Source organism: Macaca nemestrina, chromosome 13 (assembly GCF_043159975.1).
Source record: "Macaca nemestrina isolate mMacNem1 chromosome 13, mMacNem.hap1, whole genome shotgun sequence".
Classification (NCBI taxonomy): Eukaryota; Metazoa; Chordata; class Mammalia; order Primates; family Cercopithecidae; genus Macaca; species Macaca nemestrina.
Genome location: NC_092137.1, coordinates 8,985,479 through 9,224,297, shown reverse-complemented (window position 1 = coordinate 9,224,297; position 238,819 = coordinate 8,985,479). Strand labels below are relative to the sequence as shown.

The window sequence follows — 238,819 nt, the reverse complement described above, 5'->3', positions numbered from 1 at the left end:
TCCAGGCTCGGGGCATTCTTCTTGGTTAGCACTGCATATCCCAATCAGTCCCAGGCACTGGGGGGACAGAAAACTTTGAGGAAGGCGCTGCAAAGCATGGAGCCCCTAGAGGCTCAGGTAGGGGCTCCATTTGGCCAGATCGAAGTGCAGTACTTGCTACAGCTTCCTTGTAACTGGACTCCCAACCCACATGTGTATGTATTGTCACCATACACTGGGTGTTTGGTGATGGTGTTCCCTCTGCCTGATAGCCCTTCCTGCCATCCTAGCCTTTACCTAGACAACTTTTATCATGATTTAAGATCCAGCTCAGGCATCACTGTCTTCACCAAGCCTCCCCTAAACTCTCAGTCTGGGTGAGGCACCTCCTCCTCTGTGCTTTCCTTCATCACTGCACTCAAACCACTACATGGTATCCTAACAGCGTCTGTGTCTGCTCTCCCAAGTAATTGGTGATCTCCTTAAGGTCAGAGATTGTTTCTATTCATCTTTGTATTTTTAGTTCTCTGCAGAGTAATGGATAGATACATAATTGGTGTTCGACAAAATGCCTGCTGAATAATAAGTGACTAAAGGAATGTGTGAAGGGCATGAAACTCCTTAGTAATAATTATAAGGGTATTTGCACAGACCCATTATCATTTTGAAACATCTAATTTGAAAGTTTTCTTCCCCAGTAAACATGATGTACCTTTCAGCTCTCATTATCGCTACTTGAATTGTCCCGGGTTTGGGAACTTCCTACTGCAGTCCCTTACATGGCTTTTTCCTATACAGAAGGTGTATTACACCATCAGGACAGTGATTGCCATACTGTCAGTGGGCAACACATCAATCATTATTGTTGGAAGACTTGAATTTTAATTTCTGGTTATAGTGGGCTATTTTTCAGCCCAAACATTCCTAATAAAAACAACTAAAAATGCTAGGTAAATTATTATTGGGCACCATTTTTTTTTTTTAACCCAGCACATAATGAAGCAAACAACATGTGTGAGAACCATCTGAAAAACAGGCAATAAAAACAAATCTGGGAATACTTTTAGATCTTGAAATTATTGGACATGGACTATAAAATAACTGTGCTTACTGTGGTGGGTTGAATCATGGCTCCTCAAAGATGTCCACATTCTAGTCTCTGGAACCTGTGTAAATGTTACTTTATATGGTAAAAGGAACTTTGTGGATATGATAACATTGATGATTTTGATATTGGAGAGATTATTCTGGATTATCCAAATGGGCTCAATGTAATCACAGGGGTTCTATAAGAGAGAGGCAAGAAGATCAGTGTCAGAGAGAAAAAAATGTAAGGATGTAAGCAAATGTTAGAGAAGAGATAAAATCTTAAACTTCTGACTTTGAAAATGGGGGAAGGGCTCACAAGCCTAGGCATGTACATGGCTTCAGGAAGCTACAAAAGGAAAGGAAATGGATTCTCCCCTAGACCCTCCAGAAGAAAGCAAGGTCTTCCAATACCCTGGTTTTAGCCCAGTGAAACTGATTTCAAAATCCTGACCTCCAGAACTTTAAGATAATAAATTTGTGTTGTTTTAAGCCACTAAGTTTGTAGTAACTTGTTATAGGAGTAATAGGAAACTAATACATTTATTATGTTTAAAAAAGTAAAGATTAGCTTAAAGATATCTCTGAAAAGATGAAACTACTGTTAGATTTCAAAAATAACTAAATAGTACTTCTAGAGATTAAACACACAATAGCCAACATTTAAAACTCAGTGGATGGGTTCAATAGCCAATTCAACACAGCTGAAGACAGAATTGATGACCTGGAAGTTAAATCAGAAGAAATCTAGGATGCAGTAAAGAGAGACAAAAAGATACACAGTAAGTTAGAGAGTCTAGTGATAAAGTCTAGCTTAAATTTAATCAGAGTCAAGAAGGAAAAGAGTGGATGGAAAAAGATAATATCTCAAGAGGTATTGGTGCCTTTCTCACTTTCCACTATCTTGGTGGCTGCTCTTGGTTGGGGGGCCATCCCACACCTAGGCAGGAAGATGGTAGCCACAAAGAAGATGAAAAAGTCACTGGAGTTGATCAACTCTAGTTATGAAAAGTAGAAAGTACATGCTGGGGTACAAGCAGACTCTGAAGTTGATCAGACAAGGCAAAGCAAAATTGGTCATCCTCTCTAACAACTGCCCAGCTTTGAGAAAATCCAAGATAGAATACTATGAAAACTTGGCCAGCACTGGTGTCCATCACTACAGTGACAATAATATTGAATTGAGTATAGCATGTGGAAAATACTACAGAGTACACACACTGGCTCTCATTGATCCAGGTAATTCTCATATTATTAGAAGCATGGCAGAATAGACTGGTGAGAAGTATACTATGCAACATTTTTCTTTAATAAAACTAGCCAGAGCTTGTTTTAAAAACATTTTTAAAAAGGGGTAGTGGCTGAAATTTTCTACTGCTAATGAACAACATCAATGAGCAGATTTAAGAATCCCAATCAATCCTGGATATTTTGGGGTGAATTTATGGAGGCAATATAGCATAGTGGTCTAGAACAAAGATTTTTAAAGTTTGTAAGCACTGTTGAATTCCAGTTTTGCCTCTTATTAGCTACATAATTTTGGGCAAGTAAATTGACCTCTCTGAGTCTCCATTTCCTGATATATTAAAATAGGGACAGTATCTGTTTATTGGTTGGTCATGAGGAATAAATATGTATAAATGTGATTAGCATAGTAATAGGCCCAAAGTAATATGCAGTACATAATTGGTGATATTTTTAGTAGTGTTCAAAGTATATTTTCTCATGATGAGTTGAAGTCTGCTTCCCAATAATTTCCATTCATTCATCTTTTATTTTTTTTAGACAGGGTCTCCCTCTGTATCCCAGAGGGAGCAGTGGCATGATCTCTGTTCGCTGCAACCTCCACCTCCCAGGCTCAAGCAATCCTCCCACCTCAGCCTCCTAAGTATCTAGGACCACAGACAGGGATCACCACACCTGGCTAATTTTTGTATTTTTTGTAGAGATGGGGTTTTGCCGTGTTGCCCAGGCTGGTCTTGAACCCCTGGGCTCAAGCGATCCTACCACCTTGGCCTCTCAAAGTGCTGAGATTACAGGCGTGTGCCACCATGCCTAGCCTCCACTCATTCACCTTAATTCTGATATCTGGAGAAGTACGGAACAGGTCTGCTTCCTAGTGTATCTATGCATTCACTCATTAACTTTTTAAAGCTTGGTAACTGCAGAAGAGCAGGGCCAGGTGAACATCGAGACTCCCTGATACTGGTCATGATAAGCCAGTGTTTCATATAGTTGCAACAATTTTCTTGGCAGTGTGGTATCTCTCAAAGACAAGTGGGAGTCTCAGAATTCTAGAGTGTGAGAGCAGCAGTTGGGTATTAGAATCCAGCGTGCTCATTCTGCAGGTGAAGAACAGGAGGTGCAGGGAGTGGAAGTGGCTTAGTTAGACTCAACCGGTGGTTGAGTCATCCACCTGCCTCAGCCCCCAAAACTGCTGGGATTATAGGCGTGAGCCACCATGCCTGGCCTCTGCTCTGTATTTAGAGTAGACTTTACGTCTTCCTGGTCAACCAGACCATGATCCAGGGTGCAGCATATACTTTCTATGTAGCTTGATGATGGATTTTCTAAAGTTGAAAATCCTTTTTCGTTTTAATTTCCAAAAGTCCTTTTATAATTTAACTGAATTCAGCTGGGTGTGGTGGCTCACCCCTGTAATCCCAGCACTTTGGGAGGCCGAGGTGGGTGGATCATGAGGTCAGGAGATCGAAACCAATCCTGGCTAACAAGGTGAAACCCCAACTCTACTAAAAATACAAAAAAATTAGCCGGGCTTGGTGGCGGGCGCCTGTAGTCCCAGCTACTCAGGAGGCTGAGGCAAGAGAATGGCGTGAACCCGGGAGGCGGAGCTTGCAGTGAGCCGCAATCGCGTCACTGCACTCCAGCCTGGGTGACAGAGCAAGACTCCATCTCAAAATAAATAAATAAATAAAATAATAATTTAACTGAATTTGTGTAGTTCTTTTTTGTTAAGATGTTATTTGACTCTTCCAAGAATTCCCTTACCATGGGAGTTGCTTTAAGTGGGCCTGGCGCTCATTCACTTGCTGACGTTTCTGACTCCGCAAGCCTCCATGAGCCTCCATCTTTGAATCTGCCTGAGTTTTAACACTTTCTTTTATCAAGTTCTCCCACTTTTTTTTTTTTTCTCTTTTTTTTGAGACAGAGTCTCACTCTGTTGCCCAGGCTGGAGTGCAGTGGTGTGATCTCAGATCACTGCAACCTCGGCCTCCCAGGTTCAAGCAATTCTCCTGCCTCAATACTCAGCTGGAACTTCAGGCCCACACCACCACGCCTGGTTAATTTTTGTATTTTTAGTAGAGACAGGGTTTCACCATGTTGCCCAGGCTGGTCTGGAACTCCTGACCTCAAGAGATCCACCTGCTTCGGCCTCCCAAGGTGTTGGGATTACAGGCAAAAGCCACCTTGCCCAGCCTCAATTCCCTTCTGAACTCTATTTTCATTTATGTGTTTCATATATTCATATTATTTGCCTTAATTCTTTGTTTTTTTTTTTTTGTTTTTTTGTTTTTTTTTTTTGAGATGGAGTTTCACTCTGTTGCCAGGCTGGAGTGTAGAGGCACGATCGCGGCCCACTGCAACCTCCGCCTCCTGAGTTCAAGTTATTCTCCTGCCTCAGCCTCCTGAGTAGCTGGGACTACAGGTGCACACCACCACATCCAGTTAATTTTTGTATTTTTAGTAGAGACGGGGTTTCACCATGTTGGCCAGGATGGTCTCAATCTCTTGACCTCGTGATCTGCCTGCCTTGGCCTCCCAAAGTGCTGGGATTACAGGTGTGAGCCACTGCACCCAGCCACCTTACCTTAATTCTTAGCAAGGTAAGTTATTTGCTCTTAAAAGTGGGCTTGATGGGGAGGAGATAAACCACAGCAATATTCTTTTTGTTTTGAGACAGGGTCTCACTCTGTTACCCAGGCTGGAGTGTGGTGGTATGCTCTTGGCTCACTGCAGCCTCAACCTCCCAACCCCAGGTGATCCTCCCACCTCCCCATCCTTCTGAGTAGCTGGGACCACAGGTGCGCACTGCCATGCCCAGATATTTTTTGTGTTTTTAGTAGAGATGGGTCTTGCTATGTTGCTCAGGCTGGGTCCCAGCAATATTCTACTAGCAATTCAGTAACATGTAAGCACCACCCACTTCTCAAACCCCCACTGATCAGCTGAAGCACAACATATGCCTCTCTCAGGGTGTGAGCCTTTATGAAGACTGGCTATTTTATCTCCACTCTTTTTTATGTCCTGATAATAGTGGCTGAATTATCTGGGATGCTTATACACATTCCTAACCTATTAGGGCATACAGCCTCCCAAGATGGCCATTTATTTAGGCTTTTAATGTCTCCATTTATAGATGCAACTTCAGTGTTTAGGGCCTAATAGCTTTTGAATTACTCTAGGCTTCATGAAAACAGCACCATTTCATTTTTGCCACCATTTTCTGAAATATGCTGGTAAAAATGAAATGGTGCTCTTTTCATGAATCGAGTTAACTGGGGTCGCACAGTCAGTAGTACAAGTTCCATACAGCCAGGGCTGGGAGGAATAATTTATGTCTCTTTTTCACAAGAAAAATATAGGCCTTTCAATGCTATAAGGGCAATTTTGTTTAATGCATAGGAAATTACATTGGCATACAACCCAAAACTATCTGTGGAATAATTTTCAGTGTCACTCATGATAATTTTTAACGTGTCATAGTGGAAAATTGGACTCACAACCCTTGGAAAGCCTCCTGTCTGAGAACTTTTGAGAGCAGCACTGGAATGAGGTGAATGTGTAACTATGCTTCATGTCAGACCCGTCCAGCCATCTTCTGAACTTGCTGGTCACATGAACTGGCTTGTTCTGTGAATTTCATTTTGTGGTGCCATCAAGGTTAATAGAGTGAGGGTTGGTGGAGCCAGCTGGCTTATCCAGTAAATATCTGCCTTTCTGAAAGGAAAAGAGAGCGAAGAGGCTCCTTCCTTGTGTGCTTGTGAATTTGAAATGGGCTGCCTACAGAAATTGTCTATAGCATGTGGCCTAAACAGCCAGGATGAAGGGAAAATTCTCCTGCAAAAATCCCTAACCTGAGATCCAATAGCCTGAAACAGTTCAGTCTTTTCCCCACTGTGGTCTAAACCTCCAGACATGTTATCACAAAGGGACAGCAATGTGATTGATGGACACAGTAAGAAGAGGTTATAAACTTAATTTAATGGCAAAGGGTAAAAAATTGCATAGAGATGATGATATAAGGCAGAAGCTACACAGATTCCCAGAACCCCAAGGGCTAGCCAGCTAATAATGTCACTGCCCAGCCTGAGGACTCCACCGGGGAAAAGTAGCTTGTCTTTGCCATTCACGTGGGGAAGCCATGATTTAAACTGTCATCACCCTACACCCACTTGCACCTGACTTTGGGGACTGTTTACATGTCTCCCTCCTCACTAGATGCAAGGAATTGGTACAAAACACCCCCAGCACATACAGACTGTTTACTATGGCTGAATTAATCAAAAGTAAATTCTCTGCACAACTTACCATATCACTAAGCAGATCTAGACCTCAGGTTGGATGTCCATTCCTGCACATCAGTAGCAATTATTTCCCTATTGTCAAAAGACAAAATTAGAACAAATTCAGTTTAAAAAATATAGATTTTTTAATTGAGACAGGGTTTCCCTCTGTTGCCCAGGCTGAAGTGCAGTGGTGCAATCATGGCTCACTGCAGTCTCGACCTCTTGGGCTCAAGCGATCCTCCTACCTCAGCCTCCCGAGTAGCTGGGACTACATATGTGTGCCAGCACACCTGGCTAATTTTTTTATTTTTTATTTTTTTAGAGGTGGGGTTTTGTCTTGTTGCCGATGCAGGTCTTGAACTCCTAGGCTCAAGTGATCTGCCTGCCTTAGCTAACCAAAGTGCTGGGATTATAGGCATGAGCCAACGCACCCAGTTGGCTTAACAATCTTTTTTAAGATCTGGCATTTATTTGCAATTCTAGAATTGGGGCAACACCTCATTCTATAAGATAGAGTGTTTCGATGAGCCAAGCAGAGGAAATTGGCTTGATAGACAGAAAAGGCCTAAGAAAACAGAAACAGAAAACAAAAAGCAGATTGGTAATTGCAAAGTTAGTTTTCCTTGTAAAGTAGAGAGAACTTCTTTACCATGCTGACTCAAACTGGCCTCTTTGGGGATTTGGCTATTATCTTTCTCTGTCTACTGATTTTTTGGAAGGTCAGATAAACAACTTAATTTCAGTTGGAAACTTCAGCGTGAGTAACTACATTTTGGTTTGGTCTGTTGAATCTAGTGCAGAAGCTCAGTTCTATCCTAGAGCCTCCTATAAACGTATTGAACACTATCAAATCCCTTTTGGACAGCAGAGCGACTGTAGCCTAAAGAATTCAGATCATTCTGAACTGAGGGATGGGGCTGTAGGGGGAGAAAGGGGCAATTTCTTTCCTCCCCATTATAAGGGTCACACCCAACACACTAATACCAAAGACAGGTTAACAAGAGAAAAGCGCAAGTTTATTTGATTATAGTTTTACGTGACATGTGAGCCTTCAGAATGAGTGACCACAAGATACAGGGAAAAATGATCTATTTTTATGCTTTAGTTCAATGAAGTACAGACAGGCGTGTAGAAAAGGGATTGGACAGGAAGGCTATGGTCTAATGCTGATAGACTGAGGGGGAGTCCTGTCTGTTCGGATTCTCCGTGGCCTCTCTGTGCAGAATTCCTTCCTCTCTGGTATGGGGAAGGACCTTTCTGGGATGAAGGTCTTAATTTCTTTATGGCCAGTATCACATAGCAAGGCAAAGGGGTTAGGGATTCAAGTCATAGTTCTGGACTTTATGGCTGGCCTTGGGGGAAAGGCGTTTTGGTTTTTATGACCCACCCTGGGGAAGAGGGATTCTGGTTCCTATTGCTTGCCTCAGGAGAGAATGAGGGATGAGGGACAGGAGAGCAGGAGAAGGTCAGGGAGAGACTTTGTGTCTGAGGTTACTTCTTAGGCCTTTACTTAGGGTGTCATTTTTCTGGGCCCCAACAGGGCCAAAGTGTCTTTGCTCTGTCCCTTCAACATACAGTCCAAAGGAGCTGGAGTATTCGAGGCTCTACTTTCTGTCCCCAAAACACATCCCCATCTCCTTTTCCTTGGGAAGGCCACTGCTCAGCCTCTTTTGATAAAAGCACAGGACAGAGACAGCCATCAAGATGTCAAATAGCTACAACTGCTATGGCTGCCAGGCAGTAGATAAACCTGAGTAAGAAAATTTCACCCACAGATACTGAGTCCTTAAGGCAGAGGGCATATTACTAAATAACCCTTTCAGCTCAGGTTTCAAGGCAGCTAGGGGTGAACCCGGTCTGCATGGACAACTGCTGGACACGAGGCTAGCTGTGAAACAACTCGTGTAGAAATGTAGCTTTCACTCTTGGGAGAAGGATGACCTCATTACCAACTTCAAAGGATGGGGTATAATGACTGATCCAGTCCCGTGATGTACCAACCCCTGTAATCAGGGGTGTGAGTCTGTTACCATAGGAGGGTAAGAGGCATTCTAGGCAGAGAATAGCCATCAGGGGTGCGTGGAATTCGAAGCCTGTTTTTCTGCCTGCAAATATGGCAGGTGTCCATTTCCATATGAATCCACAAGGACAACATATCACCTAGTGTAGGATATTCTTATTATCTGAGCAATCATTATTCAAGTCACCACAGTTTTTTGTTTGTTTTTGAGATAGAGTTTTACTCTTGTTGCCCAGGCTGGAGTGCAATGGCACGATCTTGGCTCACTGCAACCCCTGCCTCCCGGGTTCAGGCGATTCTCCCGCCTCAGCCTCCGGAGTAGACTGCCACCATGCCCAGCTAATTTTTGTATTTTTAGTAGAGACAGGGTTTCAACAGGTTGGTGACGCTGGTCTCAAACTTCTGACCTCAGGTGATCCATCTGCCTCGGCCTCCCAAGGGGCTGGGATTATAGGCGTGAGCCACTGCGCCCAGCCATCACCACAGTTTTTGTTGTTTGTAATTAATTATTTTTACAATTTCAGCTTTTATTTTAGACATGGGGTACCTGTGCAGGCTTGTTACATGGATATATTGCATCCAGGCAGAGTGCATAGTACCCAATAGGCAGTTTTTAAACCCAGGCCTCCCCCACCTTCCTCTCTAGTAACACACAATGTCTGTTGTTCCCATGTGCCACCATTTTTTAAAGACTGTACCAGCAAGCCTTTTTTGTTATATGAGGAAATATTCATTACAAAACTGACCACCTGTGAAATCAGTCCCTGTTCAAATGTCACTCCAAATGTCAGATGAATACTAGTTAAAAGTGTCTAGATTTTGTTTCTTATTTCCTAACACCGTAAGTAAACAGGTGTGCCGAATGAGATTACCAGGTGAAGTTAAGTAAACCTCTTAAGGTCTGCAGTGCTGCAGAATGCCAATTTTATTTTTGGCTTTGCCACTAACTAGCTTTATGAACTTTCACAAGTTACTCCTCTTCCCTGGGCCTCAGTTTCCTTATCCACAAAGCTTAGAAGTTAAAACAGATCAGTATTTTGAATCTAGTTGGACATTAAAGTCACCTGGGGGGAGGGTTAATATGTGTTTTCTTTTAAAAGCTCAGAGTGCCCCTCCCTTGTTCAACTAAATCAGAATCTCAGGAGGTGCAGCCCTAACAGGTACAGAGTTCAGATTCCCCAGGTGATTCGAATCCAGTTAAGAGTGGAAATCAACTGGCTTGGCGTGGTGGCTCACACCTGTAATCCCAGCACTTTGGGAGGCCAAAGCGGGCAGATCACTTGAGGTCACAAGTTCGAGGCCAGCCTGGCCAATATGGTGAAACCCCCCCCCCCCTCTACTGGGTGTGGTGGTGGGCGACTATCATCCCAGCTACTCTGGAGGCTGAGGCAGGAGAATCGCTTGAACCCAGGAGGTGGAGGTTGCGATGAGCTGAGATCACACCATTACACTCCAGCCTGGGCAATGAGCGAAACTCCAACTCAAAAAAAAAATAAATAAATAAAATAAATAAATAAATTTAAATAAAGAGTGGAAATCATGGAACATGGGGATTCTTAACATTCATTTCATGTTTATTATTATTTGTTTTTCTCACAGCTTAGCTTTAGTCCTAGGGATATGTATAGGTGCAAAGGAAGTGTTTCTAGAATCCTATCCCATTCCTATTAGGTTTTAAGCCTTTTTCATAATAGCTTTCTGAGAAACAGTAAAGTTTTTTGGGGAAAAACACACCACCACTGTTTTTGCCACATTTGCTGTGAACACATCATTCTCACCTCACACAAATCCATGTTCCAGAGGAACAGGGTGCTGCTGCCTTTCCAGAGAAACGTCCCACAGCTGCTGTGACTAAAAAGAGGTGACAGACAGAAAAGGAGCAGATATGGCAACCTTCTGGATTGAAATAATCTTGGGGCTTTTCTTGGCCAGAGTCAGCCTTGGGGCTCCCATGTCATCTAACTCCTCTGCATTGTCCAAAATGGCCTGAAGAACTTCTGAACACAGACAACTGCCCAGCCCGGTCAGGTCCAAGGCCACCGCTGCTCGGGCTGTGCCATCTGCTTGACCTGAGCACCAGTCAACTCTAGGCATGTTTTCCTGTTTTCTTGGTAAAGCGTGCAGGTCATTAGCCTGAAATGTTGGATTGTCATCCTTTTTCCCTCTTGGAAAATGAGACTGTTTTAAGATTATTTCCAGAGGAATTGAAATAAATTGAATGATAAAGATTTCACAGCAGCATCTTTGTCACCCAGACTGTCATGATTAATTATCACAGACAGTCTGGGTGACAAAGATGCTCTCCTTAACCACATTTTTGTCAAGCTCCTCTGAGCCCTCTTTTCAACAAGGCTTTGTCCTTGGTCTTGTCTTCGGCTTGCCTGGACCAGTTTTAGCAGGAAATCCAGATTCATTGCCCCTAGTCCTTCAGCTAAATCCCTCTGTTAATAATCAACAATAATAAACCAGCAAATATTTATAAACCTCCCGCTACAACGTCTGTGTTATGCTCAGAAGTCATATTGTATTAGTTTGCTAAGGTTACTATAACCAAGTACCATAGACTGGGCGCCTACAGTATATATATATATATATACACCATATGGTAGATCCACAGAAGAAATCTATTCTGTCACCATCTGGAGGCTGAGTCTGAGATCAGGGTGTCCACAGGGTTGGTCTCCTCTGAGGCCTCTCTCCTGAGCTTGTAGGTGACTTTCTCCCTGTGTCTTCACATGGGGGTCTCTCTGGGTCTGTGTCCTAATCTCCCCTTCTTAAAACAACACCTGGCACATTGGATCAAGCCCACCCAAATGACTTTATTTTAACTTAATTACTTACATGAAGACCCTGTCTCCAAATAAGGTCACAGTCAGGTACTAGGGGTCAGGACTTCAACGCATGAATGGTGGACTGTGGGGGGATAGGGGAGAGATTCAGCCCATGACATATTGGTAGCATAGAGATGTATTTGTAATTTAATGTAGGATGGAGATCTATTGATATTTATCTTCAATTTGTTTTTGTTGCTATCAACCCATCTGGAAGAAATGAAACGCTTTCCCTCATCCTCTGGAAGCCTGACCTCTCCTTTCCCTGGGAGGGAGAACCACTTGTTTGTTTTTACTGTTTCAAAGAATAGAAGAAGATATTCCAGGACTGAGTTGGACACCCTGGAAATGATTCATCCAGAGTTTTGTATTTAAAAGGTCTATGCCGGTTATAAAAGTGATTGTTGGCACATCCTATGCAATATATCTAAATTGAATAATGGTACCAGATAAAATTACAGATGGGAATGAAGCTTGTGTATCATCCATTATCATGTGTAATCAATAAACGATTTAATTCTCTTGAAAAAAAAAAAAAAGGTCTATGCCCTGAAGGGGATTCGCTGTATGTCCAAGAAAGGAAGGACTTAGGGTCTGGAGATTAAGGATTTAGGAAGGGAATGGTTTTGTGAAGTGAATTCTTTGAGGCTGGGAAGGGCAAGCAGGAAGTAGGGTTTGTAGGAAAGAGGACCTCCCTTGATCAACTGAACCAGAATCTCAGGGGGTGCAGACCTAACACGTGCAGAGTTCAAATTCCCCCGATGATTCAAATCCAGTTAAGAGTGGAAATCAACTGGCCAGGCACGGTGCCTCACGCCTTCCTCTGTCCTCCCTCCCTGCCCTCTCTCCCTCCCCTCCCTCCCTCCCTCCCTCCCTCCCTCCCTCCCTCCCTCCCTCCTTCCTTCCTTCCTTCCTTCCTTCCTTCCTTCCTTCCTTCCTTCCTTCCTTCCTTCCTTCCTTCCTTCCTTCCTCTCTTTCTTTTCTTTTCTTTTTCTCCTGACACAGGGTCTTACTATTTTGGTTTTGAACTCCTAGGCTCAAGTAAGCCTCCCATGTCAGCCTCCTGAGTAGCTGGGACTGCAGGGGTGCTCCACCGCACTGACCCATTCTCCTTTTCTTGCATGTAAGGATAAAACCTCTGAGTGTTAACAGGGCACATGGCTACCCAACCAGACCCTACAATTCCAAGCCTTCTTGCAGCTAGGTGTGGCCACGTGACTAAGCCTGAGCAGACAGGATGTGAACCGGAGTGCTCTGAATGGCCTCTGAGTCATCCTCTTGGAGACCAAGTGACATGACCTGAAGTTCCTCTCTCCTCCTTTCCATAGGCCAGAGCATGAACATGAATGGAGGTGAGTCAGCTTCCACTGTGCCATGAGGACCTCGCCTTGGAGGTGTCAGAGACACCGGAGGAGTGGAACCCAAGTCATGGAATAACCTCATATTGCAGAGCCACCTTGCTAATCCTGGACTGCTCACCTCTGGACTATCACTTGAGAAATAATAAACTTTTAAGTTGTTAAAGTCACTGTGTTTTAGAATCTTTTTGTTACAGCAGCTTACCCATATCTTACATCTAGCAAGTAAAAGCTTGAGTCAAACTTTCTGTAGTGCAGAAATTCAAATCAATTATACATGCTGATAAAGAATGCTAAAACTTCTTCTTCCTTTCAATAATCTGTTATAATTGATTTTATTTTAAAATCTATGAGAACCTTTAAGTAAATTATATTTCAATGAAGGATGGCATCTTCTTTTGGACTATGAAATCTTTTGTATATGAAAATCTTTTTTGTAGAGAGAGGATAACACTTTTTTTTTTTTTTTTTTTTGGATACAATCTCGCTGTGTCACCCAGGCTGAAGTGTAGTGGCCCGATCTTGGCTCAGTGCAACCTCTGCCTCCCATGTTCATGGGAGGCACTCCCACGATTCTTGTGCCTCAGCCTCCTGAGTAACTAGGATTACAGGTGTGTACCACCATGCTCAGCTAATTCTTTGCATTTTTAGTAGAGACGGGGGTTCTGCTATGTTGGCCAGGCTGGTCTCGAACTCCTTGCCTTAAGTGATCTGTCTGCCTTGGCCTCTCAAAGTGCTGGGACCACAAGTGTGAGCCACCACACCTAGCGATGTTATGCTTTTTTTTTTTCAATTAATACATTGTGGAAAACTTGAAAATTAAAAAACGAGTAAGAAGAAAAGTAAAACCAACTCAGTGGAACCCATCATCAGTATTTCATGTTATATGCTTCAGGCTTCATTCTATGCATACTTCGAATTTTATTTTTGAAATTGGATCATCTGTATATACAGAATTGCATACTGCTTTATTCCCTGTAACCTCATAGCATGAGTATACTGTATTTCGAAATCAGTAGAAATCCTTGGAAAACATTTTTTTCTGGCTTCATATTTTTTCTGGCTTCATATTTTTTCTCATGGATAGTTTGCATTTTGTTTGATCATGGCCTTTTACTGAACATTTAGGTTGTATCCTAGTGTCTTTGCTATTATACATTGCAGTGACAGCCTATAATGGACAGGTGTCAAAGATGTAGAACATCTTTGAACACCATTCCTATATTTGGATAATTCGGTAATTTCCCACTGTCTGAGTTCTACCTTCGCAAGGCAGACACCAGAAGACTCTCATTCACAGATGCCTTTGGGCTGCAGTTACAAACTTGGGACACAGATTCAGATACACCCAGTGACACAGCCTCAGAGGAGGTGGGTGACATAAGTGGGCCACCATGCACAGGGGTGTGTGTGGGTTGCCTGGCAGGGGTGGAAGGGGCAGTATATGGATTTCAAGGGCTGTGGTGGAAGAGCACCTGTGTGCAGACCTCATGCTGAGTAATGGTGGCTGTCACATTTTGCTAGAGCAGTTTCTACGGCACAAGTGGGCATTGTTCCAGGCAGTGAGCCACAGGGCCTGGGATTTAGTGCTCCCAGAGATGAATTCTCTGAGCTTTCTGCTATCCTGTAATAAAATCACATTTGGTTTAAATAGCCAGAGTAAATTTTGCTGAAGAGGATGGGAATCAACAAGAACTCTCATTCATCACTGATGGGAATGCAAAATGTTGCAGCTACCTTGGAAGACATTTTGGCAGCTTCTTACAAAGCTAAACATAGTCTTACCTTGGGATCCACTAATCAAACTCTCAGGTATTTACCCAACTGATTTGAAGGCTCATATCCACACATGTATATGAATGTTTATAGCAGATTCATCTAAAACTGGGAGCAACCAATGGCTTTCAGCAGGTAAATAGATAAACATAGTATGGTATATTTATACAATGGAATGCTATTCTGAAATAAAAGGGAATGCATTGTTATGCCACACAAAGATGTGGATGAATCTTAAAGGAATATTACTAAATGAAAGAAGCCAGTCTGAAAAAGTGATATACAATTCTATGTATATTCTGGAAAGGCAAAACTGTAGAGATGGTAAAGTGGTTGTCAAGGATTCAAGTGGGTTGGGAGAGTTTAAAAAGATGAAGCACAAGGGATGTTTTTAGGACAGTGAAAATATCCTGTATTACACTGTAATGACAGATACATGATATTATGAATTTGTCAAAACTTATAGGGCTGTACAGTGCAAAAAATGGACTTTGATGTATGCAAAAATCATTTAATACATCATGGGATCTCCAGATGGAATACAGAATGTAAGAAAAATAATATAACCATAATACATGTGTATGAAGGAATCTCACTGAAGAGGCTGGGGGAAACAGGTGGTGACCTAAGCAATTCTGGAAACAAGTGGAGTATCTATGAATAAAGGCAAAGGGAACTGCACATAAATACTGTATTCTTGTTGATAAAGTTGTTTCCCATATGGTTTGGATAATAATTCTGATACTTCTATCCATGTATACTGGAATTGAATGATTGAATAAGTAAATGACATGATAGGAGCCAGATTTCTCACTGTTAGAGTGGGAATTTACAGATAAGTAAGGGTAGGAGGCTAGAATGATCCCTGGGGTACTGGAGTAGAGTTGGAGACATCAGTATGAACTCATGTTTAGCTTAATATTAATACAGATTATTACATAGAAATATTTATAGCTAAATGTATTTACGTACTTTAGTGTACATACATGTGTTTCCTTGCTCTGTCAGCTGAGAAGGACCCTAGTAGTAATGAGTATACTTGGTGCCCAGATATTGGTTTCTAATACTATTTTTCAATAAAAGGATTCATAGGAGGATTTTAAGGGGAGAGGGCTCGTTCTGGAATTGGGCAGAAATATACAAGATGATTCTGGATTATCTGATAATGCTAGAAAATAAGGAAGTAGTAAAAATAAAAGCAAAAAACCCACATTGATGGGGGTATGTCATAGTGACATAGGAGCCAACTGAAAGAGCCCCCAGTGTCCAAAGCTGGAATAATTTGAGCAAGGAAATAAATAAAGTAACATTGGATTACAACCCTATGTATAAAATAAATATCCATGGATCCATACTGATATAAATAAATGGTTGAATAAACAGGAGACAAACCTTCTGTGCAGTAGAATTCCAAATAGTTTTATACATATTTATATATATATTGCCCTCAAAGAGGTGGAGCCTAACTCCTCACTCCGTAATTGTGGGCTGCATAGAGTGACTTTCTTCTAAAGAGTACAGTATGGAAACAGGGAAAAAGAGCGACTTTATAGTGGAGAAACTTAACAAACAAAACCTCATCCAGGTGAGCAAGGTCAACATCAACCATGATAAATCATGTTTATGGTACATATCCTTGATATGATGTGATGAAAATGACATTTTACTTGTATGGTCTTCCTCCCCAAAACCTAAAACTCCAGTCTAATCATGTAAAAAACATGAGACAAATCCCACTTGAGTGACAGTACACAAAATGCCTGACCAGACCTTAAAACTTTTAAGGACTTTAAAAACAAGGGAAGTCTGATAAATTTTCAGAGCAAAGAGGAGCTTAAGGACACAGGACAATTAAATACGTATAATGTGATATCCTGAGTAGAATCCTGGAATAGAAACAGGGCATTAGGTAAAAGTTAAGAAAATATGACTACAATATGGACTTGGTTAATAATATTATGGTTTATTAATTGTGACAAATGTACCTTACTAATGTATGGTATTAATGGGGGAAACTGGGTGGGATATATGGGAACCTTCTGTACTATCTTTATAATTTTTCAGTATATATAAAACTCCTCTAAAATAAAAATTTATTTAAAAACAAAAATACAACTTGTATGTTACTGCTACTCATCCTATTAAAGGGTTGCAGTAGCTAGTGTTTAATTTATATTTGGGACATAGGTGATGTCTGCAAGATGGTGGAATGGCAGCTTTCTACCATCATCTCCCTGCAGAAGCATCAATTTTGACAATTACCCATGGACCTTTGTGAGAGTCTGTGAGTCCAGCAGAGATGTTCCAGCACACCATTGGAGCAAAAAATTTGAGAAGAGATGCATTGAAGAGGGTAAGAAAAACAGTTTCATTTTACCCACATCACCTTTTCTCCAAGTAAGCACCCAACTCACCCAGCCATGCAGGGTGGTACCCAAGAGGCTCACTTCTTTCTCATCTCATTCAGAGGTAATCAGTACAGCTGAGAGGCCAGAAACAAGGGAAGAGAGGTCAGGGACCCTACTGAGCTATGTGGAGTCTATTAGGAAGTCACCTATCAGCCACTTAGAACATTTCACCTGTGGACCCCCCACCTCAGCTGGCCCATTGCATCCCAAATGCTCCACATGCCTCACCCCTCCCCCAGCAGGCTGGCTCCCTGAGTGTCCCCTGCAGATGGCAAGTGCAAGTGTGTCATATATAGACAACCAGCTTGACTCTGCAGGATTGGGAGAAGGCACACAAACTTGAGCATTTCAGAGTGCTGCCCTAGGGAAAACAAACACGAGGCTCTCAATCCCTGGCCTGGCTTTATGGGATCAAAACAAGGCCTATGATCCTAAGAATTTCCACCTCACCTGTGCAGGAAACAAGAGGTGTGGAGCAGATGCATTCATAGAAAAGGTCTAGAATCCCTAGTTCAGCTGATGGGTGAAGGCATTTCTCTCTCAAAGCCAGTCAGTAAAGACTGGAAGGGTGACTGATGCTTCTTCAATGCAAAGACTGCAACATAAGACTTCAAGAAACATGAAAAAAATCAAGGAAACATGACTCCACCAAAGGAAGACAATAATATTTCAGTAGCCAACCCTAAAGAAATGGAGATCTATGAATTGCCTGACAAAGAATTTGAAATAATTGTTATAAGGAATCTCAGTGAGCTACAAGAGAACACAGATAGACAAATCAACAAAAAATCAGAAAAACTAACACATGAACAAAATGAGAAGTTTAATAAAAAGAGAGAAACCATAAAACAAGAACTAAACAGAAATTCTGGAGTTGAAGAATACAGTGGATGAAATGAAAAATGCACATCAAGTGAAAAAATGGGTTATTGGCTCTGGTTTAATATGCAGCATTTTTCTTTTTATAGTGGCTTATAACATATGGTGCATCTTACCATTAATGAATCTTAGATTTGAATAAATATAATATTACCTTTTAAAAATGTTTAAAAACTGATGGAAAAAAGATTTATAATTTAAATTTGTAATTTTCCTTTGGGGGTTAGTATTTTTCTTATTTGTACACTTCTTTAACATATTAGGAATATCAATTCTTCACCTCTTGTTCATGAGAAATATTTTATCCAATTTATTTTGTCTTTTAGTTTTGATTATGGTGTTTCATTATAGAACGTCTTTCCTAGAACTTCCCACCAAGCAGGCTTTCATGGTTGGTGGGTTTTTGTTAAATGATTCCCAGGGAGCAGAGTTGAGGGAACAATGGTGGACAGGGAAGGAAGGAAAGCCAGCACAAGGATGTGTTGTTGCACTGACTGTGTAAGAACAAATACAAATTTAAAATAAGAGGCTTAGTTCTGTCTGTTGAAAATGAGGAAAATGATTTTTCTTCCCTACCCCCTTTTCTTAGACACCTTTCCTTAGAAAATTTATAATTGTAAGTTTACATTCTCATCTCCTCAAAATGTATCCCTTATTAGACTAGATTGGGCTTTAGTCAGCTGGCCATTTTTTTTTTTTTTTTTTTTTTTTTTTGAGACGGAGTCTCGCTCTGTCGCCCAGGCTGGAGTGCAGTGGCCGGATCTCAGCTCACTGCAAGCTCCGCCTCTCGGGTTCACGCCATTCTCCGGCCTCAGCCTCCCAAGTAGCTGGGACTACAGGCGCCCGCCACCTCGCCCGGCTAGTTTTTTGTATTTCTTAATAGAGACGGGGTTTCACCGTGTTAGCCAGATGGTCTCGATCTCCTGACCTCGTGATCCGCCCATCTCGGCCTCCCAAAGTGCTGGGATTACAGGCTTGAGCCACCGCGCCCGGCCGAGCTGGCCATTTTTTTTTTCAGCTTTATGATCCAGGAAGCTAGAGAGCCATCTTTTTGAAATGCAAATATCAAATGAGATAGCTCCTCTATCTCTTTTGGGAGGACAGGAGCCTAATTTTGGTGGGCTCCTTGCTCTAATTTGCAAAACTGTCTCCTGTCATAAAGATATGAGAAATTAATTTTTCCACTGGATAAAGCTAATAAGCTAACCTAGATGGTTACCACAATTACCAGATGAATTTAAGAGGATGAACTACATGTGGCAAATGGTGCTGTCAAGTCCTCTTACTTGAGGATGATTTATTGTTTATTTTGAGAATATGTATGTCATGGGTCATATATACTTGGGTACATAAAGAGGTGAGCTTTATTTCTGTCTTTGCAATCCTTATGGATTGCCAGTGATGTGCATGATATTCTAGTTTGTTTCTTACTCATTAGTCAAAGTGTTTTCTTCCTATATTACCACTGTAGAGAAGATTTCTGGTTTGGGAGATTTCTATTTTAATTATATTTCCCCAACAGCTACCACTGGAGGCAACCAGCTCCCAGTCTCATGGGATCATGACATGTGAGGATCATGAGACCTCTGAGGAAATGCATCTCAGAACTTTGCACAAGGTTCAAAGAGAGAAGCATTTATTCATTGGCTCCCATACCCCACTGGTCTAGTGGAGTGTTAAACCCCAACATTTGTGGGCTGTGCATGTCTGAATGAAGAGATTCTCACAGTTCTCGCCCACCAGCAAGTGACAAGCAGGAAGCGGGAGGTGAGACATGTGGGTGCTTTAGGCAAGACTTTGTCAGATGGTACCTGTGTGAAGCTAGTCAAAACCAGGGCAAAGCTGGTCTCTGCTGCAGTGGCTTGAGGAAGATGATTTGAAGTAGAGAACAAGGGGTGCCTGGCATATGTAGGCTTGTTTGCTTTTGAAGTAATAAAGATCTTAGAGTAGGTTTTTCTTTGACCTAGGATGCCGCAATTTAACAACTGATGTTTCCTTATTTGGTAATGCTGCCTCTCAAGTATTTACTTAGAAATGACACCAAGATGGTGATGGAGACACAAAAGAGCAGGAGTTAATATACAACAGCATTGCATAGGGTTTTAGAGTTTCTGTGTGCCTCAGAGAACATAGAATCTCATGGTGGAGGACACCATAAGCACTATCCAGGCATGGCATCAATCTGAAAGATGGATTCCCTTTTCAATATCCCATCACTTCTATCATCGGCTCTTTGCTTCCAGAGTTCTTTGGTGACAAAGAATTCGAAGTAATGGTAATGGCAATGGTCTTCATCAAATGTTAGTGTTTAAATTATTTTCTAATGTCACTAGAAAATTGAACAAGTGGCCGGGCGTGGTGGCTCACGCCTGTAATCCCAGCACTTTGGGAGGCCGAGGCGGGCGGATCACAAGGTCAGGAGATCGAAACCACGGTGAAACCCCGTCTCTACTAAAAATACAAAAAATTAGCCGGGCGCGGTTGTGGGCGCCTGTAGTCCCAGCTACTCGGGAGGCTGAGGCAGGAGAATGGCGTGAACCCGGGAGGCGGAGCTTGCAGTGAGCCGAGATCGCGCCACTGCACTCCAGCCTGGGCGACAGAGCGAGACTCCGTCTCAAAAAAAAAAAAAAAAAAAAGAAAATTGAACAAGTAAAATATTTAGGGTATTATGCCAAGTAAACATTAAATTAGACAAAATAAATTTATAATAAAATTAGTGTTTTGATGCATGGATAAGGAAACCAGATATGTCTTATTTAAATAGACCAAACTATAGAAAATCAAGATCGGCTGTAGTGCAGCACAATGAGACAGATATGTTATATAAATATATGCCATTAACTATAATGAGGGGTTGAATGTTTGCCACAAAAATAAAATAACATCACTCTGAGATGAACATATTAAAGAAAACATGAGTAAAAATATTCAAACAATAAAAAAGAACCCTGACAAGACACCTACAGTGCATCAGCAGTAGAACTGCTTAAAGGAGGCTTGAATGAATTGATATCAGCTACTTTCATAAAGGAGAAAAAAGAAAGACTGTTAAAGAGAAATGCTCTGTAATTCTGAGACTGTGCTGCACTATAAACGTTCTTAGAGAAACCTAAGACATCAGTGGGAGTTGTCAAGGGTAGAACTGTTGCAGCAGAGATGCAGTGAGGCTGACAATATACCAGCTGAGAAAACCCAAATTACAGCTAAGTTAGACAAGCAAATGATAAGGAGGCCTGTAAAATGGACCACTCTAGACAGCTGAATCAGATCCAGTCTAGTGATAATATCGGTACCAAAGAAATCAGAAACTGCAATTAAGAAAACTATTAAAGAAGACATTCCAGGCATGTAAGACAGTTTATTTCTTGATATTTTTCTTTTCTTTTTTCTTCTCTCCTCTCCTCTCCCCTCTCCTCCCTTCCCCTCCCTTCCCCTCCCCTTCTCTCTCTCTCTTTTCTTTCTTTCCTTTCTTTCCTTTCTTTTTTTCTTTTTTCTTTCTTTCTTTCTCTTCTTCTTCTTTCTCTCCCTCTCCTTTCCTCTCCTCTCCTCTTCTCTCTCCTTCCTTCCTTCCTTCTTTCTTTTTCCTTCTTTTCTTTCTTTCTCAAAACAGGGTCTCACTTTGTTGCTCAGGCTGGAGTGTAGTGGTGCAACCATAGCCCACTGCAGCCTCTAATTCCTAGACTTCAGTGATTCTCCCATCTGAGTCCCAAGTAGCTGGGACAATAGGCCTGCACCACCATGTCTGGCTAATTAAAAAAAATTTTTTTTTTTTGTAGAGATGGGGTCTCACCATGCTTCCCAGGCTGGTCTCACTCACTCCTGGGCTCAAGTGATTCTCCCACCTCAGCCTCCCAAAGTGCTGAGATTACAGGCATGAACCACTGTGCCTGGCTGAGAGGGGTCTTTCTAAATGGAACAGAGGGAAGTAGGATTATTGTTCTGAGATGATGGAGGGCCAGATTGAGAAATTAATTTCATATCTCTCAGGATTTTATCAGCTAATTTCCTGTGTCTAAAGCTAATGCCATGCTTAGAAAAAAATGGACATTCTGGCAAATGGCCTAGAGCTACCCATGTGATATGGGGAAATGTGGAACCCGGATCCCCTAAACTCTTCAAAGCTTCTTCCATTTGGAGCTGGGATGCAATGTGAGATTATCACAAAGGTGAAGTCCTAATCCCGCATAACTTGTTATTCCCCAGCAATGTTCTTAGGCTAACACTGTCAAGAGAAGGAGAGGCCAGCACGGTGGGTCACACCTGTAATCCCAGCACTTTGGGAAGCCAAGGTGGGTGGATCACCTGAGGTCAGGAGTTTGAGACTAGCCTGGCCAACATGGCAAAACCCTGTCTCTACTAAAAACACAAAAATTCGCCAGGTGTGGTGGCACGTGCCTGTAATCCCAGCTACTCAGGAGGCTGAGGCAGAAGAATCACTGGAACCTGGGAGGCGGAGGTTGCAGTGAGCCAAGATCTTGCCATGCACTCCAGCCTGGGAGACAGAGCAAGACTCCGTCTCACCAAAAAAAAAAAAAAAAAAAGAGAGAGAGAGACAAAGAGAGAGAGAGAAGGAGAATGCTGGTAACTGATCAAAGACCAAGATTGCTGAGTCAGAGGAGCCAAGAAAACATGGTCACCTTGTTTCTGTTTCTAAGAAGCCTAAAAACATCACAATAACAACATAGTCAAAAAGTGTTTTTTGTTTGTTTTCTGCATTTGCCACGCAAAAAAATGTCTTACGTCTTTTGCATGCTCTATTTACAAATGACTTTATGCAAGCACTTTTATTACCATTTTATAGACGTGGAAAGAGGGTGAAAGAGTTAAAACTTGGACAAGATAGCATAACTAAGAAGTGCCACGCTTCCAAAACAGGTCAATCTGACTTCAGAGCCTATACTCTTTCTTTTTTCTTTTCTTTTTTTTTTTTTTGAGACGGAGTCTTGCTCTTGTCACCTAGACTGGAGTGCAAGGCTCGAGCTTGGTTCACTGCAGCCTCCACCTCCAGGGCTCAAGCAATTCTTCTGCCTCAGCCTCCTGAGTAGCTGGGATTACAGGCATGTACCACCACGCACGGCTAATTTTTGTATTTTTAGTAGAGACAGGGTTTCACCATGTTGGCCAGGCTAGTCTCAAACTCCTGACCTTAGGTGATCTGCCCACCTTGGCCTCCCAAAGTGCTGCAATTACAGGCGTGAGCCACCTCACCTATACTCTTAACCACTACATTACATGGACCACTCAGGCTTTTCAACATGGAGAGTCTCAAATCCAGGTGATTAAATCACTGACATTGCTTATAACAAGAGTCTCCCCAGAGGAAACTGACAGACATCCCACTCTGGTTCCCTAGGATTTGCTTCCCCAGAAAGAAAACAACCCAGTCCTAGTGAAAAGAGATCCTTGCCGGTTTCAACAGAAAATATCAGCCTCTTTAGCCATCCCCTACCCAGTTGCAAAGAATGAGGGCAATTAGCGGACGAAATCTGCCAGGAATATGTCCAGACACAGGCACACAAACAGACATGCACACACAGTTCCCAAGCCAAAGAGCAGTTCTTTACTTTATAATTCTCCTTTCTGCCGTGGTATTTAAGCAAACCAGGAAAAGCAAATCTTCCTAGTGGCCAGAACATGCTGGGGAAGAGAAGCTCAACAAACTGATGCTTACGGGATTTTCTGGCTCAAACCAAGGGCCAGTGCATGGTGCTGCTAAAGATCTCTTCCTCCACGGCTGCCCTCCCTTTTCTAAACGGGGGAATTTTTTGTTACTTTGTTTTTCTTCCCGAGAAAAGTCAGAAGTTATATATACTACGTTTTCAGAACATAATCTAATTTTAAGATGCTCAAAGTCATCTAGTTTGATCAAATTTAATCATCTATCAAAACACATATTTATTATTAGCAAGTGTATCCATTTGCTAGGGTTGCCATAACAAAGTATCACAGGCTAGGGGGCTTAGACAACAGAAATTTATTTTCTCCCAGTTCTGGAGGCTAGATGTCCGAGATCAAGGTGGTGGCAGGGCTGGTTTCTTGGAGGCCTCTCTCCTTAACTTGTAGGGGGTCGTATTCTCCCAGTGTGCCCACATGGCCTTCCCTCTGTCATGTCTGCATCCTAATCTCCTCTTCTTATAAAGAAGCTCATTAACATGAAGGCCTACACTAAATACCTTATTTTAACTTAATTATTTCTGTAAAGAACTATTTCCAAATAAGGTCACATGCTGAGGGACTAGGGATTAGTACTTCAACATATGAATTTGGGGGAACGCAATTCAGCCTGTAACACAAAGTAAGATTTCTATGATAGTCTGACTCCATTTCTGATGTGTGACTGCTGTGTACATTTCTTTTCTTTCTTTCTTTTTTTTTTTTTTTTGAGACGGAGTCTCACTTTGTTGCCCAGGCTGGAGTGCAGTGGCACAATCTCGGCTCACTGCAAGCTCTGCCTCCTGGGTTCACGCCATTCTCCTGCCTCAGCCTCCTGAGTAGCTGGGACTACAGGCCCCTGCCACCACGCCTGGCTAATTTTTTTGTGTTTTTAGTAGAGATGAGATTTCACCGTGTTAGCCAGGATGGTCTTGATCTCCCGACCTCATGATCCACTGCCTTGGCCTCCCAAAGTGCTGGGATTACAGGCGTGAGCCACCATGCCCAGCCTGACTGCTGGTACATTTCATGTCCCACACCATTCTGCCCCACATCTGGCAAGTTGATCAGGCAGCTCATGTGCTCCCTCGTTTGGCACCCGCAGCAAGTTCAAATGACATAAGCCCCAGCCCATACGTGGGCATCCTCACCTCTGGCTCAGCCCTGAACCACAATGAAAAACCAAGCCAATCTCCCTTCCATGTTTTCTCAAGCCATTGCTGTACCTGCTTGGGAGCCTGCCCTGCTCTTCCCAGAAAGCCTCATTATGTGAGTGATAACTCTTAATATCCTCTTGGAGTGTGTGTGGTGTCATCAATCTCAACATTCAAACCGAATTTTGCAAAGGAGAGTTCCATCCTATTGCTAAAGGATGACCCAAAGCACTTACTTCGAATATATAACTAAGATAATACTTATAAAATCAACTATATAATTTGTAATGTTAACATAAAACGTATCATTTTATTTATTTACTAAACTTTTGAAGAGTGCTGGTCAAAAGTTTATTTATTCAGTTATTTTTATCAGTATGGGCTCATGGATATTTATTATATGAGTTATAACTCATTGCTATCATTATTTATTTTGTTGCTCAAATCGTTCCAGATTTGAGTTTGAATATTTGAATTTAGTTTATTTCAGAGTAGAGGTCTTGCTCTGTTGCCCAGGATGCCAGGATGCAGTGCATGGCATGATCATAGCTCACTCTAACCTCAAACTCCCAGGCTCAAGCAATCCTCTTGTCTCAGCCTCCCAAGTCGCTGGGACTACAGGTATGCACCACCAGGTCTGGCTAATTTTGTAATTAAAAAAAAAAAAAAAAAAAGACTTTTTTGTTTGTTTGTTTTTCCCTAGAGACAAGGTCTCATCATGTTGCCCAGGCTGGTCTTGAATTCTTGGGCTCAAGTGATCTTCCCACCTCAGCCTCCCAAAGAGCTGGGATTACAGGCATGAGCCAATTCACCTGGCCTATATAATTCTTTTCACAGATGTCAAGAATCAATCTCTTCTTGACTAAAAACAAGTATATAAAAATAATAGGAATGAAGTATTCATTTCTTTACATGATAAAGAATACATCTTTAAAACCAACTCAGCATTATACTTAATGGAAAATGCTAGCACCACTCCTATTTAAATATAGGAACAAAGGCGAGATATGGCCTATCATCACCCTCTTTACTAAGTGTTTGTGCCAGTTATGAAGCCATTGTCTCTCAGCTCTAAGCCTACTTTTCATTGTCCTGCTCTGTGATGGTGGGGCTGAGACTGCAGAAAGCATCCCTGTTTTGCCAGATGGGTCCATGTTAGGTTCTATCAATAGAGGCACTATATGGCATTAGGAGGTGGGAACAGAGAGAAGGGAGTTGGTCCTTCCAGTTTTGCTCTTCCTGTTGGTTTGCCCTACCAATGACTTTTCACTCCAGCAGTATTGGTTGGTCCAATCTCCAGCTTTCTTCCTGATACATGCAGAGCCAACCTCAGCACACTCATTTGGAGAGAGCCTATGTCTCTCCTCAGAATTCTGGGTCCCACTCTGCAAGACTCCTCCCCAAGCTCCTGAGACAGCAGCAGCTGATGATGACACTCCCTACTTAGAGGCCTGGAGCCCAACTATGTAGATCCTCCTCCAAGTTTCTAGGTTCCAATTACTCCAATCTCTTCCCTTTATTCCCCTAGCTTCTTCCTGCAGTTGTAATCTCTATATTACCTCAGTGTTATCTTTTTGCATTCTCCATCCTTCAATGAAAATTTAACCAAAGGCAATCTTTGTGTTAAATTCTTTCTGTGGTTTCTGTTTTTCTGACTCGACCACGGCTGATATGGTATTATAAATGCCAGACATAGCTACTTAAGAGTAAAAATAAACAAGAGCTATAAACATAAGAAAGGAAAGAAGCTATCATTTTATCTTTATTTATTTATCTATTTTTAATTTTTTTTTTTTTGAAACTGAGTCTCACTCTATCACCCAGGCTGGAGTGCAGTGGTGCGATCTCATAACACTGCAACCTCTGCCTCCTGGGTTCAAGTGATTCTCGTGCCTCAGCCTTCCCAGTAGCTGGGATTACACCCGCCACCATGCCTGGCTAATTTTTGTGTTTTTAGTAGAGACGGAGTTTCGCCATGTTGGCCAGGCTGGTCTTGAACTCCTGACCTCAAGTGATCTGCCTGCCTTGGTCTCCCGAAGTGTTGGGATTACATGTGTGAGTCACTGCACCCAGTCAGAAACTACCATTTTAAACACAACTAATTTGAAGAAAATATACCAGAAAGTAATAAAAAAATTTAAAAAGTCTATAAAAGCTGCAGGATATGAAAAGTTTAAAAAAATTTTTGTTCTTATATATTTGATATGTAATTAGAAAATACAATATAAAAAGTCCAAATCACAGCAGCACAGAGAATATAAAGGGAGAAAGAGATTAAAAAAAAAAACTCACCATATTAATAAAAACCACTACAGCAGCAATGACAACAAACTCTTATTCAAACTGAGCCTGCAAAACAAAATTCCAAAACACGGATAGAAATGCCAAGAAAGTTATCCAGCAAAACCAATAATGAAAATATCTCTCATAATTTCATATCATATGAAGTTAATTTTATGAATAGAAGAAGTCTTTTAAAATGTTTAGCATCTGCAAAGAGATAACTGAAGGAATAACATTAATATTTAAATACTTAAAAATTATTAAAAGCTAGCACAAATGATAAATAGGTTCTTATTTTAAAAGTGCTAATTGGACAACTGAGAATGAGAACTTTTTGGTTAAATGTACAGAGTAAACTCTGGAGGGATACTGCCAAAAGAAATTCCATGAATTGACAGTTATTACAGAGGAGTTCGCCTGGAATAAAGCACAGAGAGGCAAAGATATAAAATATACAATAACCATGGAAGATAAATTGATAAGCTAAAATACACATCTCATATGAGTTCCCAAAGAAGAATTCTGAAGACTCAGCAGAGAAGAAATTAATAAAACAATAGTGGCTGAAAATTTTCTAAAATGAAGAAATAAGCATAACTTTGGATTAAAAGTACACTCTGAATAATTTGCAGGCTAATTAAAAACAAATTCATTTCTAAACACACAAGAGCAAAAGTTTAGGATATTCAAGATAAAGAGAAAAATCTTAGAAGTTACCAGAGGATGAAAGGGCAGATTTCTGCTAGAGGACAATAATTAGTAACAGTAATTTTTTTCATATGGTAATAGAAACCAGGAAACAAGGAAATATCTTCAAGATATTAACTGAGAATTACTAAAGTATCAAAAAGTATTCACTTTCAATTTTATACCTAGTTATATAACCATTCTTAAGTGGGCTTACAATTAGGACATTTTTCAGAGTATACAACTATACAACAAGTAATATGAGAATATAACACCCATAGTAGAAACACGACTTCTGAGAGATGAGATGGGCTATAAGAAGCAAAGATGAACAAAGAAACTGATTTTTTTTTTTTTTTTTTTTTTTTTTGAGACAGGGTTGCCCAGGCTGGAGGGCAATGGTGTGATCTCCACTCACTGCAATCTCCACCTCCTGGGCTCAGACCATCCTTCTACTTCTGCCTGTTGAGTAACTGGGACTATAGGCATGCACCACCATGCCTGGCTAACTTCTTTTTTATATTCTTGGTAGAGACGGGGTTGGTAGAGACAGAATTTCACCATGTTACCCAGGCTGGTCTTGAACTCCTGAGCTCAAGTGATCTTCCCACCTCAGTGAAAGTGATAAATTTTTAATAAATTTAAATAACTTGGAAAGATAGTGATAATTATTTTTCCTTAAAAAAGTAGAAAAACGGCCGGGCGCGGTGGCTCAAGCCTGTAATCCCAGCACTTTGGGAGGCCGAGATGGGCGGATCACGAGGTCAGGAGATAGAGAGACGATCCCGGCTAACACGGTGAAACCCCGTCTCTACTAAAAAATACAAAAAAATAGCCGGGCGAGGTGGCGGGCGCCTGTAGTCCCAGCTACTTGGGAGGCTGAGGCAGGAGAATGGCGTAAACCCGGGAGGCGGAGCTTGCAGTGAGCTGAGATCCGGCCACTGCACTCCAGACTGGGTGACAGAGCAAGACTCCGTCTCAAAAAAAAAAAAAAAAAAAAAAAAAAAAAAAAGTAGAAAAACAATGACAAAGTGAATGCAGGGTTTCATTGGGCAATTAAAGCATGCTATGGTCTTTACATATTCTTGAGAAAGAAAATGTTGAAATAACTGTACACTGTATTAGAGAAATTCATAGCTAAATATTTATGTTAAAAATTAAGCACAATCACTAACAGAATAGAAATGCAATTGACATCAATACCAGTAGAAAAAAAGATAATGGAATTTTTTTTTTTTGAGACAGAGTTTCACTCTTGTTGCCCAGGCTGGAGTGCAATGGTGTGATCTTGGCTCATCTCAACCTCCGACTCCTGGGTTCAAGCGATTCTCCTGCCTCAGCCTCCTGAGTAGCTGGGATTACAGGCATGTGCCAACATGCCTGGCTAATTTTGTATTTTTAGTAGAGATGGGGTCTCTCCATGTTGGTCAGGCTGGTCTTCAACTCTCGACCTCAGGTGATCTGCCCGCCTTGATCTCCCAAAGTGCTGGGATTACAGGCATGAGCCACCATGCCCAGCCAATAATGGAATTTTTAAAAAGTTATTTTAACAGAAGGCAGGTAAGAAGAAAAAATAATGAAGCCAAGAAAATTGACAAATGGAAATCCAGACCTCTGAGGAAGGAGCGCTGCTCAGCTGGTGCCGGGATCTTTGAGCTTTGGCTGGGGGATGAGAAGAGACAACAGAGCTGCTTCTGTAGGCACTGGAAAAATTGCAAACTGGATCCAGATACTTCAGGAAGGAACTACTGCTGTTAGGGTGAGGAAGTATTGTTGGGATAACATTCACAGGAACAGAAAGCTGACAGGAGGTCACACAGGAAGTAGAAAGGAGGTCATATAGGAAGTAAACAGGAAGTCACATGGAAGTAGACAGGAAGTCACAAAGGCAGTAAACAGGAAGTCATACAGGAAGTAGACAGGAAGTAACACAGGAAGTAGACAGGAAGTCACAGGAAGCAAGTTGGAAGAAATAAATCCCTCCTTTCCTTCCAGATTTATAAATTTCCCCTAGTACCCCTATTGGCCGAGCCAAACATGGAGCTGTTGGCAAAGCAGAAATGTCATTTGCAGAGTTTGAGCCCCAGTATCAGTCACAAAGCAGAATGTAAAAGGCTGAATTTCAAGCTAATGGATAATAACCCAACAATTGGCACACATGTTTCTTCACTCTGTTCTTCCAGCACTATTTAATGAATTATTATCTTGTCCCCATGGGTTGTTTTTTTTTTTTTTAATGGTGAAAAACAACTTGCAAGCAGAAGTTACTACAACTTTACTGAAAATACCCATAACAAAAAATACCCATAACAATCTTTCACCTAAGGACTTTACTGGCTATTCCTTTAAAGTGCTTTACCTTGCTAAACTTGTACACACACCAAGTAAATTTACAGTTGGGGAAAAGCCTTGTAATTATTAAATCCTCCTAACCCACCTTCCAACTCCCAAGTACATAGGGGTTATGTCAGCATCCTAAGGGATGCTATAGGGACATTAAAATGACAAATGTGCACACTAATGTCAAAGATGGACATGGTTATATAAAATTTAAAAATGAAAAAAAAAAAAAAAACCCCAGAAGACAACATCTTAGGTGTACCTTATATATGACAATGTGAATTTTATAGATGTACAAGAATTGGAAGTAAAATTGGAATAATGTAAATTAAATTGAAATAAGTCATTGCAGCTCAATGTTCCATTTTTTTTCTTCCCATAAAATTATGCAAGTTCACAATTGTTTTTTAGGAGAAAAAAATGTGAGAAAATTTGCTCATTCATGTTTCCCAAACTGCTTCTCTCTGTAATCTCTATGTCCCTTTTAATGTTTTTTTTGGTATCTTCTTTGAACAAATAAAGTAATGTTGATTTTGTCTGACCTATACCCCCAGCTTTTTAAACATTTTATGCTTTTACAGCTGCTTATTCTAATATTCACAGACTGAGTGGAGTTCACCCTGTGAATTAATTCTCAAAATAAGATTGAGATGTACAATTGAAGAAAATTCACTATAAAAATGATGGTTATCCGTCATATAGTGTATTGTTGGTTCCCTTGGTTTTTAAAAGTAATAACATAGCCTGACTTTGTCCTGCTTTGTGCAGAATGGGACACAATAAAGGTATTTTGTGTGCTGACAATAAAACACAGTGGAGAGGAAAATGAAAAAGCTGCTCCTGGGAAAATGTTTTCCTTCAGTAGGAAACTCTTTGTCCTTGGTTGCAGGGGCACAGAGAGAACACAGACATGAAGACCCAGTTCTTCTACCAGTCACAAACATGCCTTTGGCACTGATCAATGTACCCCAAGCAATGAGGACTGAGACAAAAGACTATTGAACTAGGATGATCTCAATTTTTCTTTTACTGCACTCAAGGCCATTTAATAAATATTGTTGCAACCATCCTCTTTTTCCACATCATTTCTTTTGTTCTTCTCTTTATTTTTCCATACATTTTAAAGGAGGGTTATTCTAAGAGTTTAACTAAATATAACAACTATTTATAAGGTAATTATCATGTGAAAGATATTCCAAATTCTCCAAAAAAATTTCTTTTCCCTTTTAAGCTAGCTTGAGTTTATTATATGTAGCCAAAGTAATCCTAACATACATGCGCATTTCTTGTAAAACCAAGTTCAGACTCCTAAGAACTGTGTTCAGAGCTTTATCTAGCCTGGCCTTTATTTACTTGCTGAACCTCATTCCTTATTGCTTCTTAATTTTTTTTTTTTTTTTTTTTGAGACGGAGTCTCGCTCTGTCACCCAGGCTGGAGTGCAGTGGCCTGATCTCAGCTCACTGCAAGCTCCGCCTCCCGGGTTCACGCCATTCTCCTGCCTCAGCCTCCTGAGTAGCTGGGACTACAGGCGCCTGCCACCTCGCCCGGCTAAGTTTTTGTATTTTTTTAGTAGAGACGGGGTTTCACTGTGTTAGCCAGGATGGTCTCGATCTCCTGACCTCGTGATCCACCCGTCTTGGCCTCCCAAAGTGCTGGGATTACAGGCTTGAGCCACCGCGCCCGGCCGCTTCTTAATTAAAACCTTTCTCTGACCAGAGGCCTGCTGGCCTCTGTATTTGTAAACCCACCTGGCTCATTCCCCTACCAACCACACCTTTGTGCATTTCAGTCTTACCTTAACTGCCTGTTCTCTCTTTAAACCCCAGGTGTCTTTCAAAACCCACTTATTTCAAAACTCTCCTTCACAGTGGAGATTACTCCTTTGGATTATCTGTGGCCTTTCCTGTTTGTTCAATTTATTTGGCATTTGTCCTACACATTCATGAATCATTATTGCTTTTTTTCTGTGTATGAATAAAACTGTAAGATCCATGGGCTCAGAAACCACATCTTTTGCTTGTATTCTAAAGGAGAAGCAGAAACACTTTCTCATTCACTGTTGCAGCTGGGTCACTTGAAAAATTACACCCAAATAGGAGATTATTCTTTTGCTCTGGGAAATGAAGCCTAACCCTTACACTCATTCACTAAATCCATGTTTCTTGAGCCCATTGCAAGTGCCAGGTACTGGCAACACAGATACACAAAGGAATCTGCCGTTGCAGGTCTCACAGCTGACTGGAGCACAAATAGGTCACATGGAGCCCTGCGCAGAGCCCAGAGTGTTTGGAACCTGGTCTTCAGGTGACCGAAGGTGAGAAAGTACTGCGCTGACAGAGAGGGAGAGCATGCAAGAGTCCCGTGTCCAGTTGCAGGTGTTCTGTGAAACCAACAAAGCTCCACACCTGTTGATACTTTAGAGGGGATAGCTACACAGCTTGCTCCAGAATATGCTTCCTTCTAGAATTTGAGTTCAGCTGAGATATAGACACAGAACCTAGCCTGATGGAGACACCAGCTTGAATGCTACAAAAAACAAAACAAAACAAAACAAAAAACAGAATGAGGGTATGACCTAGGTTTGTGGCAAGAGGAAATGCTATCATTCCTCTGAAATAAACTTACCCCACCAGTGGGAGGCTTCACCTACAGACAACATCAGCCCAACTAAGCTCACTGCATACCAGGAAGCAAACCAGGATCTAAGGAAAATCAGCCTCCAACCCAGTTGAGAACTTTGAGAGAAACAGAGAAGATACTTCATAGTTACCACACTCTGCTTCTGGAACGCCCTGATGCATAATGTCATCTCTGTGATCCTCTCTGGGACTCTGGGGAGTCACAGAAGCAATGTCTGTCAACATGCTGCCGTCTGAGGAGGCATCTGGAGGGGTGAGGAGTTCTGAAGGGCAATGTCATAGGAAATGCAAAATGACTTGGGTTTAAATGCCAGTTCTGTCATTTATTCACTATAAAACTCTGTAAATAATTTCACTGAATGTCATTTTCCTCTTCTGTAAAATGGGAATTTTACTTCATAAGGTTTTCATTAAAAATGTATCTGGTTTATTATAGACCTCAAAAATGTTTCTAAAATTTTTACTTTAAAGGTGCCTTTTGGGGCCAGGTGCGGTGGCTTACGTCTGTAATCCCAGCACTTTGGGAGGCTGAGATGGGTGGATTGCTTGAGCCGGGGAGTTTGAGACCAACCTGGGTAACAAGGTGAAACCCCATCTCTACAAAAAACACGAAAATTAGCTGAGCGTGGTGGTGCACGCCTGTGGTTGCAGGTACTTGGGAGGCTGAGGTGGGAGGATTGCCTGAGCCTGGGTACTTGAAGCTCCAGTGAGCTGTAATGGTGACATAGAGCAAGGTCCTGTCTCAAAAAAGGATGCTTTTTGGGTTTCTAACTTACCTCCTAATTAAGCAAATAATTTGTTGCCTAGTAATAAAAAGATAAAAGCAATAATTTGCTACAAAAGGGATATTGTATAGATTAGTTGATACTATGTCTATATATTCAAGCTTAGGGGAAAGAGTGAAAACACATCTAATTTGGTTTAATTTCTCCTCAGCACCTGATAAAATGTAAGTACTTGGGAGTTGCTGGGATGGGGACAGTTGATAGCAAATACATTTAAAATTACAGAAGTGTGGCTGGGTGCAGTGGCTCCCTGTAATCCCAGCACTTTGGGAGGCCGAGGCAGGTGGATCATGAGGTCAGGAGTTCAAGACTAGCCTGGCCAAGATAGTGAAACCCCATCTCTACTAAAAATACAAAAATTAGCCAGGCGTGGTGGCGGACACCTGTAATCCCAGCTACTCGGGAGGCTGAGGCAGCGAATTGCTTGAACCCAGGAGGCAAAGGCTGTAGTGAGCCGAGATCACGCCACTGCACTTCAGCCTGGGTGACAGAGCAAGACTCCATCACACACACACACACACACACACACACACACACACACACAATACAGAAGTGCACAGATCTTATGAATTTGTCCAAATTTCATCCTGTAATACTGAGTATTTTAGAAATCTCAGACGTGTCAACTTGATGTGGCATCAGAGGGACGGGTAGTCTTTATGGTGTGTAATCATCACCTGGAATGCCACACTGTCCTTCTCCTACATTGAACTCCAAGGTATGATTATCCCATGTGTGCCTACCCTCCTGTGTTAATTACTGTGATGGATTGTTTCACTCTCTGAGATGACATTCCTTTAATTTTTTTTCCAACAAAAAAACATGAAACTACTCAGTAAGAACAAGGAGCATTCTGTTAACAGAATATTTAATAATTGTTTTTTGATATTTAACTAGATACTTATAATACCATTTAACTAAGCAGTCTCTGAATAAAACTACCAGTTTAAATTCAGGTAAATAAGGTAGCACATAAAGCAATAAGATAATTTCAAAACCAGAAAAAAAGAAAATTGGTGATTTGCAATAGCAAAGGCATGGAATCAACCCAGGTGGCCATCAGTGATGGACTGGATAAAGAAACAGTGGTACATGTACACCATGATATATTATGCAGTCATAAAAAAGATCAAAGTCACGTCCTTTGCAGCATCATAGATGCAAGCTGGAGGCCATTATCCTAAGCAAACTAATGAAGAAACAGAAAACCAAATACCACATGTTCTCACTTAGAAGTGGGAGCTAAACATTGGGTGCACATGGACATAAAGATGGGAACCATGGACACTGGGGAATATAAGGGTTGGGGGGAGAGAGGAGGCAAGGGTTTAAAAACTACCTGTTGGGTACTATGTTCACTACTTGGGTGACAAATTCAATTGTACTCCAAACCTCAGCATCACACAATATACCCATGTAACAAACCTGCACATGAACTCCCTGAATCTAAAGTAAAAGTTAATAAAATAAAATAAAACTGGTGCTCTGTTGATTGAGAAATTAACAGCATATTTATTTTATTCAACAAGATCTATTGACCATCATGTGACCTCATGTGACCTCAAAGAAATCACACTCTAAAGCAGGAAACACACATACAAATAGGGACTTTCCAGAAAGAGAGACAGAGTCCCTGAATCACTTCCATTTTTTGAGGTTCCTGATGTACCACAAATAAATAAATAAATAAATAAATAAATAAATAAATAAATAAATAGTTATAGTTAGGAAACACGATTATAAAATGGTAGTAGACTTTAAATGTTTGCAGTTAACAACCGAAGTGGCGTGATGGAAAACTTCTCTTAATCCTGTCAGTGCATCTTGTAGCTATTTATATAACCTAGTCAGAGATAACATCTAACAGCTGACTCGGAGGCCCTTTGTAAATAGGCCCTGATATGCACAGATAATGCAAGAGCTCAGCCCTGGTCTTAGTGGCCACTTTTGCAAGCAAGATCTACAAGATTTCCACTGACTGGAGTACTTTGGGTCTGTGTTTACATGGGCCAAAAGAAATGAAGAGATGAGATGAGTATCTGGCAAATTCAGGTAACAGCCTCCTCCCCGAACATTACTTTTAAAGGAAAAGCGAGAGGCTTGAGCTGGAATGAGGAGAGATGGATGAAGAATAAGACAACTGTGCACCGGCCTACATGAACAGCTGTGGCCCCAACCATATCACACCTCATGCCTCTGCCTAGCTGCTTTTGTGATGCAGGCCCCCAAAGCCACATTATGTCCCCATCCCATAGGTTGGACTCTCACCCACACATCTCTTTCCCCTAGAGCTTGGGACACCAGAGAGCCAGGCTGCCCGGCAGCTGGAGTCACTAGGATCCCTAGTCTATGCGGGAAGAGAGACAACTCTGGCTGTGGTCAACTGGATTTGAATCCTGTCTCCAGGACGTGTGGCCTTCGTTGCTTCATTTCTACATTTCAGTTTCCTAAACTGTAAAATGGGGATAACCACAATTGTAGCCACTTTACTGAGCTGAGGCAATGAACCCTAGATTGTGTAGCTCCTAGTATGTGTTTTCTCAAAGGTGGTGGTGTGTGGTGAGACACCCACAACTAGTTTGAGCACTCACTGATGATTCTTGCCTAAATCAATTATTTGTATGATAGTTGCAAAATGGTAATTTTCCAAGTTCAGCATTCTCTCTAAACTTATTAATTACACTAGAAGATCTTTCCATTCTTCCATTCTCTTATGTACTTATTTCTTTTTTTAATCAGTGTGGATTAACAGATTCTTGTTTTACCCAATGGGTTATAATCCATTATTATCATTATTGATCTTGATGCTCAACTTTCCCCAGACTTTGATCAGTGAGAGCATCTGCAAGCTGTTCCCCATGTCCTTTGAATGTATCCTTTATTTTGAGCACTTCTTTATTTGTTATGGCATAACAAAGCATTCCAGGTTCATAGTACATTTTCCCTGCCCCAGTCTTATAATTGGCTTCTTTTTTGAGAAGTCCTGCTTCTTTTTACTGGGAAACAGTATATGGAATCCAACATCTGGGCACTAGGCATGTTTATTGCTTTTGGGTGTCATTGTTTCTAGGCCCTTTCAGCAGAAGAAACTAGAGAATACACACAAATATTCACAAATGTAATTATAGCTATACAGTATTTAAAAACCATGAATTCGTGCTAATATGGCCAATTCCAATTCAACACCGCAAGGCTCTTCTTAGCCTTTTGCCATTATCTATTAATATTTTCCTTCTCAACATCATCAATATACGTACTCATTTGCTCGCTCCTACAATACGTAGCAAGTTGTTTAGAATTGCTAGCCCACAACACTGCTAAAACAAGCCCTACTAAATAGAGTTCAAGATTTGCTTGCAATAGGCTTTTTCCTTATAGTGGAAATACTCCGTTCAAAAAGTTCCTCAGGGTGAATTTATTTTTTTAAAACGAAGTTATTTGTGTTAGTTCCCCTCCCTTTCCTGTGGTCATGCTCTCTATTTTAAATAACATTAGTTCATTTGTTTCTGTTTGTGTTACATCTTAGGACTTCCCCTCCTCCATCTTATTGACTTAGTTTAATTTACTTTTATTTAATTTTGGAGTATGTAAACATTAATGTGGTTCTGGAAGTCCATACTATACAAAGAGATATTCTTTTTACAAAAATAAACTAATAGAGATATGTAGATATCATCTACATCTAACATCTATATCTTTATGTCTTTCCTACATAAAAGATACAAATATATATACTCCTTTGTTCTTTTATTATTATTTTGCTTAACAACATGTCCTAGAAATGACTCCATATCAGTTTAGATATCTTCCTTATTTTTTATAGCTGCATAGTGCTCCATTGTGTGGATATGCCATACAGAGTTTTAATGGATTTTCACATCTCACTTTATCCTTGCAATACCCTGTGAGGGAGAGTGTATGTTATTATCCCCATTTCATAGTTGAGAAAATAGATTCAGAGAGGTAACTGATGAGTATTGATAGGGTGGGAGCTGAGACTCGGTCTTGAGTTTGAGGCCAGCCCTCCTCTGACTGCTGTGCTATTAGTCTTGAGATCTTTCAACCCTCTATGGCAGCAGTCCCCAACCTTTTTGGCACCAGGGATCAATTTCATGGAAGATCATTTTTCCAGGGGCTGGGGGATGGTTTTGGGATGAAACTGTTCTGCCTCACATCAGGGCATTAGTTAGATTCTTATAAGGAACGGGCAACCCAGGTCCCTCACGTGCACAGTTCACAGTAGGGTACGTACTCTTATGAGAATCTAATGCTGCCACTGATCTGGCAGGAGGTGGAGCTCAGGCAGTAATGCTCACTGGCCCGTGCTCACCTCCTGCTGTGTGGCCTGGTTCCTAACAGTCCACAGATCAGTATCGGTCTGTGGCTGGGGGGTTAGGGGTTGGGGACCCCGGTCTATGTCTTAAGGTAATTCAGTGTTTGTGGGCTAGTCTGGAATGGTGACCACTATTTATAACATGTCTCTAGGTTTAATGCTAATAATAATGTGTTCTGAGTTCTAAACAATCACTAAAACAAAATTTAGTAAAGTATCCTACATCAGGGTCCTGAGTGTGTTCCAGCTTGGTAATTTGAGAGGAGTTAGTAAAGGACCTTGTTGTTGTAGGCAAGTAGAAACTAGAACAATGAGACACTCTTTCCTAACCATCAGATTGGCCACAATTAAAAAGTCTGACTATACCCAGTGTTGAGGAGGACATAAAGAAATAGAAATGCTTATATACTGTTGAGGGGAGGATGGATTCAGTCAATCACTTTGGAGAACAATTTGGCAATATTCTAGAAATTTAAGACTATACATAGCTTTAATGTAATTAATATTTAGTGGGTTTATTAGTACTTTTTAAAATAAATAAGTTAACATATATTTTAAAATTTTCTCAGTTTTAATCTATAATATGGTAAGTGTTGATAGCTATAACACACATACACAAATTTCACTGTGGTCCTAAATAAACATCAGGAGCATGAAGAGGTACTGAGACAAAAATGTTTTCAAACTGCTGTCCTAGAGGAATGCTGAAATATGCACACAAGGAGAATTGTTTAAAAATACTGTCAGATTGTTGATAATAGTGAAAATGTGAACACAAATGTCCACCATGAGAGCACAGACAAATGGAGTGCTGCATATTCATACAATGGAATGTTATATAGAAACTAAAATGAATCAACTTGGATAAATCTCAAAAACCATGCTGCATGAACAAAACAAGTCACAGAATGTTGCATGGAGTATGACACATTTTCTTTAACTTCAAAAATTTTCAAAGGCACAGTGCCTCATGCCTGTAATCTCAGCACTTTGCGAGGTTGAGGCGGGTGAATTGCTTGAGCTCAGGAGTTCAAGACCAGCCTGGGCAACATGGTGAAACCCCATCTCTATCAAAATTACAAAATCTTAGCCAGGCGTGATGGTGCACATCTGTGGTCCCAGACTTGGGAGGCTGAGGTGGGAGGATCACTTGAACCTGGCGGGTGGAGGTTGCAGTAAGCTGAGATCACACCACTGCACACCAGCCTGGATCACAGAGTTGCAAAACAATTTCATGTAACATGTAACATGCATACATCCATGTATGTGTAATGAAAGCTTAAAAACATTCCTGGGAATGATGTATTCCAACTTCAAGATAGAAGGTTTCCACTCTATTATATGGATATTTTAAAAAATATATATCTGAGATAAATATGTGAAAATATTAAGATTTTGTGGGGGTATAAAGGTAATTGTTACTATTCTTTTCTATGTATTTGAGTACAGAAGAGGAAGGAAGGAGAGAATGAAGGTTAATTAGGTAATTATTAGAGATGGAATAATTATCTGAACAGATTATCAAAGATCCCTTGAAGCAAGAAGAAAGAGCACCAATAATATGAAATCATGCCATGGAAGATTCTAGGTTCTTTGAGAAGCAATTCCTTCCGGAAGGAATTGCTTAGAACCAGAAGGTGGTTGAGGTACTTATTAAAAAGTCAGAAGAAGGAAATGAATATTTACTGGATGGTTCTTACGTGGTGGACACTATCTCATACAATATTTTACTGAACCTATACAGAACCCAGCAAGGTGTAATACATAGCTTTTGGGATCATAATACATTATCTCAAATTTACAGATGAGCAAATCAGAGCTCAGAGGGGGGCCCAGGATAAGTACACACAGGAAGCCGACTTTGAGTCCAAGTCTTCTTGACTCAAGAGAGATTTGCACTATTCGATTCTATGTGTGCCTCCTAAGGAGTAGGGAACACAAAGAGAAGAGATTGGAAGACACAGCATTTCTCTTTAATGATACTTCGTATTTACAGTAACTGAGGGGTTCAAAGAATTCTAGAGCCGCCACAAATTAATTCTCATAAATTATGCTGACTGTATATGAGAAACTTTATGAAACATGAAGTTTCATCACGGTCAAGCAATTTCCCCTCGATTAGAACATTAGTTGCAATGTGTGGAATATAACTCCGTTTTTGTTTAGCAGAATAAAATAATCACACTGATCACATCTGCCTTTTGGGAGAATCTTGATCTTGTTTTTTTCTTTGAACCATGTTTCATTTAATTTTGAACTAGAGAATGGATGAAAAGGACATTTGTCGAGCACTTCTCTGTGCTGTGCTAGATGCCTTCTTACACATGACCTCATCCAATCATCACGGCAATTGTTTGAGGGATTTTTTTTATCACCCCCATTTTACAGATGAAGCAATGAAGGCTCAGAAGTCAGAAGAGACTTACCCAGAGTGACCCAGCAAGGGGTGCGTGTGCTATTTCCAACTCAGGCCTATCTGGCTTTTTCATGTTATGCTTTTGGACAATTGTTAACCAACCATTCTTAGGATAAGACCTTAAGCTGACTTTGAAATACTTGTAAATTTTTAGGGGCTGCAAAGCTCTCCTTTGTGAGGAGAAACCACACTGCCTGCTGCTCATTGAAGGCTTCCAACAAGCGTTTTGCACGCTGCCCACATATTTTGCTGGCATTGCCCCTTCCTGATGAACCATTGCCTGCTGCTTTAGAAGCCAGGCTTAAGCAATAGTGGAATTATTCATATTATTACTATTGTAATGGTAGTCATTTCAAGCATGAATTCAACATTTTTACTTTTATTGAAGTAATACAGGTTTACAGCCTAATACTTACTCAGCCATTTTACCACCTATGCTCATTAACCGTTGGCTCTTTTCAACAAACCATAAAGATATTGGAACCCTATACTTACTATTTGGTGCATGAGCTGGAGTCATAGGTACAGCCCTGAGCCTCCTTATCCGAGCTGAACTAGGTCAACCCGGCAGCCTATTAGGAAACGACCACATCTACAATGTTATTGTAATGGCCCACGCATTCATTATAATTTTCTTTACAGTCATACCTATTATGATTGGAGGCTTCGGGAATTGATTAGTGCCCTTGATAATCGGCGCACCCGACATGGCATTTCCCCGTCTAAATAACATAAGCTTCTGACTCCTCCCTCCTTCTTTCCTGCTACTAATGGCATCAGCCGTAGTAGAAGCTGGCGCTGGAACAGGTTGAACAGTATACCCCCCTTTAGCAGGAAACTTCTCCCACCCAGGAGCTTCCGTAGACCTAATCATCTTCTCCCTCCACCTGGCAGGTATTTCCTCTATCCTAGGGGCCATCAACTTTATTACCACTATCGTCAACATAAAACCCCCCGCAATATCCCTATACCAAACATTTAACATAGTTAAATGTTTCCAAAAGGCTTAAAACGTTCATAATCAAAGAGAACAGTCCCTTGCCTATCTTCCCTCGACAGTCCTGTTCCCAGAAGGAACTGCTGTATCCTTCTGGCTGTGCCTTCTGCCATATAGTTCCATGTTTAAAAATAATTTGCAAACCTGCATTCTTTTGATCCATAAATTTTAGACAGACTGCATTGAGGATCAACAGTGGTAGATAAGGATTTAGCTCTGTTATCATCTCTCCCACCTTTTCATCTTCCTAATATACTTTTTTTTCTTTCTTTTTGAGATGGAGTCTCACTCTGTTGCCCAGGCTGGAGTGCAGCGGCACAGTCTTGGCTCACCTGTAACTTCCGCCTCCTGGGTTCAAGCAATTATCTGCCTCAGTCTCCTGAGTAGCTGGGATTACAGGCATCCACCACCACGCCCGGCTAATTTTTGTATTTTTAGTAGGGACGGGGTTTTACCATGTTGGCCAGGCTGGTCTTGAACTCCTGACCTCGTGATCCACCTGCGTTGGCCTCCCAAAGTGCTGGGATTATAGGCATGAGCCACCGCAGCCGGTTAATTTTTTATGTATCAGTTTTGTTGAGAAATAATTCACATACTAAGCAACTCACCCTTTTGAGGTCTACAATTCAATGGTTTTCAGTATATTCACAGAGATATACAACTATCACCACTTCCAGTTTTAGATCATTTTCATCACCCCAACAAGAAACATTGTACCCTTTAGCAGTCACTCCCCATTCTTCCCTCCTTTCAGCCCTAGGCACCCAGTCATCTACTTTCAGTCTCCATGGATTTGCCTGTTCTGGACTTTTCATATAAATAGAATCAAACAATATGTGACACTCTCTGTATTGCTTCTTTCGCTGACCATAATGTTTTCAAGGTTCATTCATGTATCAGAATTTTATTCCTTTCCACAACTCAGTAATATTCCATTGCACAGATATACTACATTTTTGTTTATCCATTCATCAGTTGATGAGCATTTGGCTCTGATATGGTTTGGCTGTGTCCCCACCCAAATCTCATCTTGAATTATAGCTCCCGTAATTCCCACATGTCGTAGGAGGAACACAGTGCGAGGTAATTGAATTATGAGGGTGGGTCTTTCCCATGCTGTTGTTGTGGTAGTGAATAAGTCTCATGAGATCTGATGGTTTTATAAAGGGCAGTTGCTGGGCACAGCTCTCTCTTGCCTGCTGCCACGTAAGGCGTTGCTTTGTTCTTCCTTCATCTTCCACCATGAATGTGAGGCCTCCCCAGCCATGTGGAGCTGTGAGTCCATTAAACATTTTTCTTTTATAAATTATCCACTGTCAGGTATATCTTTATTAGCAGTGTGAGAACGAACTAATACAGGCTTATTTCCACTTTTTGGCTATTTTGAATATTACCGCTATGAACATTTGTGTATAGGTTTTTGTGTGAGCATATGTTTTCAATTCTCTTGGATATATACCTAGGAGGGAAATTGATGGGTCATACATTAACTATGTTTAGCTTTTTGTGGAACTGCCAAACTGTTTTCCACAGCAGCTGCACCATTTTATATTTCAACTTGCAATGAATGAAGGTTCCAATTTCTCCATGTCTTTGCCAGCATTCATCTTTTTTTTTTTAATTTTAATCTTCTCATTGGGTATGCAGTTGTATCTCACCATGGTTTTGATTTGCATTTCCTTAATGCCAATGATGGTGAGCATCTTTTCATGTTCTTATTGGCCACTCATATATTTCTTTGGAGAAATGTCTATTCATCTCCCTTACTCATTTTTAAATTGGGTTACTTGTCTTTTGTTATGAGTTGTATGAGTGGTAAGAGTTCTTTATATATTTTGGTTACAAGTCCATTATCAGATAAATTATTTGTAAATATTTTCTCCCATTCTGTAAATTGTCTTACTATAAATTGTTTTATTCTGTAAATAACAATTTGTAGAATGGGAGAAAATATTTGTAAATAATTTATCTGATAATATTGTTATTTTGTTGTTTCTTGAGGCACACAAGGTTTTAAAATTTTGATATAATCCAATTTATCGATTTTTTCTTCTGTTGTTTGTGCTTTTGGTGTTATATCTTAGAAAGCTTGGCTCAATCCAAGATCGTCAGAGCTTTATAATTTTAGCCCTTACATTTAGGACTATGAACAATTTCCACTTAATTTTTTTTGTATATAGTATTAGGAAGGAGGTCCAACTTTATCCTCTTATATGTGTATATCCAGTTGTCCCAGAACAGTTTGTTGTAAACCTTTTATATAGTTTTACAACAAATTATTATTACATCCCTATTCAGTATTCATACTCTTATGTATGTGTAAATGTATTCTGTGCTGAACCAAACAGTATATTGTTTCCTTTCTTGTAAAAAAACCCAAAAAAACAAAAAAACACAAATCTTGCTTTTCCAAGAGTTAACAATAGCCTCATTGCCTCATTTTAATTGTTGCTGTTTCTTTAATTTCTTTGAACTTGTGCCTGTATCTTTCCACGTTCTCCAATAATCTCTCTTTTCACAAGGGCAAACCTATCAGTTGATCTATCACTTCCCAGTTTCTTCTGGAGACTTTCCTTTGGGGTGTCTGTTTCCCTACACCAATCTACACTTCTTGCTCCTAAGAATAATTCCTACTCAGATTCTCTGCAGAACTCTGGTTGCTTAAACACATAATCTCCTTGTTGTGTTTGTTTGTTCGTCTGCTTGTTTTTTGTTGCAGATGTTCCTTGAGCCCTCAGTCCTCTTGCTCCTGTCTATGTTGGCTAGGACCTCTCTTCAACAAGTCCTCAGAATTACCATTGCCTCTCTCTTGTCTGTTGGTTCCTGGATCTAGTTTCTTCTTTGTTTTAATTTACTCCCTTATTTTGGTGGACTACAGACTCCGGGAACTTTCTGAGAAAATGCATAGGAAATTGTTATTTTTTACTTTATGTGATTCTTTATTTCTGCCCTCACATAAATAGTTTGGCTGGGATTAGAATTCAAGTTTAGATATCCTCCTCACTCAGCACTTTAAGGCATTCTTCCACTGCCTTCTGGCTTTCAGTGCTGCATTTGAGAAATCTGTGTCATTCTGATACGTGGTCTGAGTCCTTGGTATCTGCTCCATTTCATCTCTCCGAAAGTTTTTTTTGTTTTTTTGTTTTTTTGTTTTTTTGAGACGGAGTCTCACTCTGTCGCCCAGGCTGGAGTGCAGTGGCTCACTGCAAGCTCCGCCTCCTGGGTTCACGCCATTCTCCTGCCTCAGCCTCCCGAGTAGCTGGGACTACAGGTGCCTGCCACCATGCCCGGTTAATTTTTTTGGATTTTTAGTAGAGACGGGGTTTCACCGTGTTAGCCAGGATGGTCTTGATCTCCTGACCTCGTGATCTGTCTGCCTCGGCCTCCCAAAGTGCTGGGATTACAGGCGTGAGCCACTATCAGACCTGATGTTCTGAACTTTCATTATAAAATGTATTGCTCTGAATTTGGTGTATATTGTGCTGAATACTTAATGACTCCTTTCATTCAGGGACCAAGGTGTTTTATTATTAATTAATTAGTTTAATTAATTAATTAATTAAATTATTAATTAATTAGTTTATTTATTTATTTATTTATTTTGAGACAGAGTCTTGCTCTGTTGCCCAGGCTGGAGTGCAATGGCACGATGTCGCCTCACTGCAACCTCCAACTCCCAGGTTCAAGCAATTATCCTGCCTCAGCCTCCTGAGTAGCTGGGATTACAGGCCCACACTACCACGCCAGGCTAATTTTTTTTTGTATTTTTAGTAGAGACAGAGTTTCACCATGTTGGTCAGGCTGGTCTCGAACTCCTGACCTCAGGTGATCCACCTACCTCGGCCTCCCAAAGTGCTGGGATTACAGATGCAAGACACCACGCCCAGCTGACCAATGTGTTTTAGTTTGAGGAAATTTCTTTATGTTACTTATCTAATAATGTCTTCCTCACTCTTTTCTCTTTGTAGAATTTCTGTTATCCAGCTGTTGGACTTCCCAGATGATCTCTTACATCTCTTACTCTCTTCTCTTCTTGTCCATCTTTATCTCTTCATTTTCCTTTCAGAGGGATTTCTTCAACTTTATCTTCCAGTCCTTCCACTGATATGAAACACATTTTTTTTTTTTTTTAAATGGAGTTTCGCTTTTGTTGCTCAGGCTGGAGTGCAATGGCACGCTCTTGGCTCACCGCAACCTCTGCCTCCCAGGTTCAAGCGATTCTCCAGTCTCAGCCTCCTGAATAGCTGGGTTACAGGCATCCGCCACCATGCCCGGCTATTTTTTTGGTACTTTTAGTAGAGACAGGGTTTCTCCATGTTGGTCAGGTTGGTTGCGAACTGCTGACCTCAGGTGATCCACCTGCTTCGGCCTCCCAAAGTGCTGGGATTACAGGCGTGAGCCACCATGCCTGGCCTATTAAACACATTTTTAAACTATTTTTAATTCCCAAGAGTTGAAGTCTTTCTTGTTCTCTGCCTATGCCTGTTTTAAAAGATTAAATTTCTGTTCTTGTTTTGTGGATACAAAATCTTTTCTCATCTCTCTGAGGATATTAACATAATGTGATATCTTCATGTTAAAATTGACTTATTTCCTCGTTTCCTTTAACCTGTAAGGTTGGAGTTACTTCTATAACATAGCTGGCCCAGAGAAAAACGCTAGCTCCAAAAAGCAGATAATCAAAAAGAAAGATTGTTATCCAACTGTTTTAATTGCACCCTTACTAATAGATCAGATGTATTTGGATGATGTTTACTTTTTTTTTCTTGGTTAGCTTTTAGCCTCATGTTTTCATGTGGAAATATTTCCTCAAATGTCCAGCAACCCTCAGATCTCATATTTAAGAGTGAGACACAGAAAAACTGAATGGAAGCAGGGTGTGCGTGTGTGTGCGTGCTTGCATGCACGCTAGGGTGGGGTAGGCCTGGGAGTAGGAGTTGTGGATGGTTGGACCTCACAATAGTGTGATCAGGGGGCAAGCTATTTTTGGGGGGGTTGTGGGGGGACAGGGAAGAACAAAATACTGATATCTATACTTTTTGCTAGAGTGGCTGAATTTCCCAGTAAAGAACCATCTAATTTCCTGTGAGGAACAGCAGGGAGTAGCTGGAGAGTTCTGCTAAAACAGTGCTCATTGAGAAGTTTGAAAAAACACAAATAGATCCTCAGGTCCCCCCTTGCCCCTATCCACCCGGATGACAGCGGCTCCGGACTCTAGGAGACCACACACAGGGGAAGGTGGGGTAATTGATTAAAATCTGTACACTGCATGATTACAAGCCCCACCACCATTTCCTGAGCAGTTTTCAGAACAGCAGCAGCCAGATGGCTCACAGCTCCCTGACTGCCCCCCACCTCTGGCATTCGGTTCCTGGGTCCTTCCCAATGCTCTGCAGGGAAGCAGGGCTATTTCACACCACTATCCCCTTCCAAGTCTCACCTTCCTCCACACTGCTAAGGAACCAACACTCCTCTCTGCACTATCAGGCTTCATATATTAAGGTTTGGGGTTTCAGAAGTCTCCTGACTTTATGAAAGATGGAATTTGTGTTTCCAATTTTTATTTTCCTTTGTTTGGTTCTGGTTAATTTTCAAGAGGAGAAGGAGGTAGGAATGTCTTTTAGTTTACCATCTTAAAACAGGAAATTCCCTGCCAATTTGTTTTCTAGTGTTTCCTAAAGTGAGGAGACTGGCAAAAGAGAATAGAGGCCCAATGGAAGAAAATCAGTATACAAAAAGCTGTGAATTTTCTGGTGTCTATTTTCAAGACTATGTTAGCGTAAATGACAGTCACACAACCAGTATAATGAGTAAATACATGATTTTTATCCTCCTGGGAGAGCAGTCTAGCACATTTCACAAATCTTTTTTGAATCAGAAATCACTCTGAACTGCAGGTGAAAATGCCACTGGGTTTTCAGTTATCTTGGGCAGAGTTTCACATTGTAGCAAAAAGAGACAGATCTTTCTGAGTCTTTTGAGTCACAAACAAACTCCTGACAACTGATGACATCTGAAACGTGGGATGAAGTACTTGGAAGGTCAGATAGTATTATAGACAGGAAAACCTCAAAAGCTAGAGTTTAAAATGACTGTCCCAGGTAATCAATAAAACTTGGCAAACAAACTGGCAAGGAGAAAGAGGCTGTATAATTCAACAAAGCGTTGAGACAAGCAGGGCTGCTTTCTGGCATGCAGAGTCCATTCAAGTGCCAACTTTCTCTACAGGTTTGAGAATTATTTCTCTTGGTATAATAGTTTGAGTTTCCAAAGTAGTCCAGATGGTAGCATAATGTGTCTCCAAATATCGTCCACTTAAAACCATGGATTATAGTTATTATTTAATTAGGTTATTGGTTAGCCTCATACATTCATTTCAGAGGTAATATTTGCAGGCTTCATCAAGATAATCTCATCTACTTAGTAAACCTTGCAGTTCCCTTGCCTATTTACAGAGTTTTTGTACTAAGAAATGTGTGTGAGCTTCAGACTTATGCCAGTAAAAGTGACTTTTGCAGATTTGTCCCCGTCAGAACAGATCCGTGATGTCACTTCCTAAGTTAGTCAAGGCGTCTGGGGATTCTATGTGCTTTATGAGGAAATTGTCCAAAGGCAGAATTATATATATATATACACATACATACACACACATATATGTGTGTGTGTATTTAGATATAATATGTGTGTGTGTGATCCAGAAAGATCTGTCTCTTTTTGCTACAATGTGAAACTCTGCCCGAGATACTGAAAACCCAGTGGCATTTTCACCTGCAGTTCAGAGTGATTTCTGATTCAAGAAAGATTTGTGAAATGTGCTAGACTGCTCTCCCAGGAGGATAAAATCCTGTATTTACTTACTATACTGGTTGTGTGACTGTCATAGTCTAAAAACTAAATTTTCTGTAGGAATGCCATAAACATAACTTGACCTATGAGGTAAACACTTTATATATTATGCAGCCAGGGTGCTGAGCTATGTTGAGATACTGGATGGCAGATGCTACACAATTTGGATTTAGAAGAAGGTTAGAATGATTATACTTCTATAACATAGCTGGCCCAGAGAAAAATTCTACCTCTAAAAAGTATCTAACCAAAAGGGAAGAGTGTTTATCCAACTGTTTTTAATTGTATCCTTAAAATACATCAGATGCCTTTGGGCGATATTTTTCTTTTTTGTCTTTCTATATTTCCACATATTATATAATGTCCATGTATTTCCTTCATAATTACATTAGGAAAAATGGATTCTGCTTTGAATCCCTTATAATTCAAAAGATATCAATGAATTTTTGGGAATTTACAACAGTAAATATTTCCAGTACACTCACAGAGAGTAAAACAAATAAACATCATCTAGTTAAAAATAACAAGACGTTCTTCTGATATTTAACTTAGTCATTCTACCCTCAATTATGTGATGATTTCCTAAAGGTAAATATTAGAAATCTCATCTTCTCTCCAGACACGAAAGAGAAAATCACATACTCTATAGAACATGCACTGCCCCACCTTCATAAGAAAATCAAATGTCCTCCTTTAACCAGAGTCTTTCATCTTTTAGGTCATATTTTGAGGGTCAGATTCTGAACTGTATCTTGGAATTTCCCCTGACTCTTTTCTTGGTGAGATTCCAAATTGGCAGGACTGATTTTGTTTGTTAACCACCAAGTAATTATTTCATCATAAGGCTCACAAGAGAAGGAATGTCTATTACCCCTGCTTTGGAGAGGCACCTTCAAGAAAGATTTAAACCCATTACACAAAGGATGGAAAAACCCACAGACGCACGGGATTTGAATCTGGCAGGAGCACAAAACGCCTTTGAGATATTAGATTTTCCAGTTGCACTGCCTAGCAGAGTGAGAGCTGCCAAACTTGGAGAGACCAGTATGTTTTTAGTATATGTGAATACTGTATTGTTCACAGGATTGACAAAGCCTGGGGAAGTCCTATGTTGCAGATGAAAGAATATCTTGTGAAATATTTAGGTCTTGGACCAATTGCTGTAGATTGTATATATAATTTTGGATAAAATCCCTAAATAAAATGAGAGCTCTGTGCTTTTGAAATGAACCTATCAAAATCTGCTACTCCGAATCCTCTTAGATATTGTCAGAAAAGAACACTGCTTCAGGAGTCAGACCTTCAGGCTCTGGTACCGTCTTTGTCGCGTACTGTGTAGCAGTGGGTTCTAACTAGTTTCCTCATCTATAAAATGGGAATAATAATTCCTGGCTACTTAATAAGTTTAATAATCATGAGATGATACATTTAAAAGCACTTCACAAATTATAACATATTATAAACACATAAGGAATTATTAGTAAACATAGTGCATGTAAAATAATTTTCAATTGTGTCAAAAACTTTATACAAATACTATTATTGTGCCCTTTACTAGTTGTATTGTCAAAGCTTGAGAATCCAGAGAACGTTTCCTACTGCTCTACCTGCTAAAGCCAAGGTAAAAACTCTGTAAAAGGTGTGTTCCTTGGGGACTTGTCCCATGTTGGTTACATCATCGGGGAGCGCCACATGGCATGGTGGGAAGAATGCCTGACTTGGATCAGGAGACCTCAAGTTGCACCTGAATTTGGTTTGCCAACCCCTTATGTAACCTTTAGGAAGTTGCTGAGCCTTGATTTTTTTGTCTCTAATGAGGGGTTGAACTAGATAACCTCTACATTCTTATCCAGTTATAAAATTCTATTATTTTATAATTGCCTAAAGTATCAATTGCCTTTCAGGGTTCACTAGGGTGATTCAGTCTTTGTGCCACATATTATATGAGGGGCTGCAAGTGAAATTGTCCTGAGCTACCAAAACACAGGATTAGGGAGAGGTATTTTTGTTTTACTGCCCAGAGTTGACCCTGCACAGCCGGGTGCCCACCAACTATAGTAGTAAACAACCTAGGAGCTCTCATAAAATTAATAACCACCAACGGTCCCACCTGCAGGGCTAGTGAGGTGTGATTTGTTGTTGTCATGGTGTTCCTACGGGCAGCAAAAGGATAAACGTATACCAGGGGACCTGACTTCATTGCTTTAAAATTATCACCTACCTTGGAGGGAGAGTTATAAGCCCTAAATCCCCAGGGAATTGAGGAATTAAATCAACCATTTTTGAAAATTAGATTTTTTTTTTAAGCTGTTCATAAGCCAAAGCCATTTAACATTAAAAAAAAGTTTGGTTTTGTTGTTGTTGTTGTTGTTGTTTTCCCCGAGACAGGGTCTTGCTCACAGTGGCACGATCCTAGCTCACAGTAACCTCTAACTCCTGGGCTCAAGACATCCTCCTGCCTCAGCCTCCTGAGTAGCTGGGATTACAGGTGCGTGCTACTACATTCAGTTAACTTTTTTTGTATTTTTAGTAGAGACGGAGTTTCACCATATTGGCCAGGCTGGTCTCAAACTCCTGACCTCAAGTGATCCGCCCACCTCGGCCCTACATTTGTAAAACATGTAACTTTGAGCCAGACTTCATTTGGGAGGGTTTAGCACAATAAGTTATTCACAAACCAACCTCCCAATCATTTGAATAAGTGAAGTCGATCATTTCACTTTGTGAAGTAGAATTGTTGGCCTTCACTATCTGAATGCTAAATAGATAGTTTTTGACTTTGAGGTAACTGATAGCACACTGTTCTTCTAGGAAGGAACCAAGAGTATAAGCAGCTTCTAGAAGCCAGTTCTGCGACACAGTAAGTTCCTGCCATCAGCACATAAAATGTTGCTTTGTCTTTTTATCTTATGTTCAAAAACAGACTGATATACCTCTGATTAGACCTGGGCTAAGTTGATAACATGGAAATGGTAAAGAAGAAACATTTTCATCTTATTAATGATAAGGAAATTGACAAAATGATAGATGAGTTGGAGAATTTGGAAGGTGTTGTCAAAAGGTCAAGTTAGCATAGAAATTTTCTGGAAGTGTGGAACAGTGGAGAATCGAGCGTTTCTAGTACAATGAGCGTTTCTAGTACAAACTTCTAAGTGTGAAGTTTCAGGCATCAGAGACACATTCAAATGCAGATATTCCAGAAGAGAGTTGAGATATGATAAAATAGGTCCCAAGCATTTCCCTATCTCTGTCTCCTCAGGGTCATTCTGCTGCCATCAACCATCTCACATGCTTAGAAAAAAGATAAATACTTCAAAGACCCAACGTCTTTGCTTTTCCCAGCTACCCCTTCTTAGGCAGACCTTCTTCTCACTATGCCCACCGCAATCCAATTCAAATAGTTTGTTAAAATGCACCTCTATGCTATAAAGGAAGTTAGACGGTATCACTGTAAAAGTTGAACGAGGCTGGGCACAGTGGCTCACGCCTGTAATTCCAGCACTCTGGGAGGCCAAGGCAGGTGAATCATCTGAGGCCAGGAGTTCAAGACCAGCTTGGCCAACATGGTGAAACCCTGTCTCCACTAAAAATAAAAAAAAATTAGCAGGGCATGGTAGCACAGTCCTTTAGTCCCAACTACTTGGGGGACTGAGGCAGGAGAATCGCTTGAATCCAGGAGGTGGAGGTTGCAATGACCTGAGATTGCTCCACGGCACTCCAGCCTGGGCGATAGTGTTGGGAACAAGCCCCCCAAAATCTGGCCATAAACTGGCCCCAAAACTGGCCATAAACAAAATCTCTGCAGCACTGTGACATGTTCATGATGGCCATAATGCCCACGCTGGAAGGTTGTGGGTTTATGGGAATGAGGGCAAGGAACACCTGGCCCATCCACGATGGAAAACCACTTAAAGGCATTCTTAAGCCACAAACAATAGCATGAGCAATCTGTGTCTTAAGGACATGCTCCTGCTGCTGTTAACTAGCTCAACCTATTCCTTTAATTCAGCCCATCCCTTTGTTTCCCATAAGGGATACTTTTAGTTAATCTAATATCTATAGAAACAATGCTAACGACTGGCTTGCTGTTAATAATTACGTGGGTAAATCTCTATTTGGGGCTCTCAGCTCTGAAGGCTGTAAGACCCCTGATTTCCCACTTCACATCTCTATATTTCTGTGTGTGTGTCTTTAATTCCTCTAGCGCTGCTGGGTTAGGGTCTCCCCAACCAAGCTGGTCTCAGCACGATAGAGTGAGACTCCATCTCTAAATAAATAAATAAATACATACATACAGAAAATAAAATAAAATAAAATAAAAAATAAAGGTTGAACAATATACCGGATGCTGTGGTATAGTGTTGAGAGCTCAGATTCCGAAGGTGAATGTTGCTTGAATCCTGGCTCTATAGTCTACCAAAGGTATGGCCATGGTCAAGTTAGTCTGGCTGAACCTCGGTTTTCTTCTCTGTAAAATGTGTGTAACGAAAATTCTCCACAGTGATTAAATGAGATGGTTCATGAAAAGTGCACAGCCTAGGTCCTGGCACATGGTAAACATCCAGTAAATGGGAGCAAGTATATCCCACGAGTTCTACTTGTCCCACACTTAGGCCAGGAGATGCATTCCTGGAAGTGGGAACTGTAAGTAAAACAGCACTGTTAGGGATTGTGGGCAGTATTGCATATTCCCTGTGAAGATGAGTTTTGGAATTATACATCGGCAACCACTGTTTTGTTCTCTTCAAACCCTTAGAAGTCACTGTGTGCTCAGGCCATGGGCACCTCCAGCCACTATTCATGTGCTTGATCATTTCTCCCAGGCTACTTTACGATAGCCTTGAAGATTTTACAGGATTTCCAATGATCATTAATTACCTGCTTATCATTAAACTCTCTCCTCTCCACCATATTTTTCCTCCTCGATATAAAACTTGATTTTTGTTTTTTGAAATAGAGTTTTGCTCCTGTTGCCCAGGCTGGAGTGCAATGGTGTGATCTCGGCTCACTGCAACCTCCACCTTCCAGGTCTAAGCAATTCTCCTGCCTCAGCCTCCTGAGTAGCTGGGATTACAGGCACCCTCCACCATACCCAGCTAATTTTTGTATTTTTACTAGAGATGGGGTTTCACCACATTGGCCAGGCTGGTCTCGAGCTCCTGAGCTCAGGTGATCCACCCGCCTTGGCTTCCCAAAGTGCTGGGATTACAGGTATGAGCCACGGTGCTGGCCTAAAACTTGATTTTTGACATCCAGCTTGAAATGCTTCCATGACACTTTGGAAACAGGTGCAGCACTGACCCCATTTGTGGGCAAATGTGTTCACCAGAACATGAAATATTGGTGGAAGGCGAGATCACAGCCATGTCATGAGCAGATAGGTGAGCACATTTCAAAACAAGGAAATCTCCTTGATGGGCAGAGTGCCATGGAGCCCCTGTCATGTTGTAAGTTACACAGATGTTTGGGGATGAACAGGGGTAGGGTGAGTCAGTGTGGTATGAGGGGGGATTGAAAGAGGAGCCTGACCTCAGCTATGTCCTAAACCAAAGGGTTTCCCCAGAACATGATCCACATTAGAAAAAGACCCCAAATTCAAAAAGGACTGGGAGACCCTGGATAAATCGTAGGGCTCTCAAGATACTAAAGACTCGGAGGAGATCTGAAAGTAAAGAAACCCTTCTGGCTCTGTTAAACCCATACTCTCCTGAGTATAGGGGCCACAGAACACATTTTGGAGCAATAAGTAGAAAACCCGCACCGAATACCTGCTTCCAGGCACTGCCTGTTCCACTGCAATTTGGTCAGATTATTGTCCTTCTCCTGGACCTTGATCTTGATGGTTACAGTCCTTGCAATTAACACACATTACTTCTACCTCTACCTCCAAATGAACTACCATTTTTCGTTTTCTTGTTAGACCAAAATCCTTTCTCTTTGAGTCTCAGGTATATTCCAGTTGTCATCAGTTCCATTAATCTGCACAGCTATGACTATATAGATATTATTTCTTATGCCAATAGCTTATCGATTTTATTTCTTAGAGCAGTGCTGTCCAATACAATTTCCCGTGATGATGAAAATGGAAATCTCTCCCCTCTCTCTCTCCACTGTGTCCAATACTCTAGCACTAGCCACGGGGAACTATTGAGCACTTTATGTGGCTAGTGCAACTGAATCTTAGTAGAATGGAATTTTTATTTTAATCAATTTATAGATAGCCACATGTGGGTAATCACTGTCATATCGGAAATTGTTGGGAAAACTCCCTGCCAGAACAGAAAACTGCCCTCTTTATGCAGAGAGCAAGCTCAGACTAAAGAAAGAGGTGGACCACTCCAGTCTGGGAGGTCATCAAAGATTTATTCAGGGGGAACTTACATGTAAGGCAGTCCAGGGTGGCAGCAAGGCAAGGCAGATCTTGCAATGCATGCTGTCTATTCTCTTACACCATGAAAATAAAAGGGAAAGGGGGAAAAAGTCACTGTGGTGTGTCAAACCTCCTGGCTGTTTTCCTAATCTATTTACTTTCTACTTAAAGGGACTGGTTGAGTTCCCTATAATCTGGTCAGCATTCCTAAATAGGGCTGTTTCAGGGGGAAGCAGTTATCTTGTTCCACCGGTTGCTCTATCCTACAACTCACATTGTGGCCACATACCCAGAATACATTTTCACAACAGCAATCTTACTAGATCCTGTATATATATGTATCTGCATCCAGGAGAGAAATAAGATAATAGTTAGAAGTCACGTCAATCAGATAAAGCCACAATAACCCCTACAAGGCACAAAACATTGCTGATCACCAATCATCTCTTCAAAACATACAATGTTGAATATTCTCTTGATGTACCATTTGTATCATTTTAAATAACAAAAACATAGATAAATTTTTGTATAATATAGCGAATAACATAGAGAAAAAGCACTATTGGAGTATAATAAATGAAACCACTTATTGGCAAAGCTAATATTATTAGACTAAAGAGAATTTTTGGAAAGATACACTTTAAATAATGATGGAAAGGTTGGAAATAACCGCCAGGAATATTCAATGTGGATCCACTCTGATGTAAAATTGACTTTCAAATGTTCCAGTGGAAAAAGCCAAATCTGAAATATAAGAAATCCATATGACTAAAGTATCTTTGGGTGTCTATGGCCACCTCCAGAGTGGAGGGGGTGGCCTCCCTATGGTAAGAGTGCAATGCAGACGCCTCAGTGTTCACGAAAGGGTGCTCTGCTGCTTACATATCTGGTAAAGGGAGCATGCGGCTCTCCCTTCAGTTACAATATTGGTTATCTGACCTTCAGCTACATGTTAGAGACTCAACTTATGAACTGTCTGAACATAGCTCATTTCAAAACTCCAGCTGAGACAAATGTCATTTTCCAAGGATCCTGTTCCTTAAGGTTCCCTGAGTTTCAGCCCTGTGTCAAGATGAGTCTCTAGAAAACTTGGACCCAACTTGTATTCCCTTGGCACCCTCATCGCAGAAGAAAAACTTCACAGCATGGCTCAGCTTCACAAGAAACAGTCACGAGTAGAACTTTTGGGCCTTTCTTGTGAGACTGGGGGGACATTGTCCGGCATGCTACTCACTAAATCCACCCTCTTGAGAAGTTGCTCACAGACATGAGAGCCAGAAAACGATTGTTTCATGATGGACTGGAGTGTTTCATTTTCTAAGACAATGAAAAATACCTAACCAGTGTGTTTCCCTCTTTGTCTTCATCCCCAAGAAACTCAGAGCCACTTACGTGCTTATTTGCAGATTTTCTCAGTCCAAGATTTCTTTTTTCTTCTTCTTTTTTCTTGTTTTAACAAGGCCCCCTTTTTTTTTTTTTCACTCCAACATCTGGAGAAAACACATTTAAGGAAATGTTACCAATAGTTACAGGAATTGATAACTTTGAAATAGACGTACTTCCTTATAGAGCAAAAAAATAATCAGAGTAGATAGAATCTTTTAAATCAGTTTTACACAGAGAATACCAAAAAATTTAATCATAAAAATGATCTCATTTAAGAAGATTCAGTTTATGTCCTTTCCTAGGGTCAACCAAATGACTAATGTCAAATTCCCAAAGCACATAGATACAATAATATTTCCTCACAAAAGAATGACCTAGGATTTCAATGTTCAAATTTTCAAATTTTCCACTTTTTGAAAAAACTGTGTTTTATTTTAGATTCAGGAGCCCATGTGCATGTCTGTTACATGGGTATATTGTGTCATGGTGGGATTGGGCCTCTTGTATACTCATCACCCAAGCAGTGAACATTGTACCCAATAGGTAATTTTTCAACCCTCACCCCCCACAACCCTCCCCTCTTTTGGAGTCCCCAGTGTCTCGTGTCTATTATTTCTATCTCTTTGTCCCTGTGTACCCAGTGGTTCACTCTCATTTTTAAGTAAGAACATGAGGTATTCGATTTTCTATTTCTGAGTTAGTTCACTTAAGATAATGGCCTCCAGCTCCATCCATGTTGCTGCAAAGGACATGATGTCATTCCTTTTTATGGCTGCACAGTATCCCATGGTTTATATATACCACATTTTCTTTATCCAGTCAACCATTGATGGATACATAGGTTGGTTCCATGGCTTTGCTATTGTGAATGGTGCTGTGATGAATATACATGTGCAGATGTTGTTTTTATATAATGATTTCTTTTCCTTTGGGTAGGTACCCAGTAATAGGATTAATAGGATTGCTGGGTCAAATGGTAGTTTTATTTCTAGTTCTTTGAAAAATATCCATATTCTTTTCCATAGAGATTGAACTAATTTACATTCCCACCAACAGTGTATAAATGTCCCCTCTTCTCTACATCCACACCAACATCTGTTGTTTCTTGACTGTTCAATAATGGCCATTCTCACTGGAGTAAGATGATATTTCATTATGGTTTTAATTTGCATTTCTCTGGTGATTAGTGACGTTGAGCATTTTTTCATGTGTTGTTTTAAGCCCAAGATTTCTTTTTTAATCGTTTTAATTTAATTTTTTTTATTTCAATAGGCTTTTGGGGAACAGGGTGTTTGGTTACATGGATAAGTTCTATAGTGGTGATTTCTGAGATTTTGGTGCACCCCTCACCCGAGCAGGGTACACTTTTACCCCTCACCCCCCTCCCACCCTTCTCCCCGAGTCCCCAAATTCCATCATATCATTCTTATGCTTTTGCATTCTCATAGCTTAGCTCCCACTTCTAAGTGGTGTCCGCCACCACTCCCAGCTAATTTTTGTATTTTTAGTAGGGACGGGATTTCACCATGTTGACCAGGCTGGTCTTGAACTTATGACTTCAGGTGATTCACCCACCTCGGCCTCCCAAAGTGCTGGGATTACAGCCGTAAGCCACCACGCCCAGCCCAAAAAGATTTTTATAGGATTAAAAGGACCATCAAGTTTATGATGTTTCTACATAAAGTTATATTCTGATATCTTTGCTGAATAGCATTCAAATATTGCCAGATGGGTTGGTATCGCTGGCATTCTTAAAGTGCTGCCATGCCTCTGTTATGCACTTTGTATGATAATGATCTGTTAGCATCTAACTTTGAGCTCCTTAAGGGAAGGGCTATGTCTTATTTCATTTTCCCATTAGTGGTCCATAGCACGGTATTTTTTGCCCACTAAATAAAAAATGGATTTTCAGGAAGATTATTTTCCTCATTTGTCACTTTAATCAATATTCTATTTATGTTGAAATACAGTACTGGTTGTTTTATTGCTGTTGTTATTCTGCCCTTAATAAAAATGGGAAACAATGTTATAAAGAATCAAAAACAGAATAATTAAATTCCTTTCCCTAGCTACTTACCTTTCTGCCCCCAATCTCTGATTTTTCAAGCTTTCCTTATGGATAATTTCTTCTTAAAAAATCATTACTGTGTATCTACCTCGGAACTTGTCCAGATCCTCAATTTTATTTAGTTTGGAGTTTTAAATTTTTGTTTTTTAAGATACCTGTACAAATTATTCCAATAACTTTTGAATATTTATCTTCATCTTTCATGTTGAAAACTTTCATTCAATGTAGTGAACAAGAATTTATTGATCACTGAGGGCACTGTTCTATTAGAGGTCAAATAAAATTTACGTAAGTCTTTCTCACTCAGCTGTGTGAAAATCCCCATGTTTTCCCTCGTATGTTGGAACTCAAAAACTACTAACTTACTTGCAGAAATGGAAAGGGTAAAAGGAGGGTGTGGCTGACTGTAAAGATGGCCACAAGAATCCTGCCCATCCCTACGCATGCATGCTTCTCCTTCTACCAAGAGGTGCAGTGCGTTTCCCCTCCCTTGAAATTGGACTAACCTGTGATATTTTGATCAATGAAGTGACACTGTACTAGTTCTAAGCCAAGGGTGTAAAAAGCCTGGCAGCCTTCTACTTTCTTTCTCTTGGATCCCTGAACCGCAATGTGAGGAAGCCAGGCTACCCTGTTGGAGAGAGAGGCCGCATGGTGGAACGCTGAGATGCCCCAGCCAACAGGCAATGCCATGGTCCCAGATATATGAGTCAGGTCATCTGGCATCCTCTAGCCTTAATTCAGCCCAGCTGCCACCATGTGGATCAGAGAGAAAACATTCCACTGAGACTTCCCCCAACTGAAGATCTACAGAATGGTTAAGTCCATATGTTTGGGGATAGTTTGTTACACAGCTTTGGAAAACTGATACAAAGGAGGTGTGGTGGTTAAATCATATGTGTCAATGTGACTGGGTTAAAGGATGCTCAGATGGCAGGCAAAACATTGTTTCTGGGTGAGTCTGTGAGGGTATTTCCAGAAGAGATCAGTATTTCCAGAAGAGATCAGTAGACCCAGTAAAAAACCTCCTCTCTCACCAATTGGGCTGGCATCATCCACTCCATTAAGGGCCCAAATAGAAGAAAAAGGCAGAGGAAGGGTGAAATCTCTCTCCTTCCTGAGCCAGGACATCCATTTTCTCCTGCTCTCAGACATTGGCACTCCTGGTTCAGAGGCCTTTGGACTCAGACACACTGGCCTCCCTGGGTCTCCAGCTTGAGGGCAGATCATGGGACTTCTTGGCCTTCATAGTCACATGAACCAATTCCCATAATAAATCTCCTCTAGTATATCTCTATGTATTCCATTGATTCTGTTACTCTGGAGAACCCTTATTAATCTAGAGGGAAAAGGGAAACCCTTTCCCTGTGCTTAGCATCTATATTCCTTGTCTGCATATGCTACAATGCTAGTTTCTATTCTCCCTATCTATCAAAATTCTACCCGTCTTTAGAAACTACACAAAGATCCAAGCATAGAAGATTGGTTTTTTCCAGATTATTTCCTCCCCCAGGACTGAGGCACAGTATCTTCAAGATGGGCCTGGAACTTATTGTTCCAGAAGTGGCCCATGCGCTAGGAAGTAAGAAAGCATGCACACACACACACAAATTACAGGGATATTCAAGGGGATCTCACGGGTCACATCTGTTACACTATTGCCACCAAAATTAAAAAGTATAGTAATGAATTATAAATAATACAGGAATTAATGAGTTTAGACCAAAAATAAATATATATGAAGCAAAAGGAGGAAGAAGGAAAAAAGAGAGAAGGATATATTGATAGATGATAGACAGGTAGGTAGACAGACATATAGATAGATAGATAGATAGACAGACAGACAGATAGATAGATAGATAGATAGATAGATAGATAGATAGATAGATATAGAGGAGAAGAAGGGAGGGCTCTTGCTTATCCCAAAATGCCAAAGCCAAATGGAAAATATGATGGGAGTGTTGGAGTTGGAAAATCCTAATTTTGTAACCATCATGTTAAATGTTGGCTCCAGCAATTAACAGCTGCTAAGTGTAAGGGAAATATTGATGAGAAGCAGGATATTCGTAAGTTCTTAAAGTGCCAGTCTCTAATAAAACTCATTATTAGTTACAAGGGAGAAAAATAAATCATAATTATAGACTGGAAAGATCAGACAACACCTTAACCAGATGATCAAAATGAGCATTGCTTACGAAGGACAGGTGGATATCACGTGCTACCAGATGTGATACCCTGAAAAGAACACAACCCTGCCTGTACCGTCTTCTGGTCAAGAACACATAACCCCAGTGTAACCACAAAGGAACAGCAGATAAGCACAAATAAATACTGTTATCAAGGTAAAAAGAAAAAAATAGTGGGAACTAAAACCATAGTCTCCAAAAGCATTAATGCCATAAAGGGCAAAGAAAGGTTGTGGTTTCAAGGAGGCTAAAGAGTCTCAATAACAAATGCAATATTTGACCTGGATCCTGTACTGGGAAAAATGCCTTAAAAAATGCTACTAGATCAAAGGAAAAAATTGGAAAATGGATTGTAGATTGATAGATTAGAGAAATGCATTATGTATCAACATAATTTATGAAGTTGATAACTGTACTGTGGTTACTTAAGAAAAAAATCCTAATCTTAAAAAATATACACTGAAGTATTTAGTGGTAACGGGCTATAACGTATGTAACTTACCCTTAAATAATTTTTTTAAAGTGTGTGTAAAATAAATAAATAAATAAAGAGCAAGCACCAGTGATAAAGCGAATGAGGTAAAATGTCAACAACAGGTGAATCCAAATCTGGATAAAGGGTATACAAACGTTCCTTATACTATTTCTATTTTCGTAATGATTTTAAGGCTGAAATTATTTTCAAACAAAAGTTAAGAAGTTCTACCATTCTAAGATATAGACCATGAAACTGTTTAATTCTCAGACCTAAATCATCTCTCCTCTCTAAATCCCATGGCACTTTACTGTTTTGTTTGTTTTCGTTTAATTATCACACACAGCTTTGTATTGTTAGTTGTCGCAGGTTGTTTGGGGTGTAGAAGTCTGGATTTTGGCTTCTTGGTTTCATAGGAAGTCCCCCGCATGCTCTTTGTAACTCTCTCGTGTCCCTCGTAGAATGCTGGCATAGGGTAGGCGCTCTAATGGGGTGTGGAAAGCTCTGGATACCAAGATTTGGCTTGAAGTCTTTGCTCTGCCACTCAATTGCTCCGTGAGCGTGGCAAATTAACATAAGTCTCTGTGCCTCAGTTTTCCTGTTTGTTAAACTGGAGTTTTCCTGCTTGTTAAACAGTAGGTGGCTTTTCCTGTTCTAAAATCAGTGGTTCAGTATTTGTGTGGTTATGTTTCAGCAGTTTAATGTTCTAGATGAAAATGTAAACAACTTTGGATTAGTCAACAATTTTGAGATTTTTTTTTTTTTTAAGACAGAGTCTAGCTCTGTTGCCCAGGCTGGAATGCAACGGCACCATCCCGGCTTGCTGCAACCTCCACCTCCCTGGTTCAAGTAAGTCTCCTGCCTCAGCCTCCTGAGTAGCTGGGATTACAGGCGTGCACCACCACACCTGGCTAATTTTTGTATTTTTAGCAGAAATAGGGTTTCACCATGTTGGCCAGGCTGGTCTCAAACTCCTGACCTCAGGTGATCTGTCCACCTTGGCCTCCCAAAATGCTAGGATTACAGGCTTGAGCCACTGCGTCCAGCCAATTTTGAGATTTTTAATGTGTGTATACGTGTCGATTGATATGATAACAGGTTGCAGCTATTAAAAGTGATTCAACAGCCATTGCAGTACATCGAGTTCCATAGAGACTGTGCCAGGAGCCCATGAGAGCTGGACAAGCACGGGGCAAGGCTGTGCCTCACCAAGGAAATATAACTAACCATGGGCAAAGGTGATCCTAAAAAGCTGAGAGGCAAAATGTCATCATAGGCATCCTTTGTGCAAACTGGCCAGGAGGAGCACAAGAAACAGCACCCAGATGGTTCCGTCAGCTTCTCAGAGCCTTCTAAGAAGTGCTCAGGGAAGTGGAAGGCCATGTCAGCTAAAGAGAAAGCAAAATTTGAGGACATGGCACAGGCAGACCAGGCCTGTGAAATGAAAGAGAAATGAAACCTACATCTCTCCCAAAGAAGAAATAAAAAAGAAGCTCAAGGATCCCAATGCATTCAAGAGGCCTCCTTCCGCCTTTTTCTTGTTCTGCACCCCAACATTAAAGGAGAACATCCTGGTATGTCCATTGGTGATGCTGCAAAGAAACAGAGAGGTGTGGAATAACAGTGCTGCTGGTGACAGGCAGCCTTGTAAAAAGAAGACTGCAAAGCTGAAGGAAAAATACAAAAAGGACATTGCTTACTGCTGCATACCCAGCTAGAGGAAAACCGGATGCAGCAGAAAAAAAAAAAGAGTCATCACAACCGAAAAAAGCAAAGAAGGAAGAGGAGGAAGATGAAAAGGATGATGATGATGAGGAAGATGAAGAAGATGATGATGGCTAAGTTGGTTTTAGGGCAGTTTTTCCTCGTCTATAAAGCATTCAACCACCCCGCACATAATTCACTCCTTTTAAAGAAAAAACTCTGAAATATAAGGCTGTGTAAGATACGTTTTTAAACTGTACAGTGTCTTTTTTTGTACAGTTACATTACCAAATATGTCTTTAAATAACCCTGTTCTGGTGCTATTTTCAATAGCCACTAACCTGGCCTGGTACAGTATGGGGATTGTAAATTGACATGGAAATGTAAAGCAGGTTCTTGGTGGTGTACAGCACAAATTAGTTATATACAGGAATGGTAGCTTTTTCATTTTCAGTTGTCCTTGATGCAGCTTATAGGAAATAATTGTTGTTCTGTTAGCATTGTTGTTCTGAATACCACTCTATAACTGCAGAAAAAAGTTGTAACTATTTGGTTGACATTCCAAATGCTTCTAAGTAAATACAAGTCATTTTTTTAATTTAGAAAAACAATAATTTGGGGGCAGGGGGTCCAAGAGTCTTAGAAGTGACATTTTGCACACATTTGTTGAACATTCATAGATCCTTTCCTTGTTTCATTTGACGACATTTTTCTGTACCATAGATGTCATGATAATGACTTTGGATGGAGGCACAGAGAAAGCTGAGACCCGGGACCCCAGACGCTTGGGTTGTCTTTTTCAGCAGTTAAGTTGGTTTTATATCAGTCTATCCACACTCTGCCAGTTTCCCTTGTGGCTCGTGAAATACATTTGCAAGATACTTGGTGAAGGTAATTAAGTGTGCCCAGGGTTCCTAGTAGTTTAAAGTTCATTTAATAATTCTTCACTTCTTATGTCTTACCTTATTTTTGCCACTAATGATTTTGAACAAAGGCCTATAGAGTTTCAATCTTCTTTCTCCCTCCCCTTCAGGGCTAAAAATTGTTGAAATATAGTGAGAGAGTAGTCAAAATTGTGTTTTCAGATTGAAGCTATAAGAAGAAGTCTGGTTCAAATACACATTTTGTTACTGAAATATGAAAATAATGGGGGATTGGTGTGGTGGTTCACACCTATAATCCCAGTGCTTTGGGAGGCCCAGACAGGAGGGTAACTTGAGGCCAGAAGTTCAGACCAGCCTGGGCAACAGTAAGAGACCCCGTCTCTACAAAAAAAGAAAAAAAAAATTAAAAGCTTAGCCAGGCACTGTGGTGCCTACCTGTAGTCCCAGATACTCAGGAGGCTGAGGCGGGAGGATCACTTGAGCCCACGAGTTTGAGGTTACAGTGAGCTATGATTTTACTACTTCATTTCAGCCTGGGCAACAGAGGAAGGGTAAAAAAAAGAAAAGAAAAAAGAAAAAAAATAAACAAAACAATGGACATAAAAGGAGTCCTTCTCTTTAATTGATTAAATTATCAAATTGTTCTCTTTTAATTTGATCATTATTAAAATAGTACTTATTTAATGTACTATCACATGAAAATTTTAAAAGATTTCAGCTGTTTTTGAAAAGATTTGACCCGCTGACGTAGGAATAAAATGTACCTTATGTTCTATTTATGATCTTTAGAAACATTTTAGATAATAAAAATTGTGTTGGAGCACCATGCTTCCCAATTGTCAAATCTTTCAGAGTGTGTATTAGAATGAAGTGAAAGTGGCATGTGTGTGGTGGTTAAACATGTGATAAATAAGGTTTGCAGTTCACAGAAACGCTGTTCGATATGTTTCTATAATCTCCTCAGTAAACATAAAGATATTCCACTCTTTGGAGGCCTGACATTCTTGTTCACTCTGATAGTACCAGTGATTAATACAGTATCTGATATTTTAGGAACTCAATAAATATTTTGTGAACAAATGAATCAGTGAATAATAACCGATACTTAAAGAAATCTTAATTTAATAAATTTTACATGCATTTAAAACTATTCTCCAACAACTGCATGAGCCATCTGGTTATACTGATGAGTTTATTTTATTTTTATTTTTGTCATCTGTGCAAATTTTAAAGACCAAAGCTGTGTCACCTAAAATTTCTAATATTAGGACCATGAAAGCTAACTCTGCTTATCCATTCTGGTTGAATCAGGTTTGTTTTGTTCTCCAGATGGGGACACGCTAGTAAATTGGAATAGTCATGACCACAGAAGGAATCTTCTTCTTCTGCATAATTCTGCACCACTCTTGAGCCCTGGTCTCTCTCTACTGCATCACTGAGCTTTGCTTTGTATTGGTTGATTGAACGTATATCGGGAATAGTGGAGAACTTTCCATGATTGATCTTGTTGTTGTTTTCATTGTCATTTTTTATTTTTATTTTATTTATTTATTTATTTTGAGACGAAGTCTTGCTGTGTCACCCAGGCTGTAGTGCAGTGGCGTGATCTCCACCCACTGCAAGCTCTGCCTCCCGGGTTCACGCCATTCTCCTACCTCAGCCTCCCAAGTAGCAGGGACTACAGGCACCTGCCACCACGCCCGGCTAATCTTTTTGTATTTTTTTTTTTTAGTAGAGACGGGGTTTCACTGCAACAGCTAGGATGGTCTCTATCTCCTGACCTCGTGATCCACCTGCCTCAGCCTCCCAAAGTGCTGGGATTACAGGCGTGAGCCACTGTGCCCGGCCTTCATTGCCATTTTTTAAAGGTTGATGAGAATTTTAGCTTGTGCCAAAGCTCTTATAGATATCAAAACAGCCATGGGGGAAAACATTGTTCAGAATTTCTACTTCGTTAGCAACAAGGAGTGATGGTTCATCTGGCTCTATCACTATTATTTCTAAATAGAACTATACTTTTTGACTCTTGTGAATAGGACATCTGGGGAGGAAATGCTTGGTTTGTATATATAAAATCAAATATATTACCCCGGCCATCAAATGAGACCACTGACCAGGGTCAAAGATGTATTTTACTTACTACAGGAACACCATTGAAGGGGAGAAGCAATATTTTCTGAAATTTGTGTCCACATTATAACCCACTGCCTACATTTTCACAAGCAGTATTGGCTTTTTTCAAAAAACGAATGCGTTTTCAACATGTTGGTGAATTTGTAACTCAACCCTCCCTTTAAATAAAGCATATGTCTTCACTAGAAATGCAAGCTGTATTTCAACTTGGAAGCCCAGGGGCTTATTATGAGATTGTGTATATTTTTAAGTGAAGGTCAATTTTTTTTTTTTTACTAAGTTGTTTGCCTAACAAAATGTTTACACCCCAAACCTTGACAATATCTTTATTCAGAATAGGTTTATGTTTTCACATTTCAAATCGAACATTAGAAATACTACTGTAAGTTTGTCCAATTTATACATTTAAGATAAATTTTTGTAAGAAAGCCTTGGCATAAATACAACTTAGGAAAAAGTAAACTTGGTTTAAAACTTAAATCTGAACATTGCTCATGTGTAACATGAAATATTTTAAATTATAAAAATGCATGTGTGTTTGTTTTTCTTTTCTAAGTAAACTAAGTCTTAACAAGTGCATAAATATTAATTTGGGAATAGGTATTTGGAAAGGTCTGATAGATGAAGTCATATTCTTTGATATCATGTTATGTGTAATGATATATAAAATTGACTTAGTGGACATTCTATTTAATTAGAACATGGTTTAAGTGGATACTTTAATATGTATAGACATTACTCTTGCTGATATTTATTTGGTGTTCTTTGTTATTCATGCTATTTTAACATAAGTTGTGACAAATTCTTCTTCTTTTTTTTTTAGATGGAGTTTCATTCTATTGCCCAGGCTAGAGTCCAGTGGTGTGATCTCAGCTCACTGCAACCTCCAACTCCTGGGTTCAAGCCATTCTCCTGCCTCAGCCTCCTGAGTAGCTGCGATTACAGGCATATGCCATCACATTTGGCTAATTTTTAGTAGACGGGGTTTCACCATGTTGGCTAGGCTGGTCTTGAACTCCTGACCTCAAGTAATTCACCCACCTTGGCCTCCCAAAGTGCTGGGATTACAGGCATGAGCCACCACGCCCGGCTGACAAATTCTTCTTCAGTATAGTGAAATTCACTATTTCAGCAAAACCTGCTCAGCAGGTTACAAGAAGTGCTTGCTTTTTACTTTGGAAATATTTACCATTTAGAGTTAGTGAAGATGGTATGAGTTTGGCACTGATATTGTGAAAATCAGAAACATGAGGTAGATCTCGTATTTCTTAATGTTCTCACTTACATTTCATAAGTGATTGATTGAGGAGTTACATAAACTGTAACGTGCAGTGGGCTAGTTGATGGGAACAGTCTTTGCACAGACATTTGGATGTGTTCTGGGTGCTTGTTCACATTTGTTTATTGTTTCTTTTATTGTATAAACCCCTTTCTCATAACTTAAACTTTTTAAGTGTACGAAACATATTTCATTGTTATTTCATTTTGTTACTCTTATTCATTGCAGGAATTTCTTTTTTTTTTTTTTTTTTTTTTTTTTTGAGACCGACTCTGGCTCTGTCGCCCAGGCTGGAGTGCAGTGGCCGGATCTCAGCTCACTGCAAGCTCCGCCTCCTGGGTTTATGCCATTCTCCTGCCTCAGCCTCCCGAGCAGCTGGGACTTACAGGCACCCGCCACCTCGCCCGGCTAGTTTTTTTTGTATTTTTTTAGTAGAGACGGGGTTTCACCGTGTTAGCCAGGATGGTCTCGATCTCCTGATCTCGTGATCCGCCCGTCTCGGCCTCCCAAAGTGCTGGGATTACAGGCTTGAGCCACCGCGCCCGGCCCATTGCAGGAATTTTCAATGAGGAGAATGTATATATTTTTGTGAACAATTTAATGAAAAATATCTAGAGAAAATAATAGCAAATCAGGAGAAGGTTGGAAGATAAAGTCGAGAAAGTTATATAGAAGAAAAGACAAAGCTGGAAAATAGAGACAAAAATTAAGTTGGAGGATTAATCCAGAAAGTCCAATATCCTACAAATAAGAATTCCACAAAGAGAGAACAGTAAAAATGAAGAGAAGACAATTATCAAAGAAACACGAAAAACTTCCTGAACTGAAGGTCTTGTGTTTCTACATCCAAAGAGTCCACAAAATACCCAGCCCAATGAATAGCAAAGACCCACCCTAAGACAGATCACTACAATTTCAGAACATCAGTGATAAAAAAGAATATCTCTAGAGAGGGAAGAAAAATTAAAAACCAGGTCACATCTAAAGAATCAGGAATTAAAACGGCATTTCTTAATAGCATCATTGGAACTTATAAGAAAATGGAGCAATGCCTTCAAAATTCTAAGTGATAAAGGTTTTGGTCTGAAAATTCTAGACCCATCTTGGGCAGATATCACAGACTGGGGCACTCAGCACCCACTCTTCCATCCCCTTCCTAACAGCTTTCCTCTACTTTAGACACTAGAAAGAAAAAAACTGTATTTCCCAGGCTCCCTTGCAGCAGCAGCTTTGCATGTCACTGAGGTCCATCAGGTAAACTCACCCAGGAGAGATTTGGGCATTGGAGACAAGAAATGGTAACTACACAGAGGTAGCACATATTCTGGGGCATTGTGGCAAAGGCTCTGCTATCTGTGTTTCTCATCCTTTTTTCTTTTTATTATTGCCCCTCTGTGGAGCCTTTTTAAACATATTTTCCTTTACCCCATCCATGAAATCTGAATATCATAGATATATTGTTTACCTATTTATGTACTATGTAAATATCTATTATCCCCAATCTCCTAAAACCAATTTTCACTGCCATTGAGAATGCATGTACTATCTGGTCCCTAGAGTTAAGCACCAAACAGCAGGTGGCGGGGGCTGTGGGATTACTATTAGAGCAGTCCTACGGCGGAACTGGGTGTTGTTCCTGGTTGTGTAACATCCAGGTGTCCCATTATGGCAGAGGAGTGAAAGGAATCCCTCCATCACACCAAAGGAAAATCCTAGGCTGCAGGCTTGCTTTGGGGCTTAAGAGTAGCCAGGACAGAATGAAGCAGAAGAACACAGGGGGCCAGGATACCCAGAAAAACACAGAACTAATAGGTCACTCTGTGCACATGGCCATGTTGATAGGAGTTCTAGAGTTCTGTGGTAGGATTTGGAAATGAATTCGATAGTTATGTAGAAAACTGAGTGATGAAGGAAAGGCAACTGTTAGCTCCAGGAAAAACACAAAGTTGTAGAGGAATGAAAACATAATCATAATATACTATGTGGCTCCCCTCTGAAAAATATTTATGAGTTCATAAAAATGGAAACACCAAATATTTGTTTAGCCCAAAGTAGTAATATAATTATATTGGGAGAATCAGGTTGAAGGGAGAATGGGAAAATACTTCTATTCTCATCATCCACAGTTAGGTTGTCAATGTACAATGTTTAAAATGGAAAAGTCCTGAAGGAGCACTATAAACATCTTCCCCCCCAACCCCAGAAAATGTGAAGGCCAATTCATATAGAAATAGTTAAAAGAGATGAAAATGTTGGCCGGGTACAGTGGCTTATGCCTGTAATCCCAGCATTTTGGGAGACAGAGGCCGATCACTTGAGGTCAGGAGTTCAAGACCAGCCTGGCCAACACGGTGAAACTCCGTCTCTACTAAAAAAAAAAAAAAAAAAAAAAATTAGCCGGGTGTGATGGCGGGTGCCTGTAATCCCAGCTACTTGGGAGGCTGAGGCAGGAGAACAGCTTGAACCTGGGAGGCTGAGGTTGCAGTGAGCCGAGATCGCGCCAGTGCACTCCAGCCTGGGCGACAGAGTGAGACTCTGCCTCAAAAAAGAAAAAAAAAAAAAAAAAGAGTTCATAGTGTTAACTATAGGAAGCAAAATTTAGGAGAAAACATAGAACAGGGACTTCTCTTTTTTGTTAAAATCTTATAGTGTTATTTGCCTTTTAAAATTGTTTAATACAAATAAAGTGAAATCCAAAAAATAAAAACAAGAGAAAAATGTCTGCCCTGTTCTAAAACTTCTTAATTGCTTCTTTTTTTCATTTCCTTCTTTGACAGTTTTTGTCTGTGATTACTTTTTCTTCATAAAAGACCTTGGCTATACCATATGTATATTACTTATGAGTCTTCACCTAGATGAAGCTCTTAAAACTGAACACTGTGCTACACGAATTCCCTTTACTTCCAAATTCTCTTCCTGGTCCAAATACTCTATCACTTGCATGGTGTATCTAGCCAATGCTGGCTCTCAAACGCAGGATCTCAAAGCTAGCAGGTTTCTGAAATTTGTAAAAACCATAGCTACTCAGAAAGATACAAGAATATTTACATCTTTATTACACATATTCAGTAAGAACCCTGGACATTTGATTTTTATTTTATTTACATAATAAAATGGATATAGTAATGTTAGTTGTCATAGTTATTAGTACTGATGTAATGTTAGTGAATTTAATTAACATTTTAACATACAGAAAGGATTGTGGATTATTTGTAAATTGGAAAGACACAGTAAAACCTTGTTAATTTATTATGGCATATGAATCAGCATATACCAATTATTTTTGTATTTGCTTAATTATAATGAAGTTCTTAATAGAATACGATATATTAAGGGCCCAGGGCAATAGTTCTTAAACTTCAGCGGGTACTTAGGAATTACCCATGAACACTAATAAAATGCAGATTCTAGGGCTCTGACGTAGAAAACGCTGATTCTTTATGTGTTGACTATTGCTCAGGAATCTGGACTTTAAATAAGCATACTGAGTGATTCTAATAAAGATGATCCTGGGACCCCACTGAGACACACTGTCTTGTTGAGTTGTATCAGACATACTTGAGTTGATTTTGTCTTTTGATTTATTTCTCAATGACACTCAGGCAACTCCAAAGGGAGCAATTTTAAGTGCTCTCTTAAATAAGTATCTAGGGACCAGTAGTGGAATATATTTCACACAAAGAGGAATAGAGTGGCTTTATGCAATGAAACCAAGTTCCTGGCTCCTGTCCTATAATAATGTAGGATCATTTTACTGGTTACCAGCTGGACGCCAACCAAAAAGAGATAAATATTTGTGGATTCAGAGATGGTATTTAGAGAAATACTGTGCAGAAGGATGAAATCTAATGGTGCCTGGCATTTTCAAAATAATCAATCAGAGTAATAATTTTAAATGTGCCACAAAGTAATATGATACTGCAAATTATAAATTATGCATTCATTTGCTTAGTTCTTATCCATGAAATTTTTATATGAATTACTGTTTGTCCTTTTAAAATCCCTTTCCTACTGTGTAGGTTGTAAAGACTCAGAAGAGATACTAACAGTTAAAAGCAAAATATCTAACCACAGTATATTCCAGCATTTAAGAAGAAAAAGTTCAAAACTAGTTGTTGCCCAATTTATTTCCGTAAGTGCAAAATTCTGTTAACGCTTTCAGGTGAGGTAGGCCAGGAATTTATTAAATTACTTAATGTACTCTTTATACCCTAAATTTTAGCCCTCAGTGGTTTTTTTCCCTCAATCTGGAGGAATAAGCTGACTAAAGCAACAACTTGTGTTTTTTGTTTGTTTGTTTGTTAGATTTTGTTTTAACTTATGGGATACATGTACAGGACATGCAGGTTTGTTACATAGGTAAATGTGTGCCATGGTGGTTTGCTGCACCTATCAACCCATCACCTAGGTATTAAGGCCAGGAGGCGTTAGCTATTTATCCTGATGCTCCCCCCTCCCACCCCCCAACCCCCAACAGGCTCAAGTGTGTGCTGTTCCCCTCCCTGTGTCCATGTAACAACTTGTTTTTAATCTACCCTTCTATCTAGCATATGGTACTTATGATGATAAATGTAACCATATGCTGTAAGACATAATGGTGATGATGATGATGAAGGTGCTGGTGCTGCTGATGAAGGTGATGATGGCTAATATTTATTGAGCACTTACAATATGACAAGCATTAAGTGTATTAAGTTATTTGAACACCACAACAAATCATTATTACTTCCATTTTATAGATGACAAGATTGAGGCCCGAGGAGGTTAAGTAACTTTCCCCAAATCAAATAAGTAGGCCTCAAACTTAAGGCAGTCTCATTCCAGTGCTCTTCTTTATCTGTTGTTTTATATTAACATAACCCTCACCACCCAGTGCCTCAACAAAGCTAAGGACAAAATTTCAGATGAAGTATCTAATAAAGGACCCTCCTTTCGTGTTTATTTCCACCTGACCTACATCTTCACTTTGGAAGTGGTAACCCATTATTTGTAAATTTAATAATAAATTGGTTTAAGCTTCCTTGGGAACAGTATCTCTTTCATGATAGGTTTTCCTTTAAACTTAATGTTTTGTGATTTTAATAACAACTGTCTTGTGACATACAGTATTTTAGGCCTACATCAAAATGTACACACAAAAAAATCTAAATAAGAGGGAATAACTATCTGATTTCAAATGGAAAATAAATTAAAATATAATTTGACGAGATCGAAACTAGACTATTATCTGATTATAAGGTCATTCCTTAGCAGGTACCTCATGTTTATCCAGAGTCACCCATCCTGGAGAGCAAGTTCTTTGGCAAGAGAACAAGGTTAGATGTGGTAACCCCAGACATTATGGAAAGAGATGACTCTCATTTCTAATTTTTCACTGGCTGGAACCCTGACATTAGTTAGGACACTGGTATTGTAACCTGTGGACCCAAACCCAGCATCTATAAAATGACAATAAGGGAGAAAGGGTTTAGACATAAAATAACACACAACAAAACATGCAGTTTGACACGTTTACTTACAAAGGGGGAATTCTGCTGAAAGTGTTAGGCTTCTGGGGACTATGCAAAACTCTTCAGCAGGCTGGAGAATAACTTACAGCTTTCTCTTTGTCACAGAGCTGGCAGCAGAAGAGGGTGGGTGTAACTCCTCCCCTAGTAGCCAGACTACACTGTTGAGAAGAACAGTGATATGTCAACATGTATCAGAAAGGCAACTCTTCTTACAATTATAGATAAACAGAAAGAACCTGGAATATTAGGTGAACTGGGAAAATGAGACCTTCTTCCCCAGTGCAGTGCCCCAAGCAGATGCAATAAATGCTGCTAGTAGTGGCAGTGCTTATGATGAAACCTGCGGAGGCTACAGCAATTTATATTTAAGATGTTTCATAATTTGGACACGAAAACTATTATGCAGACATGAAAGAGATTGAACTTTATTTTTCTGTGCGTAGGGATCAGGGGTTGCAGGTTGCATGCTCATGTCGTAATAAATAAGCATGAAAGGGGTGTTCTTTGTATTGAGATTTGACTCATTCACATAAAGATAAAAACGCCAAATAAAGCTATGAGGAAAATAGAATGCTTCCCCAAGATGCACAGATTTAAAACAGAAATCTTTGCAGGCCACTGAGAAATAATAGGCATTTTTAAGAAGAATGATTGATTAGAGACGTAATAAATTCGAGGTAGTTCTGGAACCTGTGAAGTAATTAGAAAGCAATGCTATTCCCAAACTGATGAGTAATCATTAGTTTCATTTGCATCTTTTAGCCTAATTTAAACCTAGACTGTGGTCTCACAGAGAAAGTACCAAAAATTCTTGGGAATCATATAATTTTAGAGGAACAGGGGACCATTGAAATCATTTATTTTAAAAATCTCTTAACATTCTCAATGAAATTGAAGATAAGTGATTTGTTTGCTGGTACAGTCCACGTCAGTGGTGAAGCCAGAACACAGTGGAGCCAGGACTTCTCCTACTGTGTTTGCTACCTCTTGTTTAGCCTAGTTAGGTCTTAAAAGGGTGACATTCTAGTTCCATTTTCCAGTCTCAGGCTAGGGTTAGCTTGTAAGTGCTTAAAGATGCCCCTCTGGTTAACTTGGGTGTTATTATGTGTATGGTTCAATGTTCTTCATCTATCAAAATTATTCCAGGGTAAAGGAGCATAGAATAGGCAAAATAATTGCCTGAGAGCTCAAATTTCATGGCACATACTATTTTTTACAAAACAAGAGCAGCTTGGCAGATTCTTCATTTCTTCTCAGTGGTTTCTTCAAAGCTAAAAATAAGTTGGGAAGGAAAAATGTCATTTTAGCAATCTTTAATGATCACAGCGATTTTGGGAGGCAAGGACAATGAACCCAGGACAAGCACACTGCCGCACTGCCATCTTACCACACGTGGACACTGCCTGGTGCTCCTGCGCCTTTGTCTAAGTAACTCTTGTTAACAACGTGGCTGCTATACTGAAATCCCTTACTACTGGTTATTATTCCTCAGACTCATAGTACTAGTAACTTTAAAAATAATTGAGTCTATGATTAAGTTCATGCTCATAGCCACAACACTCCAGTTACCATTATTCACATGTAACAATGGGAAACTTAAGGCACACAGAAGTTGAGCCAATTTCTAAAGTTCACAGCTATCTGATGGAAAAGTTAGGGTTAAAATTCAGGTCTTTCAACTTCAAGCTAAACTTCTTTCTTATAGACATGTTCCTTTGATTTTAACATTAAAAAAAGAACCTTCCTTGGTACTTTTCTTGTAACATATGAATTTGTGAATATGACTGTTTCTTCTTTTGATTATAGGCATCATTTATCCTTTACATCACCTCACATAGTTCCTTGAACATAGTAAGCGGTTAATAAATGTTTTAACACAAGAATTGCTCTTTATAGGATGGATGTTATCCAAGGTAGGGCGGTGAGGCATTATATACAATTAGTTTAATTCTTTCTCTTTTGTCTCCACTGCAGAGCTTCTGGTATAATTAGCAGATACTGGTCAGGCTAATTGTATGGCCTGCATACAGTTTATGCAACCATCACTGAGTTATCAGCTTAAAATGCCAGCTTCAATTCTTCATTAAAAACATGAAGAGATAGTATTTTTAATATGAAACAAATGGTTTCCCTTTTCAGAATTATACTAAATTTCTTGGATTAATACTATGTGTCAACTTGACTAGGCTAAAAGGTGCCCAGATAGAGCTGTTGAAACATTATTTCTCAATATGTATTTGAGCATGTTTCCAGGAGAGATCAGCATTAGAACTGGTAGACTAAGTAAAGAAGATTCTCTCACCCACGTAGCCTGGCATCATTACATCTGTTGAGGGCCCAAATAGAACAAAAAGGTGGAGGAAGGGTGAATTCATTCTGTTTGAATTGGGACATCCATCATCTCCTGCCCTCAGATATCACTGCTCCTGGTTCTCAGGCTTTCGGGCATAAACTGAATTACACTGTTGGCTCCTGTGGTTCTCAGGCCTTTGGGCTTGGACTGGACCTACACTACTGGCTTTCCTGGGCCTTTAGTTTACAGATGGCAGATCGTGGGACTTCTCAGCCTTCATAATCTCAACCCAATCTCTTGTAATAAACTTCTCTCTCTCTCTCTCTCTCTCTATCATCTATTTATCTCTATCTATATCTATCTATTACATATCTATCTATCTATTATATCTAGAGTTCTCTAGAGAAACAAAACCATATCTATCTCCTATTGTTTTTGTTTCTCTGGAGAACTCTAATATAATCTTTCTTAAGTTTTATCATGCACCAAGCAATGTTCTGAGCTCTTCATATAAGCACACCTTTATAACCTCATAAACTTGGAGTTGGTGCTATTATGCTCATTTTTACACGAGGAAATGGAGACTTAGAAAAGGTTAAATAACTTGCCCAAGATCTTGCTGCTAATAAATGGAAGAGACTAGGTCCGTCTGATTCCAAAATCTAAGCTACTATTACTACTATACTATATTTTACCTATAGTTTTGTAACTCTGACACAGCAAAATTTTCCCAGATGGCTAAAATACTCCCTATTCTCTCTCTCTCTCTCTCTCTCTCTCTCTCTATATATATATATATATATATATATAATTTATTTATTTATTCATATTTTTTTGAGACAGAGTCTCGCTCTTTCGCCCAGTCTGGAGTGCAGTGGTGTGATCATGGCTCACTGCAACCTCCTCCTTCTGGGTTCAAGCAATTCTCCTGCCTCAGCCTCCTGGGTAGCTGGGACTACAGATGCCTGCCACCATGCCTGTCTAATTTTTTTGTATTTTTAGTAGAGACGGGGTTTCACCATGTTGGCTGGTCTCGAACTCCTGATCTCAAGTGATCCACTGGCCTTGACCTCCCACAGTGCTGGGATTACAGGCGTGAGCCACCATGCCTGACTTATTTATTTTTTTGAGACAGGGTCTCACTCTGTCACCCAGGCTGGGGTGCAGTGGTGCGATCACAGATCACTGCAGCCTCAACCTCCCTGGGCTCAGGCCATCCTCCCACCTCAGCTTTCTGAGTAGCTGGGCCTATAGGTATGTGCCACCACACCCATCTAATTTTTGTAGTTTTTGTAGAAGTGGGGTTTCACCATGTTGCCAGGCTGGTCTGGAGCTCCTGGGCTCAGGTGATCCCCCTGCCTCAGCCTCCCAAAGTGCTGGGATTACAGGCATGAGCCACTGCACCCTACCATTCTAGATATTAAATAATTTCGTGTAGTTACTCCAAATACAGACTATGTTCTGTCATGTCTGACTAAAATAAAAATTTAGCTTAAGGAAACTCCTTTCTGCAGACATTATTTGTTCTAGCTCCGAGATTTTATCTCCATGCTGCTTACTTTAGGTTGCAATATGTTCCCAACACCCACCTTTCAAGTTTTTAAAATGGCATTTCAATTTTTTCTTCAGTTTGTATGCTCAGCCACCTGTGCGCTTCCTCTACTTCTCTAAAGTGAAGAAAAGGAAAAAAAAAATAGTTTCTTTCCAATATAATGTTAGTAGAGAGGTCTGGATTTTTGGATTAATATACTGTAAGAAGCAGCTAATTGATTACAAATCCCACTGGAACACTCCCCCGGGGAATGAAGGTCCCGGTTTTTTTACTCTTCCTTTTATCTTCTATTCCGTTTCAGCTGAGAATCCACCAAACTAGGATTGAGTCAACCAGTGAAAGAATTCTAAGCAAGAAGGGATTGCACTGATGAGTTCCACTGCCTCTTTTTCAGAGAGACAAATGTAAGCCCACAGACTGATTACTAAAGCAGGTGTATTTTTATCTGTGCTGTCTTCTTATTCGAGACTCTAAGCTAGTCATCAAGCCAATGGTATAACTGATAGCTGACGGGAGTTTCTGGAATGGGTGTTAAGTGTGAGAGACATGAAGTGGTAAGGTCAGCTCTAAATGTATTTTTACTTGGATTCCAATCTACTGATCAGCTGTGTGCCCCTGGGCAAGTTACGTAACTTTTCTGTGACACAATTTCCTTTAAGGAGGGCGTATAATAGTATCTATTTCACACGGTTATTGTGAGGATTGAATGAGCTATTCTACCAAAAGTATTAAAGCTGTGGTTAAACTCTCATTAAACATTAGTTATTTCTACCAAAGTTAAACTGCCAAATCCTTGAGTCTTGATTTGTCCTCATAACTGCTGTGGCATTCCTCCTCTTTTAAAGTCTTCTGAACAGAAGTTGACGTTTGCATTTTAAAGGAGCTCAAATGGCTTACTTTTACGAAGTTTGGGGCAAATGGATCCTATATACACGAGACCCGCCAGGGCATGTAAACCTGGCGGACTTCAACAGTCTGGGGGTGACTGCGCTCAGGGGGTGAAGGGATGCTTAGAAACTGTCTTTCTCGGGAAGAAGATGAGGCCTTCAACGAGGGCGGCTGGCTACCAGAGAACTAAACTTTCACACAGCAAAGCGTAGCCGGTCTCCCTGCGCCCGGGGGCGTCGAATCCAGGCCCGGCTCTCACCACCCAAAGGCCCGGGTGCGGCTGGAGGGTGACGAAAGCGTCAGACCCCGGGGCCTCTCTCAGCTTTGGGCTTTCACCCGGCAGTCTCACAGACAAAGGGGCTTCTCAGCCAGGTCGCTGTTCTGGTTTGTCGTCCTCCCAGCCCCCACCTTGGTAACCAACTTCCCCCGGCGCCCACTCGGCGGCGTCCCTCACATCGCCCCTTTGGCCGCCACCCCGGGCCCCTTTGTTGTCTGCCGTCTCTCCTAGAGAGGGGTGGGGGGCCGCGACATTCCAGGGAGGAGAAACCGAGAAGTGAGAGCAAAGACGCTCTTACATGCTCCCACCCGAGGAGCGCGCCCCACGACGCTCGCCAGCCGCCCTCCGTCGGCAGCCCCGGCCGCGCCTCAGCGCCCTCGCCCGGGTCCTCGGCACAGAGGAGGGGCGTGGCGCGGCCGGCGCTCTCTGATTGGCTGCGGGCGTCAGGGCGCCGCGCCGCGATTGGGTCGCGCAGCTGTCTAGAGCGAGAGCGCGCGAGGTGGGGAGGGGGCCGCTGGAAGCTGCTGGAAGTCGGGGGCGGGGATGCGGCGGGGGCGCCGGGGCGGGGACGACTGGGGCTACGGCAGGAGGGGCCGCGCCTGTGCAGGGCGGTCGGGGGCGACAGGCGCGGGAGGCGGTGGCGGCGGAGGGGGAGGTGCGAGCCGGGCGCCGCCCCCGGCCCCTCCCGGGCCCTCCCCGCTCAGCGCTCAGACCGCGGGCAGCCCAGGGGCGGGCGCGCCGCTGCATCCCCATCCTCGTCGTCGCCCGGCACAGCGCGAGCGGGCGAGCGGCGCGGGCGGCCGGAGCGCCGAGGCCCGGCCATGGCCACCACCAGCACCACGGGCTCCACCCTGCTGCAGCCCCTGAGCAACGCCGTGCAGCTGCCCATCGACCAGGTACCCCGAGGCGCCCTGGCGCCGGGCGTCGCGCCCTCGCCGCCCCTCCTCCCTGCCGTGGTGCCACCCGACCGGGGGCCCGGGAGGAGGGTGGGGGCTGGGGCCGGGCGCCCGTTGCCCCCCTGCCCGCCGCTCCCTGGAAGGGAGGGGGCAACAAGCCGGTTATTGTCCCAGAGCCCCCTCCCTCGTCAGTGCGCCCCCGGCCCCCCAGCCCTCCAGCCCCGGGCCTGGCGGGGGTGGGCTGGGCATTGTTGCCAGCGACAGCCCCCGGGGAAGGTGGTCGTATGGGCATGCGGGTGTGCATGCCGTCCCTGCCCTCCGCGGCAGCGGCGCTCGGATTCGGTGGTCGGGTCCCGGAGCAGCCCCCGGTGTGCATGGACCGGGGTGTAGAAAAGGTGCGGAAGGCTGGGCTTTGGTGAGCCCGGCGTGGTGCTGCCTGCCCCGCGCGCGCCTCTGAGCGACCCCTGGAGAGGCTGATGCTTGGGTCTGGGTGTGCTGGGTGCCTTATAGACGGCGTCGATGGGTGCGAGGGGCCCGGAGAGGCTTAAGCGCTACTGCACTTTGGGGACAGTTTGCGTTGGATTGTGGCTTAAGAGAGACAGAGGCAACAGTTTGGGGGAAGGCAGACAGGTTATGAAGAAAAGTCAGAGGGAGTTAATCCCAGGATTCTAGCTGAGAAAGTGGCAACCCTGTAGATTGATACAACCACCTTACCTCCTTGCTCAACCCTCAAAAAAGCTCTTGACAGTGTCTAGGGAAGGGTGGCATTTAAATGAGGCCAATCGAGTTTGATGGTTTAAAGGGCCTAAGGATTACTGAGAAATAAACAGCATTGTGATGGGAAAAGCAGCGCCATTTTCACTGAGAAAAGAAAGTTTGGAAGTGTTTTGTTGTGAGAGTGAGATTTAGGGAAGTTGTTAATGGGGCTGGGGGGCGGGCGGGGGTATAGTTAGGTGATTGCTCTAGCCCCAGTCTAAAGGTAGTTAACTTTGGAAATTTTGCTTACAATTATTTCAAGTGTACTTAACCTGGAAGTGTTTGCACTTCACACGGGATACAGGTTCACTGTCTTGAACTTGAAGGTGCTGCTGTCATTTAGTCTTCAGGGATTTCATTTCGATATGGGACTCCTTCTTGTCCAGACGGCTTTCCATAGCAGCAAGCTGGAAACCTGACATTAGGATACTAGCTGCTTTGTGCTTTACTGTTTTAAATAAAGTCGCCTTAAGTATGTCGAAGGAGTGTTAAACAATTGTGGCTTCTGTTGAAATTCCACATCGCAGCCATAACTTCTGATTAATAGTAAAGTACCTATCCCCCACCTGTCTTGAACAACAGTTCTAATGTGTGTCTTGCTAATGAAGTATGGTAGTGAAATTGATCGTGTATTTGAAGAAAATATTCTTCTCTCTTTATTAGTAAATTGACCAGAATTTAGGGTTTTTCATCCTCTCGGCCCTGCGGAGGATTCTTGCTGACGTTTCCGCACTGGTGTGCAGTGTATGACCTTTTAGCGTATCACACTCCTGCCTGAAATAGGCTGCTTCCAGTGTATCAGCAAATGCAGGGTGGGTGTCTGTTGAGAAGTTCCTTGCTGATGAGGAGCAAGGGAGATAGGTTTATACACTTACATTTCTTTCAGAGAGATGGGCACATATTCACGTTCTCTTTTTCTCTCCCCCCTTTCTTTCCCTTTCACTCCATGTCTGCTGTAGCCCTGCCTGTCCCTGCTATGCTGAAATATTTTCTTAAATATGCTAATAATACCTATTCATTTATATAATGCTTATAACTTTTTAGAGTGATTTTATATTAATGAACTCATTTAAGCATCCAGAGAAAGTTCTTTTCAGTACTGAAATAAGCAGGAGAATCAAGGGAAAGTGACAGGACTTAAAATTTTTGACATCCTTCTTTATTAGCTAAAGGTCTTAAGTTGGTATCGTGGGACTACTCTAAATTTGTACAGCCATGTGTAACCCTGACTTTGTGTAGCACGGTCGTGCACTGCATAGTGACATTTTGGCCATCAGACCGTATGTCTGATGGTGGTCCTATAAGATTGTGATGGAGCCGAACAATTCCTGTTGCCTAGTAAAGCTGTAGTCATTGTCATGTCATAGCACCACGCATTGCTTAGGTGTTTGGGATGATGCCAGTGTAAACAAACCTACTGTGCTGCCAGTCCTAGAGAAATCTAGCACATTGTGTATAAAACTACACAGTTAGGTACAGTACATAATATTTGATAATGCTAAGTGCATCACTGCTTTATGTATTTACTATACTTTTTATTGTTGTTTTAGAGTATACTCCTATTTATTAAAAAAAAAAAAAGTTAACTGTGGAACAGCCCGAGACAGGGCCTTCAGGAAATATTCCAGAAGGCATTGTTATTATAGGACATGGCAGCTCCATGCGTGTTATTGCCCCTGAAGACCTTCCAGTGGGACAGGCTGTGGAGGTGGAAGACAGTGATGTTAATGATCCTGACCCTGTGTGGGCCTAGGCTAGTGTGTGTGTTTGTGTCTTAGCTTTTAATTGTTTTTTAAATTTAAAAAAAATTAGAAAAAAGCTGATAGAATAACAATATACAAAAAGAATATTTTTGTGCAACTGTGCAGTGTGTTTTATGCTATTATAAAAGAATTAGAAAGTTAATAAAGTAAAAAAGTTACAGTAAGCCAAGGTTAATTTATTACTGAAGAAAGGAAAATGTATTTTCTAACTTCAGTGTAGCCTAAATGTAGAGTATTTATGAAGTCTACAGTGGTGTGCGGTGAAGTCCTGGACCTTCGCATTCACACACTACTCACTCACCCAGAGTGACTTCTAGTCCTTCATGGTGAGTGCCCCATGCAGCTGTACCTTTTTAAATCTTTTATGCTGTATTTTTACTCTACCTTTTCTATGTTTAGATACATACATACCTACTATTGTGTTACTTACTATGGTATTCAGTACAGTATGCTGCTGTATAGGTTTGTAGCCCAGGAGCAATAGCTGTACCATCTGGTCTAGGTGTGTAGCAGGCTATGCCATCGAGGTTTGCGTAAGTACACTATGGTATCCACACAGCAACAAAATTGCCTAATGATTTTTCAGAATATAGCACCATCATTTAGTGACACGTGACTGTACTTTGAGTTGTTTTCTCTTTGAGCAAGGCTTTAAAATACTGGATTAACTTTTTGTAGTGATAATAAATTGTTTCTTTGAAGCACTTAAGAGTTGACTTTCTTGTTGATGAAGCCGTTGGAATAACTAAATCTCAATTTTGTAAAATTGGATGACTGAAGTCATTTATCTATTATTTTTAAATTGAGCAAAATAGAAAATTTTTATAATGTAAATAATTTATTCCAAGTTGAGAGAAGGCTTATGAATTTGTTATAATCGGATAGTGTGATTCAACAGGAAAAAGACAAATCAGGAAATGAAGAGTGTAAAAATATAACTTGTTAGTATGTTAATTTGGTATGTGCTAATTAACAGTGTTTTGAAAAATTAGGAAATTATAAAAGCAGTTGTTTGATGTCTGAGGAAGAAAAGGATTTTAGTGTAAGAAAAACAATTGACTTTTTACTAGGTAAGTGTGGAATTTATGAGATGATAGAAATTATGGGTCTGCATGGAATGTAAGAATGCACCTTGCAGGGCAAGGTAGCAGAAAGGAGGAAGTGTTTTGTGGTTAGGCTGAGGCCAGGGAAGGAAAAGAAGCAAAAGACTACTTTGCCGTAGACTCCTGTGCTGTTTCATCTTTACTGAGAATTCCAGAGGTGTTGGAATTTAGGTAGCCATAGTATTTGTTCAGTAGGCCTTAAATTTTAATAACAATATAGAATCTATTAAGTGAGGTTACCTGATGCTTTAAGAGAGGAAGTATCCAGCATCTGATGTTTGCCTTTCTAGGCCTTGTTTTCCAGATGACTTTATTTCTAGGGTAATGTTTGGTAGGTGGTTATGATTAAAGGAATGTATGGAGAGTGGGTTTTGAAGAGGGAATTGTACTGAGAAAGAGCTGTGCCAAGAAAAGGCCCAAATGTGCTATTTAGACGACATCAGGAATCACTGAAGGTATCTGTGTTCTTTATTATTAATAGTTGCTGATGTGCTGGATTTTTAAGACTCGAAAGCGAGTACCAAAATGAAACAAGAAAATAATTAAATGTCCCAGATCAACCTATTTTTTAGAGTTTTTATTTTTCAATCTTAACATACCCTATACTCTATTACATTTGATTTGCCTAACTCCCGGTTACCAGACTGAGGTTGCTATCTAGCCTTTTCCCTCTTCCTCCCTCCCTCCCACCTCTTTCTTGCCTTTTTAACCATTTTCTGTCCTTATTTCTCATGATGCTGTAATTACTGCTATGAAACTAGAGTAAATTTCTCTAGTGATGTGATATCCAGGATGGCATACTTGGCAGAAGGCCAGTTAGGGATGAAACTGGCCTGTATAAAGTCATTGAGCAGCCGTGTTTAGGGACAGGGGTCATTGTTTTAGAGATAATGTGCTGAATTCTGGGCAGGGAGAGGGGCAAGATGGAGACTCAGGATCTTTTGAAAGGTTTGGAGGGGGAAGGGGAAGGAGGAACGGTTATATGTTACTAATCCTGCAAAGTCAGATAATAATTATAATGTCTAACACTTAATACAGTTTTCAAAGCTGTTTCATACAGATTATATTATTTAATCAAATCCTCACAGCACCTTGTGAAGTCAGATAAAGTTCAAGGCCTGAAGTATTTAGCTTCACGGGTGTGTGTGCATGCATGTATGGTATTTACTATTTGAATAAAAAAGGTCAATTTTAGTTTATAGTCTTAGTAATATACGGCAAGTATTTTTGGTAGATCATTATTTTAGATCATATTTTTGGAGGGAAAGGTGGAGAGCAACTGAAGGTGCCTGAAGTCAACACTGAAGGGCTAGGGGTTGTGGTTGACACAGGGAAAATAATGATGCGTGTAAGGGAGAGAAAGCATTGTGGGCTTACGAGATCTTTGTTTCCTTTTGGGACAGTTCATTGACTGATCTTTTCTGTATATTCCCCCTGCCGCACTGTAACCAGTGAAGTGAAGTTGATGTTAGGGAAAAGAGTAGTTTAAAACATTCACTTCTTTAATCTTTCTGCAGGTCTATACTATGATGAATTCCGTTTCATAGGTGAAGAAACAGGTGAAGTTCTCAGTATTGAGCCTTCTTAAGAGTGTGACTTTTAGGAAGAGAAGGTGAATGAATGGCAACAAAACAAGCAGATCAAAGTTTTATTTTCAACTTGCCATTTGAATGCTCTAGGTTTAGAACATAAATATTTAACTCATATCTCTCTCCTGTCTACTTTTACACTCATAATGAGCATTAGTCTTCATCACGAGAGCATGAAAATCCCGACAGTCTGCTGTGGACGATTCCTTTTCATCAGGAAGGCATATGGGACTGAGAATCTCGAATCTGTATTTTAGCCCCTGTCACAGTTAACAGTTTTAGATATGTTACTATACATGAATGAGTTTTCTCCTCTGTGTGTGTTGGTCTTAGTTTTAAAATTCCATGATTCTCTGTTTGTCTTATTAACTGATGAAGCTGCCCAAATTCTTTTTGGACCAAGTTGGAGAGAAAATAAATAAAAATTTAGAGGAGGAAAGTGAACTACTAAATTTTGAAGATGTTTTCAATAGTAAAGAGAGTTGAAACTGCCCCTCTGTTTAATTCAGAGCAGCTAAGCAAAATACCACAAGCCCTGACAACAACTGCAGCTAATATAGGTTTCCCTGTATTTCATTGTCCTTCATTAAGAGGAAGTAGTAGGGCAGTGGTGTAGTGGAAATGGCATGATTAGGTTGGCAGCCAGACTCTGCCAACCTTGTGCTCTTTGGTAAAACACTATGTTTTTCTTTAAGCCCTGATTTCCTTATCTGTAGAATAAGGATAATAATAAGTAGTAGTACCTACTTGTAGGTTATCGTGAAGATTGAAACCGTAATCTTTGTAAAATGGCAGGCCTCTAGTAGATATTCGATGCACAGTTTCTTCCTCTTTACAAATTATCAAATTTCTGGAATTTGTTTTTATTTTGAGAAGTTAACATCTGTTCATATGTATTTCATTTTTAATCTTTAGGACTTCCTTTTTAGGAAGGGAAATACAAGGCTTGGGTTGGGTCATATGCCCACACAGTGATTAAACTAGGATTAAAATCTAGTTTTGAATTTGGAGTCAAAAGTGGTTTTTCTGCTTCCTCACTGCTCAAGAGCTCTTTGTCTCCCTGCTTTAAAAATGCTTCCTATGTTGTTACTGCCTCTGTAGGTGCAAATAGCCCTCATCTCTGTTTATTGGGTCCATCAGGGCCAACTTTCTAGGGAAATAAAACAACTCACACTCAGCTTTTGGCTCCAGTTGGTTTAACAGGTGGGACTCTACAATGATAGCACTTGGTAAGATTCCTTTAAAATAAAACCAGCCATAAATATTACCCTCAGCAGAGTGGTCTTTTAATGATTTTTATGTGTGCTATGAGTGATTGAAGCAGGCTTTTGTCAGTATGTGGTGTGTGGCAAGTGGGGCAGCTGATGGGTGGAAAGGTAGGCTCAGGATTCAGGAGATAGGAACAGGCACTGGTGACGTGCCCCTTCTACCATGGCTTCCCAATCCTAACCATCCTTCCTGTATCCACTGCACCCTCCATACGAATCTTTTTCTGAATCCCATCTGATGTGACCGCTTCCTTATTTGAGCCACGAGAGTATTTTGGATTTGGCGTTGTTCTGGCATTTGCATTCTGCTTAATGTTGTACGTGTCATTCAGGGTTCTGGTAAGAGAGACAGATTGAAGTAGGTAACTAAGGCAACCAGGTAACTTAAAGAGCTATTTACAAAGATGTGGGCAGGTCTTGGGAAATAGCAAGGAATAGCGAAGTTCCCAAGCCAGCTGTACTAGACGTGGAGGGTCAAGGGGGAAGGAAGGAGCAGAACCCCAAGATAGTGGCTGTGGAGCAGGGGCTTCTTCGCAGCAGGGGAGGAAGAGCGATGGCCTCCAGTTGAAGGACTCAGTCAGCCTCCAGCGAAGCTGAGTGAGGGCTGCGGCCGGGAGAGCATGCCCCTGCCTTTCGCTTCTCCCATCCTCTAGTCTCCTGCTTGAGTCTACTTCAGAGGACAAGTTGGTGCTTTGGGGGCACAGAATAGAGAGGAGAGTGGATCTAAAGGGGCATTTAAATACAATCCAGAACGTTAGGGTTACTTCAGTATTACTTATTTCTCTACCCGATGAATACAAATAAAAAACTTGTTGTCAGACTGCTTTATGCGCATTCTTATTTTGTCTCTTTCTTCTTAGTCATACATTTTGAAAGAATAGTTGATTTCCTAATTCCAGTTCACTCTTAAAACCGTTATAATCAGGCTTCTGTCTCTGATACTCGGAGCTGAATCCAGTGGCAAATGTTGAGACACGCAGCACTCATCAGTTACTTCCTTGCTTAAACTCTTCACAGCTTCCATGTTGCTGAGCCATTGTGGTGCTTTTTTAAAGTGTGGCTCTGAGACCACTTGTGTCAAAAATCACTGGGGATTGTTACTAAAAGTGTACATTCCCAGGCTGTACTCAGGCTACACCCAGTGAGGGCCAGGGAGTCTGCCTTTTTGACAGGGTTCCTTCCCCCCACCTCCCGCCACCATCACAGGTAAGAGACTTGGACCAAAGTTTTTAGGCTCTTCGTGTTATTAAAAGTTTATTAAAATGGAATGTATTTTTAAAAAATGTTTATATTTAACACATTAACATGTACTCACCAAAATATAAGGCAGTATAATTATGCTATTGACAATATAGTCACAAGGGAAAAATAAAATTCATAGTGGACTCTACTGTAGGCAGTTTGGCCCTGAAACAAGACAAGACTGGAATTGGATGATGTACACATCTCCCTTCAATCCTGTCACTGCGTCTCTGGTGACTGTACGTATAATCTCATGTGCAGAAATGTTGAAAGTCTACATTTGGGGTCCTCCCCGAAGGGGAGGCCTGGGCCAAGTGTCCCTTTTGGCCTGCTCTATGAGAGAGCCTGCTCCATGTGGTTCTTTTTTCCCTCCTTTAAAAATTTTATTGATTGATTAATTGAGATAGGCTGGAGTGCAGTGGCTCAATCTCAGCTCACTGCAGCCAGTAATGAAATTGCTGGACTATGTGGCAGTTCTTTTCTTACCGTGAGCTTACCTTTGAGAGCCTCTGTCTGATGGGGTAGGCTTAGACCTTCCGAAGGATGGCTTATTCAACCCCCGACCCCTGGCAAACTCTCACACTCTTTCCACACATGCCAAGTAAATTGCTTAGAGCAATGCATGCAGAAGTGGCGAGCTGGAATTTAAATCCTGGCTTTCTGCTGCTTCAAGTACTTGCATACTCAATTACTTAAAATGCTCCTCGATACATTTTCTTTTAACTCCTTGCCTTTGATTAAGCTGTTTCCTCTTGAAATCCCTGCTACACTTTCTGGCTTGGCAGATCCATGGTTTTCAATAGTCAGCTAAAGCCTGTGCCTCCTTAATGAAGCATTTTGAGATTTGCCCATCCTTTCCTCCCTTTTTCGGTATCTTGTGTGCATCATATGTTCATGCATACTACACCTACATGCCATAAGTATTTGTAATACTTCAGCCTCAGGCTGCAGGCATCCCGGGTGGACCCATGACTTGGGACCCCTTCAGACAGCTGTCTCACATCCCATGCAGCATTTATGTCATGAGGCCAGTGTTCTGGAGAAGGACTGAGAGAAGAGAGGCCCCTGGTAGTCCTGATCCACCTCTCGCCTGTGCTCTGGACTAACCAGCGTGTCCCATTTCTGTACAGCAGAAGCCCAGTGTCATCCAGTCTTTCTCTCTTTCTTAGGAAAGAGTTAATGGCAAGATCCCATGCGGGGTCCTCACCCCTCTCCACTGGCTCCTTGTCATGTGTGAGTAGCCCTCCAACTCCAGGAGGCAGTGCTGTGAGAGAGTGCCTGATGTTTCCAGGTGACTGGGCCGCCCTGTTGATTAGGGTCCTCTGAACAGTCCCCTCATGCCCCACTTTCACTGTATTCTACTCTGATAACACCTGGAGCATTGAATTTTTTTTGCTTGCTTTACAAGTCTCCCTCCCAAACTAAATTTCTTAAGAATAAGGACCTCCACTTACTCATCTTTGTGTCCCGTCTGCCTAGGACCATTCTTGGCATGGAGCATGTTTGGAGTCTGCAGGGCTGGTGTGATGAAACATAGACTGGCTTAGCTTCTGAGTGTCACTTATTAGCTGGGTGCTCTTGGCAAGGTGCTGATCTTTTATTCGCTTCAGTTTCCTCATCTATCAAATAGGGCACATAGTGGGTCCCTCCCCACGGAGTTGTGGTTAGCACTGAGGAGATGATGCACACAGAGTCAGAACCTGGTGCTTTGGGTGTTACTGACTTTAAGTGCTTTTCCGGGGGCTGAGGAGGTCACCATGCTGTTTAAGTCTTCACATTTTTCAGAGCCTAGCAGAGTGTTCTCTGTCATCCATTTTACAGGAAGTAGAATGTCTTATATATGCCAGGTGGTGAACAAGACACAGGGTACAGCGGAAGTACTGCAGTTGAATGCAGTGATTTTCAGACTTATAACACCACAGCTCCTTGGAGCACCTAGCCTGGTAGAGAGGGCCAGGTCCTGTCGAGGAAGTTAGGAAGGCCAGGTTCTGAGAGGTGCGGTCTGGTGGGGTCGTGCTAGGTGTTCCCAGGGGACTTTTCCTGGTAACTGTGCACTTTTCCTGTCTTTCACTGGCACTCACGCCTCCTGGGCTAGGTAGAAGGCAGGTTAGGGGCTGGGGAATCTGTGGACACTCACTTCACTGGCCGACAAGCTTCTACACAGACTGAGCTCCCCAAATCAACTTCTGGTCATTCTGCAGCTGCTTTCTCTTGCAGCTGGACTGTGCCTCTTACCGCTGTGGAGTCTTGAGCATTCTGATGCCTTTGGTGGTTAAGCTCACTGAAGGACTGAGCAGCAGGTCTCTCTTAGGTAAGAAGTGAGGGATAGAAACCTTTTTCAAATGGGTTACTTAAAAGGAGGCTGGGGACATGCAAAGCATTGAAGAATTTTGGGGGATTTTGGCTGGATTATTCAAAAACAATTGAATATAACTCTGAGAGGTACCAGTATTTTCAGCTGGATGATTACAATGTCAGGTGTGGTTGGAAAAAGAAGCTTTATGAGCATTTTAATCAAGAGATTCGGATAAAAGAAGCCTGCAGTTGCACAATTGTCTTTATCGATGGAGAACAAAGGACTGCCACTTTTAGTGTCCCTTTAGTAGGGCCCTCTAGAAAGACTCCTTTGGGATATCTCACCCACCCTCCATGTCCTCCAACCATCCATCCAGTCCAGGGAAGCCTGGCTTTTGGGCAGCAGCGGATGAGTCATCGACAGATCCTCCCAGAGCAGCTCAAAGGAACAGGTAAACTCGTGTCCCTGTGGAGTGGGGAAAGCTCTGCTGAGCCAGGCGACCAGCCAGCTGCCAACCCTGTGGACCACATTCTTCTGGGAAGTCCCAGGCTCTGACCAGCATGCCTTGCTTCTGTCTAGGCATTGGACAAAGATGTAACATCCCATTTTAATCCATTATCTCTTATAAACTTTTTTAGGTTTTGGAGATTTTCTGTGGCAGATTTAGGTGTGTTAGTGGAAGGTCAGAGTGATACATAATATATAATTTTAGATATATTTAAGTTGTTCAGTTACATGTATAGTGTATGTTAAAATAAAATAGATAGCTCCCTGCTTATACAGACAAAACATTCTGGTTCCTTTAATCTTCTTTTTGAAACTAAATTATAGCTGAAACTACAATATATACATGAAAAACATCTAAGTGATGCTTTCCTTGTTAAAACTCAATGTAGAGGCTGGGCACGGTGACTCATGCCTGTAATCCTAGCACTTTGGGAGGCCAAAGCAGGAGGATCCCTTGAGTCCAGGAGTTTGAGACCAGCCCAAGCAATGTAGCAAGACCCTTCATCTCTATATTAAAACAAACAAAAAGAACGAATGGAGAGAGGTGCTGCCTGTTACATAACAAGTAGTTACAAAACTATTTATCTACTGGGTGCTCAATAAATAGTAAAATTGGATATATCTAATTTAACAATATTAAATTTCAAGATAGATGTAAAGACCTGCAATAAAGGTCTAGAAATTAATTGTAGACAGAAAGTGACTTGAGACCAGAAGTACATTTTATCAACAAGCCCTGGGAGTTTTTGTTTATTGTATGGTATTGCTTAGCTGACCGGATCGTGAGGTTAGGTGAAATAGCTAATCCCAACATAAATTCCAAGTTCACATGTCTGGAGGGTACCAGGGAAGGAACATAAATGGAAAGGCAGATGCATGGGTTTTCTGAGGTGTGGACAGCATGACCGTCCGAAAGCCCATGTCCAGTCTAAAGGGAAAGCCCCTACTCAGTTTTGCTAATGGTGACCGTAAAGGAATGTTGGCTTGATGCGACCAAAGCTGATTTGTCAAGGGAAGATGGAAATTTCGATTTCTTGTGAAAATAGGATTTTTAAAATTTTGGGTAAAATTTTAAGTTTTCTCCTTTTTGAGCCCTGATAACACATCTAAGGCTAGATTTAGTTGATTGGCCACCAGGAGTTAGGTAACAGTTTCTGTTACAGTTTATGGTGTTCAGTCCATCTGAAGTACACTTGTGTTCTGCAACTTAAAAGGAACATTCACAAATTGGATTATAACCAGAGCAGGGCACTGAGGACTACAGAATGCTTAGAAACCATGTCAAACAGTAGTTGAAGATACAGTTCTTATATTTCACCATTCAGTAATTTCATCCTTAAATTGACTGAAAGAGTTTCAAATTTTATCTGACTAGTTCTTTTCATTTGGAGAAGATCACATCTTGGAAATAATCTTGAAAGTTAATACCCCGTTACAGTGGAAGGTTGGAATTTCACACTACTAGCATTTTATTCTTTCTGCAGATCCAGTATTACTATTATTAATTGGTTTACATTGTCAAGGCTATTTTATGGTATGTGACATTAAAATAAATGTCTAGCTGGAGGGGAATAAAGTAATACTTGGAAAGGTCTTGATAAGTCCCTGTCAGTTTTTTGTTTTTCTAGAATGTGTATTGATTTTTGGCCAAAATGTTTTATTTTGTGGTAACTCTGGAGTTACCAGCTTTGGAGTTTAGGTTTAATCTGCAGTGTGCTTCACTGTGAGTGTCAGCATGCCTTTTCTAATACTAGGACTGACACAGCTGTTCTTATTAGCTATATCCCAAGAATAGCAGTGACGGAGATTTTTGGTTTGCAAGTAGAGCCAAGAAGATGAAGGTAGAGGACAAGGCAGAGGTTTGTTGAACTAGTACTTAGTATCTTTGGAGATAGTTAAGGGGTTCTTAGTATAAGCTTAGAATGTTGGGTGCTGTAATTATAGCCCTTGTATATTTCCTGTACAATGAGACTAGTTATGTCTTCACCTTTTGTTCTTGGAAAATACTTTTAAAGCCACATAGTAAAGGAAAATTTTGGTAAACTTGGCATCAAATATTGAGCCTCAGCTGTCTATTAGACTTGAATGGAAATTCTGATACACTAATCAAAATTAATTCTAAGTATTGTTGCAATTTTTATATGAATTGAGGGAATTCATTTCTAAGCACTCAAGTTTCTTTTTAAGGTATAAGAAATATAAATTAATGGAGAAATATTCCAAGAAGGTTTTTGGCATAGACTCAGAGTTTTACTTTATAGGATTATAAAGTGATCTGTTAAATAATTTTTGAACGAATATTGCATTGGGTAGGAAATGCTTCAGTAGATTAAAAAATTCTTAAAAATTAATATTAAAAGAGTATATTAAAGATAAAAGGATGTTGGTACTATGTCAGCAAAGACAGAAAAGATTGAAATAGTGCCAGAGGCTGGACTTGGATTGCTTTCCTTTTTGTATTTTATTGAAAGCAGGAACCACTAGAAAAGAATATAAAAATATTAAACTTCTTTCCCTATTTTGTCTCTATCTCCAGATTTGGTGTGACACTGGAGTTTAGCCCTCGTGAAATGAAGGAGAAAGTATACATTTTCTTGGAGTCCTGTAGCAAAGGCGCAACTTCTAGTTAAGGAAACCGCAGTGTAAAGAAGGGACAGCTTAGCTCACTGAGTATTGATTGATTGCCAGGCTTTTTTCTAAGCCTCAAATTTCAGAGAGCAGAGGGTCGAGTTGGCAGGGTTGGATGATAGAGCAAATAAAAAAACAAACGTGTTTCATATATTTAGATTATAGTGACTAAGATCATGGATTCAGGAGTTAACCTCTGTTCCAGTTTTGGTTCTGCAACATAGCATCCCTTACAAGCTGTGTGAGTTTATCTGGGTGCACAGGAGTGTAGTGTGTAATGAGTACTCTATAAATGGTAGCCATGGCTGCCATTGTACCTTTTGTGCAAACTGCTTGTGTGAAATAAAATTTTATCAGGTGATGGTCATCTGGATTGTACTTGAACACTTCTGCTGGTGCAGAGCTTGCTCCCTTCATTAGGGCAGCCAGTTTCATTTCTGGATAGTTGTAGTTGCTAGAGAGTTTGTCGTTTATGTGCTTGCAAACTTTCTGGAGTAACCCAGAAGTGGTCTGAATAAGCCCATTTCTTCGTGGTTACCTTTCAGAGAATTGGACGCTTCCTATTCTTTTTTCACATGACTGGCTTATGAACAACTGCGTATTTGTACATTAGGCCTCAGTAACCCTCAGTCTTCTGTGAAATCCATGGGCTCATGATTGAACATTTCTAGCTCTCCTGGGATGATACAGCCCCATATCTTGAAAGTTCACTTTCTAAGTTTTGTCCTCTCTAGAGTTTTGCAGTGTTGGTGTACTTATTTGAAGATATGTTTTTGTTGTTGTTTTTTTTGCCTCCATTATTTACTAAAATGTACTGAAAATAAAAATGACTAATTTATAATAAGCATGTTCTCATAAATTATCCTGTTGAGTCAATGATAGAACCCAGGAGGCATGCCCAGAATACCATTTCTTTAGACACAGTAGACTTATTTGACGTTAGCTGGCTGATAGTGTGTCAGGAGTGAGAAAGGAGCATAACTGAAGGACGCAGGTGGCATGCTGGAAATGTGTTACCTAAGATTGCACTGAGATAGGGGCTCATCAAACACATTTTTGGTCAAATGTCTTAATGATAGTGTTAAAATCAACGTTGAGTTAAAGCTGAATATCATCCACTCAAATCTCAAAGATTTCTTTGTCTTCAACTCCTGAAAATGATCAACAATGTCATCTAATCATTTCTGCAAACATTTGTTTCCCTCCGTAGATTCAAAACAATAAGAACTATCTTATTAAAACATTTTAAGACTTAATTTCAGGTTTGATTAGTGAGAACAATACATGTTTTAGATACTCCAGTTTTCTTTAACACTTTCCTTTTTTCTTCATATACTTTATGTATTTTATTGTGTATGATTCATTATGGATATTATTATGTATGAGTTTAGGATTTTTTTCTCCTTGCCATATTGAGATGTCAGAGCTAAATGTTCTCCTTTTAATTCATTCTCACAGGATGTGTAGAATTCACAGATAGAGCTTTTTCATGAAAAAGGCTGTTTTTCGTTACTTGAATGGAACTAAATAACTCAAAATCAAATACAGCTCCTAAGGGTTGTTTTGTTTAATGTTGGCACACTAAACAAGCTTGCAAATAACATATTGTGAAATAATCGAATCTCTTAATGACTTGTTTAAAAATTTGGCTCAAAGGATCTAATGTTCTAAAAGTTGTCATATAATGAAGCTTTCTCAATACTCACATTAACTTGTTTCCCTAGTCTCAGTTATAGTATTTTATTTTTGTAATAAATATTTAAACTGATACAATAGTAATATATAAATCATATAAAGTCATTTATTCTTTACACTCCAAGGTAACTGTAGAGTGTTTATACGTATTTGAAAGTTGATGTTCATATAGTAACAGTAAATATGAATGACATGCATTGTTTGTATTTTTGATGTTACTTTGCTGATCAGAAATGATGGTAGTTTAGGCTGTCAGATGGTCACTGACCTCCACCAATTTAAGGATGCTACAAATGACCAGCAAGCAGACATTAGGCCAAAACCCAAACCAAAGCAAAATAGCAGGGATTTGGGCGTAACCACGGATAAAGCCAAAGTTCAGTTCATCTGTACCTTAAAAAGGGAGATGAAATGAGGTACTTCATAATGTTTTTGCTGTTTGAGAGCTAATTCTTCTCTTATAACATGCAAATATATTTAACATTTTTGCTTTTCTAATTTCGTTTGCGTTTTCAGTAATGTGTTACATACCCTAGTAGGGAACTGAATTTAGTTTGTATGTTTCTCATCTGATTTAGAAAGTAATACATCTTTATCATATGAAACTTATAAAATAAAAAAAGTATGAATAGAAAATTTAAAAATCACCCATTACCCTTTAGTCCAGAGACAACTTTTGTTAATATATTTATATTAGAGTATGTGTGTATGTTGAAACAAAATTGGGCTTATACTGAACATAAAATTTTTGTAACCCAGCCACCACGTTGTGAGGAATCCCAGGTTATATAAAGATGCCTTGTGTAGGTGTTTGAACCTACAGGCCCAGCTGAAGTCCAGATGACAGCCAGCATCCACTGTCTGACATGTGAGTGAGCAAGCCTTTAGATAATTCCAGTCTCTTATGCCAAATAGAGAAACAATGAGGTATCCATGCTGAACCTTGCCCAAATTCCAGATTCTAGAGCAAAAGAAATGTGAGTGTTTTCAGCTGCCAAATTCAAGGGTACTTTTTAGGTCATCACCGTTTTCATTTGTCAATCATATATATTTTAAAAATTTTAATTGAATCTAACTTAAATATGGTGAAATGCATAGACGTTAATTGTGCAGTTTGACCAATTTTGACAAATATGTACACTTGTGTAACTCATATCCTGTGTAACCCTAGTAAAGGTGAACATGGTAGGCCAGAGTGAGCAAGGTGTAAGTGTTCGATGATGAGTGGAAAAGACCTGGGAGGACTTTGGTCATAATATAAATATGATAGGAAGCCATGAGATTTTTGAAAATATACTTTTAATTTTAGAATAGTTTTAAATTTGCAGAAAGTTGTGAAGATAGTACAGAGAGTTTCCACATACCCCATGTCCAGTTTTTCCTCTCGTTAACATGTTTCATTAGGATGGTCATTTGTCACAGCTGGTGAAACAATATTGATACATTATTGTTGACTAAACTCTATACGTTATTTGATAGATTTCTTTAGTTTTTACTTAACGTTAAGGTCTGTATTAGTTAGCTTTCATAACAAAAACCATAGACTGCGTGGATTAAACAACAGAAATTTATTTTCTCACAGATCCAGAGGCTGGAAGTCTGAGATCCAGGTGCCAGCACGGTTGGGTTCTGGTGAGGGCTCTCTTCCTGCCTTGCAGATGGCCACCCCTCCTGGTCTTTTCTAGATGTGTTCTTGGTGAAAGAGAGAGCAAGCCCTCTGTGTCTCTTTTTATAACGGCACTAATCCAGTCAGGCCAGGGTCCTACCTATCCTCACAACCTCATCTAATCCAAATTAACTTCCAAAGGCCCCATCTCCAAATGCATCACATTGGGAGTGAGGACTTCAACATATGAATTTTGGGGGGAAACAGACATTCAGTCTATAGAGTCCTTTTGTGTTCCTGGATCTTATGCAGGTTACTGTATTACCTTTTTCTTTCTTTTTTTTTTTTTTTTTTTTTTTTTTTAAGACAGAATCTCACCCTGTCGCCCCCAGCCTAGAGTACAGTCATGTGATCATGGCTCACCACAACCTTGACCTCTTGGGCTTAAGTGATCCTCCCACCTCAGCCTCCTGAGTAGCTGGGACTGCAGACTACGTGCGTCACGAGGCACGAATAATGTATTTTTTGTAGAGAGGGGATTTCACTTTGTCGCCCAGGCTGGACTCGCAAGACCTGCCTCAGCCTCCCAAAGTGCTGGGATTACATATGTGAGCCACCATGCCTGGCCCATATTACATTTAGTCATTGTGTCTCCGTAGCTTCCTCCAGACTGTGGCAGTTTCTCAGACTTTACTTTTTTTTGGTGACCTTGTCAGCTTTGAGGATTACTGGTCATGGATTTTGTAGAATCTCTCCAGTGGGATTTATCGAATGTTTTTCTCATGAGTCTGTGCTTATTGGTGTTTGAGAGGAAGACCACAAAGATGAAGTGTTGTCTTCATCACATCATTCCAGGCTATGTACTTTCAGTGTGACTGATCACTCTTGATGTTAATTTGATCACCTGGCTGAGGCAGTGTCTGTCAGATTTCTCCACTGTAAAGTTTCTCTTTTTACTCCCACTTTCCATATTGCACTCTTTGGAAGAAGCCATTCTGAGCAGCCTATGCATAGGGATAAACTGTGGATGCTTTGAATAGAGGAATTAGCTACTCTGGTTTACGTCTGAAGAAGCTCTCATTACTGTGTGGAGGGCAAGAGTTGAATCAGGGAGGGGAGTTGGCTTGTGATCACAGTAGTCTAGGCTTGGTGATGGTGGTTATGGTGGGTGTGGTGAAGAGTGGCCTCATTTGGGATATACTTGAAGGTAGAACTGATATGACTTACTGGTGGATTGAATGTGGTTATGAGAAAAAGAGAAGACTCAAGGATGACGCTTCCTAAGTTTTTGTCCTAAGCAGCTCAGACAGATAATTGTGGGGAGCTAGGGGAGAGGGTGGGGAGGACTGGAAGAGAAGTGGCTTTTGGAGCATGGGAAGCGGTGGATGTGAAAGGTTTTCCTTTGGGCTGTATTAAGTTTCAGATGCTTGTTAGACTTTGAGGTATAAACATGTAGACCATTGAAGATGTGAATCTGGAGTTCAGGTATAGATCAGGTCTCAATATTCTATTTGGGGGGTCACACATTTTGTCTTTAAAGAATTCCATGTATTTTCAGAATAAAAATTTAGTTTGATAGAATAAAGAGCTTGTGGTAATTCGACTCGAATTATGAAAAAAATTTAAATCAAACTTTTTTTCCCCCTGAAAGCATTGTGAAAAAAGGGTAAAATGTAGATGATTTTCAATCAGCATCAGTGTGACCTGTCTGTGTCTGACCTAAGTCTCAGCTAATATATCCAGTTGAGCAGTGGAAGATTAAGAATTTGATTTGCATGTCTTAAAGCCGTTGAGAAAAGGAATTAGACATTTTAGGTTTTTTTTTTTTTTTTTTTTCCCTAAGGAACTATATGCATATATTTTGAGCGTTACATTTTTTTTCTTAGAGGGAAACTAGTCAGGAGTGGGAGGCCTCTGAACAAGCTGCATTCTGTGTAGCCGCCAGCTTTTCTTTTTCTTTATCCAGGAGAATGCTGGCCTTCAGCGCCTCTTTCTGCTTCCCCTCGTTCAGACCAGTGGGGGCAACTGGCTTTCCTGTCTGACTCCTCCTGTTCTGGTAATGAAGATAGGGAGGCTGAAGGATTTATATTATTTGGCTCCCTGTTTAGAAGGTAGTTATGTAAAATTAAATAAAATTTGGCCAATACCACTTACAACTTTAAGTTGTTGTAGAAATTGATTCATTATTATTCACAAAAGATAATTTTAAGTTAATAATACTGGAAGAATTTATGGGTTTTTTTCTCTTCCCTTCCCTCCCCCCTAGTTCTTTATTTATTTTTAGAGGTTTTTGTACTAGTACATCCTCCCTTTTCTGGGGAGTTGATTTGAAAAATTAGATTTGCAAGAGAATGTATGCTTTTAGAGGATGATGAAAGCAACTTGCACTGCAACTTAAGGAAAAGCCTTTTCAGCTCCCTGCATGCCCTATCTAGACCCCATCCCAGAGAGGAATGACTTCTGGAATATTGTGTTAATCATTTCCTTGCCTTCTTCGTAATGTTAACCACAAATGTTTATATGTATGTGGTAATAAACATGAAATTTACCATCCTAACCATCTTTAAATGCACAGCTCAATAGTGATAAGTATATTCACAGTGTTGAGCAGTAGATCCCCAGAACTTTTTCATCTTGCAGAACTGAAATTGCATATTCATTAAGCAACTCCTTGTTTTCCCCACGTCCCAGCTCCTGGCCTTTTGTTTTTATGAAGTTGACTGTTCTAGATACTTAGTGTAAGTGGAAACCTATAGTGTTTGTCTTTTTGTGACTGGTTTAATTTCACATAGTATATGTTTTCAAGGTTCACTTATATTTTCACATAGGAGGTATGTTATGGGACCTCATAAAAGCCAGAATTTCCTTCCTTTTAAAAGCTTAATAACATTCTATTCATAGTTCTTAATTTCCATGTGATTGAAATTATAACATTTTATTCATGGTTTGTGATATTTTTGTACTTAGTTTAGGAAAATCTTCTGTATGCTGAGATCATAAAGATATCTTCCTATATTATCTTTTTAAGAAATAATTTTTATTTTAAAACAATATTAAACTCACAGAAAAGTTCCAAGTACAGTTTAGAGAACGTTTTCCTGAACCATTTGAGAGTAAGTTGCTGACTCGTTGCCCCATCACTTCTGAATACATTTGTGAGATTTTCTACAAAAAAGGACATTTTTCTGTGTAATCTCAAAATGACTATCAAAATTAGGAAATTAATACATTTCTATAATCAAGTCTTCAGATTTTAAGTTTTACCAGTTATCACATAAAGTCCTTTTTAGCAACAGCATCCAGTTTAGAATCACAGGTTGCATTTAGTTTGCGTGTCTCTTTAGTCTCCTTAAGTCTGGAACACTCCCTTTATTGAATTGAGAAGTATTCCTTCTTCTTCTGTTTTCTGGAAGGGATTGTGTAAAACTGGTATTAATTCTTTTTTAAACATTTGATAGAATTCTCCAGTAAAACCATCTGGGCCTAGAGATGTTTTTTTCTAGGAGATTTTAAATTCCAAAGTGTTTTGTTAACAGTTACAGGGCTGTTTAAATTATCTATTTCATATCGGGTGAGTTATAGTAGTTTGAGTATGGAATTGGTGCATTTCACCTAAGAAGTTTCCATTTTAGCTAATCTGTGTGCAGTTTTATTCTTCCTTACTTTATATAGATATATTTGTAATGAAAATACAATATGTATTTATGAAAATAAATATGTATTTTACATCTGTGTCATATACTTTTATATCTGTATCATATAATTTGGATCAAGCTCTGGATGCAGTCAGGACCTCAGTGGCAGGCCGTATTCTGCACAGATGGGAGTCTCAGTGACCTGTAAAGTCTGTGCCTTTACACACTTCAGAATTTGCTATGCGTGAGTCTTCTGACCGTGCAGATAGTTGTACTGTGGCTATTCTGTGCACACACCTCATTCTATTTCAATTTTTTTCCTTCAAAACAGTGTGATACAGTGAAAATCAGATTTGCTATGGTCCCTGCCCCCAGGTTGCTTAGAGTCTCTGAGGGGTTATGGAGAAGTAATTAGGAAATTGGGAATCAGAGTGGTTTGTGTTCTGATGAGGAAGGGACAGGTCCTTATGAGAACACAGAGAAGAGGTACATGTTTTATTCTCCTCTGCGTCTCTAGTACCGGGTACAGTACTTGGCACATAGTAGGTTCTCACTAAATCTTTGTTGAATGAATGAATAAACTCAGAGGTGGGTTGATTGCATGGTCACTTTTGGGGAGATCTTACGTCTGAGCTAAGTTAGTGATATCCACTGGAAGTAGATGGATAGAGGGAATTCTCCCAGGTGGGTGCAATAGTACGCAGTGTCATAGAAGCAAAGAAAGCTTAGCGATCTAAACAGTTGTCTAGAGGTGACTATTTGCAAGTGAGGAGTGGTTTCCAAAAGTGATTACAGACGGAGGACTAAGAAGAAGTTACTCTGACCAAAGTGTATATTGGACAAGGTTAGCGAAGAACTAAAATTGATTTTTATGGATTAGCATTTTTGGTTCTGGCTGTTGTTTACCATTGTTAAGTTTAGTTTCTAATATACCTTAAGAATAATGCTTCCCAAATGAATGAGAAATATTTTTTTGTGAAATGTGGTACAGCTTTCTCCAGGTCTTACCTAATCATCTTACTCAGACTGTCTTTGCTCGAAAACAAACCTTTCCTATGCTGTAAGTATGTCTGTGATAAATCATGAGTTCACTGCTCATACTGGTGGGTCATACATGAGCATTTTCATGTGCCAGGTACTGTATTGAGACCCTGCTGTGGGTTACCTCACTTAATCCGGACAGCAGCCTATCCGAGAGGAAACCAAACCTGGGTTCACTCCCACTTTACAGAAGTAACTAAGGTTTGGGGAAGTTAAGTGGTGTGTACCCAGCGTCACTTTGATAAGCCCACTACTCATGTTTGGATCTAAGTCTGTCTGTCTTCATTAACCATTGAGTTTTGTGTGCTCTTTCCAAGGTTTCATATGTCTTTTTATTAAATAAAAAAGACCTGGGATTTAGTTTTGGGTACAGATCTTTAGAAAGTTCATCAGTTAAATAGGGAAATAGTTTGTAATGAAGTAACATATTAGGACACCCCTAAAGCAAATTACAGAAACCCACTTCAGCTAGCCAACATGGCTGGATGCAGATAGTCCAGCAATAAACACTGTGTTCTTCGTCTCTGTCTTCCCTCTTTTTTTCTTTCCTATTTCCCCCTCCCTCCTTATCCCACTGCCCCACTCCCTCTCTCATCCTGCTTTTCTTTGAGTGTTGGCCCATTCCCTCCTGTCATAGAAGCAGCTCATTTGAAACCAGTTCCACTTGTGATCCTGGGAAGGGAGATCATCGTCTTCTCTGAGGCTCTGGCAGAAATGCCCTAGGGAAGACTCTTGTTCCTGGGGCCTGGGGCTGTGACAGGACTTTGTGAAACTACATGGAATGGGGCTGTTGGGGGTGACAGAATATCCTTATTTCATCTTAATAAGACATTCGATGGCTGAAAGCTATAATTATTATGTAAAGATAATGCACAGTATATTTTAATAGATTTATCAAGATATAATTCATGTACCATACAACTTGCCCATTTAAAGTGTACAATTCAATGGTTTTAATGTACTCAGCTGTGCACCTATCACTGCTGTCTAACCTGGAACATTTTCATCCCTAAAAGAAACCTTATACCATTAGCAGTCACTCCCCATTTCCCCAAACCCCTCAGCCCTAAGCAACCACTCGTCTACTTTCGGTCTCTATAGGTTTGCCAGTTTCGTGTAAGTGGAATCATACAATATGTGGTCTTTTGTGTCTGGCTTCCTTCATTATCATAATGTTTTCAAGGTTTATCTTTGCATATCAGTGTGCATTTCATATTGCTAAATAATATTTCATTATGTGGATATACCACATTTTATCCATCTGTTGATGGACATTTAGGGTGTTTTCACATTTTGGTTATTATGAATAATGCTGCTGTGAACATTTTTGTAGAAGTCTTTGTGCAGATTTAAGTTTTCAGTTCTCTCATATATATACCTAGGAGTGGAACTGCTGGATCATATGCTAACCGTGTCTCACATTTTGAGGAACTGTTTTCCAAAGTGGCTGTACCATTTTATATTCCCATCAGTGGTGTGTGAGAGTTCCAGTTTCTCCACATTTTTGTCAACGCTTACGATCTTTTTGATTGTAGGCCTCTTGGTGCATGTGAAGTGGTATGATTTATAATATTTTATGAAAAGGTTGTTTTGTTTTTTAAACACTTGCCTGTTTACTTGTTTTTTTTGGTTTGTTTGTTTTTTTGCCTTGTGTTGGAGCTCTCCCAGTTGTCTCCCTGAACCTTTTCCACCTCAGTCCAGGTGGCCAGGTAGGCAGACCATGTCACTCAAAGGATCAGAAGTGCATGTTTGCTTGTTTTTCTTTTTCTTTATAAACTTCATAATCTACAAGTACAGATAGGGATTATTCTTATTTTCATATTAAGAAACTATGGCGTAAAGAGGTTGTAAATGCCAGAGGTTATTTGGTCAGGGCTGAAACAAGGGTTTGTCGTTAGGGTTGATTGAGTGGTGTTGAGTTGCTTGCCTCAGATCTGCTGTTGTCCTCCTGCTGTGATGTGGTAGGTGCATTCCTGTGGCACACATTCCCACTGTGTTCACTGTGTTATATGTAGTTCCCACAACCTAGTTGCATCTCTACTGCTTTTTCCCCTAGAAATGTGAGGGCAAGAGTAATGTTTTAGGAATAATCTTTATTAAATTGTTCACAAACTTGACTACTTTAATTTTCATTAGTATAAATTACTTGCAGCACACCAGAACTGAACCATTTTTCTATGATTCACAATTGGTGCCTTTGACTACTTAGTTATGATGACCTTTATCGGCTGTGTAGGGCTATTTAACATTCACCTTGGGGTTGGTATAAAATGTGATATTCTGGCAGTCCATAGTCTGGGATGCACAGATGGTTTTCCATCTGTGGCTTTCTCCCTGGCCCTAAAGAGACTCTATTGTTAGGCGTATTAGTAGTGGAGTCTGCATTCCAGGACTCCATGTTGAGTCTTGTGTTGTCAGCACAACATGAAAGAATCTATGTTGATCACACCTTATGCAAGAATCTATGTTGATCTCTTGCCATCGATTTGCCACATGCCACTGTATAGTTTGGAAGTCAAAAACTTGTGATTTAGAATTGCTGTTCAGCTCATGCTTAATATTATAATGGCATCAAGCAGTAGCAAGAAGAGATTACACATATTGGCTGCACCCCCTAAATTTGTAATAATACAGTGATCTGCATAAGATAAAAGGAAACATGAGCTTGCAAGTATCTTAACACATACTTGTTAAGCTGATAATGGGCTGGGACTGCATGCTGGAGGACACAATAAACAAAACAGATAAAAATCCCTGTCCTTATAAAATGTACATCCCAGTGATTAATTTAATGATTTCCTAAAAGATCAATTCATCATATGTGACATTCAGGCAAAATAATCAATTGTGATTTCTTTTTGGTAGCAGTTTCTGGAAACTTTAAAATTCTAAAAAAGAAAAATAAGAAATTAAAAATGCCTAAATTGATTCATTTAGATAGTGTATTATGTAAGTGATTATTGGTTAAATATCCCAAAGACAAGATATCACAGATCCCAATCTATCCATTAAAAGTTAGTACCTTTTGTATTGACCCGATCCTTCTTGAAGAGTGTACTATTTTAGTGGGAAGCAGTATAATTTCAAAATCACATCATCATATCCATAAGTTGATAAGTTGATATTGTATCTAATGGAAATCTGATGATAATGAGGCAGGCCAGTAGAGGAGTTTTTTTTGTTTTATAGAAGCATAATTTGAAGATGTGTAAAATTAGCACTCTGGAAATTGATCTTTATTTTTAAGTATTAGGTAGTGTGCTGATGTTGTAAAAAAGGTTTGAGGAAAGCACATCTCACACATGAGTGTGGAAACCCAATCATCACACTTAGGAATTTAAAAAGGGTCAAAATAGATGTCCGCTCCCCCGCCCCTTTTTTTTTTTTAAGATGGGTGCTTTTTAAATTTTTATTTTACTTTAAGTTCTGGGATGCAAGTGTAGAATATGCAGGTTTGTTACATAGGTATATGTGTGCCATGGTAGTTTGCTGCACCTGTCAACCCGTCATTTAGGTTTTAGGCCCCAATGCATTAGCTATTTGTCCTAATGCTCTCTCTCCTCTCATTCCCCACCCCCTGACTGGCCCCAGTGTGTGTTGTTCCCCTCCCTGTGTCTATGTGTTCTCATTGCTCAACTCAGGCGGATGGATGCCTTTTACCCCGTAGTACCTGGGCACTTGGAGAGGAATGCTTTCAAGTTAAATTAGGAAAGGATCACAACTCTTATTTGGGCTAATGTTTCTGATGGTCATAGCAGGAATGAATGAGTGAATAGATAAATTTTATTAGCATAAATAAATGAATGAGTGAATAAATTTTATCTAATTTTTTTTAGATAAATTAGTAAATTTACTTATTATTATAAATAAGTAATTGTTTACAAGATAATTTTAGATGACGAAGAGTACTGTAAAGTCAGTAACATGGGGTCCATGACAAGTGATTGGGGATGCTGCTTTAGATTGTAAGGTCTGTGAAGCTTTGGAAGATGTTATGTGAGTTGTGAATGGTGAAACATCTGTGTGCACTCCAGGTGTGGTGGTGGGGAAGTGTCAACTTTGGGTTGGAAGTGAGTTGAGTGTGTTGGAGATGGTCAATATGTTGGAATATAGCCAGTGAGAGAAACTGTGTGAGATGAGGCTGGAGAGGTGGAAGGGGCCTTGGCCTTTTAGGGCAGAATAAGGAGTGGAGATTTTATTTTAATCATGGCAGTCTGTAGAGTGTTTTAGGTCTGGGGATTGGTGGCCTCATGTCTGTGGCTTCTGTGTAGGGACTGACTGGTAGAGGCAGGAGAGGAAATGGGGACCTTAAAGAGCTGTTGTCCAGACAAGAAGCCATCACAGTCGTGGAGACAGAGCCGAGCCCAGCTTTGTGATGTGCTTTGAAGACAGAGCTAAGAAACGTAAGTGTGGATTCCTTGTGGAAGGCAGGTGATGAGGAGTCAGGGGTTGATTGCTAGGTGTTGGTCGAAGTGTGATGGTGCAGTTACTGAGATGGGTCAACTTGGAGGAGAGGTTGGTGGTGAGGGGAATCAGCAGCTCCCTTTTGGCCACAATAAATTTTAGATACTTATTAAATATTCAAGTGAAGTGGTTTAATGGGCAGTCGAATAAATGTCTGAAGTTCAGCGGAGAGGTCAAAACTAAAATGACAGAGGATGGTGTCAGCAACATAGAGCTCACTTCAGAGCCATAGGACTGGACGAACTCCCCATTAGGGAGTGGGCTCTGCAGTTTACTTCCTTAAACTGAGAAAGTTGGACGTGATGGTCTTTAAGGTCCCTTTTTTTCCCCAAAAAAATTAGATATTCATCGAGTTCTAGGAGCCTTTGTAAGAAACTTGAAGTGATGAGAATGTTCTCTAAAATGCTCTAGCTTCTTTTAAGCCATGGAAAGGATGAATGGGGAAGAAATATAGACATTTCAGTATTCCACATCTGTATTCATTCCACAATTGCTTGTCCACAAAGTGTGATATGTAACTTCAATGAAATACCCTTCTGAGAGGGAAAGTAATATCAGTCACATTGCAAGGTTTTCAGTTGAACCCAGTGGTGGTCAATGTGAACTTGTTTTTGTTAGAAAAAATGTAAACAGCTTCATTGAGGTATAAGTGAAACCCAAGCTGTACATACTACAAGTGTAAAATTTGGTGTTTTGACATAGGTATCCACCCATAAGGCTGTCACCACAATAAAGATGATAGACATATCTGACACCCAACAGTTTCCTTGTGCCCTTCAGTACTGTCTCCCTTCTGCCTCTCCCTGGCCTCCATCCTCAGGCAACCACTGATAAACTTTTTGTCACTGTAGATTAGTTTGGGTTTTCTAGAAATTCATTTAAATAGAATTATGCAGTAGGCACTCTTCTCTTCTTCTGGCTTCTTTGACTCCACATAATTATTTTGAGATTCATCCATGCTGTTGTGTGTGTCAATAGTTCTTTCCTTTTTGTTGCTAAGTAAGTCATATCCTATTGCATGGCTATATCAGATTCACTTGTGCAGTCATTGTGAAGTTAGACTACTTTCTTTTTCCCTTCAGCAGGTCTTCTGATTTGCTGGTATTGTTTGTAACCACCTAAGAGGTTAAATGTGTAAATGTGCACACACACAGACACGCTCCGAACTTGCTTTATGGAAGGGCTTCCTTGTTCTTGTATTCATCCCCCTTCTTGCCATTCAGGGATGGTCTGCTTGGCTTTTCATTTGTCAGAGCAAGCTTGACAGTGTTTGGAGAGGAAGCAGGCCCATCCTTTCTGTGCATCTGTGTTCTGCGTGATGTTTTGGGATGTGTATGTTGTTGAGCCTTACTTATTTTTTATCTGGCTTGTATTTATTTCAGTAGGTCGCCTACTGAAGCTTCATAGTTTAACCCTTCCTTAGGCTTCATTGTTTAGCACTTGTGGATGCAGTTAATCTAGTACCTTTTAATTTCATAGGAAGTGTAAATAAATTCCTTCTCAGTTCATTGGAATTTTTTATAGTTGGTTAAGACAGAGATCAAAATGAGACAAGCACTCATTAGCCTGGTAGGTAGGTGCCTACCTTTAATCTCTGTGGTGCTTTGATTAAATCACTCGCTTTCTGCTTCTGTTTCAGTGCATTTGGAAAAACTCACTGCTTTTTGGTTTGTATGGATGATCTGAGAATATATTTAGGGATTTGTGAGTTAATCAACCTTTGGGAGTCTGGCTGTTTTTAACAACATCAGCTTTAGCGTGGAGTTTATGGATGTCTGGGCTGTAGATTGGCAGTTCTCTGTGCTGTTGTCTGGGGAGGAAGAGGAGAGGATGTTGTGTCTGATGTACAGGCTTGTCCTGGCAGAACAGGGCTTCTTGCTGGCTGAACCCAGTGTGTTTGGTGTAGGTGGGATTAGAATGGGCAGTGGCCATATAATTCAGGAGATAAGAAATAGCCTTAAGAGAGGCATGCCAAATAAATCTCTCTACTTTGTGTTCTCATGATGCTGTTTCTCTGCCTAACATAAGACTTAGTGGCCATCATTTTTTTTGTATTGTTCATTTAATTGTCTTCTTTTACTGGCCTGTAAGTTTTGTGAGTACAAGGAAAACCATGGTTGTGTTGTTCATCCATTGTACGTATACAAGAAGTGTTTACAGAATGTTGTTAGAATGTGTCCTTATGCTTCTTGTATTTATTTTACATTTGTGGTTATAAAGTTTCTAGTTGTAGCAATTAATGTTAAGAGTTTTAAGCCCTTTAGGAAAGATGGAAGATAAATATGAGCTGTTTTATTAGTCTGCTCTCCTTGATTTTAAGCAAACTCTCGAGGCATGATTCTGGCCCCCACCCCCTCACCCCCATTTTCCTTTCAGTGAATGAAAGGCACAGATGGAGCCAGGCCTTCCACTCAGGGATTGGTAGGAATGCATAGATGAATACAGTTTGTTCCGAAGCCATCAGAAGCTCACAATCAAAAAGGAAAGTCAGACTCATAGGCCAGTAAGTTACAGTTTAATATAAACACATACAGAAATTACTTTAAAAGTATTTTGGGATCCCAAAAAGTATGAATAAAGGTTCTACTTTCTAGGTTCAAGAGGTGGGTAGAAGTGACCCCATTAAGTAAAACAGGAGATCCAGGAGGAAACGAGGCAGATTTGGCAAGATGGTGACATTGGTCAGGTACAAGTACAGTAAATAATTCAGTTTTGGGATGTTCTCAGTTTGAATTTTGTGCAGTGTTGTTCTTTTTAGGTAATCTGTAGATTTTTGTGTTGGTTTATAAAAAGCGCTTTCCCCAGTTGGTAGCTTTGAATTCGTCTTCGTTATTTGTGAGGAGGCTATACTTTTTGGATTAGATATTCCCCGTTACCTTACCACAGTTGGCTCTAAGTAGTTGAGCCAACTGTCTGCTTACGTTATGCTTGGTAAAAGTGTTTTTTCTATGACAGTGACCTAGAAATGTTTGAAAATGCTTGCATCCTTTAGGGTGTGGTTGCCATTGCATAAAATGTACTGGGATGAAACTGGCAGATTCAGTATAGGGAGATGAGGTAATTACTATCTTAAATGCTGGTGCTCAGTTTCTTGTTGAGAAATTTGAAAACAAGCATGTATTTCTTAAAAAATCATCTATTTGGGAGTAGATAATAAATGCCCATGTTGCAAAATATCAAGGGAGATGGGTACGTAATGAAAAATAACTCTCCCTTTTACCCCATCCTCTGGATTCCCAGGTGCCTTTCCCCTTCTGTGTGTCTCATGTACATGGCAAAGTCCACAGGCGAAAAGCAAGTATCTTTGTTGTATCCCTTTTTAAGAGTGAGGAAGACTTTCCCAATAATCCCTAGCCATATTTCTCATTGAACAAAATTGCAGCACAGTTACAGTCCCAGAATTAGTTGTTGGTGATGATTGGTTGAGACCAGTGACTATTCGTCCCGTGAGACTAGGGAAGAGTCTAGCTTTTCTTAAAACACATGGCTGCCTGATCTGGTTACTGAACAAAATCTGGTTTCTCTTAGCAGGGAAAAAGATTACTGCTATGGGGTATCTAAAAGATCATTACATCTTAGTGCTTTGTACTTGGTACAGGGCTGCCTCATTCTTTGTAATGGCTAGAGAACATTCATTCCATTCACTTCATGTACATGCTTTAGCAGTCTCTGTCTTTTCCAATTTTTCTATTATCACCATGCTGCAGTACATGTTTATAAATGTAAATACATCATCTTCCCTATTTCCAAAGTGTTCCCTATTAACATTATATCAGTATATATTAAATACTTCCACCAACAGTGTTCAGTGTGCCTGTTTCCTTATACACTTGACAGTGCAGAGTACTGCTGAAGTCCATCTGATAGGTGAAAATGTTATTTTACTCTTATTTTAATTTCTGTTTCTCTTATTATAGGGTTTGGGCATCTTTTCTTATGAATGAATCATTTGTGAATCTTTTTCTGAGACCTGACTATGCCTGTGCCCTGCCTACTTTTCTATTAGGTGGTTACTGTGTTTATTATTGACATGTAGGAGCTTTAGATAGATTAAAGAAATCAGCTCTTGGTGATATGACTTATGTTACGGCTTTTAAGTTTGTTGTTTGTCCTTTGACTTTGCTTATGGTGTTTTGCCATGAAGGAATTTTTTATATTTATGTGATGAAATTGTATCTATTTTTTTATTGCTTCCAAAGTTTGTGTTATACTCAAAATATTTCAGATATTACCTTTATCATATTCTGAATACCCAGTATGCGTTTGGATCTATCACTGGAATTCTAGTTATGTTTCACTGATCTGTCTGTTCATCTGTTCATCTGTTCATCATTCTAGGTTTTAAAAAATGTGTTCTAGTCTCTGAAAGGAAAGTCATAAATTTTCTGGCTATCTCACATGATTATATTTCTTTTTTTTTCTTTTTTTTTTTTTTTTTTGAGACGGAGTCTCGCTCTGTCGCCCAGGCTGGAGTGCAGTGGCCAGATCTCAGCTCACTGCAAGCTCCGCCTCCCGGGTTCCCGCCATTCTCCTGCCTCAGCCTCCCGAGTAGCTGGGACCACAGGCGCCGCCACCTCGCCCGGCTAATTTTTTGTGTTTTTAGTAGAGACGGGGTTTCGCCGTGTTAGCCAGGATGGTCTCGATCTCCTGACCTTGTGATCCGCCCGTCTCGGCCTCCCAAAGTGCTGGGATTACAGGCTTGAGCCACTGCGCCCAGCCGATTATATTTCTATATTAGTTTTAAAATCAAGTTTTCTTTTTTTAAAATCCTATTGACATTTTTATTGTATGGACTTAATGATTAACATAGAGAGAAAGTAACATCTTTATGATTCTGAGTCTTCTCATCCAAGAAAGTTTTGCGTTTCCATTTATTCGAGTGAAGCTCTTTGAGCAGGGTATCTCCTTTGGACAGTTATGTGAACCTCTGTTTCATTAGAGCCATTACGTATTTTTTGTGTCTATTTATTACAGTACATGGTGTTACTATTAATAATAAGGTTTAACAAAAAACTAAAAGTCAGTATCTGTGTAACCACCCTGGGCAAAAAGTAGAAATACTCAGCCCACAAAAGCCCCTTGTTGTCTGTCACTATTATAACCCGTTCTCTCCCTTCATAGATAAACACTTTAGTGACTTCAGTGATAGTCATTTTCATGTTCTTCTTTATAGTTTTATCAATTATGTAGGCGTTCCCAGACAATATGGTTTATTGCTTGCTGTTTGGAACTTTTTGTGAAATACATTTGTATATTGTATATATTCCTCTGAATTGACTTGAGATGTATGGTTTCTTCTAGAAGTTAGTTTCTTCATCTTCATTGTTTTGTGTAATTTCCCATTGTACAGATAAACCAGAATGTATGTAGCCATTTTGCTGTTAAAGGTTTTATTTTTCCTTAGCATTTGGCTATTATGAAGAACATTGTATTGAAAATTCTTGTATATGCCTCTCCTAGTCCCCATGTTAAACACATGGGTATTGAGTGCTCTGTCATGGATAGGACTATTTTCAATCCTGTAAGAAAATACTGAATTTTTTTTCTAAAGCACTTGTTGACCATGTATGAGAAATCCCATTGCTCTACATTGTATTTGGTATTGTGAGACTAAACTTTTGGCAATCTGGTAGGTGTATAATGGTGTCTTATTTGGCTTTGTTTTATCTCATAAAGATGTAAAAAAAATGGTTCTTTCCTTTGCCTTTGGGCCCTGTCATCTCTACTTAACTTTGAAGTTGGTTTGTCGCTGCGAGGTTGGTTGATGAGGACACTTACTTTCCAAACATAGCTGCACATAAGTTTTGCCTGGGAAATTAAAAAAAAATTCAAGGTCCCATTTCAAACTGGGGAATAAAAAGTTATGGAGCTAGAATCCAAGAATCTGTTTCTAACTAGCTGTCAGATGATTACTACACAGCTAAACTTCCACAGATAAGATCCCAGCACAGGGTCCTTGAAACTGAAGGTTGTTCTGTCTGTCTGTACTGTGTCTTCCTAGTCTGGTGAGTGTTTGGCATTTAAAACACACCTCAATTTGGAATAGCCACATATAATTGCTCATAGCCACATGGGGCCAGTGACTGTTATATTGAACAATGCAGATCTATTCAGTAAACTGCTCAGCAATAAGTGTATAGTTTGATATGCATTTTGAACTTTGATATACACTTTGATCTTTCCCATCAGGTTGTATACTTCACGCCTCCCCATGCCCCTTTCTATCAATGCAGGGTCTCACAAAGACTGGCTGTTCGCCTTGGGAGGGACTGGTTAAGAATATGTTACCGAAAATCCATTTATATTATTTTTAAAAATTAGAACATATTTTGTATTCCATCAGTAGAGATGTGGATGTAACAATTGATTTTTGGGGGCTGTTTTTATTGATTCGTTGAAGATTGTAATCACTTTGCACTATCTTAAAATTTAAGGTTTTTTTACTCCAAAATTATTATAGGTTAATTTTTGGCTTAGTGTAGAATGCTTAATTCTGATGTGGAGGTAATTAACAAGCTTTTGTTGGGCACGTGTGACAGTTGATGGGCATGTGGCTAGTGGCTATCATATTGAACGGTGCAGATCTTTTCAGAAAATCGCTCAGTTACATGTAAGTGTATGGTTTGATATGCATTTTAAATACCCCAGAAACTCCTTTCTCGTGTTCTAGTAAGAGGGAGGAAATTTAAAGCATGTAAAGCTGGAGAAAATATACAATCTATTGTGGAGACAGAATGTAAATTTGTGAATAACATTTTTATATTTTTTAACCACACATTAATTAAAGTGTAAGCACCCTTAGTAAAAATTTAAAGATGATAAGATCAGGTTCAACTTTGGAACTAAAAGGAAAAAAGCGTAAGATGGAGGAGATCACAGAGGTTGAGGTCCTACATCTGCCATACTTGCTGTTTCCTTTTAAAGTAGAGGTAACACTGGTCTCACATGAGCATTGAGGATAGCTTAGGTTTCCTGAAATGTAATAACATTTGTTATACAGAAATGGAAAATGTTAGCACTGGGAGCACTAAGGTATTTGGTTTAAGCAGGAAATAGGTATAGATAAATGTTTTAATGCCATAAGTGGGAAATTCAGAATTCCTGGTTTCTCTTAATTCAATGATATAACTACACTTGAACTGTTCTGTTTTTTTAAAAAACTAACCCAAAAAGTACATTGATGCGTGTCCATGTATTCATGTAATACAGTTGTATGTATACTGCAAAAATAAAAAGCTAAAGAGCTCGCAGACCATAATGGAAATCACTATTGGAAAAGACACCATAAAAAAAGATACAAGACTAAGCCATAGACTGACAGAGATGCTATTTGCAAAAGGTCAGTTTCAGATATATAAATAATTCTTTTTAAAGAAATCAATGAGAAAAAGACAAGCTGATAGAATAATGGGCAAAGGCTCTAAAGGGAAAACTAAATGTCCAGTAGACATAAGAAAAATATTCATCCGGGCTAGTAATCGGGAGAAATACACATTTAAAAAATAGAGAAATAATGTTTTACATTTATTAGCTTGGCAAAAATTAGTAGTCTTGACAGTACCAACTGTTGTCAAGAATGTGGAGCAGTGGAACTCACATTGCTGATAAATACTTAATTAGGAGAGCAATTTAGCAATACTTAGTCAAGTGGATGTTGCTTGACTTGGAGGTTCTACTCTGGGTATTAACATAATGAAATACAATACACAAGGTGAGTAAATAAGGTAGAGCCATGTGTATCAACATAGATAAATGTCAGCAATGTAATACTAAGTGAAAAAAATTGCAGAAGCTTACATTCAGTTTTATACCATTTTTAGTTTAAAATATTCAAAGCAATACCATATGTAAAATACACAAGTAGCAAAAGTATAAAAATATGCACGAGAATGCTACAACAAACTTAAGGCTAGTAATCTTTGTGGGAGGGATGGAAGGAGTAGGGCCAGAGGAGGGGTTTGCACAGGAGGCTTCATTGTATGTGTAGTATTAGAAATACTGGAATATTTCAAGGCCCTGTCGTTCTCCAATACCTCCTTCCTAGAGGTGACAGCATCTAATGGTTTAGTGTCTAGTGTTTCTGGGCCTGTGCATATGGAAGTAGAATAGCATGGGCTCTGGGGTAAGGGTGCCTGGTTGTGCAAGGTGGCTATGATTATTACATGAACCCCTCCTTGTAAAGCACAGTGTGCTGCACTGCCTGGCACACATCTGGTATCTACTGAGCACCTACAATTAGTGAAATATGATATATAAATGGACTATATGGAGACTATGTTAATGTCTAGCACATAGTGGGCTCATAAATAAGTACAGAATAAATGCATATTTAATAAATGAATGTATATACATAGTTTGGATTTTTCTTCTATAACTCGTACCTTTCACTTACTAGTATTTCTTGGTAATCTTCCATATCGAAATATACAGATTTATAAAATTATTTTCGCCACATTTAAAAAAAATCTGATTTTAATTTTTAGTTTCAGGTTGGGCGTGGTGACTCATGCCTGTAATCCCAGCACTTTGGGAGGCCGAGGTGGGTGGATCCCCTGAGGTCAGGAGTTCAAGACCAGCCTGACCAACATGGAGAAACCCCGTCTTTACCAAAAATACAAAAATTAGCCAGGCGTGGTAGTGTATGCCTATAATCCCAGCTGCTTGGGAGGCTGAGGCAGGAGAATCGCTTGAACCCGGGAGGCGGAGCTTGCAGTGAGCTGAGATTGTGCCCCTGCACTCCAGCCTGGGCAACAAGAGCAAAACTCCGTCTCAAAAAAAAAAAAAAAAAAAAAAGAAATTTAGTTTCTTTTTGTGACTTGTTAGTTTCTTCCCTCCTCCCACCATTTTTTTTTTTTTTTTTTTTTTTTTTTTGAGAAAGGCTCTCGCTCTGTCGCCTTGACTGGAATGCAGTGGCGTGATCACAGCTCACTGCAACCTTGACTTCCAAGGCTCAAGCAATCCTTCCACCTCAGCCTCCCCAGTAGCTGGGACTACTGGTCTGCACCACCATGCCCAGCTAATTTTTGTATTTTTTTGTAGAGATGGGGTTTCGCCATGTTGCCCAGGCGCGAACTCCTGGATTCAAGTGATCCTCCTGCCTTGGCCTCCCAAAGTGTTGGGACTATAGGTATGAGCCACCTCGCTTGGCCCTGATTTTTGAACTGATGTTTATCTTTCTCTTACTGACTTTTAGGAGTTCTTTCTACCTTTTGAATACTAACTCTCTGTTACATATCTCATGTGTGTATATAGGTTCTTTTTCCTTCCACGTTGTTACTTAGGATGTCTTTAGTATTTTTTTGTTGTTTGTAGAAGTTTTTTATTTTTATGTAGTAAATCCATTCAGTATATAAAATTTATATTAAATTATTGTTATATCACATAAGATTATAATCTCTTACATTCTTGTCTAGGATATACATACATACATACATACATATATATAGTGTTAGTTTTCATAGTTAGGTTATGCTGCAGTAATAAACTATCCCCAAATCTCACAGGCTCAAAACACCAAAGGTCCCTCTTGCTACTTGCCCACTCATGGACTGGCAGGGTAATTTGCTCCTCATCATTTCTGGAACATTGCAGATAGCACAACTCTGAAGATTCTTGTTCTGGCAGTTAAGTGTCCTGGCCGAGAAGCAACACACATCACTTCTGCTAACAATTCACCAACCAAAACTTGTCCCCACAAGGGAGTAGGAAATACATCCTCTGTCTACCCAGAAGGGGAGGAGAACCAGATATAGGTGACTGGTACTAAAGACTATTACAGTTGTGTATGGACCTTTATTCTGTTTGGGGTTTGTTTTTAAATGTGGTAGGCAGTATAATGTAGTGGTCAGGAATTCAAGTTCTAGATCTAGACTACCTGATGAGTAACAAGTTACACTAGTTAAACTGTTTCAGACTTGGTAAGTGGAGATAATAGTAGAGTTCTCCTCATAGGGTTATTGTGAAGATTAAATAGATTATAAATGTAAGGTGCTTAGAATGTTGTGTCAGCTTGGGTCCTCTGAGGAGCAGGTGCCAAGGAGCAATTAGAGAGCAAGTGATGAGCTGGGGAAGTTGTCTGTGAGACAATGCTCTGGGGAGCTGGCAGAGGGAGGGAGAGCTGTGGACTGCAGGACCGGCCCCTCTGGAGGAGAGGGGGAAGGAAGGAAGGCTGGGCAGGTGGAGGCACAGGCTGTCAGGAGTATGGCCTTGGCATGAGTCTGGGCAGGGAGCCTGGCTGTGGGGAAATGAAGTTCTAAGGAGGTCCCAGCATGGCCTTGGCATGAGCCTGGTGATGGGTGTCAAGTGTGCTACAGATGATGCTGCCAGTCAGTTATGCCCCCTGTGGGTGGAGATCTGAGGGGCGTGTACTCATACCTGCCATATAAGCACACGATTAATATTAGCAACGTGGCTTATCAAACGGGAGTGTAACTTGGTTTTTCCAAAAGGAAAACCAGTTACCCCAGCTACATTAATTGGATAATCTAGCTTTTTTTTTTTTTTTTTCCTACTGACGGGAAATGGAAATGCTGCTTTTCTGTAGATGTGAGATGCTCTATTTGTGTAACAGTCTCCTGTGGATGGCCCTGTGCATGTGTGCTCTGACAGTGTGTAGTGGATCTTCGTGTGTGCCTAAGCTCTTGTGCTTTTGTGCCACTTTATCTGGGGTAAAGTTGTAAATGTTGAATTTCTTGGTAAGGAATATTATGTTTTAAGTTTTGGTGGCCGTTGTCCAATTTTCTTTAAAGAGCTGTCCCAAGGTACAGTCAGATTAACAGTATACAGCACCAGCTTCCTCATGTCCCCAGCAGCACTGAGAGGTGGAAGATAGTGCCTCACTGATGGTTTATTTCACACTTCGTTACTTATAGTTGAGAGAGAATATTTTTCAGATTTTATTGGACATTGATATTTGTAAATTGTTCTTTCCTTTTGCCCAGTTTTCTATTGAGTGGTTCATAGTTTCTCATGGATATCCAAGAGTTCTGGATATGTAGAGGTGGAGGGTCAATCTCATCACTTTCTTGTTTTAAAAATCTTCCATGGTTTTGTCGTCACTATGGGCTCAAACACCTTGGCATGGCATTCAAAGCCCTCACTTCTGAACCACCCCACTTCCGACCTCATCTCCCATGATCCCTGGCCATGCGGTGCGTTGGCGCTTTCCTGTCTGTGTGCTTCCTTCATGTTGTTTTCTTCCTTAAAATGCCATTTCCCTTTTTCTCCAACACAGTGCTTCTCACACCTTGAGGATCATGAGAACCTATGTTTTCATTTTATTTTTTATATATATTTTTGGGCCTATCCCCCCAAGGATTTTGATTCAGTGTCCAGAGTGAGGCCTGATCTCATTTTCTTTATCTGAATGATGACAATGTTGAAAAGAGATTTCAAAAATTCTGTACAATCCTATATGTGTGTTGTCCTTGACATACTCTTTCTTGGCAAGAATCATACTTTGTCTTGTAATGTATGAATAGATTGATATGGAACAGGGGAGGGGAAGCTGCCCCCTCCGATGGTTGTGGAGATGAGCAGGATTGGGAAGCAGTGCCCGCCTAGCTCGCCCCTCACATGCTTTGTGGCACGCACCCCTTCAGGCTCGCTCTTTTGTGGTGTCTTGAAGGATGTTCTATGTAACCATTAAGAAGACTCTGATGTTGGGTTGACGTTCCTTCTGTATATGTTTATGTTTTCCATTAGGTTCTAAAGTCATCCTGAGCTAGGACTGGGACTCGTGCATTTTTAGATTTCCCATGTTTGCGCATAGTAGATGCTTGGTAAATGTTTGCTATAATTAAATTAGGAGCTATCTGAAAAAGAAAGAAATAAGAGATATTTGAAACAAAGTTTTAAACTGTAAGAAACCATATAGATGTGAGTAGTTAATATGAAGAATACTGATTTTTCCATTTTATTCACTTTTTGCTTAATTTAAAAAATGCTGTTAGAATCCTTTAGAAGGCAAGAAGTGTTAGAACTTTTGGAAAGACATTTTGCTTTTATTGAGTCTGTTTTAAAGAACAATTGTTTCTTAGACAATGTACAACAATGTTCTACTGTTTTTCTCCTTGAAATGTGAGAAAGAGAACATACTTGTCTGTGTCTTTAGGCAGAGATCTCTCTATGGGTCTGTGGAGATAGCTACATGTAGATAGTGTGATTTGTTCACAATTTAGGTGCCTGAAACACTGATTGTTTTGTTATGTATTTTTTTGCAAGTTCCTAACGTCAATGGATTTTTTCTTTTATTTATAGACTTTAAGGCCTATTATTCCTAAGATTCTATGAGAATGTGTTTCGTAAGAGAGAAATGGAGATTTTTGGCCAGGTGTGATGGTTCATGCCTATAATCCCAGCCCTTTGGGAGGCAGAGGCAGGCAGATTGTTTGAGCCCAGGAGTTCAAGACCATCTTGAGCAACATAGTGAAACTTTGTCTTTACAAAAAAATGCACAAATTAGCTTGGCATGGTGGTGTGTGGCTGTAGTCCCAGCTACTTGGAAGGCTGAGATGGGAGAATTGCCCAAGCCTGGGAGGTAGAGGCTGCAGTGAGCTATGATTTCACCACTGCAGTGCAGCCTTGGCCACAGAGCAAGACCCTGTCTTAAAAAAAAAAGGAAAAGGAAATGGAGATTTTTCTCCAGTCTGTCTTTACTTACCATGAGACATTCTTATTTTCTGTCTTTTTGTTTGGGGAGAAAAGAGCAGCAGCAGTCTTACCAGAGTGTATTTCACTTCTGTAAGTCAAGAACAGTTTAGTTCCTAGTGAACTATGAGGAAATTTAAAAATTGAGGTTGGTGGACTTGAGCTTTTCGAAGGCTGCTTTGTCCCGTATCGAATTCATTCCTTCCCCTTGGGAGCCAATCCTTGAGATGCCTCAGAGCTTAGCTGCAGGTTCCCACTGTCCACAGTGGTGATGTTTAGGCCACAGTAGACTCCCCTTTACTCCCGTTGCCACAGACTGTCTTGCATCCCACCAGATCCTCCAGCCCCTGGTGCCCTTATAGTCTCAGGGTGCTTGGGGACTTTGACCCCTCCCGGAGCTTTTGCGAAGAAATTTAGTGCTCCTCTTTTTCACCAGTTACAGGGTTCCTTCAGTCATTAAAACAAGTTTCTCTTCCCCTTAACACATAGGTGCCCTGGGCTTTTTGTTTCTGTGTCTGCAAACCAGTGTCAACCAGATTTTTCCAGGTGTCCTTCTACACCTCTCCCCACGTGGCCACACCTGTTCCCTGCCAGGTGTAGCAGAGACAGTATTGGTGGGCATTGGCCCATCACTTGGAACTTGAGGCTCATCCTTGGGATTTCCCTTAATTTTTGTTTTTGTTTGTAAATTTGGAAGGTCTTAATTTTTGTGTAACCTTTGTGTTTTTGTCCTGAGAATTTCAATGTAACATGACATGAAAAATTCAGGTCTGTGTTGCTAATACAAAATTTTAATTTTTCTTTACAGGTCAACTTTGTAGTGTGCCAACTCTTTGCCTTGCTAGCAGCCATTTGGTTTCGAACTTATCTACATTCAAGCAAAACTAGCTCTTTTATAAGACATGTAGTTGCTACCCTTTTGGGCCTTTATCTTGCACTTTTTTGCTTTGGATGGTAAGTAACTATTTTGATCCTTTTAAAATGAAGACTATTTGGATATATTTGAGAATTGAGTATGTGGAAAGATACAGTATGTAGGGTGTTGTTCTTACATTTACTTAAAAAGTTTTTTTTCCAGGCCAACTTTTAAATTTTTATTTTTAAAACAAAAAACAACGAATGGGAAATGGGCTCTCTCTCTCTCTCTTTAGTTTAGTCTTAGAGGAAAATTTACTATTTATAATTTATGAAAAGACAGATGAAAAGTATATAAAAGCATTTTATCCTGTCATGAGTAGTTCTTTACACCTATTTTGCAAATCTTTTATACTGACAGAAAAGCCATTTAAAATGTGTTTTTGTTTGTTTGGCTGTTTTTTCTCTGGGCAAGTAGCTTTTAAGAGCCTGATAAAGCCTATTGATAGAACTTTATTGCTATTTTTTAGATTCTGCCATTAGCAAAAAGAGGCTTTTTGTTTGTTCATTTGTCTGTTCTTCATGGGGAAGAATTATTTATGATGGAAAGCTTTTATTTCTGACTTTTCAGATGGATGTTGGTATTTTCTTTCATTAGGTCTCTTTCTCAGTCCTCAGGGCTACCCTGAGAGTCTTAAATACAGAAATACTGTACTTCCTGTTTGTTACAGGAAGTAACAAACAAATGTTAGCTGTGCATGCAGAAGAAATCAGAAGGGCACACTGTCTTGGCAAAACAGCAGAAACTCTCAGTGGCAGTCTCTTTGTGGTCTCTTCCTGAGCTTGCTTTCTTATGTGAGCACTTGTGCTGCATGCTCATCTGCTGTAGTGACAGTGAAGGACTCCTAGACTTGCTCTTCTGCAGATTGTTGTTTGATATCAGAATTCCCTGAGAGGATGAAAATGCACTCACTCGGTCTGTGCCTTAGTAGTTTCTGTTGTGGGTTGTAGAATCTGGGACTTTAATGACACTTTTGTGTTTGTTCTAGAATGTTGTTTTTTGATGGTTATGAGGATTGGAATACACTGATATTTCTTAATCTAATTTTTGCCTCTGGCAATTGCAAGTGTTTCCTAGAAACTCATGAAAAATTAATTAGGGATAATTTATTCAGTCTCTACCATATTATCTCTGATAGGCACTGCCTTGGTAGACAGTGTTTAGTATTGAGATTTAAATATGACCTCTTAAATAAGACCCAAGTCTGGTCTTTTTTGCTTCATTGATATCACGTTTATATCATCACAGTTTTTTAAGGTTTCTCAGGTGATACTATTTAAACTTTTCATAAATCATGCCATGGAGTAGTATATATTTTTCAAACTTTTGATTATGGAGCTTTTCAAACATAAAGGTACAAAGAACAATATAGTGAGCCCTCATATGCCCATCACTCAGCTTCAACAGTTATTAAAATTCTACCATTCTTGTTTTATCTTTTTCAACTTATTTTTGTAGAGTATTTTAAAGCATATCCCAGTCTACGCATTTCATCCACAAATAACTTTGATATTCAGTATATATTTGGGTAGCATATTTCCATAATGCATTGGGAAAGGCTTATAGTTCATATTGGCCAACTCCAGGGGACACCATTCACTCTGTGGTCTATGGAGACAGAGTAGAAGATAAAAATATAAGTAGTATCTCCTACAGTTGTGTAACATGGAGGTACTGCCAAAGATGAGGAGGCATCTCTTTACTTAAAAATCTTTTACTAAAGAAGTGTTCTGTTGCTGTGAAGCCTTCTTGGATGCCTTGTAACACAATGTCACAAGTAACCCGACGTTGTTAATGTCAGGTAGTCTGAAGTACTTCAAATTATATGTGATAACCAGGATTTCTTCTTTTTTCAATTTTTAAAGACAGGGTCTCACTTTGTTGCCCATGCTGGAGTGCAGTGACGTGATCACAGCTCACTGCAGCCTCAATCTCCTGGGCTCAGGTGATCGATCCTCCCACCTCAGCCTCCTGGGCAGCTGGGATTATAGGCGTGTGCCACCACACCTGGCTAATTTTTTGTAGAGGTGGAGTTTTGCCATGTTATCTAAACTGGTCTTGAACTCCCAGACTCAAGCAGTCTGCCCACCTTGACTTCCCAAAGTGTTGGGATTATAGGCGTGAGCCACTGTGCCCAGCCAGGATTTTTATTTTTATTTTTCAAACGAGTTCTCTATTTTTTTCTTAAAGGAGAAAGCTTTCTGTATTCTTTCTTTGGAAAGAGGGATTGTTTATGCCTCTGTACCATGTGTAAGATCACTCTTTGTTAATTGGAATTAACTAATAGGGATATATTATTTTGATTTGCATTTCAGTATTTTCTTTTGTAGGCTCAAAAACAATTGTATCTGCTATTGATTTTGACAACTTGTCTTTTGGAAAACATGTTAGTACTCTGTAAGTATACAGGCATGCCTCAGAGATATTGCAGATTTGATTCCAGACCACAACAATATAGTGAATATCATAATAAAGCAAGTCACATAAACTTTTTTGGTTTCCCAGTGCATTTAAAAGTTATATTTACCCTATATTCTAGTCTATTAAGTATGCAATATAATTGTCTAAAAAATGTACATACCTTAATTGAAAAATTTTTTATTAGTAAATAATACTAAGGATTATCTGGACCTTCAGTGGGTTGTAATCTTTTTGTTGGTAGAAGATCTTGTTTGATGTTGATGGCTGCTCGCTTATCAGTGTTGTCTGCTGAAGGTTTGGGTTGCTGTGGCAAATTCTAAAAAGGCAACAATGAACTTTACCATAGTGATCGACTCTTCTTTTCACAAAAGATTTCTCTGTAGCATGTGATGCTGTTTGATAGCCTTTTACCCACAGTAGAACTTTCAAAATCGGAGTCAAACCCTGCTGCTGCTTTGTCAGCTAAGTTTCTGTAATATTCTAAATTCTGAATTAAAAGTAGAGTCCAAGATGGCTGATTAGAGACTTTCAGTGTGCCTCAGCCACTTGGAAATAGCATGGTAGTACATAAAGATCAACTCTCTGAACTTTAATTCAAGAAGGAAAACAGAAATTCACCAGAATTGTGAAGGACACCTCAGATCCTGAAGGGAATGCTGGCAAACAGCCCCTGTGATAGCATCCAGTTGATAAAAGTGAGTGAAGCCCCAGTAAGTGAGAGAGGCAGGGAGCCCTTCTCTGTTGCTCACTTTTCCACTGAGGATCTGAGCAACCCACTCTGAGGGAGAGCACTTTGTTTCTCCCAAGCCCTGGAGCCAACTTGGGAAGAGGGTTTGAGACACTGTGAGAAACAGACATCATGAAAAGCTGCAGACATTCTCCCAGACCTGAGATGGAAAACAGGACACAATTTTTAATCCAGGCACGTATGAAGCCAGCCATTCCTTGGTGACTCAGCAGCATGGCCGTGCAGGCATTTCAGTCTTGGGCCAGAGATTAGAGCACCTGCTCTGGAGTGGGGTAGGGGCCTCCACAGCTAGAACTGTGGAAAGCGCCTCAGCTGTAGGGCTAGAATTGTGCTTTCCTCCATTGCAAGACTGGGTCAGGAGGAGAGCTGCTAAGTTGCAGTTTCTCCTGGGCAGCAAGACTTGCAGCCAAGGCCAGCTTGGTGACCTGAAACTGATCCACGTGTGCCATTATTGGGTGCCCCACTCTGTTCTACTGATACTGTGGTATGACAGGCCCTCTCTACTCCACCTGCAGGCAGAAATCCAGACATTTGAGAGCACCTGTTTGCCTGGACCAGCAGACTGAGCCACCCCATCCCTCCTGGACATAGATCGTGGTGCAGTGAGGCTCTCTCTGCTCCACACCCAGGCAAATCTACAGGCATTTAGACCTTCTGTTTCTCTGGTTCAGCAGCCTGAGCCGCCCCACTCTTCCTGGACGTAGATTGTGGTTCAAGGGGACCCTCTGTGTTCCATGCCCAGGCAGGTTTCCAAGCATATGGAATGGCAACTCTTCTAGATTAGAAGTTTAAGCCATCTCCCATTCCTGTGTAGAGAACATGGAGCCCAGATGGTTTCCCAGCTGCATGTCTAGGCACAATCCTGCGTTCTTGATGGCTGCCCTCTGGATTCTCCCTTGGCACTAGTGTCTGTGCTTGCCACTGGGGGATCTGTAGGCCAGCCTGCTCTGTTTGGCCCTGCTGTTTGTGGCCCCTGTCCCCCTGGGGCTGAGTAGGGAGCTCAGACCACTGTATACTCCACAAACCAGCTTATTGCCTGAGGCAGTAGAGAGCTTCTGCCAGTAAACAAGGATCAAGTATATACTCAGCTGTGTTGGCTGCAGCCAGCTTTCACTTATAAGTACCATCTGTGGGCTTGTAGGTTGAACTTCACAGCCCAATCTCATTAAGGAGGGAGAAAAAGGAAAAAGGAAAGAAAAAATAACATGACAGGGAAAGAAAGAAAAAGAAAAAAACTTATCTGCATGAAAATAATTACAGAAATTAGAAGTGCCAGCATCTCTAGATGAGAAAGAACCAGTGCAAGAATTTTGGCGTTACGTAGTGACACCACCAAATGATTGCACTAGATCTCCAACAATGGACCCTAACCAAAATGGAAACTCAGAAATGACAGATAAAGAATCAAATCATGGATTGCAAGGAAGCTCAGTGAGATCCAAGACAAAGTTGAAAGTCAACACAAAGAAACTTCTAAGGTAATCCAGGAAATGAAGGAAGAGATAAACATCTGTAAAAGAAATCAGTCAGAGCTTTTGGAATTGAAAAACTCACTCAAGGAATTTCAAAATACAGTTGAAAGCTCTATCAATAGACTGGACCAAGCAGAGAAAAGAATTTCAGAGCTTGAAGACCAGTCTTTGGAACTAACCCAATCAGACAAAAATAGAAAAGAATTTTAATAAATGAACAAAATCTTCAAGAAATATGGGATTATGTGAAGCAACCAAATGTACAAATTATTAGCATTCCTGAGAGAGAAGGAGAAAAAGTAAACAACCTGGAAAATGTATTTGAGGAAATAATTCAAGAAAACTTCCCTAATCTTGCTAGAAGTAGCCATCCATATATAAGAAATCCAGAAAACATCTGCAAGATAGTATATAAAATGAGTAACACCAAGGCGTATAGTCACCAGACTGTCCAAGGTCAGTGCTAAGGAAAAAAATCTTAAAAGTAGCTTGAGAAAAAGGGCAAGCCATATACAAAGGGAACCCCATCAGGGCTAACCTTACAAGCCAGGACAGATTGGAGAGCTATTTTCAGCATTCTTAAAGACATTCCAACTAAGAATTTCTCAACCCACCAAACTAAACTTCTTAAGTGAAGGAGAACTAGACTCTCTTCTAGACAAGCAAGCACTAAGGGAATTTGTTACTATCAGACCAGCCTTAGCTCCTTAAGGGAGTTCTAACACAGAAACAAAAGAACAATACCTGCTACCACAATAACAACATAAATATGTAGCCCACAGACCCTGTAAAGCAGCCACACAATAGAAACTACAAAGCAACCAGCTAACAATGTCATGATAGAATGAAAACCTCACATATCAATATTAACTTTGAATATAAATGACCTACATGCTCCACTTAAAAGGCACAGAGTGGCAGGTGGAATAAAAACAAAAGACCCATTCTTGTGCAGTCTTCAAGAGACCCATCTCACACATAATGACACCCATAGGCTCAAAGTAAAGGGTTGGAGAAAGATCTACCATGCAAATGGGGGGTGGAAAAAAAAACGCAGAGGTTGCTTGCTATTCTTATATATGATAAAACAGACTTTAAACCAGCAGCAGTTAAAAAAAAAAAGGGGGGTATTACATAATGAATCCTACATGCATAAAATCATACAATTACGTACAATTCTACCTGAATAAAATTACATAAAATTCTACCTCTCAAGGGTTCAACTCAAGAAGAAGACTTAACTATCCTAAGTATGTACATGCGCAGCATTGGAGCACTTAGATTGATAAGACAGGTACTTCTAGACCTATGAAAAGACTTAGCCACACAATAATAGTGGGGAACTTTAACTCCCACTGACAGCATTAGACAGATCAATGAGGCAGAAAACTAATAAATTAACTCTGGACTTATAGTCATCACTTGACTAAGCGGACCTAATAAACATTACAGAATGCTCCACCCATCAGCCACAGGATATATGTTCTTATCTGCACATGGAATGTACTTCAAGATCGACCACATGCTCAGGCATAAAGCAAGTCTCAATACCTTCAGAAAAACTGAAACCATACCGTCTATGCTCTTGGACCACAGTTGAGTAAAAATGGAAATCAATACCAAGAAGATCTCTCAAAACCACACAATTACATGGAAATTAAACAATTTGCTCCTGAATTGCTTTTGAATAAACAATGAAATCAAGGCAGAAGCTTAAAAATTCTTTGAAATAAATGAAAACAGAGACACAATATACCAAAAGCTCTGGGATGCAGCAAAAGCGTGTTAAGAGGAAAGTACACAGTGATAAACATCACTTCAAAAAGTTAGATCTCAAAATAATGATCTAACATCACACCTAGAGGAACTAGAAAAACGAGAACAAACTAACCCCAAAGCTAGCAGAAGAAAAGAAGTCACTAAAATCAGAGCTGAACTGAATGAAATTGAGACCCAAAAATCCAACCAAAGACCCAACAAAACCAAAAGTTTGTTCTTTAAAAGGATAAACAGGGCCAATAGATTGCAAGCTAGATTAACAAAGAGAGGAAATCCAAATAAGCACAATCAGAAATGACAAAGGTGACATTACAGCTGATCCCACAGAAATACAAAAAGATCCTCAGAGACTATTATAAACATCTCTGTGCACACAAACTAGAAAATCTAGGGGAAATGGATAAATTCCTGGAAATGCACAGTCTTGTAAGATTGAATCAGAAAGAAATTGAAACACTGAACAGACTAATATTGAGTTCTAAAATTGAACCTGTAATGAAAAACCTACCAACCACAAAAAAAGCCCTTGACCAGATAGATTCACAGCTGATTTCTATTAGATGTATAAAGAAGAGCTGGTGGCCGGGCATGGTGGCTCACACTTGTTATCCCTGTACTTTGGGAGGCCAAGGCGGGTGTATTACCTGAGCTCAGGAGTTTGAGAACAGCCTGGCCAACATGGGAAAACCCCATCTCTATTAAAAATACAAAAATTAGCCAGGCGTGGTGGCACACGTCTGTAATCCCAGCTACTTGGGAGGCTGAGGAGGCTTGAGCTCGGGAGACAGAGGTTGCAGTGAGCCAAGATCATGCCACTGCACTCCAGCCTGGGCAACAGAGTGAGACTCAGTCTCAAAAAAAAACTGGAATCATTTTATTGAGAACAGGAATGAGAGAAGGATATCCCCTCTCACCACTCCTGTTCAACATAGTTCTGGAAGTGCTAGCCACAGCAATTAGACAAGAGAAAGAAATAGAAGGCATCCAAATAGGAAAAGAAGAAATCAAACTCTTGGTCTTTGCTGATGATATGATTCTATACTTAGAAAACCCTAAGGACTCCTCCTTAGGAAGAGTTAGAACTGATAAATAAGGCTGTTAGAACTGATAAATGATTGTAGCAAGATTTCAGGCTACAAGATTGACGTACAGAAATCAGCAGCTTTTCTATATACCAATAATGTTCAAGCTGAGAGCCAAATCAAGAATGTAATCTCATTTACAATAGCCACACAGACAAAAAAAAAAATACCTAGGAATACATCTAACTAGGGAGGTGAAAGATCTTTACAAGGAAAGCTTCAAAACACCACTAAAATAAATCATAGATGACACAACAAATGGAAAAACCTCTCAGCTTATGGATTGGAAGAGTCAATGCCACTAAAATGGCCATACTGCCCAAAGCAATTCCTATCAAACTACCAACGTCATTTTTCACAGAATTGGAAAAAACTATGCTAAAATTCATATGGAACCAAAAAAGAGCCCAAATAGCCAAAGCAATCTTAAGCAAAATGAACAAAGTTGGAGGCATCACACTACATGACTTAAAACTATACTATAAGGATACAGTAACCAAAACAGCATGATAGTGGTACAAAACAGATATAAACCAATGGAACAGAATAGAGGACTGCAAAATAAAGCCACACACCTACAGCCATCTAATCGTCAACAAAATTGACAAAAATAAAGAGTGGGGAAAGGACTCCCTAGTCAATAAATGGTGCTGGTATAATTGGCTAGTCATATGCAGAAGAAAGAAACTAGACCCCTACCTTTCACCATGTACAAAAATTAACTCAAGATGGATTAAAGATTTAAATGTAAGACCTCAAACTATAGGAATCCTGAAAAAAAAAAAAGTGAAGAACATCATTTTATCTGGGCATTGACCTTGGGAAAGGATTTATGATTAAAGTCCTCAAAAGCAATTGCAAGAAAAACAAAAATTGACAAGTGGAACCTAATTAGAACCAAAAAGCTTCTGCACAGCAAAAGAAACTATCAACAGAGTAAACAGACCACCTACAGAATGGGAGAAAATATTTGCTAACTATAGATTTGACAAAGGTTTAATATCCAGAATCTATAAGGAATTTAAACAGTTGAACAGGCAAAAAGCAAATAATCCCATTAAAAATGGGCAAAAGGCATGAAAAGACACTTTTCAAAAGAAGACATACAAGTGTTCAACAAACATGAAAAAATTACTCCGCATTATTAATCATCAGAGAAATGCAAATCAAAACCATGACAAGATACCATCTCATACCAGTCAGAATAGTTATTATTAAAAAGTCAAAACACAATGGATATTGGCAAGGCTGTGGAGAAAAGGGAATGCTTCATACAACGTTGGGAAAGTAAGTTAGTTCGGCCACTGTGGAAAGCGGTTTGCAGATTTCTTAAAGAACTTAAAACAACTACAGTTTGACCCAGCAATTCCATTACTGGGTATATACCCCAAGGAAAACGAATTATTCTGCCAAAAAGACACATGCTTTTCCCTGTTAATCACAGCACTATTCACAATAGCAAAGACATGGAATCAACCTAGATGCTCATCAATGCTGGACTGGACAAAGAAAATGTCGTACATATATACCATGGAATACCACACAGCTATAAAAAAGAATGAAATCATGCCCTTTGTGGCAACATGGATGGAGTTGGAGGCCATTATCCTATGCAAATTAACATAGGAACACAAAACCAAATATTGCATGGTCTCACTTATAAGTGGGAGCTAAACATTGGGTACTCATGGACATAGAGATGGCAACAATAGTCACTAGGGGCTACTAGAGATGGGAGATAAGGAGGGGAGCAATAGTTAAAAAACTGACTGTTGGGTACTATGCTTAGTACCTGGGTGATGGGATCATTCATACCCTAAAACCTCATCATTATGGAATATACCCAGGTACTGCACATGTATCCCCTGAATCTAAAATAGAAGTTGGAAAGAAAATGTTTTTGTTGTTATTCCAACAATGTTCACAGTATCTTTACCAGGAGTAGACTCCATCTGAAGAAATCACTTTCTTTGCTCATGAAGTTTTGTCATGAGATTGCAGTAATCAGTCACATCTTTAGGCTTAACTTCTAGTTTTCCTGCTATTTTCCACCACATCTGCAGTTACTTACTCCACTGAAGTCTCGAACCCCTCAATGACATCCATGAGAGTTGGAATCAACCTCTTCCAAACTGTTGCTAATGTTTATGTTTTGACCTCCTCCCATGAATCACAAATGTATTTAGTGGCATCTAGAATGGTGAATCCTTTCCAGAAAGTTTTCAATTTAGTTTGCCTAGATCCATCAGAGGAATCACTATCTATGGCAGCTATAGCCCTACGAAGTGCATTTCTTAAATAACGAGACTTGAAAGTCAGAATTACTCCCTGAGCTGCAGGCTGCATAATGGGTATTGTGTTAGCAGGTATGGAGATGGCTTCTTTCCTTAAACATCATGAGCCAGTATCTGCTACTTTCAAAATTTTCTTTTACAGCTTCACCTCTCTCCACCTTACTAGAATTGAAGAGAGTTAGGGTCTTGATCTGGACTGGGCTTTGACTTAAGGAATGTTTGGCTGGTTTAAGCTTCTGTCCAGACAATTAAACTTTCTCTATGTTAGCAGCAATGCTGTTGTGCTTTCTTATCATTTGTGTGTGTTCAGTGGAGTAGCACTCTCAGTTTCCTCCCATAACTTTTTCTTTGTATTTACAACTGGTGTAAGAAGCTTAGCTTTCAGCCTGTCTTGGCTTTTGACATACCATCATCACTAAGCTTAATCATTTTTGGCTTTTGATTTAACGGTGAGAGACATACAACTTTTCCTTTCACTTGAACACTTAGAGGCCATTGTAGGTTAATTAATTGGCCTAATTTAAATAATTGTTGTCTCTCTGGAATGGGGAAGCCTCAGGAGAGGGAGAAAGACAGAGGAAGACAGAGACTGCTGGTCAGTGGAGCAGTCAGAACACACCTAACATTTATCAATTAAGTTCTTATGTGGGCACAGTATGTGGCGCCCCAAATGATTACAGTAGTAACATCAAAGATTGCTGATCACAGATCACCGTAGCAGGTAAAATAATATTGAAAAAGTTTGAACTATTGTTGAGAATTACCAAACTGCGACAAAGAGACATGAAGTCCCAGCACGTGCTATTGGAAAAATGGTGCCAAGAGGCTGACACGATGCAGGGTTGCCACAAACCTTCAAGTTGGAAAAAATCTCAGTATCTGCAAAGCACAGTAAGGCAAAGTACAGTAAAACAAGTCATGCCTGTAACTTATCATTTACCTCCTTCTCTTTGGTCTTAGTTTTTTTTTTTTTTTTTAAAAAAAAAAAGATCATCTGCAAGTTCCTTTTAAGTGAGAATTAATTTAGACTTCAATTATTTATTTAAATGTCTTTCATAATAACACCATATGGTAATGGGATAGAGCTTAAACTCTGAAGTCAGGCAAACCTGTATTCCAGTGTGGCTGCCTTGGTCTGGTGGCTGTATGACTTTGGACATGTTATTAGCCACTCTGAGCTTCACTTTCCTCATCTGTGAAATAGAACCAATGATTACTGTGAGAAGTAAATCTGTAAAACTACGGAAAGAACATGGTGTGATAGCTAGTTATTATGAACATGGAAAGTTACTCAGAGTCATTCATCTGTTATTACCATCATCCAGAGTGATGCAGGTTGGAAATTTTTGTGTTTATCTCTTTTTTAGCATATATCGTACAGTATTGAAGTAATCTATTCTTGTCTTTCTGTCTAGACTGGGAGCTCTATGAGGACATAAACTGTGTCTCATTGATTCTTGTATTTCTAGTGTTCAGTACAGTGCCTTTCAGATGGTGGACATTCGGTAAAGATTAGTGGAACAATTGAGGTGTTTTCAACCTTTTTTTAAAACTGTTTTTTTGTTTTTGTTTTTGTTTTTGTTTTTGCTAAAAATAAACCTTATACTTGCCTTTAGTGTGACTTGAAATTCAGAAGACTTAAAATGTGGTATCTGAAAACAAACTAATGTTTTGTGACAAAGCATTGTTTTATTTTCCAAGTGCTTATTAGGTAGCTTAAAAGATTATGATATACAGCTTATGGGGTTCCATTCTACCTGACTGCATTCCCTGGAGAATCAGCCAGTGGATAAATTGCCCCGAAACAACTTGAGTTTTGATGTGAGTTGGAATATACTGACTAGATATATGATCTTAGTTTCCTCAGTTCTGAAATTATGAGGGTTGGATTGTAATAGACTTTTAACATATCTGTCTTTAATTTTTAGTTTACTAATAATACTTAATAGTTGAGTGCTTACTACGTGCTAGATAACCCTGCCAATGCTTTTCATGTATTATCCCTTAATCCTGAAAAATCTCAAGTGGCTACTGTGTTTATTATGGTCACTTTACAAATGAGAACAAGCAGAGTAGCTCAGTACAGAAAATTATGAAGAATATCAACAGTGCATTCACTGAGTAGAAAAGCAACTGAATGCTTGTTGCGGAGGTCAGTGAGATAGAGGTAAATGCAGATTCATCTTCTACTGCTAAACTTGGATTGTTGCAACAACGAAGGCTTACACAGCAGGAGGCTGCCCAAATGTTAAACTGCACTCCAAAGATGGCCAAAGATATCACCTGAATGGCTATGTCCGGAGAGGAGGGGCCACCTTAAGGTGATATGAGACACCGTATCACCGTTTGAGAAGACTCGTAGCTTCTAAAGTTGTGATATATCCCTCATGTTTCAAGAAATTTAACATAGCAAAGGAGCACTTTTTTCCCCCAAGAGTCCTTAAAAATGTGTTTTCCGTGTTTAAGATAAGTAACTCTATTGAGTTCTACTCTCAATTTAAGAAGCCCTTGAAGATGTTCTAGCAGCCCTTGTCACCTTTTCCCACTAAGTTAGAAGTCAGCCAGTGAACTGCTAGTGTTGGCAACAAATAAGTAGATCATTAATTTGAAAAGTGTGTGTTTTAATTGTTTTTTAAAAAAACTTTCTTCTATTTCCTTTTATACTCATTTAGGTTTTTCTGCTTCCTCTGATTATAATAGTTTTTTTTAAAAAAGGCCACCATTTTTTCATTGCGTGTGTGTGTGTGTGCGTGTCAGTCAAACACATAGACTGACCTCTTCTGTACAACAGGTCAAATAAGTTTCTCCTACGGGCCTGCCTTGGAGACTATTACTGATTTATAATGTTTCTATGGAAAAATGTGTTCAAAATTTTGCGTAACTTTTCCACATTGGAGGTGCCTGTTATTCCATATGGATTAAGTTTAAAAGTTATTTTGATTATAGGTTAACACCCTCAGTAGTAGTTTAAAATTAAAGTAGATGTAGAGATTCAAGAGAAAACAGAAAATACTTTAAATTGTGCCTGATGATTTGAAAATTTTATTTTAAATTGTTCGTGCCACCAAAGGGGAAAGAAATTAGAAAGAGTGTGTGCGCATGCATGGACATGCATAAATTAGGGATGGTTTTGATGGATTTTAGTCACAGACATGCTGATCATATTTTGCCTGAATTTTGTGAAATGAGTATATTTATATAATATTCCAATATTCTTGAAATCCTCATTTAATGGTGGATTTCAAGAATACTGGAATATTAGAAAATACTGTGTCATGGCCTGGGTGCGGTGGTTCATGCCTGTAATCCCAGTACTTTGGTAGGCCGAGCTGGGCGGATCACGAGGTCAGGAGTTTGAGACCTGCCTGGCCAACATAGTGAATCCCTCTCTCTACTGAAAATACAAAAAATTAGCTGGGTGTGGTGGTGGGCGCCTGTAATCCCAGCTACTTGGGAGGCTGAGATAGGAGAATTGCTTGAACCCGGGAGGCCGAGGTTGCAGTGAGCCGAGATCACGCCATTGCACTCCAGCCCAGTCGACAGTGTGAGACTGTCTCAAAAAAGAAAAGAAAAGACTGTGTCATGTTAGCCAGAATGTTTGTAGATATGTTACAGCAAATTAAAATTTGTGAGTTCAATTTATATAAGGAAGTTTATTTGACTTGAGCCATCATGTATTCAGAAGAAGTGGATTTGAGTATACCCTTTTCTTTTGTAAATTCTAACATTTAGTACTTTTTTGTTGTTTTGTCAGTCATACTGTTAAAAAGGTAGAGGCGGAGTACAAAGTTGGTATTGGAGAAACTAGCTTGGGAAAACAACTGATGTTCTGTCAGGATGATCCTGAAATTCGTATTAATTACTTTTTAAAATAATTGTGCCTTGAGTTATAAAGAAAGCTATAATCCTGAGCCACGTAATCCCACATAGCTTCCATGCAGCCAGGAGACATGGAGTGCTGGGCACTGGGCATGGCTTTAGGCCTTGTTTTTTTCCCCCCAGCTCTTCTGGAGCCTGTGGTATGTGACTCCCTCTTTAGGGTGTCCACAGGATTTTAGGCTTCTGAGATTTCATTCCTTATTTTTTTCTGGGAATATTCTGTGTTGTGCGTAAGTATTTTTTAGCTTAATTCACTTCAGCTTGATGTTTGTGACTTGGCATCCCTCTTCTAATAGTGCTCTTACTTTTTATAGGTATGCCTTACACTTTCTTGTACAAAGTGGAATTTCCTACTGTATCATGATCATCATAGGAGTGGAGAACATGCACAAGTAAGTATTCACTTTATTCACATGCAAATAGATATTTCACTTGAATAGAATTGCATCAGAATAGAATTTTATTCATTACATTAAAAGTAATTCTGAATTGTGATAACTTTTTAAAGAAGAATTGTCATAAATACAAAAATAAAATCATTGGTATGCATCATTCTTCCTTTTACTTAAAGCACCGTTGACATTTTGGGATGGATGATTCATTGGCGTTCAGGACTAACCCGTGCTTTCTTTGTAGGATGTTAGGTAGCATTCCTGGCTTTCACCCCCTAGATGCCAGTAGCACCCCTTGAGCTGTGACAACCATAAATGTTTCCAGATATTTTCACATGTCTCTTGGAGGAGTGAAATTGCCTACTGTTAAGAACCACTGGCTTGGTCGGTAGGTGATAGCTGTGGAGAGATGCAGTGAAGTGAGTAGACTGGAGAGAGATTTAGAAGGACCGGTAGGAGATAAGGTGTCAAGGATGACTTCTGTGTTTCTGGCTTAAACAGTAGGGTAGATGGCAGCACTGTCTTCTGAGGTGGGGAGCCCTGAAAGTGGGGAGCATGTTGAGGGTGGCATAGAGCATTTCAAGCATTTCAGCCCCTAAACAGTGGTTGGTATATAGTAAACAGTCAATGGATTTTTGCTGTGTAAGTGGATGCTGACTTTAAGATATCTGTAAGACATGTAATAGGAGATAGGTAACTAAGGAGACATATAGTAGGAGCTGAGTAGCTGGGCTAGAGGTGGAAATTTGGGAATAGAGATGGATAAAATGTACTTGACTGAAAACCCAGGGACAGAGTCTATCAGCAGATCCTGCTGGGTGTTCTGCAATATCTGAGCTATGATGTGTGACATATGTACCATATTTCTGAATTCTGAATCACATATGTCTGCAAAAACTTTGTATAAGGAATCAAACCTATGGCTTTTATTAGCTTTTTTCTAAGTCTCATTTTATTTTGCATTTTCCGTGTTTGGCACTGTCAGTCACTACCTCTGTTGTGATGTGCACTGTCTTCTCCATTTCCATTGACATCGCCTGCACTGACTTTTCTTTTTCCTCTGTAAACCAGCCCTTACAAGTACCTGATGTTTTTATTTTAATTTTTATAAGAGGAGAAAGGGTATTTAGATAGTGTTTCAGATGAAGCAATTTTTATAGGCTTATGACCCTATTTTTAAAAAAACTTGTACCTCTGACGGGTTCAAAGTGATGCTACAATTAATATCTGATGCAGAAGATATTAATCAGGTTTAGATTACATTAGATTACAGAAAATAAGGGACTTACATACATTTTGGCTAAAGCAAAAGTAATATGCTTTTCAGTTGGAAGGTTAGTCAATTCATGTTTAGCAATGGGAAATTGTTTCTTTTTCTTTTTTTTTTTCTTTTTTTTTATTATTATACTTTAAGTTCTAGGGTACATGTGCATAACGTGCAGGTTTGTTACATATGTATACTTGTGCCATGTTGGCGTGCTGTACCCATCAACTCGTCAGCACCCATCAACTCGTCATTTACATCAGGTATAACTCCCAATGCAATCCCTGCCCCCTCTCCCGTCCCCATGATAGGCCCCGGTGTATGATGTTCCCCTTCCCGAGTCCAGGTGATCTCATTGTTCAGTTCCCACCTATGAGTGAGAACATGCGGTGTTTGGTTTTCTGTTCTTGCGATAGTTTGCTGAGAATGATGGTTTCCAGCTGCATCCGTGTCCCTACAAAGGACACAAACTCATCCTTTTTTATGGCTGCATAGTATTCCATGGTGTATATGTGCCACATTTTCTTAATCCAGTCTGTCACTGTTTCTTAGTTGCAGTCTGTGAAGTAAACTTTGTGATACTTTAGACCTGCATTGTTCAGTATGACAGCTACTAGTGCACATGTGACTGTGTAAGTTTAAATTAATTAAAATTTAAAATTCAGTTCCTTAGTTACACCAGCCACATTTCAAGTGCTCACTAGCCACATATGGCTAGGGGCTACATTGGACAGTGCAGATAGAGAACATTTCTGTCATTGCAGAAAATGATATTGGATAGTGCTGCTTTAGAGACATACAGTTGTATAAAATTAGTAACGTTACTCTTTTACAGTAAGTATTCAGGGAGATAATGCTACTTGCTTATATGATGCTGATATTTAGGTTAGAATCTTGGTGTTGTAATTTGACACTATTAGTGTAGAAGATTAGGGCAGGTAAGTAAGATTTGCCATGTGAGTAAATTGCTAGGGTTGGCAGTAAATAGTAGGTGGATAATTAATTTGAAAAGTACGTATTTTGATTTCTTTTTTAGCTCCCTTCTATTCAGCTTATATCCATATATATTTTTCTATGAATTTACTTTTTTACTTTTTTTCTTATTATCTGAATACGGTCTTTTTTTTTTTTTTTTTTTTCCTGCTTAGGCCTTTATAGTAATTAGAAATGTTTAATGGGTCAGACCAAATACACTAAATGGGACTTAGAGCATTTTTATGTGTTGTCCAAAGTGATTGTTTATGTGCAATACAATCTGTTTATTTCTAGTTTTACATGGTATATATTTCTTATATTATATTTTAATATATTTCTTTGACTAGCTAGAGTTTCAGTCTTTAAAATGAAAGATTTGAACTTATCTGAGTACTGAACAGTTTTTAAATTCTTACCTCTCTCTGCTTTATGATTTTTTTTTGCTTTATACTCTTTATGAGATATTCATAATGTAGTTATTGTACTTGCTTTGATCCATGTATAAATACAAATATATATATAATATATATTATATATGTATATATACACATGCACATACATACTTTATTTTTGTAATTCCCTTTAATGCCTCTATAGTATGTTTTATTATTCTGATTCATATCTAGATATTTCACCTTTAAAATGTAATCTAGGCCGGGCACCTTTAAAATGTAATCTACAGGCTCACGCCTGTAATCCAGCTCTTAGGGAGGCCGAGGCAGGTGGATCACTTGAAGCCAGGAGTTTGAGACGAGCCTGGCCAACATGGGGAAACCCCATCTCTACTAAAAATACAAAAAATTAGCCAGATGTGGTGGCATGCCTGTAATCCCAACTACTCGGGAGGTTGAGGCAGGAGAATCACTTGAACCCACAGGTGGAGGTTGCAGTGAGCCGAGATTGTGCCACTGCATTCCAGCCTGGGTGACAGAGTGAGACCTTGTCTCAAAAAATAAAGTAAAATAAAATGTAATCTATTCTAAAATTCAGTGCTTTTTCCTAGTCTGTATTTTCATATAAGCTTTGAAATTTTTGAGGAAAACATTGAACAGTTGAGGTAATAGAGACAAAGAAAAGAGTGTTGGGGATGGAGTATCCTATATGTCTTACTTTGAAGTGCGGTAATGATACACCTTAAGCTGCATGTCTGATAACAGAAGTTTATTTTTCCCAGTTCTGGAGTCTGGGCTGTCCAAGATCAAGGTGCTGATAGATTTGGCATCTGGCAAGGACCTGCTTCCTGGTTCGTAGTCAACGATCTTCTCTCTAACCTCACATGGTGGAAGGGGCAGGAGAGATCTAGATGTCTTCTAGAAGGCACTAATCCCACACATGAGGGTTCTATCCTCATGACCTAATCAACTCCAAAAGGACTCACCTCCAAATATCCTCATATTGGGGATTAGGTTTCAACATACGAATTTTGGGACACTCTATAGCACTATATATTATGATATTAATTCCCCTTATTTGACATAGCAGGAATTTAAGTTTCACCATATTCACCCAGCACTTCTGAGAGCAGATTTGACAGATTATCTTTATAAAGATCCAGATAGTGAACTTTCAGCTTGCAGGACATACAGCCTCTGTCGCTATTCCACTCTGCTGGCGTCGTGCAAAGGTATCCATAGACAACATGTAAGCGAGAAGTGTGGCTGTGCTTCAGGAAAACTTTATTTACAAAAACAGGTGGTGGACTGGATTTGGCTAACTTGTATTCTAAGCTAACTTGTATTCTAACAGGGATTTTTAAAAAGAGCAGGAGGCAGAGAGAAACCTTTGCTACTAGCTTCAAAACTAGAAGTTTAAGTTTGCTAAGTGGTAATTTTAAACTTGCTAGAGCACAAATAATGAAATATGTGAACTTTTAAAAATTAATGACTTACAGTCGGGGGTGGTGGCTCACGTCTGTAATCCCAGCACTTTGGGAGGCCGAGGCAGGTGGATCACAAAGTCAGGAGATCGAGACCATCCTGACTAACACGGTGAAACTCTGTCTCTACTAAAAAATACAAAAAATTAGCCAGGTGTGGTGGCGGGCGCCTGTAGTCCCAGCTACTCGGGAGGCTGAGGCAGGAGAATGGCATGAACCCGGGAGGCAGAGCTTGCAGTAAGCCAAGATGGCGCCACTGCATTCCAGTCTGGGTGACAGAGCGAGACTCCGTCTCAAAAAAATAAAAATAAAAAAAATGACTTATCATGGATTATTGTTCTGAAGCAGGTGATTTTTTAAATGCTGATTGAACTGTTTGCCTTTCCCTTGGTATAGCTGTTGTGTAAAAGGGAAGTAAAATAATGTAAGGCCTGATATTTAACAGTTGAAGTGAGAACTATTATTTAAAACAATGTAAAAGAGATAGTTAAATCACAGGATGTAAGATCAATATACAAAAATCAGTGTTATTTCTGTATGTCAGAAATGAATAGTCCAAGTAAAATTGTAAAAATTCACTCACAGTAGCACGAAAAAGAACAATATGCTTAGGAATTAGCAAAAGAAGTGCAAGATCACTACACTGGAAGGAAGAAGCATTGCTGAGAGAAATGAAAGAAGACCTAAATAAATGGGAGAGACACCATGTTATGGATAGGGAGAGTCAGTTCTTGTTAAGATGGCAGTGCTTTCACTTCCACATTTGAGCAACAGGTTCAGTGCAATCCCTGTCACAATTCCAGCGAGCTGTTTTGTAGAAATTGGCAAGCTGATCCTAAAATTTAAATGGAAATAAAAAGAATTTAAGATAGCCCCCCAAAAAGAAAAAAGTCAAAGGCCTAGACTATCTCATTACAAAACTTACCACAAAGCTACAGTAATCAAGACACTGTAGAGATAGACATGTAAATCAGTTGAACAAAATATGGTCAAATGATTGTTGACAAATGTGTGAGGGCAAGGCACTGGGGAAGGGATTATCTTTTCTACAAATGATGCCATAAATTAGATATACACACTCAGGCCAGGCATGGTGGCTCTCGCCTGCAATCCCAGCACTTTGGCCGACTGAGGTGGGAGGACTGCTTGAGCCCAGGAGTTCAAGAGCAGCCTGGGCAACATAGTGAGACCCTATCTCTAGAAAATAAAAGTTATACGCATGGAAACAAGTAAATAATAAATCTTGAGCCCTGCCTCAGAGTGTACACACAAATTAACTCAAAATAGACCAGAGACCTACATGTGAGAAAAAACTATACAACCTCTAGGAAAAAATAGAAGTAAATATATTTGACATTGGATTAGGCAAAGGTATGACATTAAAAGCACAAAATAAAAACAAAAGTGTAGTTTGGACTTAATGAAAAGCCACAGACTAAAATAAAATACTTGCAAAATATGTATCTGATAAAGGATTTTATCCAGAATATTTAAAGAACTCTTACAACTCCATATTAAGAAAACAAGCTACCCAGTTAAGAAAGGGGCAAAAGATTTGAATAGGCATTTCATCAAAAAAGATACATAAATGCAAAGTGAGCATATGAAAGATACTCAGCATCATTAGTGATTAGCAAAATGCAAATGCAAATAGCAGTGAGGTACCAGTTCACACGCACAAAGAGCAGCAGCACGAAGTGTGGGTGATGCCGTGGGGAGGGTGGAAACTTCACACATCGCTGCTGGGAATATAAAATGGGGCAGCCGCTGAGGGAAAGAGTTTGCGGTTCCTTAAAATGTTAAACATACACTTCCCATAAAACCTAGTAATTCTACTCCAAAAGAAATGGAAACATACCCTCATGGCCACCTGTCTGTGAAAGCTTATGGCCGTGTTATTCATCATAGCCCAAATTGGATATAACCCAAGTGTTGATCAGCAGTGAGTGAACCATGGTACATCCACGCAGTGAAATACTACTGAGCAGTGACAAGGAATGTGCACGTACCACAGCATGAGTAAACCCCGAGTCCACATGCTGAGTGAGGAAGCCAGCCACAAGAGACTAGCTTATAGGATGCCATTTGTATGAAATTTCTATGCAAGGCGAAGCCAGAATGACAGAAAGCATCAATGGCTGCCCAGGGGCAGGGGATGGGAGTGAGGATTCACTGCAGATGGGAATGAAGGAACTTTCCAGTGATGGAAGGATTCTAAACCTGCACTGTAGTTTGAATTCACTGAAACACATTGACTTGTACACTTAAATTAGGTAAGTTTTATGTCATGTAAGTCTACCTCAAAGCTGTTTAAAAAAGATAAACGCTCTAAAGGAAAATGTAACAAGGAAGGTCAATATTAAAAAGGCACAGCTTGAATGTTGGTTTAAGGATTTTGTATATTTTCTCATTGAAGCAAATGTATGGGTGTTTATATATATCTGTATTTTTCTGAGCTGAAAAGAATGAAACATCAGAAGGAGCACTGACCCTCGAAGGTGCCCTTGAAGGAAGGAGGTCTAGAGTTGAAGGGGAGGCATGGTAACTGTCTTCAGATGCTGGAAGGGAGTAGATGTGCTCATTCTTTGGCGTGCTCAGATGGAATACTAGTAGCCAGATGAAATGTGAAAAGGCACACATGGCCCAAGGAAGGATGGCCTCAGGTACAGTGAGAATGTTTAACAGTATGGTTTGTGGAATATTGCATTTGTCATTGGAGATCTGTAAATTGATGCTGAGGGGACATTTTGGTTTGGATGCTGTGGGAGATTGTGTCAGGTGCCTTCTACATTCCCTTCTGGTGGGCGTTCCTGACAAGCCATGGCAAGAGCTGCTGAGCAATGATATAAGCTGTTCACGAGTGCCTTCCCCTTAAATCCATAAAGAACTAAGAAAATGGAAGAGTCAGCTGGGTGCAGTGGCTTACACCTGTAATCCCAGCACTTTGGGAGGCCGAGGCAGGTAGATCACGAGGTCAGGAGTTTGAGAACAGCCTGCCCAACATGGCAAAACCCCGCCTCTACTAAAAATACAAAAATTAGCTGGGTGTGGTGGCAGGTGCCTGTAATCCCAGCTACTCAGGAGGCTGAGGCAGGAGAATCGCTTGAACTGGGGAGGCGGAGATGGCAGTGAGGCAATATTGCACCACTGCACTCCAGCCTGAGCAACAGAGCGAGACTCCTTCTCAAAAAAAAAAAAAAAAAAAGAAGAGAAAAAAAAGAAAATGGAAAAGTTCTATCGTTGCAGCATTGACTTTCTCCCCGTTCTCTGCCTTTTATGCCTTAGTACATCCGTTCCTTCTCTTTATATTCCCACTACCTTGTTTTCTATCCCCCATTAAGACATAGAAGGGAAGAGGGGGCTGATTGTGTGCCCTATTGGCAGTTTTACTGCTTGAGAGGTGGTGGCACCTCATTGTATAAGTGAGAAAGCAGAGACTGAGTTATTGGGTAACTGAGGACGTGTGGCTGGAAAACAGTGGGTATGAACCGGTATCTGTTCTGTTCTGAGCATGCTGTTTTAAATAATCTATTTTCATTTGACCAAAATTTATTTGCACGATCTGTCACAGGTAATTTGCCCTTTATCTCTTTTTATGAAACGAAAAACTATTGCTGTTAAAGGAATTACAGATATCAGCAGACAGAGGAGAATCTTTCTTGAGATATGGGATGAGAAAGTTCAAGTGAGTTTCTTTCTAGTAATTTTGACATCATGTGATGTTTTAGAACCATATCCAAAGTTTATTCTGTGTGTGTATGTGTTTGAAGATTGCTCCAGGGAAAGGATTGGCCGTGTGTCTTTTCTGGCCTCAGATGACCTCCCTGCTTCCCAGGGATTGTGTGCTCTGGACAGCAGCCGCAGAAGCCTGTTTCCTAGGACCGGTGTGGTGTGGAGGGTCTGAGAGCGTCTTTGGCCTGACTGTGTCTCTGACCCTCTAGCCTAGCATAAGTTTGCTTGCTTCAGCATAAGTCCTGAAGCTGTGCCCCAACCCTGATCTCCTTGTCCTAGAACCTCCCTTCATCCCTGTCACAAGACATCTTTCCCCCATGCTCCCGCTGCAGTTGATGCCATCGGACTCTGTCCTGCCGTTTTCTTTGGCCCCAGTGGTCCCAGGTCCTCTGATTCTAGGCCAGGAGGAGTGAGCAGCAGGATTTACTCGAGTGCCACCTTGTTGGGGCTTTGGGCCTCCATCAGGTTCAGCTGTGGAGTGTGTTCCCCAGGCACAGGACATGGATATGGGGGACAAGTGACTCTGCCAGAGTGCAAAGGGACAGAATTGAGATTAAATTCCTGAGATACACGAATACCAGTCTCCATTTAGTAGAAAGATTCCTTCACTGTTTTGTGGTAGACAAAATTCCAGTAAGGGCGATGAATCATGAAATCAGGCTGTTTTATTGGTTCATTCATTCGTTTGTCTTATCTATAAGACCAACTTCACACCCCCCTCCTGTGTCCTAGGAGAGGACTGCCCTCTCCTAGGACACTGTCCTCCGCTTCTCCTCCGAGGAGTTCAGTATGGCAGGAGGCATGTGAGCACATTTTAATATTGTGTGCCAAGAGCTCTGGTGGGAGAGAGTTTACAAAAATAGCTAACCTAGCTAGGAGCAAGCAACTCAGGGCAGAGCTTCCTGGGGGGAATGGTATGTGAATTAGATATGAGGACTCTTAAGTAGCTGAAGAGGTAGCAAGGGCAGACTTTACTGCAGGGTAGACAGCACAGGCAGAGGCGTGGAGGCATGAAATGTGGCAACATGAAACATGGTGGCATGAAACATGGTGGCATGAAACATGGCATGAAACATGGCAGCGTGAAACGTGGCGGCATGAAATGTGGCGGCATGAAACATGGCGGCATGAAATGTGGCGGCATGAAACACGGTGGCATGAAACACAGCGGCATAAAACAGCATGGAAGCACTGGCAGCTTAATAAGTTACCTGACTATAGGGGGTGGTGAGGTGTGAGTGTGTGTGTGTGTATATGGCAGAGAGAGCGTATGCCCAAGCATATGAGCTTGGTGGGGGAGGGGTGACACCGTTACATCTCAAGGCATGCTTTCCCAGCCATTTCCCTTTGGCCAAAGTATATGGTTTGTGTAATAGTCCCCTTGTCCTCTCAAATGAGAAACAAATGCATCAAATGTGTTTCATGTACACAGAGAGGGCTAAATTTCTCTTTTATCTAGCATTTATTTAGTATATACAATTTAAAAATAGACACACGTGTGCCTTGCCTATAAAAAACTGTATGATCTGGCTATGGAAACAATCCCTACATGCGTCTTGATGTGTGCCACAACCAGCACCATTTAAACCAGGCCCTGGGGTAGGTACAATCTGTGTACTTGGACTTCCCTCTCATAGAAATTCAGCACCATGGTGGCAGTCACATGCACATAGCACCGTTTGATGTGATCTTGCTTGTGTACATCTTGGTCTGTGTCTCCCTGGCGAGTGTGAGTGATGGAGGGGCAGGAGCACGCCCTGCCTGTCTCACACACCGCTTCATCCCCAGGGCCTCGCAGAGTGCCTGGCACATGGCACGGTCTCAGTCAATACTTATTAAAAGAGTGCGTTTAGGGTACAGCCTGGTTTTATCCACCCTCTACTGACTCCTTTGCCTTGTTCTCTATGACTGCGCTTCCTTCCTTCCTGGGAAATGTCTCTTTTCTAGCAGGTATGGTTCCCTGTGTTCCTTCTGTTTGTAGTGTTCTTCATCCTCCCTCTCCTCCTGACTCTCAGATTTCACCGTATTACATCCCTAGCGAGTCTTGCTGAGATGTCTCAATCTAGGACAAATGATTCGTTACACACCCTCTCGTGGAATTGTGTTCCTTTCCTTCAGAGAATCTATCTCAGTTCTTGATGATAAATGTTTGAGAGAGTTAACTTGAGGAATGTGTTTTGCCCTCATTGACTGCAAATTCTGTGATGGCCATTATGCTGTGCCTGTTTTGTTTTCTGAATATAGTCAGTACCTAAGAAACTGTATGCTCTCAGTGAGTGTTCACTGGTGAATAGATGACTGATGACATGACTTCTGCATCACAGCACACCTTGTCCAAGGAGCTCCCTCAAGCTCCTGCTTCCTAGCCATAGCCCTGCCTCATTTGGAACACCGGGATCCTCCTCAGGGCCTGCCCCATGAGGGGCTCATGAAAGCCACTGTAGACTCCCTGTCTCCTTCTCTGTGCCCCTGGAGCAAGTCTCATCTCTGATTCTTGTACCTGCAGCAGCTCTTGCCAGACTGTACTCTCTCTGTTCCCAGGAAAGAAGCAGAGGGGTGGAAATGAGGGAAGGGCCGAACATAGGGAGCCTCTCCACTTAGGCTGTGGAGGAAGGGGAAGAAAAATGTGTTTCAGGCGTACCTAATTGGAATTTGAAAGGTATTTTCCCTGGCGAAGGCAGCACAATGTGGCCGTGTTCTGTGATATTCAAGAGTGGAAACCTGTTAACCTTGAGAAGTTAAGCTGAAAATTTTCTTTATAACTTGGCAAGTAATTTCCTCCGTCCCTCCCTCCCTCCTCCTCCCTCCCTCCCTCCCTCCCTCCCTCCCTCCCTCCCTCCCTCCCTCCCTCCCTTCCTTCCTTCCTTCCTTCCTTCCTTCCTTCCTTCCTTCCTTCCTTCCTTCCTTCTTTCCTTCTTTCCTTCCTGACGGAGTCTCCCTCTCTAGCTCAGGCTGAGTGCAGTGGCGCAATCTTGGCTCAGTGCAACCTCTGTCTCCCGGGTCCTGGTTCAAGCAGTTCTCCTGCCTCAGCCGCCCGAGTAGCTGGGATTACAGGCATGCGCCTCTATGCCTAGCTAATTTTTGTATTTTTAATAGAGATGGGATTTCACCATATTGTCCAGGCTGATCTTGAACTTCTGACCTTGTGATCTGCCTGCCTTGGCCTCCCAAAGTGCTGGGATTACAGGCAAGTAATTTTCAACAAGATACATGACCTGAAGAAAAATGTAAAAGATGTAAGTATATGCAATAAATTATTGCATAGATCTAATGGGTTGCTTTGCTGTGTGTGGAATTATATTGTAAAAGCTGTAGGAAAGTGATTTTAAAGCTCCCATCATATGGTTCCGCTGCCCACCAATTTGAACAAACACTTATTGTGGGCCACAGTATTTCCAGGAACTCAAAGATAAAGGAGATGGGCTCCTTACCCTCTGAAATGAACAGTTAAGTTGGGAATATTACAACGTCATTCCTGTAACAAATGTTTATTATGCTGATGCTGATGCTGGATTCATCTAGTGATGAATAAAAAAGACAGACTCTGTCCCCTCATGAAGCTTACAGTCTAACTACCCACCACAGGCAATTACTGTTACAAAAGAAGGGTGTACCAAAGCGGGGGGGCATCCTGGAGGGAACAGCTGTGGTGGAAAGTAGTAAAACTATGTGTCAGCCACTGACTGTATTCAGTAGAATAAAAAAGGTACAAACGGTTTACAGATATTTGGTGTTAAGTAGAATGATGCCAACATATACTTATTTTAAAATATTGGGAAATATATTTTCTTCAGAAGTCTACTTTATTGATGATAAAATTGAACAGCAGACATGAAAAAAGGTTGAATTTAAACTCTGATTCCCACTGGGTGGCCTTAGTGATTGATTTTTATGAGCACTGGTTGGAGTCAGATATATATGGGTTTGAATTCAAGCTCTGCTAAGTTTCCATTACCTTCAGAACCTTGGCTAAGTCACTTTGCCTTTCCAGGCTTAAATTGGATTAAATCAGTAACTTAGATGAGGAGCAGGGTACCTGCATGCTTTGTATTGTGGGCATGTAGGTAAACTTTTCTTGGAATAATGGGTTCAGCTACCAAGGAGAGGTGTTCAAACTTCTAGATCAAATCCTTTCAGAGGTCATTTTTAGTTCTGAAGTATTTGCTGGTTTTTTTTCTCTCTCCTGATTATGTGATATTAAAGCTTATTTTAAAGCATTCATACTTGTCGTATTTACCACCGTGTACTGCAGTTCATTTTCTTCTCCCCAGAGTGTGAACTCCTTGGCAGGGATATTTTACTCTTTAAAATCCCACTGTTGAGCATACAGATGATAGCTCAGTAAGTGAAGTTACCTGTTGTATTCTGTTCTATCAAATGAGTATTTGTGAGTTCTTGCCTTTGACTCTTTTTAACATTTTTTTGGCTGGATATTGGTTCCTGGTGTAAGAGATTTCCAAATTCTTTTCACTGTGCTCTTGGCCTTGAATGCCACACTCGATGGGTTGACTTGCCATAGTCTCCTGGTGTTCTCTGCTTCTCTTCCCTCTTGCTTTTCTTCCTCTTAGGCTCTCCATAGGGTCAGCAGACATGGTAACTGGCAAAGTGGGGTGGAGTCGGGGCAGGAAGAGGCAGCTTGGGCTGCTGTGGTCTCTATCTCAATCCACCATGACCCTGAAGAGCAGACTGTCCTGGGGTCCGTGTTATCTGTCATCTGTCAGTACTCACAGCACTCCTACAGTGGCTTCCTAGATAGAAGTGTCATCAGGAACTGCCTTAACTCTATTGGGAATGAATGATGATCTTGGAAGTGCCATCTGGCAGGCAGAAGGCTCAAGTCGTTTGAAAATGTGTCCTCATGGAGTTAATTAGCAGTGGTTAGTGGCTTGGCAGGAACTCTGTGGGGAAAATACTAACTTCACTGAGGACAATCCCATGATCCCACAAGAGAGAATAAAATGTGGCAGCAAGGAAAGTGGACTTTAGATTGTTTTCTTGTATGTTCTCTGTGGACCATATTCGCCAGCCTTTCAGGGGTTTGGAATAAAGGTACAGGCCCTCTTGGTATTGCTGTGCTAACCCGAGATAAAAATTGCATTTCATTTGGGAAACTATGAGTAATTCTAAAATTGATTTTTTGATATTATCTTATCCTCCTAAGAGTTAATGTTTCAGTAATTACCATGTATCAGTCACTGTGATAAGCACATGTGATTGCATCCTAGCAACAGCACTTACAGGTTTGTGTGTTATGCCTCTTTCACCAAGAAACAGAAGTTAGTAAATGGTGATCTGGGATTTGAATTAGTTGTGTCCCATTCCACCCAGGGCTTTTTATTATTATTTCTAAGCAGTAACCATTATGATTATGAGATTGTGTCATTAAAAAGAAATACTCTAAATAGATTGAGGAGAGTTTGTGGAGCCAACAGGGTCTCCGAACAAAAGCGGGGGTTGTAGGTGTTTGTGATTATTCATCAGAGCAAATATGCATATATCTCTATCCGCAAGAATGTGGTTGCCTTTTGGCATATTGTGCTTAGGATGTAAGGGTTTTAAAATATTCTCAGTTCCCGTAGGGAGTTACTTGGTAATAGGTAATAGGATGTCCAGGTCCTGTTGGATTTCTGAAAGATTTTCAGAACATGGCATTATGCCATCAAATCCTACACTCAGGAAAGGCTGTGATTGAGATTCCTCTGAATACTGGTAAGTCAATGTCGTGTCTCTTTTGGAGGTGTTATGTTTGAATTAACTTTATTTCAAATTGTAAACTGAATCCCTGTTGAGGTTTCAGTCATTCTTGAGCAAGTAAGGGAAGCACTTTTTTTTCTTGGATCGAGGGCTTTTATATGAAGTAGGGGGATTCTGTTAATTAGAGGGATGGTAAGACTAACACACATGTTTGGTAAATAAAGGCATTACTTTGGACATTCTGAACCTATTAGAGTAAAAAGAAGTTCACATAGATTGCTCATAAAATGGGGCTCTGCCAGGTCAGGACTGTCTAAAAGGTCAGTTTGATAGTTAATGCCCCAAATTAATCAATTAAAAATCAAAAGATGTCATTCATGATGGCTCATGCCTGTAACCCCAAGCGCTTTGGGAGACTGAGGTGGGAGGATTGCTTGAGGGCAGGAGTTCAAAACCAGCCTGTGCAATATAGTGAAACCCTGCCTCTACAAAAATTGTATAACTTAGCCAGGTTTGGTGATATACCTGTAGTACCAGCTACTTGAGGAGGGCAGGAGAATTGCTGAACCCAAGAGTTCAAGCCAGCAGTGAGCTGTGATTGTGCCACTTCACTCCAGCCTGGGCAACAGAGCAAGACTCTGTTTCCTCCCTCTCTTCTACCCAAAACATTTTCAAGATATCATCCAATTTGATGATATATCTGATCTTGAAAATAATTATATATTACTGAAACATAACTGGGTAGTTGTAGTAACTTAAAATAAGAATATTACTCTTTATGATAAAGTACAAGGATGCATCTTTTGCTTTTGGGAACTTCTAGAAACTAATCTTACTTTTACACCAAGATCCTAATCCTTGCCAGAACACTGAAAGAAAAATTAAGAGCCCATGCAACCATCCATTAGAATGACAAACAAAATTATTCAGTTGTTATAATACCATGCCATTTATATAAAAAATTGTGGTTCATGTTGAAGTTTTATCATAAAAGAAGCATAAGTGAAAGGGGCATTTTTTCAACTTTTGGTTAGTAAATGAGGAAATTGTCTTAGACAGTTGAGACTTGCTAAATGATGAACTCTACCTATGATGTGGTGTGTTGTTATAAGTATATAGACTTGACATGTGCACGTTCTGTAGTCACTGTGTTAGAAAGAGTATGGTTTAATTAAAAGAGCTTTTGGCCTTTGACTTTGGAATTTGAATGATGGAGTGATTTCTATGTGCTACTTTGCTGAATTTTTTTTATTTTTCCTCCTAAATACGGTATCCCATTTGACCGTTGAAACAATCCTGTATAGGAAGTGTTACTGTCTACTTGTACAGATGGGGATACTGAGGTTCCAGAAGATTAAATCACTTCAACAAGGTCGCAAAACCAGTAACTGGCGGCTCTAGAAGTCTGTAAAATTCATTAGTCTTTTCGAGGGTTGTTAGATTGTTTATTTACTGAGATTCTTGTAAAGAATGTTTTATTTAAGTTGGAGAAACAAAGATATTTTTACTTGCTTACCTGCTAGCATAAAAATCTTGGTTTACTTTTTGAAAGAATAGCAGGCACCATTGAGACATTGTATTGTGACTGGCTTGTTGTCTGTCTTCTTCTTTAGCATGTAGTATTGGGAGTCTTTAAAAAAATATTTCAACCTTTAAATAAATATATGAGTATAATAGTGATTTTATTCTCTAGAATCTCTCTATTTAAAATTGTTCAGCCTTCTGTAAGTGCTTGCAGTTGGTATTTATTAAAATGCTAATAAATATAGACTTCAAAATAGTATTTTAATGTCAGCTGACTAAAAATATAATTTTAGAATCTTTTAGATAAATTAACTGTAGGGAAAACATGACTTCCTCCTACTTGTTGCTAGCTTATTAAACAGTCCTTATTTAGAGTAGTTATGGAAAAGACAGATAAAAGGTAACAGAGGCAATAGCTAAGAACCTGAAAAACTGCCAGGCATTTTAGTGGAAGGATATTAGAACAATTAAGCCTGGCATTTATTTCTCATGGTGAAAATTGAACATTTATGGTACAGGTACAGAAACAGACACACAGACCAATGGAACAGAATAGAGATCTCAGAAATAATACCATACATCTACAACCATCTGATCTTCAACGGACTGACAAAAGCAAGCAATGGGGAAAGGATTCCCTATTTAGTAAATGGTGCTTGAAAAACTGGCTAGCCATGTGCAAAAAATTGAAACTGGATCCCTTCCTTACACCTTATACAAAAATTAACTGAAGATGGATTTAAAGACTTAAATATAAAACCCAAAATGATAGAAACCTAGAAGAAAATCTAGGCAATACCATTCAGGAAATAGGCACAGGCAAAGATTTCATGACAAAAACATCAAAAGCAATTGCAACAAAAGCAAAAATTGACAAATGGGATCTAGTTAAACTAAAGAGCTTCTGCACAGCAAAAGAAACTATCATCAGAGTAATCAGGCCACCTACAGAGTGGGAGAAAATTTTTGCAGTCTAACCATCTGACAAAGGTGTAATATCTGGAATCTACAAGGCACTTTAACAAATTTACAAGAAAAAAAAAAAAACATCAAAAAGTGGGCAAAGGACAGGAACCTCCTGAGGTTCTTGAGATCTCCCCAGAAGCCAAGCAGATGTCAGCATCATGCTTCCTATACTGACACTTCTCAAAAGATAGCATTTATGCGGCCAACAAACGTATGTAAAAAAGCTCAATATCACTGATTAGAGAAATGCACATCAAAACCAATTTGAGATATCATCTCACACCAGTCAGAATGGCGATTATTAAAAAGTCAAGAAACGACATGCTGGCGAGGCTGTGGAGAAATAATAATGCTTTTACACTGTTGGTGGGAACGTAAATTAGTCAACCATTGTGGAAGACAGTGTGGCGATTCCTCAAAGATCTAGAACCAGAAATACCGTTTGACCCAGCATTCCTGTAACGCCAAAGGTTCTTGCCTTAGCCACACCAAAGATTTGGTGTGGCAGCAGCCTGTGGTGAGAGAGAGACACAGATCGGACCGAGAGAAAAAAAACTGTAGGCTTTATTGAGCAGAGTGACAGTACAAAGTACAAAGCTTCTGCAGCATTGAAGGGGTCCCCAGCGGGTAGCCAGTGTTAGATTTTTTGATCACCTTTTAAACTATTTAAGGCGGGAAGTACGTGCAGCGGGAAGATGTTACCAGAGCGAGAAACAAAGACAATTAACATGTCTCAGATCTTGAGGAAAACTGGAATTGTAACTTAAGTTTTATCTACTTTATAACCTTGCAGCGACATGGCAAAGGAGACAGGATCTCACAGGATTTTACAAATTGTGTTTACAAGGAATTGGAATTGGGACATAGATAAGGTCTGCTGGTCACAGAAAAACGAACTTTTAACATTCCTTTTAGTTTCAGGGGAGGGGAAGGGAGAGAGGGAGAGAGGACACAGGGAAGCTTACAACAAAATTTTCGCTGTTTATAGCTTTTTTGGGGAAGAAAACACGTGCACAAATTCTGACGTTAGGAATATTTTAAGCATATATCTTCAATATTATTCTTCCAGGACCAAGTCCTGATGCAGGAAATGAGTGAGTTTCACAGCTTTCTGAGCCCCTACTCGACCCAGGAAGCCCAGTTGGAACCCCCTCTCAAATACCATTTGACCTAGCAATCCCATTACTGGGTATATACTCAAAGGAATATAAATCATTCTGTTATAAAGATACATGAATGCATATGTTAGATGCCTCCTATAAAATGTTAGAGCTAGCCAGGTGTGGTGGCTCATGCCTGTAATCCTAACACTTTGAGAGGCCAACACAGGCAGATCGCTTGAGCTCAAGAGTTCAAGACTAGCCTAGGCCACGTGGCAAAACCCAGCCTCTACAAAAAATACAAAAGATTAGCTGGGCATAGTGGTGTAGGCCTGCAGTCCCAGCTACTTGGGGGGCTGAGGCGGGAGAATTGCTTGAGCCTAGGAGGTGGAGGCTGCAGTGAGCTGAGATCGTGCCACTGCACTTCAGCCTGGATGACAAAGTGAGACCCTTTCTCGAATGAATGAACAAATAAATAAAATGTTAGAGCCATGGGTAAATCAGTGGTTTTTCTTACCCCCAATGTATCTAACAGAACATAGTTTAATTAGTAGTAGTACTTTCTATAGCAGTAATTTTTACCTCTTTGAAGTAAAGGGTTATACCAGATTTTGCAGGACTGGGACAGTGATTCTGATATGTTGTTATACTCTTTTATCCCTGGCTTACAAAAAAGGTGCCAGCCAATTTTGAGATCTATTTTTGTGTCTGCTGACATATCAAGTAGAAAATTTCACACCTCCCCACTACCTTTTCCATTTACCGCTGTTTCAGTTTGGGGGCTTATCTGGCTGTTCTGTTCTTTGTGTCTCTCTAAATTGCTGTCATTTACCATCCTCTGGATCAGTCATTTGCAAAATCTGATCTCGAGATCTCTGAGAGTCCCTGAGATCTTTTTAGGCGGGAGGTGGTAAAGTCAAAACTATTTTCATAATAATAACACTTAGACATTATTTGCCTTTTTCATTTTCATTCTCTCAAGAGCATATGGGGGCTTTCCAGAGTCTGTATGATGTGTGATATTGTAGTAGAAACATTTGAGGATCTGTTGGTCTACTATTAAGTCAGACATTCAATAGAGTTGTAAAAATATAGGACAGTACCACTCTTCTCACTAATTTTTTTGTTTTGGAAATATATTTTTCATTAAAACTTTATTATAATTATTCTTGAATTAATAGATTTTTTAAAATGCTCAGTTTTAATTCCTAATATGGTATATATCAATGGCTATTATTTATGTAAGTTATGTTTCTTTGGTTTCCTCAATAATTTTTAAGGGTGAAAAAGGTCCTGAGACCAAAAAATTTAAGAACAGCTGCTCTAGAATTAATTCATGCCTCTTGGGTAGCTGGCTCTGTAGTCTTCCCCAATCATCTGGATGGCGGACGTCCTACCAGCCTCTGTGCCAGGGGTCACCTTAGCCCCTCGTTAGCGTCCATCATGTTTCTGCACCCTCACTATTCACTCTCTTGTCTAGTGCTGCTCTATCTGAAATCTGTAACTCCTGGAACTGGCTGAGACCCCTCTTCTGGAGTCAGGCTTGCTTACTGATATGGTTTGGATCTGTGTCCCCTCCCAGATCTCATGTTGAAATGTAATCCCCAGTGTTGGAGGTGGAACCTGGTGGGAGGTGATTGGATCAGGGGGCAGGTTCTCATGAATGGTTTAGCAGCATCCGTTTGGTACTGTTCTCACAATAGTGAGTGAGTTCTTGTGAGATCTGGTCATTTAAAGGTGTGTGACATCTCCCCCTGCTTTCTTACTCCTGCTCTAGCCATGTGATGTGCCTGCTCCCCCTTCGCCTTCTGCCATGATTATAAGCTTCCTGAGACCTCCCCAGAAGCCAAACAGATGTCAGTACCATGCTTCCTGTAGAGTCTGCAGAACTTGAGCCAATTAACCCTATTTCTTTGTAAATTACTCAGAGATATTTCTTTGTAGCAGCATGAGAACAGCCTGATCACACAGTCTTACTCCCACAGGACCACCCACATTTGGATGTCTGCCTGACACTGTGGTGGGTGACGGAGAGACTCAAGAGTTGAGGGCCTAGGAAGTGTGCTAGAGGTGATGCTCCTCCTCTTTCCCCTTCCCCAGTTCTCCTGGCTGTGCCTTCCTACCCTGCCCTTCCTTGAACACCAGCTCTACCTCTCCTGCCTGCGCCCTCATCTCCCTTGCCTCACTGGCACTCCATGCACCACCGGCTGCTTTCCCAGCCTCAGTTGGACACAGCTGTCTATTGTACTTGGGCTGCCTGTTGTTTGAGAGAAACGCAACTTGATGGAGCTACTGCAGTTATGATTTCTTACCTCACTTAAGTCTTCAGTTCTCTTGAAAATTGTTTTAATTGATGGGTTTCAGTTTCCATTCCATTCTTTTCAAAGGTTAATCTAAATCTTAGTTACCTTATTAAATCCATTCATTTTATCTCTGTCCCCACACTTAGCAGACAATATGAATTTATAATGGAAAGTTTTAAAATGAAGATAATTCTTGGGAGATAATCCTTAAAGATATAGGGTAACATTTTTAAGAAGTAACATAAAGGAAGAAAAAGAAGGCAGAGAAATGGCCGTTGGAAGAAGGAGATGGGGGTTGATGGTCCGCAGGTGTCCCTGGGCAGAAAATGTTCCTGCCGCGTGTCTCGCCCTGCTCATTTCTGCGTCCACCCCAGCATACCTAACGCCACACTCATCTTGGCCTCAGATCTCTTCCTCGCTTATGCTTTCTGTGGCATCATTCTCTCTCTGAGGTGCCCAGGTAACTGGAATAAATCATCCCTTCTTTCTTCTCACCTCCATATCTAGCCATCACTAAGAACTATCTGTGCTTTGGTTTCCTATTGAGTTGTTTTGAGGACTTGACGTTTGTAAAGCATTTAAAGCAGCCCAGGGCATGTAGTAAGCACTAAATGGGTGGTGGTGACCCTTAGCTCTTGTTACCCCCCAACCCATGTCAGATCCACTGTTGGTCTTCAGCTCTACCCATTTCTGCTGTTTACCATCTGGTACCTGCATCTCACATTACTTTGCCAACCAGTCCCTCTGGCCTCTGGTCTGTGCTGTGCTTTGCTGCCCAGATGATTTTTACAGTATCTGTCTGACCATGCCTCTTTTCTGCTTCAGACTTTGTTAGCTTGGCAGCTTTGCAGCGCCCGTTGTGACTGCCCCTGCCTTCCTTTCCACTCTCAGTTCACAGCACTCGCTCCTCGACTGAGCCGGGCCCAGCCATAATGAACCATTTGTAGTAGTACACACATGCTCTACTGTTTGACACTTGGTTCCTTTGTATTTGCAGGGAACCCCCTGCCCCCAACTGAATTCTGGCTGGATTTTCAGAGCCCTGTTGGCCTGTGACCTCTGTGGTGAGGCCTTTTCCCTCTTAATAAAATAAGTCAGCCTTGTACTCTATCTTGAGTTTTCTACCTAGAGTTGTACTTTACCTTGTACATCTTGTATGCTTCACTTATTGCACTGTATTACTCATACTTGTATTCAGGTGGTTTAACACTGCAAGTGGTCAGTGTGTGGTGCTGTGTGCCTGTAGTCCCAGCTATGCAGCAGGCTGAGGTAGGGGAATCGCTTGAGCCCAGGAGGTTAAGGCTTCAGTGAGCCATGATCACACCACTGTACTCCAGCCTGGGCGACAGAGTGAGACCCTGTCTCAAATCAGACAAAACAAACAAACAAACAAACAAACAAACAAACAAAAGAAACCTGCTGCTAAGATCCAGACTTCAGAGCCACACTGCCTTCTCATCCTTGCTCTCCTGCCCAGTATCTTTGTCACATTATCCAAGTTACTTACCCTCTCCATGCTCAGTTTCCTCATTTGTAAATTGGAGCAATAATACCTACTTCATAAGATTGTAGTGAAGATTAAATGAAATGCTGTATTTCATTAAATGTGAGATGCCATTGATGGTAAAATGTACCGTTATTTTATGTACCACTAAAAAGGTTTACATGCCATCAATTATGAAGAGGATTCTTGATTTCAGAGATGTTAAAATGTGAAAACACACATGCATCATATTCAGTGGGGTGGCCATGTGTTTGTGAGCCAGCACACATTTGCCTTCGCCTCCTGTACTGGACTTCAAACGCAGGATGGGGACTGTGAGTCTCGTTCAATATTGTGTCCTCAGAACCCTGCCAGACAATTTTAGATGATTAACATGTATATTCTAGCAGAGCTGATAACAGACTCTGCTCACAGCTAACCATTTTCTCCTATCTGCAATCAAAGAGCAGACTGGACAGTGTACCTTTTCTTCAGGGCCTCATTTCTAAGAGGGTATGGCAGCTCATCTGTTGTTCAACCATGGTGGTTCTTCATCTTGTTCCCACTTACTGGTTCAGTTGTGTTATGAACCAAAATATGGGATATAAAGAACTGTAACCCACATAGTCTTGTTGCCCTTGCTTTTAAGTGGTTTTCAGAATTATTTGAATTTCTTTTTTTTTTTTTTCTTTTCCTACTTTCCGCCTAAAGGTTTTTCTCCTGAATTCAATAAAAGAATGATGAGTGATCTTGTGTGCGGGCAGGTGGGGAGATCTGGACAGTAGCACCCTTTATTAAAATGTGGCCCCTGAGGAACAGTCAGTGATAGGTTCTAATCTTGGTGTAAAAACCAAGATCTTGGCATTGGGGTGTGAGAGGGGTGATATGAAGTCTTTTCCAAACATTTTTTTTTTCAAAGTCCTGGTTTTATTAGTGACTAGAATAGGCTGAAATCTGGATGTGTTTTCATGGATAATTGTCTTTCTCAGTTGCTCCGTGATTCTGCCATTACATTGGTAGTTTTTGATGTTATTAAAAAGCTTTAAATTTTTTTTTATGTGTACTTATTAAGATACTAGGAGAGCTTGAATTGGGGACTGTTAATCAGGTGATTTGTTGAAGGTCTTAAATCTTCATGTAAACTACAATATTATTCCTTGTATTTTGAAAGATAAAATAATCTTGCTTAATACCAACAGCCAAAGACCAATTTATTTGTATATTTTAGCTAACTTTGAAATTTTCTTAGTGAAGAACAATTAAGTGACTTCATTATCTTACTGAACCAGGTGTGGGAACAAAAGTTAGATTTTGTTTTAAAAAAAAAAGCAGCTGAACAATAGCTGGGCGGGGGGGTTGGTTCATTTTTGTCATCCGTAAACAAAGTGAGAACGGGAAAGAATCGAGTGACTTCATGTTCAGTGTCACTATTTGTGTCTGGCATAGTGAATACATCGAAGGTCCTTTCCTCTTTGTTATGAATAGGGCTTTGTAAAAGAACAAACAAAATCCCTCACAACTTTTATTACATCTGTAACTCATTGAGATCCCTTTGTTCTAACTAAGAGGACACCTGGCCAGGAGAGACAAGGCAGATCACCAAGCAAGCCCACACTTCGTGGAACAGCAGAGTTTTATTGAGGATCATAAGATTATGTGCAGGTCTCTAGGAAGGAAGGAAGTGGGTGTTCTGGTCGCCAGACACCAGAATCTGGTGTGTCTGTATTCAAGGAAAAGCCTAGTGAGGCTATTAATCAGTGAAATGGGATCCTAGAGGATTGGTGAATTTCCCCTACAGAGGACCCCAAGTGTTTTAAAGTGAGTGGGAAGAAAAGGAGGGACCTCTGAATCTTGTGTGAAGATGGCATGCCTATCTTGTGCTGATAAGGCAGGTGGTTTAAAAAATTCTTCTATTCAAGTAGGAAATATAGAGACAATTTCTCATTTAAAGAACTCAGTTTACTCTTCCTAGTGAGGGTTGGCTGTCTGTTCTTACTACCAGCACTTTACTAAGTATAGATGTTTCTGGTTTTCTTCCACCTGAAATGGCTGTAAAACTGGATGAACTTGTCAGAAACACTTTTGGGCTCTGGAAGTTGACCAAAAGCAAACAACAATTTGAGAAGCATTAATTAATGAAAAACTGCTGACTTTTAGATAAAAACAGTGGGAATTGATGGTATTCTTGCTTGCAGTTAGCCTGTTTCCCATTCCTTGGCAAAGTAAATCTACCAGGGTCTCAGCCTGATGGGTTCTTCTTGACTACTGCCCAGAAAAACCAATGCACTGAGAACAGCAGGTATTGCAGCAAAGAAAGAGTTTAATAATTGCAGGGTCAGCCAAACAGAGGGACAGAGGAGGTATTTCACAAATCTGCCTCTCTGAGAATTCAAATTAAGGGTGCTTTGGTTGGCAGGGGTCTGGAGAACTGTAATGATTGACTGGGGATGAAAGCATAGGGGTGTCTAAAACTGTTTTTGCATAGCTGAGTCAGTTCCTGGGAGGAGGTCTCAGGTGGTGTCTCCTGATCTGCCAAAGTGCTACTCTGAAAAATATCTCAAAGAGCAGTTCTTTAGGTTTGGCAATAGTGATGTTTTCTGTAGGAGTAGTTGAGGAAGTTATAAATCTTGCAATCCCTGGTTACATGACTCTGAAACAGTAAGCAATTTAGAGAAAAGCAAGCTAAGCAATGGCAGGTCATGGTCAGGTGTGCCTATTCTTTAGCAAAGATGTAGTCCCTACCATAATTCTAACCTTGTGACCTTTTGTTAGTCTTTACAAATATGGTTTCAACTTTTTTTTTTTTAAACAAAAGAATGTGATTTTATTTGTATTCAAAAAGCATTAGGCTTTAGACTTTTTTAATCAAAGAAGGTTGTTACTTATAAGGGGCTAGTTTTTTGTTTAATAATAGTTAATGCAATGCTTAATGACTCCTCCCATCCCTGCAGACAACATTTTAATTATACAATGCAGAATGTTGCATAATTATTTGGAAAATCTCTAATTTTAATATTTTTTCCCAAACTCTCTGTCTCCCTTCACATGTAAATTACCCATGGCTATTATTATTTCTTTTTTTAAAATTATTATTATACTTAAAGTTCTAGGGTACATGTGCACAATATGCAGGTTTGTTACATATGTATCCATGTGCCATGTTGGTGTGCTGCACCCATTAACTCATCATTTACATTAGGTATATCTCCTAATGCTATCCTCCCCACTCTCCCAACCCCACAACAGGCCCTGGTGTGTGATGTTCCCTTTCCTGTGTCCAAATGTTCTCGTTCAATTCCTGCCTATGAGTGAGAACATGCGGTGTTTGGTTTTCTGTCCTTGCGATCGTTTGCTGAGAATGATGGTTTCCAGCTGCATCCATGTCCCTACAAAGGACATGAACTCATCTTTTTTTATGGCTGCATAGTATTCCATGGTGTATATGTGCCACATTTTCTTAATCCAGTCTGTCATTGATGGACATTTGGGTTGGTTCCAAGTCTTTGCCATTGTGAATAGTGCTGCAATAAACATACGTGTACATGTGTCTTTATGGCAGCATGATTTATAATCCTTTTGGTATATACCCAGTATTGGGATGGCTGGGTCAAATGATATTTCTGGTTCTAGATCCTTGAGGAATGGCCACACTGTTTTCCACGATGGTTGAACTAGTTTACAGTCCCACCAACAGCGTAAAAGTGTTCCTATTTCTGCACATCCTCTCCAGCACCTCTTGTTTCCTGAGTTTTTAATGATCACCATTCTAACTGGTATAAGATGGTATCTCATTGTGGTTTTGATTTGCATGTCTCTGATGGCCAGTGATGATGAGCATTTTTTCATGTGTCTGTTGGCTGCATAAATGTCTTCTTTTGAGAAGTATCTGTTCATACCCTTTGCCCACTTTCTGATGGGGTCGTTTGTTTTTTTCTTGTAAATTTGTTTGTGTTCTTTGTAGGTTCTGGATATTAACCCTTCGTCAGATGAGTAGATTGCAAAAATTTTCTCCCATTCTGTAGGTTGCCTGTTCACTCTGATGGTAGTTTCCTTTGCTGTGTGGAAGCTCTTTAGTTTAATTAGATCCCATTTGTCAGTTTTGGCTTTTGTTGCCATTGCTTTTGGTGTTTTAGACATGAAGTCCTTGCCCATGCCTATGACCTGAATGGTATTGCCTAGGTTTTCTTCTAGGGTTTTTATGGTTTTAGGTCTAACACTTAAGTCTCTAATCCATCTTGAATTAATTTTTGTATAAGGTGTAAGGAAGGGATCCAGTTTCAACTTTCCACATATGGCTAGCCAGTTTTCCCAGCACCATTTATTAAATAGGGAATCCTTTCCCCATTTCTTGTTTTTGTCAGTTTTGTCAAAGATCAGATGGCTGTAGATGTGTGGTATTATTTCTGAGGGCTCTGTTCTGTTCCATTGGTCTATATCTCTGTTTTGGTACCAATGCCATGCTGTTTTGGTTACCGTAGCCTTGTAGTATAGTTTGAAGTCAGGTAGCATGATGCCTCCAGCTTTGTTCTTTTGGCTTAGGATTGTCTTGGCAATGGGGGCTCTTTTTTGGTTCCATATGAACTCTAAAGTAGTTTTTTCCAATTCTGTGAAGAAAGTCATTGGTAGCTTAATGGGGATGGCATTGAATCTGTAAATTACCTTGGGCAGTATGGCCATTTTCATGACACTGATTCTTTCTATCCATGAGCATGGAATGTTCTTCTGTTTGTTTGTGTCCTCTTTTATTTCATTGAACAGTGGTTTGTAGTTCTCCTTGAAGAGGTCCTTCACATCCCTTGTAAGTTGGATTCCTAGGTATTTTATTCTCTTTGAAGCAATTGTGAATGGGAGTTCACTCGTGATTTGGCTCTCTGTTTGTCTGTTATTGGTGTGTAAGAATGCTTGTGATTTTTGCACATTGATTTTGTATCCTGAGACTTTGCTGAAGTTTCTTATCAGCTTAAGGAGATTTTGGGCTGAGATGATGGGGTTTTCTAAATATACAATCTTGTCATCTGCAAACAGGGACAATTCGACTTCCTCTTTTCCTAATTGAATACCCTTTATTTCTTTCTCCTGCCTGATTGCCCTGGCCAGAACTTCCAACACTATGTTAAATAGGAGTGGTGGGAGAGGGCATCCCTGTCTTGTGCCAGTTTCAAAGGGAATGCTTCCAGTTTTTGCCCATTCAGTATGATATTGACTGTGGGTTTGTCATAAATAGCTCATTATTTTGAGATACGTTCCATCAATACCGAATTTATTGAGAGTTTTTAGCATGAAGGGCTGTTGAATTTTGTCAAAGGCCTTTTCTGCATCTATTGAGATAATCATGTGGTTTTTGTCTTTGGTTCTGTTTATATGCTGGATTATGTTTATTGATTTGCGTATGTTGAGCCAGACTTGCATCCCAGGGATGAAGCCCACTTGATCATGGTGGATAAGCTTTTTGATGTACTACTGGATTCAGTTTGCCAGTATTTTATTGAGGATTTTTACATCAATGTTCATCAGTGATATTGGTCTAAAATTCTCTTTTTTGTTGTTGTGTCTCTGCCAGGCTTTGGTATCAGGATCATGTTGGCCTCATAAAATGAGTTAGGGAGGATTCCCTCTTTTTCTATTGATTGGAATAGTTTCAGAAGGAAACTCCTCCTTGTACGTCTGGTAGAATTCGGCTGTGAATTCATCTGGTCCTGGACTTTTTTTGGTTGGTAGGCTATTAATTATTGCCTCAATTTCAGAGCCTGTTATTGGTCTATTCGGGGATTCAACTTCTTCCTAGTTTAGTCTTGGGAGAGTGTATGTGTCCAGGAATTTATCCATTTCTTCTAGGTTTTCTAGTTTATTTGCGTGGAGGTGTTCATAGTATTCTCTGATGGTAGTTTGTATTTCTGTGGGTCGGTGGTGATATCCCCTTTATCATTTTTTTATTTTATTCATCTCTCTTTTCTTCTTTATTAGTCTTGCTAGCGGTCTATCAATTTTGTTGATCTTTTCAAAAACCCAGCTCCTGGATTCATTGATTTTTTTGAAGGATTTTTTGTGTCTCTATCTCCTTCAGTTCTGCTCTGATCTTAGTTATTTCTTGCCTTCTGCTAGCGTTTGAATGTGTTTGCTCTTGCTTCTCTAGTTCTTTTAATTGTGATGTTAGGGTGTCAATTTTAGATCTTTCCTGCTTTCTCTTGTGGGCATTTAGTGCTATAAATTTCCCTCTACACAGTGCTTTAAATGTGTCCCAGAGATTCTGGTATGTTGTATCTTTGTTCTCATTGGTTTCAAAGAACATCTTCATTTCTGCCTTCCTTTCATTATGTACCCAGTAGTCATTCAGGAGGAGGTTGTTCAGTTTCCATGTCGTTGAGCAGTTTTGAGTGAGTTTCTTAATCCTGAGTTCTAGTTTGATTGCACTGTGGTCTGAGAGACAGTTTGTTATAATTTCTGTACTTTTACATTTGCTGAGGAGTGCTTTACTTCCAACTATATGGTCAGTTTTGGAATAAGTGTGATGTGGTTCTGAGAAGAGTGTATAATCTGTTGATTTGGGGTGGAGTGTTCTGTAGATGTCTGTTAGGTCTGCTTGGTGCAGAATTGAGTTCAATTCCTGGATATCCTTGTTAACTTTCTGTCTCGTTGATCTGTCTAATGTTGACAGTGGGGTGTTAATGTCTCCCATTATTATTGTGTGGCAGTCTAAGAAGTCTCTTTGTAAATCTCTAAGGACTTGCTTTATGAGTCTGGGTGCTCCTGTATTAGGTGCATATATATTTAGGATAATTAGCTCTTCTTGTTGAATTGATCCCTTTACCATTATGTAATGGCCTTCTTTGCCTCTTTTAATCTTTGTTGGTTTAAAGTCTGTTTTATCAGTCAGGCACAGTGGCTCAAGCCTGTAATCCCAGCACTTTGGGAGGCTGAGGCAGGAGGATCACAAGGTTAGGAGATTGAGACCATCCTGACTAACATGGTGAAACCCCGTCTCTACTAAAAATACAAAAAATTAGCTGGGCGTGGTGGCAGGCTCCTGTAGTTCCAGCTATTGGGGAGACTGAGGCAGGAGAATGTCATGAACCCAGGAGGCAGAGTTTGCAGTGAGCTGAGATCATACCACTGCACTCCAGCCTGAGCAACAGAGTGAGACTCCATCTCAAAATAAATAAATAAATAAATAAAGTCTGTTTTATCAGAGACTAGGATTGCAACCCCTACCTTTTTTTGTTTTCTATTTGCTTGGTAGATCTTCCTCCATCTCTTTATTTTGAGCCTATGTGTGTGTCTCGGCACATGAGATGGGTCTCCTGAATACAGCACACTGATGGGTCTTGACTCTTTATCCAATTTGCCAGTCTGTGTCTTTTAATTGGAGCATTTAGCCCATTTACATTTAAGGTTAATATTGTTATGTGTGCATTTGATCCTGTCATTTTGATGTTAGCTGGTTATTTTGCTCATTAGTTGATGCAGTTTCTTCCTAGCATCGATGGTCTTTACATTTTGGTATGTTTTTGCAGTGGCTGGTACCAGTTGTTCCTTTCCATGTTTGTGCTTCCTTTAGGAGCTCTTGTGGGGCAGGCCTGGTGGTGACAGAATCTCTCAGTATTTGGTTGTCTGTAAAGGATTTTATTTCTCCTTCACTTATGAAACTTAGTTTGGCTGGATATGATATTCTGGGTTGAAAATTCCTTTCTTTAAGAATGTTGAATATTGGCCCCCACACTCTTCTGGCTTGTAGAGTTTCTGCTGAGAGATCCGCTGTTAGTCTGATGGGCTTCCCTTTGTGGGTAACCCAACCTTTCTCTCTGGCTGTCCTTAACATTTTTTCCTTCATTTCAACTTTGGTGAATCTGACAATTATGTGTCTTGGGGTTGCTCTTCTTGAGGAGTATCTTTGTGGCATTCTCTGTATTTCCAGAATTTGAATGTTGGCCTGCCTTGCTAGGTTGGGGAAGTTCTCCTGGATAATATCCTGCAGAGTGTTTTCCAGCTTGGTTCCATTCTCCCTATCACTTTCAGGTATACCAATCAGATGTAGATTTGGTCTTTTCCCATAGTCCCATATTTCTCGGGAGCTTTGTTTGTTTCTTTTTACTCTTTTTTTCTCCAAACTTCTCTTCTAGTTTCATTTCATCAGTTTGATCTTCAGTCACTGATACCCTTTCTTCAGTTGATCGAATCGCTTTTTGAAGCTTGTGCATTTGTCATGTAGTTCTCGTGCCATGGTTTTCAGCTCTATCAGGGGCAAGGCTGGCCGTGAAAACCAGCTGACTTGATTTGGAGTGAAAGGCAGAGAACCCCATGCAGTAGCTAACAGAACGCCTCCAGCTTTCCTAGCCTAAGGGTGGTCCATCATTTAACAGGGAGATCTTGGAAGTGAGAGAGCCATCGAGGGACTTGATGAGATCTCCGTACACCCCTGGCTGATGATGGCTGCATCTCAGCACAGATGAGGCCTGAGAGGACCTGGGGGAAAGTAAAAGCTGGGGCTGACTGGAAAAAGATGGAACTTTGAACAACTCTTACTTGCTTCGGGTGTTTGAGCATAAGCTCCGACTAATCATTGACTGACCACTCAGATATGCAGACATGGGGGAAACCTCTAGAGTGAGGCTAAAAGATAACACTGAGGCTTTAAAAAACTGAGTAGAGACATCAGCTGCTGCATCAGTTCTCACTGTGAGTGAGAAAGATTCAGTGGATTAACTTCAGGCTAAGAAACAAAAACAGCCCAGCAGTGCTCAAGAAAAAGTTGATTAAAATCCAGAGTTACTGTCATGTATTATCTAACATGTCCAGTTTAAAAAATTATAAGAAATGAGGAAAAAAGCAGTCAATTGAAACCGCCTCTAAATGGACCCAGATGTTGGGTTTACCAGACAAAACAACTGTTATAAATACATTTAAAGAACTAAGATAAGGAGGATCATGATTTAACAAATAGGGAATATAGATAAAGAAATGGAAACTTTGAAAAGGAAACAAATGAAAGTCCTAGAGCTGAAAAGTAATGAACCGAAATGAAAAGTTCACAATAAGTGCTACAAAGTGATTTGCAATGGCCAAAGAATCAGTGAACTTAAGGGTATGTCAAAGGTATTAGCCAATCTGAAGAAAAAAGGTATAAAAAATATTCAAGAAAAATAAACAGAGCTTCAGAGACCTATGGAATAATATCCCATGCACCAACAGTGTTTAACGTGAGTTACAAAAGAGAGGGGAGAGAGAAAGGGACAGAAAAAGCATTTGAGGAAATGATGGCCATTGATATCCCAAATTTGATGTAAAACATTAATCTGTGGATCCAAGAAGCTCGACAGACCTCAAGTAGGATAAACACAAACAGATCTTCACTAAGTCATACTGCTGAAAGACAAAGATGAGGAGAATATCTTGAGAGCAGTGAGGGAAAAACAACTCATTTTAGAGACAGCAATGATAAAATTCTTATCAGAACAGTGGAAGCCAGAAGGAAATAGAATGACATATTCAAAATGCTGAAGGAAAAATTTTCAATTACAAGTTCTATATCCAGCAAAATTATCCTTCAGAAATGAAGGTTTAGTAAAGACATTCCAAGATAAACAAAGACCTGCTTTATAAGAAATTCCAAAGGAAGTCCTTAAGGTTGAAAGGAAGTCCATAGGAAGGAATGAGAAGCTCCAGAAATGGTAAACAGGTGGGTAAATGTGGAAGTCTGTATGCATCTCTCTTTTCTTGAGTTTTTAAAGGACAAAACAGTGTTTAAAGCAATGACTATAATGCTGTATTATTGGTATTGTAAAATTAGTAGATGCCGTATATATGACAGTAATATCTCAAAGGATGACAGAAAATGAAGCTGTATTGGAGCAAGCTGGCCATATTTTATCAGAATTAAGTCAGTATTAATCTGAAATAGATTGTGATGAAATGAGACACATGGTAATTCCTAGAGCAATTGCTAAATAACTAAAAAGTATACATTGAAAGAATCAACAGAGGAATTAAAATAGTTCACTGCCAAATATTTGTTTAATACAAAAGAAGGCACTAAAGGAGGAACAAAAAAGGCCTGAGACATAGCTAAAACAAATAGCAGTTAAATCTAACCATATAAATACTTACAGTAAATATCAATCAGAAGTCAGAAGTTGTCAGACTGGATGAAAAAAAAAATCTAACCATATGTTTGTTGTCTACAAGAAAAACACTTTAAAGACATGAATAGGTTGAAGGTAAAAGAGTAGAAAAGATGTAAGCCATGCAAACAGAAACCAGATGAGTGTTAGAATAGCCAGAGAAAAATACTCTTGGGACTAATAAATGAGGCTGGCAAGGTTGCAGTTTATAAGACCAGTGTGCAAAATCAGTTATATTTCTATATATTACAAATTGAGAGTCCAGAAATGCAGGTATAAAAACAATTCCATTCACAGCAACATCAAAAAGAATAAAATACTTAGGAATAAATTTAATAAAATAATTGCAATTGCACTTGAAAACTATAAAACATGCCTGAGAGAAGGAAGATTAAATGGAGAAGTATTTTATACTTATGAGTTGGAAGACTTTACATTGTTAAGATGGAATTTCTTCACAAATTCATCTGTAGATTTAATGCAATTCCTAACAGAAACACTGGCAGGTTTTAAGCTTTTCCTAAAATTTATATGGAAATACTAAGGACCTTAAATAACCGAGATAATTTTGAAAAAGAACAACAGAGTTTGAGGATTTGTACTCCTGAGTTTCAAAACTAATACTACTGTGATCAAGACATTGTGCTATTGGCATAAGGATAGACATATAAATCTTTGCAACAAAATTGAGAGTTCCAAAATAAACCTTTATGGTCAGTTGAGTTTTGACAAAAGTGCCAAGGCAGTTGGAAAAGGATAGTTTTTTCAATACACAGTGCTGGGACAATCAGGTTTCTATATGCACAGAAATGAACCTGATCCTTACCTCACATCGTACATAAAAATCAACTTAAAATGCATCGTAGTCCTAAGTGTAGCAGCTAAACCTTTAAAACTTCAGAAGACAATATGGGAGAAACTCTCTGTGACTTTTTGGTTGGGCAAAGACTTCTTAGGTATGACAACCAAGGAATTGTCCATAAAGAATAAAATTGGCTGGGTGTGGTAGCACATGCCTATGATCCCAGCACTTTGGGAAGCTGAGGGAAGAGGATTACTTGAGGCCAGGAGTTTGAGACCAGCCTGGGCAACATAGTGAGACCCAATTGTTTTTAAGTAGAAAAGTACCCCAATGTGATGGTGCACACCTGTAGTCCTAGCTGCTTGGAAGGCTAAGGCAGGAAGATCACTTGAACCCAGGAGTCCAAGGTACATTGAGCTATGATTGTACCACTGTGCTCCAGCCTGAGAAACAGTGAGAACCTGTCTCAAAAAAAAATTAAAAATAAATCATAATAAAATAAAAAAATTGAAAACTCGTTTTTCAGAATTTAAAACTTTTACTATTCAAAAGACACCTTTAAGAAAATGAAGAGATAAGCCACAGGAGAAAAATACTTGCAAAACATGTGTCTGATATAGGACTTGGATCCAGAAGATGTACAGAACTCGTACAATCAATACCAAGAAGACCACCCAATTTAAAGATGGACAAAACTGCTGGTTAGACATTTCATGGCTAATATGCAAATTAAAAGATGCTCAAGATCACTAGTCATTAGTGAATTGCAAATTAAAACTATAATGAAATTAAAACTGTGATATATAATAACTACTATATATCCATTAGAATGGATGTAGTTTAAAAGACTGACAATACCCAGCATTAGTGAGGATATGAAGAAACTGGAATCTTCATACGTTGCTTACAGGAGCATAAAAATTATAGTCACTTTGGAAAACATTTTGGTTGAAAGTTAAACATTAACTTACCATATGCCCTGAAAAGTCTGTTGTTAGGTTTCTACCCAAGGTAAAAACATATGTCCACATCAAGTAGCATTATTCATTAATAGCCAAAAGCTTCAAACAGCACAGATATTCACTGGCTGGTGAAAGGATAAACGAAATGTGGCATGTTCATGCAATGGAATACTATTCAGCAGTTTACAAAGAACAAACTGCTGAGGTATGCTGCAACATGGATGAACCTCAAGAGCATGCTAAGTGGAAGAAGCCAGATACAAAAGACTACATATTGTATTATTTTATTTATATGAGATTCCCAGAAAAGACAGATCTAGAGACAGAAAATGATTGGTGGTTGCCTAGGGTTGAGGGTACAATTAGGGATTACTGCAAGTAACCACAAGGGAACTCTTGGGGCAGTGGTCTTGCAGTATGGTCACACAACTCTACACATTTACTAAAAATTGTTGAATTGTACACATACAATAAGTAAATTTCATAGTGTGTAAATTATACATCAATAAAGCTGTTTAATAAAAAGCCTATTTCAGTGAGGCTTGCAAGCCTTTTAGGCCTGGAGCAGTAACAGCTCCTTAATTCAGTATTCCTTCTGCCTTTCCGGTAGGAACTATAATTCAGGTTAAACAAATATGGGCACACCTGTTTTATTGCATTCCATTTTATTGTGCACCATAGATACTGCCTTTTTTCTTTTTGTTAAACAAACAGAAAGTTTATGACATCCCTGCACCCAGCAAATCCATCAATGCTGGTTTCCAGCAACATGTGTTCACTTAGCGACTCTGTGTTACATTTGATAGTTCTGACAACGCGTCAAACATTATTGTCTCTGTTATGGTGATCTGAGATCAGTGATCTTTGATGTTACTATTGTAATTGTTTAGGGGCACTGCACACTGTGTCCATTTCCTCTTGAAAATGAATGTAAATGGAGCAAAGATGCAAACTGAACCCTGGGACCCCAGGATAAGAAGGAATCTGCAAAGGGCTTGTGCAAAAATTGTTTGTTTCCAAATAATTTCTTAATCAGTTTTATTTAAGTACAACTTATCCAAAATAAAATAGAGCTGCCTGTTCCATGAGCTTGGACAAATGTATAGACCAGTGTGACTACCACTCTAAATCTAGATATAGCACATTTCACTTGTCCCAGAAAGTTCCTTCGTGATCTTTTGCAGTCAGTCCATCCTGTCTTCTGCAACCGATGATCTGCTTTCTGTCACCATAGATCAATTTAGCTCGCTCTAGAATTTCATAGCAACGGAATCATACGTTCTGTAATCTTTTGTGTCTGGCATTTTTTACTCAGCTTAATGTTTAAAAAACTCAGCCCTGTTGTTGTGTTTCACAGTTTGTTCCTTTTTCTTCCACAGTATGAATATATCTCAATTTATGTATCCTTTCACCGATTAGTGGACATTGAGTCGTTTAAAAATTCAAGAATGGGCTATTAGGAGTAAAACTTCTGAAACATTCTTCAAGTCTTTTTGTTGATACATATTTTCTTTTCTCTTGTGTAAACACCTAGGAGAGGAATTGCTGGGGAATCAGATAAAAATGTTTTAATCCAGTAAGAAATTGCCAGACTTCCCAAAGTGATTGTACCATTCTTCACTCCCACTGGCAATGTATACGAGTGCCAGTTCCTTTCCGTTCCCGCCAGCAGTCGGTGTTCTCAGCCTTTTCCATGGTGCTCAGTCTGACGGATATAGTGATATTTCACTGTGATTTTAATTTAGATTTCTCTGATGATTAATGATGTCAAACATTTTTTCCTGTGCTGTTTGATGAATTGTATATCTTCTTTTGGGACATTTTGTTCATATCTGTTGACTGTTGGGTTTAATTTTTGTTATAATTCATTATTTCTGTTTTGGATGTAAGTCCTTTGTCAGATAGATAAATTATGAAAAAATGTTTTTAACCTATGTTTGCCTTTTCATTTCCTTAGTGGTGAGTTTTGAAGAGCAGAACTTTTAAATTTTGATGAAGTGAATTTCATTTTTTAGTTAGGAGCTTTTTATCTTTTACTGAGAAATCTGTGTCTGCCCTTGGTTTATGAATAGTTTCTCCTAGAAGTTTTACAGTTCTTGTTTTTGTGCCTAGATCAGTGATCCATATTGAGTTAATTTTTGTGTATGTTAAGAGACAAGGGTTGGAATTTATTTTTTCTATATGTATGTTCATTTGTCCCAGCACTGTTTGTTGCAAATACTTCTTTCTTTTGAATTGCAGTTTACCATCTACGTATGGCTTTATTTCTGTACTCTTTATTCTGTTCATTGATCTATGTGTCTAACTTTAGGCCAATGTCATACTGTCTTGGTTACTGAAGCTTCATACTTAGTCTTTAAATCAGGTAATGTAATTCCTCTAACTTTTCAAAAAAATGCATAAAACACTATAAAACAAAAAGTACATAGTAAACAGTCTTGGAAAATATAAACAGAGGGGAAGGCAGAATAGAGAGAAAAAAGTTAGTATTCAAATGTGGAAGCCTTCTGTGCAGTTGGGCTACAACCAAAGCCGTCTAAGCCTGAGAACCTTGGAGAGTAAACAGTTTAATTTGATTTCATCGTGTTAAAACAAACACTCATTTGTTAGTTTTTGTTTTCATTCCCATCAGGATTTTGAACCTTTTGGTGACATCACCTGTTTTCCTTTTTTGAAAACAATTCGTTTTTAGTTCTCTTCAGCCTTTCTAGTTCATTAATTCCCATAGTTGCTGCTACATGGGAATTAGCAATTTCCCTGAGCAATTTCCACTCTGTATCTAACACCTAAGTGAACAGATATTTTAGATGTGGTTTCACCTTTTGAAATAAGGCAGCAATTCAACAGTTCTTATTCAATTAATAAGAAAATGTTTTGTTCTGGAACTCTTCAGAAGCTGTTGATTTTATTTTGATATTAGTAATAATCATATCTGAATTCTTTTGGCTGTGAAGAGCAGAAATCCCAACCTATAGTAGTATCTGAATGGTGTAAACAGCAGAGAAAGGTTACCTCTCGAAGCTAGAAGTCATGAGACAAGGCACCTCGTTTTCATTAGTTCAGCAGCTCAGTGTTGATGAGGACATCAAAACACTTACTTTGCCATCTCAGCATATTGACTTTGTCCTCAGGCTAGCTCCTTGTAAGCTAAAGATGGACACTGCACATACAGACGTGCCAACAGCAAGTGTCACACTAAGAGTAAGAAAGGCCTTTCCAAAAGCTCTGTGTCAGGCTTCATCAACCAGACCTAAGTTTTCTGCCTCCCATAAACCAGTCAATTGCAAGGAGGGTGAGATGACAGTGATGGGGTTACCGTAGCCAGGATCCCTGGAATAGTGCGTCCACCTTTTAGAAGTGAGAGAACCAGAATGCAGAAGGATAGTCACTTTCTAAGGTCACACAGGTAGGAATAATAAAAAGTGATTGGGACTGTTATTTAAATCCAGCCCAGGTCGGTCTGGATTTTATTTGCATGTATATTCTTCTATTTGAAGACATTCAGTGAAATTCATAAATGGACTGTTGCACTTAAAATAATTTGTGCACATAGTGGCTTATATGTCTGCTTTCTCTGCTGATGTGTGAACTTGAAAAATCAAAGGCTTTTCCCAACACCCTTCCCTGCAGTCTAATTCGAAAGACAAGATAGCAACAAAAGTTTGATGTGCTTTTGGAGGAGTACAGACAGTAAACAAAACAAAACAGAAAAACCCCCACCACCTAGAATTCTTTCTCAAGTTAGATTGTCCAGAGTTGGTATAGCAGCTCAACAGTGTCATTAAAGAACCAGGTTTCCCGCCTTGTTCTGCCTGTTAGCTTATTACCTCATGGGTGCAAGATGGCTGCTACAGCAGCCGTCAGATCCATATTCTAGGTAGAGAGAGTGGCAAAAATGTGAAAAGCCCCACCCGCTGTGTCTGTTTTCCTTTTTTCAGGAAAACCGTCTAGCACTGTGTGATAGAAATACAATGCAAGCCACAGATATAATTTAAAGGTTTCTGGCTGGGCATGGTGGCTCATGCTTGTAATTCCAGCACTTTGGGAGGCTGAGGCAGGTGGATCACTTGAGGTCAGGAGTTCAAGACCAGCCTGGCCAATGTGGTGAAACCTTATCTCTACTAAAATTACAAAAATTAGCTGGGTGTGATGGCGGGTACCTATAGTCCCAGCTACTCAAGAGGCCAAGGCAGGAGAATCGCTTGAACCTGGGAGGTAGAGGTTGCAGTGAGCTGAGATTGTGCCACTGCACTCCAGCCTGGGCGACAGAGCTAGACTCAGTCTCAGAAAAAAAAAAATTCCAGTGGTCACAGTTTAAAAACTGAAAAAAAAAGCACATTAATATATTTTAGTAATAACATTCCGTTTTACCCAATATAGCCAAAATAATGTTTCAAAGTATAATCAATGAAAACAATTTTTGTTTTTATACTTAGTCTTCAAAATCTGGGGTGTATTTTACAATTGCAGCTTATCTTAGTTTATACTAGCCACATTTCAAGAGCTCAGTAACTACATGTGGCTAGTAGGGGTATATTGGTGAGTACCAACTAACTGGCTTTCTAGAAAAAAATGCATAAATATGCATACGTGAGTTTATTGTAAATTTTACAAATTTAACAGACTTAGTGCACAATTTACAAATAATAATGAGAATAGAATATCCTTTATTTTCAATTCTGTGTAGCTCGTTGATTCTCACAAAACACTTTCATTGATTTTTTTTTGCTTGTTTGTTTCTGAACTCTCATAGCTAACTTATGGCTGCAATTCAACTATAATCTGACCAAAATGACTATGAATAAATGCTTGGTTACTATCCTGTTTAGTAAAGTAGTTGCTCACATTATTGGCAAATGAATGTAGTTCCAATATGAACGTTGGTTAATATTTTTGCTTATGTTAATGAGATTTTTGGTTTTTTGTTTGTTTTCTGTTTAAGCTGTACTGGCTACAGTCATGATACGCTGTATCGAGGTGCACCCATCACCCAAGCAGTATACACTGTACCATATTTGTAATCTTTTATCCCTTGCCCCCCTCCCACTCTTCCTCCCAAGTCCCCAAAGTCCATTGTATCATTCTTATGCCTTTGCATCCTCATAGCTTAGTTCCCACATATCACAACATACGATGTTTGGTTTTCCATTCATGAGTTACTTCACTCACAGTAATAGTCTCCAGTCTCATCCAGGTCACTGCAAATGCTGTTCCTTTTTATGGCTGAGTAGTATTCCATCATATATATATACACCACAGTTTCTTTATTCACTTGTTGATTGATGGGCATTTGGGTTGGTTCCACGGTTTTGCAGTCGTGAATTGTGCGCTATAAACATGCATGTGCAAGTATCTTTTTCAAATAATGACCTTTTTTTTCCTCTGGGTAGATACCCAGTAGTGGGATTGCTGGATCAAATGATAGTTCTACTTTTAATTCTTAAAGGAATCTCCACACTGCTTTCCATAGTGACTGTACTAGTTTACATTCCCACCAGCAGTGTAGAAGTGTTCCCTGATGACTGCATCCACACTATTATCTACAGTTTTTTTATTACGACCATTCTTGCAGGAGTGAGGTGGTATCGCATTGTGGTTTTGATTTGCATTTCCCTGATCATTAGTGATGTGAGCATTTTTTCATATGTTTGTTGGCCATTTGTATATCTTCTTTTGAGAACTGTCTATTCATGTCCTTAGCCCACTTTTTGATGGGATTGTTTGTTTTTTTTCTTACTGATTGAGTTTGTTGTAGATTCTGGATATTAGTCCTTTGTTAGATGTACAGGTTGTAAAGATTTTCTCCCACTCTGTGGATTGTCTGTTTACTCTGCTGACTGTTCCTTTTGCTATGCAAAAGCTCTCCAGTTTAATTAGGTCCCAACTATTTATCTTCGTTTTTATTGCATTTGCTTTTGGGTTCTTGGTCATGAAATCCTTGCCTAAGCCAAAGTCTAGAAGGGTTTTTCCAATGTTATCTTCTAGGATTTTTATAGTTTCAGGTCTTAGGTTTAAGTCTTTAACCCATCTTGAGTTGATTTTTGTATAAGGTGAGAGATGAGGATCCAGTTTCATTCTCCTACATGTGGCTAGCCAATTATCCATTTGTTGAAAAGGGTGTCCTTTCCCCATTTTACTTTTTTGTTTGCTTTGTTGAAGATCAGTTGGCTCTAAGTATTTGGGTTTATTTATGTGTTCTGTATTCTGTTCCACTGGTCTGTGTGCCTATTTTTTATACCAGTACCATGCTGTTTTTGTGACTATGGCCTTATAGTATAGTTTGAAATCAGGTAGTGTGATGCTTCCAGATTTGTCCTTTTTGCTTAGTCTTACTTTGGCTATGCGGGCTCTTTTTTGGTTCCATATGAATTTTAGAACTGCTTTTTCTAACTCTGTGAAGAATGATGGTGGTATTTTGATGGGGATTGCATTGAATTTGTAAATTGCTTTTGGCAGTATGGTCATTTCCATAATACTGATTTTCTACCCATCCATGAGCATAGGATGTGTTTTCCATTTGTTTGTGTCATCTATGATTTCCTTCAGCAGTGTTTTGTAGTTCTCCTTGTAGTGATCTTTTGACTCCTTGGTTAGGTGTATTCCTTAGTATTTTATTTTTTTGCAGCTCTTGTAAAAGGGGTTGAATTACTGATTTGATTATCCACTTTGTTGCTGTTTGGTGTATGGAAGAGCTATGGATTTCTGTACATTAATCTTGTATCCAGAAAACTTTGCTGAATTCTTTTATCAATAAGTTCTAGGAGCTTTCTGGAGGAGTCCTTAGGGTTTTCAAGGTAAATTGACTTCCTTTTTACTGATGTGGATGCCCTTTTCTTTTCTTTTCTCCTCTCTCTCTCTTTCTCTCTTTCTTTCTGTCTTTCTGTCTTTCTTATTGCTTTAGCTAGGACTTCCAGTACTGTGTTGAAGAGGAGTGCTGAGAGTGGGCATCCTTGTCTTGTTCCTGTTCTCAGCAAGAATGCTTTCAACTTTTCCCCATTCGGTGTTATGTTGGCTGTGGGTTTGTCATAGATGGCTTTTATTACATTAAGGTATGTCCCTTGTATACCAATTTGCTGTGGGTTTTAATCATAGAGGCATTCAGGATATTTGCCAAATCCTTTTTCTGCATCTGTTGAGATATCATGTGATTTTTAATTCTGTCTATGATTTGCACTGTATTCTATTGGTAAAAACAAGTTATTAAGTCTAGCATAGATTCAAGGGGGGTGGGACAGGAAAGTGTCTTAATTTAGTGTTTCTATAAAGAAATACCTGAGACTGGGTAATTTATAAAGAGAAAAAGTTTATTTGGCTTATGGTTCTGATGATTAGAAAGTTCAACATTGAGCATCTGCCTCTGGTGAGGGCCTCAGGCTGCTTCTCCGTGTGGCAGAAGGTGAAGGGGAGCCAGTGTGTGCAGAGACCATGTGGCCAGAGCGGAGGAAAGAGCAGGGAGGTGCCAGGCTCTTTTTAACAACCAGCTCTCAAGAGAATAAACAGAGTGACAACTCACTCACCTCCACATCCCCCAGGGAAGGCATTCATCTACATGAGGGATCTGCCCCCATGACCCAGGCACCTCCCATTAGACCCCACCTCCAGCGTTAGAGATTAGATTTCTACATGAAGTTTTAGAGGAGGCAATCATCCAAACTATAGCAAGAATTTTCTTCCAGCTCTTGATGTAAAGAGTTAGACACGTACAACAGGGAGGGATGCTATTGACAGCAGCAGTCTTGAAAGACAGCCAGTCCTCTGGCCCCCACAGTTCACATGAATCCTACATGAAAGTTTACTCACTTTCCTCCCAGGATCCCCAAAGTCTCATCTCATTAGGACATCAAGCTCAAGTTCTTGATCTTGTCGTCTAAGTCAGGCCTGGATGAGGCTTCTTGGGGTAGGTCCCCAAGTACAGTTCTTTTTGATCTGAAGGCCAGCGGACTAACAGGCAAGCTTTTTGCCCCTCACACACCTAGTATCCAGGGATGATCAGCAATAGGACAGCTGTAGGAGACACTATTGTTAATGAAAACTATTGGACTGTAAGATGCTTCTCAGCCCTAGTCCACGGTGGTTGTGAAATCCAGACAGATATGTATGATCAGTTCCTTGATTAGGGCCCAGACCCAGTCCCTTGAGTGCATCTGTGTGGCTTTTGGCTTCATCCTCTGAGCTCTTGACTCCACACCATGGACTAGTCGTCCTTTTTCATAAGAAATGGCCAGGTTTTGCATTTGAATAGCTTTGCTAGACTGCTTCCTATGGGTAAAATTTGGGGACCTAAACTTCTCTTTTCATTTTGAACTGTCTCTCCTTTTCAGTCTAATCTTTTATAAGCCCATTAGAGAACTATGTGGGCTTCCTGTGTATCTAATTGTAATCCTCTACATTAGACAGAAACTACACCCACAAATCTCTTTTAGACAGCCTCCTTTCTACTTTGAGAGTTGGGGTGCTGTGTGACAACACCCTTGAGCTTCTTAAAAACTTTTTTTAAGTCTATCATAAGAGAATGTCTAAGAGGCATGCCCTTAGGATTCTTAGAAACGGCTTCTTATCTGACATATTCCATGAAGGTGTTTGGTTGCAGTAGCACCCCATTTTCAGTTACCAGTTTCTGTTTTGATTATGTCATTACATGAAAACATAGTGGCTTAAAACAAAGTGATGCTCTGTATTAGGTTGCTTATGACTGTGGGTAAGCAGTTCAGGAAGGGTTCCACTGGATAGCATCATTTTTTTTCCATGTGGAATTAGCTTCCTCACTCACATGTCTAACCACTTGGTGCTCCTTGGTGCCTCACTCTCCATCTCCACCCTGCTCCTCTCTCCTTCACCCCTTTTTCCTTCCTTCCTTCTCTCCTAGATGTGTGTGATCAGTTCCTTGATTAGGGCCTAGACCCAACCCAATCCCCAACCCTTCCTTTATCCCACCTTTTCTCTCTTGTTCTTTCTCTCTCTCTCTTTCTGTGCATGGTCTCTCATCCTCCAGAATCTCTACATGTAGTGGTCTCAGGATAGTCACACTTCTTCCCGACAACCAAATTCTGAAAGGCAAAAAGTAGAAACTGCCAGGTTAATTATGGTTCGCACCTGGAACTAGCAAAATGTTGCTTCTGTAATCCGCTGGTCTGTGCAGTTAGAAGGCCAGCCCACACTCGAAGTGGGCAGAGAGGTAGCCTCCTCCTCTTGACAGGGAGCAGCACAGGCTGCAGAAGAGCGTATGAAATGGGAGATACTGTTTTGGGCATCTTTGGAAAGTGCAGCCACATAATTTTTAGAAATTATTTTAAATGTGATTTCTCAATGCTTTGTGTATGGGTATCCATATATGCTATTTTTGTCAGATATAGCAATCATGAATATATTAACTTTGTTAAACATTTGGATTAAGAAGCTCTCCTTCCCTGTTCTTTGCTCAGGAATAATTCAAAAGATTATAATTAACTATTTGTCAAAAGTTTGAAACAACTTTCATAAAACCACCTGAACTGCCTACATGACAAAGATTTTTATTTGGTCAAATTTTTTTTTTAGTTAAAGGTTTTTTCCCCCTTGATTTCTTCTATATCATATGTGTTTAGAAAGTCTTTCCCCAATTTCAGAACATTTGAATATTTAGTCACAGTTCCTATTTGTTGTACTTGTATATTTTACATGTAATTCATTAATCCGCATAGAATTGTTTTGGTGTGAGATGAAGGCATAGCTTTCTTTTCCCCACCCAGATTTTGAACCAATTAGATAACAACTCATCCATTCCCTGATAATTTGCATTGCAGCCTTCATCCTATTCAATGTTAAATATTCTGAAGTCTGTTTCTGGATTTCTCTTCTCTCCTGTTGATATATAAGTTCTTTTTCCCATGCTGTGTTTTTAATTTTAACTATATTCCAAGCATCTTAAGTTTGTAGAAATCACTAAGTGTTCATGGCTATGAAATGTGTGTAAATGCCACCCGACTCATACTAAGAAGGTATGCTTTTAGACTATCGAAGACAAGTTTTTTTCAAAATTCTATTAAGAATTTGTTTAATGTATACCTTAGCCAAATGTTTTTGTGCTAACTTTTGTGTCCTAGAAAGGAGGAATAAATGGAACACATACTAACCACGTATTTATGTTCATGATCATGACTTTCAGATATATAAATTAGTGTGTGTATGTCTCTCACAAGGAAATGAATAAAATGAATTTACCATTGAAGGTGATAGTCAAGTAAACTGAAGCAGATGCTAGAAAAGAGTTTTCCTAATTTATTAAAGAAGGCTGTTTGTAGAGTAGATCTAGTAATATTTAATTTCTGAACCATGTCATTTAGCTAATAAATTACTTTAAAATGTACTCTTTAACAAAATGAGTCTTTTATCTTCATTAATGTAGCTTATTTTTGTTTTGCAGTTACTGCTTTGTGTTTGCTCTGGGATACCTCACAGTGTGCCAAGTTACTCGAGTCTATATCTTTGACTATGGACAATATTCTGCTGATTTTTCAGGGTAAGATGAAAACTGATTCAGTGGCCTGTTTATCCATTCTAACAAGGTGGTTAAAGAACAAAATATATTTGCATTTAGTAGTTCAAGTGAAAAGCTATTATTAAATATTTTAGTTGAAAATTTCTTTCTAAATTTAGAATTTCCCTCTTGTAAGTAGTCTTTTATAGTACTGTCTAAGTCAGTAAGAGCCTTGTTCTGCTTCTTCCTACCTAACGGGTCTTCCTTTGGTTCTTAGGTCCTTGGGCTAGGTCAGTCTGAGTTTCCTAGAGAAGATGCTCAAGGATGCATTTTACTTCTATGCATTTCACCTCTTTGCAGTGTTCTCCATTCAACACCAGTATTCAGTTGAGCAGTGGAAATAACTTCTAGTATTTGTTCCTTCGAAGGGAATTTATTTTCTTCCTGGTGCTAGATGAGTCTTTTTGTCCTGTAACAAAACTGATTATATGTTATCAGGGGAACTAGTCCCCAATATTTCAATGTAGGTTCTTTTTATTTTCCCCAAGTGTCAACCAGTCTGAGAAATAAAGAGAAAGAGTACAAAGAGAGGAATTTTACAGCTGGGCTGCTGGGGGTGACATCACGTATCGGTAGGTCCATGAAGCCCCCTGAGCTGCAAAACCAGCAAGTTTTTGTTAGGGATTTCAAAAGGGGAGGGGGTGTACGAACAGGGAGTAGGTCATAAAGATCACATGCTTCAAAGGGCAAAAAAGGAGAACAAAGTTCACATGCTTCTGAGGCCAATAAAGATCACAAGGCAAAGGGCAAAGCAAGATCACAAGGCAAGGGCAAAATTAGAATTACTGATGAGGGTCTGTGTTCGGCTGTGCACGTATTGTCTTGATAAACATGTTAAACAACAGAAAACAGAGTTCGAGAACAGAGAACCGGTCTGACCTCAAATTCACCAGGGTGGGATTTTTTTCACCCTAATAAGCCCGAGGGTACTGCAGGAGACCAGGGCATATTTCAGTCCTTATCTCAACCACATAAGACAGAGACTCCCACAGCGGCCATTTATAGACCTCCCCAGGAATGCAATTCTTTTCCTAGGGTCTTAATATTTAATATTCCTTGCCAGGAGAAGAATTTAGCAATATCTCTCCTACTTGCATGTCTGAAGAAAATGTGGCTCTATTCTGCCCAACCCCACAGGCAGTCAGACCTTATGGTTGTCTCCCCTTGTTCCTTAAAATCACTGTTATTCTGATATTTTTCAAGGTGCACTGATTTCATATTGTTCAAACACACGTTTTACAATCAATTTGTACAGTAGTGGTCCTGAGGTGACATACATCCTCAGCTTACGAAGATAACAGGATTAAGAGATTAAAGTAAGACAGGCGTAAGAAATTGTAAGAGTATTCTTAGGGAAATGATAAATGTCCACATTAAAATGAAATCTTCACAATTTATGTTCAGAGATTGCAGTAAAGACAGGCGTAAGAAATTATAAAAGTACCAATTTTGGGGACTGATATATGTCCATGAAATCTTCACAATTTATGTTCCTCTGCCGTGGCTCCAGCCCATCCCTCCGTTCAGGGTCCCTGACTTCCCACAACAATATGTCTGTTGTGAAATAAATGCACAAGCTCTTATAAAGTAACTTGCTTTCCATCTTTATAAAGTGACATCTGCTAACACTTTGGTACCAGATGGGGAAGTTGAAGATAAACCTTTATATATGTTTTTTTATGTCAGGCTTGACTGCTTTCTCCAGTGAACAAGATACAGTAGGCCTGCTTTGGACTAGTCTTGAGTCATCTGGACAGTATAAGTAATGAGCAATAAATCCAATTTAAGGATACGTGTATTGGAAAAATCATGGTACCTCTGACAAAAAAATTGTTCAGCGATAGAAATGGACCAAAGTTGTATGAGCTCAGGGAAAAAAGTCACTTCTATGAAACAAGAGAATTTTAGAAGAGAAAGAGGAAATAACTTTTTCTCCCTAATGAGATTGAAGTATATTTTACTACACAGATCTTAAAAATAGGTTCAGATGAAAGGAAATTACATCAAAAACAAATAAAGCCCAGGTCAAAACAAAACAGTTTAAATGCACTAAAAAGCCAGTTAATCAAAGCTGTCGAATGGAATTGGGAAATACACCTGGAAGGGCAGAAAAGGAGAGCAGATGTTGGCAATCTGGTTTATGGATAGTAGGTATTCCTGGAGAACATGACCTCATGGGCAGGATCAGTAGATGCTGGACCACTGTGAAAACCTTCATGAGCTTGAGGAAGTAGCCCAGGTCACATTGTCATCATAGTGTAATGAAATTAGGAAATAGTTATATAAGTTTAAAAGAATTGCAATCACTTAGAAAATTTAATTCTCCTGAGAATTTGCAACCATATTGGTCTTGTTCATCATGCATCCTAGTGCTTAGCACATGGTGGCATTAAATATATATTGAGTCAGGAATAATACTTCAGTACAGAAGAAAGTTGAAAATACAGTGAGAAAAATGGGGGAAAGTAACAGACAACACAAATGGAGAAACTAGAGCCATGTGGGCAAAGGCTGTGCCATCTGAAAGAGAAATTAAGAGCTTTGAATACTTGAATTATAGTAAGTGAGAAATAAGCATTTATTCATAGTAGAAAATAGAAACAAAAAACATACTTTTAAATAATTTAGTTTAATGTTGATAACAGAAATATTAACATTAGCAACTTAAGCTTAGCGATACCATAAAATCATGAGTTTTCACATTGACCTTTAGAGTCCTGGGACTCTGCAGGCAGGTTCTGCAGGTGTCTTAGGAGCTCAGCAGATGAGGTTCTAGGTCTTCCAGTCTTGCTTCAGCCACATCTGCTCTGTATTTCTCTAGTTTGTATTTTGGGATCCCGTATAATATTTCATTAAAAATATTTTGTTGCTCTTTTAACCATTCGATTTAAATAGTGATTTAACACAGCCAAATTGAATTTATTATACAACCATGTGGATTGGTGTTAGTATGGATTTGTGTGGCCCAGTCTTTGCTGGGCTCTCACAGCCCCTCCATCAGTTTGATCTTGGTCATTATCATTACCCTTTTTATTTCCCTGGTCAGCTATTCCAAATTATTGTCAGTCTCAAGGCCTTTACCTAACATTTCTGTATTATCTAGGGATAGGCTTACTACATTTAAAACAGTAACTTTATTTCAGTGGCTTAGCATAGTAAGAGTTTATTTCTCATTCACATTACAGTTCATTGAGGATGGAGTCTCTGCTCCACAGTCATTTAGGGAACCAGACTCCTTCCTTCTTGTGGTTCCACCTCCTTCAGGCTCTGGAATCCTCTAGGTTAAGTTGAGGGCGGGGTGGTGAGTATGAGCAAAGCGAGGGTGTGCCTACGCAGCACTTCTGCCTGCATCCTGTCTGCAAGCATGAGTCACATGGCCTCACAGATCAGAGGACAATTGACATTAAGAGCGTAGCGCATGTTTAAAAAACAGCTGTATAGGACATGACTTTAGAAGTATTTTGCTGACCTCTAAAATGTCATTGAAGGCTGAGTGTGGTGGCTCACCCCTGTAATCCCAGCACTTTGGGAGGCCAAGGCAGGTGGATCACCTGAGCTCAGGAGTTTGGGCAACATGGCAAAACCCTGTATCTACTAAAAATAGAAAAAATTAGATAGGCATGGTGGCACATACCTGTAGCCCCAGATACTCAGGAGGCTAAAGTGGGAGAGTCGCTTGAGCCCTGGGGGCAGGGGTTGCAGTGAGCTGAGATTGCACCACTGCACTCCAGCCCAGGTGACAGAGACCCTGTCTCAGAAATAAAATAAAATAAAATAAAATAAAGCCATTTAAACACTTAAATGCAGTTTTAAATGTTTAAATATGTAGGAGAAAAACAACCTGGCCTTTTTAAGATAGAAAACCTGTTTATAAAACTCCAAGTTTAAAGAATACCTTTTAATCCATTAGGAGAAAACTTTTTATTATTATTATTATACTTTAAGTTCTAGAGTACATGTACACACCGTGCAGGTTTGTTACATAGGTATACATGTGCCATGTTGGTTTGCTGCACCCATCAACTTGTCATTTATATTAGTATATCTCCTAATGCTATCCCTCTTCCAGCCCCCCACCTCCCGACAGGCCCCAGTGTATGATGTTCCCCTCCCTGTGTCCAAGTGTTCTCATTGTTCAATTCCCACCTATAAGTGAAAAGTGTTTGGTTTTCTGTCCTTCTGATAGTTTACTGAGAATGGTGGTTTCCAGCTTTATCCATGTCCCTGCAAAGGACGTGAACTCATCTTTTTTTATGGCTGCATAGTACAGGAGAAAACTTTTGACCATTATCAGTGAACTGATAAAGATTAGACAGTCGAATTAGCTGAAGGAGACCATTGTGGCAGAATGAACTTGAAGGCTCTTGGTTTTCTGTTTTTTGTTTTTTAATGGACACAGGAGAGAAAAAAGCCACCTAGAGACAGACTCTCCCCTTGATGAAGTATTTGGGCACAGGGACCCCTTGAATGTGTTATAATACATGAGCAGAAAAGATCCTGACTGGATCCTAATTAGAGTGAATATCGTAGCTGTTCAGAGTGTCAGATGGTTAAGAAGGTGAACTGGATAGTGACTCACCCTTCGTGCTGAGCTGGCCCGTTGCTCTGATGCTAGAAAGCGCAAGAAGCAAAGCCCAGACTCCTGCTGGGGAATCAACCTGAAATCTCTCTTGTATGGGACAGTTTTACTTGCACAAGAGTATGGAGAAACTGCGTGTGGGTGTATGTGTAAATTGTTAGGTTTAAGATACATTTAAAATGTTGATTAGGTAAAGATAAACTTATACCATAATACAAGTTTCTATTTACAGAAAGGTTGAAAAGCTACTGAAGTTGTTTGATCTCATGTTAGCCTCAGATAATAGATACAAGAGAAGTATAAAACAACTAAATAGCTTTCTTCATGTCAGCAGTAATCAGTTAGAAAATATGATAGAAAAAGGATCCTTTTTCAAAAGCAAGAAAAACCATGAAATATCTGGTAATATGTGTAAAAATAAATGTACAGAACCTCTATGCAGAAAACTATAAATTTTTACTGTAGAACATAGAGTAATTGGGAAAAAAATTCAACCCGTTTGTTTGAATAATAAAACTCAGTATTGTGACTGGGTGCAGTGGCTCACACCTATAATACCAACATTTTGGGAGGCCAAGGTGGGAGGATCACTTGAGCTCAGGCGTTCAAGACCAGCCTGGGCAACATGGTGCAACCCATCTCTACAAAAAATTTAAAAATTAGCTGGGCATGGTGCTGTGTGCCTGTAGTCCCAGCTACTCAGGAGGCTGAAGTGGGAGGATCGCATGAGCTTGGGAGGTTGAGGCTGCAGTAAGCCATGTTCGCACAACTGTACTCCAGCCTGGGTAACAGAGCAAGACCCTGTCTCAAAAAAAAAAAAAAGAAAAGAAAAAAAGAAAACAACCCTCAGTATTATAAAGATACGAATGGGGCTGGGCGTGGTGGCTCATGCCTGCAATCTTAGCACTTTGGGAAACTGAGGCGAGTGGATCACTTGAGGCCAGGAATTTGAGAGCAGCCTGACCAATATGGCAAAACTCATCTCTACTAAAAATAGAAAAATTAGCCAGGCATGGTGGTACACAACTGTAATTGCAGCTTCTTGGGAGACTGAGGCATGAGAATCACTGGAATCCAGGAGGTGGAGGATGCAGTGAGCTGAGATCAAACCATTGCACTCCAGCCTGGGCGACAGGGCTGTCTCAAAAAAATAAAAAATAAAGAAAAAAAAAATACTGATTCCCCCAAGTTAATCTGTTGGTGTAATGCAGGTAAAATTGGAGTTTTGAGGGAAATTAGATAAATAATTTGAAAATTTTCTCTAGAAGAATAAATGCTTGAGTGTAGTGAAGTTGATATAAAGACATACTACTGTCTGTAAAGCAGGAGTCATTAAAATATTCTGGACTGACAGGAATAGACAAACCAAGGAAACCAGGATGAAGGACCGAGAAAGAGACTCATGGATCTAAGAAATAAAAATACAGAACAGCAGTGGTGGGATCAGAAATCTGTGGGGAAAGCCAGGCTCTACTCTTCAGTAAATGGTATTGGGATGTTTGGAAAGAGAAGAGAAAGGTGAATCCTTGCCCCACGTATAGATAATAGATTGTAGATGGAAGCAAGAACAGATTTTTTGGCAAAAGAATATGTTGTTTCTGTGGTACTGAAAGAGTTGCTTTTAGTGCACCCACCAAAAAAATATGTATGTGAAATAATTTTTCATTCACGTCAAGAATATATCTTAGAGCTAACTGAACTGTATCAGAGGTTTGGTAAATGTTTATTACTGCTCAGTCGTGTGTGCTCCTTCACTAAGGTTTATTAAGCATGCGTTGTGCGTTTTGATAGGTTCTTGAAGGCTGAGCTGGGTACTTTTGTAGGCAGCATTTTTTTCAGGTATAAGAAGAAGTGATAGAGCATGTGATCTGATAGCCACAAGTGTGCTTGTCATGTCCATCAGTCCTTTTTAGAAAGCATTATTCATGCTCAGAGTCTAATCGTGGATGTGTTTCTGTGTTCTGAAATGAGTCATGGAAGGCCCCCCTTGGCCCTTCATTATCTTCCCCACACATGGCGCCCAGCAGCTGTGTTGCAAATAGGGTTGATGTGAATCATTAGACTGCCTGTGAGTAGTGGGCCTTTATCCTGGCCCATTCTGTGGGAGTGTCTTCCAGCCCCTTGACCTACGTTTGATTACAGGAAACATTCCGTTTGGCTGCCACTAATGTAATTCAAGTTACCGGGAGTAAACAGAGATGGATCCATTTGTGGTTTGCTTTGTCTGTTCCCCACCCTACCCAACCAAGCCTTTCTCCCTGAACATATGTGTGTTCACCAAGCAGTGTGGCACAAGATTCATCAGAAACATGCAGTGTTGTTCTCACTCATAAGTGGAAGTTGAACAACGAGAACATTTGGACACAGGGAGGGGAACATCACATATTGGGGCCTGTTGTGGGGTGAGGGTTAGGGGAGGGATAGCATTAGGAGAAATACCTAATGTAGATGAGGGGTTGATGGGTGCAGCAAACCACCATGGCATGTGTATACCTATATCACAAACCTGCATGATCTGCACATGGATCCCAGAACTTAAGAGTATTAAAAAAAAAAAATGCAGTGTTTTCCTGAGGCTGAGAAGCTGGTGACGGACCTGCAGGGCCCCCTTGGTGTGTGCCTTCTCACCTGTTCTTTCTGTTTTAGTTCTGTTGCTCATCCCAATGTCTGTCTCAGCCATATCTACATGTCCAAACCTCCACAGTCTTAAAGGCCCAGACTAAATGACTCTTGTTTGAAATGCGTTCCCTCAGCTGTCTCTGTGCAGATCTTCAAATAGCTCACTGGGCAGTGGATACTTTGTTATGTAGTTATTCACATACCTTTCATTTTTCATTTCCTGTTCTCAAGAGAGAGCTTCTCCAGAAACAGCACTTCCCTTTTGATTATTATGTCTCTTCAGCGCCATTGGCTTCATGGCAGTTCTGGCAGTTACTATGCAAAGGTGTGAATGGGAGAAAGGACCCAGCTCCTATTAAACATCTGCTGTGTCTCAGATACTATTAAATTTAATCCACACAGTGGCATTATTATCCGTGTTTTATAGATAACCGTTTTGAGAAAAGTTAAATAACTTCCTTGTCTTCCACAACTGATGTGAAGTGGGGTCAGGATTCAGTGTTCTGACCCGTATGTCCAGCTGCCTATGCACTCTGCTGTCTAGGGCCTCTTGTGCCAAGTGTGCCTAAAGCTGCAGTCCTGATTTCCCTTCTCAGTCAGTTTTCTCCTCCTAGTTAGTTATCCTGGTCAAAAACCTTGGTGGTGCCAGGTGTGAAACCCTGCATTGGATGCATTATCAAATCCTGTTGACTTTCCCTTCAGCATAGATCTAGAGGTGACTTCAGACCTCCTGTGCTGTTACCTTAGTCTGAGCCACCGTCTTCCCCTGCCCACCTCCCCTGCCTCCTCCCCCTGACCCCTCCCCCTACCTCTGGTGCCCCCACAGTCTTTTTTCAACCTAGAGTCAGAATATATTCCTTTAAAACGAAGTCACTCTTTTGCCTAAAATCCTCCAGTAGTTTCCTGTCTCACTCAGATTCAAGCCTCTGTCCTCACTCTGCAGAGCCTGCCGGATCCGGCATCCTGCTTGCCATCTTTAGCTTCTGTTCCTGTCCTCCTTGCTCGTCACATTGGCCTCTGTACTGATCCTCAAACGTGCCAGTCACACTTCTTCCTGGGGCTGTTGAACTTACTTTTCTCTCTTCCTAGAACATTTTTACCCCAGGCCTCCACAGAGCTTGTCCTCTATTTCACTGTCATCTTCTGGGTGAGGCCGGTTCCCACCTTTGTTCTGTATTCCTTAGGCCCCTTACTCTGCTTCATTTCACTGCCCAGGACTTGCAGCATCTGACACACTGTATCTCTACCTGTTTATTTGTTTATAATCTGTCTCTCTCCAGTGCAGTATAAATTTCATAACAGCGAGGACTTGGCCTGTCTTGTTCACACTGTGTCTTTGGCACATAGAACAGTACTTGGTGAATCGTAGGTGCTCATTAATTAAGTACTTGTTTTTTCTGAATGAAGCTGTAAGAAAATGAATGAATGGATGACTAAGACGAATGGCCTTTTCCATTACCTTTCACTTTGTATTCATTTGGTGCTAGGTAAGTGGGGTTACTTGGTGTCAGTGGATTTTGTTTGGATGCCAGGGTACTTGTACACTTAGGATAACTGAGGTGAACAGTTAACAGTTTGCCTCTGTTGCTGGGTAACACATGTCCTGGTGGCAAGCTGTTACCTAGTGGATGCTTTTAGTTGATTTGTAGCATTAATATACAGACTTCTCTTAAGCTTAGTGGTCTCCCAGAGATAATGGAACAATCATGAAAGTAATTGTTCATTTTTAGCATTCATTCTCTTGTAATGTTTAACTACATTTGAGTTTTACTGTGTAATAGAACCAAATCCTACTATTCTTGTTCTTTGTAGAGAAAAAAAATGTGTGAATATATTTTTTAACTTTTTCATCCTTTGTTTTATTTCAGGAAGTCTAGAGTTTTTACCTCAGCTGAATTTTTTAATATTAGCTGAAACTGTTACATCAGTTGAAGTATTACTATGAACAGTTACATTTCATATTTTCCCACATTCTTAGCAGAGGATCATTGGGAGGAAATTTCAGTAATGCCACTTAAATATACTGATGTTGTCCTATAGAAGGAAAGGGAAGCTCCATCCTGAGGCCCTGACCTCACTCTGGAAGTTCCAAAGCCTTCTGCTTCCCCTACCTTCTCCAGGTTCCCGTTTCCATACTAGGGAAACAGGAGGTTCTTTCCAATTCATGTCGAGGTATCCCAGACTTTCCTAGGGCCCAGGAAGTGGTTAGATACTGAGGCTCCATTAATACAAAGTCAACAGATATTTAATAGTTAAAGTGTCAGTAAAGATGTAAGTGAAATAGTTGTGTGAATCACCCTAATTGTCCTGAAACAGATATTTATGAACAAAATATGCTGTTAAGAAAGCCCACTGCGGTTACGTCCTGTGCGCCATTGCACGGTTTTCATTTGTAAATGCTTCCTGCACAGTCGATCCTGCTGCGGAAGGGTGAGGTGTGCCCTTTCCCATCAGTCTTTCTTGTCTCCCAGCCGTGTACCTGCTGCATTGGACTCATCTGTCTGTTTTGGCCTCCAGTTTGCATTTCTGAGCTCTCTTTAATCTGCTCATCCCTTACTGAACTTTTCCTATAATCCTTTCTTATTTTCATCCACAACATACTCCTGCATAGTTCCCTATGATAATTTTGTCTTCTGTCTTTCTGTTTCTCCATGTGCTACACCCCGGCTGACAGGTTGGACCAGAGGCATTGGGACTGCCATCCTCTTAAAACAAAGGGAATGTATGGAGCTAATGACCATCAGGAAATGAAACCAAAACTTGACGAGGCATTTCTATAAATCCGTCAGCACACTGACAGTGTATTAGGTGCCAGGTACTGAAGGCACAGAAATAATTAAAGCAGTGTTCCTGTTAAGTAGCTCATGGGTTTTTTGTAGTAATAGGAAAATAAATGAATCATTACAATATATAATAAATGCTTTCAAGCACAGATAAGAAAGAACAAATGGGAGAGAGTATAATTAACTTACAGAAGGAGTAATAGATCTTGACTGGACACTTAGATTCAGTTTATTTTATATTTTAAATATATTTATTGGCCAGGCATGGTGGCTCACACCTGTAATTTCAGTACTTTGAGAGGCTGAGACGGGTGGATCGCTTGAGCCCAGGAGTTTGAGACCAGCCTGGGAAACATGGCAAAACCCCATGTCTACAAAAAATTAAAAAATTACCCATGTGTGGTGGCACGTGCCTGTAGTGTCAGCTGCTTGGGAGGCTGAGGGGGGAGGATCGCTTGAGCCCAGAAGATCGAGGCTTCAGTTAGCTGAGATTGCACCTCTGCACTCCAGCCTGGGTGACAGAGGAAGACCCTGAAGAAATTTTTAAAAAAATTTATTTAGCACATATTTTGTGCCAGACACTGTGCTACATGCTGGAGATTCAGTGGCAAACAGGACTGTTAGGTTCCTTGCCTCATGGACCTTCTAAACAAGGGAGAGATTTTAAAACAACCACTGAGATTTAATAAAGAAAACAACTATGAATGTTAAAACACCTTGAAGGAAACAACCAAGGACTAAGATGAAATGAAGGGTATTTGCGTGCATGTGTGTGTGTTTTTGTGGGCAGAGGGAAGCTGCTTGAGGTCGAGTTGTCCGGTGGGCTTCGTGTGCAAAGGGATTCTTCAGCTGATTCGTGAAGAGGGAGGAATAACTTATCCTTGTGAAACGGTTCCAGGAAGAGTAGTCTGGGTGGAGGGAGTAGCATTTGGAGAGAGGCTGGAGTATTCAGGTCTGTTTCCTGCCTTCCTTCCCGCTCTGTTAGGGCATGATTCTTGGAATCAGCAGTACAGCTACACGTCACCTGTCCTCCCAGCCACACGTCACCCATCCTCTCAGGTATACGTCACCCATCCTCCCAGCCACACCTTATCTGTCCTCCCAGCCATACATCACCTGTCCTTCCCACACAGCTTACTTTCACAGGAGCTTCTGTGTCCTTTGCACCTGATGGAATAAAAGTTGCATGTGGGTTCAGGGGCCCAAGTGGGCACAAGAAGGACATTCAGAGCACTTATTTACATTTTTGTTAACATCTTGTCTGTATATACCTGACAGCTTACTGTGTCACTGAATTGACAAAATAAATGTAATAGTTGTTTTATCAGTTGTTACTATGTTTTAAGGTGGCATGGAAATTAGAATTTAGAACTGAAGAGAATGTTGTAACTCACCAGTGAGCTAAACTATGAAAAGAATTAGGCAGAATGAGAAAAGTGATTCTCTCCCCCAGGGAAATGGAAATTATAGGGCATTTTTATCATTTTCAAGGACTTGAAAACGATAAAGCCCTTGTGAGGACGTCTGTGAGGACGGACATGAAGTGGAGACAGAGGCGCCTGCGTTCATTGTCCCTCCTGACAGCAAACCCAAGGTCTCCCACACGCCCGGCCACCCAAGCCACTCGGGGCAGCCCCCCTTCTCTTTCAGGCTGCTCTCTGCTCACCACTTGGTTTGCACGAGTGCCTGGTGCATCCCAGGACATCTCTCCCCCGGCTCCACTTCTGTCTGTGGTGCCCACGTGACCTCCCGGGCACACACTGCTTCTCATCCTTGCGGCCTCCAGGCTGGGCAAGGCCCCCTCCTGGGTATCTTGCAAAGCAGAAATAGCAATCAGGTGTTTCAAGCCACCTGGGGGATTTAGGTTGGTTGAAGCATGATTCCTTGAGAAGTGAGTATGTAAATGTAAGAACTGACTTTTAAGGGAACCTGAGAGAAATCTCCTCCCTTAAGTACTTCCAGTTTAAGAACATTTGTCATTGATAAGACCTTCCTGTAAGTTGAGGAGAATGAGCTGTAGCTTCTCAAGGGCCCAGGTCTGTGAATCAAAGTTCCAGTGGTAGGAATGTTTAAAGCAAACCTTTGCTGCCAGTTTGCTGATGTTGTGAGAAAGACACCTCTGTTTGCCAGAGGCAGCAGTTTGAGTTTCTGCACTGAGCGGTGTGGGCTGCTAGAAGAGAGCAGGTCAGAACTAGACCCCCAGGGGTCTAAGCCTGGAGCCTGGAGCCCCCTCCCCTCCTGGCCCCTTTCGTTGGCGGTGCATGGGGTGATGCTGTGTGCGCCACAGTGTCCTCAGGTTCTGTGAAACATGTTCTCCTCTGCATGTATAGAGCACAGTCTACCTTGGGTCAAAACACAATTTCCTGGTTTTATTATATTATTGTTTCAAAAAGTTAAATAACTTCTTGTCAATTGTTCTTCAATACAGTCTGTAAGCTAATGTAATAGTTAAAGGATAAAAGCCTTGCTGGTGGTTTTATTTTTTTATTTGTTTATTTTTATAGAGATGGGGTCTTGCTCTGTTGACCAGGGTGGTCTCAGACTGCTGGGTTCAAGCAATTCTCCCACCTCAGCCTCCCAAAGTGCTGGGATTATAGGCATGAGCCACCACGCCCAGCCTTAACTGTTTTTTAACACTGTCTGTAAGCTAATGTAATCCTTAAAGGATAAGATGCATCCTAGTGGTTTTCTTATGTGGATATATTTTTTTCCTTTCCAAGTTACTCATTCAATTATAATGACTATAAAGTATGGGAGAATAATGCCATTTTTAAAATGATTTTAAAGTCATTTTTCCTTTCAAATACATCATGATTTTGGTTCCTTAGATGGCTGTGTGTAGAGTCCGTAACCCCTGGGTGCCTAGTTTTTAGAATAGGGAGTTGAGAGTCTGTCCATGATTTGTTGAAGAAAGTACTGAGCCGAAAGCAGGAGACTGGGGCCGCATCTCATGCCTGCGCACTTCTCAAAATCTCCAGGCCTTGTTTTCTAAAGTGTGAGATGAGGAGGCCAGGTTAGATCACTGGGTCACCAGAGATTTCTTTTAGGGGTGGAGCCTTTTTCTTTTCTTTTTTGTTTTTTGAAGCTTTGGAGAGAGTCCAGATCCCCATCTCCTATGCTGTCCTCAAATACATAACTCCTGAGTTATTGCTGAAATCCCTTGGAGGTCTTTTTTATGTTAAAAATTTCAGGCTTTGTAGTGATAAAAGCAGAACAAACTCTTAACTCATATGTCATAAGTATTGTTTTAACTTTCTTCTTTTTAAACACTAATTTTTTTTATCTTGTCACAGCCCAATGATGATCATTACTCAGAAGATCACTAGTTTGGCTTGCGAAATTCATGATGGTAAGAATTCTGAAATTAATTTTTATTGCTGAAAAAATTTAATTCCAATAATATTTTGCTTGAGATATTACCATAACTTTCTGCTATTAGAGTAAGGAAATGGAGGGAGGTAAGATAGGGAAATATACTTAACTGTGCTTAGGGTTATGAAAAATGCTTGCTTTCCTTCAGTGTTTTATCTTCATTTTTAATTCAGTGCAGTGACAGAAAGTAGAATAGTGTGATTTAGTCATGTGGCCCACAGTAGTGATAATTTGACATATAAAGGAAAGAGATGTTTGGTCTAGATCAAGTTTTATTATTTCCTGCTTCAGCTCTTCATTAAATTTTTATTATAATTTATGTGTTTTCCCCACCTCTTCTCCTTTATATACACACATTCATAATTACATGTTTCCATGTATTTTTATTATGAATAATTTCTGTCTTCAGTGAGTGGACATCTAGTCCTGGCCTAACAGGACTCCGAGTCATGAGATTTGGGTTCTGATTCCTTCAAAGACTGAAAAAGCCAAGCATCCCTGTTAGAACGGTCATTTGTATGTAGCATGGGGAGCTTTTGAGATGAGTTTGAGCCCCACTGTGTCTCCACCCATCCTGTGCCCACTCCCCGCGCAGGTTTTCCCTCAATTATTGTCAGAGGACCAGCCTTAACAGTACTGTGAAGAGCGAGAGAGAGAGAGAATTTTTCTTCTTCTTCCCTCTGGCTACTAACAAGCAAAATTAGCACTTAGTTTTTTTGGGGTGGGTGGTGGAGGGAAGGAGGTAGATTAAAAAATCTCTGCTACTTGTTTAATCAAGTCTGTAGGTTAAACAGCAACTCTCTTTCTGCCCTTCAGAGAAAGAAACACCACTGAGGTAAAATTCTGCATACAGGAGGGAACATGAGGATGTGGCTAGAGTGTGGGTTTTGATGGATAGGCAAACATACGCTCAGATTCCAGTTCAGCTTCTTACTGCTTCAGTTTTCTCCTTTGTCAATTAACAGTATGATTCAGCTTGGAGGGTTTTTTTGTGGATTATAATTTATGCACAGTGTCTTGTAGTTCTTGCATCCTGATCAATGAAGTGGGTGAAACTCACCAGACTCTGATACTAGACTGGAGTTATAAAACTTATGCTAGGAAACACTAGAGGTAAAAGCGTACAGTTACCTTCAGGTGCTGAAACTTCTGTAGTATGCTAGTAACAGATTACTCTTGTGACACTGGAAAGAGAATATAGGGAAGTTGTGGATCAGGGATATAATTTTGTCTATAGGTCTAGAAGTATCTGATGACAATATATATTCAACTCAGAAGAACAACAAACCTCATTTTGTGACCTGTTCTTTTAAATGGATTTAATGGTAATTATCTCTTTAGAACAGTTTAGATTTTGATTAGTCTTAGCAGTGTTAGAGGAGTTCATACACTTTAACTTTTCAAACTGCGTTCCTCTTCCAGTTTGCTTCAGACATCCTCCGAGACAGTCTGCTGCAGGTCTTCCACACCCCATACCACCCACCCCTTTATTCCCAGGGATAGATTGAACCCTGTCTAACCCATATTTTATCAGCTAGTCTTTCAGAGAAGGGCCTTATTATCTGTGTATCGGGGGACCCCAAGACCACTCCCAGTTTGGTGATTCACAGGACTTAGCATGTGGTTGAATTCATGACTAACATTTATTACAGCGAAAAGATTCCAAGCAAAGTCAGTAAAGTACAAAGGTGCCTGTCATGAAGTCTGGAAGAAACCAGGCACAAGTTTCCAGAAGTCCTCTCCCAAGGGAGTCACAGAACGTACTTAATTCCCCCAGCAACAAATTGTGACAACACCTGTGAAGCGTCCATCAGGCAAGCTCTTTAGACTCTCAGCACCCAAAGCTTTTACTGGGGACTGGTCACATAGGCCCCCTAGCACACACCAAAATTCCAGGCTCCTAGAAGGAAAGCAGGTGTTCAGAATAAACCACATCTTTAGCACAAATAGGCTAGGCATAGGGGACATTTCCTATTGGTGTAGGGGACTGTGAACCAGCCAAGTTCTCGCACAGCAGCCATGGGCACACCTTATAAGCAGGCCTTTCTAAGGATAGCAGTCTCAGAACTGTGTTAATTTGTTTCTGCACAGCCTGGTTCTGGACCACTCCTAGATGAAACCAAATAAATTACCTACAACTGTGTCTGTTTCTCAACTATCAATCCACTGTCATCATTCATATTTGTATCTTCAGGAAGCAGGTGTTATTTTATCCTTGGGTATTTGTAGGCATGGTTTTTAAGACATTTCATCACCCTTATATAATAGAGCCTACTTACCCTTCTGGCTTTGAATTGTGTATATGAGATTGCTGAGGGCTGAGGATGAATGACTAAAATAACCTGCTGGCATGTTTGCTCATGAAGTCTGGCTTATATTGTGGCCTGTAGGGATAGTGTAGCTGGTTGTCTTGCTGGCGGCGTCATTGATGTCACCTCACGGTAGAAATACTTCAACCTAAAGGAATGCTTGTACAGGTTGAATATCTCTTATATGAAATGCTTGAGAACAGAAGTGTTTCTGATTTGGGATTTATTTGGATTTTGGAATATTTGCATACATATAATGAGATATCTTGGGACCCAAGTCTAAACACAATTAATTGATGTTTTATATATACCTTATACACATAGACTGAAGGTAATTTATACATTATTTTTAATAATTTTGTGCATAAAACAAAATGTGTGTACACTGAACCATCAGAAACCAAAGGTACCACTATCTCAGCCACCCATGTAGATAATCAGTAGTTGTTTGGCATCACCATGATTCCTGACTCTGAATTTACATGAAAATGATAAGCAATCATTTTCTTATACCTATTCATACATAAGTACTAAACAGTGGAAGATACGCCATTCCATTAATTCAGTGAAAAAATGGTGTGTTCAGGGGAACTAAGCAGCACAGTAGAATCACTGGACCACCCGTGTCAGCTGTTAGACACAGCAGCAGTGGCAGGCTTTCCGTCTCCACCTGCAACGTGGTGTCGCACCGGGGCTCAGACATCTTCTCATACCCCATTGTTTGCTGGACCGCCTCACTTGTACTTGGTTAGACTTCTAGCTTTAAAAAATGGTATCTTGTCTTTAATTGGTTTTTGGTGATTATTTTGGCAAGTTCCCAAGTTGTGAACTGAGAAGGGAGGCTGGGCTTGTTGTGCATGTAGACTTTTGACACAAGTTTGTTCTATGAAACTCTGTCCTTTAAGCTCTGCGTCCACTTTTCTTGCCTAGTTTATACTTCGAAAGCAGTAATTGCTTCTTTGAGTAACATGGCAGACTGAACTGGTGTAGAGGCCCACCCTATGCCAAACACTTGGACATGCTGACTAAACATAACAACACAGTTTATGTATGGCAAAGCTTGAAATCACAAAGAAGGCTGTTAACATGTCACTTGCCTGGTAAAAGCATGAGGGAAAAAGGATAAGAAGTTTTTAAAAATTGAATACTTATCCTCATTTCTAAAGAGGGCTTTTTTTTTTTTTTAAGGAAAGGGTGGACAGCATATATCTGATATGGGGGAAGAAAGTAGAATTGTCATGAGTAGGAATTATCCTTTTTGGGGGTTTAAATCCTGATAATGTTTTACCGTTTTCTCTTCTTCTATCATCTTTTTTTTAAGTGTTTTTTTTTCCTCCTGCTTATAAAAAGTAGGTATGTGATCATTGAGGAAAATTTGAAAAATACAAATTGGAAATATGAAGAAAAATAATCTTCCATGTCCCTCCCCAGACATTTCTCAGAGCCAGACTTTTTTTTTTTTTCTTTCTTTCTTTTTTTTTTTTTTGAGGCAGAGTCTTAGCTCACTGAAACCTCCACTTCCCAGATTCAAGTGATTCTCCTGCTTCAGCCTCCTGAGTAGTTGGGATTATAGGCGCCTGCTGCCACACCCAACTAATTTTTTTTTTTCTTTAGTAAAGACAAGGTTTTACCATGTTGGCCAGGCTGGTCTCAAACTCCTGACCTCAGGTGATCCACCCACCTTGGCCTCCCGAAGTACTGGTATTACAGGTATGAGCCAGTCTGTGCCCGGCCCCTTCTTTTTTATTAATATTTCCTTTATCATCTTATGAGGTATAGTTTTCTTTTTACATAATTGTCAAAAGTGGAATATGTAATATATTCCCTTTCCCCAATTGTTGCATATATAGGCTGTTACTTTTTTTTTCAACTATTATGTATAAAGTTGTGATGATCCTTGTCATAAATTTTGAATCGCACCTTCAGTTATTTCCTTAGGGCTAGAGTTTTAGGAATAAAGGGTAGAAAGATTTCTAAAGTGTTTGCTATACTGGTTTACAGAAAGATGATGTGAGTTCCTCTTGGTACCTCATTTATTTGTTTATCTTCTGTCTCCGTACTAGAATATAAGTGCTATAAAACCAGGGAGTTTGTTTTTCCTCTGCTCTTTCCTCAGTGCATAGAATAGTTCCTGAGGCATTTTAAGGCGGTAATTATTTTCTTCTCATCTTTGTTTTATATACATATAAAATACATAAAATGTGTGTTTTACATAATTTAGATTATATTATATGAGTAAGAGCCCTTTAAAATTTCTGCATACTTATAATAGGTGAAAATGGCATCTTGCTCTTTTAATGTACATTTAATGATTTATAATGATAACGTTATTAATCGTGAAATTAACATTTCATGTTAGTTGGCTACATGTATTTCTTCTACGATTTGTCTTTTCATGTTTTTAGGTTTGTCTATTTATTTCACTGTTTTTTAATTGCTTTAGCTTTGGTTCTTTGGGGGAATGTTACTACTTTACTTATATTAATTTATTAATATTAATGTTGCTATTTGCTTTTTACTTTCATTCCCCTTTCGTCTTATATTTTTAAAGCATATGGATCTAGTAAGTTGATGTGTAATCTTAAATAATATATCCTCCTCTTTGAAGAGAAAGGTAAATAGATGAAAGAAGATGATGTATTTGAGTTTGGTTTTCATGTATTGGAGTCATGGAGGAGTAAGGAAATTGCTCCTTGCTTTATGTTGAGCTTCTAGTTTATAGTACTCATGTGTAGTCATTTAAGTCATCCAGTAATAGAAAAATTGTAATGCCCGTTTTTGAAAAGTCATAGCATTTAGAATTAAGGATAATAACATTATAATTTAAAAAGTGCCAACATTTGGGAATTATTTAATTATAACTCCCCTTAGAGTGGAGTTAGATACCCAACCATGTGTTATTTTATAGAGACTTTTCACATGATCGAAGCTGTGTTGCCATGAGAAGGAAAAGAACAGTCATTATATCAAAATTGGGAATATAATAGCATGAATTTCAAATGAGGAAAGTAATGAAAGTGTGCATGGGCAAAAATGCCATTTTGGGGGGAAATCTTAATTGGTAAGAAGAGTACCTATTTTTGTTTCTCAGGGATGTTTCGGAAGGATGAAGAACTGACTTCCTCACAGAGGGATTTAGCTGTAAGGTACGTGCCTTTGCATCCTATTCTGCCATGCTTCCTGCACCCCTGCCTGGGACCCACGTTCCTTCTGTGACTGAGGCTGATTAGTTCTTCTAGAGGTACTTACTTCTGAAAATCAAGCCTCACTCCCTCCATGCACCTCCCTTCTGGCTCCTGTAGCACCCTGCCTCTGTGATTGTACATGTGCGCCTCCTATGGGCCACAAGGTTAGCTGCTAAAGTTTTCGTTCCTGTGAGACTCTTGAGTTCCTTGAAGACAGGAGGATAGTATTGTCTTCATGTCTGCCATGTAGTAATTACCGGTAATAATAGCAGCTGCCATTTACAGGCCAATAACTTGATGGCAGGTACAGGGCTAAGATACAATATATTAATATAGCATATCGATGCCGTATTTTGAAATTATAAAGAACTAGTCAGATAATTCTCATTATTATTTGAGGAGTTCATTCTGGGATAGGCTTCTACTTCATTTACTGAAGGCACTCTGATGACTAAGGAATGGCTTAATTTCACAGGGTCTATCTCAACTAATATAATTTGAGATGGAATACTCATTATACTTACAGAAAAGTTTCCCATGGATTACCTTGTTTCCAAAACTAGAACGAATAAGTGCATAGCTGCTAGAAGAATGAGATTGTTTGTGATATTATTTAGAACTAAACTAAGTATTCATCTTTCATCCCAGGTAGCATGTCTTGGGGGTCTTTTTGTATTTTCCCATCTTTAAAAATGTTCTATTCCGATAGCCCCTATAGTCAGTCTTTATGTATCAATAAATAGACACTTGAGTAGCTTTCCTGACGAGAGGTTAATTTGGTCTTGGTTCTTTGATCTTTAGGAGCCCTTGCGCCATCCCAGTAGCTACTCATTTACAGACACTCAGCTGCCATTTCCCCTATGCCTCTCACATCGAGAGCAAATCCCCAGACCTAGGTAACCGCACCTCTCACCTACCTGAACAGTGGAAGAAAGCTGAGTGGAAAAACACTGTCTTGCTCACTGGACTCATTTTAAATTTGTTACCCCAAATTTAAAATTAGGATCCTTAGTATTGCCAGTGGTTCTGCATTTCCTCGGTCCACTCACTTGCCCACACTCTTCTAAGATGATATATTCTCCTTCCTGCCAGACTGCTAACACGCCGTCCCCCATACTTGTGTTGGTAGCAAAATTTTATTTTTTGGAGAGAAAAAAAAGCAATCCTGCTTTTATTCTGCAACCACCAAATCTACCATGCTGCCTGAATCTATAACACAGTGCTCTACTTTCTTTCCTGGTGTCAGGTGCTAGCTGTGCATAATCTAATTGAAGGCCAGCTTCTCACTGCTGCACAGAGTTCACTTCCTTCTCAAGGGTTTTGCTGCATCAGTTACTCCTGCCTGTGCACTCACTGATTTCTCCCTCTCTGTTGGGCTGTCCCCACACCTGAACAGAACAAGCTCATGACACCTCTCATTCCCTTCTGGCCATCACCCCATTACTGCACACTCCTTTAGAGGAGCACTTCTTGAAGGCTTTGTGGACATTCAGTGTCTCCCCCCATTCTCTCCTCAGCCCCCTGCATTCAAGTTTTTGTGCCCATTCTTGGTCTGAAATCATTCTTTCAAGATTGCCCTTAATCTTGGCCGATTTCATTGTCAGCTTGTTTGCATGATGCTGAACCTCAGCAGCACTGGCCAGTTGGCCAGTCTTCTGAAATACCTTCTTCACTTCCTTCCAGGACGTTCCCTTCTTTCAGTTTTTCTCGTCCTTCACTGGCTCTTTGTCTCTGTCTCTTCTGCTGAATCCTCTGCCCCTGCTTCTGCCTTACCACTAGCCTGGGCTCAGCCCTGGACTTCTCCGTTTTCTCCAGGTGGTCACATCCGTTGGCTTTACAGGCCATCTTCATGTTTGAAGTCTCCTAAATTTATATTCCCGCCCAATCCACTCCCCTCGGCTCCAGCCTCATTTATCCAACTGCCATTTTAAGGTCTTCCATGGATAGTGACAGGCAGCTCAAACAGAACATGTTCAAAACAGAACTTCTGATTTGTCTCCCTCTTCCTTCCTCCCACCTCATCTGTTCCTCCACCATTATCACCCAGTTAGTTAATAGCAGTACCATTATCACTGGTGGCCTGGGGGGACTTCCATTTTCTTACAGCAAATCCACTTCACCAGCAAGTCAAGTTAGCCCTTCCTTTAAAATTAATCTCTAATCTGACTGATTTTCACCGCTTCCACTGGTCACATCCCAGTACAAACCCTCATTTTCTACTTGGTCTGCTGTGGTAGCTTTCCTTCCTGGCTTCCCTATTTTCTCCCATGCCCTGTGCAGCCTACTTTTCAGCTAGCAGCCAGAGAAGCTTTTAATGTGCATTGGATTATATTATTCCTGTCCCCTGATGAAAATCCTCCAGTGGCTTCCACTGTAATTTAGAATAGAATTACAAACCCCCGACCATAGCATATAAGGCCCAGCAAGAGCCCAGAGCTCGACCCCACTTCCTCACTCAGTCCATTCTTAACTGTGCAGACCACTCTGTCACAAATACCCTCCCTTCGTGCCATCACTTTCTATCCCTTTACTCTGCTTTGTTTTCTTCATAGTAGGTATTACTGTCTGATGTTATACAAGACATTTGTTTTATTTGTCCTTCCCCCTGCCCCTGTCATTGAGGACAGGAACTTTGTCTCATTTATTGTCCCCATCATCCAAACTGTGATCATTATTTGGAGTGATTTCGCCTCCAAGAGTCAGCTGACAATGTCTAGACATTTTTGGTTGTTACTGCTGAGGGAGGTGGTGCTACTGGCATCTGGTGGGTAGCACCTAGGGGGTGCTGCTAAACACCCTGCACTGCACACGAGGACCCCACAACAGAGAATTATGGGTCCAAAGTGTCAATAATTCTGCAGATGAGAAGCCCAAACTTGAGGCAACACATAGTTGATACCAAATATCAGTGGAATGAATGAATGAATCTTTTGTTTGATATTATACACTACAATTAGACTTAAGTTCTCATTTTATAAATAAATATAGTTATTTACTTCAGTACCTAAAATGACTTGTTGTTTGATATGACAGTTGAGCCAAAAATTACTTAAGTAAGTTTCATGGTTTAGAACTATCTCCTGTCCTTGCTAATGGTGATACATAGTTTGACTTGGTGTTAAAATAATTGGTATTGAGAATGGAGCTCTGCTGCTGGAGTACAAGGAGTTCTTTTATAACCTTGTGACTGCAGGGTACTTACCCCTGGTCTTTGATACAGTGAGAAAGCATGCTGTTTCATCATTAAGTAGAAAGAACTAAAAGAGAAAATCTGCCAGAAACATTTTCTGTCATCAATTTCAAACCCTAAAAAGAAAATACTTAAGGTTCAAGACATTTTTAAAAGTGGAAAAATAATTCTGGAAAAGTTAGAAAAATAGTTTGGGCTGAGTGGTAACCCAGATAGTATCAGATGAACAGGAATCACTATTTTGTTCTATTTAATTTCTCAAAGAAAAATAATATATGCTAAGCTAGGCAAGGTGGTGTGTGTCTGTCATCCCAGCTACTCAGGAGGCCAAGGCAGAAGGATTGCTTGAGCTCAGGACTTTTGAGTTCAGCCTGGGCAACATAACAAGACTTAGCTCTTTAAAAAACTGTTTATGAGGGTGTTCTCTCAACCTCTCTTGTCCACAAGAGTGTTTGTATTTTTTAAGGAGACAGCTTATCATATTCAGAGAGGAGAAGGGACTGTAACATGTTCAAGAAGCCTGCCTGCTGTCCCCAGGTGCAGTTGTGCTTTCTTTGCGATGGTTTATAATTGACAGTGGACGGTAGACTTTCTTAATGGAGCTGTTTAAAAAAAAATACACTCCTTATTCATTTATATGATAATATAAATAGTCTAAATAATCTGTGTTAACTACCCATTTTCACCGTGTTACCCATAGGTACCATGTATCATTTGGACAGACCTCTAAGGAGTGGAATTAAAAATGTTTTGAGATGTCCTTGACTCCCTTTTCTCCTCCACCTCACAGCCAATCCCTCTGCAGCCTTCAGGCTCCACTGCCAGGATGCATGCAGAGCATCTGCCCCCTCCTCCAGCCATTGTCACTTTCTGCCTGGAGACTGCAGGAGCCCCACACATGGGCTGGAGTGATGCATTGAGACATAGGTCTTTTAAACACCTACTGTGTTTTTTCATTTCAGTCAGAGTAAAATCTGAAGTTCCTGCCATGGCTTGTAAGGCAGGCCCTGTCTGATTCCACCTCAGCTGTCTTGCCTGCTCCCACCTCTTCCCCTGGGTCCACTTTGCTCCAGCCCCACGGCTGCCTTGCTGCCAGCTATGCCCAGCTCAGGGGTCTTCACGCATCATTCCCTCTGCCTGGAACCCCTGTCACCAACATCCACACAGCTCCTCTCACTTCTTCCTGGTCTCTGCTCAACTGTAACCTTACCAGAGAGGCCTTTTCTGACTTCTTAATAGAATAAAAGAGTTCCTTCTTTTTGTAGCACTTAGCACCTCTGAAAATATGTTTTATGTATTTTATTATTGTTTTCTGCACCCGGTGTGCAAGCTCCGTGGATGCAGGATTGTCCCCTCTTTGTTTACTGCCGTATCCCGGCCCTGCAGCAGGCGGGGCACACAGTGCGCAGCACGTGTTTGTTACAAGAGCAAATGATTGCTGAGGAGGAGACAGCAGTGTGGATAGTGCATCCGTCTTTGATTTGTCTCATCATGAGAAATCTAAGTCGAAACCTTCATATTTGCTCATAAGGATCTGTGTAGAAACTCTTATTCAGACATACTTTTGAGCATGACTACGTCCTGATCCTTAAAATTCCTATTGTATGGGTACAAATGAAAATGAAAGCTTGTCTTGTTTTGGAAATGGAGAGCAGTGAGGTGGATTGTTATTCTATCAAATATTCTGAAGCTTATGCTGCATCTCACTGGTTGCATGTCTTTTCATTGCAGGCGCATGCCAAGCCTACTGGAGTATTTGAGTTACAACTGTAACTTCATGGGGATCCTGGCAGGCCCACTTTGCTCTTACAAAGACTACATTACTTTCATTGAAGGCAGATCTTACCATATGACACAAGCTGGTGAAAATGGAAAAGAAGAGACACAGTATGAAAGAACGGAGCCATCTCCAAATGTAAGGTCATGAGATTTATCTGGAGCCTTTATTTATTTATTTATTTTTTGAGACAAAGTCTCGCTCTGTCGCCCAGGCTGAAGTGCAGTGGCCGGATCTCAGCTCACTGCAAGCTCCGCCTCCCGGGTTCACGCCATTCTCCTGCCTCAGCCTCCCGAGTAGCTGGGACTACAGGCGCCCGCCACCTCGCCCGGCTAGTTTTTTGTATTTTTTAGTAGAGACAGGGTTTCACCGGGTTAGCCAGGATGGTCTCAATCTCCTGACCTCGTGATCCGCCCGTCTCGGCCTCCCAAAGTGCTGGGATTACAGGCTTGAGCCACCGCGCCCGGCCTATCTGGAGCCTTTATAGCATGTATTGGTTAGTCTTATTTAAAAATACAAATACTTTCACATTGGGAACTTACCCATCTGTTTCTTTAAAAATACTTTTCAAGATAAATGACTCTTCACACCGTACCTAGTAGAAGTACAGTCATGATTAAGAACACAAATACGGTCACTTCAGAAACTATGTGCCGAATTCCTCAATGAGAATAATGCTTTATAGTTACAGGGGATTTTACAAGAAAGCTCTTATCATGGAATTGGCCAGCCTAATAATTTTCCAGGCCCCCTTTCCCCTTCCCCCTTTCCTCTTCACCCCTTCCTCCTTCCCCCTTCCCGCTTCCTGCTTCCCGCTTCCCTTCCTTTTCTTTCTTTCTTATTTCTTTCTTACCTAGGCCTTGTGTTCCAGCAGATTGTAAACACTCTGTATCCTCCATTTCTTTTTTGCTTTTCCTCTCCTCTTCTTAATTATTGCCAGTTGAAATCTTTCTTCTCTTTAAAAGCCTACTTCAAATATCACCTTTTTCCACAAAACAGCTCCTGATTCCCACAATGAAGAGATTAGTAATATTATAAAGATATTAATAGTAGCTAACGCTTTGACAGTGCTCACCATGTGCCAGGCACTGTGGTGTGGACCTCACACATAGTTACTCTTTCAGCCCTCACAGCATTCATACAAGGTAGGTGCTGTTTTTCTCACCATCTAACAGATGAGGAAACTGAGACTCATAGGCTAAGTGATTTGATGAAGATTTCCCAGGTTGGCAGTAGAACTGGAATTCACACCAGTGCAGTCTGGTTTCAAGTCTATGCTAAGTTGCCTTACAACCAAACATAATTTTTACTTTCTTTAAGCCATTGGGGCACTTGAAATTGCTGGGATGCTCCTTCGTAAAGAAAGGCAGTGAGGCTCTGTATAGGCTAAGTTTCTGTTAGATTTCATCTGGTAAAATGTATAGTTTCCATGAAAAAGAATAGGCCAATCAGGAAGTCTGGGAGATGAAGGAAAGGGGCTAGTGTGTTTTCTCCGAACGTAGGGCTTAGAGCAAGGGGTCACCTTCTTTCTCCTGCAGTCTACCGCCCTCTACCGCGTGGGCAACAGAGTGAATGTAGAAATGTCCATGCACTCGCAAAAGATAATATATTATCTCTTTCCTACCATGTGGCTCATTGTATTTTATACCAAAAAGGTGTTTTTGTCTTCATATTTTCTATTACTGGTTAAGTGTTGAGAAATGTCATATCAAACTGAGTGGGATTCCAGACTTGAAATTGATGTCTGTTCATTGACTGTTTTGTATCTCCAGGATGACCACTCAATCTTTTAGCGGTCTCCCTGCTGTAAGAGAAGGTAAAGACAATTGTAGACAGCTTCTTAGAAGTTTATTTGGGAATGCTAGAAGGAGAAGAAAAACCTAGGAATCAAGATGCTGGACTGTCAGTGGCCAGTTTGGCTCATCATTTCGGCACATCACTTAATGTGTATGAGTCCTTGTCTGCAAAAGGAGAATCTTAATGTATTCCCCATTTTAGAGACTATACGAAGATCAAATGATTTTGTAAAATACTTGAAAATATCCAATGTTATAAACATGTGATAGTAGTAAATCAAACTTGACAAAGAATAATACAAATGTATATATTCTGTCACTTCACCGAGTTTTTATGGGTTTTACTCTCTTAAAATGTCACTTTCCTCTTTTGGGTTATAGACATCCTAAATCAGAGGTTGTTGATAATGGCAAATATTCTTAATGTTTTTTCCCACCATTTTAATAATATATTTTATTTAAATTTCACATGCATATACTTTAGAAAGTCAAATAGTGGTAGTTAGTCATAAGTCCCTCAAGGGGCATTTGGAAGCTCCTTTTGCATCAGTGGAGTGCGTAGATGCTCAGGATCCTAAGGAGGATGCTCATGGAGCCCACTGGCTCTTCTGTCGGGGACCTCTCCACTGTCCTCTCCTCTATCTGCATCAGTTAGGATATGGGTTTGGCTGCTGAAACAAGGACCAAAATAACAGGAATTAAACAAGGTGGAAATTTGTTTTTATGTTACATGTGGGACAGCTCACCTGTAAGCAGTGCATTGATAATATGGGGGCCCCAAGGTGTTAGAGATCGAAGCTCCATCTTCCCTGTGCATACTACTTTTGCTTGCATCCTGTTGGCCAGAACCTAATCATAAGCCACACTCAGGTGCACCAAAGGCTATGATGTGTCATCTTTACCTAGACTTCTAAGCACTCAAGAGAAATTGCCTTTTCTGTGCAGGAAGAGGAGGAGGGCTCCTGGGTAACACTTGGCAGTCTCTGTCATGATGTCTGTAGCCATTTCTCTGGGGCTCTTTGGTTTTTTGAGTGAAGGATTCTCCAGTCTTCTGCCTGGGGCATACAAACTTGACTGCTGGGACTCTGGGTCTAGGCAGGGAAAGGGGGCTGAGGATGTCACCTCTCAGGATACAGGCTGTCCTGGTATTCTCTACATTTTCATTGCAGCACCATATCCCTGCCCTGCTTCAGAACCATATAGTCTTGTGGCCACAGTACTTCTTATTACATTACTAAAATGATATGCCTCATTTTAAAATTAAAGTATGGGGCCATTTATTTCATCTTGCTTCATTTATAATTACAGTTTTTTTCTCTTCCATTTTAAAATCTCATAATTCAAATGTATAGGTAAGATATTTGGGAGGCATTGAAGAAAGAGTAGCCTTATTTTATTAAAGAAAGGGATAAAAGACAACGGAAAATGAGAATAACTACTGCTGCAAGGAGTCTTTGAACACTGAGTTCCACCTTGCAGGAGCAACCAATAATAAAATACTGTTCTCAGAAGTGCAGTGCGTCCGGCATATGCTTTGGCTCTTGCCTTGGAGCTTTTCTTTTGGCACTATTATATAAAGTGTTAAAATGTGGAGCTTGATTGATAAATTACTTCAGTTAATTTGAGTACTGTTTGGTTACTATATAGAGCATTTCTAAATCCAGGTATTTTGTGGCATACTTCATCTGAATCCAGCCTTCTCTTTGCTTGTTTCTTTTTCTTCATAGCCTATATAATCTCTTTCATACCAAATGAAGTTGAAATATTCTGGCCTTCTACAAATATAAAAACAGCACGAGTTGTAAAAATACAAAACACCATGAGTTGGTAATGTGACCTTACCGCAGCATTGCTGAGAAAAGCGTCTTCTTTTCGCCAATTTTATGCAAATTCTTATTCTTCTCAGGTGTATAGCTCTTTTGGTTTTTATTATTCTTGAACAAAGTTGTGTTAACTTTCAGATTTACAGAGATGCATAGATTGTTTATTGTAAAAATAACATCCATGAGATGCCTAGAATTTGGAAAATATAGAAAAGATGCAGTGGAAAAAAATATATATCTGTATAAAATTTACTGCCAGAAGCAATGTTAATTTTTTTGTATTCACTTCCATTCACACCAATACACTTATGCTTGCTTTTAGATTTTTTTTATTTCCTGAAAGTTCTGAATACAAAATGGAGGTTTTAGTATGAGTTGAGCAATAACCCCTAGGTAGTACTTATAGATACAGTTGGAAAAGTTCGTACCATGAGACTATGGAAGACTTTAAATGCCAAGTGCAATGCAGCTCTTGAATTTTGACCAGGAGAATTGTAGGACTGATGATCGTTCAGGAAGGTTAATCTGTCAATAATACATAGAATGAATTAAAAGGAGCATGGATAAAGTTGATGAAGTCTCGCCTTGCACTTTTCAGACTGCAGTTATTCAGAAGCTCTTAATTTGTGGGCTGTCCTTGTTATTTCACTTGACCATCTGTACAACATTACCTGTGGAGTACAACATCGATGAGCATTTTCAAGCTACAGCTTCATGGCCAACAAAGATTATCTATCTATATATCTCTCTTTTGGCTGCCAGACCCAAATACTATTTTGCATGGACGCTAGGTAAGTAACATGTAAATAGACTTCCCTGTGTCTGTGTTGAAGCGTTTCTTACCTTGTTGGTAGATTGCTATTAGTGCGCCCTCTTGAGGATACATAAAGACCAATTGGAAAAATTAAGTCGTCTGTGTAGAAAAAACAGCCCTCACAACTCGTATGTAAGGATATTCTAAAAACTGAATCAATTTTATTATAATACAAAATAAAAGTAAATGGATCAATGAAAAGACAACAGATATTTGTTAAATGCCTATTGTATTCTAGATTCAGTGCTAGCCAGGATAGATACAAGTATGTATAAGACATAGTCCTTATCCTCCAGATGGTTATAATTTAGTATGATTGTATTCAGCTTACCATTTTGATACCTGTTAAATAGACCATTTAGTATAATATGATCAGTAGTTTATCAGCAAAGTGAATAAAATGATATTGGCACACTGATAGGGGGTCATCAGTTATGCTGGGCAGGTAGAGCAAATTTTAGAGAAAAGATAACATGCAATCATGCCTTTAATTGAATGTGGGCCAGTTATGGTAGCTCACGTCTATAATCCCAGCACTTTGGGAGTTGAAGGTGGGAGGATCACTTGAGGCCAGGAGTTCAAGACCAGCCTGGGCAACATGGTGAGATCCCTCTCTCTACAAAAAGATTTTTAAAAATCAACTAGGCCTGGTGGCGTGTGCCTGTATTCCCAGCTACTTGAGAGGCTGGGGTGGGAGGACCGCTTGAGCCTAGGAGTTTGAGGCTGTAATTGCACTCCTGCACTCCAGCCTGAGCAACATAGTGAGGTTTTTTTTTTGTTTTGTTTTGTTTTTTTTTGAGACGGAGTCTTGCTCTGCCACCCAGGCTGGAGTGCTGTGGCCGGATCTCAGCTCACTGCAAGCTCTGCCTCCCGGGTTCACGCCATTCTCCTGCCTCAGCCTCCCGAGTAGCTGGGACTACAGGCGCCCGCCACCTCGCCCGGCTAGTTTTTTGTATTTTTTAGTAGAGACAGGGTTTCACCGTGTCAGCCAGGATGGTCTCGATCTCCTGACCTCGTGATCCACCCGTCTCGGCCTCCCAAAGTGCTGGGATTACAGGCTTGAGCCACCGCGCCCGGCCCATAGTGAGGTTTTAGTATGAGTTGAGCAATAACCCCTAGGTAGTCTCAAAAACAAAAACAAAAAGATTAAATGTGATTTCACAAAGTGGAAAATGGCTAGTTTTTCACTCATGAGCAAAGAGAGATGAAGGTACCTCGCTTTGCATGGCAGATGTTAGCAGGGGCATGTGGGAAGGAAGGACCTGGTCAGGTGAAATGGGCTTTCACAGGACCTTGCCTGCTCTGCTGAATGAGCCACAAGAGGCTTCAGGTAGGCTGACAGCCTGATCCTGTGGCAGAAGAAGATGATTCTGGCCATGTTTTGACGGTGGGACTGAAGTAGAGAGAATGCTTCATTGGATAAATTGAAACCTCTTTTATATATGTGTTGCCTTTTTTATCTCACAAGATTATAAACTCCTTTATTCTTAAGATTGTGTTCTGCTTGCCTTGTTTATATTTGTTACTCAACAAATATTTGAATGAATGCATGAAGAAACACCAGCCAATAATTAGGCCTCTGAGGATTAGCATTTTACTGTCGGTTTTATTTTGATTACAATGAAATAGAGTTTGGGGCTGGAATCATTATTTTCAGTCTTTCATCATATAGCTGTGCACAGTAGCATCATTAAAAGTTGCTTTAACCTGGTAAGTTAATGGCCAATTAAAATATAATGTTACTTTATGGATTTTAATCTAAGATTTAAGGATTGAACATTTTTATTGTAGCCAAATTTAGACATCAATAATACCAAATTAAATTCCTGTACTACTTAAATTCTGACTTTAAATTGAGACTGAGAACTTTCCCAAACAAACCTGGTACTTTTAGGGGTTTATAAGAATTGTGACCTATTGGTTGAATCACTAGATTTATAGAATATAAGAGTTCTGCATGTTTTTGGATTTGGTTGGACATCTAATTGTTGAAAATCTTATCAATAGAACAAGGGCATTGAATTTATAAGGCTTTTGAGAAAAATCACAAGATCTCTGTAAATACGTAAAAATATACAAGATTTATCATTAGGCCGGGCACAGTGGCTCACACCTGTAATCCCAGCATGTTGGGAGGCTGAGGCAGGAGTTTGAGACCAGCCTGGCAACATGGTGAGACCCCATCTCTTCAAAAAAATTTTTAAAAATTAGTCAGGTGTGGTGTTACATGCCTGTGGTCCCAGCTACTCAGAAGTCTGAGGTGGAAGTATTGCTTTAGCCAGGGAAGTTGAGGCTGCAGTGAGCTGTGATCGCACCATTACACTCCAGCCTGGGTAAGAGTGAGACCCTGCCTCAGGAAAAAAAAAAAAAAATTATCATTAATTTTTTATTTGCAATTATGACAATTAAAATGATTATTTGGGTACTTCTGATCTTCCAACCCCAATATTTGGTTTGAAAAATGAATCTTGTACATTTTTACATATTTACAAACCAAAGCAAAGGTGAGTTAATTACTTTTCCCTGATTCTTTCTTAAAGAAATAATCATACTAGAATATATATGAATGACAATTTGAAATTGAACTATATTTAAAGAATTTAAAGAATTTTTAGCTATAAGACAGTAAAGTTATTCCATTCAATAAATACTTATACTATGTCTGTACTGTCTTAACACAAGTAATGGTTGAGTCCCTGGTAATGGTTCAGCCCTGAGGTTCAGGTTTCGACTCTGTCAGTGGAGTCGCCAGCTGAGGCTCAGCATACATGTGCCCACGTTCATCTCCACCCCCACTACCTTTTTTAAATTGTTCATTTGGTTGTAAAATTGGAGTTTAATGATCTCTGGAGGTCCAAAAATCTGTTTTTTGGGAAATCCAAGAGTTCCAAAATTCTTTAATTTTTTGTATTTTGTTAATAATTTATAAAATAGTATGAATGTATTCTGGATCATATGGACAGTTACTTTCCAATTTTTGTATCCACATGTACATTTTTCAAATTATGATTTCATGGATACTAGTGGCTAGGCAGACTATATTTAATTCCTTAATTCAGGGTTCTGAAAATGGGAATCAGGCTTCTCATCTCCACAGCCATGTGACCCTGCCCTTTTCTCCTTAACACCTCAAAAAAATGATGTATTGGGATCTGAGCAGTTTTTTTCCCCTTTAATTCAAGTTGAAAAACATTTAGCCCATGTAGGGACAGATTAAAGTTTAAATTGATGTTAATGGTCAGTTATTTGGAATATCTCTATATAATAACAACTTGGAAGCTCTCTCAGGGGTTACATTACCTGAGGTAAAGATTAGGCAGGGTCTGTGGTGGGAGACTGGGGGGCAGGGAAACATGGAAGGTGGACTCCTGCAGTTTGATATCCCCAGTTCTCTTCTCGTTTTGTTGACCATACCCTGGGCCAATCTTGTTGTCAAGTGTGAAGTTGGTTAGGAGTTTCATTGCTCTTAGATCACAGTAGGGCTAAAAAAGATGGAGAGGATGAATACATGAACAAATCAGAAGTGGAGGCACCCATGAGGAAGGGAAGGAGTTCCCCAGCAGCCATGTATATGGGTATGCTGCCCATGTGGGTAACAGATTTTTATTTTTAATTCTGGGGCTTACCTTTAAGGCTCGTATTTATGTGAACTGAACAAAGGTGGCTGACCTCATTAAACCTGACAAAGGAGTAAATCTTGTTTATTCTTTTCCCCAAAGTGTAATTTTTAAAGGATCTTGTTTGATGTACTAAAATGCACTAATAAACAATAAAACAGTTTAAGGATACATGTCTGTATAGGCATATTATTTTGCTGGACTTTGATGGATTTCTGTTTGTTTATTCTTTGGTCATGATACAAATAGCATAAACAATTTTCCAGTTGATTGGAAAAGGGCTCATTTGAGGCAGAAATTTTCTTTGCGGCTTAATCAAGCATGTACATAAAGCAAAAATGACTAATCAAGCATTGTGGTGAAAAGGATTAGAAAACAAATTCTGGGTTGGGTGCGGTAGCTCATGCCTGAAGTGCCAGCACTTTGGGAGGCCAAAGTGGGAAGATCACTTGAGGCCAGGAGTTCAAGACCAGCCTTGGCAACATAGTGAGACCCCCATCTCTACAGAAAAAAAAAAAAAAAAATTAGATATGATGATATGCACCTGCAGTCTCAGCTACTCAGGAGGCCAGGGGAGGAGGATTGAGGCAGGAGGCTGAGGCAGGAGGATTGAGGCAGGGGGCTGAGGCAAGAGGCCGAGGCAAGAGGATTGAGGCAGGAGGCCAAGGCAGAAGATTGAGGCAGGAGGTCGAGGCACGAGGATTGAGGCAAGAGGCTGAGGCAGGAGGATTGAGGTAGGAGGCCAAGGCAGGAGGATTGAGGCAGGAGGCTGAGGCGGGAGGCTGAGACGGGAGGATTGAGGTGGGAGGCTGAGGCAGGAGGCCGAGGCAGGAGGCTGAGGCAGGAGGATTGAGGCAGGAGGCTAAGGCAGGAGGATTGAGGCAGGAGGCTGAGGCAGGATTGAGGCAGGAGAATTGAGGCAGGAGGCTGAAGCAGGAGGATTGAGGCAGGAGGCTGAGGGAGGATCATTGAGGCATGAGGATTGAGGCAGGAGGATTGAGGCAGGAGGCTGAGGCAGGAGGATTGAGGCAGGAGGATTGCTTGAGCCCAAGAGTTCAAGGCTGCAGTGAGCTATAATCCTGCCACTCCAGCCTGGGGAGAGACAGAGGGAGACCCTGTCTCTATTTTTTGAAAATTCTAGAGACATATACACAGAGTAGGTTCTGGTGAACCAAGAAAGAAAGAAAATGGAAGGAAAATATTAGGCCTCACTTATATATTATTGTTTATACTAAACTTCAAATATATGATTAAAAAGAACATGGTGCTCCCAGAGCAAAAACATTCCCTTAGCAACTTCTTGGCAGCTGGTTGAGCATACTCTGCTGTGTTCCACTGGCACAGCTAATGTTGGGGAGCATTTCCTGTTCGAGTCTTCACCTTTACCTGCTGGTCCGCAGCAGCTTTTAAACTCCATCTGCCCCCAACTCATGCATAATGTGTCATGTATTACTGCCTAACCAAATTGTCCTGGATGTGTTATTTTCATTGTATGTGATGTTGTTTCTGACCTAAAAATTAGAATAAATCTACTTTTACTGTTTAAGAATAAAATAGAATAACACATACCTTCTGGGAGAATATGGTAGATTGTTGTGGGGATTCTTAATAGTTTTTTTTTTGAATTTTGTTTTCTATAGCTGATGCCATTAATAATGCTGCAGGCTTTGGTTTCAGAGGGTATGACAAAAATGGAGCAGCTCGCTGGGACTTAATTTCCAATTTGAGAATTCAACAAATAGAGGTGAGTCAATCATTAAGAAGTTAGTTAGTATATATTTTAAATACCAAGTTTGCTTTCATAAGTTATGGTGTGATGTCCTAGGAGTGGTGTTGAAGGTTTTTTAATATTAACATTCATTCTTTCATTTAACTAATATATATTGGTCGCCAACTATGTGCCCTGGGCACTGAAGACAATGAATAAGATAGGTACAATTCAGGCCCTCATGGAGCTTTAGTTTCCTAGAGGTTACAGAATAAGGTAAAATAGGTGGTGATCAGAGAGGGGTAAGGCATGTGGGTATCCATGAAATAGGAATCCAGGTTAGTTTAGGTATTTGGGGGAAGAAGGTCCTAAAGAAAATGATGCTTAAGCTGAGTCCCAAAAGACAGGCAGACACTCCAAGCAGAGGGAGCAGCCTGCGGGCTGAGAGAAGCTGTGTGGCTCGTGTGGCTCATGTTGCTTCATAGTTGAGGGAGCCATGAAGGATGAGGTTGGGGAAGTGGAGGCCAGGCAGCCACACTCTTACAGGCCGTATTAAGAGTTTTGATCTTTCTTATAAGAGCAATGGGGCACTGTGGATGGATTATATGTGTAGCCAAGTGAGGTGATCATATAGGTGTTTTAGAAGAATCTGGCATGTAGAATGTATTTCCCTCAAGAGGCAGAGAGTTCTGTTAGGAGGATGTTTTGTTAATCCAAGATGATGGTGCCCTAAAGCACATACTGCCAGTAGGGCTAGAAACATATAAACATATTGGAGAGCTGTGTAAGAGACTCGACAGAACTTGGTGATAAATTGGGATCAGCAAGAGAGAATGAGTTATGAATCACGCCCAGAAACCTGATTTAAACAACTAGGTTTATGGTGATACCTTCCACTTAGATAAGGAACAGAGAATAGACGTGAGTTTGAAGGGAGAGGTAATATCTTCAAATCACAGACTTAGTGAGTTGTCTACCAGGCAGATCATAGTCAGACACTCAGCAGAGGCACCCGAGCTTGAGAGTAAAATCTGGAAACTGTCAGCACCTGGCAGTTCAGGCCCTGGAATGAGAACGAGAAGAGGTGAGAGTCTCTAAAAGAGCACCAGTACTGAGAGGCTGAGCAAAGGAATTCAGGAGTAGCCAGAAAGAAAAAAGGAGAAAACTAACTGGGCACTGTGGCTCACACCTGTAATCCCAGCACTTTGGGAGGCCGAGGCAGGCAGATCGCTTGAGCTCAGGAGTTTTAGACCAGCCTGGGCAACATGGCAAAACCCCATCTCTACAAAAAATACAAAAACTAGCTGGCATGGTGATGAGCACCTGTAGTCCCAACTGCTCAGCGGGCTTCAGTGAGCCGTGATTGTGCCACTTGCCCTGTAGCCTGGGTGACACAGTAAAACCCTGTCTCAAAAAAAAAACAACAACAACATTGTTTTGCCAGCCTATGAAAAGGATCATTCCAACATTCCAAATCCAACACCAAAACTTGAGGTGAAGAGGTCAAGCTGGATCTTCTGATGAGCCCTAATGTTGCTAAAAGTGGGCAGTCAGGCAGTAAGTGCCCAAGATGGGATGATGTAAGAAATGCAGGCCATCACTGAAGTGTGCTGAGATACCCAAATCCGAATCGGATTTCTAGATCCTTCTAAATTTAGGGGGGGATGTGGAGTATAGAGAGTAGGTTAAACACCAGGTCGGATCAAAAGGGGAAGTGCTATGGGACATATGACCCAAGCTATTACAGATTAAAAGGCTTTGGCCAAATGCACTGGATGAACCTTTTTTGGAATCCTGATTGACCAAACCAACTGGAAAGGACTTTTGTAAACATCAGGAATATTTTAATACAAAGGGGGATTAGATGATGTTGAGGAATTATTATTAATTTTGTCGGATCATGGTCTTTTAAAAAGTCTTTATTTATTGGACACACATTCTGAACTAATTGCAGGTGGAATAAGAAGTCTGGTATTTGCTTTGAAATATTCTTAACAACAGTGTTGGCAATAAAAATGGAGAAGGAGAGGGAAAAATTGATCATTGTTGAAGTTGAGTGGTGGATATAGCGGTGTTTCTGACCTTTAATTATTAACACCTTAAGGGGAGTTTTGAGACACTCTTTTCCTAATAATTTCCCCCCTAAAATTTTAATACCACAGATACACTGTATATCTGTATACCTATTGATATACTACTGTTTGTATATATGTTCTTCTTACATTAAAAAAAGATATTTTTGCCCCTTAAGAACCAATTTTCGTCTCCTGGGGGCGATATCACCCCTGCTGAGAGTGCATAGTGTAAGAAAAAGTAAAGAAAGGAGTTAATTTTTCTGAAGGAAAAAATGGTCATCAGTGCTAAGTGCCACTGAGATACCAAGTAAGAGAAGGATACAAATGCCTTAATTATTTATTTATTTATCTATTTTCTGAGACAAAGTGTCACTATGTTGCCCAGGCTGGAGTGCAGTGGCGTGATTTCGGTTCACTGCAACCTCTGCCTCCCGGGTTCAAGCGATTCTCCTGCTTCAGCCTCCTGAGTAACTGGGATTCAAGGCGCCTGCCACTACACCTGGCCAGTGTTTGTATTTGTAGTAGAGAGGGTGTTTCACCATGTTGGCCAGGCTAGTCTCAAACTCCTGACTTCAGGCAATCCACCCATCTCGGCCTCCCAAAGGGCTGGGATTACCGGCATGAGCCACCTTGCCCATCCTTGTTTATAGTTTTATGAACAACAGTTTCAGGAGAGGGATTGTCATAAAGGCCAGATTATACAACTCCTAGGAGTTCATTCCCCATAAAGGGAAGAGGGTAGAAATAGGACAGTAGCTGAGGGGAACAGGGAATTAAGGAGAGCTGTTTGTTTAATTTTGTTTTAAAATGGAGAGATTAAAACATGTTTACTGAGTAGGAGACTATTTGGAGGGGAGAGTGTGAAGCTTCTCCTACAGTTGAAGGAGAGAGACCTATTGATCATTGAAGTCCCTGAGAAGATGGAAGTGGAGAGATTGGCCCTGAAGGAGAAGGACCACTTCTCCTGTTATAAAGACAGGAAGGAGGGCAGGATAAGTATGTGTGCAGCTGAGTGTGTAGTTTGATGGTGAGAATTGGAGTCTGATGATTTTATATCGTCTCTGTAAAGTAGGAGGCCAACTTACCTGTTGTGAGGGAGAAAGGAGGTGATAGGACCAGAGATATAGATGGGGTATTAGGTTGAATCATGTGAAACTGCTGACACTTACCTCTTCTTGACTTTATTTTAAAAAAAAGAGAAAAGAAAATTTCAAATGGTTCAGTCCAGTAGCTGTTTTCAGGAACAGGAGAATGAACTGTCTAGGAAAACAGGATTGTGGGTTGAGGGCTCAGTCGTGGTGGAGAACCATGAACCATGAACTTCAGACAAAGGTCTGAACTGTGGTGATACTCTGCACTCAGCGCGCAAATGTTACCAGTGGGAGAGTGGACAGTGTGGTTGATCTGGAATTAGGGTTTTGATAGGGAGGTGAATGGAAAGGAAAAAGAAACAAAAGCATTGAAGATTCTGACATAAGAATAGTAAATAATGGAACACAAAATCTAAAATGGTCAGAAGTGACGACCAGAGGAAGAGAGAGTTACATAGGATAAAAGCAGGGTAGGAGATGAAAGGCCCCCTCTGAGATCAAAGAATAGCTTTAGTGGGAGTAACTTGAGAGAGGAAGCTGGGAAGGTGGGACGCCCTGCGAGATCTGGGTGTACAGATCCACTCTTTCAGGGGCAGCACAGCCAGGCAGCACCGGAATTGAGAGTAGCCAGGGCATCGAGAGACGATGGCAGGGCAGGATGTTGCGGTGGACATCTGCTTCACCCAGAACCATGGCGGAGCTTGGTGGGAAGGAGGTAATGAGGTAGGCGCCCCAGTCTTCAGTGTGAGAGGGAGGCCATCGACAGGCATTTGTACACACTCTCAGGAATTTCTCTGGAAGAATTCCATGACATCCCTTGTAAATGTTAACATACAGGAGAAAATGGTGATGATCCATCTACCTCATAGATGTTCCCAACAGTAAATAAACTTGTCTTATATAGAATGATGTTACCATATTAGAAAAACAAGATTAAGGAAAGAGAAATCAGTATACTACCATTGATTAGTATAAGTAATCAATGGTAGTATACAATTAGTATAAGTAATCAATTACTTAACATTGTTAAGTAATTTTTGTTTTAATTTTTTAGCATAATAATATATTATTACTTAGATTTAAAGCTTCATTATTTTGTGACACAAAGAAAATAGTTTCCTTTTTTTTCAGATGTCAACAAGTTTCAAGATGTTTCTTGATAATTGGAATATTCAGACAGCTCTTTGGCTCAAAAGGTGCGTTCCTTCAAAAACAATCTTTAGATGTGCTTCGACGTCTAGTTCTTGAGGTTGAGCTTCATTGAATTCAGGTTCTTGATTAAATTAACAGTGTTGAGTGACATTGTAACCTCACTGTCAGCCAGGAAACACTGTTAGCCTCCTCCTAAGCAAGTCAGTATCGAATGAGAACTATTTTGGCTTGAGTCACGAATGTAGCTATCCTGCAGGTGCAGCTATCCTGCCCTCTCAGCCTCCTTTAAAGGCCTCTGCCAATGTCAGAGGTCACCAGTATCCTCCTTTGCAGCTCCTGATCCCGTTCAGTAGAGATGTGGTTTAAATTAACAAGTGCCTGCACAAGCACAATACTTATGCCTGGGTACTCCAGAACAGTCCCGGTTTTAAATATTTCAATTCAACAAATCTTTATCTGTTAGGCAAGGGATAAAAAGACGAGTAAGATAAAAAGACTCAGCTCCTGAAAGTGAAAGAGTTTGCAGTTTTGTTAAAGACACGGTGGTGTAATCAGACACGTGCTGTTCCCTGTTGTGAGGATTAGGAGAGGGAAAGCAGGAACAGTGAGGGCACAGAGGGATGCAGGAAGAAATTCCTGGAGTGTGGATGCTTGAGCAGAGGTTTGTGTCAGGAGTGTGTCTCCTCAACAGGGCAAGGTAGAGGCAAGACAGGCTGGGTGGAGTAACAGGTGCGAAGGACAGAGCTGGGGAACAGCGCACTCGCCCAGGGGTTCTCTTACCGTCCCTGTGAGCACATTGCCCTATCTTGAACTTACTTCATTAAAAACGGCCCCTATAATGATAGGGCGCTAAGCAGCCTTCTTTTATAGTGTCCTTTTTAAAATGACAAATGAAACATCTTTGTCCCTTGAGATGGCGAGCATACGCTAGCATCTCTTCACAGTGCCTGGCAGAGTCTCCCCAGTGGCTGCAGATCCTCTGAGCTAATCTGTTGTGTTATTTTTTGTTATTGTTATAATTTAAATTTGATACCTTAGGGAAACTTTATTTTCACTGCGTTCTCTATCTCTGTTATAGGAAAACTGTAGACTAAGCACAGTCTATCTGCCAGAAAGAGTAGTGTTATTAGGTCATTTGAAAGTTATTGATGTTTTTTTTTTAAAATAAAATAATGTAGGATAAAAGTAACCTTATCCTTTTTGTGAATTGTATAGACTCCCAAATACTAGAAATGACCATTTAAGTTACTATATATACCAGTAAGAAGATAGGAATTAACTTTATGTTCCTAAGTTTGACACTTAATAGCTATAGCCTTCCTGAGATCATAGAGAAGTGATTGCCTAAGATAAATTGTATTTGTTTTTCTAGTTACCCTAAATCCTGTCAGGTAATAAAAGAATGATCATTGCAGGCTTTGTAAACTCGGGTCACTCACTCCGCTTGGCTCTCCATGTTTTTCATGGTTTCTAGGGTGTGTTATGAACGAACCTCCTTCAGTCCAACTATCCAGACGTTCATTCTCTCTGCCATTTGGCACGGGGTATACCCAGGATATTATCTAACGTTTCTAACAGGGGTGTTAATGACATTAGCAGCACGAGCTGTAAGTATCAAGAATTTTATTTTACAATTCAATGGTCCACTTGAACTGTTAAAAAGGCTGAGTACATCTCTCTTACAAGGTAGACCCTCTTTCCTTGGCCATAGTCAGTATTGTCCTTTCCACTAGAAGCAAAGTGTGTAACTGTGTGCGTGTTTGCTGAGCACTCACCGTGGGCTAGGCTCCACGCCCAGTTCCTGTGAGGAGAAAACATGTTTCTATGTGCCTGGCAGGTAGGAGGCACTCACAAAATGTTACTTTGTCTTTACAGAATTTTCTGAAGGAGAGATAAAAACTGAGTTAAATAAAGATGATCAGAATGGGTAGGTTTATTTTAGAAATGTTTCCTGAAAGCTGTAACCTTTGAATCCTCTCTGAGACGAAGAGTAGACTGTACGAGGCCAAGACAGTGGATGAGCCACACTGGAAGTGGGCACAGTTCTCTAAAGTATTTGCCCAGATAGAACCTAGAGTAATATTTTGGGAAACAATTGAGAAATTAGGTTGGTGACGTGAGAGAGGTGAGGAGGAGGATAATTTAGTGTAAGCCCTTGAAAAGCAGTTAGAGGAAAGTGACGTGACAAAAACCACGTTTGAACAAGCTGCTAATGGCACTTACAGGTAAGAGGGTTTCATTTAACAAACTAGCAGATATTTACTATATTCCATTTTGAGGTACTTTGGGGATATATGAGGGAAATTTCAAGAAGTATTGACTAAGGGTACCTTCCGGTAGTTTGTAGTCTAATTTGGGATAAGGTGTATGTGTGTGTACATACCTTACGCTTGCGTGTGTGTACACACATGTGCATCACAAGGCATGTGTGACAGATTCCATGGGTGTTATAAATACTAAGTCGCATAGGTGTTTAGAGATGGAAGAAGTCTCTTTGGGTTGGGTTAATTAGAGATGGCCCCATTAGGAAGGTGTTTGGATCTGGACTTTGAGAGATGAAAGTTATTTCAATAATGAGTGAAGTACAATGGGGAAGAAAATGACATTCTAGGCATGGGAAGGACATTAGCAAAACCCATAATTCTTAGTGGCTAGGCTCTGCTATCTCTTGCCTAGCTCACCGCCATGGCAGTCACCTGCTTTTGATTCCATCCTGTTCACCAATGACAAATCCATTTGTCCTGAGGTACGGGCTTTCAGCATTCCATTCTTGTGCTTAAAAACTGTACCTAACTCCCTCCCATTGCAGACAGAATAGGATAGGCTTCTTCCCCACTTGGTGTTCAAGTTCTACCAATGCCCTCCTCCCTTCCCCCATTTGCCTCTCTAGAATTACCCAGTGTCTATGCATACATGAATTCTCTGCTTCCATTAGATTGACTTGTCATTCCCCAAATACACCATGCACTTGCACATTAGCAAAGCCAAGTTTGTCTTTCACAAATGCAGAGGTTAAATAAGAGTTAAGGATGAAGGTAAACCAAACTTTATTTATATACGATATTTTACCAAATATGATTTAAGGATCTCTAGGCAGTGTTGTCTTAAACTTTTTTTTTGAAACTTTTACAGAATCTAATCTACAGAAAAGTTGCAAAGAACTTCTATATGCCCTTTACCCAGACTCACCAGTCATTTATGTTTTCCCTGTGACTTCCTCTCTTTTATACACAGTGTGTACAATGTGTATTAGCCTTTTTAGAACCAACTTTTTCCATAGTAGCAGTGTACATTCCCACTAGCAACATAGGAGAGTTTCAGTTACTCCACTCCACATCCTTCCAACAGTTGCTATCACCAGTGTAATTGCATAAGTAATGTTAATTTAAAGATACAGCAAATATTTTTGTTTCTTTATTTCAGATGAGAAATAACTTTAGACATTATTTCATTGAACCTTCCCAACTGAAATTATTTTATGATGTTATAACATGGATAGTAACTCAAGTAGCAATAAGTTACACAGTTGTGCCATTCGTACTTCTTTCTATAAAACCGTCATTCATGTTTTACAGGTAAGTGTTACTCTTAAAACTTTGTCAGTGGGAATAACTTTATTTTCAAAAGAAAGGTTCTTGCTATTGGATAGAATGGAAAAATAGTACCACAGCCACATTTCCTACTGATAAATGCATTATCAGTTACTTTTTAATTCTGAATCAAGCAGTCTCAGCATTTCTCTGTGGAATGACTCATACTACTCACCCCTCAGATGACTGATTCAGCCAAGTAACCACTGCCTCAAACCTCTCCTAAATTTAACAGAAAGCTTCTTAGCTTAATTGTCCTGAACCTCTTTAGGGAAAAAACTAGCTATTTCCAAAGAATTATTAATTATCTTTTTTTTTTTTGGGGGGGGGGGGACGGAATCTCGCTCTGTCGCCCAGGCTGGAGTGCAGTGGTACAGTCTCGGTCACTGCAACCTCCGCCTCCCAGGTTCAAGCAATTCTCTGCCTCAGCCTCCCAAGTAGCTGGGATTACAGGCGCCCGCCACTACTCCAGGCTAATTTTTGTGTTTTTTTTTTAGTAGAGACGGGGTTTCACCATCTTGGCCAGGCTGGTCTTGAGCTCTTGACCTCGTGATCCACCCGCCTTGGCCTCCCAAAGTGCTGGGATTACAGGCATGAGCCACCACACCCAGCCTAAGGAAAATAAATTATATTTTGTTTGTTCCTTTTCACTGTGTCTTTTATGTTTGATTGATACTGTGGTGATCTGTATGTTACAGAAATTGTCTTGTCTTGAATTCTGTATTTTTATAATCTACTTATCTCCTCTCCCTGCCCACCAAATTCCACTCCCCCATATTAGATGGTGATATTTTAGAGATCAAAAACTTTATTCTTTTATAAATTCTTTATTACTCTAGCATTTAGAATCACTTAGCACAGAGTATATAGTCAAAAAATTACTGACTCAAATATGACAATAATTATACAGGAAGACATTAAGTAAGTCCTGCTAAAGTTTCCATTTTAACAATGTTAGTATATGTTTAAAAATGTGATTGGGCTATTGGTTAGATTTTCTATCCCAGGTACTTTGTTCAGAATTACTTGGACTTACAGCTATAGATACAGTTTAGGTTACATTCGATTTATATAATTTGAGAAATGATGTTTTCAATATTTTTAATAATGTCGCCTTTCTTTGCTTCATGGAAGTAACCATCAAGAAGCAATATTGCTTCTCTGTCACTCCCCTCATTAGAATATTTGTAACTTAGAGACAGTAAATAGCAGGTGAGGCCAGACTGGTAAAAGTCTTAACTATCTCCACATTTTCTTTGTTGACTCAACTTTTGATTCTGTGAATTGGGGAGATTTTCAGATGGCTACCGGTATTAATATGTACCTTTTTGTTTTTATTCTGTTTAACCATGGCCTTATGACCCTTACAAAGGAATGTAATATGCTATCTAGAAAATCAGGCTTCTAATCAGCCTGGGTTTATCCAGTGCTATAAATACCCACTGGCCTACACTATCAGGTTTCTCCTCCTGAGGGGGAAGAATAAAAGAATAATGTAGTAAACAAATACATCCTAAGGTGGGCCACGGGACATTTTGACAAGCGGGCAGTTATTAAGGATTATTATCACATTTGAATAAGCTTTTTCCCTTTTTCTTTTAGCTCCTGGTATTACTGCCTGCACATTCTTGGTATCTTAGTATTATTGTTGTTGCCGGTGAAAAAAACTCAAAGAAGAAAGAATACACATGAAAACATTCAGCTCTCACAATCCAAAAAGTTTGATGAAGGAGAAAATTCTTTGGGACAGAACAGTTTTTCTACAACAAACAATGTTTGCAATCAGAATCAAGAAATAGCCTCGAGACATTCATCACTAAAGCAGTGATCGGCAAGGCTCCGAGGGCTGTTTTTTTTTTTGATGTTAACAGAAACCAATCTTAGCACCTTTTCAAGGGGTTTGAGTTTGTTGGAAAAGCGATTGACTGGGGGGAAATGGACAGTTATAGATAAGGAATTTCCTGTACACCAGATCGGAAATGGAGTGCAACAAGCCCTCCCATGCCATATCCCCGTGGGCCACGCCTTATGTAAGAATATTTCCATATTTCAGTGGGTACTCCCAGCCTCAGCACTTGTCCTAGGGTCACATGCGTGCCCTGTTGCTGAATGTACGTTGCGTATCCCAAGGCACTGAAGAGGTGGAAAAATAATCGTGTCAATCTGGATGATAGAAATTAACTTTTCCAAATGAATGTCTTGCCTTAAACCCTCTTATTTCCTAAAATATTGTTCCTAAATGGTATTTTCAAGTGTAATATTGTGAGAACACTATTGCAGTAGTTGATGTTGTGTGCTGTAAAGGATTTTAGGAGGAATTTGAAACAGGATATTTAAGAATGTGGATTTTTTAAAATGCAATAAACATCTCAGTATTTGAAGGGTTTTCTTAAAGTATGTCAAATGACTACAATCCATAGTGAAACTGCAAACATTTAATGGACGCCAAATTATAGGTAGCTGATTTTGCTGGAGAGTTTAATTACCTTGTGCAGTCAAAGAGCACTTCCAGAAGGAATTTCTTAAAACATAATGAAAGGTTTGGTAATGTGATATTTTAAGCTTATTCTTTTTCTTAAAAGAGAGAGGTGACTAAGGAAGGCAGGAATGAAGAAGCACTGCCTGGCCTCCAGTGGAATGCACAGGGTGGAGCCACAGCTCTGCAAGGCCGCTTCTCCCCCACACCAGGGCTCTGCACCATCATGTGAGACTTAAACAAAAAGTGGAATGACTTTGTGATACTTTGGACTTCTAAACTAAATTTATCAGGCATAAATTATGTAGAATTAGAAAGAGGCTTTGAAAATAATATCGGTAGGTTGCTCAAAGGTTTTGAAAGAGAAACCGCCAGGTAGGTTACTATCTGGCTAATCAATTTTTTATCTTTGACAATTTAATTCATATTTGGGAAACTTTTAGGGAAATGAAAACTGAAAGTCATTGAGTCTGGGTGACATTTTTTGAGAATAATACAAATTCATTTTCAAACTCTTCTCATATTAAAACTTTGCTGTGATCTCTTACTAAAATGAGTTTTAGGTCTGTAAGTGGAAAAATGTGCTTTTATTTTATGGGCCATTTTTACCATGATTAATCTTGCCTTGGATTACTAGGTGTTTCCTGCAGTCCCACAGAGGACTGTGGTGGCCACAGGAGCTGAAGGCAGGAGAGCGGGATTTGACGCCAGGCAGTGCAGCGGCCTCAGCCCCAGATGGTTCCTCCTGCCCTGTGGGAGGGGAGGGGGCAAAGCCTTCTGACCTCACCTTTATTTGATCTATGTATGGAGCTTACTTTTACTTTTTGCCTTACATTTTTAATGAAATGCAAATTTTCTGTGATGAGTTTCTCTCCCTGTTTTTTCGGGGGTGGGGTCACTAATAAATTTGCAAATGAAGTTAAGGACAAGGCAACCATCTGGCTTATGCTATATAATACTTCATTTAAAGCAGAAAGGAAAAGTAAATGCACTTGCAGCTTTTGAGGTCTCAGCAAAAATGGGAATGTGTCTTTTTTGAAGTTTGGAAATATCCTGATCTATTTTTATTTCTCTAAAAGTAAGTGTTTTCCAGCTGATAAGGCTAACCCTACCATTCCTTCTCAGGAAAAGATCGATAACTAAATAAATTTCCTGTGTTTTCCCATGCATTGAAATTATGTTGGCTGGGCGCAGTGGCTCACACCTGTAATCCCAGCAGTTTGGGAGGCCGAGGCAGGTGGATCACTTGAGGTCAGGAGTTCGAGACCAGCCTGACTAACATGGTGAAACCCCATCTCTACTAAAAATACAAAAATTAGACGGGTGTGGTGGTGCACACCTGTAATCCCAGCTACTTGGGAGGCTGAGGCAGGAGAATTGCTTGAACCTGGGAAGTGGAGGTTGCAGTGGGCTGAAATTGCACCACTGCACTCCAGCCTGGGCGACAGAGGGAGACTCCGTCTCACACACACACAAAAAAAAAAAAAGAAAGAAAAAAAAATTATGCTAGCTGTTTAATGTGAGAGAATAGAAAGAATATTCACGGAAAGTACCTGCCCTGTAAAATGTTTGATCATTTTCATTAATGTTGCAGAGAATCCAACTGCTATTAAGAGAAAGTGAACAAATTAAGAATATAAAAGATAGGTTCAGGCATGTCATAAGTGAAAACAAGAAGGCTTAATACAAACTTGTTGGGTTTTGTTTTTGTGTGTGTGGTTGTTTTTTTTTTTTTTTTTTTTGGTTCAGCCTATCTAGCCACTTACAAATAATCACATTTCTGTTACTTGAATTTACTTTATTTCTCAGCCTGTAAACCTTAGTCACTGTTACCTATTTCTTGCTCAGTGAATATAATCTTAGCACCGTCATCTAGAAAGCAAGATATTTGATTTGTTTTCCGGTTCCTTTGAAGATAATAATTCCATGTCCAGTTTGACTGATTTTCATACCCCTGAATCAACTAGTTATTTTTATGAAATGGTTTTTGGATAGCTCTCCTCTAGTTTGGAGAAGTAATAATAACAAAGATTAATATTTTGCTTTTAGTACTTACAGTAGAAGAATTTTAAACTAGTACGTCTACTCCTGTTAAATAGAAACGGGATTCATTGTATTATGTGCTTGCTTTTTTTTAAATCAATAGAATAAGATTCAATGCATATTTATGTTATATATTTTCCACTATTCAGGTATCATGAAATCACTCCAGAGATGATCAATCAACATCATATTTATACTTTTGGTTAACTATATACTACTCAGGGAAAAAATGGACAAAAATAATTATTCATCCTTCAATTTCATTTTCTTGAAACAGAGTTCATTTAATTTGGTATGCCTCAGCTGTCACCATTTTATAAGTGGCTTGTTCTGTTTTTAAAATAAGTATTTTTATTGGAACTCAGGGTAATTGGGGGAATTTATTTAGCTTCTGAAATATCCAGCAGGGTAGAGAAGATTTATTTGGCTTCACAAATGTCTGGTGACCCCTTCTTTTATTAGCCACTACTGCCCATTTGATTCAAAAATAAATTTATTGGTCTCCACCATGTGTGACACACACAGGATTTCCAAACATACCACTTTTAAGAAAAATGTGCAGTAGAAAGGAGGTTTCTAGAAAGTGACAGTAACTCACATTTAAGCACTACCTGACCTGGGAGGGGACCTGGATTTTCATTCTGGTTCTGCCTTTCATGAGACTTAAGACTTGGAGGAGCCACCTGTCCTGTAAACCCCAAGTTCCTCAGCCATAAGCAAATGGGTTCATCCTAAGAGTTCAGGACCAGTTGGGTGTCATGAATGGAGCCATTAGCAAGGTCTGTAGGATTCAAGGAGTTGGGCAAATTCACAGTCCACTCTATTGTCATGGTTACTGACTTGTACTCCTTGAGCTCAAAGCCCTGACATTTCAAAAGGTTGTCATGATAACAGTGAAACCTCTGAATCCCTTAAATCAGAAGGCGTGGCAAATACTTTTTCTACTGGCAATAGCTCTTACAATGAGTGTTTCATAATGAAATGTCTCTGCTGAAGAAAACATGTTTTCCTTTTGCTTTCTCTGCTTTGTTGGTTTCTGTCTGTGCTGTGTAACACTGGAGAAGATACATGCTCTGGAATATTTTATACAGATTACTGACTACTGGACAGCGTTTAACACTGCACAACATCTCAAAGTTATTCAAGGATATTTAAAGCATATTTACTTTAGTTACACCTTATTTTAAACTCCAGAAAACAATAGCTTTAAAATTTTTGACATTAAAATAATTATAAATGTATACTTTTACTCGAGGACTAGATCACAATTTTAGGACAAAAATCTTTCCTATTTAAAATTAATGCCTTGTAAATATTTAGTTTATATATTCATGAACAAATCTGGACATTTATACTTTTTTTTGTTTCCTTATCAACTGTTCACAATTATTACTTAATTGGTTTTAACAGTTCTACATTATAATTGAAAGAAAAACTACTTGAGCGACTGATTGTTTCAGAATAGTGCCTACTATTTCTGTGTCAGCTAAAAATTTGTCCAGAGTTTTAGATATAAGCTAGTATTTTGTGGAGTTTTATCCAGGCATGAATAGTTCTTCCTGGCTGAAACTTAATACATCAGATTTAATATAGGTGCAGAATCCTAAATAACACTGTGAGATGTAATCTTAACTGCCCTCCATACCTTATAAAACTGCTGCACTTAACCCAGTGTGCATTTAATGAGTGGCTGGTCATTGATACACTCATCTTAGATGCTGAAATTTCTGTTCTGCTAGCCCTTGTAAAAGTGGGTTTCTTGATCAATGCGTGCTCCCAATGCTGAAGGAAAAGATTTGTGTTTAAGAAAAGAAGTACATGCTGAAATTTGAGTGTGAAAGATTAGAACATAGAGGGTCTCTACAGTGTTTTTCTGCCACACTAGGATGTCAAATCTATTTATAGAGACTCTGATTACAACAGAAATTTTAAAACGAAATTTTCCACATAAGTATTTTGTAGGAAAGCTCTTATAATCAATGCTTAAGCTGCTTTTTAAGGCTTTTCTTGTACAGAGGTTGCAGCCAATTACATTTTAATTGGTAGGCTGCTGAATAATGTTTTTGTACGTTTTAAAATAATATTTATTTTAATAGGTTTTTTAACATTATGCAAACCCCAATAAAGAACTGACACGCTGCACAGGCCATTGACTGGGAAATTTTGTGAAACACAGCCTAAATACACAGTTTTTACACCAACTAATTTGTCTTGCCTTTAAAACTGATTATAACTCTTTAAGTACAACTTTTATAAAGAAAAAACACAACACTAAGACTGTATGTTCTATAAATTACAGTGTAATGACCCATGCAGAACCACTGTCTGAAGCTTCCTCAGTGATGCATAGCCATCTCTCCAGCCATGTTGTATCAAATTGCACACTAAAAAGAAAGGGAAATACTACAATGAAAAACCAAAAGTTGGCCGGGCGCGGTGGCTCAAGCCTGTAATCCCAGCACTTTGGGAGGCCGAGACGGGTGGATCACGAGGTCAGGAAATCGAGACCATCCTGGCTAACACGGTGAAACCCCGTCTCTACTAAAAAATACAAAAAACTAGCCGGGCCCAGTGGCGGGTGCCTGCAGTCCCAGCTACTCAGGAGGCTGAGGCAGGAGAATGGCGGGAACCCGGGAGGTGGACCTTGCAGTGAGCTGAGATCCGGCCACTGCACTCCAGCCCGGGCGACAGAGCGAGACTCCGTCTCAAAAAAAAAAAAAAAAAAAAAAAAAAAAAAAAGTTACAGAGCAACATAAGTAAAATGACTAACCAGTTTCCTAGTAACATGTTTGAAATGGAAAAGGTGACTGACTGCCTTTCACTAGAGTCTTAGCTGTTTCATGTTCACTATTTTAGGTTAATTTTCTTGGGAAATCAATTTGAATATTCCTCCCTGTCCTTTTGCATTATAGGACAAAAATATATGTTCAGAGTTTGACAGACTTAAATATGCCTCTTTCCCAATTTTAAGTATTTTTGGTTCTGCGTGCATAGATTTATCAATGAAGTACATTTGCCTCTGACTTTATCACAAGGAAAAAGGAATCAAACATTGAACACAAATGTGTTCCAAACCAGTCTTGTCCATCTTGTCACTTTTATGTGACTGCTCCTTTGAACCAGAAGGGGCATGATAGAAGGCAATAGGAATTAAAGTAAAAATCATTCAGGGGAAGTGAGAAATTCTACCATATACAGAGTGAAAATGTGTGATTTCATTCCTGCCTTCCTTTAAACCTTGTGTCTTGATCTCTGCCTAGTAGTAGTTAAGCCCACAGTCGCCCAAACATGAGGAGAGACCCAACTCCAGCAGCCAGAATTTAGTATTTACATTTGCCTTCCCAAGTTGAGAATAGAATGTGGTGTTCTGTACTTTCTGTTTTTATTATTCTGAAATATTTTTTTAAAGAAGTGTTATTTTTCAACAGATTCATAAATTAGTTCCTGATGTATGGGAAATTAAAACTCCCACTGTGTCAGTCAAACCGATATGCTAATTTCATAACCACTCATTTCTAGTCCGTCAGAGCTGTACTGGTGGCTTATTGCTGGGTTTTAAAGGTGTTTTTAACTTACATATAAGTGTTTTTTTTTTTCTAATTTGTGTGTCTTTACAACTGATTAAACAGTAGTTTAAAAATACGCGTGTGTGTGTTTGCTAATATCTTAGGCTTTTAATTCCACTTATAGAACAATACTGGCTCTGTTACGAGAGTTAACGGTCATTTTTATTGAAGGATTCTTCAGCAATATGGTAGTAATATTCTAAAGAGTCATTGACTCTTTAGCTGCTTAAAGATTATTTAAAAGAAACTATTGTCATGTTATAAACACTTTGGAAGGTAATTTAAGCAACCTTAAATTAGTGTATAGTATCTATATTCTCTCCTAAAACAGACTTGTCAAGCGAAGAAGATACTGACTTTGCTCAGCTGAAAGGGAACGCCCACCTCCCAGGCCCTGCAGTTAGCCAGTTCCCAGCACTCCTGTGGGAGGCCGTGGGTGTGGCTGCTGGGAAGCAGAGTGCTGGGACTCTGCGAGACACTCCATTTCTGTGCCATCACAGACCTAGAAGAACTTCGGAGCGTGCCTGGGGGCTCTTCCTTTATGCCGTTGTGAACAATTGTAGGGAAACGTCTTCTGTTTTACTCTTGTGTAGAGATGCCAGGCTGAACATACAGTCATAGTGCTTTCTCTCCGGAAGACCTTAGAATTTCATGCCAGATTTACCCCATTTTGAGATTCAAGACCATGTTGAAATTGGGCCATGACCAAAAGCAGTACAGACTCAGAATTCCTACCCACGTGCTGGGTAAGGAGAATAGTCATTACCCTTGTCCTCAAGGAGTTAGTGAACAGTGACCATGTGCCACCATCAGTGCTTTATTGGAGGCATTCACCAGGGGCCGTGGCAATAGGAGGAGGAGTGAGGACCCAGAGCTGAGTGTGGGAGAGCCCCACAGAGGAGCTGGCTCCTGGACTCCTGGGGAAGGCTTTTCCTGGGCTGAGAAAGAGGAGGTGGGGAGTTAGAGGAAGAAAGAAAAGCTATGCCAAGAATTTTATAAATTATTACACACAAATATAATAAATGAGTTAAGCAAGTTTAGATCTATTATGTACCAACAATACGTCTATCTGTTTGATAACATTTCCCTCAACTGGGAAAACAAGTAATAGGAAATTAGCCAATGTTTTAAAACGCCACTGAAATATTTCACGCAGGTAGTTCAGTACAGAACAATAATAATAGACACTTGTGTGCCCACCCTCAGACTAAACAGATGTTACCACTTTGCCACATTGGGGTCAATTTTTTTTTTTCGCGTGAGAAGGATGTTGCACATAAGGACAGCATACCCACCTGTCCTGGCCTTCTCTCCCTCCCGAGGGGTACCGGCTATGTCAGCCTGCGCCTGGCCTGGCCTTCTCTCCCTCCCGAGGGGTACCGGCTATGTCAGCATGGGCCTCTTTGGGGAGGCTTTGCCTTTGGCTGCCTTTCTTGTGGGCTTAACTATGTGATTTTAAAACCTAACTTTGTGTTACATTTCCGATAGCTTTTCTCGGTGTTTTGTGGCATGATGGGTTGTGTTGGCTCAGTCAGCTTGTTGCTGGAGCCAGATGTCAGCTCAGATTTTAAGTCTATAAATACTGCATGTCTCTTTCCTGGTAAAAGCTTTTCTGTTTGCTGACTGTGTATCTGTTGTTCAAGTTTGCTTTGTTTTGTGCTTGAGTCTTCTTTTTTGGTACATCCTCCTGAGTGATCCCAGTGGCATCTTTTGGCACAGGCTGAGCCTCACCATGAGCAGGGGCCCTGGTCCTGATAGGTCAGCAGTGCGGAGCTGGATGCCCTGTGGCCCGGGACAGGGAGACCATTCCCTGGGTGCCATCCCTTTGTGAGGGGTGAACATGAGAGCTGCCCTAAAAAGACAGGCCTGAGATTTTAGCTTAGATGCCAGCTGTTTTCAGCCATTACTGGGAAAGTCGGCTGCGCAGCACCAGAGACCGGAGAGTTGAGATCCTGATTGTCACTCCACCCTTTTTTAATGCATGTGTCAGTCGCCTCAAGAAGAATACTATATTCACATTGCCTTAGGATCAAGCTTCTTTCATGGGAGGGGAGGACCAATTAAAAAGGAACAGCAACCTATTCTGCAACCCTCAGCCTTTCCAACGGAGCTTCTCAGAGGAGCAGGCAACACCACCTCGGTGTTCCTTTTGTCCACAGCGCTCGCCTGAACCATTTTTACAAAGGTCATTTTCAGCCTCTTTGTTGCTGAATTCAAGGTTTTCAATCTTTACGTCACTTTATCTCTGTAGCATTTGACTATATTGACGTGTCAAATGCTCTTCTTGAAGTTATTTTCTTGGCTCTGTGTAACAATTCTTCCTTACTTCTCTTCCTGCCTCTCCGGATAATCATTCTCAGTCTCCTGAGACTCCTGTTCCTTCTCTCAGTGCATACACACCTACTGTTACAGCTCCTCTGTGCTGATCCTCCCTCCAGCACACATCTGTCTGCCTAACTCCCCTCCCGCAAGCCCTTCCTCCCTTTCCCGTATCTGATCAATATGTATGCAACTCCCTGCTAAGTATCTCCGTCCACAACTCACAGGCACCTCCAGCTCATCACATCTAAAACGAAACCCATTATCTCATTCCATCAGCCCCAAAGCTTGTGATAACTCTTGTAGTCCCTATCTCATTAATTATGAATATTTCCCTGGCTACCCAAGTCAGAGACCTGTGTACCATCTTGACCTCATCAACCCTGTTTGCTCACCCGCTGGATAACCGACTCCATCTCATTGCCCTCCCAATTGTTCATCTAGTTTATAGGAACAGCTTCCTAACCGGACTTCCATTCTCCAGTCATGCCTGCCTTGTCCATTCTCTACAATACAGGACGTGGTCATCTTTCTAAAGATATTTTTTATTCTCCTGCTTCAAAAGTGAAACTGGGCTGGGCACAGTGGCTTATGTTTGTAATCCCAGCACTTTGGGAGGCCGAGGTAGGAGGATCACTTGAACCCAGGAGTTTGAGACCAGCCTGGGCACACAGTGAGACCTTGCCTCTACAAAAAATAAATTAGCCAGGCCTGGCAGTGTGTGCCTGTGGTCCCAGCTACTCAGCCGTGTGAGCAGGGAGAATCGCTTGAGCCCAGGAGGTTGAACTGTGTTCTCGCCACTGCACTCTAGCCTGGGCAACATAGCGAGACCCCGTCTCAAAAAAAAAAAAATGGTGAAACTCTGAAACGCTTGTGGTAAATGCAAACTTTTAGTGTGACATAAAAGACTTGTGGTCTGGCAGCTGTTTGCCTTTGCTTCATCATGTTTCCCTCTGATTTGCCGCCCTGCCGGTACACACATGCTCACTCGCATCCTCCAGCCATGCGGAGTAGCTGGACCTGCCTCACTGTCTGGCTTGCTCCTGCCTCCTAGCCTGTGTGGCTGCTGCTCCATTTGCCCAGAACTCCCCCTGCTCCCCGCATCCTCCCCACCCCTTCTCCCTGGCTGGCTCCAGCTTCATCACCAGGATTCGGGTTCCTTGTCACTAATGAGGAAATGTTCGATGAACTTGTACTATGCTCCAAGCACGGTGATGCATCCTAGGCATTCAAAGAGAAGGTGTTTTTCTCCAGGCAACTTTTCCTGAGCCTTCCAGACACAAATTCTCTGCTCGATATTCTCGTGCGCCTCACACTAACCACACGGTGTTGTCATTGTTAATATATAATATCTGTTTGTAGAAAGTCCAAGAGTACTTCATGACCAAAGAAGGAGATAGAGTACTAAATGTAGAACAGTCCACAAATTCATGAATTATCTAATGTTTACTTCAGCCTAATTCACTTGGCTACGGGACCTCCATTGCCAAGGGCCTTCATTACTAGCCACTAGTTATAGTTGACGTGCAGATATAATTCCCAAAGTCTCTACACTGATTCATGGTAGCCAGCCCCGTTTTGTCAACATGTGTAGGTCCTGGAGGCTATGTTTAAAGCATGAGAAACACTTAAAACACATACATTGGAATGGGGTATAAACAGAATCACTTAGAAAATCAGTCATTGTTAAACAGTTGCTAAACTGAAATAACCTATACTTCTTAAATACATTTCATATTCACACAAACCACAAAGTGTTGTGAAATTTGATAAATTTTAGAAAATCTGCAGTAAGGCAAAAAAAAAAAAAAAAAAAAGCTTAATACTAAGACTGAAGGTGTCCTGTAGACAAGATTAAATATTTTTCATCTAAACCCTCAGATCAGGAATTAATCGGTTCACCACACACACAAATTGGTGACTCCCTCCCTGATGTTTATACTAGGTATGACCTGGGCAGTAAGATGCATTCAAGTAAATAGATCCATTGTCCTAACACTGATAAACAACTTTAACATTTTGGTACATTGCTTTCTAATCATTTTTCTATCGATAGATAAAAAGATGGAGATATGTTTTACAAAGTAATTTTGTGAACTTCATTTTGAATTGAACATATTTTGTTCCTCTCTTTTCCTGTTACACTGAACATTTTTTGTTTTGTTTTTGAAACGTGGGGAGAAGAGAGATCAGACTGTTACTGTGTCTATGTAGAAAGAAGTAGACATAAGAGACTCCATTTTGTTCTGTACTAAGAAAAATTCTTTTACCTTGAGATGCTGTGAATCTGTAACCCTAGCCCCAACCCTGTGCTCGCAGAAACGTGTTGACCCAAGGTTTAATGGATTTAGGGCTATGCAGAATGTGCTTTGTTTAAAAAGTGCTTCAAGGCAGTATGCTTGTTAAAAGTCATCACCATTCTCTAATCTCAAGTACCCAGGGACACAATACACTGCGGAAGGCCACAGGGACCTTTGCCTAGGAAAGCCAGGTATTGTCCAAGGTTTCTCTCCATGTAATAGCCTGAGATATGGCCTCCTAGGAAGGGAAAGACCTGACCATCCCCCAGCCTGACACCCGTAAACGGTCTGTGCTGAGGAGGATCAGTAAAAGAGGAAGGCATCTGTCTCCTGCTGGTCCTTAGGCAATAGAATGTCTTGGTTTCTATGTTCTGTTTACTGAGATAGGAGAAAACCGCCTTAAGCCTGGAGGTGAGACATGCTAGCAGCAATACCACTCTTTAATGCACTGAGATGTTTGTGTACATGCACATCAAAGCACAGTGCACCTTTTCTTAACCTTGTTTATGACACAGAGGCCTTTGTTTACATGTTTTCCTGCTGACCCTCTTCCCACTATTACCCTATTGTCCTGCCACATCCCCCTGTAGAGAGATAATGATCAATAAATACTGAGGGAACTCAGAGACCAGTGCCCGTGTGGGTCCTCTGTATGCTGAGCTCCGGTCCCCTGGGCCCACTTTTATTTCTCTACACTTTGTCTCTGTGTCTCTTTCTTTTCTCAGTTTCTCATCCCACCTGATGAGAAACGCCCACAGGCATGGAGGGCCGGGCCACCCCTTCAGAAACAAGGTCTCACTCTATCACCCAGGCTGGAGTGCAGTGGGCAAGAACACGGCTCACTGTGGCCGCAACCTCCTATGCTCGAGCAATCCTCCCACCCCAGCCTCCCAGGTAGCTGTGACTACAGGTGTGCACCACCACACCCAGCTAATTTTTTAATTGTTTATAGAGATGGGGCCTTGCCATGTTGCCCAGGCTGCACCTAAGTTTAATTAAAAGGACAACAGCAGACAAAAGCAAAATGATAGATGCAGTTAATATGCAGATTAAATAAGCCACATGTGCATGAACCCCACTCCAACCCATCAAGACAGAAAATGAGCTGGTCAAGTTACATTTGCAGACTGAAGCGGTAAGCAGATTCCAGATATGGGGGCCATGATATGTATTTCTCTTCCTTGACCCTGGTGCACAATATTTTCCCGAAAAATTTTTTTCCAGGCTAATAACAGAAAAAAATGAATTTGTCCAGAATAATAGAAAGGTAGACAGTGGAATAATTCAGGATATACCCAATATAAGGAAACAGCCTGTCTGACTTATCATCTGACTTTCTGAGTCAGTCTGCTCACATAAAAACTGACTAATGATGAAGAACTAGGAAATGTTGCACCAGCAATCATGTGTTCCTGACATTTTATTCCATAAGGAATTTGGACGCATAAACTACAATGTGGTTAGTGCTTTTTAAGTACACGATGGCGGTGCTCTCTGTTGGAACTTGCTGTGTGAATGGCTCAACAATCAGCCTAATGCTGTTGTTGTAAACACGGGAACTATTTTTTATTTTTCTTCTTTGTCTGTAGTCATAGCATTCAATATACCTAGGTTTGCCAAATCATCTCCACTTTTATTAATACTCAAATTGAGCTGGGCATGGTGGCATCTATCCCAGCTATAGGGATCTGTGAGGCCTCGGTCATGCCTAATTTGAGGCAGGAGGATTGCTTAAGCCCAGGAGTTTGAGGCCCGCCTGCTAGTGAGACCTTGTCTCTTAAAAAAAAAAATTTAAATTGAAACCTTGCTATCCCCATGCAGTTCTATGCAGTCCATCCACCACCCCTGCCTCCAACTCCCCCAAACACGACCACTGTCCTGGGAAATTCATGGCACATGACCAGTAAAACCAAAACAAAAACAATCCCCATTTCCTCAGACTCTACCATTCACCTTTTGGTCTAATGAAAACCCACATCTCACCTGAGGACATAGCTTCTCTTGTAGTCCTCTGAAGTGACAGTTTCTCTCTCAACCCTCTCATCGCTGGGCCTGTAGAGGAGGCAGGCACTCTCCTTCCTCCTCCATGTTATCTGTAAATGACTGTCTCTTTTTCCTTCCCAAGATGCCAGAGTCCAGCTTAGGCTAGCTGACATCAAACCTCCCATTCCTCCTTGCTACCACCATCTACGGACTTTTCTGGGTTACCCCCTACTAGAAAATATTAGAATCTGGTTATTGTCACTCTCTTCAACACAACACATGATTCTTAATGATTTCAGTATCCCTGTAGAAAACCTTCCAATACCCTGGCCTCTCAGTTCCCTGATTTGCAGTCCTCCGGTGATCTTCCCCGCTTTCTACGTAAGCCACCAATAGACATGCTTTAGACCTTGTTGTTAGCAGTAGTCTTCATTCCAAGCATTCTATTCTCGACCACCTCCCAACTTTCCATCTCACCCCCTCTAGTATCCAGACTCTATCAGCTCACCACCATACTTCTATGCCATTGATCTTAGTTCATGTCCTACTGAGGACCCCACTGAGACTCAGTGGTCTGAAATTCTAATCATCAGTTGCATATCCCTTCCAATCCTTCCTGTTTCCCTTCATCAGCTTCACCTGACAAAGCTAAGCCAGTCCTCCTGAAATCCACTGGCGTCCGGTGCTGCACCTGCTCCTGCACCTGGGTGGCTGACATCGTCATGCTGCCTAGTTTCACCTTGGTAGTGCCTAGCAGTGCCAGGCGGTTCTGGCCATGTCACTCACTCTGCTTTCCCTTCTCCTAGAAGAAGATTTAATACCTTCTCTCATCCCATCTGCCGCACATCCTCCCCACTCAATCATTAATAAGATAAACTGAAGCTGCTGCTGCTAAATGACATGCTGACCTAAATTATTAATATATCTTTAGCAAGAAAAAATGGTTTGATCATTTAACATATGATAAAATGAAGCTAAATTTTATGATGAAGATAGGAGGTAGGTGAAATTTCAAAACATCCTAACTAGCAGATCCAAATTACAATTTTTTTCTGGCACAATAAACTTAATATTAACCCATAGTTCTCATAGAGTTGAAGGGATAAAAAACGCACTAGTGCACTGAATGCAATATTAACCATCTCTATTCCAGTTCTTGTTCCCTTTCATGGGAATCCGTGCTGTGAGTGAACTCTGGCTTTGGAGGTTAATGGAGATTCAAGGTGCCAACCTACACTGGGTGAGATGCCAAGACCCTGGAAATGAGCAAAGGTCCCAATTTTCAGGAAAAGAGAGGAAGGAACTGAACCTCTTGCTAACTTGATGTTGCCCTAAAAATAATTTCGGTTTGAGACTGTGAGCCAGTGGGGTTGGACAGCCACCCTGAGCAGAACTGCTGGCCGTGTGGTGCCCATTTCACCTTACAGTTGCTATCATTCACCTGACCCCTGCCAGACCTCACCCGTTCTTTGAGGGCATTTACTCAACTCTTCCTAACCCCAGAGGCCACTCATTCTTCTGAGCTGCCACTTCCTCGGTTCTTACCTATGCTATCTTGTACTGATAATATCTTCCATTAGTATATCACCTGTCTCACTAATTAGATTGTACTCTCAAGAAGAAGGACTCTGAGTCTTCCATCTCTATTAATGAGTAAGAATTTGGTGATGAGAACAACTTTACAGCCCTGGCAACATAGCAAGACCCCATCTCTACAAAAAAAGAATTTAGCTGGGTGTGGTGATGCATGCCTGTGGTCCCAGCTACCTAGGAGGCTGAGGTGGGAGAGTCGCTTGAACCTGGGGAGTTGAGGCTGCAGTGAGCCCTGATAGCACCACTGCACTCCATCCTGGATGACAGAGTGAGACCCTGTCTCAAATAATAATAATAATAAAAGCAAAAAGCTCTAGAGTGTAAAGCAGCTGTGGCCAGGCAGTGGGTGTGCAACATGGACATGGTCTGCCCTGATGTTGAGCTTGCGAAACGCCACTGAAACCCGACATCTTTTCACATGAACTGATGAATGTGACCTGCAGACAACAGGTAACTCACTTATCACTTTCTTTGTCCTCTAACCGTCTCTCCCTGTCTCTGTCTCTTGCTTTCCGTGTCTCCTCATTTGAACTGGGCCTTTGAACACAGGATCGTGCATTTGCCCCTCCTCTTGCCTCTCATAGTTGTTCTAAACGTTGTCCTCTTGTGTATTCCTTTTCTTTCTGTTGCCATCCTAGAGTTAAGCAAACTTCCTTCTACGTATTTTTTCTGTAGAAGGATCATACTGATCAAAGGGGTCAGGGAGGCAGCTGGCAAAGATATCAAGAGAAGTGACATTGACAACATCACACCCCGCAAAAAATAACATCTCAGGAGCATCCTTCCCACCCCTCCCCTTTCCAATGATGAGTCTTTAAAATAATGAATTGGGTTAATAATGATTATGGTTTTTGTTTTGTTTTGTTTTGTTTTGTTTGAGATGGAGTCTCGTTCTGTTGCCCAGGCTGAAGTGCAGTGATGCAATCTTGGCTCACTGCAACCCCCACCTCCTGGGTTCAAGTGATTCTCCTGCCTAAGCCTCCCAAGTAGCTGGCATTACAGGCATGAGCCACCACACCTGGCTAATTTTTGTATTTGTAGTAGAGATGGGGTTTTTGCCATGTTGCCCGGGCTGGTCTCAAACTCCAGACCTCAAGTGATCTGCCCACCTCAGACTCCCAAACTGCTGGGATTACAGTCTTGAGCCACCGCACCCAGTCAATAAAAATTATTTTTTAAATCTCTGTTTAAGAAGTCAGAGTGATAAGATTAGGGGAGCCATCTCTTCAAACTGTTACGTATTTTGCAAATTCTTTATAATGAACACATACTCCTTTTATAATCACAGAAGAACAATTTTTAAAGCAATATGGTATGCAAAACATCTTCAGACTTCTATGGAAAATGTGATTACCATGAACTTGAAACCTGAACTACTGAAGTCATCATCTCGGTGTGCTGATCCTGGTAAAAAAGATGAAAGGGCGATTAAATTATAGTCTTCATGGGGAGAGTGGTGAGGAATGGAAAGATAACTCCTATTTTTCCCTCTACATAAAAACCACAGAGCAAGTCGAGAAGCCAGACCCTTAAACTGATTTGAGTAATTCTGCTGGAGTGAAACCCTGGGGATGAATTTGCCAAAAAGATTTAGGCTCCAGGAACCATGAGAAAAACCAAAGAATGTGGAAAGAGGGATATATTTGAAACAAAACTGAGGAGAAATAATTTTTGTTATACTTTGCAACAGTTATATCTTTGTAAAATATGAGTTTTAGAGCTCATAAGTATGAAACAAATAAACAGCATTTGGCATGACTGAGGACATATTTGTTATTAAAATAGATATAATTTACTAAATGTCACCATCACTGTAATTTTTTTTTTTTTTTTTTTTTTTAGACAGAGTCTCGTTCTGTCACCCAGGCTGGAGTGCAGAGGTGCAATCTCAGCTCACTGCAACCTCCACCTCCTGGGTTCAAGTGATTCTCCTGCCTCAGCCTCCCGAGTAGCTGGGATTACAGGCATATGCCACCACTCCTGGCTAATTTTTGTATTTTTAGTAGAGATGGGGTTTTGCTATGTAGGCTGGTCTCGAACTCCTGACCTCAGGTGATCCGCCTGCCTCAGCCTCCCTAAGTGCTGGGATTACAGATGTGAGCCACCACGCCTGGGCTAATGTCACCATCATTTGAGACAGGTGAATGCAGTACAGCAGAATTGCAAAGAAACTTGCCTTGTCCTCAGGACCGCTCCTGCGAATGCCTGGGCCTATAGACCTCTTGCTCCCATCCCTGGAGGAATTTTGAGTAGGTCTCATAATTTTCATAATTTTTCTTGTCACTTTTACATCATAAAATGTTATCTTGCCACTTTTAGTCATTACAAATTATCATTTTAGTAATTAAATGCCTGGCCCGGTATAATAGCAAAAGTAGTGAAACCAAGGGTCTCCCCTCTCCAGTTCAGATCTGCAGAGGGGGAAGGGGCTAGGGTTTCTCCTTGCCGGCTCTCCATCATCCACCCCCTGCGACGCCCGGCATCTGATCCTCCTCTCCTCCATCAAAATGTGGCTATAGCCAAGCCTGTTTCCAATAACTTCTTTCCAGGCTGTTATCTGGATTGCTTTCCAAAACATTCCTAAGAAAGAACAAGTTGCATGCTGCATATTCTCAGGGATTTTTCTTTGCTGGGGAGAGGAGCAGGAGGTTCAGGTGGTGTGGGCATATTCTTATCAGTGTCTGGGACTGAACCTCCCATGTCTTCTGAGATGGACATTTGCAGAGTTCTTACTGAGAACCCCCAGTATAGTTCAGCAGTGCTTGGACCACCTAAGCTGGAGAGCCCAGCACTCCCTCCCTCTCCTCCTGCCTTGCTTACTGTTGTGTTCCAAGTTCCTCCAAGAGACATGTTTCGGTTGTGCAGGTTCACTCACACCCAGTATGGCTCACACCTGGTGGGCAGAGCTCGGCCTAGGCATGAGCTGGACCTGCTTAAAGCCAGTCTTCTGGGCTTGTTGTAGAGGGATGGAGTTACAGAAATTACCAGGGCAGAGGCACTAGGGGGTTTGGGGTGTGAGGTGGGGTAGAGAAGTGAAAGGATCACTTGAGCCCAGGAGTTCGAGGCTACAGTGAGCTGAGATCACACCACTGCACTTCAGCCAGGGCAACAGAGCAAGATCCTGTCTCAAAACAAACAAACAAACAAACAAACAAAAACAGAAGTTGGTGTGCCCCCCATGAAACAAGGAGCAGATACTGCAATGTGTACAGTGAAGTCCTAAATGGTGTGATTTCTTCAATAATGGCTTGCTAAGGCCAGCCACTGTTGTAAACACGGCAGGGTGGGTCAGGAGTTGGGGGTATGGTAGGTGTATTAGCCCGTTTTCTTTTTTTCTCTTTTTTTTTTTTTGAGACGGAGTCTCACTCTGTTGCCCAGGCTGGAGTGCAGTGGCTGGATCTCAGCTCACTGCAAGCTCCACCTCCCGGGTTCACGCCATTCTCCTGCCTCAGCCTCCCGAGTAGCTGGGACTACAGGCGCCCGCCACCTCGCCCAGCTACTTTTTTTGTACTTTTTAGTAGAGATGGGGTTTCACCGTGTTCGCCAGGATGGTCTCGATCTCCTGACCTCGTGATCCGCCCGTCTCGGCCTCCCAAAGTGCTGGGATTATAGGCTTGAGCCACCGCGCCCGGCCTATTAGCCCGTTTTCACACTGCTATAAAGAACTGCCTGAGACAGGGTAATTTATAAAGAAAAGAGGTTTGATTGACTCACAGTTCCGCATGGTTGGGGAGGCCTCAGGAAACTTAAAATCATGGCGGAAAGGGAAGCAAACACTTCCTTCATCACATGGCTGCAGGAAGAGAGGTGCCGAGCAAAAGGGTCAAAAGCCCCTTATACATCCAACAGATCTCGTGAGAATTCACTCACTATCACGAGAACAGCATGGGGGCAACCGCTGACATGATCCAATCACCCCCCACCAAGTCCCTCCCTTGACACCAGGGATTATGGGAAATACAATTTGAGATGAGATTTGGGTGGGGACACAGAGCCAAACCATATCAGTAGGATATAAGGATGAAGCCAACCTTAGAGTAGGGGAGAGGACAAGGAAACAGGTTAAATGTACGTTATCATCACAGCTTTTCTGAGTCCTGACCATATCCTAGGCACTGTGCAGTAAGGAGGTAAGCATGGAGGATGGAGTTACCAACTCTGCTTGGGGTCCACTAGGAAAGTTCACAAAAGAGGGGACCCCCCCCAGCTGTATCTGAGGTAGAGTTTGTCCATTACAATCAGTTGGATGGGGCTAGGAAGAATGTCCGGGTGGGGGAACAATGCTTTGGAAAAGAATAGAGATGAGAAGGAGGGTGGTCCAAAGTTCCAGGAACTGTCAATATTTGCCAGCCTTGGGGCTGGGGTGGCAGCATGGGAGGGGACAGTAGACAGAGCAGGGGTCAGCCTCTGAAGGGCCTTGAGTGTGAAGTACCATTTGGGAATTCGTTTTAGGGAAACAGAAGTCCACTGAAGGGATCAGAAGAGTATCGAATTTGTCTTATGGAAATAGAAGGCTGCCTCCGCCAGCATTCCCTACCCTTCCCACCACCCCCCAACCCCATCTTTCCTCAGTCTCCAGCTGTTTCCCTCAATCCCCTCCATCCTCCTCTTATCCTGTCACCGCCTCCTCCACCCTCTGCCCCCACATCCCCCCCAACTCCCCCCACCCCCCTCTTCCTCCCACCCCTCCCTCTGTCCTCCCCTGTCTTCCTCCAGCCACCCAAGCCTCCCTAAACCTCCCACCGCTTCCCCTAGTCCTCTTTCTGTCCTCCTTCATCCTCTTCCCTCCCTCTCTTGGTAGCACAGTTTAGGACTCCCTCCTGGACTTCTATCCTATTCTTCTGGCGGCTCCTTCTCAGATTCCACCTCCCATGAACTGTTGAGGTTGCAGAGTTCTGTTCCCATTGGACTCATCCATACCCCTCCCACCCACCCTTCCTCCTGCAGCACTAGTTTCAGAGCCCGGGCTCCATCCCTAACCACCAAAACAGGAAGTCGGAAGTCATCTTCCCCCTGATTAAATCGTCATTTAATCAGTCCATCACCTGACTGTAGCCACTTTCATCCCAGGGATCTGTTTAAAGGCCTCAGAGCTCCCAACCAGGACTATCCCAATAGTCCCCAGCAACTCTCCCTGCTAACCCAGTGGCCCTGCTAACCCAGTGGCCCTGCTAACCACTCCTCCACAAACTTGCCAGCTAATGCCACTTCTTTCATTAAACTCTTCAGTGGCCTTCTGTTTCCCCAGAACAAACTCCCAAGTGGTACTACCACGCAAGGCCTTTCAGAGGCTGGCCCTGCTCTGTCTCCTGCCCCCGCCCACACTGCTACTCCCACCCCAAGGCTGGCAAATATTTACAGTTCCTGGAACTTTGGGCCATGCTCCTTCTCATCTCCATTCTCTTCCAAAGTGTTGTTTCCCAACCTGGACATTCTTCCTAACCCCATTCAACCGACTGTGATGGGCAAATTCTATTTAAGATACAGCTGAGGGGGTCCCCTCTTCTGTGAACGTTCCTAGTGGGCCCCCACAGAGTTGGCCATTTCATTCTCCGTGCTTACCTTCATACAGCACAGTGCCTGGGACAGTGTCGGGACTCAGAAAGGCTGTGTTAAAGAAGGTACATTTAACCTGTGTCCTTGTTATCTCCCCTACTCTAAGGTCGACTTCATCCTTATATCTCACCATACCTCCAACACCCCCTCCCCCACCCCACCCTGTTTACAACAGTGGCTGCCCTTAGCAAAGCCATTACCAAAGAAATCACACCATTTAGGGCTTTGTTGTATGTGTGAGAGTATTCTCTCCTTGTTTCATGAGGGTATGAACCCAAAATATCTGAGACAGTCTCAGTCAATTAAGAAAGTTTATTCTGCCAATGCTAAGGAGCACCCGTGACATACTCTCAGGCAGTCCTAAGGACATGTGCCCGAGGGGGTCAGGGTCCAGCTTGCTTTTAAACATTTTAGGGATGCATAATACATCAATCGATACATGTAAGATTTACATTGGTTCCATCTGGAAGGGCGGGACAGCTGGAAGGGAGGGGGTGCTTCCAGGTCATAGGTAGCTTTAAAATTTTTCTGATTGGCAATTGGTGGAAAGAATTATTAGCAATAGAAGGGGTTTACTTTCTACTTTTTAAGACTTTACTTTTTAAGACCGAGGTTTTATTATGCAGGTGAAGCCTCAAGTATCAGGCTTCAGAGAGAATAGACTGTCAATGTTTCTTACCGGACTTTATGTCTGCATTGATGTTAATGCTGGAGGGATATAAAGAGGCCTGACTCCCTCTTCCATCATGGCCTGAACTAGATGTTAAGGTTAACTCTGGAATGCCCTTGGCAGAGAAGAGGGGTCCATGCAGACGTTTGGGAGGCCTTAGGATTTTATTTTTGGCTTACAAGGGTCACGTCAACTTCTGATGAAGCCTTCCATGCTCCTCGCTGGCAACTTCTGATGAAGCCGTCCTGCAACACCACGCCTGGCTAAGTTTTGTAGTTTTGTATTTTGTTTTTTGTAGAGACGAGGTCTCTCCATGTTGCCCAGGCTGGTTTCAAACTCCTGAGCTCAAGTGATCCTCCGCCTTGGCCTCACAAGCGCTGGGATTACAGGTGTCAGGC

At 40.4% G+C, this 238,819-nt stretch overlaps 1 protein-coding gene, 1 non-coding gene and 1 pseudogene across 9 annotated transcripts; 2 read left to right on the top strand and 1 right to left on the bottom strand.

The window, feature by feature from the left end:
- The first annotated feature begins 2,017 nt into the window (after positions 1-2,017).
- LOC112427511 (large ribosomal subunit protein eL30 pseudogene) lies at positions 2,018-2,383 on the top strand (annotated as a pseudogene).
- A 75,217-nt stretch (positions 2,384-77,600) lies between these two features.
- On the top strand, positions 77,601-224,076 carry LOC105486520 (membrane bound glycerophospholipid O-acyltransferase 2). Of its 8 annotated transcripts, XM_071076195.1 has the most exons (14): positions 93,525-93,614; positions 94,329-94,378; positions 116,949-117,094; positions 131,046-131,123; positions 174,322-174,417; positions 187,710-187,765; positions 193,189-193,243; positions 198,204-198,387; positions 202,467-202,659; positions 207,940-208,043; positions 212,305-212,369; positions 213,800-213,932; positions 215,749-215,900; positions 217,518-224,076. In XM_071076195.1, exons 1-14 carry the CDS (start codon positions 93,587-93,589, stop codon positions 217,741-217,743), a joined length of 1,566 nt encoding a protein of 521 aa, XP_070932296.1. In that variant the 5' UTR covers positions 93,525-93,586; the 3' UTR covers positions 217,744-224,076. The 8 variants fall into 8 exon arrangements, with proteins under 8 accessions (XP_070932299.1, XP_011747724.1, XP_070932298.1 ...); XM_071076198.1 differs by lacking the exons at positions 93,525-93,614; positions 94,329-94,378; positions 217,518-224,076 and adding exons at positions 77,601-77,899; positions 214,201-214,252 and having other exon boundaries at positions 215,749-215,885; XM_011749422.3 differs by lacking the exons at positions 93,525-93,614; positions 94,329-94,378 and adding an exon at positions 77,604-77,899.
- LOC112427528 (small nucleolar RNA U13) lies at positions 102,276-102,376 on the bottom strand. Its single transcript, XR_003019138.2, has one exon. It is a non-coding gene; the product is annotated as a small nucleolar RNA U13 (small nucleolar RNA).
- Positions 224,077-238,819: the final 14,743 nt, after the last annotated feature.

What these genes read in the sequence shown, in the direction of transcription:
- LOC105486520 (XM_071076195.1), top strand. Translation starts at nt 93,587, where the DNA reads ATGACAGCCAGCATCCACTGTCTGACAT. An exon ending in GGCTTGCGAAATTCATGATG is followed by an intron (nt 187,766 to 193,188) that starts GTAAGAATTCTG and finishes TTTGTTTCTCAG; the next exon opens with GGATGTTTCGGAAGGATGAA. An exon ending in ACAGCTCTTTGGCTCAAAAG is followed by an intron (nt 212,370 to 213,799) that starts GTGCGTTCCTTC and finishes CATGGTTTCTAG; the next exon opens with GGTGTGTTATGAACGAACCT.